General features: G+C 40.7%; 2 protein-coding genes across 2 annotated transcripts; both read left to right on the plus strand.

The window, feature by feature from the left end:
- The first annotated feature begins 1216 nt into the window (after positions 1–1216).
- On the plus strand, positions 1217–54880 carry LOC122210853. The gene is made up of 9 exons (XM_042923783.1): positions 1217–1918; positions 2023–2054; positions 2198–2327; positions 20480–20583; positions 22362–22538; positions 25345–25557; positions 36684–36861; positions 53088–53219; positions 53904–54880. Exons 3-9 carry the CDS (start codon positions 2222–2224, stop codon positions 53918–53920), a joined length of 927 nt encoding a protein of 308 aa, XP_042779717.1. The 5' UTR covers positions 1217–1918; positions 2023–2054; positions 2198–2221; the 3' UTR covers positions 53921–54880.
- Positions 54881–73702: 18822 nt separating this feature from the next.
- Positions 73703–197903, plus strand: LOC122210574 (lipoxygenase homology domain-containing protein 1-like). Its single transcript, XM_042923348.1, has 8 exons — positions 73703–73762; positions 90206–90293; positions 95362–95620; positions 107172–107230; positions 107915–107959; positions 120077–120240; positions 161748–161967; positions 197606–197903. The coding sequence occupies exons 1-8, from the start codon at positions 73703–73705 to the stop codon at positions 197827–197829; spliced, it is 1119 nt and encodes a 372-aa protein (XP_042779282.1). The 3' UTR covers positions 197830–197903.
- Positions 197904–288358: the final 90455 nt, after the last annotated feature.

Here is a 288358-nt window from a genome sequence, read left to right on the forward strand (position 1 = left end):
ATCCCACAACTCTGTGAGTTCGAGCCCCACATCAGGCTCTGTGCTGACAGCTCGGAGCCTGGAGCCTGCTTCGGATTCTGTGTCTCCCTCTCGCTCTGCCCCTCCCCTGCTCACACTCTGTCTCTGTCTCTGTCTCTATCTCAAAAATAAACACATTTAAAAAAAAGTTTCATCCTCTAGTTATTAGTTATTAACTCATAAACTCAAGGATATTTGATTAGAAGAGTATAGATTTTGAGCTGACTCTTTTGTATAGATGAAACTACTGTGACTGGTTAAAATATTCCATTTTATCTATAAGTAAAATTAAATTATATCTTAACTAACTCCAGTTTTCAAATTAATATAAAATCAAATATTTAACAGGAAATGACTGTCTTCATGTATACCGGCTCAGTCTGTGTGCTTCAACAGAGTATCTAAAAGTTCATTTTCTGGATTAGCAAAATATATACTTGATTCAGATTTGAACTTTAATTAACTTTATGTGTATGTTTTAGAAATACAAAGTATTGCTAGCTCATTAGGTATATATTTTTTGGAAGATCTTAGGTCCAGGGATATAAATAACAGTTTATGAAATCAAGAGAAATTGTTGAATTGGTCTGTTTTCAAACTTCTTGGAAAATAATATTGAGGTAGATATCATAAAACATGAAACCTTAAAACATGTTGTGCTTTTGTTACATATATAAGAAATATTTTTAAATGCTTCTTATAGCTTTTCTTATATTTTGCTTTATTTGAAGTATTAAAGCTTTACAGTACATAAAGCCTTCACATATATTTGGAAGCCAGGACATCTTTTCAAAATTTCAAGTAATACCTAGGCCATACATATTTACACTTTTCTTTCTTTTAATCTGTGTTTAGGAAATGGCTGGTTTCTTGATGATGTTGTAATCAAGGATCCCACAACAAACCGCGAATATGCCTTCTTCTGTCACAGGTGTGTAGGTTTGCTTTTACATTCATCAGATTCATTTCATATTAGTTCCAAGTTCATGTATTTTGGAGCAATGGATAGCTTATTCACTTATTCCTGGTCACTAATGCTTTGCTGGGTAACTTTTTTGAAGATTAATTTTAGGGGCATCTGCTTCTATTTAGAAAGATATACAATATGTTTATCATCATTCTTGATGTAAGTTTAAATTTTTCTCATTAAATTAAGGTAGATTTAAAAAATATGATTAAATCTTCCTTGGTTTACCTGGAAAGATTTAAAAAAATATGATTTCTCCTATGAGAATGAAAGTCCCTGGCAAGAAAACTGATCCCCTGTGGACTAGGTCACAAATTAAGCTCGGTTATAATAAATGTACAAAATAAATGTTGCATGTGGCTTTTTATACAATGATGGCTTTGCTGACTTACTGTCACTAGGCCTTGATTTTTGGGTTATTCTTCCAAAGTGGTGATAGATTTGCTCTTTCTTTCAGCACTCTCCTGCCTCTTTCCCTATGGAACCAATAATAGGCGTTTATGAAATAACTGACTGTAGTTTGAAATGTAGTTGATGGCTTAAAACCAGGAATTTAATAACTGGTGCAGGGGGTGTAAGATCTGTGACCTTGACCAGCTAACTGACCGACTGACCTGTGGGTTAGGGGAAGCAGATACCTCTCCCATAATCTGATGGCAGCTTCTCCTCCCTCCCTTGCACTTTCTTAGTCACTTCCTGCATTCCCTTTTCCATTTTCTGCTCTGCATGTGCCAACAAGATACCTATGACTTTTTGCAGTTCCTGTTACCCGTTATTTCTGACTTGATTCCATAATTGCCAGTGCTCAGTGTAAGTGTAAAGCCACAATATTCCTGATATATTTTTCTTTCCATAGATGGCTGGATCAAGGGGAAGATGATGGTAAAATTGCCAGAGAACTGTATGCCAGGGATAACAGTATCATTTTTGTGCGTGAGTGTCTTATATGCACATTGCTGGGAAGGTTCTCTTACGATGATTGAGGAAAGCATGACTCTGCTGAAATTAATGATTTTCTCTTTCCTTTATACCTTCAGGGCAGAAGCTAGAACTTAGTAGAAAAGAAACAGTAAGATTTTACTTTTGGCCTTAAATTATTTGGTATCAATAGTGTCCAAATTGCTATTTGATGTGTTAAAACAAAAACAGTATATAATGTTCTCTTTGTCTTCTCATGTTGGTGTTTTTGTTTTGTTTTGTTTTCATATTAAGTGGGCTGCAGAAAGATGGAAGTTTATGAAAGGAAATACTCTTCAGTTCTACAACAAGCTCACTGGAGGGTTTGTCCGTCTGCATCCAGATGGCACAGTTGATGCACTTGGAGAGAAGACAGACAAATGCGGTAAAGTCATTTGGCAAAGCAGCTGGTGCTGTGGCAGTTTTGGGAACTAGAGGAAGGCAGTTTAATTTATGGTTTTGCTTCTTTTCACATGGCTTTACACCAGTATTAGGCCATTGAAACAATTCACGACTTACACTAATACAAATAATCACTCGTGACACGCTTTAAATCCGGGCAGATGATGTCATTTTGCGGAACAGTACATCATGAAAAAACTTATATTTGCTATAAATTGAAGAATAAAATGTAGGCAATTAACATTAATTGTTCACAAAATTGAGCTCTTGAATGGTATGGCCATTAAGGAATTAGATTGGTTCTACTAAATATTGAGTGACTATTCTGTTCAAAACACTATGTTAAATAATTTGAGGGCCACAGAAATAACTAAGACAGTATTCTGAATTCCAGAGGGTCACAACCTAAAAACGAGGACAAACACATACGATTCTAATAATGATTTGGTTTTTCTTTTTTCTTGGTAGCTAGTGCCATCATAAAGATACAGAGGAAGAACTAGGCAAAGAAAGTCTAGATTTGACGTTTAGTGATGCCATGACCATAAGAACTAATGAAGAAGGGGCAAACTGATTATGTTAGATCTTTGACTATAAACCCAAACCTCTAACTCTTTTTGAAACAAATTTAGTATTTAAGCAAAATTTTCCAGCTGCGTCTGTGAATATGACTTTGCTGTACTTTGTTAGAAACCATGTTGTTTAATAGCCTCTAAGATATGCTGGAGATTTTTCCTCAAAATGTAACGTCCTCTACCTTATATTAGAGATCCCAAGGAATCATCCAGTTTTCTCCTCTATGAAAATACGTGGAAGGCTAAGAATACTTCCTAGTAGCTTCTCTTTCCAAAATTAATCTATCCCTTAGACATTTTCTTTACCTGTTGGTTCCCATTTGGAATGATTTACCTACTTAGATCATTCAAAGTGGCCCTTTATATCCAGGACCCTGGGGCTGGTGGTTTTTTCCTTATTGAATATAGTATATTGTATTTCCAAATGTGGTCGCAAAAGTATCTGCTATTGTTAAATCAGAAACTGTGAAGGATCTAAGTTTTGCCCTGTTTTCAGAAAACATGAGAGTACAGTCAAAGACCAAGACCATTCATTTCCCACAGCAAGTGCAGCAGCCAGAGCAACATCTTGCTTGGTTCCCCAAGTCTGAATCCCACAGCATTTGAGGTGAAGGCTTGATGGAACCTGCATATGTGGGTGGGTGCGTTAAAGGGGAGAAATCCCCCAAATCAGGAAACTCTGGTCTTATGTAGGGTTGCCCATCCTTCCTTTCAGAAAAAGAGCAAGAGAGACAGAGACAGAGAGAAAGGAGACAGACAACACCTTTTTTTATTCTGGAACATAAATCTTCTCCAGGGAAGGGAAGGAAAGGCCTTTACCTTTTTATTCTCCTGGGAGCGAGAGGAGAGAGAGAGAGAGAGAGAGAGAGAGAGAGAGAGAGAGAAAGAGAAGGAGAGAGAAGGAAAGGAAGAGAGGGAGGGAGAGAGATGAGAGAAGAGGAGAAGAGAGGTAAGGGAAAGGAAGTGGAGGGGGAGAGATCTCTAAGCTTTATTATGACGGATTGTTTCCTTATATAAACCTTTTGTAAGTGTCTTTATTCAGAGGGCCGGCCTCTGCAGGAGAATGACAGATGTAGGGAGGATTGTCTTCTAACACTCATCATACAACCTAATGTGTAAAGGGACCTTGCCACTTCCACATCAAGAAGTGGAATTCATTTCCTTACTTACCCTTTACTGGGTCAAGCCTTTCTACACAGCTTGACTGATACAGTGCAGATGGGACAACACTGTAACTTGCAAAATCCGTATCTTCTACCTTTGTCTCTTGGATTAATTCCTCTTGGAAGCCAGTCCTCCTGCTACAAGAAAGCCCAGACAGCCATCAGAAAGAATTGATGCTCCGACAGCTCCAACTGAGTTCTTGCCCTGTAGTCAAATATGTGAGTTCCTGTGTAGACCACACTAACTGGTACATATGGAAAAGAGAAACTTTTTACCCCGAAGCATTTCTAGCATCTTAATATGCTAGTCCTTTAATATATAAAGTAGAATGAGCAGTCCTCAACAAGGGAGGTACAGGATAGTATGAGTAATTTTCCTTGGCATAACTGACATCTTTGCAACAGGAGGTCTTTTATGTGTGATAATTACTTGCAGCATTATTTCCTGATGTTATGCTCAGTATCCCATAAATTCACAGTCGTGAATCGGTTTTCACATGCCTGGAAAGTGTTGGGATGAACAGTGCTGACCCATGGACATCTTTTCAGGAAAATATTTTAAGAACTTGTCTCTGAGATAAGTTTGCTTATACTTTTCACTCTACAAAACAATGTTGTTTTTATCACCATGAAACAATAACTTTTGTTTAGTCATCAAGCTGATTGTAAATTTAGCTATTTCCATACGCAGAGAGTTAGATGCTCATTTCTCTGAGAGCTGCTAAACCATTTATTGGCAATACTGGACCTAAAAGCATGACACAGCGTGGGAAGATCTTTGAAATAGGTATTAAAAACAATACTATGCCAACATTGAGAATGACAATCATAAACAAGTCTTCTTGTCTTTAGTGTGATATCTTAGAACCAAAAAGAAGGGCCAGACAACCAAAGCAATTCAGTTTTTCATTCCAAACCCTTGATAGTTACTTTATGTCAGGGCCAATTTCACAAACTTCCCCTACCCCCAAATTTCAAAAGATTTACTATAAAATACAGCTTTCTGTAGTTTTCTCACTTTATAGTTTTGAAGAAAAAAATTCATAATCTAAATTGAGATTTGACTTATAGTGTAAGAGGAGTAAGCATGAATTTTAAAAATGTAAAATATATCGTTCCATTGGAAGTTTCCAATTGTCATTTTTGTCTTCTGCATCGTCTCTAAGAATCTAGGTCAATAGTTGTTCAGTAGTCTCCCCTTATCCCTGGTTTCGCTTTTCACAGTTTCAGTTACTTGCAGTCAACTGTGATGTGGAAGCAGATGATCCTTCTTCTGACATGTCGTCAGAAGGTCAGTAGTAGCATGACACTATGTCACAATGCCTACGTCATTTACCACACTTCATTTCATCATGTAGGCATTTTATCATCTCACATCATCACCTGAAGAAAGGCGAGTACAATACAATAAGATATTTTGAGAGAGAGAGACCACATTCACATAACTTTTATTATAGTATATTATTATAATTGTCCTACCTTATTATTAGCTATTGTTAATCTCTTTCTGTTCCTAATTCATAAATTAAACTTTATTATAGGCGTTTATGCAAAGGAAAAAACATGGAATATATAGGGTTTGGTACCATCTGCAGGCTTAGGCATCCACTGGAGGTTTTGCAGTGTATCCTCTATGGATAAGGAGGAACTACTGTACCAGGTTTTGATGATGGATTTTTGATTTTTGTTTTTGGAGTGGTTCTTTGGTTCCGTGTTAGACTAGCGCATATGGAAGAGGTGATGACGTTCTTCAGTGTAGGAGTTTTAAAAATCTGTCCACAAATTACTTGACATGGACTTCTTCAAGATGTGGGCCCACTCTTCTCCCCTTGAATATGGGATGGACTAAGGGACTTTCTTCTAACAAATAGAATATGGCCTGGGCGGCTCAGTCAGTAGAGTGTCCAACTTTTGATTTCAGCTCAAGTCATGATCTCATGGTTCATAGGATCGAGCCCTATGTTGGGCTCTGTGCTGACAGCACTGAGCCTGCTTGGGATTCTCTTTCTCCCTCTCTCTTTGCCTCTACCATGCTTTCTCTTTCAAAATAAATAAACCAAAAAAAAAAATGTTAGAAGTGATTGTGTGTGACTTTTGAAGCAAGGTCATAAAAGGCATTATAGATTTTTCCTGGTGTTCTTTTTGGATCACTCACTCTGGAGGAAGCCAACTGCCATGTCTTTAGGACATCCAAGCAACCCTATGGAGAGGGTTTCCAACTTGGAAAGGAACAGAAGCTTCTTACCAACAGCCATGTTGAGTGATCCATCTCATGAGAGTATCCTCCAGCCCCAGTCAAGCCTTCAAATGACGACAGCCCCAACCAACAACTTGAGTGTAATCTCATGAGAGACCCTGCCCCAGAGTTACCCACCTGTAAGAAAGATGTGTCAGTATATTCTCACCCTGGACACTATGATGGATTCCGCCTTCCCCTCACACTAAGTTATGGCAGCATCTCTCCTCTCTCTAATCTGGATTCTCATCATCTTTCTTGCATTGCTGATTCATTTCTACATTTTTTACTGGTGGATTAGGAAGTCCTGTATGTTCAGTTTTTTTTCTATACTGAAAACTATAAAACATTTTTGAAAGAAATTAAGGAAGACCTAAATAAGTAAAACAATATCCTATGTTCATGGATTGGAAGACTTAATATTGTGAAGATGACCGTACTTCCCCAAATTATCTACAGATTCAATTCAATCCCTGTCAAAATGCCTTTTCTACAGAAAAACTAATCCAAAATTTATATGGAATTCAAGGAACCCTGAATAGCCAAAACAGTACTGAAAAAGAACAAAATTGGAAGACTCACATTTCCTGATTGGGCAAATTACTATAAAGCTACAATAATCAAAATGGTATGGTACTGGCATAAATATTGACATATAGAACAATGGAATGGTGTTTTGTATATTTTATGGGATGATCAGTCAGGTGCAAAAGACACAGGAGAGGCTCAGAAAAACAAGTTTCATTATACTCACAGATCCTAAAGACAGGAGGCATAATATATCATGCAGGACCACAGAAAAACACCAGGGAATTCAGAATACAGAAGATAGGAGAGAGGGAGCACTTAGGCCATGACCTTTATTCGGATTTCCACGGGAAAGGCAAGGAAGGGCAGGGTAAATAGTTTAGGATTGGCTAATTTGAATAGTTTCACTGAGTTTTGGACTATAGAGGTGGTCTCTAGTTGCCTGGTACTTGGTTCTGGGATGATTAAGACAGAGGAATGTTGCCTCCTGGGGTACGTGGGCCAGAAAGAGGAAGTATGACTCTGGATTGGTTAGTTTGAATATTACAGGTCTGCTGTAGTCTGGATCTTTTACTATCTCTAAGAATTTAGCCCAGACTGACGCAGTCTCTCCCAGCCAGAAAAAAATTTTAAGATGTCAAACTGTCATAATATACAGAAAACTTAATTATACACAATGCAAGTAGAATTGGGAGCCTAGAAATAAACCTGTACATGTATGGTCATTGATTTTTGACAAGGGTGCCAAGACCTTCAATTGGGGAAATAATAGTCTGTTCAACAAATAGTGCTGGGACAACTGGATATCCAAATACAAAAGAATGGAATCGCTTCTCGGCCTTTTGGCTAAGATCAAGTGCAAATACAAAAGAATGGAGTTGGACCTTTACCTCACACCATATACAAAATTTAGGTCAAATGGACCAAAGACATAAGATCTAAGACTATAAAACTCTTTGAAGGAAATATATGTGTATGTCTGCATATCGTTGGAATAGTCAGTGGTTTCTTGGATATGACATCAGAAGCACAAGCAACAAAGAAAAAATAGGTAAGTTGGACATCATCAAATTAAAAACTCTTATGCATCACAGGATACTATTAAGAGATGGAAAGGTGACCCCCAAAATGGGGAAGATATTTGCAAATCATATATCTGATCATGCTCTAGTACCCAGAATATATAAAAAGTTCTTAAAACTCAACAACATGATAAAAAAAAAACTAAAAATGAGCATAGAAACTGAATAGACATTTAATCAAAGAAGATCTACAAATGGCCAAAAAATGCATAAAAAGATGTCCACTGTCATTAGTATTAGAAAAGTGCAAATCAAAACTACAGTGAGATAGTACTTCATACCCACTAGGATGGCTATAATAAAAATAACAGAAAAGAAAGACCTAAATATGAGACTTGAAACCACAAAATTGCTAGAAGAAAATATAGGCAGTAATTTCTTTGACATCAGCCATAGAAACATTTTTCTAGTTATGTCTCCTTTGGCAAGGGAAACAAAAGCAAAATTAAACTACTGGGACTACACCAAAATAAAAAGCTTTTGCACAGAAAAAAACCATCAACAAAACAAAAAGGCAGCCTACTAATGGGAAAAGATACTTGCAAATGATATATCTGATAAGGGATTAATATCCAAAATATATAAAGAACTTACACAACTTCAAAACCAAAACCTCAAATAATTTGATTAAAAATGGGCAAAGGACCTGAATAGATATTTTGCCACAGAAGATATACAGATGGCTATGAAAGATATACAGATGGCTTTTCATATGCATATGAAAAGATGCTCAACATCACTAATCACCAGGGAAATGCAAATTAAAACCACAGTAAGGTGTCACTTTACCTGTCAGAACAGCAAAAACAAAAAACACGAGAAATAACAACTGTTGGTGAGTATGTGGAGAAAAAGGAACCCTTGTGCACTGTTGGTGGGAATGCAAATTGTGACAGCCACTGTGGAAAACAGTATAAAGATTTCTTAAAAAAATTAAAAATAGAATTCCCATATAATCAAGTAATTTTACTACTGGGTGTTTACTCAGAGAAAATGAAAACACTAATTTGAAAAGGTATATTCACCCCTATATTTATTGCAGCATTATTTATGATGAATGCATAAAGAAGTAATACACACACACACACACACACACACACACACACACACACAAAATCTTAGATATAGAGAACAAATTGGTGATTGCCAGAGGGGAGGTGGATGGGGGATGGTGTGATAGATAAAGGGGATCAAGAGTACACTTACCTTGAACACTGAGAAATGTATAGGATTGTTGAATAGTATACACCTGAAACTAATATAACACTGTATATTAATTATACTTGAATAAAAAATGAAAAACTGTAATTGTTATTATAAAATTCTCATCTGGAAATTCCAAACAAACAACAGGACATAAGTGCTTGTGAGGATATGGAGAAATCAGAACCTTCATACGTTGCAGAATGATTCAACTGCTTTGGAAAATGATTTGGCAATTAGTAAGTTAAACATAGAATTACCGTGTGACCTAGCGTTTCCACTCTAAGAGAACTGAAAATAAAAATGTGTACACGAATGTTTACAGCACTATTCGCAATATCCAAAAGACGGAAGCAACCCAAATATCCATCACCTGATGAGTAAACAAATGTGATATCCATACAATGGAACATTATTCAGCTGTACAAGGAATGAAGTACTGATTTATGCTACAACGTGAATGGACTGTGAAAACATGCTAAGTGAAAAGCCAGACATAAAAGATCAAATATTGAATGATTTCATTTATATGAAATATCAGAATAGGCAAATTTATAGAGACAAAAAGTGGATCGAAGGCTGCTGGAAGTGAGGGGAAGAGAGATTGACAGCTTAATGGCTACAGGTTTCTTTTGGGGTGATTATTTGCACAACACTGTGAATGTACCACTGAATTGTACACTTCAAAATGGTTAAAATGGTGCATTTTATGTTATTTTACTGTGGTTGACTAACATCATGAGCCCCTGTGCACTGCACGAGAGCAGAGGTAAAATTTACATTTGTAGTTGTTACGGATTTGTACATTTGTTAACAATTTCTAACAAAAAAGGCAGTAATGTGTATTGGTAAAAGGACAACTCTTTCCAGTTCTCACAAAGGCATTATTTCACTTGCCAGTCTGGTTGATGGGAGCGCATTACAAACAAACAGGTGTAACAGGAAGAAGCAGAGTGGCAAACTGAGCCAGGAATGCACACTTCATATCACGACTTGAACTGGCTTTCTGTAAAGGGCCTCAGGACTGCAGTAGGTTGGAGGGAGTGGCTCTAGCACCTTCTCCTAGCACCTCGTCTTTTCGCTGTTCCCTACTGGAGTGGAAGATCCAGCGTTCTCCGGGAAGTTTTGGAGGTGTGTACATGAAGACAACGTGTTGTCAGGGGACTGTTTCTCCCTGTGTCTCTCACATTTCTGTATGATCTGGGTCTCCTGCGCAAAGCTATCCGTGGCCACTTTAAGAATATCTGTATAAAGAGATACTGCAAGGCAAAGAACATCTCCTTTCCTGAAGACCTTCAGGGATAGTAAGGTCTTCTGGCTTTCCTCAGAGAACATTTGTTTTCTAGTTAAGATAATCTCTCTCTGTGGTCAAAGATTGGGCGGGTTTGCAAGCAGTTCGTAATAAGCGTGGGGCTTTGCCCAGCTCGAAGTTCCTCGGGTGTGATCCCGCGTCACAGTGTGCAGTGGCAGTTACCTCGCCCTAGTCTGCATTGCCCTGATGGGGTTCGGGGGTCAGGGGAATCGGTATGGACCTGCACTTTGTGCTGCCTGCTGTGCCGGGTCCAATAAACTACTTAAATTCAGCGAGGCTTGCTGTGTCCTCATGGCTGAATTCATGGAAGTGTGGCTGGCTGAGTAACAGCTGCCTGCTGCGTAGGGACTACTTGTCTATGTGATACACAGGTGTCTTCCTTCAGGCTGTCTGTCTGTCTGATAGCGAGAGAGTGGACTAGAAGTACTAGATCATAGGGAAGGACCATAGGAAGGTCAGAGGCTGACTTCAGCCCCTAATCTCTCTTGAATCTGAGGAATGGATTCCTGGGGTTCCAGGGATTTTAGACGAGGCACAGATAGACACGTAAACAGGTGCCATCTAGCTGCCCCGGATGGCTGCCCAGTGCAAAAAGGCCTCGCCTTGATAGGATTCTTCAATATCAGGAAGCTGTTGATGGTAGTACGAGAATGCTAATCTAGTGTGGCAGACACTAGAGTGGGCCTGTCAACAAGCTGGGCCTGCAATTCTGCATCCACAGTAATTCATATGAGCGATAAATCACATACTAACTTCACCTGGTGAGTGAAGGTGATGAGGGAAACCGGGAGAAACCAGGTAATGCTCCTTTCCCTTCTGAGTAGCTTCTAAGCAACTGCACCTGAGCTGAAAGCGAGAGGTACTTTGAAATTTCAAAGACTTGAGTTTCCTTCCTTCCTTCCTTCCTTCCTTCCTTCCTTCCTTCCTTCCTTCCTTCCTTCCTTCCTTCCTTCCTTCCTTCCTTCCTTCCTTCCTTCCTTCCTTCCTTCCTCTCTCTTTCTCTCTCCCTCTCCCTCCCCCTACCCCTCCCTCCCTTTCTAATGTTTATTTTTGACAGACACAAAGCATGAGCGGAGGGAGGGGCAGAGAGAGACACACACACACACACACAGAATTCAAAGCAGGCTCCAGGCTCTGAGCTATCAGGAGGGAGTCCCATGTGGGCTCGAACCCACAAATTGTGAGATCATGACATGAGCCTAAGTCGGATGCTTAACCAACTGAGCCACCCAGATGCTCTATGACTTGAGATTTTAATACTCAAACTACTGGGGTAGGTTGTGATCTCAGGGTTCCTGAGTTTGAGCCCTGTATGGGGCTCTCTGCTGTTACCGTGCAGCCTGCGTTGGAACCTCTCTGCCCCTCCCTGATTTGCACGTGCTCTTAAAAAATACTCAAACTACAGCATAAAACATTTATCAGAGTTGATCTGTATGGTTTTTCTTTCAAATTAACAATTTTTTTCATCATTCTAAAATAAATCCTGAAGGAAAATTTGTTAAAATTACATTAAATCTATATATTAACTTGGAAGAAATTCATGTCTTCAGTGTTCAGACTTTTCCTTTAGGAATTTGTCCTACACTTAGTTTTTCAGAACTTCATATATATTTTTAAACTATTTTCTCTCTTCACGTAGTTACTGCATTGCCTTGTTAGTGTTATGATGAAGGTTTTGGTTTCTATTATAAATAACCCCCTTTCTATTATAAATAACATATACATAAAAATAAAGAAATCTACAGCTTTTATGTTTTATTCAGTATTTAACAGGTGCCTATTTGTCAGGTATTTCTTTTGAATTTTACTACTTTAAAGAGTTTTTTCAGGTATTACAAATATAATAAACTTATCTACTTCCCAATAGTTAGATCTGTTTTGATTTCAAGCACTTTTCAGCTGGCAAGAACATCCTTAAGAAGGCAAAATAATGTTGGTAATACTGACGTTCTCATTTTGTAACTAATATTAATGGAATGTCTTTATTGTTTATTAAGAATTGGGTATTTGAGGAGGAGTTGATAAATAATACCACCTTCTTCCCTTCCTGTGTACAGAATCAATTACAGAATAAGATACAGAACGCAGACACATGGAAATTGAGATCTCCGCATTACTGCTGATGGGGTCAAATAAGGATATTCACTCTTACAAGTGACAAAGAGCTGCCCCTTACAAGTGACAAAGAGCACAGCAGAAAGGACCTTCCCTGAGGGTGGCTCCTTTGGGAACAGAAAGGGCCTAGACTGCAATACTAGCTTCTTTCAAAGCACCAAAGGTGCTCTGTTCCATGGTATGGAGTGTAGGGGAGTGTGAGAGTTAGCATGGGGAAAGTAGATTCCCCCTTATATATAATGTGGTTATTGATTTTTAAATACTAGTCCTTTAGAGTGATAGAAAAAGTCACATATTTCTAATTTTACTAAGAACCCTATTAAAAATGATTTAAAAATTAAATATTACTACATTTCTCTGGCGTCTTCTGGATTCATGATACAGTTTTTCATATTAGATTTAGAGTTAATAAAGTTTACTTGAATAAATATATTTTCTTAAAACTAAGTATTTCTATTCTTATATTAAACTTTGCTTACTCATGGCAGATAACTGACTGTAATTTAAGTGAGATTTCTAGTTTTTTTTTTCTTTTTTAGAAATTATAAATTCTGTTCACAGGAGAGACTTATTAAATGTAAACACATACATACATACATACACACACACTTAAGTACTGGTCTGGATGTTGGAAACATTACAGGAATCAAACAAACAAAACCTGTGCCTGCTTAGAGTTTACATTCCAATGAGATTGGTGTATCTACTTTGGGAGGAGTGAGGAGTCTTTTCAACTTTTGATTTTACTAATTCTTTTTACTCTTCAGAGTTATTGAGACATAATTTATGTAAAACAATGTGTAAGTTTAGATACACAACATGATGATTTTATAAATGTATATATTGCAAAATGATTACCACAGTAGGGTTAGTTTACACATTTGTGTTAATGGCCTACAATTACAGTTGTTTTTGTTGTTGTGAGAACAGTCAAGATCCAATCTCTGAGCAGCTTTCAGGTATCTGATATAGTATTGTTGGTAATAGTCACTATGCTGTATATTACACCCTCAGAACTCATTCATCTTATAACTGGAAATTTGTACACTGGCCAGCATCTCATTTCCCCCACCTCTCGGCCTAGCAACCTCCAGTCTGCTCTCCCTTTCTCTCAGTTCAGCTTTTTTTTTTTTTTTTTTTTTTTTTTTTTTTTGTAGTTTCAAGTCTTTATCTAAATTCCAGTTAACATACAGTGTAATATTAGCTTCAGGTGTACAATTTAGGGATTCGTCACTTTCATACAATACCCAGTGCTCATCACAAATGCCTTCCTTCATACCCATCACCCATTTAATCCATGCCCCAACCACCTCCCCTCCAGCAACCCTCAGTTTGTTCTCCACAGTTCAGTGTCAGATTTAAAAAAAAAAAAAAATTTGGTTCTCAATATAAGTGAAACCATATGGTATCTGATTTTCTCTGTATGACTTCCTTTATTTAGCATAATACCCTCAAGGTCCATCCATGTTGTTACAAATGTCAGGATTTCATTCTTTTTTGTGGCTGAAAAATACTCATCTACATCTATATGTATTTTCTTATCCATTCATCTGTTGAATGACACTTAGATTTTTTTCCATTTCCTGGCTACTGTGAATGAACATAGGAGTACAGATACCTCTTTAAGATAATGATTTCATATTCTTTGCATATATACGCAAAAGTATATTGCTGGAAAATGAACTGTTGGGACATCATCAAGATAAAAAGCTTCTGCACAGCAAAGGAAACAATCAACAAAAGTAAAAGGCAACTGACAGAATGGGAGAAGATATTTGCAAATGACATATCAGATAATGGGTTAGTATCCAAAATCTATAAAGAACTTAACCAAACTCAACAACCGAAAAACAAATAATGTAGTGAAGAAATTGGCAGAAGACATGAATAGACACTTTTCCAAAGAAGATCTCCAGATGGCCAACAGACACACAAAAAGATGCTCAACATCGCTCATCATCAGGGAAATACACATCAAAACCACAATGACATACCTCACATCTGTCAGAATGGCTAAAATTAACAATTCAGGAAACAACAGATGTTGACAAGGATGTGGAGAAAGGGGAACCCTCTTGCACTGTTGGTGGGAATGCAAACTGGTGCATCCTCTCTGGAAAACAGTGTGGAGGTTCCTCAAAAAGTTAAAAATAGAATTACCCTATGACCCAGCAATAGCACTACTAGGAGTTTATCCAAAGGATACAGGAGTGCTGATTTGTAGGCGCACGTATATGCCAATCTTTATAGCTGTTCTATCAACAATAGCTAAATTATGGAAAGAGCCCAAATCTCCATCAACTGATGAATGAATAAAGATGTGGTATGTATATACAATGTAATACTATTTGGCAATGAGGAAGAATGAAATGTTGCCATTTGCAACAATGTGAATGGAACTGGAGGGTATTGTGCTAAGTGAAATAAGTCAGAGAAAGACAGATATGTTTTCACGCATATGTGGAATTTGAGAAACATAAGACCACAGGGGAAGGGAAGGAAAAACAAGTTATAAACAGAGAGGGAGGCAAACCGTAAGAGACTCTTAAATACAGAGAACAAACTGAGGGTTGATGGGAGTGGGGGTTTGAGGGGGTGGGAAAAATGGGTGATGGGCATTGAGGAGGGCACTTGTTGAGATGAGCACTGGGTGCTCATGTAAGTGATGAGTCATGGGAATCTACTCCTGAAGCCAAGACTACACTGTATGTTAGCTAACTTGACAATAAATCATTAAAAAAAAAAATGTCCACAGGCAGGAGCTGTCCTGTAGGAGTTGCGAGTTTTCAGCCTCTGCCCCAACAAAATACTTATTTATTGTAAAAAAGTATATTGCTGGATCATGTAGTAATTCTATTTTTAATATCCTGAGGAAACTCCATAGTGTTTGCCACAGTAGCTGCACCAATTCACCTTCCCACCAACAGTACATCAGCGCTACCTTTCCTCCAGGTCCTTGCAGGCATTTGTTATCTCTTGTCCTTCTGATAATAGCCATCCTAATTTGATGTAAAGTGGTATCTCATTGTGGTTCTGATTTACATTTCCGAGATGGTTGGTGTTGAGTACCTTTTCTTGTACTTTCGGCCATTTGTATGTCTTCTTTGGAAAAATATCTGTTCCAATGTTCTATCCATTTTTTAAATTTTTTTTAACGTTTATTTATTTTTGAGACAGAGAGAGACAGAGCATGAATAGGGGAGGGGCAGAGAGAGAGGGAGACACAGAATCTGAAACAGGCTCCAGGCTCTGAGCTGTCAGCACAGAGCCCGACGCGGGGCTTGAACTCATGGACTGTGAGATCATGACCTGAGCCGAAGTCGGACGCTTAACCGACTGAGCCACCCAGGCGCCCCTATCCATTTTTAAATGGAAGTGTTTTTTGTTGTTAATCGTGTGTGTGTGTGTGTGTGTGTGTGTGTGTGTGTGTGTTGTTTTATTTGTTTTTTGGGTTTTTTTTTTGCCATTGCGTTGAGTTCCTTATATATTTTGGAAATAAATCCCTCATCAGAGATACGGTTTGCAAATATTTTCTCCCGTTCTGTAGGTTGCCTTTTTATTTTGTTGATTGTTTCCTTTGCTGTGTGGAAGTCTTTTAGTTTGATGTAGTACCACTTGTTGCTTTTTATTTTGTGGCTTGTACTTTTGATGCCATATCCAAAAAATCATTGCCAAGACCAACATTAAGGAGCTATTTATACTGTTCTTCAACAGTATGTGGACATCCAGTTTTCCAGAACCACTTATTGAAGAGACTATCCTTTCTGCATTGAGTTTCCTTGACTCTCTTGTCAAGTATTAGTTGACGGTGTATGTGTGGGCTTATTTCTTGGTTCTCTATTCTGTTCCATTGGTTTAGGTGTCTGTTTTAATGCCAGTACAAAACTGCTTTGATTACTGTAGCCCTAATGTAGTTTAATATTAGGATGTATGATTTTTTTTCTCAAGATTACTTTGTTCTTTCTCAAGATTATTTTGGCTATTTACAGTCTTTGTAGTTCCTTATAAATTTTAAGATTATTTTTTCTATTTCTATGAAAATGCCATTGGAATTTTAATAGGGATTGTGTTGAAACAATAAATGGCTTCAGGTAGTATAGACATTTTAACAGTTTATGATTCATGAATATGGGATATATTTATATTCATGTCTTTTTAATTTTTTTAATCACTGTCTTACCGTTTTGGTGTATAAATCTTTCACTTTCTAGGTTAAATTTATTCCTAAGAATTTTCTTGTTTTTGATGCTATTTTAAATGTTTTCTTCATTTCTTTTTCAGACAGTTTGCTGTGAGTGTATAGAAACTCAGCTGATTTTTGTGCATTGATTTTGTATCCTGCAACTTTACTGAATTTGTTTTATTCTAACAATTTTTGGTGGAGACTGTCATATCACCTGCAAGTAGAAACAATTTTACTTCTTCCTTCTGAATTTGGATTCTTTTTATTTCTTTTTGTTGCCTGTTTGCTCAGGCTAGGCTTCCAGTACTCTGCTGATATGTACTGGTGACAGTGGGCACCCTTGCCTTCTTCCTGATCTTAGACTTGTTTTAGTTTTTCACCACTGACTATGATGTTAGCTGGGGGCTTGTCATACATGGTCTTTATTATGTAGAGGTAAGGTTCTCCCATCCCCACTTTTTGAGAGATTTTTTTCATGAAATGATACTGAATTTTCTCAAATGTTTTTTCTGCATCTATAGATGATTGTATGATTTTTGTCTTTCATTCAATTAATGTAGTGTGTCACTCTCTTGATTTGAGTATTTTGAAACAGTTTGCATCCCAGGGATAAATCCCACTTGATCATGGTGTATAATGTTCTTAATGTGACTTCAGATTGAGTTTCCTACTCTTTTGTTGAGAATTTTTGCATTTGTATTTATCTATAATATTGGCCTGTAGTTTTCTTTTATGTTGTTGTTGTGGTTGTTGTTGTTGTTGTTGTTGTGTCCTTATCTGGCCTTGGTAACAGGGTAATGCTGGCCTAGTAAAATGAGTTTGGGAGTGTTCCCTCCTCTTCAATTTTTTTTTTTTTTTTGGAAATGTTTGAGAAATATTGGTGTTAATTGTTCTTTAAATATTTGGCAATTTTACCTGTGAAACCATTAGATCCTGGGCATTTCTTTGTTGGGAGATTCTTGATTACTGACTGCTGGTCATCAAAAGGTGTCTACTGCAATGTGTAAGTCAAACCATCCCCTTCCATGACTAGTCTGTGGCCCCTATACAAATACCTGAGAGAGAAGGGCCAGTGTATGTCTGAAGGCAACTTCTTTTATTCCCTCCTATGGGTGGGACATAGCTGTTAATGGATTTGAAGTAGAATAGAAATACTTTGATAGCTAAGTGGAGGTGAGATTTCAGGATGTGCAGGGAGATTAGAGAAGGAGTGACCAGTTAGAAGCCTCTTGTAACATGTCAAGCAGAAGATGATGAGGACCAAAAATACTTCAGTGGGAATGTTGGTAGAGTAGAGGGGATGCTTTGAGGAATTTCTAGGAGATAAGATTGGCAGGCTTTCATCATTTATTGGTAAAGGAGTATTAAGGGCAAAGGTTACTCTCAGGTTTCTGAGTTGGGTGATTAAATTGTTGATGGGATCGCCAACTAAAGCGTAGATACAGAAGATTTAGGAGGAGTACATTTGGAAGCTAGGAGTGTAGGGGAAATTGTGAGCTCTCGTTTGTATATATGGAGTTTGAAGTGTCTGTGAGATACCCAGTTGTTTATGTTTAACAGGAAGTGATATATATGAGCTGATGTTGAGGGGGTGGTTTAGATTTTACTTGGCATTTATCACTTTATGGATTATCAAAAGAAACTTCCCAGGGAGCCAGTGAAAAGTGAGAAGGTTAATCAGCTGAGGACAGAACCCTGTGCATGAAAAGGGCAATTGAGAAGGAAGTTAGTGAGGAGGGCGATTGTGAAGTTTCAAAAGGTGCCTGCAGGTTCAGATGGAGTAGAGAGGCAAAGCCAAATAAGGACTGAAATGCTTCTGTTGGATTTTGGCAATTAGACTTCGTTTTGGTGACATTAGTGTGACTAGATCCAGTGGATGTTAGAATTAGCCAGGAACTTAAGATTATATAGACTTACCTCTTGTTTTTATTTTTTTAAAGTTTATTTACTTGAGGGAGAGCAAGTGCAAGTCGGGGAAGGGCAGGGGGAGAGGGAGAGAGAGAATCAGAAACAAGCTCTGTGCACTGTCAGTGTGGAGCCCCCTATGGGGCTCAATCTCATGAAGTGGAGATCATGACCTGGGCTGAAATCAAAAGTTCTCTCCTTAACTGACTGAGCCACTCAGGAGCCCCACCTCTTGTTTGTAAAGATAAGAATGTTGGACAGATAAGAACATTGAGAATCTTTATCTAGGTTACAACTTAAAATATTTCATGCAGGTAGTAAGTGGTCAGTAAATAGTGGCTGAATGAATTATTGAACTCTTTATTGCCAGAACCAGAACTAGAGTCTTACATCTAGATTCTAACATGAAGTTAGATTGTTGGAGATATTTCTTATTTTTTGATTTAGGCCTGCACTGCTATGATCTTCCCTGTTTTTTTAAAAAAAATTATTTAAATTCCAGTTAGTTAGCATACAGTGTATGAGATCATGAGATCATGAGAACCATGAGATCATGAATGACCTGAGCTGAAATCAAGAGTTAGTCGCTTAACTGACTGAGCCACCCAGGTGACCCACATGTTCTTTAATCATCACATTTTTGTGGATTTCTGTTTTCTTCTTGTACTTGGTTTCTTAGTTTTATATCATTGTAGTCAGAGAAGATTCTTGATATGATTTTGATATTCTTGAATTTACTGAGACTTGTTTTTGGCCTAACATATGATCTGCCCTAGAGGATGTTTCATGTACACTTGAGAAGAATATGTATTCTGCTGATCTTGAATAGAATGTTCTGTGTATGTCTTTTAAGTCCATCTAGTTTAACATATTGTTTAAAGTCAATGTTTCCTTATTGATTTCTTTGTTTAGATATATTCATTGTTATAAGTCAGGTGTTAAATTTCCTTACATTATTGTAGTCTGTCAGTTTCTCTCTGGATCTGTTAATATATACTATACACACACACACACACACACACACACACATATACATATATATGCATATGTGTGTGTGTATATATATATGATTTAATTGACTAAAGAATATTTCTTGAGAAATTACTATGTTCTACACACTGTTCTAAGTGCAGTTATATGGATGTATACAGAGTAGACAAAAATTCATGCCTTGAAGAAGCATACATTTTAAGATAAAAAGGTATATAAAAGTATACTGAGAACCTGGGGTGCCTGGGTGGCTCAGTCAGTTGAGCATCTGACTCTTGATCTCAGCTCAGGTCTTGATCTTGGGGTCATGAGTTCAAGCCTCACATTGGGCTCTGTACTGGGTGTGAAGCCTACTTAAAAAAACAGTATATTGAAAACTGAAAACAATCAGATATGTGATGACATTATCTTAATCATCGTAATCCTACAAAGCAGTCACTAATGTTCAAGTCATATGTATTTGTAATGCATTATTATATTATAATGTGTTATTTTATTTTACCTCAAGTCCCTGAGATTTATGGAATGGAATTTTGTTTTTTGCACCAGGATAATTTATTTTCCTGGAATCAGTTCTGTCAGGTATTATTCTTTGGGGTTGTATCAGGGCTTACCGATTAGCATGGAAAGGCATTAGGGATTTTCCATGGAAATTCCACCAAATTGCCAAGCAACTCGTAGACAATCAAACGTTAGTGGCATTCTGTCTTTTGACTAATTAAAAATATTTAACTGAGAGGTGTCATAAAATGTCTTATCAGGAGGTTTCAGTGTATAATTGAATAAGAAAAAATACTTTAAAAGCATGAATTACTACTTGCTAATACCTAAAATGTTTTCCAGGTCTCTTTGATGTTATTTTCAACAAAGGAGATACGTGCATTTTCCAGAGTCATGTAATCAGGCATCTTTCTCTTGCTGTTGACAACAGCACTGTCACTGGAATGGTGTGTAGTGATTTTGTTTATTTGCTGTTTATCAATAGTGTTGTATCCATATATAATTTATTTTTATAAGATTATCAAATTGTATTTCCTTTGGCTTTCCCTTTCACCCTTTTCATTATTCTGTTTTGTCTAACTAACTTTTGATATTCTGTTGCATAAATGGTCCTAATTTCAGCAATTAAAATTTAGACAAGAAAACTAGACCACTTTTCTGATAACATTCAAAGTATTAATAAGCCTCCAAAAGGGGACGATCTGATTTCTCAAAGGTCCCTTCAAGGAGCATATTATTGGGGAAGAAATACTAATAACGTCACCTAAGGATGCTTTGTATTGCTTAGTTTAGGTTTGAAAAGTAGCTTTTAATATATAAAGCTGTTTTAAAAAATATATGCATGTTATTTATTTTGAAAAATGAGACCGCATAGGATAGCTGTCACGCACTGTTGTAAAATGTTTAATATGTGTTATAACGCTTAATCTTTATATCTGCCCTGTGAGAGAATCCGTTATTATCCGTGTTTAACAGAAGAGGAACCTGATGTGTAGGAGGATGAAGTGAGTGGCTCAAGGTCACATAGGCAGTAAATGTGGAAGCAGGAATTGAACACTGGCATTCTGATTCTAGCACTCATGCTACAGCTTTTCATGTAATGCTATATAATATTACATGATTTTTGACTCGTAGCGTGTTATTTAACTTAAGGGAAAATAATAATTATTGAAAAAAACGTATATAATTTGTAGGCTTGAAATTCAGGCTAAATGATAATCCGTCAAATTTTCTTTACAAAGTCTTTTCTCCTCTGCTCTGGACTTAGCACGTCATCCTGTGCTGTACTTTGTAGCACGTTCTGCTCAGCACAGATCCTGGTCATAGTAAGTGCTTATAAATAAGAATGTAGTAAGTATGAAATCTACTTAATTAGATCAAGAGTTTGAGAAATTTATTTTTCTAAACTCAAATTAAATTTACTTCCAAGCCCCTAACCCATTAGGTTGGCGAGAGTTTCCATCTTAGTTACGACGAGACTCATCTTGTTACACACAAGACTTTTCCTGGTATGGGGGTCTGGGAATATCCAGTAACAGCCCTTTTGGCTTCAGTCCACACCAGTAACTGCTGATGTACTCATCAAACATCAGATGGCTTCTTGGAGATGAATAGCCCTGTTGCTTACCTACCATATTTACACAAGAGCACTTTGCTGAGTTTGGTAGCTTTAGTGAGTGCCATGGGCCAAGCCTTTCAAGGACACCCATGTGTCCTTCCTTTTCAGGCCCAGTGCCTCCCCAAGGCACTGAGGGGAAATGGGGTAAAATCTCAACTAGTACTTTGAGCCAGGAATGTTTCCCTGTAGCATAACCTCCTCGATTTGCTTAATTTTTTTGTAAACAAAACCTAATAATGCGTGCCTGTTAATTTCAGCTTTTGGTCCAAAGGAGTCTTGAGTTAGGAGAACACAAATGAAGAAATGAAAAATAAGCAACAGAATACAGTAACTCATTAAATTCTCCTGCTGCTGAAGTTTTTTTGTTGTTACCTGGTACTCTTCCATGAGTTCTGAGAAATCAACAGAAAGTTCCTGGAATAAGACCCTGGAAATCAGGCTGGAAAATCAAAACAATTAAATGACAAAAGCATGTGATAGATGATATGAGGAGTCTATAGAGGGAAATAGACCTGTACATACATAGAATGTGCCAACATTTCAAATTTAATTATTTTCTATTGCTAATTCAGAGTTTGCTTGCTTGTTTGTTTCCTTTTCTTTTAGGCTAGTGGTGGAGCCTGCACTGAGCTGCGAGTGCTTTATCAGCCCAACCGCTGTGCACTTCTTGAGTCAGCATTGGTTCCCGGTCATACGGTTATTTTTGATCGTCGTGGCAAAAGAGCTGCTGAATCATCAGCAGGCTACGCAGACCTTTCAAAAGAATTTGTGGTTTTTGTCAAGGTAAAATGGTGGAAAGTCATTGAAGTTTATATTGCTAAATACCTACTTTATTTCGCTCTATTGAGGAAAGCTCTGGAGTCAGAATGGAGTAATCAGATCTCTTTCCCACTAGGTGGCATTGATGCCTGTTGCCATTCTGTTTACCCAGACTGTGGAAGGCAATAGGGATCATAGCTTTAGCAGCACTGGAACTGATAGGAGTGACATCCTTTATTCAATTGAATTTGTAGGTGAAAACCATAAATGTGGGAATTCTTAGTACAAATTTAGAGACTCTTACATTTGGGAATCAAACGTATATATTTAACTTGTCTAACAATTAGAATATTTACACTCTTTGGGTGTTGTATATGTGTGATCATTTTATGCTTCTTTCTTTATAGCATGTGCTTCTGAGTTTATCTTAAAAATATTATTGTTATCATAATAAAACAATACCTACCATTTTGCCTATTTTGTGCCAAGCACTTTACTGAGAGCTTTACCACATACCAAATTGTATTTAATCATCCTAAAAATAGTGACAGATACTATTATTTGTATTTTAAATAGAAGAAAAGATTTTCCGAGAAGTTAAAATCTGGCTAGTGTAGCCTAACTAGTGGATAAGTGGTGGATCGTGATTGAAATCAAAGTCAATTTGTCTTCAAAACATTTTGTGCTTACTATATAATAAACACTTCATGGTAATATTATTTTTCTCAAAACAGCATGATTTTTATACCCAAACATAAGGTGTATGTATATGTTTGTTTGTTTATGTATCAATCTCTCTCTCTCTCTGTCTCTCTGTCTCTCATTGGATTTTTAATTTTTTTAAGTTCACTTATTTTTGAGAGAGAGAGAGAGAGAGAGAGAACAGGAAAAGGGCAGAGAGACAGAGAATTGCCTGCAGCTCCCACTCTCAGTGCAGAGTTTGATGTGGGGCTCAAACCCTTGAATCAGATCATGACCTGACCGAAACCAAGAGTTGGGCGCTCAACTGTCGGAGCCATCCACATGCCCCTGGGTGTTGAATCCTAACCTCTTCATTTTACCACCTCTGCGTATGTTACCGCAAAATATACTTTGACATACTTTGACATATTTGGTGATTTGCTCAGCTTAAATGATTTGAAATTGAATTTAAGGGTCACAATATGAAGCCTTTAAGACTATGGGAACATACTGCCAACTTTCTTTCCAGAAATGTACTACTTTTAAATCCTGTGAACATTAAACCAACTGTGAAGTTAAAAGGGGACAGCTCATATGACTACCCTCACATCTGACACACACTTCAGAGTTCCAGAGTCCTTGAGACCACTATCAAGTTTTGATAAGTTAGTAAAATAGCTCACAACTCACTGGAAGTTGTCATACTCATGGTTATGGTTTATTACAGAAAAAGGATACAGGTTAAAATCATCTAAGGGAAGAGACACGTAGAAAGTACCAAATGGTGCAACTTCTAGTTGTCCTCTCCCTATAGAGTGAGGACAGCATTTGTTTCTCAGCATCGATATGTGACAATATGCGTGGAGTATTGCCATTCAGAAAGCTCCCATGAGCCTTGGTGTGCAGTCTTTATTGGGGTTCAGTCATACAAAGAGTCCATGTTGCTGATCTCAGTCTCCAGCCTCAGAGGAGGTCAGCTGACATCTTGTGACCCAAAACTGCCACCCTAATTCAGATTTTTACTATGTGACTGGTTCAAGACCATCAGGCAAACAAAAAACTCCTATCAAGCATAACAATCCAAAGGTTTAGAAATTACCTTTCAGAATCCAAAGGCAAAGGCCAGACCTGTGTGAGCAAAGTTAATTTCTTTCTCTTTTTTAATTGAAATATAATTAACATACAGTGTTACATGAGTTTCAGGTGTGCAATATGATGATTCAACAATTCTATACATTTCTCAGTGCTCATCAGAGAAAGTGTGCTCTTAATTCCCTTTATCTATTTCACCCATTCTCCCATCCCCCACTCCTCTGGCAACCACTGGTTTGTTCTCTGTATTTAAGAGTCTGTTTTTGTCTGTTTCTTTTTTTCCTTAATTGCTTTACTACCCAATTCCTTTCGCAGTGTAGGAGAGGATCCATCTTGTTGAACTTGGTGTTGAGTATGGTCTTTAAAAAAAACTTTTGACAATTTTTAGAGTAATAAGGTAGGGTGAACTGCCTTTTTTTTTTTTTTTAATGTGTATTTGCCATTTGTATTTTGTCCTCAGTGACCTGTGTGTTTATGTATTTTATCTATTTCTGCACAGTATTAGTGTATTCTAATAAACTTTCAAGATTTTTTTTACATCTTCTTAAGTTATTGGTTGCCTAGGATTTACTTAAAAATACTTTAGTTGTATTTGATATCTCTTTTTATTCATTCATTCCTACATATGTACATTGACCTGATATGCACCTAATAAGGTGCATCCTATAATTCAGGTACACTTGTAGTACACTGTTTTTATTCTGCTTTGTATTAATATTATAATTATTTGTTTATATTGATTATAAATTTCTTAATAGAAGTATTTGTGGTTTTTTATCTTTTTTAAATCTCTGTAGCATTAAATACTGATCCTTTATTCTCAATGAATAATAATTGTTGTATATTATAATGAGCCAGTCAGAGAACCTCCCTTAATTTTGTATAGTTTTGCACAGTAGTTAAATTATTCCTTATTTTGCTCATTTTTAGCCAACAAGTTTCTGGTAAGATTCTGATCACTATAACTTCTGTAAAAGAATGGGCTCTCTTGCCATCTTCTTTTAGCAAAACATGAGCTTGTTATTTACTGCCTTCTGTTCTGTATGTCATCCTGAAGGGCGTGTTCCTCAACAGTGCTGTGGTTCTACTTGCCACGAGTCTGTGCCAAGCCCTGTGTCTCCAGCCTGATGGGAGCTGCACTGGAGTGGGAAGCCAGTCTGAGAAATCCTACTGGAAAGTGCATAAAATCAGCTCTGGTATTTGCATGTTTGAAAGTGTGAAAAATGCAGGGATGTATCTGAGGATTAAGGATGGCCAGTGTGATGGAACAGTAAGCATATGCTTGTATTTTTCTCAGCCAATGTTTAATACGTTTGCCAATGATAGATATGAGAATGGCTCTTTCTGAGTATTCTGTTTTTTTAGCTTTAACCCATAAACGTTTTAGAAATTGGATGTTATATATGGTGGTCCTCTTGACTTAATTGAAAAGTTGGGAGGGCAGCCGCATGCTTTATATGATTAGAGAGGGATTCTGTCCGACCCTTTAGACATTGCTTCTGAAATGTAATGTGCACACAAATCACCTGGGAATTGTATCGTAAAGCACATTCTAATTCAGATGAACTGTGGTGGGACCTGTGTGTCTGTGTTTCTAATAAGCTCTCAGCTGTTGTTGATGATGTTGGTCTATAAACCATACATTGAGAACCAAGGCTCCAGAAAGTCCCAGCTCAACAATATTTCCCTACTGCTTCTTTTGGTGCCTGAATTTCCACCAATGGAAACCCTGCACTTTGAGTAAGGAAGTAATTTTAAAGTCTAAATATTAGGGGATCTTCTTTAACATCCTGACTTAGGAGGGGACATAGAAGGCAACTCACATAACACCTTTCATATATCATAATTCTTCTATGGGTTGAGGGTCATGTAAGATTACACATTTAACTTGACTGCTAATGCTGTGTTCCTCTGTTCTTTTTTGAAACAATTTAGTTTAAATTGTATCTTTAAGATAGACCCAGGGGTGCTTCCTCTCCCTTTTCTCCTTACCAGTATGGCATCAATTATATGGTAGTGTTTGCATGAGCTTCTGGGGGTGAGAAGGAGGAAGGCTTAGACTACTCATCATTGTGTGGGCCCCTGTCTCTGCTGCAGACTGGCAAGTCTGTGTCTGGTGAGCTGCACTGGTGTTCAGAGTGCAAAGAGAAAAGCACATGCATGCACATATTTAATTAGTATCCTTGATTGACTCACAAGAACACTGTGAAATTTCACAGAAGAATCCATGGTGCCATGCTATGGCAAACTGGTATGTGAACCAATTAAGATTAAAAACAGGTGACGTTACTTTTGGGGCACCTGGGTGGCTCATTTGGTTGAGTGTCTGACTCTTGATTTAGACTCAGGTCATGACCTCATGGTTCGTGGGTTTGAGCCGTACGTTGGGCTCTGTATTGACAATGCAGAGCCTTCTTGGGATTCTCTCTCTCCTTTTCTCTGTGCCCCTCCTCCACTTGTGCATGTGCGCTCTCTCTCTGTTTGTCTTTCAAAATAAATAAATAAACTTAAAAAAAAAAAAAGAAACCGAAACAGGTAACGTTACTACTATGGCCAGACTGAGAGTATGGTTTCATCTAATGCTCAGTCATCCTACTGGAGGAACATCAGGAGGTAGCTTTCCTTTCGTATCACCAGCGTCCACAAAGTATACGAGTCTTTGCTTTGGGGGCTCACGGGAGTGTTCAGAACCACGAGACAGATCTGTATCACTGCATGACACATGTTTTGGAATATGTGTGTTTTTAAATTTCTGGGGAGAGTTTGTGGTGGCAAAGATAAATGTCACTTTAAAGTAGATGAACCAACATTGGAAATTTGTGTCTTGTCTAGATATCAACCGAGGGGATAGCTCATCTGTCAGTCACCTTCCATTTAGCTGTTGTGTCATACTCAGTTGGATGGTGGTTTTCATGGTTCTCCCATTCCTCCCTCTCCAGTCTGTGTGAGCCCTGTCTCTTCCCCCTCTTTCCCAGTATGCTGCTTCTCTTGTCCCTGCACGTGAGCACATTTCCTCTGCAAGAGTGTAGCAGAATCTTGAATTTTTCTGCCCTACACTAAGTACTTACTGTTGTTTTCTTCGTGTTCTTCTTGTTTGTGCTGAGTGACTCATCTCTATGTGATGAGGCTGAGGGAACTGGAAGAAGTCCTGGGTATTCAGTTGAAAGAATTTGGTGAGCACAGGCAGACGGGCAGAAACTTACAGATTAGTATGTAGAAGTATTCTGTCACAGGGAAACTGTTGGCATGCTCGTTCTTCCGATGAAGAAGCTGAATGTGAGCCTGGCTACACAACTTTCCCAGAGCCCAGCAGCTGGTGTCAGAGCCAAGAATCAGTCTAGGTCAGGTTACCTTCTAAGCCCCGCCTTTTTTGGGAGGATTCATGATACCAAGATGGGAGAGCTGGAATGACTCCCATGAGGAGAACAGGGTCCATATACATAGAGGGGAGGTGATTCCCAACGCAAAAATAAAGTTTCCTTCTTTAGCAATTTTCCTAGAACCCATCTTGTTGACAGCTTAGGTGAGTGAGTGAATCTAAAATTGTGTCCTTTCAGCCTGTGCTTTCTTTTCCCTTCCTGATAGACTTCTCAGGATGAAAAGCTAAGTTCAGAATTTCCTCTGTACTTTAGAACTGAGGCAGGCAATCATGTGTTCGGGTTTCAAATCCAAGTATCCCTTCTTCTTAAAGATCTTTCCTAACTTGAAAAAAACAGAGGCATTTGTTCTGTTTGGCTTGGACAGAGCCAAAGTGGAGAACCCAGTGAGATATATTGACAAAGGTGAAGGAACATAATTGGTTTGATTACATGGAATTTGATATTTAGAACATTAAAAGAAGAAATTCGGGCCATAATAGAGCATAACACAGAGATTCTCTAGGCGTTTTGGGAATGATACCTTGATTGCATGTCATTTGACTGGAGGTTTAAGGACCTTCCTCTTAGGTCATGGTCCTGTGAGACCACACATGCCTGTGAAGCAGGAGGTAGATGGAAAAGAAACTAGTAAGGGGGAGGGGGTCTGGAAGGAAGAGCAGGGAGCAAAGGAGCCTTGGGGGTCCACGATGGGGGTGAGGCACTGCTGGCCGTGTTATCAGGGTGCCGTCCCTTCTGCTAGGATCTAGTCTCTGCTCAGGGTGCCATCTGTTTTGCTAGGATCTAGTCCCTGCTCAGGGTGCCATCTCTTCTGCTAGGCTCTAGTCCCTGCCCCCTGCCCCCAATCCCAGCAGTGGGCCAGGACCTCCAGAGGCTGTCTCCTGCTGGAACAGCCAGCGCACCAGGAGGAACTAGGGGCTCAGACCACAGCTAGTTACCATCTCAAATGGAAGTATTTCAATGTTTAAAAAACGAGCATGGCTCTCCCAGTGTGTACCAGCTCAATCTCAAACACTGCTCCCCAACCACTACTAGCACACAAAGGGTGAGGTGTGTGTAACCCTTGAAGGCTGCAGAGGAAATCTTGTTACTATTTTCTTTTTTTAAAACATTGGTAAAAATCTCCAGTTAAGGTAAGATTTTGGAGTCTTCCTAACCTATGACAAACTTATAGGTCTGTTACTTTTGTTCACTTGCCTCCTAAAATCAAAGCTCAAACATATGGTAGAGGTCTTTACCTTCCTGGTGTTCCTGTTAGAAATTTCAAGCTTATTCTTGGAAAAATTATTGCATTGGAAAGTTATTGTTAAAAGATTTGAAATTAAAAAGAAAATTTTTTTTAATGTTTTATTTATTTTTGAGAGCAAGAGAGACAGAGCATGAGCGAGGGAGGGGCAGAGAGAGAGGGAGACACAGAATTAGAAGCAGGTTCCAAGCTCCGAGCTGTCAGCACAGAGCCTGATGCGGGGCTTGAACTCACAGACCGCAAGATCATGACCTGAGCCGAAGTTGGATGCTTAACCGACTGAGCCACCCAAGTGCCCCAAAAGATTTGAAATTTTAAAGAGACTTTCCATGAAGCCACAGGCTCCTGAATGCTATGTAAATTCTAGAAAAATGTGCCACTATTCTTGCCAAAGGTGAACTTCCTGATAATTGTAACAGGATCAGCAAAGAAAGCAGAGAGGAGAAAGACTAATATTTTTGAGTGTCGCTTGCGTAGCAGAGGCTGGACTAACTGTCTTATATTTGTAATGACATCCTTTTACCCCTAAACTCATATAGCAAGACAGATAATAAGATAAGAAAACAACAATAGCAGGTCTTACCCCAAAGTGATCTATGTAAATGAATGAGTCACTCCCTTTAGGTAGTTACTAAAAGATTGGCCAGGATTGAAGAGTTTCTATTCTAAATTTAAGTCTTTTATCCATCAGGCACAGTCTAGATCAATCCTATTCTAGCTTTTCATTGGGATTGGCCCCTTGGCTATGGTCTCCCCCCACCAACACTGTCAGGGGACATCAAGGTTAGTGAGGGCTCCTCCTGTGGATCCCACGTGTCTATTTGTTTTGTGTATACCAGCCTCATGTAAACAACTGAAGGTTGGAGAACTCAGGTTACTATGTGATGGTGTTTACCATTTATTTTTTATTTTTTTAAAAATTAATTTATTTTTCTTAACATTTCTTTATTTTTGAGACAGAGAGAGACAGAGCATGAACGGGGGAGGGTCAGAGAGAGAGGGAGACACAGACTCTGAAACAGGCTCCAGGCTCTGAGCTGTCAGCACAGAGCCAGACATGGGGCTCGAACTCACATACCGCGAGATCGTAACCTGAACCGAAGTTGGACGTCCAACCGACTGAACCACCCAGGCGCCCCTGTGTGTTTACCATTTAAACAACATTGATGTTTAAACTTTACTTTGGAACTTTTGTGGAGAAGAGCTTCCCCAGAACTTTCAGCATTTGTATTTTACTTTCTGCCGTTCCCATCATAGTGTTCTCTTTATAACTTATTTAGTGAGTCATTGATGTGGTTGTCTGAGTAAAATTCTTCATCTAAAATTTTGGTAAGTAGATCTTTTTAGTCAAAATGGATAGCTTTTTTGCTCATAAGGTACTGTATTAATGCATAAGAATCAGGCATATTATTTTTCACTTTTACTGTATCTGACCAGAAATCATTAGGCTGCAATGACATTACTCTTGAAAACAGAATGGTAATAATCATCTTAACGATTCTCCTTTGCATGTATTTAGAGGCTGTTGTAAGGCATGCTCACAGCCTCCAAAGGGGCTTAAAATGAACTCAAAGGTAAATGGTAACGCATACTCATATTATACCTTAAAAACCTAATAGTGCCTCGGTCCTAGTAGCTAGTCAACAAATGTTCATTGTATGAATGGAATTGAATAAGAGCATTAATGTTTCCAATGTATCTGCCATTGTATATTTGAGAACATTTCTTTTTTTTCTTTTATTTTAGAGAGAGAGAGGTGGGGGGCCATAGAGGGTCAGAGAGAATCTTAAGCAGGCTGCATGTTCAGTGCAGAGCCTAACACAAGGGTGGATCCCACGATCCTGGGATCAGGACCTGAGCCAAAATCCAGAGCTGGAAGCTCAGCCAACTGAGCCACCCAGGCACCCCTGAAAACATTTCTCATAGGCAGGCATACTTATCATCAAGTATGATGCTGATTCTATAATAAATGTTTCTGTTACTATGAAATTTTTATGGTGTAGGAATAAATCACCTGATGTGGTGAAGATTCAAGTTAGCAACAAACATGCATTTCACTAGGGACATTTGTAATGCTATTAATTTAAAGAAGAAAACAAGCCTCAGGGGCGCCTGGCTGGCTCAGTCGGTTAAGCATCCTATCTCGGCTTAGGTCAGGATCTCATGGTTTGTGAGTTCGAGCCCCGCATCGGGCTCTGTGCTGACAGCCCGGAGCCTGGAGCCTGGAGCCTGCTTCCGATTTTGTGTCTCCCTGTCTCTCTGGCCCTCGCCCCCTCACGCTCTGTCTCTCTCTCTCTCTTAAAAGTAAATATTAAAAAAAATAAAGACACAGAGAAGAAAACAAGCCTTGAAACATGGGTGGAATTCATCACCTAGAATCAGTGTAAAGGAAAAAGAGATGTTAAGAGTTGGAGGAAAAATAAACTAAACAGGATACAAACAAAAGACACGTACACACATAGATAGATACACCCACACTAGGAGGATCCTTGTTCATGGGCAAGAATTTCGTTTGCAGAAACTGGGACAGATTCTCTCATGGCAAATTTATTTAATTTTGCCTCTTTCCTTTAGATGTACATAACTACAAAGTTAAAGATAATTCATATTTTTAAGAAGTGGTATAGATGTACAAATGGGCTGGGCTGGGTATATAATGCTAGAGCAGTGGATTGAAAAGTATAAAATTCAGTAAAAGACTTAGTTTTATGTAGATGATAATAGATCATATGATTTTAGTGAGCCTACGCCCCTAGAATATGAACTTAACAAGTGCTTCTCAGTTCTGGGATAGCTAGAGTGGGCGGAAGTTGGATATTTCCCTTTCCCCAGGTCATTAAGGGTCTGATAACACCCCGAAAGTTGAGGCTGTCATTAAGTGGTTTTTTCCTGTGGGCAGTTCTTGTTAAGAAGAACAAAGTGGTATGTGTATTTAAAAATGGTTCGTTTTTCCCTCCCCCTGCCAGAAGCACAAGGGAATTCTTTGATATTCACTGTAGGGCCCTGGTTGAGATCTTGGAGATAAAGGCACAAAGTACAGGGTCCTGTTTCTGACTGGAATTCCTTGGAGTTTTAACTCTGAGACTTGTCCTCACTGAGGCTCAGTTGAGCAATTCGTCAATAATAGTTCAAGTTTTCCTACCCAGGCATGGTTTCCTCATTAGTTCCTGCTTTTGAGTCTTTGCTCTGGTAAGCTGTGACTCCCTGTATTTGCCTGTCTGTCTCTCTACTCTTGGGGGCAGCAATTACCTGTATCCTCACTCCTCTGACGGTTCTAAAAGGAGTTGGTGATTTTTCAATCTGTTTAGCTTTTTATTTGTTAAGACAGAGTAGTAACTTCTAAGTTTCTTACATGCAGAACTGGAAACTGGGAATTGAAATTATGTTTTTACTTAATCAAAAAATTTTGAAGAATTTTATTACAATTGTAAGATTAGCTATTTTGTTTGAATTTTCCAGAAAACGATCTTACATTTTGCTGTTTATTATAGACCATAGTCTATGCATTAGTTTTAATGTTTATAGCATGAAAGAGATTTCAAGAATACACAGAGGGGCTTGAGGACAGCAACAAAGATTTTCTTCCCCTCACAAGCAACAGACTTTAAGACAAGAATAAATTGTTGAGTGAGTCATCCTGGAAAAGAGAAAGCTGATGAGAACCATTAATAATAGTACAATGTATAGAATGTATATTAATTTGTAGAATGTGGGCATCATAAGGAAGAGGTTCTTATTTGCTTCATTTATTAAAATACCCCAAACTCTTCAACAAGGTTTGACATTTGGTAGGTGCTCAGTAATGAATAAGAAGTTAAAATATCACTTGGGGGTGATGAGTAGGAAGTGTCCTTCTAGAAAGAAACCATATAGAGGCAAAGGCACATCACATGCTGTTGCAGCGGCGGTCAGAGCATCAACACTCTAACAAGACTTTGTCCCATTGGTATATGTTGTGGATATGTAGGAAGACACACAAAATACAACAGGACCCTTTTACATCCAGAACCTACGTAGTTTCTTTTATTTCCTATCTGCATTCCATTAATCCGTTTGTATTTGGGTTAGGGATAAAACAGAGATTTTTTTTTTTTTCCTGCTCTAATGAGATTATTTATTTATTTATTTTTAAAATTTAAATCCAAGTTAGTTAACAGATAGTGTAGTAATGGTTTCAGGAATAGAATTTAGTGATTCATCACTTACATTTAACACCCCCTGCTCATCCCAACAAGTGTCCTCCTTAATGCCCGTCACCCATTTAGCCCACCCCTGCACCCACTTCCCCTCCAGCAACCCTCAGTTTGTTCTCTGTATTTAGGAGTCTCTTACGGTTTGCCTCCCCATCTGTTTTTATCTTATTTTTCCTTCCCTTCTCGTATGGTCATCTGTTTTGTTTCTTAAATTCCACATATGAGTGCAATTATATGATATCTGTTTTTCTCTGACTTATTTCGCTTAGCATAACACACTCTAGTTCCATACATGGTTGCAAATGGCAAGGTTTCATTCTTTTTGATTTCCAAGTAATACTCCATCTACTACATCTTCTTGATTTGTTCGTCAGTTGATGGGCATTTGGGCTTTTTCCATAATTTGGCTATTGTCGCTAGTGCTGCTATAAACATTGGGACCCGTGTGCCCCTGTGAATTAGCATTTTTGTGTCTTCCGAATATATACCTAGTAGTGCACTTGCTGGGTCGTAGGGTAGTTCTATTTTTAGTTTTTTGAGGAACCTCCATACTGTTTTCCAGAGTGGCTGCACCAGTTTGCATTCCAACCAACTGTGAAAAAGTGTTTGCCCTTTTTCCACATCCTCATCAATGTATTTTGTTTCCTGAGTTGTTAATTTTAGCCATTCTGATAGGTGTGAGGTGGTATCTCAATGTGGTTTTGATTTGTATTTCCCTGATGATGGGTGATGTTGAACATCTTTTCATGTGTCTAAACAGAAATATTTATTTATTTATTTATTTATTTATTTATTCATTTATTGTGTGTGAGAGAGAGAGGGAGAGAGAATGAAAGTGAGCAAGGGGCAGGGAGAAAGAGAATCAGGGCTCACCTGAAGCGGGGCTCATGTTTTTACTGGAATTGGGGCTCGAACTCATGAACCCTGAGATCTGCCAACACACATACACACGAGCACACACGCACATACACACACACACACTTTCAGAGACACTTTAAGAGACACTTCACTTATGAAGAACTGAAAGATCTCAATGGCCAAAGCTGGAACAGTTTGAGAAACAAAGTAGTGTGGGATTATATCCTAGAGTATAAAATAAATATTATGAGCCCATAGTAATATACATAAATGATTTAATAAATAAATAAATGAGGGAAAGAGACAAATCTCTTATGTAGAATTCCAGATAAGTTACATAAAATACTCTGCCTGCAAGGAGGTGAAGCACAATTCCTTACCTTAAGTATGGACTGCACACAGTGACTTCCTCCCAAAGAATAGAGTATGGGAAGGGCGGTGGGGGGGGGGGGGTGGGGTGGGGAGTGGGTGTAAAAACAGTGACTTTGCAGTAGAAAACCTGACCAACACCTAGCTATGTGATCAAGGTCACCTCAACAGAGATAACTCACGTTGAAAATTTGTACCCTTGATTTGATGTGATGAAAATGGCACCTTTTCCTGTGGTCTTCTTCCCAGTATCTCAAAACTCTAGTCTAAACATGAGGAAGACATCAGACGTATTCCAATAGTGAGGCATCCTACAAAATACCTGAACAGTATTCCTCAAAGCTGTCAAAGTCATCAAAAACAAGGAAAATATAAGAAACTCCCACAGCAAAAAGGAGTCTAGAGACATGGTGACCAAATATAAATGTATCCTGGGTGGGATTCTGGACAGAAAAAAGGATATTAGTTAAAAATTAAGGAAATATCAGTGAAGTGTTACTTAATAATGTATCAGCATTGGTTCATTAATTATAAGAAATGTGTCCTAGTAATGCAATATGTTAATAGGAAAAAGTAGATTTAGATATATGGAGAGCTCTGTACTGTCTCTCAATTTTTTCTGTAAATCTAAAACTGTTTTAAAATATAAAGTCTATTCTAAAGGGGAGCCTGGGTGGCTTAGTCAGTTAAACATCAGGCCTTGGCTCAGGTCATGATCCCGTGGTTCATGAGTTCAAGTCCTGCTTTGGGCTTGCTGCTTTCAGCGTGGAGCCACTTCAGATCTTCTGTCCCCTTCTCTCTCTCTGCCCCTACCCCACTCACTCTCTCCCCAAAATAGATAAACGTTTTTTAAAAAGTCTATTCTAAAAGATAATAAAAGGGACCTCCAGGGGTGTGTACTTGAAGAGGAGGAGAGAATTGAGATTCTGTTTATCATTGCTAGAAAACTGCAGAGCGTGATGTAACTTATTGGGTAGATAATGAGTATTAGAGAGTCATTAAAGGGGCATTAAAGAAATTTCCTGAAGATAATTTGAGATGTGCCCATATCACTCCTCAGTGGCTGCCACAGTCTGAGATCAGGCTCGACTTCCTATGTTGCATACAAACTGATACGACCTTTCTGAATTCACCTTCCTCTCTCTTGCTCGAGAACATCAACAAGTTGTTCATCTACACACCAAATTGCTTTTGGCCTCTTAGTTTTGTTCATGTTGCCCTGCGCCTGAAATCCACTACCTACCACCCCTCATTTTCCTCCACTTAGCTTAGTTCTCATTTGACACTTAACTCGGCTTCACCTTTTCTAGGAATCCCTTCCTGATTTTCCTCAGTTTAGTTCCTTTTCTTCTCCCTACACCCAAGGAGTCCATCTCTATCCTGTTGGCCCTTACACTTTATTATTATTATTATTATTATTATTATTATTATTATTATTATTATTTGTATGTGTGGTCATGTGCTCTACTTGGCTATGAACAAATCAAAGCCAGAATTTTATTGTACCCATAACAAGAACAGAAGACAGAAGTTGCTTAAGCCATATTTATATTGTGAGAGAGAAATAGACCACAGGCACATTGTTTCTCATCTAAAAGAAGTTCACATTTGAAGGTAGAGATCAGAATACAGTCATCTTTTACAAATAAAATAGTTGCATTACAAGTTTTGATTCATTTTCACAAAACTTATTTTCTAGAACTCCTAAATCTTATAAGAAAACTTTTTAAAGCAGTAAATGGTGAAAAAGGTGAAATATTTTCTAATAGGACATGATACATACCTTTAAAAAGGTGAGAGATGATTTTGATGATCTGAAGGGTATGTAGATTATGCCTAAGCACCTAATTCTTGAATGTTTTGCTATGCAGTCTTTGAGTAATTTATGTGAACTCTGTTTACTGGTAAAAACTCAATTCAGAAAATGTGGAATAGCACAGAAAATTGGTTTATGTTTAGGTGTAAATGGACTTACGGTGAGAATAGCCCTTTTTTTCATTATCTTAGAGTATTTTTCAGAAGGAAAGTTTCACATCTTAGTATTCTCTGTTTACCAATAGTTTAATAACTCTGAAATGAAACACAGCATACAGTACACTCTCCTTCATTGAAGCTCCTTGGTTACTCGGAGCCTTTTGTCTAGGGCATACGCCCTTGCCTCAGCCAAACACACGGTCTCATTTCTGGATCTATGGAACAAGGTGAAGTGCGTAGCGCAGGATATGCGAAAGGTTCTGTATTCATCCCGAGGTTGGAAAATGAAGCAAAATTATATTCTTGTCAAATGACTGGTTTTAAATTCTGCCCTTTGGTATTTGCTTACATTCATGAAATCATGTTATATTGATCACAGGGTACAGGAGATACTGACTGTCATTTTAAAATTAAGAAGAACTTGGAAAATGCATCTGTAAGCCTGGAATCTACGAAAAGCCCGGGGTTATTTGTTGGACTTGAGTCAGATGGACAGGCAAAACCAGTTATTTATACCAAGAATGGGAATGTTTTCTTCTATCCACAAGTCGTCAAATGTACGTTTACTTTGAAATGTTTCCATTTTGGTTTGCTTTGTGATAGTTTCGTGTCTGATAATTTCATCACATTTTTACTAAGCAGATCTCTGCTAATTAGCCTTTTTGTAAGTTGCTGTTATTCTAGAAGCAGTGAAAAAAATTATGAAGATCACTTAACCCAAATTTTCAGGTAGTTAATGTTAGATACAGAGTTTTTGCTGTATTAAGCTCCTTTGTAGTTTTAAAATTTGTTTGTACATTTGCACGTGTGTGTGTTTGTGTGTGTGTGTGTATGTGTATTTTGTTATTTAACGGTATCTCCATATGCGCTGTGAGGAAATGGATCTGTTAGAAATATTCTCAGTTTCATTGCTATTAATTTTTAATGCTCACTGTATAAAATGAGATAGAAAAAAGATCATTACAAATGGGATTTGAATTAAAAATAGGATTTGGGGGAAAAAGTACAAGGATAGGACAGAAATGTGAATGTTTTGAAACTGGTTTCTCTCCTATCTAAGTTCAGATTCCCTAGCTAATTGAAGTGGGGATCTGAGGACTTTATTTAAACAGTTTAAGCTTAGAATGTATTTGCTGGAACACAAAGGCCAGTGAGGTAACTCCATTGTGTTCTTAAATTATCTGCAAATTTAGTTTGCTGTCTAATTTTTGCCTGATGTAGTCCCATGGACGTTGGCTTAATCTAGATGATTTTCTTAGTCAGTCTGACTCTTATTTAACTTCTCTTTGCTTCTCAAAGTCTACATGTGTATCTCCCTATAAGATACATTACCATATATGTGTCGTATATGTGTTATGATTATATATATATAATCTTCTTTATATATATCTTCTTTATATATATAAATATATATATTTCACATATATATGTGAAATATGTATATATTATATATATTTCACATATATATGTGAAATATGTATATATTATATATATATGTATAAAATATCCTGTTGAAGATAGTTTAAATAAGAGCTTGACTTAACATGATGATATATCTGGCCCTGTTCTTTGTGCTGTCTGCCTCAATTCCTTCTCAGCCTTTAGTTGCCATATTTCAAGTTTTGCAAATTGTTGGACTAGTACACCTTAACTTACTGTCATCCTCATCGCCACTCCCTCCACCCTCTGTTTTTCCACAGACTGGCACAGAGTGGCACTCCTACTCAACAAAATGGGTTTGCCATCTGTCTCTGGCCCTCTGCAGGGAAACAGATGACTTGAGGGAAAGCAGGAACGTACAGGGTGGAGTGGAAGAAAAAGTAGTGTGAAACAGCTAGTAGGGGACACCGACCATGCCGGAAGAGCACAGGAAGAAAGGGGGGAACAGTGAGGAAGAGATGAGAGGGCAGAGGTAGCAATAATTGGAAAAAAGATGAGAACGAGCACAAATAATTTGTGGCAACACATGAGAGAGAGAATTAAAGGCCGTGTCTCTCAACCTAAGATATTGGTACCGGTAGAAAAGAAGTCGTTCTTTTTTGCAGGCATTACAATGTAGTTCTCTTACTAGAGCACGGATGATTTCTTCTCTCTGTTTACCAGCTGTATGCTCTTAGGTAAGTCGACTAACTTTAGGCAGCTGTGTCTGTGTAACTGGGACAACAGTAATACCTTCCCTGTCTCCCCAGTGAAGCTGGTGGGGTCAAGCAAGTAAATGCACATGAAAGTCCTTGTTTCAGTAATAGTACCTAACATTTGTAGTCGGTTATTTTATGCCACACACTGAGAAACATGGGTTATATAGTTTAGTCTCACTTTGGAAAATAGATATATTATTTCTTGTGGTCTTTTGAAACTTCACTTTTATATGTGATAATGTGTTTGAAAACGCATTGATTGTAAATGAACTTTAAGAGCTTATAGCCAGTAGGGCTGACACTGATTCTTCTGATGCTACACTGATTAACCTGGTTGATAGACGTCGGTAATCTGTTTATATAATTTCTTTTTCCCCTTTATTATTTTTATTATATGGATAATGCATGTAATTGTGGAAAATTTTGAAAATATACTCATGTAGAAATCTATCTGAGATAAAAACTATTTACATTTTTATGTATATTTTTTCATGATTTTTTTCTGTGAAAGTGTGTGTTGGATATATTTACTTTCTCTAAATATACTGAAAGTATATTTTTAGCAAGATATAGGGCTTCTGTCTATATATATATATTTTATATATATATATATATATATAGACTTCTGTATATATATAACAATTTTTTCTGCTTTTTTACTTAAAGATATCGTTTTCATCAATACTCAGATTTATACCATATTTTCAAGTGATTTTTATTAATGCCTTTACTACAAATTATTTAACCAGTCCTTTAATGTTGGATATTTTGTGGTTTAATTTTTTGTTCTTATAAACAATGTTGGGATGATCATTCATGTACATACCTATTTTTGCACTGATCTGAAATTTTTTCTTAGCATAAATTACCAGAAGTGGAATTGTGCATTCAATTTCAGTGATGATAGACTTCTTTTAAATCTGAATGCCCCATGGTGACTCTAGCAGTCTCAGAAGCCTGTTTGGCTCTCCTTAACCCTGTGGGGTATTGCCTACGGGCTCCTGTCTATCCTGGATATACCGAAGGGTTCCTCTTGCCCTACTTTGGGCTGTCACTTACCAGCCTGAGATCTTACAAGTCATTCTTACTAGATGCAAATTCCTGTGATCAACAAGCTGTTCCTATCTGGATTAACCTGTGGGGAAAATCATGGAATTTTGTCCATTGACTAGATTACGGAAGTTCTAAGTGAATGCTAGACTTTTATTGCAAGTACCTCTTCCACTTAAAAACAATGAATGGAGGATTTTCAAACATAGTGTAAAGTTATCGACTTCAGCTCTATCAAGATTGCTACCCCTGAAGGGCTTATTCCAAAGGATTCTGGATTTTCAAATTAAAAGGAAACTTAAAATTCTTTTTTTTTTCTAAATTTTTTTTAATGTTTATTTATTTCTGACAGAGAGAGGGAGACAGAATGTGAGCAGGGGAGGGGCAGATTGAGAGAGAGGGAGACACAGAATGGAAGCAGGCTTCAGGCTCTGAGCTGTCAGCGCAGAGCCTGACGCGAGGCTCGAACCCACGAACTGTGAGATCATGACCTGAGCTGAAGTCGGACCTTAACTGACTGAGCCACCCAGGAGCCCCGGAAACTTAAAATTCTTAGCCTCATACCTTCCCACTGATTATTTTCAACCTGTAAAAGTGACTGTAATACCACTTTGCATTGATGTGATGTTATAGCCCAGTACATTATGTATCGCTCATTATGTATCTTGTCATTGTATGAGAATTCAAGAGCCAGGATAGAGACATGGACAAGTGAGGGGTAAGATTCTCTCTCTCAGAGATTCAGTAGGAAGAAGCAATTAATAGAATTAAAGGCAGAGAACCCATTTTGTCGGAAGTGGCATTAATATGTATGAAGACGCGTGTTGATATGGCCTTCAAGCAGGAATCCTTAGAACATTACTACAAGTTAGCTGACCCTTTGTGGCCTTGGCTAAAATCTTCAGGGTTCACGTTATCCTGAGGTAGTGTGTTCTATATTCTGTGTGTTACCTGTTAGTATTCACAGAATCTGGGAAAAAGTTGATACTGAAAGTTTGCCTAAGTAGTTCTCTCTCCCCACTGTTGTAGATGCCCAGATTGACCAAGAAATTCTCATTGATCCAGGGAATCTCATCACCAGTATCATAAATTGTCAACATTTGTATAGAAGTAGACTATTCCCAGAAATGCTAACCCTAATGATATTATTTCTGTGAATGGGATTAGTTTCTTTATTAGTCTTTCTGTTGCTTCATTATTAGTGTATAAGAATGCAACTGATTTCTGTACATTGATTTTGTATCCTGCAACTTTGCTGAATTCATGTATCAGTTCTAGCAGACTTTTGGTGGAGTCTGTCGGCTTTTCCATGTATAATATCATGTCATCTGCAAAAAGTGGAAGCTTGACTTCATCTTTGCCAATTTTGATGCCTTTGATTTCCTTTTGTTGTCTGATTGCTGATGCTGGCACTTCCAACACTATGTTAAACAACAGCGGCGAGAGTGGACATCCCTGTCGTGTTCCTGATATCAGGGGGAAAGCTCTCAGTTTTTCCCCATTGAGGATGATATTAGCTGTAGGCTTTTCATAAATGGCTTTTATGATGTTTAAGTATGTTCCTTCTATTCCGACTTTCTCGAGGGTTTTTATTAAGAAAGGATGCTGAATTTTGTCAAATGCTTTTTCTGCATCGATTGACAGGATCGTATGGTTCTTATCTTTTCTTTTATTAATGTGATGTATCATGTTGATTGATTTGCAAATGTTGAACCAGCCCTGCATCCCAGGAATGAATCCCACTTGATCATGGTGAATAGTTTTTTTTATAAGCTGTTGAATTCAATTTGCTAGTATCTTATTGAGAATTTTGGCATCCATATTCATCAGGGATATTGGCCTGTAGTTCTCTTTTTTTAATGGGTCTCTGTCTGGTTTAGGAATCAAAGTAATACTGGCTTCATAGAATGAGTCTGGAAGTTTTCCTTCCCATTCTATTTTTTGGAATAGCTTGAGAAGGATAGGTATTATCTCTGCTTTAAATGTCTGGTAGAATTCCCCAGGGAAGACATCTGGTCCTGGACTCTTATTTGTTGGGAGATTGTTGATAACTGATTCCATTTCTTCGCTGGTTATGGGTCTGTTCAAGCTTTCTATTTCCTCCAGTTTGAGTTTTGGAAGTGTGTGGGTGTTTAGGAATTTGTCCATTTCTTCCAGGTTGTCCAATTTGTTGGCATATAATTTTTCATAGTATTCCTTGATAATTGTTTGTATCTCTGAGGGATTGGTTGTAATAATCCCATTTTCATTCATGATTTTATCTATTTGGGTCATCTCCCTTTTCTTTTTGAGAAGCCTGGCTAGAGGTTTATCAATTTTGTTTGTTTTTTCAAAAGACCGACTCTTGGTTTCATTGATCTACTCTACAGTTTTTTTAGATTCTATATTGTTTATTTCTGCTCTGATCTTTATTATTTCTCCTCTTCTGCTGGGTTTGGGGTGTCTTTTCTGCTCTGCTTCTATTTCCTTTAGGTGTGCTGTTAGATTTTGTATTTGGGATTTTTCTTGTTTCTTGAGATAGGCCTGGATTGCAATGTATTTTCCTCTCAGGACTGCCTTCACTGCATCCCAAAGCTTTTGGATTGTTGTATTTTCATTTTTGTTTGTTTCTATATATTTTTTAATTTCTTCTCTAATTGCCTGGTTGACCCATTCATTCTTTAGTAGGGTGTTCTTCTTTTTTTTTTTTTTCAACTTTTTTTTTTTAATTTATTTTTGGGACAGAGAGAGAGACAGAGCATGAACGGGGGAGGGGCAGAGAGAGAGGGAGACACAGAATCGGAAACAGGCTCCAGGCTCCGAGCCATCAGCCCAGAGCCTGACGCGGGGCTCGAACTCACGGACCGCGAGATCGTGACTTGGCTGAAGTCGGACGCTTAACCGACTGCGCCACCCAGGCGCCCCTAGTAGGGTGTTCTTTAACCTCCATGCTTTTGGAGTTTTTCCAGACTTTTTCCTGTGGTTGATTTCAAGCTTCATAGCATTGTGGTCTGAAAGTATGCATGGTATGATCTCAATTCTTGTATACTTATGAAGGGCTGTTTTGTGACCCAGTATGTGATCTATCTTGGAGAATGTTCCATGTGCACTCGAGAAGAAAGTATATTCTGTTGCTTTGGGATGCAGAGTTCTAAATATATCTGTCAAGTCCATCTGATCCAATGTATCATTCAGGGCCCTTGTTTCTTTATTGACCATGTGTCTAGATGATCTATCCATTGTTGTAAGTGGGGTATTAAAGTCACCTGCAATTACCACATTCTTGTCAATAAGGTTGCTTATGTTTGTGAGTAATTGTTTTATATTTTGGGGGGCTCCCGTATTCGGCGCATAGACATTTATAATTGTTAGTTCTTCTTGATGGATAGACCCTGTAATTATTATATAATGCCCTTCTTTATCTCTTGTTACAGCCTTTAATTTAAAGTCTAGTTTGTCTGATATAAGTATGGCTACTCCAGCTTTCTTTTGACTTCCAGTGGCATGATAAATAGTTCTCTATCCCCTCACTTTCAATCTGAAAGTGTCTTCAGGTCTCAAATGAGTCTCTTGTAGACAGCAAATAGATGGGTCTTGTTTTTTTATCCATTCTGATACCCTATGTCTTTTAGTTGGCGCATTTAATCCATTTACATTCAGTGTTATTATAGAAAGATATGGGTTTAGAGTCATTGTGATGTCTGTATGTTTTATGCTTGTAGTGATGTCTCTGGTACTTTGTCTCACAGGATCCCCCTTAGGATCTCTTGTAGGGCTGGTTTCGTGGTGACAAATTCCTTCAGTTTTTGTTTGTTTGGGAAGACCTTTATCTCTCCTTCTATTCTAAATGACAGATTTGCTGGATAGAGGATTCTCAGCTGCGTATTTTTTCTATTCATCACATTGAAGATTTCCTGCCATTCCTTTCTGGCCTGCCAAGTTTCAGTAGAGAGATCCGTCACTAGTCTTATTGGTCTCCCTTTATGTGTTAGAGCACGTTTATCCCTCGCTGCTTTCAGAATTTTCTCTTTATCCTTGTATTTTGCCAGTTTCACTATGATATGTCGTGCAGAAGATCAATTCAAGTTATGTCTGAAGGGAGTTCTCTGTGCCTCTTGGATTTCGATGCCTTTTTCCTTCCCCAGATCAGGGAAGTTCTCAGCTATAATTTCTTCAAGTACACCTGCAGCACCTTTCCCTCTCTCTTCCTCGTCTGGAATACCAATTATGTGTAGGTTATTTCTCTTTAGTGCATCACTTAGTTCTCTAATTTTCTCCTCATACTCCTGGATTTTTTTATCTCTCTTATTCTCAGCTTCTTCTTTTTCCATAATTTTATCTTCTAGTTCACCTATTCTCTCCTCTGCCCCTTCAATCCGAGCCATGGTCATCTCCATTTTATTTTGCAGCTCATTAATAGCCTTTTTTAGCTCCTCCTGGCTGTTCCTTAGTCTCTTGATCTCTGTAACAATAGGTTCTCTGCTGTCCTTTATACTGTTTTCAAGCCCAGAGATTAATTTTATGACTATTATTCTAAATTCACTTTCTGTTATATTGTTTAAATCCTTTTTGATCAGTTCATTAGCTGTCATTATTTCCTGGAGATTCTTTTGAGGGGAATTCTTCCTTTGGTCATTTTGGATAGTCCCTGGAGTGGTGCAGGACTGCGGGGCACTTCCCCTGTGCTGTCTTGAATAACTCGCATTGGTGGGCGGGGCCGCAGTCAGACCTGATGTCTGTCCCAGGCCCACCGCTGGGGCCACAGTCAGACTGGTGTGTACCTTCTCTTCCCCTCTCCTAGGGGCGGGATTCACTGTGGGGTGGTGTGGCCCGTCTGGGCTACTTGCACACTGCCAGGCTTGTGGTGCTGGGGATCTGGCGTATTAGCTGGGGTGGATCGGCAGGGTGCACAGGGGTGGGAGGGGCAGGCTCAGCTCGCTTTTCCTTCAGAGATCCGCTTCAGGAGGGGCCCCTCTTCTGTGGGCCTTTTGTCTACGCTTGGCTCCTGAGAATCCATTCTGCTAGTCTCCTGGCGATTTTCTGGGTTATTTAGGCAGGTGTGGGTGGAATCTAAGTGATCCGCAGGACACGGTGAGCCCAGAGTCTTCCTATGCCGCCATCTTCCCAGAAGCCGACCATGATATTATTTCTGAATATACTGAGGCAACTTCCTGTGTTAATGCTGGTTATATTGCTTTGGAAATTTTATTGAAGCATTATGAATCCTAGGAATTCTGAGGAAAGGTATGGAAGCACTAACATTTATTCAAAATGCCTTTCTAGTAATACTTACTCGTTTTCATAAGACAAGAACCACAGTGTTGAAGAAATCCATGTGTGTACCATTTGCCTTTTGGCTTCCACGTCAAGTTTGTATTTTCCCCACCCAGGACTATAATGAAAAATGTAGCTGCAGAATTCATTGCAACAGTTCCTTTGCAGGATTTGTTTGGACTCTAATTAATCATTAGACTATGCACATTTTAACAAAAGAAAGCACAAAGAATGGCTGCTGTACAAAGGCTCATGTTTGCTATACTCGTATGTACCATTGAAAAATCTGTTTTGTGGGCTATTTGTCTTTACTTTTACCCACATTTTCCCTTACTTTTCTGGGTGGTACTGAATTTGCTGCCATATCAGATGAACAAAGGTATAACAAAAAATTTAGAGAACAGTGTGAGATAATAGAAAATATATTGGTCTCTGCCATTCCCCGCCCCCCCCCCCCCACTCTGGTTCCTGCACAGAACTCCTAGAACCCTTGTAAATTCTGAAGTCCTGAGAGCACTAAGAGTGTCTTTTGTTCTAATGAGGCAACTCTGGGTGGGTCCCTGGATGGCTCCTGGGTGGGAGCTGGCCACCAGAAAGAGCCTGTCAGGATTAGAATCTTTGGTGTTTTTAACTTCATTTCCCCATTCTTCAGAGACAGGAGAGGAGCTAGAAATGGAGTTAATAATTGATCATGCCTATATGAGAAAGCCTCCTTAAAATCCCAATAGTATGGGGTTTGGGGAGCTTTACAGGTTAATGAACACATATATGTACTGGGAGGTTGAGGCACCCCACTCAGTGGGGACAGAAGCTCCTGCACTCTGGGCCCTCCCAGACATTGCCCTATATATCTTTTCATCTGGCTTAACCTCTGTTTTGTCATATGTAAATAAGAATAAAAACATTGAGTTACAGTAAGAACTTTTAGTGTGAGTCTGTGAACCTTTTGAAATTGAGTAAACATATTTTGAGTAAATAATTTGTAGACAAATACACATAAGTGTGCATTTAAGGTGGGAACAAGCTCATTCATGACCTTTAGGTTTTCAGAGGGAACCATGACTCAAAAAGTGTTAAGCAACTCTCTTAGAGAGTTTTTAAAAATTTTTAAATATTTATTTTTGAGAGAGAAAACAAGCAAGGGTGGGGAGGGGGCAGAGAGAGAGAGAGAGAGACAGATGGACACATAATCTGAAGCAGGCTTCAGGATCCGATAGCTATCCAAGGTATTAGCACAGAGCCCAAGGCCAGGCTCAAACTCACAAACCACGAGGTGATGACCTGAGCTAAAGTCTGGACGCTTTACCGACTGAGACACCCAGGTGCTCCTTAGAGTTTTGTGGTGAGCAGCAGAATGTTTACTTAAAAGTAATATATTCTAACTAGAATATATATATTTCATAGAATCTGGGATTCATATATCCCATATATGATAGATTGAGCCTGCTGTATACCAAGCATAACAACAAATACCCCCTTAAAACTGTTGAGTCTTGTTTGTATTTCAGTACAGATATAGAGAAGCCCAGCTCCATGCCTTTTTTTTTTTTTAAACATTAACGTTTCTTCATAGAAGGTAGAGTTGAAATTTTCTGGTACTCCTAGCAATCAGGGACTTGTACGGGGGAAGAGATCATTTTAGGAAGATCATAGTAAGGTTACATTTCAGGAGACTTATGTGAAGACCTTCCTGTGGGGAAGGTACCTGTTGTCCCCAGGCATGTACCCCTGAATGCCGGGCCCTGGCCTCCTTAGAAGCCCGTGTGCTTGAAGGACGTATATTTATATACTGGTTGGTCTGGCAGGGCTCACAATCATATGGAGGTCATTGCTCTGCCCTACGATGACACTCTTGTTGACTGGGTTCACCTACCAAACGGCTAGAGGTTTGAAAGTAAAGCAGGGTAGGGAGGCTCACAGGCTCTGAGATGCACTACCAGTTGTTCACATCCCGGTTCGGCCTCTTGCTAGCTGTGTGCTCTCATAGCACTTGTACCGAACGTCCATTCTCTGTAAAATAAGGATGAGGAGTGCCTCACAGTGTTGGTGTGTGGATTACATGAGTTAACGTCTGTAGGATGCTTATCATCGTGCCTGGTACTCAGTAAGCACTAAACAAGTGTTTGTGGTTATGATGATGATTATTTTTTTTAATGTTTATTTTATTTTTGAAGGAGAGAGAGAGAGAGATAGAGCACAAGCAGGGGAGGGACAGAGAAGAGGGAGACACAGGATCCGAAGCAGGCTCTAGGCTCTGAGCTGTCAGCACAGAGCCCAACGTGGGGCTCGAACCCATGAACCGTGAGATGATGGTCTGAGCTGAAGTTGGCACTTAACTGGCTGAGCCACCGAGGCGCCCCTGTGGTTATGATTATAAAGAAAGGAAGAGCTTCTCATGGTGAATTGTTTTCAGCCATATTTTCTTAACAGTTTTTCTTTAAGAACGGTTTAAGGTTTACAGAAAAATTGTGGGTAAAGTATAGAGATTTTCCATATACTTCCTGCCTACCACATGCATAGCCTCCCCCATCAACATTCTCCACCAGATGGTATGTTTATTACAATTGATGAACCTACATTAACACATCATAATTACTTAGAGTTCATAGTTAACATTTTGGTTCCCTCTTGGTATTGTACATTCTCTGGGTTTGGACAAATGTATAATGACATATATCCATCAATATAATATCTAAAGAATATTTTCAATGACCTACAAATCCTTACATTAGTTGATTTTTGTTTCTTTTTTTTAAGGTTTCCACAATTATTCATATAGTTCCATAAAATGTAGTTGCAGCTTTTATAGGTATTAATGGAGCTTTTTTTTAATATGAAATTTATTGTCAAATTGGTTTCCATACAACACCCAGTGCTCATCCCAAAAGGTGCCCTCCTTAATACCCATCATCCACCCTCACCTCCCTCCCACCCCCCATCAACCCTCAGTTTGTTCTCAGTTTTTAAGAGTCTCTTATGCTTTAGCTCTCTGCCTCTCTAACTTCTTGTTTTTCCCTTCCCCTCCCCCATGGTCTTCTGTTAAGTTTCTCAGGATCCACATAAGAGTGAAAACATGGTATCTGTCTTTCACATTAGTTGATTTTTGAATGTTGAACCAGTCTTGCATACCTGGGATAGATCCCACTTGGACTTGTTCTATTAATCTTTTTTTATAAATTGTTGGATTCAATTTGCTAATATTTTGTTGAGGATTTTTGCATCTACGTTCATCAGAAGTATTGGTCTGTAGTTTTGTCTTGTGATATCTTTGTCTGGTTTTTGGTATTAGGGCAATCCTGACCTCATAGAATGAGTTAGGAAATATTTCCTTTTTTTTCTATCCACCGTAAGAGATTGTAGAGAATTGGTGTAATTTCTCCTTTAAATTTTTTGGTGTAAAATTCACCAGCGAATTTGTTTGAGCCAGGTGTTTTCTATTTTAGAAGACTATTAAATATTGATTTAGTCTCTTTAATAGATTTAAGACCATCCATTTTTTCTATTTCTTCTTGTGTGAGTTTTGGCAAATTGTCAGATTTCCAGGAATTAGTCCATTTCATCTAGGTTATCAAACTTGAGATCATAGAATTGCTGATAGTATTCCTTTATAACCTTTTAATGTCCATAGGATCTGTAGTGATGTCATCTGTTTCATTTCTAATGTTATAATTTGTGTTCTTTCATCTTTTTTTTTTCTTAGTCTGACAAGAGACTTACTAATTTTATTGATCATTTCAAAGAATCAGAGTTTGGTACATTGATTTTCTCTATTGATGTCCTGTTTTCAGTTTCATTAGTTTCTGATCTGATTCATCATGGTGTATTTTTTATAACTTAGAGTTGATGGATTCTTGGGGAGTTATCTTCTCATTCCCTCGTGTAATCACTTAGGACAAATCATATAACTTCTCTGTAACTTGGTTTCTTTGTCTACAATTTGGTTAGAATTTGGTTTAATTAATGGTGTCTTGAGGATTTATAATAAAAAGTCATTGTTTCTACTGCCATTTAGTTGAAATAGTTGGCTTGTGCAGCAAAACATATTTATTCTCTTGATCATGAATTTACATTCACAGTTACTATGAACTCTATACATAGGAGAAAGTGTGAAGAGATTTGATTTCATATGCTTACATAGTCAGTTATTACACTGAGCCCGTGGAGAAGGTTCTCAATGGATTATTTGGAAGTGTTTTCAATCCCATTGTTCCAGACAATAAACCCCACGCTTATAATTCCATATAATAACAACACAGTGTTCTTGGAGTTTCTTAGGGAATGTTGGATCAGTATAACTTGTGACTTTCTATTAGCTAACTTTTCTTTTCTTTTCTTTTCTTTTCTTTTCTTTTCTTTTCTTTTCTTTTCTCTTTTCTTTTTTCTTTTCTTTTCTTTTCTTTTTCTTTTCTTTTCTTTTTCTTTCTCTCTTTCTTTCTCTCCTTCCTTCCTTCCTTCCTTCCTTCTTTCTTCCTTCCTTCCTTCCTTCCTTTCTTTCTTTCTTTCTTTCCTTCCTTCCTTCCTTCCTTCTTTCCTTCTTTCTTTCTTTCTTTCTTTCTTCCTTTCTTTCTTCCTTTCTTTCTTCCTTTCTTTCTTCCTTCCTTTCTTCCTTTCTTTCTTCCTTTCTTTCTTCCTTCCTTTCTTCCTTTCTTTCTTTCTTTCTTTCTTTCTTTCTTTCTTCCTTCCTTTCTTCCTTCCTTCCTTCCTTTCTTTTCTTTCTTTCTTTCTTTCTTTCTTTCTTTCTTTCTTTCTTTCTTTCTTTTCTTTCTTTCTTTCTTTCTTTCTTGAGCATGCCAGTGGGGGACAGGGGCAGAGGGAGAAAGAGAGAGAATCTTAAGCAGGCTCCATGCTCAGCGTGGGATCAGCTTGATCCAACAACACAGGGGTCATGACCTGTTAAGGCCGGCGCGACAAACACCGAGGTCAGGGTCCTGAGGGTAGGGGAATGCAAGAAAAGAGAAGAGAAGAGAAAGTTTGGGAACAGGAGGGTCCCCTGGGCTGATGGCCCAAGTGACGGCTTTATTGTTGCTGTACACAATCTTTTATAACCAGACTCTTATGGGTTAGGTCATTCTAAGAATAAACAGGTTTCACATAATCACTGCCCACCAAAACATTTAGTTCTGTGTTTCTTGCATTTTCTAGACGGGTCACAAGACCTTGTTGATAAGATTGCTAGCAAAACACAATTCCCATGTTTGTTTCTATCTGACTCGGGGTAGAAAAAGGGAGGTAACATTACTGCCAACACCTGCAGACCACAGGCTTCAGGAATTAACTTTCTCAGCCTTGACAAGGCTTTCGTATGCCCTCGAGAGTGGGGGAATGGGAGGGGGAACCACCGGGTTGGCTTGAGTCAACGGGGAACATTGCTCAACCCGGTCTCAGCCTGGCACCGGGGCCCGGCCCCCCACATGACCTGTGCTGAAATCAAGACTCAGATACTCAGCCGACTGAGCCACCCAGGCACCCCTCCATTAACCTTAGTACACTGTTTCTTTTTTAGAACACTTAAGTAACAGTGAACTGGGTATATTCCAGTTTTATAAGTATCATAACTGAGACTTAAATTATGCCTAAAGTTTGCCACTTCTTACTCAAATTCCAGTCTGGTTTAATGGTATTAGCCACCTTCTGTATTCAAACCATGAGGCTTGGGTATCAGTAACTTGAAAAAAAAATTCAGGACTGAAGATATGGTTCAGATGTTAATTTTTTATTATAACATGAGGAATCTCCTTCAGGTTCAAGTCTTATGGAAGTTTTTATTAGAGTATGTTTGGAAAATTCATTTTCACTTCATACTAATTTTCTAAGATCATCCAAGTTTCAGAATACAAGTGAATACTGTCATATACCTGATCATCAGATTCTGAATGTGTACATTATGATCTTATGTAGAAGAATATGGCAAAAACATATTTCATATAATAAAATATATTTTATAGATTTAAATATATATGCCATAACAGCATGACACATTGCTATTGTGTTTTAGCGTATTTTGCCTTTTTTGTTTTATTTATTTTTTTAAACAAATTTTAAGGTTTATTTATTTTTGAGAGAGAGAAAGAGAGAGACAGACCGTGAGCTGGGGAAAGGCGGAGAGAGAGAGGGAGAGGGAGACACGGAATCCAAACAGGCTCTGGACTCTGAGCTGTCAGCACAGAGGCCGATGCGGGGCTGGAACTCATGAACCGCGAGGTTGTGACCTGAGCTGAAGTAGGACACTTAACCGGCTGAGCCACCCAGGTACCCCTATTTTGCCTTTTTTAAATAGCTGGTATTCAGTGAACCAAAATATTTTTACTAGTTCACTTTTTGTAGTTAGAGCCTTTCTGTCTGGTTGATCTTGATGCTACCGAACTGTTGGGTATACTGAGATGCTATCTGAAGTAAGCAAATTAATCAGTCAATCCCAGCTATCAATAATACATACCTTCTGGTACGATTTCCAGCTAGACAGTCCTGTTTCTTTCACCTTTATCACAGGTTTGATTTTATGTTTGATAAATTTCCACACTCCTGTTTAAATTGTGAACGTGAGACAGAGAGAGCACACCGGTAAGAGTTACCGCAATTCAGAGTAGGCTGTGAATCCACTGGATGGCTGTTTGGTACCTGGGTTTTGGACCTCCAGCTGTGACCCACGTGGCTCCAAGGCAAGATGGGCAGTGTTCTGTACAGAAGGACAGGACCATCCTAGATGACCTATCCGGAAAATGTCGTCTAGATCCTGGGTTTCCTACTATTAAGACAACTGTTGTGTTTATAAAAATTTGACATTCGTTTTGAGGATGAGGTAGAATCTTGAAAAGCCAGTGTGGGAGAATAGAGGCAAGAAATGCTTATTCCTGTTTCAGAGTCTGCTTAGGCTCACTGTTGTACAGCCCTTTCTGTGCGAGGCACCTGTGCATGCGTTGTACATTACAGCACTCAGCAATATGTAGCAGAGGTCATTGTTCATGTGTTCTCCTCCTGGGCTGTGACCTCATCCATGTCAAAACCGCGTGTTATGCATGGATTTATTCTTATGCTTATGGCAGTGACTGGGAGAGAGTTTATTTTCTCTTTGTAAATCTTGGATTTCTACATTATTTGTAAATAATGTAGTCCCTTAATTATGGGTCCCTTAATGGACCATAAGAAAATGGATGCCATGTATATTATATTTAGGAATCTTTTTTATTTCTTTTCTGTAAGTGTACATTTACTCTCAGTGGACATATTTCTAGTTATTTCTGATCTTCTTTTTAATATTTTAAAGTTCCTTTATTAGCATCAATCTCCAGTGTCTAAGCATTGCATTGTAAATAAACCATATGGAAAACCTTATGTTTTACAGAGTTTGGTGTTTAAAAGATGATTATTGCCTGAAATTACATCATATGATATCAAATAATTATAAGGTTATTTATGACAATATAATCATGGGCAGTTCTTCAGATACCAGTGTTGTGTAGTCAGTGCCATGACTCCATGTGTTTTAGTGTTGCTGATTTCTGTTAACCATACTTATGAGAGCATTACGCCTTCTCATGCTAACATATGTTTTACGGGTCATCTTAAATTGTTGGCTGTAATTGTGGTATTAAGAAGTAGCTGCTATTATTTATTAATGTGTAGAATCAGACATCTGTATAATTTTTTGTTGCTGATGAGGTCTCATCTATGGCTGATGCCTAAAAATGAAACACAAACAACTCAAACTTTGAAATCCTAAACACAAATAGCACTTAGGAACATATGCTATAAAATTGGAGTTATTATTCAGGTAGACTAGAGATACCTATTCCTGAACAAAATACCAGAACACTTGCTTCTAAATAAAAGGCAGAAAAATAGCTAATGTTTTCTTCATTTATATGTGTGTGTGCATATATTTATATATATGTGTGTACATATAAACATTTATATTTATTTGATATATTTCTATGATTTTCATATTTTAGTAAGGTAACATGAAGTATTATTTGAATCATGTTTTAGTCAGTTTCCCCTTCTGAGGAAGGCAAAGTACCAAATTGTCAAAGGAGTTTCTGTTTAGAATCCATAAGAAAAACATCTTGAATAAGTTATTTGATTCATACTGTGGTGTTAAATTATTGCTTGGATTTACAAATCAGTGAATAAATTTTATACGAATACCATTCATGCACAGCCTGCTGCTAAGAATAAAAAGTCATTTTCTGGTAAGTATGTAATGCAGAGTGAAAAGATTTGACTAGGCATTGAAATGGAGACAATAGCAAAACTTAAACTTGCATAGCTGAACATATGGTGAGTTTTCTGAGAAAAAACAAGTGATTTTGAGAGGATGGCATCTTTTAAAATCTTAATTTCAGTTGGCAGAGAAAACCCAATGGGTATGTCAGCAACACCCAGCCAAGAGGAGGAAAAGATCCATGAGACAAAAAATCAGCAAGAAACACCAGCAGCATTTGAGGCCAAGCGTTCCTTACTTTCTTCAACTGCAAGTAAGCAACAGCTTTTTTCCCCCTTCTTTTGGGTTGTTTGTCTGCACTGCTTCTTTGTGGCCGCCTCAGGAAGAGCATCATATTATTTTTAAAATATAGGTTACATTATTGCACATGAACTTGCTTTTAAGCTGTTATCTTGCTTTTTTTATGTTTTGGTTTTATATTGCAAAGAATACATGTATGTGAAAATGTGTTCATTTCTTTATCTTGAATTTAATATTCATCCATAACAATGACTTGGTAAGAAGAAATTATTAAATTATGACATTGTACTGGGCTATCACATACCAAATATTTTATGCATATATTTTATGAATAACAGCAAATGCTCACCAAAGTCTAAGTAACAATAAAAATAATCTCTTCTGTTTCACTGATAAAGAAACTGAGGCATGAATAAAGTACTGTAGGCCTCAGAGTTTTGAATTTTTAGTTTCTTTCTTGCCCTTAAATGTATTACTTTCTCTCTGATTGCGAAGTATAATGAATGATATCTGACAAATTCTGTGCATCAGAAGCTAGTAATCTTTGGGTGAAATGAAATACTGGACTGATGTCTCTGGCCGTTTTTTTTTTTTTTTTTTTTTTAATCCCATCTTGAGAGTCAGATAAATTGCAGTGTTACCTTTTAAAAAGCGCTTTTTGAAAATTAGTAATTGGGTGTGCTCTCTTTTCTTTCAGAGAGTAACAGAAAATAGATGTCTCTTGCTGACAACCTTATGATGCTATCACATCAAGCAGAGGGAAGAGAAATTAGCCTTTCGATTCTTGCTGTTGGAACAGGCCCAGTTTTATATTTCCGTGTCGTATCATGAATCCTTGGAACAGTGTGACAAATCTCACACTGCATGAGAAACATGTGCTTAGTTAAAATTTTTCACAGAAGGAAAACTCAATCTTGTGTCAGGAAGTAATGGCACCTAAATCTGGGATGGCCACCTCAAGTAAAATTTGACTTGGTTGAAAATAACATACTAGCTGAAATCCCTAGAAATAGATACTTTTTTTAAGAGTAACAAAATGCTGAAGAGGAAAACTTCTATATATCTTATGAATATTTGTCTCTTCTGGCGAAAACATCTTTGAAATGTTACCGTTGTTAAACGTTTTTAAATTTAAGGTGTACCGTATGTTGATTTAATATTTTTATATATCGCACTATGCAATAGATATATAATACATGCAATATGCAACAGTGCACCTCCATCACGTTGTGTAATTATATATTTCTTTTTTGTAATGAGAATAATTGAGATCTAGTGTATTCATAATTTTAGTGTCTATAATACAATATTGTCACCTATAGTCACTATACCTTACATCTTTATGTCTTATTTACATACTAGTTGCAAATTTGTATCCTTAAACATCTCTTCTGTTCCTACCCCTGAACTCCAAGCCCTTGGTAACTACCATTTTACTTTCTGTTTTTATAACTTTAGCTTTTTTTTAGTTTCCACATATACAGGATCTCAGAAAGTATTTATCTTTGTCTGACTTATGTCACTTGGCATAATTTTCTCAAGGTCTATCCATGTTGTTCCAAACGGAAGGATTTCCTTCTTACGGCTTTCACAGCTTCCTTACCCGTTGAAATGCTGCTGGGCACTTAGATTGTTTCCATATCTTGGCTACTATGAATAATGCTGCAATAAACATGGAAGTGCATATATCTCTTCAGTATCCTGTTTTCATTTCCTTTGGATACATACTCAGAAGTGGAGTTGCTGGATCATACGGTAGTTCTATTTTTAATTTTTTGAGGAATCTCCATGCCGTTTGCCGTTGTGGTGCTACCAGCTTAAACACCAGTGGTGCACAAGGGCTCCCTTTTCTCCATATGCTCATCAACACTTAATCTCTTGTTTTCTTGATGATAGCCATTCTTACTCGTATGAGGTGATATCTCATTGGTCTTGATTTGAATTTTCCTGATGATTAGTGATATTGACCATCTTTTCATATACATGTTAGCCATTTGAATATTTTTTGGAAAAATGTCTATTCTTCTGTCCATTTTGTAATCAAATTGTTTTTCTGTTTTTGAGTTGTATCAGTTCTTTGTATATTTTGGATATCAACCCCTTATTTGATACCATTGTTAAATTTTTAAGGATTGGAAGGTATACATTTTAGAATAAAGCTAGAAAGATTGAGTAATTTTCAAAAATGATGAAATTAGACCTCATGATAAATATAAACTTTTTCAAGTCATTCTTTCATGTAATGAATTATCAAATAGGAATTTTGTGCTTACCAAATGTCAGATGTAAGGAAATACAGTGATAGACAAAACAGACTCAGTCTCTGACTTCTTGGAGTTTACACTCCATCGAGCCAGATAAATATTAAACAATCACCTAAAAATATAAAGTTAAAAACTGATACATGAGATGTGGGAAACATTCAGGGCATGCTAGACACAAAACAAAATTTCAGTTATTAATTCATTTATAAAAAGACTTGCAAGTCCTTTTTTTGTTTGTTTGAAGTTTTTATTTAAATTCCAGTTAGTTAACATACAGTACGATATTAGTTTCAGGTGTACAGTATATTGATTCAACATGTCCATGCCCCACCTGGTACTCATCACAACAAGTACACTCCTCTGATAAAGGGTTAGTATCCAAAATATATAAAGAATTTATAGAACTCAACACTCCAAACATGAACTATACAATGAAAAAGTGGGCAGAATACATGAACGTTTTTCCAAAGAAGACATACAGATGGCCAACACACACACGAAAATATGCTCAACATAACTCATCATCAGGGAAATACAAATCAAAACTACAATGAGGTATCATCTTACACCTGTCAGGATGGCTAAAATCAACAACACAAGAAGCAGGTATTGGCAAGGAGAGAGGGGAACCCTCTTGCACTATTGGTGGGAATGCAAACTGGTGTGACCACTCTGGAAAAGCGTATGGAGGTTCCTCAAAAACTTAAAAGTAGAACTACCCTGTGATACAGCAATTGCACTATGAGGTATTTATCCAAAGACTACAAAAATACTAATTCAAAGGGATACATGCACCCCAATGTTTATAGCAGCGTTATCTACAATAACCAAATTATAGGAACAGCCCTATTGTCCATCAACTGATGAGTGCATAAAGAAGGATAAAGAGCATATGTGTATCCACACATACACACAATGGAATATTACAGTACTACTCAGCCATCAAAAAGAATGAAATCTTGCCATTTGCAGCAACCTGGATGGAGCTAGAGACTATTATGCTAAGAAAAATAAGACAGAGAAAGACAAATACCATATGACTTCACTCATGTGTGGAATTTTAGAAACAAAACAAATGAGTAAAGGGGAAAAAAGGAGAGAGAGGCAAAACAAGAAAAGGACTCTTAACTGTAGAGAATAAGCTGATGGTTACCAGAATGGAGGTGGGGGGAATGGGTTAGGTAGGTGTAAGTCCTTTGTTGTGGTTAATGGTGATATAGGAGAAATGGAGAGTGGGCCAAAAACTGAGAAAAGGGAGATTGAACTTCATTTGTTAATGCGCTATTTAAGTCATTGACATGGCACAGACACTGGACATGAAATCCTGGAAATTCAGATGGTAAAGCTCTCCTAATGCAAATGCCGTTTGCAAAATCCCCGTGATTTGTGTGCTGCCTTCGCGGATTGTAGTAGAAATGGCTTTTATACGTCGATGACTTTAATAGGAAAAAATATCTTCACGTATGACTATTACCTAGAAGGTTCCCATTCATTACTGAGTAATGAAATCACAACTGTCTTCTTTCTACCTCTCAAACATCCGTAGTACTTAAAAGGTGTTTCTTGCCAGAAATACCTTCCTTTTGGTTTTGCAATTTAGCTGTCATGCTAGATGGATTTGGGTTACATTAGCCATTCATATTAAAATATATGTTAGTTGAAAAATAATTCAGCAAAGTTATTTCATGTTTTAAAAGTATCAAAAGCAACTATCCGCTCCTGAAGAATGAGATTATGGTTGTCAGTCTACTCCAGGATAGGGCAAGTTTTAAAGAGTTTGAGGATTAGGTATTATAGATAAAATAAACCTGTCCTCTGTATTCAAGACGCTTGCTTATTAAAAAGAAAATGGATGTTTTTCTCATCTACATCAGAGAGAGACAGAGATTTAGAACTTCTAAAACTACATATTCAATAGATAGTACTTTTTTTGTAGTAAATAGAGGTGTAAGGCCATTAAATTTGCAAGATTTTCCTTTAGGGCTAAGTTGAATTTTAATATTAGTTTTGTTAGGGAAGGGGGACGTTTTGAGGAAGGAATTTTACTTTTTTTAAAAAGAAATTTAAAAGTTATGGTAACTTTCAAATATACACAAAAATAGAATGGAATAATGACTTCCCACGTACCCACTGCCCAGATTCAACAATTACCACCATATGACCAAGTCTTGTTTTAGTTATGATCCTTCACATTGTGTCCCACGTTGCCCCCCTTGGATTATAGCAAATCTAAGGCACCATATCATTTCTTCCATAAGCACTTTGGAAATTTGTATTTTAGTAGTTATTAAAATATTTGGGAATATAAATTGCTTCCACATAAGTTTGGAAACATTGCATCTAAAAACATTTGAACCAAAAAGAGAAGCTTTACAATTGGATGTTCTGAACTGAAATTGTCCTTAGAAATCTTCAATGTGACTTATTTTTATGAATGAGAAAACTGAGGCTCAGGAAGATAAATGTGGTTGAAGTCTTCCCTCCAAATTGAGGGCAACCCACCCATTCTGTCCAGGAGAATTTGAGCATTGCAGTATGTGCAGCCACAGCAGTCCTTAGTCAGCCGCTGGCGTCTCACTGCTGTTACTGAGCAAGGCCTAATCTGTGCCAAAGTCTCAGCCATAGCATATACTTTCTTGTTTTAAAATTAAAAAAAATTAATATTTATTTATTTTTGAGAGAGCCTGAATGGGGGAGGGGCAGAAAGAGAGGGAGACACAGAATCTGAAGCAGGCTCCAGGCTCTGAGCTGTCGGCACAGCCCGATGCAGGGCTCAGACTCACAAGCAGAGAGATCATGACCTGAGCCAAAGTCAGAAGCTTAACCAACTGAGCCACTCAGGCGCCCTGCATATACTTTCTTTAAACCTCTTTAGATGCCAACACTTTAAAAAACAAACAAGTAATATTTGGGCAAAGAAGATGTGAAATCTGTTACCAAGTTTAAGTCTTCCTTAAAAGCAATCACAGTAAACTAAGTTTATTCTGAAAAAAAATGTAGAACACATAAGGCATAAAGGAAAAAGTTAAAATTATATCATCTTATTACCGTCCTAAATGCATACACACATATATAGGTTATGTTGAGTACACAGTTTTGTAATCTGCTTCTCAGCTAATAGAATATAGTAAGCATTATGAGTATTTTTATAACATTAAATAATTTTATAAAATAATAGCTGCAAATAATCCATTGTATAGATATTCCATACCATATTTACCTACTCCCTTACTATTGGGTATTGTTTTTCAATTTTTTTCAAGTATAGCTGGCAACGGATGCTCCTCTGTATTTTGTGTTATTTTTTTAGAATAATTCTTATAAATAGACAAGGTAATAGCTTATATTAACTGTTCTTCCTGTTGTGATCTTAGAGGGTTTTTTTTAATGTTAAAAAAATAGCAACATCCAGACTGAAGTATAAGTTTATTCTTTTGTGCTCATGCTATTGTAGTAAGTTACAGTGTAGAGGTAGTGTAAGTTTTCATTTATCACAGAATGAAGATATGAAAGGGGAACCTGGGTGGCTCAGTTGGTTAAGTGTCCAACTTCGGCTCAGGTCATGATCTCACAGTTTGTGAATTCAAGCACATCGGGCTCTGTGCTGACAGCTCAGAGCCTGGGGCCTGCTTCTCTGTCTCTCTGTCTCAAAAATAAAGATTAAAAAAAAAAAAAGAATGAGGATTTGAAGGGACTTTTCACCTGGCAAAAATAACATAAAAGTTCACATGAATGCAGAAATAAGGCACACAGTTTTAAGCAATCCTAATCAGTTGAAAGTACCTCTCTATGTTGAACAGAAAACCTACTGCTTATAAATTCTTTTGGCATATAAAAAGTCAACATCCTGTCCTATAAAACAAACCTTGATGTTTTTACTTAGTATATTCTCATTTCTTCTTAGTATATCCTTCATACACACACACACACACACACACACACACACTAAAAAGTGGATTTTTAGTTTCTTTTTAGTATATTCTCTTCTATTTGAAATATATATTTTTAATAGTTCCTCCTAATATATGTTTTCTAATTATTTACCGTTATGGATATTTCTTTTAAAGGTATTGAGGAGGGCACCTTTTGGGATGAGCACTGGGTGTTGTATGGAAACCAATTTGACAATAAATTTTATATATTAAAAAAAAAAAATAAAGTGTTTTTCTCCATGTAGGAGCCTGTCTTTTCATATAATCTGAATGGTTAGAATAATGGCGTTCCTTTAATGTGGACCTCATATGTCTGTTAGTATGGTCTTGGCTTGGAATACATGTTGTAGGGCATTGCTATTGGACTTTTGGTATTCATTAAGATCATTTAGGATATTGTATTCAGATCCTTTCACTGAAAAATATATAACTGATGTTTTGAACCAAAATGTGGACCTTTACCTTGATACCAGTTTTTATTTTTTTGATATCAGTCCAACATTCTAACATGCTGAGATAGTTTTGATTATTTGATGTTAGCTCTCCCTACCAGCTTTATGCTTTCTGTGCTTTATATAAATGCCTTAAGTCAAGAAACTGATAAATTTGTGAATAAAATAATACGGTTCATGTTAAGTTTGTAGAAATAGATATTTTTATATGGTAAGATACCTATGGAGAGACGGCTTTGGCTTTACCTTATTTTTTTTCCAGATGATTTTGCAGTTAAATAGCCATTTTTCTGATACTGTGTATCAGATATTAATGGGCATTAGTGGGCTTTACATTTTAGTATATAAATAGTTATTTTTTCCAATGTTTATGTACTTATTTTGAGAGAGAAAGGGAGGGAGTGTGTGTGCACATGTGAGGGAGGGGCAGAGAGAGAGAGACAAAGAATCCCAAGCAGGCTCTGTGCTGTCAGCATAGAGCTCAAGGTGGGGCTTGATCCCATGAACTCTGAGATCATGACCTGAGCCAAAATCAAGAATTGGACAATTAAAGGACTCAGCCATCCAGACACCCCTACATTTTAGTATAAATCAACTTTTTTCAAACACTGTCTTGAAAAAGTACACAAAAATTTACGCAATTTGTTTTTTAATGCCCACACTCTAATGGTGATTCATGCTTTTAGTGAAACTTAACTTTAAACGAAATTTTTTTAAATGTTTATTTTATTTTTTTGAGAGACAGAGCATGATTGCAGGAGGGGCAGAGAGAAATGGAGACACAGAATCGAAAGCAGGCACCAGGCTCTGAGCTGTCATCACAGAATCTGATGCAGGGCTCAAACCCACGAACTGTGAGATCATGACCTGAGCTGAAGTCGGATGCTCAACCGACCGAGCCACCCAGGTGCTCCAAGTGGACCTTAACTTTGTTCAATCCATGAACTATTAGAATCAGCTAATTTGTTATTTTATTTCTGTATTTTTTTTCTTTTCTCTAGAGCTTTAAGAGACCAGCAGTGGTAGCTTAGGGTTTGCTTGTTTTTCCTTTGGGCCGAGTCAGCCTGAGTGGTGCTTAATTAAAGTGTTCTGTCACCCCTATGAAGTACATTTTTAGTCATTTGGGTACATTTTTGGCACTGTAGATTTTATTCAGGGAGACCCTGAAAGAGTCTGTCAGTTAATTCAGAGTCACCATCAAATATTCTCCCAGCTTAGAATATTTTAAACCTCTAGTCAACAATAGCAAATGCTTTTATGGTTCTCAAATGGATACGTTTATGGTCTGAGACTAATGGACTTTGGTTTATTTCCAGAAGATCAGGGCATTAGATGGAATTCATATTTAATTGATAGCACAACTTTGATACATTATTCTATATGCTAGATTCTACCATATTAAGTCATCGGCTTTTATGACATAAGTGCATGCCAATGATATGCATGTTCGTGCAAATGTGTTATGTTTGTGAAAACGTTAGAGAATGAAGAAGAGGTTTTAGAGAACATTAATTTTTTTCAGATGGAAGCAGACAAACTACAAGGATGCACACATGTGCATGAATGTGTATGTACTTGCATATGAATACCCCAAAAAACTAAAACCAAGTAAAGGTGGTCTATTGGCCCTGTTCCAGGCTCTGTTTACACACTATTCATTGTTCATTGTTTGTTCACTGGCCTCCCTGCGTTTCACGCTAATCTTTCTTTTATTTTTAGAGAGAAATTGAGAGATGGGGGGGGGGGCAGAGAAAGAGTGAGACAGAGAATCCCAAGCAGGCTCCACACCCTCAGCCCAGAGCCCAATGTGGGGCTCGATCTCATGAACCATGAGATCATGACCTGAGGCAGAATCAAGGGTCAGTCGCTTAACCAACTGAGTCACCTAGGCGCCCCCACATTGATCTTTCTAACACTCAGATCGCATCACCACCACACTTTAGAATCTTGACCGGTTCCCTGTTGCCTGCACAAAGGTGTGCCAGCTCCCTTCCAAGTTGCCCAATGCCTTTCATGATCTCACTGTTTCTCCTTTTCTCCCGTAATGTCTCATGGGATGTCATGTTTAACCACTTATCACCGTGTGCAGCTCTTCCTTATGCCTGCTGTTTCAAGCCTTTGTACATATTGGGCATGTACATATTGGGGAAGTCCTTCCCTTCCTCTTTCTACAAAATTGTGCTTCACCTCGTATCTTTCTCCATGAGGCTTTTACTGCCCACCTCTCCACAGTTAACCACTCCTCATTCTGCTGTATCTAAACTTCGTAGTACTTTTGTTGTCTGAGAATGCGTCTACATGTTTGAAATCCAAATACTTATATGTTTGTCTTCCCTACCAGGTAGTGTGTATCTTTGAGGTGAGACTCTCATTTATTTCATTTATCTTTCAAACACTTCATCTGTGCGATTAATTTTTAGAGAGCAGTGAATCTAACACAGTGCCCAGCAAATAATAGGAACTAAATAAAATTTTCTGGAATTGAGTAAAAATGATCTTTTTAGATGACTCAGACATTCATGAAATACTGAGTAAAGGATTAGCATCCTAAATAGTTTATCCTCCTAACCTAGATCACTGATTATTCTCTGGCACTCATAGATGTGCTGTGGAGTTTTCATCAGTAGAGATCTGATTGCCCCCTCTTCTAGCGTCTGAGAAAATTCCAGTGTGTGTGTGAGGTTCCTGATCATGGTTGACCAGAAGCAGCAGGCAAGGCAGTTAGGTGTTCACATACAGTATTTACATTTTGAAAATTAGATTGCGTCATAAAATTTTGTTGGACCAAGTTTTGTGCTCATTTCCGGGTCAGTTACCTTTGACATTGCATCCAGCCTGGCATGGGATTTAAACCTAGTTTGCCAGTTCTGTTTTGCTACTGCCTGTATCAATCTGGGCCAAATAACCTCTGAGTCCCAGTTTGTCCACTTGTTTAATAGGGGACAGGACCTCATAGAACTAGTGTGAGGTTTGAGTAAGGTTGACATAGTAATAAACGTTAAGTTTTTAGGACCGTCCTTAGCACAGAATAAAATGTGTCTTGGTGAAATGTGTTTAGATACACCCATCCAGCTTGGAGTACAGAGGCTTTGGAGGTAGACATTCCATCCTTTACTTATTGTATGATTAGGGCATATAAGCCTCTGCCTCTTTTCCCCATCTTAAAATGAGTGACATAATTTGACTTGCCTCATGGAGTGAGAAATGAATATGAAGCATCCAACACAGAGCCTAGCTTATTGTAGGAGCTTAATAGATGCTAATTATTATTACGATTGAAGGAGAAATGCCTGCCGTTACAATGACGGAAATTACCCAGGAGAGTAAAGAGGCGGCAACTTTAGAAAATGAAGGCCAGTTCTTTCTTAGCATGTACAATTTTTGGGGTGTAGTTTTTATTTTAAAATTTGTTTGTTACAGAAGGAAATAATTACCATAGCCCCTCCTCATCTGCAGGGGATATGTTCCAGGACCCCCGGCAATGCCTGAAACCTGGGGTAGTACTCAACCCTATACATGTGATTTTTTTTTTTATCCACAATACCTATGATGCTGAAGTTTAATTTAGAAACGAGGTACGGTAAGGTATTAACAATAATTATAAAACAGAATAATTATGAAAATTTAGTATAATGAATAAAGTTGTGCGAATGTCGTCTCTCTCAAGATACCTTCTTGTACCGTACTCGCCCTTCTTGTGATGAGGTGAGGTGCGCGACACAGACACTGACCTAGCTTTAGGCTACTGTTGACCACATGACCAGACATCTGCTTCCTGACCTTAACTGACCGCAGGTAACTGACACCCGGGGAGGACAGAACTACAGATAATGGGGGACTACTGGCGTTATTTGCCGGGCTTGGTCATCACTGTTGATGCTGTGTTGATGAGATCCGAGGTGCTGCTGAGGGTTGCCTGTAGCTCAAACCACAGGATTAGAGGGAGGAAGAGTCAGGGAAGTGACGGCTTCAAGGAACTTTTAACCGCTCGTCGTGAGAAAGTTGATCCCCTTACCTAAGTCTGGGATGTTTCTACACGGACGTGTCAGTCAAGAATTCGTGTGCTGCTGGGGGCAGTCCAGCCACCAGGACAGAGTGGCCGGGGAGATGCCGTCAGCTCTGCGTGCCCCGGCATCTCTTTGGATGAGGCAACAGGCAGAAGAGACGGTGGCTTCGGCTGGGGACTCCATTCCTAAGCGTCTCTTACCAACACGGAGCAGCCGTCTGGGAAGTGCTGGCTGACGGGGGCTGCCGAGTCCCTGTCCCCACAGACTAACCTGCACTGAGCATGTGTGCAAATTCCACCTTTAGCTTTAAATCCTTTCATTGCTTTCTCTAGTGGGACATTTTTTTTTTCCCCTAGAAATATTTCGGAAGAATTTCCTCTCCCCTCCATTTGCCATTTTTACACCTGACTTGAAAACGGGTGTTAATTCCACTTTTTTTTTGTTTTTTTTTTGGTTTCTTTACATTGTAGTAGTTCTGTCTGAAAGTCCATAAGCCAGGCGGGCAGCTTTATGACAAATCTGTGGAGACAGAACTGCAAATTCTGGCACACGCCCGGGTTGTAGCGTTGAGGACAGATGAAAAATGGCCGGGTGTGTCAGATGTTTATTGTTCTAATTCAATCTACTTCAGTAGTTCAGTCGCAGTTGACCAGAACCTTGCTGTGAGCAGACCAGCACAAATCAACTCCCTGGAGGTGTGGCAGTTCAGTGCCTCCCCGCCCTGCCCTCCCCTGCGCTGGTTTTGATGTCCTTGGGCTTCAGGTGACAAAGGATTCTGTCAGCCTGATGTTGCATCTGATCTGCCGCTAATGCCTTTTCTTCCCCCCATAGAAGAAATCAGACCTTCCCAAAGCAGTAAGTCTCTTCTCTCAGAAGATGAATGGGAGGTGTTAGTGCTGACGGGAAATAGAGGGACTCAAGCCAATGTCACACTCTGGGTGTATGGAGATGAAGGAGTCACTGGACCAATAAGTCTTCGCAAGGACAGCCCAGAGGAGCTTTTCCTTCCAAGACGGGAGGGTGAGTTTCAGGTAAACAAGATTGGCCGTAATATTGCCTTTTCAACATCCTAAATTTATTTCTGTAATACAGAAGGGTGTGACTGCGTGTGGAGGGGGGAGTGGCTATGGGGGTGTCCTGTATAAAATCTCTGGTCTGTGAAAATCCCCACAAGTTACCCTAAAGCCTATTGGAATCATCGGAGGAAACATTTTTTTCCTGACATATGTTATATAAGCAAAGAAAGTTGTAGAAGAAAATTGGTTCCTTTTCTTTCTTTCTTTCTTTCTTTCTTTCTTTCTTTCTTTCTTTCTTTCTCTTTCTTTCTTTCTTTCTTTCTTTCTTTCTTTCTTTCTTTCTTTCTTTCTTCTTTTGAAAATTGGTTTCTTTAAAGCAGTTAGTTTTAGGCCATTGCCTTGAAACTGGCCCCATAAACCATCAGCCTCAACTCAAATTATAACCAGGTTATAAGCCATTTAGAAATTCTTCTGGTAATGAAAACCCGTTTTTTGTAACTTGCATATACTTTGAGATGTCACTCAGCTGAACAGTATGGATGTGAGATCCTTTTCTTGGCATCTTCAGAGGCCATATTTTGAAGCTCTGCCCATGCCCATCGGAGTATCTCTCTTGGCATCAGAGAACAAGGGGCTGTTCTTTTGTTCAAGGGGCTGTTCAATGGGCTGTTGTTTTGAGTGTCACTGGTTGCCTCTCCTAGTTCCTCAGGGCTTTGGACAAACTTCAGTTGGGACGATTACATTCCACTTCACTAATTCGCCCCCACCCCCACAGAGTGCACTGTTAAACAGCAGTTGTTCTCCTGGAGAATATTCCTTTTGTATCCTAAGGCTGGGTAGAGCATACAGAATGATCGAGGCCAACTCAAGTCACCAGGAAGCCAAGACTGCTTGAGGCCACAGGACCTAGAACTTATGCAGTCATGAAAGAGCACATGGGCTCAATGCACAGGCAGTCGTACCTTATACAACATACGCATTTCAAAAGATTATTTGAGGATGATCGTTTAGAACTCAGAAGGCTTGTGTGGTTAGATCCCTAGGCTACCCCACACAAGCCTATCATTACTCATAATGTACCTGTGACATACGAACTTATGTGGTGGTAAATCTGTGATTGGTTTTTCTGGAAAAATGTTCCCAGATTCCAATTTTAGAATGGATGGTATAGATTCTCAGTCTTGATGGCACTTTGGAATCACCTGGGAGCTTTAAAAACCACTGATGCCCGGCTCCACCTCCAGAGATTCTGGTTTGTTTTGTTTAGGGAGCGGCCTGAGCACTGAAGCTTTCAGAAGCTCCCCAAGTGATTCTCAAGTGAAACCAAGGCTGAGTAGCCCAGTTATAGCACTAGACTGCAAATCTGGTGAGCGGGATTAGAGTCCTAGCTTACCGTATATTCACAGTGTGACCTTGACCATGTCATAATTATTTTTCTCCAGACCAGCATTATTTTTACATACAGAATGGAGGCAATGATATCTGGCTTTCCCCCCAAATTTCACAGTGGTTTGAAATTTATAAGAGAAAGAGAAAATACATATACATTTAAAAAATTCCATTGACCCCTAAGGAATGTAGTAAATTGATTAAGAATAGAGGCGTTGGAGTCATGGAAGCCAGGTTCAGAGCCATATTGACCACTCGTTAGTTCTGTGACCTGGAACAGATCGCTTCACCTCATCAATCTTCAATTTCCTTCTTCGTAAAGGGTGGGAGCGAGGTAATACTACTAACTTTAAAGAAATGTTTGGGAATGTGCGTCTCGGGCTCTGCCCCTGGTAGATAGGAAGTGCTCTTAGTAACTACAGGTATTGCAGCATCAGCATGTTTTCTCCTAGCTTCTATTTACTGTGAAGTGCGAGCAGGGACTTACCCAGCTCCAAGCTCCTGCCTCAGGGGCAGAGACTCAGGGATGGATACGAAAGCTCCCTAGGAGTCTAAGGCCTTGTGGACCCGGACCAGCAGCATGGGCTTCACCCGGAAGCTCGTTAGACATGCAGAATCTCAGGCCCCACACCACATCCACTGAATCGGAATCTGTATTTTAACAAGATCCCCAGGTAATCTGTGTATACACTAATGTTTGAGATGCACTGGTCTAGGGTTTAAGGAGTGATGGAGACTCTTGGTAGTCTGAGAACCTCAAGTTAGGACGAGCCAGCTCATTCCTCTTCATTCTCACTTTTGTGGGCATTGACTCCCTTGTTCTTTTTCACTGGCGTCATCTGCAGCCTCTGAATTGGTCTTTTATTCTCTTTTCCTTCCTTCCAATTCCAAAGTGAACACATGGCTTTTTTTTTTTTTTTTTTTTGTGAGAACAGTGTGACATTTCTGATCAGACAGGCTTGGGACTGAGTTTTACTTTTGGACCCGTGTATCCAGCTGTACGTCTTTAGATACATCACTTCACCTCTTGGTGTCCTTAAAGAGCCTTACTCTTCACAGAGCTATGTACCGATTGGAAGAGACCATACATACCTAGCACTTGCCCCCTGGCTGGCGCGTAGCCGAGGTCATTGCGTGGCAGTTACATTCTCCAGAAGTAACAGGAAGGCAGTCATGAAGTCGTATAGTCCTTTATGTTTTCACTTAGAATTTATGGAAAGAGAAGGTTTACACTTATGTGCTAGTAGATTCTTGCGGCAGTGAAAGTTTACTTAATGGCCAGCTTAACTTTCAGAGAGAAAGTAGGCCGACAGTTTGGGATAGCTTCTTACTTCCTCTGGTGGGAAGAGCTAGCTTCTGCGTTTGCCACTGAGACCAGCTCTGGGAATGAGAAAGTGGGGGATTAACAGCCTCTTTTCCTCCCTCCCAGTCAGTGCCCAGTCAGCGCAACTGCCTCAGGGCCGGTCTAGCTGCTGCAGTTTATGGGGGAAAGTGGTGGTGGTGGACCCTTAAAAGAGAGAATTTCTGAGTGTGGGAAATGGGCACGGAAGAGGAATGCTGATGGCTTCTGGGTCACTTGACTGTCCCAGCTCTTTTGGGGTCTAGTTCATAGATGGGCAATGATAGAAGTCAAGTATAATATGCAAGTGCCTACTTATATTCACATCTCTAGTCTGTGGAGGTAGATGAGCACCTGTAGTAGAAATAATGGTAGTGGCTATTATTTAAGCTATTAACCAGCAAGGTGGTATGTTGCCTTTTCTAATCCTCACAGTTAAGTGTCCTGGACATATGTTGTTATGCTGAAAATGTCTGCTTACAAATCTGTCTCTCTTACTAGACTGTAAATTCCTCAAAGTTCGGGACTGTGCCATCATTTTAATCTTTGGATACCTGTAGACTTGCACAATGCTTACGTTACACATTTATTTAGTTAACTTGAAAATTGCATGCAGGAGACATTATGTCTGTCCAAAAAGTAAAGAAATTGAGATCCAGAGATATACGATACCATATTTTATTCAGGTTACAATAGCCGGGATACCAGTTGAACTCAAAATGATCCGAAAGCTGATTCTCTACAATGCTACCTGGATTAACAAATACTCTTGGGCCATGTCAGAAACTAACCAAGTATACATACACTGTGGGTAGCTTTGTTTCTTATCCTTGAACTTTGAACATCTGTGTCTTAGCTTGCAAGTCAAACAAGAGAGGATTTTCAGAGTAAAAGCAAGTTCTGGACTCACTGGTACTTTTCCTTGAGTGTGTAGAAATAGCTATATTTAGCTTTGATGAAAGTTGCTTTTTTTCTTTTTTTCTTTTTAAAATAAGAGCCCATCTTTGGGCTCAGCTCAGAAGATGTTGGCTTCCGATGAGAAGTGTGTGGTAATCAGAGAGCTGAGCATATGTATGTTCTTTATCTTATTCTTTCATCTGACTCCTTCTGCGTATTTTTAGTCAAGTCTTGTGATGTTTCTGCTTCATATTCTGTCTGTGGAGTCCACCAGTGGCTTCTTGAGAAGACTTCATCGCTAGACTCTGAGGGGGTCCCTGGGAGCCTTCCAGTTATTAGGAAGAAAAGATGCATTTAGTAAGAAGAAGAAAACAAAATTTTTAATATGCTTAATTTGAACATTCTGCTAATTGTTTCTTCTTTGCATTTCATTCAGGTTGAAATAAGAAGCGTTGGAAAGATCTATAAGATCAGGCTAGGACATGATGGGACTAGCGAGCAGCCCGAGTGGAGCTTACAGAGGGTAATGGTTTTTATTTTGTGCTTAATCTTTACTCGATTATGAAAAGAAGGAAGCAGACTTTTTAAAACAATGAGAAAGATAGCATATTTTCCAATTGTTGTAAATAATGTGAACAAATTTTTTGCTTATAACATTCTAAACAAATATGGCTCATCTTTGTGAGGTTTTTAAAAATAGTATTTTTATAATTATATTTACAAAGGCAATCTGTGTTCATGGAAGATCTGAAGAATACAGTAGTATATAAGAAAAAAATGATTTGTTACTCATTGATCATTAGATGACCACTGGGGTTGTTCATTTTCTTCCAGTCTTTTTTCTATGAATCCCTCTCTTGAACTCACTTTCTCTCCACATACACATACTCATGTGATTATATATAAATGTATATATTACATACTTGAACATATGAATGTACGAATATTATACATACACACACGCACACATACTCACACATTTATATATATTTTGTTCCTTTAATGAAATTGAATCATGCTATGTATTACTTTGGGATTCTGTCTTTTCTTTTTTCTTTTTTCTTTTTTAGTTAATCATGGCAATAATGACAGCAGTGATAATGTGTATGCTAAGTTCTTACCATATGCTAACTGCTTTACAGATACAACCATATTTTTGTTGCCTAAGCAACTCTTTGATTTAGGTACCATTAATGTCCTTTTTTTATAGAAGAGAAAACTGAGGCTCCATAAAGTGAAATAATTTGGCTGAGATGACTTAGGAAAGGTATTATTGTATGTTACACTACAAGGATGGAGATATTTTTTAAATTAAAAAAAATTCTATTTGAGTATAGTTGATACATAATATTACCGAGATCTTAAGCAATATCATTGGGCCTTAAGTTTGTTTTCAAAAATAGATGGCAATTAAATTTTTAGAAGCCATAAGGTTTCTGTATGGAAGCATAATTATTGTGGAGATGCCGTGGTTCGATTTCTATAATATCTCTGCTTTCTAGCTTTAAATACTATGTCTGTCACTGATTCATTTATAGTACATGATATATTATTTTAACATGTTTGAGGTTTAAAATTTTTAATAAGTTTGTTAGAATCTAGCAAGTCTAACATTTTTCCATTTAAAATGTTTCTTGGGGTGCCTGGGTGGCTCAATCAGTTAGCATCGGATTCTTGATTTTGGCCCAGGTCTCCCGGTTTGTGAGATTGAGTCCTGTGTAAGGTTCCTTGCTGACAGCAGGGAGCCTGCTTGAGATTCTCTCTCTCTCCCTCTCTTGTGCCCCTCCCCTGCCCACCCACCCACCCACACACACACACTCTCTCTCTCTGTTTCAAAATAAATAAAGTTAAAATAAAACGTTTTCTTAATCTTATCTGTGATTTTTGTTATGTATCCTTGATTGTATTTTGAAAGTAAATGAGAAAATGTCAAATCTGCCGAAATGTTCATTGTTGCATTTCTTAACACATAACTAATATGATGAAAACTAGTATTCTTATAGTACAGGAACAGGTAAGTATGTTCCAGTCAGTTGGACAAGACGTATTTTCTGAGTACCTAGTATATGCCCTCCATTGTGCTAAATGCTGTAGAGAATGGGAAGAGGCTGTATGTTGGCTATGAAGTTTCTCTGTTCAGCAGCGTTCAGTGGCTTCAGGACACACAGAAAGGAACCCTTTAAGAGGATGCAAACCTCCACGGAACCTGCACAGTCTCGCACAATTATGAAATCTGTCCTTGTGAATTACTGGGAAAGAGGAGTCAGACGTTTTAGGAAGGAGCTCCCGTGAGCTAAGCTGGCCTGTCGTCGCTGGCGGAGCTTTGCTGTCTCTGGGCCTCGAAGTGAGAAGGCTGTTCAGAGGTGCAGCAGTAGTGATCCTCCAGCTGGGGGGAGGCAGCCCCAGGAAGGGCGCTCGGAGGAGGGTGTGCTCGGTCCTTGGAACCAAAGGAGGCACCGCCCACCCTTGGGTTGGTGGCACAGGTCTCTGTGAAGAGCGAGTCCGTCAAATCAGCACACGAATTGAGCGACTAGACCTGATTGAATCACCACAGTGATGTGGAATGAGGGAACTCGTCCTGTGACTTAATTTAAACATGTTTTCCACTTCAAATTAACTTCCGATGTATGAAAATATTACAAGAATGGAATAAAAACTGACTTTACTCAGAGCCCCGTTAACATTACACCCCATTTGCTTTATCACTCTCTGTTGAAATATCTGTGTGTGTGTCTGTGTGTAGTTTTTAGTCATTTGAGAGATGGTTACAGACATGCTGCCCAGCGCCCCTTAAGTTTTCAAGGTTTGTTTCCCCCAAACAGGAATTCAGTCCAGGATAGTGAGTTGTGTTTAGTTGTCCTGATTCCCTAATCTCCTTCAGCGTGGAAGGATTCTTCTGTCTGTCCTTGTCTGTCATAACCTTGATATATTTGAAGAGTAGAAGCCTATTACTTTGCAAAACGCCTTTCAATTTGTGTTTGTCATGATTAGATTCAAGTTTCTCATTCGGGGCAGAAGTTCCACAGAAGGGATGGTGTGTTCTATTCAGTGCCTCACATCTACAGGAACACAGTACCATTTCTTCCCGTTCCTGGGGATGCTCACTTGGACCAGTTGGTCAGATTGGTGTCTATCACAGTTCTTCAATGTAAAATTCTGTGTATTTTGTACTTATTAATTAATGATTAATTAATAGTATTCTGTGGGGAGACACTTTGTTCTCATAAATTTTTCACCCACTAATTTAACATCTATGGGAGATTCTTGCCAGAATCAATTATTGCTATAATGCTTGCCAGATGGGGATTTTTCTGATTCTGTCATTTATTATGTGGCATTCTACTACAAGGTACAACTTTCCTTTCTCCCCCATTTAAAAATTTTATTTAATTTGTACCAGCATGAGTTTAATGGATTCTTATTTTGTTTGGTGGGTTTAAACTGTTTCTTATCATCCTTTATTTTGATGTTAAAATCATTCTCCATTCATCCAGTGGGAGACCCTTCAAGCTCCTATCTCCTATTTCCTTGCCTGTCACCATCCATACTCTGAGTACTTCTTTGCTTTCTGGCACAGAAAGATATTTCAGGCTCACCTAATGCTTTCTTCTCTCCAGCCCTGGTTTCTTTTAGTGGGCAACGACATTTAGTATCTGTGCGGGACACCCAGAGAAGGTATTTGCCCCTCTCAAGCCTACGTACGTCAGCCCAGGGCCGACTTCTGGGGTGAGAGCCTGGCCCTGCCTCTGCTTTCACAAGATGCCCCCGGTAAGTAGTTCTGTGGTGAAATGAGTTTGTGAAACACTGAGTTTCTCATTCCTCTCTTGGAGATTTGCAGTGCATGTAAATACAGTGAAGGCTCGGAGATGCCCTCTGGTAAAGAAAACTGTTTAACAGCCTTTCCAAGCTAAATTCACCATGGGACCATATTTTTCAGGTAAAATCTATTAACATTCCTTGAAATGAATATTGTGCATTGCTGTAGAGACTTGAGGCATTTGGGGGACAATTGAGGAGAAAGACATGACCAGGAGGCAGCAGAAGTGGGACACACTCATTTTATTGTGGGAGGCCTTGACGAGTTTGCATCTGGGGAGAGTCCCTCGTGGCAGGAGTCTGTGCAGACAGGCGCTAAGGTGTGGGTTGCTACTCAGAAGGGAAGGCGGGGTGGTAAAGGGACCCCCAGGGGAGAGCAAGATCTGAGGAGAGGAGGTTTACATGCCTCGGTTTCCCAGCATAGTGGAGAGTCTCTGCCACAAAGCTCCAAAGGACAGCAGCAGCAGCTTGGGGCCTCGTAACCACGAGGCCCTATATTATCAATAGGGAACAGCCGTTGGGTGAGGTTTTTGGGGGGTGTGTAAATCAGGCCGGGTCTAAATGGCTAAAGACTTGTTTGTTTGGGCTATCTTTGTGTGTGTGTGGGGGGGGGGTGGGTAAAAAATCGTTTGGGCTTTTAAAAAAAATTTTAATGCTTATTTATTTTTGAGAGGGGGGCAGAGCATGAGCAGGGGAGGGGCAGAGAGAGAGGGAGACCCAGACTCTGCAGCAGGCTCCAGGCTTTGAGCTGTCAGCACAGAGCCCTAGCGGGGTATGAACCCACAAACTGCAAGAGTCAGACGCTTAACTGACTGAGCCATCCAAGTGCCCCTGGGCTATTTTTAAACTTATGAAATTTGAGTTTGCCACCAGCAGCTTTTGAGCTAATGAGCCTCAGCCTGCAAGTAAAGAAATAAACAATCTAGGAATCAATATCCAGAGGCCATCTTTGACTCAGTGATGTAACAGTTACACACTGAGATGTCTGGCTTATATTTGTATGAGTCTAGTCATAGTTAACAATACATAGGGATCTATAATTTATATAATTTAGAAAATGACTAGCTAATGTGCTAGTGTACTCTTTGGAAATCTCCAACCCACAGAGAATTCTGGGAGAGGTGATCAAAGTGAGACCCCAAGGAACTGCTTTTAACCTAGAAGCAGCTAGGTGAATTATGGGATTCTGAAGGCATATCTAAGGGAAAATGATGAACTCACCAATAGGCCTGGTGCTAGTCATTGCAATGTTACAAAACTAGAATAAACCATAGGTTCTGCTTTCAACCTGGGTGGAGAAACAAAATCACGTAACATCCATATAGTGATTAGAGGGTCGTATAAAGACCCGAACAGCCATAGATTTCAAATAAGAAAGATACAGATGTGTCCCTTGAGTAACCAGGAAGGCTTTGTGAACAGGAAGCCCTTGGAGAGTGGAGAGGTATGAGTAAGGGCAGAGCAGGGGGAGATGGTGAGCGGAGAGTTATCTGGAGATTGCCTATTTCAGGTATCTGCGCTGCATGTGGAGTCTCATGAAAAATAGCTACATAGATATGTAAAATGGCTTTTCCCCAATGAGAGGGAAAGTGTCTATTTGCAAAGCTGAAGTAGTTTGTATTTCAAGGGTCTTTGGATAGCCTCGATTTTGTCAGACACAAGTTGGCTGGCATAATTTAGGTGGAGTCAGTTGATAAATACACATCTTTCAGCATCATGTCTTGCCTTCCTACTCATGCATGTACAAAGAATTCTGTGTGCATGACAACCATCTTCTGTCTGATAATTAAACTCTCGCTATTACCTGTTTTCTATTTCACGATCGCACTGGAAGTTTATCCCTATGCAACCCACAGTTTTATTCATCTGCATGCATGGCCCAGTGGAACAGTTTAGTAATCTTTGTATCATCTATATATTCCTCTTAATCAGTATTTCCCTTTTCTTAAAGGGCTTTTCCCTTTTCCTTGTCAGGACTAGTATAGTCCTAGTCAACTTAACTCTATACTTTTGGACAGATCAGGACCACGGTAATTTTTCTTTTGTATTTCAGTGTGTCCGAGTGGAAGGAAGAGAGCGACGGGTCTCTCTTTGGGACTTTGGCGTTAAAACAGATAATCACAGAGATGCATAAAGGCACACACAATTGTACTCATATTCAAAGTCCTTCATCAAGTACTCTTAGAGCACCCACTATGTGCAAGGGACTGTGCGAGGAGTGTGAGCATGCCAGTGTGACAAAGATGTCGTAGCGGGCCTTTAAAAGGTTTGTTGCACGATTAACCCAGCAATAAACCAGACTGTGGTTTGGTTCTTCTTAGAGTTTTCATTTTAATTGTTATATCTCAGTGAAAATGCTTCGCTCCCTGCGTTTGTCTTCCAAAAGATTTATTGAAGGAGCTAAATTGATTTCTCCCCCGTCTCAGGTTCTGAGCAGAAAGGTTGGGTAACCTGACTGAGGTGTTCTAACCTCAGTGTGGAATTCTGATGTGTTAACTAAGACATTGTAAATACCGCCGTGTGTCTGTTCCAGTCAGCTATTTTTAGGGCACATATTTAACTACTTAGTTGAAATTTCTTAAAGGAATCCAGGAATTTTAGGTTTCTAAGAAACCAAAAGTGAATTTTTATGTTAGTGTTTTCTTGTGAAACAACTAATATCTGCGACTGTAAGTCAGCAGGGAGAGCTCAGCAAATGAACTTTAGTTTCTGTTGAGGCCATTCCTAAAATTGTTTCTGTTCATTTATGAAATTAAGACAAATGCTGAAGATTTTACATGATAAAGATACCGTCATGCCTTAAGCACTTGGTTAATTTATTTGTTTTAAATGGAAATGAGTGTATGTTCCCATGAAAAAAATATTTTGGGGAACTCACCCTTTTTCTTTTCCCACATTTATCCCAACATAAGGTTTGGTTTTGAAGCTTAATATAAGTGCATTTTTTTCTCTGCTATACTGATTTTTTTTTTTATAGTACTCACATTTGGCAACTCTGTATCAGAGCAAAAGCAAAAGTCGGGGCTTTGGATCTTTTTAGTAGAGACAGAAGTATAGTAGATGATGCCCCAGTCTGAAAGTCAAAAGGAAATACTGTTTTCAACAAGAAAATAGTTGGTTCTGTCATGATCGAAGGCTGTCTTTTGTGGACTGAGAAATCTGAAAGTCTGCCTTTATTAGGGTGTATGCCATGAGGGTTTTCCCCCGTCCATAAAGATGAACTGTTTATAGCCAGTAGTTTCTGGTGATGAACCATGAGAGCACTTAAGGGATGCTATTGTTTAAGGGAAGCCAGTGCTTCCGGCAAGCGTTTGTTGAAATTATTCCTGGTGTCCAAGTTAAAATGGGTGAAAACATGCTTTTTCACCTAACATGTAGATTTTTAGAGGGATTGGCTCTCCCATTCCATGATGCTCTAGCAGTTTGGGGCTGTTAGTTTGGTGGTGGATTTTTGTATCAGAGTATGAGCGTATTCTTTTTCCTTGATCATACTTTGGTCACCTTTCTGGAGGGAGGTCTGGCTTGCTGTATCAGCCATGTTAATACACTTTAACCAGTTGTGCCAGTCAGCTTCCAAAATGCTGATGTAAAATATTAATCCAGGTCACTGAATTGATTCCAGGTAACAGATAGCTCAGCCCTAAAACAGGATGGCTATAACTGAAGATAATCACATAGTAAGTAATTTTGAATGTGGAAAAAAAGATAAGAATTTATTTTAGGAAATACTATTGTGTAAAACTAATAATTATTTTTTGAATCTTGGGGTTTCTGTATTTTCTTCCCTGGAATTGGCTTTGACTATTTAAAATTGATGTAAGAAATCTTAGATGTAGAGTCCAAAGGCCTGATAGATGTTTAATTTATAAAAAGTCTTTTGTTCGTCTTTCCTCTAAGTTTTCCCTGTTGTAAAACAGGGCTCAGAAATAGTTACCCTCCCTCACAAGCTGTGAATATCAAGTGAAAAAATGAGACAGGACCATCAGAACCTTTCATTCCCCACCCAGCTTTTGCTTCTTCCTCAACTTACTTGTGTGAGTAGATGATGTCAGCGTCTACCTAGTTATCCAAACCAGAAATCTGTATGTTTTCCTAGATTGTTTTATTTCTTTAGCTTTCAGAATCCAGTGTCTGAAAAAATCCCCTCTTGCTCTGTCGCTAAAACATATCTTGAATTTGTCTCTTTTTCTGCATCTTACTATCATCCCTTTAGTCCATTGGTGCCATATTTTCTTTCCTCTTCACTGCAGAAATCTCCTAAAGTAGCCTTCCAGCTTCTTCCCCTTTTCCCCTGATACCCAGTTTCCCAAGAGCAGCCAGAGTGCTTTTAGAAACATCAGTCAGGTCCTGTGTTCCCCATTTAATCTGACTGTTGCCTCCCTCTTTGGCCACCTTTCCCACCACCCTACCCTTGCTCATTACATTATGTTTAAGCCACACGGCTCTTCTGCCTCAGAGTGGCCTTTTGGCACAGTCCAAGGTAAGCCCCCAGTTTCCCTCAATCCTATGAGCCTGGTTCATTTTCTGTATAACACATTACTTAATCTTATTTTTAAAATTTATTTGTTTACTCTCCGTTCACCAGAAACTGAGCAAAACATGAGAACAGGAACTTAGTGTTATTCAATGTTATAACCCCAACTACTTGAATGGTACCTACATTCTAGTAGATGTGGGATAAATATTTGTGGAATGAATGAATGAATGACTAAAACTCACTCTGGGTTTATGTAACAGATATTTATAATATACATGAAACCCTTTGTAGATTGTAAGTGTGAATTGAAGCGAAATCGTACAAGCTTGCTTGGTGTTTAAGGAGTGGGAGGTAATCTTATACGGCTGAGCCTTTTTTTTTTTTATTTTTTTTTTTATTTATTTATTTTTTTTATTTTTATTTATTTATTTTTTTTTTTTATTTTTTAATATATGAAATTTACTGTCAAATTGGTTTCCATACAACACCCAGTGCTCATCCCAAAAGGTGCCCTCCTCAATACCCATCACCCACCCTGCCCTCCCTCCCACCCCCCATCAACCCTCAGTTTGTTCTCAGTTTTTAACAGTCTCTTATGCTTTGGCTCTCTCCCACTCTAACCTCTTTTTTTTTTTTTTTTTTTTTTTTTCCTTCCCCTCCCCCATGGGTTTCTGTTATGTTTCTCAGGATCCACATAAGAGTGAAACCATATGGTATCTGTCTTTCTCTGTATGGCTTATTTCACTTAGCATCACACTCTCCAGTTCCATCCATGTTGCTACAAAAGGCCATATTTCATTTTTTCTCATTGCCACGTAGTATTCCATTGTGTATATAAACCACAATTTCTTTATCCATTCATCAGTTGATGGACATTTAGGCTCTTTCCATAATTTGGCTATTGTTGAGAGTGCCGCTATAAACATTGGGGTACAGGTGCCCCTATGCATCAGTACTCCTGTATCCCTTGGATAAATTCCTAGCAGTGCTATTGCTGGGTCATAGGGTAGGTCTATTTTTAATTTTCTGAGGAACCTCCACACTGCTTTCCAGAGCGGCTGCACCAATTTGCATTCCCACCAACAGTGCAAGAGGGTTCCTGTTTCTCCACATCCTCTCCAGCATCTATAGTCTCCTGATTTCTTCATTTTGGCCACTCTGACTGGCGTGAGGTGGTATCTGAGTGTGGTTTTGATTTGTATTTCCCTGATAAGGAGCGACGTTGAACATCTTTTCATGTGCCTGTTGGCCATCCGGATGTCTTCTTTAGAGAAGTGTCTATTCATGTTTTCTGCCCATTTCTTCACTGGGTTATTTGTTTTTCGGGTGTGGAGTTTGATGAGCTCTTTATAGATTTTGGATACTAGCCCTTTGTCCGATGTGTCATTTGCAAGTATCTTTTCCCATTCCGTTGGTTGCCTTTTAGTTTTGTTGGTTGTTTCCTTTGCTGTGCAGAAGCTTTTTATCTTCATAAGGTCCCAGTAATTCACTTTTGCTTTTAATTCCCTTGCCTTTGGGGATGTGCCGAGTAAGAGATTGCTACGGCTGAGGTCAGAGAGGTCTTTTCCTGCTTTCTCCTCTAAGGTTTTGATGGTTTCCTGTCTCACATTCAGGTCCTTTATCCATTTTGAGTTTATTTTTGTGAATGGTGTGAGAAAGTGGTCTAGTTTCCACCTTCTGCATGTTGCTGTCCAGTTCTCCCAGCACCATTTGTTAAAGAGACTGTCTTTTTTCCATTGGATGTTCTTTCCTGCTTTGTCAAAGATGAGTTGGCCATACGTTTGTGGGTCTAGTTCTGGGGTTTCTATTCTATTCCATTGGTCTATGTGTCTGTTTTTATGCCAATACCATGCTGTCTTGATGATGACAGCTTTGTAGTAGAGGCTAAAGTCTGGGATTGTGATGCCTCCTGCTTTGGTCTTCTTCTTCAAAATTACTTTGGCTATTCGGGGCCTTTTGTGGTTCCATATGAATTTTAGGATTGCTTGTTCTAGTTTCGAGAAGAATGCTGGTGCAATTTTGATTGGGATTGCATTGAATGTGTAGATAGCTTTGGGTAGTATTGACATTTTGACAATATTTATTCTTCCAATCCATGAGCAGGGAATGTCTTTCCATTTCTTTATATCTTCTTCAATTACCTGCATAAGCTTTCTATAGTTTTCAGCATACAGATCTTTTACATCTTTGGTTAGATTTATTCCTAGGTATTTTATGCTTCTTGGTGCAATTGTGAATGGGATCAGTTTCTTCATTTGTCTTTCTGTTGCTTCATTGTTAGTGTATAAGAATGCAACTGATTTCTGCACATTGATTTTGTATCCTGCAACTTTGCTGAATTCATGTATCAGTTCTAGCAGACTTTTGGTGGAGTCTATCGGATTTTCCATGTATAATATCATGTCATCTGCAAAAAGCGAAAGCTTGACTTCATCTTTGCCAATTTTGATGCCTTTGATTTCCTTTTGTTGTCTGATTGCTGATGCTAGAACTTCCAGCACTATATTAAATAGCAGCGGTGACAGTGGGCATCCCTGTCGTGTTCCTGATCTCAGGGAAAAAGCTCTCAGTTTTTCCCCGTTGAGGATGATGTTAGCTGTGGGCTTTTCATAAATGGCCTTTATGATCTTTAAGTATGTTCCTTCTATCCCGACTTTCTCAAGGGTTTTTATTAAGAAAGGGTGCTGGATTTTGTCAAAGGCCTTTTCTGCATCGATTGACAGGATCATATGGTTCTTCTCTTTTTTTTTGTTAATGTGATGTATCACGTTGATCGATTTGCGAATGTTGAACCAGCCCTGCATCCCAGGAATGAATCCCACTTGATCATGGTGAATAATTCTTTTTATATGCTGTTGAATTCGATTTGCTAGTATCTTATTAAGAATTTTTGCATCCATATTCATCAGGGATATTGGCCTGTAGTTCTCTTTTTTTACTGGGTCTCTGTCTGGTTTAGGAATCAAAGTAATACTGGCTTCATAGAATGAGTCTGGAAGTTTTCCTTCCCTTTCTATTTCTTGGAATAGCTTGAGAAGTATAGGTATTATCTCTGCTTTAAATGTCTGGTAGAACTCCCCTGGGAAGCCATCTGGTCCTGGACTCTTATTTGTTGGGAGATTTTTGATAACCGATTCAATTTCTTCGCTGGTTATGGGTCTGTTCAAGCTTTCTATTTCCTCCTGATTGAGTTTTGGAAGAGTGTGGGTGTTTAGAAATTTGTCCATTTCTTCCAGGTTGTCCAATTTGCTGGCATATAATTTTTCATAGTATTCCCTGATAATTGTTTGTATCTCTGAGGGATTGGTTGTAATCATTCCATTTTCATTCATGATTTTATCTATTTGGGTCATCTCCCTTTTCTTTTTGAGAAGCCTGGCTAGAGGTTTGTCAATTTTGTTTATTTTTTCAAAAAACCAACTCTTGGTTTCGTTGATCTGCTCTACAGTTTTTTTAGATTCTATATTGTTTATTTCTGCCCTGATCTTTATGATTTCTCTTCTTCTGCTGGGTTTAGGCTGCCTTTGCTGTTCTGCTTCTATTTCCTTTAGGTGTGCTGTTAGATTTTGTATTTGGGATTTTTCTTGTTTCTTGAGATAGGCCTGGATTGCAATGTATTTTCCTCTCAGGACTGCCTTCGCTGCATCCCAAAGCGTTTGGATTGTTGTATTTTCATTTTCGTTTGTTTCCATATATGTTTTAATTTCTTCTCTAATTGCCTGGTTGACCCACTCATTCGTTAGTAGGGTGTTCTTTAACCTCCATGCTTTTGGAGGTTTTCCAGACTTTTTCCTGTGGTTGATTTCAAGCTTCATAGCATTGTGGTCTGAAAGTATGCATGGTATAATTTCAATTCTTGTAAACTTATGAAGGGCTGTTTTGTGACCCAGTATATGATCTATCTTGGAGAATGTTCCATGTGCACTCGAGAAGAAAGTATATTCTGTTGCTTTGGGATGCAGAGTTCTAAATATATCTGTCAAGTCCATCTGATCCAATGTATCATTCAGGGCCCTTGTTTCTTTATTGACTGTGTGTCTAGATGATCTATCCATTTCTGTAAGTGGGGTGTTAAAGTCCCCTGCAATGACCACATTCTTATCAATAAGGTTGCTTATGTTTATGAGTAATTGTTTTATATATCTGGGGGCTCGGGTATTTGGCGCATAGACATTTATAATAGTTAGCTCTTCCTGGTGGATAGACCCTGTGATTATTATATAATGCCCTTCTTCATCTCTTGTTACAGCCTTTAATTTAAAGTCTAGTTTGTCTGATATAAGTATGGCTACTCCAGCTTTCTTTTGGCTTCCAGGAGCATGATAAATAGTTCTCCATCCCCTCACTCTCAATCTAAAGGTGTCCTCAGATCTAAAATGAGTCTCTTGTAGACAGCAAATAGATGGGTCTTGTTTTTTTATCCATTCTGATACCCTATGTCTTTTAGTTGGCGCATTTAATCCATTTACATTCAGTGTTATTATAGAAAGATACGGGTTTAGAGTCATTGTGATGTCTGTATGTTTTATGCTTGTAGTGATGTCTCTGGTACTTTGTCTCACAGGATCCCCCTTAGGATCTCTTGTAGGGCTGGTTTCGTGGTGACAAATTCCTTCAGTTTTTGTTTGTTTGGGAAGACCTTTATCTCTCCTTCTATTCTAAATGACAGACTTGCTGGATAAAGGATTCTCGGCTGCATATTTTTCCTGTTTAGCACACTGTAGATATCGTGCCAAGCCTTTCTGGCCTGCCAAGTTTCAAAGGAGAGATCAGTCACGAGTCTTATAGGTCTCCCTTTATATGTGAGGGCACGTTTATCCCTTGCTGCTTTCAGAATTTTCTCTTTATCCTTGTATTTTGCCAGTTTCACTATGATATGTCGTGCAGAAGATCGATTCAAGTTACGTCTGAAGGGAGTTCTCTGTGCCTCTTGGATTTCAATGCCTTTTTCCTTCCCCAGTTCAGGGAAGTTCTCAGCTATAATTTGTTCAAGTACCCCTTCAGCACCCTTCCCTCTCTCTTCCTCCTCTGGGATACCAATTATGCGTATATTATTTTTTTTTAGTGTATCACTTAGTTCTCTAATTTTCCCCTCATACTCCTGGATTTTTTTATCTCTCTTTCTTTCAGCTTCCTCTTTCTCCATAACTTTATCTTCTAGTTCACCTATTCTCTCCTCTGCCTCTTCAAGCCGAGCCATCGTGGATTCCATTTTGTTTTGCAATTCGTTTAAAGCGTTTTTCAACTCCTCGTGACTGTTCCTTAGTCCCTCGATCTTTGTGGCAAGAGATTCTCTGCTGTCCTGTATACTGTTTTCAAGTCCAGCGATTAATTTTATGACTATTATTCTAAATTCACTTTCTGTTATATTATTTAAATCCTTTTTGATCAGTTCATTAGCTGTTGTTATTTCCTGGAGATTCTTCTGAGGGGAATTCTTCCGTTTGGTCATTTTGGAGAGTCCCTGGCGTGGTGAGGACCTGCAGTGCACTTCCCCTGTGCTGTGGTGTATAACTGGAGTTAGTGGGCGGGGCCGCAGTCCGACCCGATGTCTGCCCCCAGCCCACTGCTGGGGCCACAGTCAGACTGGTGTGTGCCTTCTCTTCCCCTCTCCTAGGGGCGGGATTCACTGTGGGGTGGCGTGTCCCGTCTGGGCTACTCGCACACTGCCAGGCTTGTGTTGCTGGGGATCTGGCGTATTAGCTGGGGTGGGTAGGCAAGGTGCACGGGGGCTGGAGGGGCAGGCTTAGCTCGCTTCTCCTTAGGTGATCCACTTCAGGAGGAGCCCTGTGGCAGCGGGAGGGAGTCAGATCCGCTGCCGGAGGTTTGGCTCCGCAGAAGCACAGAGTTGGGTGTTTGCTCCGAGCGAGCAAGTTCCCTGGCAGGAACTGGTTCCCTTTGGGATTTTGGCTGGGGGATGGGCGGGGGAGATGGCGCTGGCGCCTTTGTTCCCCGCCAAGCTGAGCTCTGCCGTCCGGGGGCTCAGCAGCTCTCCCTCCCTTTGTCCTCCAGCCTTCCCGCTTTCCGAGCAGAGCTGTTAACTTCTGACCTCCCAGACGCTAAGTCGCGCTTGCTGTCGGAACACAGTCCGTCCGGCCCCTCCGCTTTTGCCAGCCAGACTCGGGGGCTCTGCTTGGCCGGCGAGCCGCCCCTCCGCCCCGGCTCCCTCCCGCCAGTCCGTGGAGCGCGCACCGCCTCGCCGCCCTTCCTACCCTCTTCCGTGGGCCTCTGGTCTGCGCTTGACTCCGGAGACTCCCTTCTGCTAATCCTCTGGCGGTTTTCTGTGTTCTTTAGGCAGGTGTAGGTGGAATCTAAGTGATCGGCAGGACGCGCTGTGAGCCCCGCGTCCTCCTACGCCGCCATCTTCCGGAACCTCTCTACGGCTGAGCCTTGACGGATGTAAGGGGCAGATGAGGAAACAAAGCCTGGACGGTTTCGGAGGCTTGGCCAGCTCTCATAGAGTTAATCGCCCAGTCAAGGCCAGAGGCCCTCCTCCTGCCTCTTGGCCCACTGCCCTCTCTTCACATGTCTGGGCTACTTCTGCAGCATGTGCTATATATGTGCCTTGGATAAATTGGCTCAAATAGAATAGTAACTCTCTGGATACTTCTTGATTCTTCTGCGCCTTTGAATTGAAGTGGGTCATAGGTTTTGGTGCATTTGTTGTTATTTTTATACTACTACTCCTTGATATGATACGATAACCTACTTGATAACAAGCTCCAGGCAGTTTTGAGATTAGCTAAACCAGGTAAGAAATTGCTTTCTTGCTTTATTTTCTTAAAGTTGAAATCATCCTATAAATATTTCCAGTTCTTTGTCATTTTTAGTTAGTTCTTCACTTCAGGGTTCTAGAAAAGAGCCACAGAAGAGAAAGAGCAAGTTCTAAAATGCAGTAAGAGAAATGGTTGTTTTTGAGGATTTTCTAGTTCAGTGAACAGCAGGAAGCTGTTCTCACAAAATCTCCAGTCAAATGTTTAATCTCAAAAGGCTCCAGCAGTTTATAGAAACATCCTAAAAGTTGTGCCAGCTTATTTGAACCAAAGATAATTCATGTATTTGATAGTCCCCCAGTCAGTTGTAAATACCATAGTCCATCCTCCTGGGACAGTCCGTGTAACAAATAGGGTGTTATCACAAGGAACAATACCAGAAATAAGGAGGCTCAGAGTCAGGCTTAAGTTGGAGGCTGGTTGGCGAGAACGCTTAAGAGTTCTTCTCTGACAACAACACATTTAGACCTTATTATGTTTTCATGTTTCCAACTCCAAAAAGGAAATACTAATGACTGACAGTACATGCTGCCCTGTCCCCAGGGCCAGATCTGGTATAATACTATGAACACTTTAAGTGCCCCCAAAGTATATCGGTGACTATTTGCTTTTATTATTTTTTCAAGAAGCATGGTCTACATTGGATACATAATAAGAGTAGAGGTATTACACATTTTTGTGTTTTGTTTTATAGAACAAAGGTTTATGACACTTCAGAGTAGGATTTCTGAAAGCATTTTTCGCAACTTCTCTCATCCTGATACATCCTTATTTTATATCCAGGGTCCAGCAGACAACTGGAGTGGAGTTCTCAGAAAGGGTTGACATTGGTTGTATGTCATTTCTCCTCCAAGAAAAGATAAGATTAAATTTGGGGTTACATAACATATGTGAAGAGTATTTCATAAAACAAAGTGAAATATATGGGGCGCCTGGGTGGCTCAGTCGGTTGAGCATCTGACTTTAGCTCAGGTCATGATCTCGTGGTTTGTGAGTTTGAGCCCCACGTCGGGCTCTGTGCTGACAGCTTAGAGCCTGGAGCCTGCTTCTGATTCTGTGTCTCCCTCTCTCTCTGCCCCTCCCCTGCTCATGCTCTGTCTGTCTCTGTCTCAAAAATAAATAAAACATTTAAAAAAATTAAAAAAAAAAGGGAAATATAAATATAGATGGTGGTAATTTTTGTTGGTTATGAATGGCATTTAATTTCAATCCTGACAGGCAAGAAAGAATGATGTAGAGCTTGGGGGGGTGGGGGGGGTGGCTTCTGCCCCTGCCCTTGTCATCCAGTGTGACCCAGTCACAGTGGTGGCCCTACCTCCGCCCCACCTGGATCCGACTCCTACTCTACTGGGTGTCCTGGTTGGCATTAAAGATAGGCATGAAGGCCAGATGGGGAAAAGGCTACTGGGCCATCTCTGAAGGGCTAAATAGGTGTGACATTAGTGGAAGAGGTAAACCCGTGGAGAGGAAGGAGGGCATTTGCCTGGTGTTACAGAGGATCTGAATGGAACCACCTCGGAGAAAACATGCGGGGATTATCCAGATAGGAATCCAGGAGACTAGAGGTACTAGAGAGCTTTCCTGGAGGGGTAGGATGGAGGGGTGGGGCGGTGAGAGGAGAGCTTCAGAATTTTCACTCTTGAAGTTAGGGATTTTGCCTTTTGTTTAGACCTCTTGACCGATGGGCTAGAGAATTCAAGGTAGGGCCCTGAAGAGAGGAAGCAGAAGCTACCTTAGATTGGCTTAGGGGAAGAGGAGTTAAGGAGGCCTCTGTCTGTTTTCCCAGATAATCTAGTCAGCTCTGCCAAGTACAGCAGGAGCCAAGGATTTAGAATAGAAATCTCTTTTGCGGGGGCCTGCGTGGCTCAATTGGTCAAATGCGACTTCAGCTCACGACACGATCTCCCGGTTTCTGAGTTCAAGGCCCGCGTCAGGCTCTGTGCTGACAGCTCTGAGCCTCGAGCCTGCTTCGGATTCTGTGTCTCCCTCTCTCTCTGCCCCTCTTCTGTTCGCCTTCTGTCTCTCTCTGTCTCTTAAAAATAAATAAATGTTAACATTAAAAAAAAAAAAAGAAATCTCTTTTTGATAATAAAGAACTGAGCTGAAGTTTTCCTTGTGCAATCTCTAGGAGGACGTTAGAGAGGAGGAACCACAAATCACCCCAAATAAAGGTTAAGAATTCTGAAATCTAGTATCTGTGATTAATCGTAATAATCCTTGTCCTCTTCCTCCTAGTGCCACGACCACCTCCAAGCATTTATTGAGCACTAAGAGTATCAATCATCACTTTTAGACTTTTAGTGATTATACCGTAACAGTGTAGATAATATTATTATCTCAATGGAGGATATTGAGGTTTTTGAATCTACAACAAACCATTCCCAATATCACATAGCTAAGCACATGGATCTGAAAAGAAGTGGTCTGACGCTTACCGCCACCTGGGCAAGTCAGATGTTCAGGATGAGTGTGTGTTTCAGTATTCCTGGATATAGTAACCCACACTTGCGAAAACTCTGCTGTGGGAAATAACTTTCTATTTCTCTTTTCTACAAGGTAATTTTATCTCACTTTATTACATAAAGCACTCTGGCTCTAAAACACTCACTCTCCAACCCGGCAAGATAGAAGTACTCCAGTTTTGCAAATGAGGAAGACCACAGGTCGTGTAGGGCTTCTACCCGGGGCTGTGTAGCCACCTAGTAAGTAGCAGGGCCGGGACATAAATGGAGGTCCTGTGATCCAAGCTTGGGTTTGTCCCACTTGGCATATGTCCTTCATGTGTCCTGCCATCAGCTGCGATGTGACTGAATTCATGCCTTGTGATCTTCCAAGAATTTTGACCTTTATACTTTAATAATTGGCATTTGTTACTCACTTCAATACTTCAATAATTTAAAAAATATTGTACTACTTTATTATTTTAATCATCAAAAACAATTGTGACAAAAACAGACGTGAACACAATAAGATCCATAGATGTATGTGTCTCTCTTTCTTTACCTATATCATTCTGTTCAATTATTGAATTATCTATTATCAACTAGGTGTCTTTCTATCTCAGGATTTTTGACCTTAGCACTTTGACATTTAGAGCTGGATGATTTGTTGCGGGGTCCGTCCTGCGCATTGTAGAATGTTCAACAGCTGTTACCCACTAGGTAGCAGTTGCATCCTCTCAATTGTGACAACCAAAAATGTCTCCACATGCTGCCACATGTCCCCCGGGAGGACAAAATCTCACCTGGTTGAGAACCACTGCCGTATCTCCGTGTTGTATAAAAAACAAAACAAAACAGGAGCACCCGGGCGGCTCAGTCGGTTCACCATCGGACTTTGGCTCAGGTCATGATCTTATGGTTCATGGGTTCAAGCCCTGCGTGGAGCTCTGGGCTGACAGCTCAGAGCCTAGAGCCTACTTGAATCTCTGTCTCCCCTCCCCATGCATATTCTCTTTCTCTCTCTCTCTTTCAAAAAAATAAACATTTAAAAAAACCCAACAAAACAAAACAAATTAACTTAGATTTGTTGTTTGTTATTTTTGTGGCATCGCTACCCTGGAGGTAAACGAAACTCATTCAGAACCCTCACCCAGAGGCTTTTCAGTGGAGTTAGTGCGATTGCACTCAATTAAGTAAAAATGATTAAGACTCTCTCAACAGTCAGTATACTTCTAAGGATGAGGGACGGTACCGGAGCCTCAGAAACCAGAGGCTTCTTGCCGGTTCCACAGAGAGTTTAGTGTAGAGGAAAAGCCTGTTGTAGTTTGAGGTAGAATGATCTGGTAAAAACCTTTTGCTTCGTGGGGAAGGCTTCAAATGCAGAATCCAGAAGACTCCCTTTTGCCTGTGTATGACCCTCATTTATCTGAAGCATCCACTAGGTTCCATCTGAAATTATTCTCGTTCTAATCTTCACATTAGCCTGCATCCCCATAGAACTTAATTTCTTTTAATGAGTGTTTATTGAAAGAAAAGTGTTTATTGATATGATGCTTTCATGTAGTCTGGTGTTATTTAAATATTTTGGTCTATACTTCACAGATAGTCTACATACTCTCCTTGATCGTAGAGGCGTTTTTGTTGTTGTTGTTAAACTCCCAGTCATGGCCAGTGCAGTGCTGTGAGCATCGCTCTAAGAAATGTCACTGCGAGGAGGCCAAGGGTCTGTGTGCCACTTCTTGAGGTTGTCTGCATGCAAGCATATCTATCTAGTCCGGAAACTCCCTTGTGCCCCTTGGTCAGCTCTTTTTTTGTTTAGGAATTGTGTTTGCTTGCTCTTTTGAGGAGTATTTTCCTCTATGTAGTTTAGGAAGTAACATCTCTTTTTGCCCTCAGTAAAGAAAAAATATGATAAGGGGATCAAGGAAGGGAAATAAAAAGATTAAACATCATTTCTCATTTGCTAGGACTTTAGCAACAAGATGGCTTATCATATGGAGCCTCAGCTGTGGGATGTGGGTTTCTCTTCTTTTATTCATCTACCACTCCTGTCTGTCTAATTGCCAAGTCAGCAACCCAGCCTCTGAGTTTCAGGACCACTGGGGCAACTGAACTTTAAGAACTTCAGACATGGGGCACCTGGGTAGCTCAGTTGATTAGGCGACCGACTTCGGCTCAGGTCACGATCTCACAGTTTGTAAGTTCAAGCCCCGTGTCGGGCTCTGTGCTGACAGCTCAGAGCCTGGAGCCTACTTCAGATTCTGTGTTTCCCCCTCTCTCTACCTCTCCCCTGGTCATGCTCTGTGTCTCTCTGACTCTCAGTAGTAGTAAATAAGCGTTAAAAAAATTAAAAAAAATAAAAATGAAAACTTCAGACAGTTGGCAAAAATAATTTTATTTGAGTATTGTATCTGATTTGGGTTAAAAAGCAAGTGACTCTTTATGACTGGTCTTTATCTCTTAGTATTCCTGAATTTTCCATCTAATTGCTAGAAAAGTAAAGCATGAGATAGTTCAGAGAGAGGGACATTTCCAAATTTAGTGGAATATGTTATAGTAATTGCCTTTATATTTATTGGTGTCTTCATATATAAATTTGGCTAATGTAAATAAGAGTTTTTTGTGCAGTTTATAAAAAGTTTTGCACATTTTTCACATATAATCTCATCTAATCTTCACAACAACCATGTAAACTATTTCATGGATGAAAAAACTGATACTCAAAGTGGTTATGTGAATTGCTCACGATCAAACAGTTATAAAATGGTAGATCTAGACTTTGGTCCCAGTTTTTCTTTCTCCAAATCCAGTGTTCTTTTAATGGCCTCTTGTCTGGAGCAGTAAAGACACAATCAGGCATTAAATAAAACTGATTTAGTTTTAATTACTTTTGTTGACAAATACCTATTTTCGCTTCGTTATTTAATCATTCATTGAAAAAACACCTTAAGGACTGCCTTGTGAGAGCTTGTGGAAGAACCAAGATGAGTAGGACATTGTCCCTTCCATCAAGTCAGTCAAATATTAGGTGTTAAATCATAGTTATGAATGGGTAGGTTGCCATGCATCACAGTAGGGTCGCTTAACCCAGGCCAGGGGCTCACAGAAGGCTTCTTAGAAGATGTTATGTCTGAGCCATGTAAAGAAGGATGGGCAGATTCAGCAGGTGAATTCAGCAGGTGATTCAGCCAGATGAAAGCTGTTCTATGTAGAGATACAAGTGTGTGTGGAAACTCTGGGGTGAGAAGGAATGGGGCCAGTTGTGGAACCATAACCTATTAGTATGACTGGATTTTGTATGTGAGGGAGAAGTCTCTATCAAGGTCAGCAAGGCCTGATTATGAACTGCTCATGATGCTGAGGATTTTGGATTTTATGCTACAGGCAGGATGATTGAAAAAGTTGGGAGCAGTATACACAGTGATCAGATTTCTGTTTTAGACTGCTTTCTCTCGAAACAGCTGAAAAACAGGTTTTGAGGGGAGCCAAAATGGCAGCCAGTGGGTTATGGCAGTGAGCTCGGAGGGGGGCAGTTCATCCATGTGACCGGAGGAAAGGCAGGCGATTGTGACATTCCTTCTGGAAGTCAGTCCTTGGCTGAGATGTGAAGGGTAAAACAAAGGGAAGGGAGCCGTCTTGTGAAATGGCCACAAAAGAATCGAGAGCCAGTGAGGAGCCTGCCGAGGGTACGTTGGGCCAGGAGGCAGAGACGACTCCCTGCACTCGGGGAAGTGAGACACTTTGGCTGCAGCAGCTGAGGGCTATTTGTAACCTACACCTATTGAAATACGTTTAAGAGACATTAGAAATTTTCAAAATTCTGCTGTGTGCCTGCTTCGGTGACTAAAATGAGCACCAAATCTCTTTGGGAGTTTCCCTCCTCTGGATTGCTTCTTTAGCAACTGCTATAGTGAAATTGAGAGCTTTGAATCAGACGGCCCATTTCAAATCTCCGAGCCTCCATTTTCTTACCTATAAAATTATAAGTATTTCTCCAATCTAGTTGGTGATGGTTAAAAGAGATGAGTAAAATGAACCACTTCGCATAGTCACTGGAAAATCATAAGCAACAGCCACTGCCACCGGCAACAAACATGAGACTGCGAAGTACGTTTTAGCAATCCCGGGGGTGCACTTTGAAGTTCTATGAGAAATTGGAAGTCACACAATTTGGTCGTTGTTTCTTCTAAATCTAGGTGACCATGCAACACGTGAAGAGCAAGGAGACTCTCGATTTTGCAGCAAACGCGTGGTTGTCTCGAATGCAAGCCGATGGGATTGTCTGTGAGCTTCCTGTAGTGAGAGAAGGACAAGCTATTGTTCCATGTACATTACTGATTCTCAGTGGCATATATTGCATGCACAAGTTGTTTTATAGTTGCTTGAGTTTCTCTCTGAACTATTTAGTTACAGAATATTGTTTCTAGTTCTAACAGAGCGTTGTTTTACCCATTGAGAAGTGAGTTTTTCTGTATCATAGCATGGGTCACTGGTGGATCTGGGATGAAATGTAATCTCAAAGAGGTTCTTATGGTCCAACTATAGTCACAGGGGCTGAAGCTCTAAGAAAGATATAATGTCAGGTCTGGGCCTCCTCTGGGGCCATCATGTCATTTTTGATATATTTCCTCATTTAAACTTTTATCATTTTAAACTTCAAGCATCATGTACAATAACATTATCACCCTTGCCACTAAAATACTAAGTCCTCCTATGTCATATGTATAAGTCCTCCTGAAATGTCCTCCTATGTCATATGTAGAACAGTCTTTTAAAAAAAATTTTTTTTTAAATGTTTATTTATTTTTTGAGACAGAGAGAGACAGAGCATGAACGGGGGAGGGTCAGAGAGAGAGAGAGGGAGACACAGAATCTGAAACAGGCTCCAGGCTCTGAGCTGTCAGCACAGAGCCCGACGCGGGGCTCGAACTCACAGACCGTGAGATCGTGACCTGAGCCGAAGTTGGACGCTTAACCGACTGAGCCACCCAGGCGCCCCAGAACAGTCTTTAAAAAAATCTTTTATTTCTCTCTTTCTCTCTTCTGGGCATTTGTTCATGGTATAAAAATGCCCATTCATAATTTAAGTTAGTAATTGAAAAAAGCTTTTAAATCTCTCAACAGATGCAGAAAATCCAGATTAGAATTCTCGTATACTGTTTTTTACTGTGGTCTGACCCATGGATCTGGGTTCTGTTTGTATGAGTTTGCACGTAATGGATTGCTTTCTGTTTCTCTTCCCTTTGCTTTGCCAGTAGTGAGATACCATGTTGATGTCCATACTGGGCAATTGAAGCAAGCAGAAACAGAGTCTGAAGTTTTCCTGTGTCTATGAGGAGAGGGCTTAGACTCTCTGGGCTTAGACTTCTGGACAAATCTAACATGCTAGTAAAATTTCAAAGAGAACAGGTGAGTCCACACAAGTAACTTTCCCATGATTTTAGCAACCTCCCTGAAGGTGGACATTTATAATTGAAAATTGAAAGGTGCTTCACACCCTTCAAGTTTTCATTGTAGGACATCGTTGACATAAGATTTCCTGACCATCTTCCCATTGTGCTTTGTTTTAGAAGATCTTGAAAGAAAAACGGGACACACTCTACTAGCCATGAATAACAGAACAAAGAAAATGACATTAAAAATTAGTAATAGTTTGGGCACCTGGGTGCCTCGGTCAGTTGAGTGTCTGATTATTGATTTTGGCTCAGGTCATGACCCCAAGGTCATGAGATTGAATCCTGTGTTGGGCTCCACGCTGAGTGTGGAGCCTGCTTGAGATTCTCTCCCTCTCCCTTTACTCCTCCCCCACTCGTGTGTGTGTGTGTGTGTGTGCGCGCGTGCACGTACTCTTTCTCAAAAAAAAAAATTAGTGATAGCATAAGGGAAAAAAAAATGAGACAATACCAGGGAAAAATATATATGAACATGCCCTGTTGGGACCGAAAGTACAAAGCCTTAATCTAAAAGATCGGGTCATAGAAGGGGCATTATAGTACATTTCACATAATAACACAATAGCCTTTCTTCACAACATCTTGAATGGAACCAAGTGTATTATTTTCACACTTTAAGCCCTTCACTATTTCCTTTTGCCCTATATATATATATAAGCATGAGTCTTTTTGTATATTAGATGTTTGAGGAGGGGGCAATAAGATATGTAATCAACCCAGTTAATTTTTAATGTTATTTTGTTGTATATAGAAAGAAAGTACTACTTGGGGTCTGAAACTAAAAATAGGGAATATGTCACCCTAGGATGTATTTAAAAAAAAAAAAAGACTCCCAGACCAGTTTGAGAGTGCTATTTCTCACACTTTTTTGTAGTTGAAGTTCATGAATTATTTCGAAACATCAGAGATCTTAAAGATCACCTAAGCCTTCTGTTGTCACTGCAGATTACGGAGACACTTTCGTCCGGATGCAGACGAAGGCTGGATCTGCTTTGGATAAGGGAATGAACAAAATTGTGCCTGATTTTTGCCATCACAAGTGAATTAATTTTGAGGAGAAAAGCAGAAACAAAGTTTTAGATATCATGAGGTTATCGTTACACCGAGTGATCAGTGAAGTTACCCCCTACAGCATCCTCCTAGCTTCCCATCAGTCCCAGACTGTTCCACCCTCCCCTTTTGTGATCAATATCACTTGGTGATGGTGAAGCCCATCTCTCCTGGGTGCCGGCTAGTTGGTCTCTCTGTGCGCTGCGTCACGTCTGGCTGCGTGCGCTGATTTCACAAGCCGTCTTCACGATGGATCTTCAGTCCATCACTGTATGTAGCATTTATGAGAGAATGGGAAGGGCGCATTATGGATGAGATTAAAATCAGACAGGAGGTACAATTGCCATCAGCGTGTACTTCAGGGGAAAAATGTGGGTTTAGTGGTATGTTTTGAAGTTCGGTATCAGAGATACGAAAGTATTTTTCTTCCCTGGCTCATTTTAGATTTCATATTTTTCTGTTGTTTTCCTCAATGAATGGAATGGAATGGGAATGCCAAATGATGTCAAGAGTTTTGCAGTTCAGAAGCTGTGACAACAGTCTTCTGGTGTATTACCAGAGTGGTTTTACATGAGCCACAGCTCACATCTTCAGCCACTGATGGTGCTGGTATTGCCATCTACTCTGCAGAGGGTCCAGTGGATAACCAAGAGACAGCAACATATGTAACAGACCTGATTTAATTCTACCTTCAGAACCAAAGTTAGTTTAAGAGACAAGAAGTAACCAGAAAGCCGAGTCAGGCAATCTTTCTGGACCTTGATCTATTATAGTTTGGATTTGCTCCAAAGCAGACCATAACACAAAGACTGGGGTACAGGGGATTTATTTGGGGGACAGTCGCAGTGAGTACCTTTGGAATGAAGGAGTAGACAAAATGAGGCTGGAAAGAGAGAAAAGTCAAGATGGGGACATTAATGACCTAGAATTCCTTCTTGCTAGGGACCTTGAGAAACTCTGCAGGACACCCCTCAAGCCTGTCCCACAAGGGGGAAGCCCTCAGGCAAAGAGGCAGTGAGACAGGGGGTTGAGGAAGAAAGCCGTCAGCATGCCTGACTTATCGACCAAACTAGCAGGGGACCAGAAAGGGACCTAGAAGACAGTGGGTGGGGCTTCAAGCACATCTCCTGCAACCGGTGATGTGTATTGTGAAATGTCTCTCGTAAAGGCTCACTGGGGATTGAGGCACAAGAAGGCTGTCCAGGCGCACCTGAGAACACGCACAATCGTAGTGTGGTTTATAGAAACATCCCTGGACTAGTAATGTTGTGAGTTTGGCCTAAAGATTTCCATTAATAACAAATACGGCATCAAGAGTTAACAGCCAGGCAGTAGGTCTTCAAATATAACATTGAAATTCAAACTGGTAACAGTGTGGCAGCTGGTAAGACACGTAACCCCTATAGAAAATACAAAGCAGTACTGCATTTGTATTTTTACCACAAAGTAGGGTAACAGTGGCTAATAGTCAGCTGTCATTTCTGGGATCATTGCAGACTTGATTAAATTCATGACCCTTTCCTCAGGTAATTTTAGGTGGTTTTTCTCAAAAAGAATCTATGAAGAAATAATGTGTGAAGGAGTTCTTTTGATTCCAACCAGAATAGCACGTCCTTTAGGTCCTACCGCTCTCTAGAAACGTCAGTGAGTGTTTGACACGACAAAGTGACTCTGTTTAGGAATAAAGATTCCAGGATGCCCTTCCACAACAAGCCCAAGAATATGCTCTATATATTATTTACAGAGGAAAGTACAGGAGAGGAGGTGTTGAAGCATGGAAAAAAGGAAGGAGGGAAGGAAGGAAGGAGGGAAGGAAGGAAGGAAGAGAGAGAGGAAGGGAGGAAGGAAGGAGGGAAGGAAGAAAAAGAGGAAGGGAGGAAGGAAGGAGGGAAGGAAGGAAGAGAGAGAGGAAGGGAGGAAGGAAGGGAAGGAAGGAATGAAAGGATGGAGGGAGGGATAAAGGAAGGAAGGAGAGAAGGAAGGGAGGGATGGAGGAAGGAAGGAAGAGAGAGGGAGGGAGGGAGGAAGGAAGGAGGGAAGGAAAAGAGAGAGGGAGGGAGAAAGGAAGGAAGGAAGAGGGAGGGAGGAAGAAAGAGGAGGGGAGGAAGGAAGGAGGGAAGGAAGGAAGGAAGGAAAGGAGGGAGGGAGGGAGAAAGGAAGGAAGGAGGGAAGGAAGGAAGGAATGAAGGAAGGGAGGGGGGAGGGAGGAAGGAGGAAGGAAGGAAGAGAAAGAGGAAGGAAGGAAGGAAGGAAGGAAGGAAGAGAGGAAGGGAGAAAGGAAGGAGGGAAGGAAAAGAGGGAGGGAGAAAGGAAAGAAGGAAGAGAGAGGAAGGGAGGAAGGAAGGAAGAGAGAGGAAGGGAGGAAGGAAGGACGGGAGGGAGGAAGGAAGGGAGAGAGAGGAAAGGAGGAAGGAAGAAAGAGAGGAAGGGAGGAAGGAAGGAAGAGAGAGGAAAGGAAGAAGGAAGGAGGGAAGGAAGGAAGGAAGGAAGGAAGGAAGGAAGGAAGGAAGGAAGGAAAGGGAAAATTTGTTTCTACATGTCTCCAAAGATATCAACATTCATGGAAACAAAACTGGTTTTGCATATTAGGGCTCATGGTTTTCAATCTGACCACCTACTAAACTGTGTCACAGGAGCAGGAATCTGAGTAAGAGAAAAGCCACAAACCAGAAGCCTTTGTAGAAGGGTTTATTTCTTACATTAAAAACTACCACAAATGGGTAAAATAAAACTGCAGAAGAGAAAAAAAACCACAGAATTTTATTTTGATAGATAAAAGTAACTTGCTTATTCTCTTTTCCTTCTTTCCCCTTTTGATGCTAACTGTGGTAACATTATCTCTTCTAAAGTACCGGGCTGCTGCTGGCTGTCCTCGACCTCTTACTACTGCCCGCGTTTGCTGTGTGCGGACTCATGTTATTTCCGTGGGGCTTTTCTCTGCCTCCTGCACCAGATCGATACGTGTCAAGTGGAAGCAGTGTCACTCGGCAAACTTCAGAAGGTGCCGCTGCGCTGTGAGGCCAGTGACAAATCCCAGTACTGGTGTTGTGACAGGGTCGTGGCCAGAGAGCCTGTTGCTGCACCCGAGCCCGTCTTCACCTGTGAAAGGTAGTGCTGGTCCCTCTGGTACCTCAAAGAGTGTGCTGCGATGTGGGTAATGCTGTGTGTGCGTGAGCCAGTGTGTGTTCCAGGCATGGGGGTTTGTGTCGCTTTCCCAGTATTCCACATCATCTTTACTCGTTGATTGTTTGAATAACCTATCGCTAAGCATTGCAAAGAAATCTTCTCGTCGTTTCTTACTATTTCGGTGTGCTCTATATATCACACGAGGATCAAAAGTTTAATACTGGAAATTTTTACCTCCATCATGGGAATGTTTGTTTAAATGTTGGCTTTACTTTACTTCCATTACTTAAAATTGTAGTGTTATACCAATTTCATAAGGGAACTTAGCAAGAATTGTGGCAAGAACTCTCGGAATTGAACCTGTGAAAGACAAAGGTTAAAATCTAGATAACTTAGGCTTTCCCTTGAGCCCCATGACATATAACATTGTGTAAATTTAAGGTATACAAATTTAAGGTATCAAAATGTGATATTTTGATACTTTTGTATATTGTACTATGATTGCCTTTGGAACAATGTTTATTACGTTACACCATTACCGTACAATATTGTCTGTATTCATCACACTGTGCATTAGGTCTCTGTGGTTTGCTTACTGCTCACTGCAAGTTTGTATCCTTAAGTACCATCGGTCTCATCCCCGCCCACTCCCCGTCCTTTGATAGCCATTTCTGACCCAGTCCTACTGCCTCCAGGTTCAAGCCTTGCTCTCTAGACCCTTGAGTCCTCTCTCTCCAGAAGCTCCCAGCTGGGTATTGATGCTTGGTTCTCACCACAGGGAAGAGGGTGGGCCCCAGACCCAGGAACGGGATTGAATTACGATAGCGTTCTACACAAAACTCCAATCTATTGTGGACATGGAGGAAGAAACCTGGGGTTCTGTTTTGCAATTTTGAATCCTCAATGTTGGGGCCCTATGGCCTTCTTTCAACAGATCATAGATAATCAACAGGAAACGAGGCAAAAAAAAAATATAGACAAAGAATGGCTTTCAGGTTCAGGCATCAGATTCGGAGACGTCAGAACAACTGCAACTTGAATTGCGAAGCCAAAAACAGAGCGGAAGACAGTGAGTCAATTCAACCAAAAAATCTTAAATGAGTGCCACTAAAAACCGCAAGCCAGAGGTGACTGGGGGCGACTAACTGAGCAGGAGCAGTGGGAACCACAGCGGGCTGTCCCTCTCTTGGGCCTTTGTAGTCGTTGAATTCAGTCAGTTCCTTTTCACAGGGCCTGTTTAACACACCCCTCCTTTTCTGTTATCGCTTCCTTTATTCCGGTTGTGCCCTTGACTAGACTGTCGCGGTAGGTTCTGGACTGTCTTGATTCCTTCTCTTCTGGTCCTCCCTGCTGGCCACTCTCTTAGGACTCTGACTCTGCTGAGGCACTTTCTAGCTAATCCGGCTCTGACACAAGCATCATTCTGACTTTAGCTTATCCTTTCTTCTTTCATTTTTCTCCTGCTCTGTTTTAGAATTTTCTTAAGTACTTCTTGCAACAGTTTTGTCCTGAAAGTTTTCAAGAAACAGAAAAAATGCAAGGATGATGTTGTTCCTAAGACAGTGTTTCAATGACGTCATTCCCCTGTTCAAAAATCGTCAGTAATCTCTATTACCTACCAACAAACAAACCAAAACAGCCTCATGACCTTTCCATTGAAGGCTTTGACTCCATTCCCACCCTCCCCCATTTGTTTTCATAACTGTCCTCTTGCCAGATCTCGGTGATATTAGACCATCTCTTGTTGCTGGGACAAGTTCTGTTCCATTTTGCTTCTGTCCCTTGGAGTTTGCTGGCTTTCACTCAGGAAGACCCATTCTTCCTTTAAGTTCCTATTCAAATTCTCCTGCCAGCATGACCTAACTGGCCCCAGCAGCAACACTTCTTCTCCCAGTGCTTTTTCAGAACGTAGCATATACACAGAACCGCCATTCGCTGAGTGACAAATATGCTGGAAGGGACTGAGTGTCACCTCCCAACCTTTCCCACCTGCAGCATACAGGCATCACAGGGGCAGAAGGGAAGCTGTATTTTATTCCTTGCATCACAAAAGCTAGGGAGTGATTCATCTACGATATTCTTCTTGGGTTCTGGTATACTTTGGCACATTAATACAGTTGATTTATTTTTATTTTTATTGAAAATTCTTAAATATTTATTTTTTGGAGGGAGACAGAGAGAGAGACAGAGAGGCAAACAGAGAGGGAGACACAGAATCCGAACGGGCTCCAGGCTCCGAGCTGTCCGCACAGAGCCCGACGCGGGGCTCAAACCCGCAGACGTGAGATCGTGACCTGAGCCACAGCTGGACACCTAACCGACGGAGCCACCTGGGCGCCCCTGATTCTTTTTTAAATGTGAACTCTTCTCTTATTTAGGTGTGTTCATCACACCATTCAGGCCTGCATGTACGTACCCTGTCATCAGTGTTGCCAGCCCCTGGCCACCGTCACCCCCGCTGCCTCCACCATCACTCCCTGCACCACCTTAGGTCATGTCTGCACTAAGCTAATACATCCTTGTCTGGAACGAAGAAACGCAAGTGATGGCTAAATGCAGTTTCACCGGATTGAGGCTGAAGAGAGTTTAATTACAAAATACGCGAACTGACCAAAAGTGACACAACAGATACGCACTGTTCCGACACAACCGACTGATGATACTTGGTGTCCTGCTCACAGTAATAGGTCCTGAGAAAATGGTAGCCGATGCCCATTCACACAACACCCTGATGAGGAAAGTGAGTTGCAAAAATCATTCCCTCCTGTCTGTCGGTGTGAAAAGATGAGGCAGACCCTGTTTTCTTAATTCTCAAAGAATCAGAACAGTAGCGGCACCAAGAATAGAACCCAGGCCCAGCAGGCTCCTTTCTACAACAGAAGAGGACCTCGCGGCAGCTGTGGTCCTCTTCTGTGCTTCTGTGCTTCTGTGCTTCTGTGCCTTCAGAGCCTCTCTCTGCATGTGAAAGGTCAAGGACAGCTTATTGTCAGCAAGGCAGGTGTGAGTCTGGAAGGCCGCTCTAATAGGACGGGAGACCCACGCTGCACGCAGGAGCTGGACGGACCTCTTCTCTTTCGGGACTGCCCGGCCTCCTCTCAGGCCTGATGGGGAGCCGGCCACCGTGGGGTGCCGGGTGCATTCACGACGGCTAATGAGTTCTGGGGTGCAGGCAGCAGAGACGCTCAAGTGTATACATCACAGGGGAAACGGAAAGAAAATCTCGGTACGCTTCTGATGCTCCCCTCACAGGACCAGAATGTGCAGCACAGCTGAATTAGGGCCGAGAGAAAGACCACCGAGCGTTCGTTCCTTTTATAAGTTGAGCGGGAAAACGTGAACTAGAAAGCACAGCTACAGGAAGAGGACGCTTTTGTGCATCACAGACGCTTCCTGCGAGCATTTGCGTTCCCTTTTCTTTTTTCTTTTCTCCTCTTCAACTTGACACCCACATCCTTATGGTTTTGTTTTATTTCTATACCTGAGGATTTTATTTTTCTGCTTTTTGTACATTTCGCATAGATAGGAGTACACACCGCTGAATTTCTACCCTTTCCGCACAAGGGTTGGCAGTTGGAGTTTGGAGCAAGCAAAATTTGTGTCTAAATCATCTGACCATGAACTGAAGTAAATACTCTAATTTACTGTTTGTATTAGTTTCCTATGACCGCCGCAATAAATCCCCACAAGCTTGGTGGCTTAAAACAAGAGAAATTTGTTCTCTCCTCGTTCTGGACGCCAGAAGTCTGAAGTTCAGGTATCAGCGGGGTCGTGCTCCCCCTGCGGTCTCTGGGGAACGAACTTTCCATGTCTCTTGTAGCTCCCGGTGACCGGTTGGTAGCCTTGGTGGAGAGCTGCGTCCCTCTAATCTCTGCCTCTGCGGTCACGTGGCCGTTCGTTTTCTTTATGTATGTGTCTCTGTGTCACTTCTCTTCCTATGGGGACTTAGCCATTCGACGAGGGCTCACCCTGCTCCAGTATGACCTCGCCTTAATTTATTGCATCTGCAAAGAGCCTATCCTCACATAAGGTCCGTTCTGAGCTTCTGTGTGGACATGAGTATTTGGGGGCCCTGTTGAATCAAGTACACTATTTGAGTGGCTCTCACGATGTACTATCCACCACAAGATTTATTAGCATTAAATTAGAGGTTTCCAGATTTTTCTGTATGTTACCAGACTTATACATGTGTGTGCATGCCTGTGTATAGACTTTTAATATTGACATCACCGAAAAGAAGTTAGTATCTACCTTTTAATAGAAACAATGTTATTTACCAATATATTGGACAACCCACTTGACCTAGGTGGGTCTAGATTCACAAATGGTTAATGGCAAAGTTCTTCAGCCTGAGGACAGTGAGGGCCAAGAACCTCTCGGTGTTGCCTTCATTACTCCTCACTGGCTTCGGAAATGAAATTGGCATTAGCTTGTGGGAGCAGGTTAGGTGAAATAAAGACCCACCTAAGGGCCGTTCTAAATAGAAGGTGATTTATGGAGGAAAAATTGAAATGTTAAATACAAATAAATGATATTTTGAAAAACTCTCTAACTTGACTTGCCAAGGCAGAACAGCGTGACCTGCTTTGTCCTCTCAGAAGCAAATTGTGGTCAGATAGGTGGAGTGACCCTGAGGCGTATTATCCTAAGGAATAAGGACAGGATGCTGCACAGTGTTCCTCAGAGTTGGTATTGCAGCTAACACTTTTAAAGTGTTCCAGCCTCATTTCCAGTCAGGTTTTTTTTCTTTTTTCTTTCTTTCTTTTTTTTTTTTTTTTTTAGGAAGGTTGAGATCATTTCCTTTATGTAAAAGTGGAAGAAAAGAAGACTGCAAAAGCTCTCCTCTCTGGGTAGACTAGACTATCAGCAAATCCTGGGTACTTTCTGTAAATGGAATGCTGCCTCCACTCAAGGCCCACACCCACCATTTCGGAATCCTGAACATCGTCTGATTGTCGAAAACAGGGTCTGTTGCTCCATTAAAATAATCGTGAGCCCTGCAGGCATGCGAGGCAGGCATTTGAGCCAAGTGGGTAAGGAGGCCTTTGTCACACCCTCGAGACAGCACCCTTTGCAGCTCGCGCCAGCCTCGCGCACCCTGGGGGAGACTCCGTGCTTCTCCGCTCCTGGCCGGCCCTGGGTGTTCCTCTCAGCTGGTGCTGTGCCACCTGAGTTCGCCCAACTTCTGGTGCTCTCCTGGTGCCTGGAGTCTTGTGGGCTCTCACTCTGTTTACTGGTGAATCAACAAGAGGTTGTGTCCCCTGTACCAGGGGGTCTCTCCTAAAGCTTCAGGTTGGGCCAACTGTCCCTTCCTTCCCTATTTTTACCAAAGTACATAATGTTAACTCAGCACTCACTTTCTGTAGTTGTATTTCTGTATTTATGTCTATGTGACTTCTAGCTCTCACAAGACTTTCTTCAGGTCAGACTTACGTCTTATGTTTCTATTCAATCCCTACCGTATATCCTGAAATACAATAGCTTAAAGTTACATACCTACTGAACTGAACTGAAGGGCATGCATCAATGAAGACACTATAAGCCCTAAGGCAAATCACCTTAAATGAAGAATTGGGCATTAGAACATGGAATCTAAAAGGTCTAAATATGTATAAGACATGTATAAACAAAATTATCACTTAATACATATTTTGAAGTATTAATACAATACCTAAGAGTGATTCTTTTTTTTTTTTTTAACATCTATTTATTTTTGAGACAGAGACAGAGCGTGAACGGGGGAGGGTCAGAGAGAGAGGGAGACACAGAATCTGAAGCAGGCTCCAGGCTCTGAGCCGTAAGCACAGAGCCTGACGCGGGGCTCGAACTCACGGACCGCGAGATCATGACCTGAGCCGAAGTCGGACGCTTAACCGACTGAGCCACCCAGGCGCCCCTAAAATTTTTTTTTCATGTTTATTTTTGAGAGAAAGAGAGAGAGAGAGCGCATGAGCAGGGGAGGGGCAGAGAGAGGGAGACACAGAATCTGAAGCAGGCTGCAGGCTCTGAGCTGTCAGCACAGAACCCGACGCGGGGCTCGAATCCATGGGCCACAAGATTGTGACCTGAGCCGAAGTCGGACGCTTCACCGACTGAGCCACCCAGGCGCCCCAAGAGTGATTCTTAAAGTGAGCCCAGAAGTCTAATATTCCACTGGTATAGATATTTGTGTCAATAAACGGTTTATTTGTCTCAGGATATCTCGGTCTTGAAAAACTCTCACGTTACTGGTTGATTAACCACAACTGGGACTTTTGTGTCTTCACCGTCTGGCAGAGAGGGGCGCAGTCTCTGTGGTTTCATCTCTGTGGCTCAGGCATTGGCAGGGCTGCATTAGATGCAAGAGGCTCTTAAACGGAAGCAAGGTTGATGATCCCCTGTCTACCATTCTGTCATGATCATTCACAAAGCATCTTCTGTGCTTAGCTGCCTGTGCCAGTTCTGGTGTTTATTTTCTGGCGTGTCTTCCGAGGAAATCACACATGAAGGTCCATGCCCTTAGAAGGGGGTCATCAACACCTTCAGTGTCCATAGGACAGACTTATCCCAGAATGTTGTAGGTGCTCAGGAAGTGTGTGCTAAATTTGAAGAATTTGTGAATGAATCATAAACTAAGTTATAGACACAGCAGGATTGAGTTTGTGGAGAGGGTCAGGAAGGGAGTCAGGGCAGCCCAGTTTAAAGGGCACGCTTTTTCACATCACCATAGTGGACAAGGGAAGTGTTACACCCAGGCCAGCTATGTGTTAAGGTGTTAGTTTGTAGTGCCACGTGTAAAATGAGTTGACCCCTCCTGTCTCCCCAACAACCTTTCTAGTCTTCTCTCCTAATTCTCCCTAATAAAGTGCATTTTGCTCTCTTCCCTAGACATTCTCCAGGGACATTAATACTCTCTTACCGCACATGTCTTAGCTCATTTTATTCTTTCCTCTGCTTGGTGAAATCCTTATCCTTCAAGGCTCAGTATCCAATGCTGTCCATGCCACGAAACATTCTCTGCTTGCCCAACCAGAAGTGTTTCTCTTTACAGTTCTTTAGAGCTTTACTTAGACCTCTGTGCAATACTTACCACACAGCGTCATCTACTGTCATTGTTTACAAACGTGTTTGTCTCAGGTACTTGATGATAAGCTTCTTAAGCTTCTCATACATTTGTTTTTATTGTCCAACATGGTTTCTTGCACCAAGCACAGACTTGGCCAATACTGGAAGGAAGGAAGGAAGGAAGGAAGGAAGGAAGGAAGGAAGGAAGGAACTGAGAGAAGAGAGAAGGAGGGAGGGAAAAAGGAGTGGCAAGAAGGGAGGGAGGACTAATAAAAAGCAGTGGAAGAAACTTTAGAGGTCTCCTCCTCTTTACATCAGTTTCCTCCGTAACATCCTCAGGTGTTTCAGTAAAAATTGTTTATGTATTTGTTTTGAAAAGAATTCAGCTTATGTACTAAGAGTTTTATTTTCCCTTTCTGGGAAATAGGGGAAATGATCGATAAGAAAGGACACTGAAATTTTGACAAACTACAGAAATGTAAAATACTATTTTTATAGGGAGACAATAATAAAAATTATCACGAGACAGTGAGCAATCATTTAACTTTACTGATTTTTTTTCCCCTGAAAGAGGCCACTATTAATCATTTCTTGCTATTCTGAGCATGTATTTGTGCTGCTGCAGATTTCCGGGCTCTTTTTGTCAGTTCGAGCCATTCTTCAGTATGGAAGTGACAAGTGGTGATGGTGGGAAACTGACAGAATGAGGCGCAGGGATGAGTCTTGCTCATTTTTCGGGATGGGGGTGGAGACGTAGAACCTTCTTACAAGCATTTAGTATTTCTTCTGCCGTTTTCGATGTGAGTGAATGGTGGCCATATCTAAAATATATCTCAGACAAAATCTCCTCTATGTCACCTTTTTATGCCCCTTCCCCCCAAAAACAGCCCACATATTTAAGGGCGACATCACTCATACATATTCCATGGTTGTCCACTTTAACCTTAAAAGGCTAGAGAAATTTCTTTTGTTTCTGTGTTTGTATTTTCTAGCTAGCCAGCGAAAGGGAAGCCCCTGGTGGTCTGGGGGTATTTAAGCATGCTTCTGCTGGTGGCTGCAAAACGTGTGTGGTGTTTGTTCTTGGGCAAGCAGGCTCCTCCTGCTTACCTTTTGTTCCATTCCTTTAATATCATCATGCTCCTCAAGCCATACTGCTCCAATATTTTCCTCTGTTCACTGGATTGGGGGGAATTTTCACATCCTAATGCAAAAACATGGTTCACAGTCCTCAACAACTAGTCTTGGTTAATCCTCTCAGTTTCTTTTGTGGCCCATTCTGGGATAGAAATTAAGGGACGGGTGTGGACACAGACCTAGGCAGCTATGTAGAGCCATTTTTCAGAAGAAAATATGCCTGTGCTGCAAATAAGCATCATCCACAGCAACCAAGATTTATCTTGTTCTGTTAATTAGACAGAGTTCATGAGTCAGTATCTAATGACGCTATAGAACCGTTAGCATCATAGAAATTATGGTGACTGATGGGAATTAAGAGTTCATAGTCTTGGTGATTTCAAGTTAAGAAATCCATACCTGGAACAAACCAGAGGGAATTAGCATATACACAGATTAGTAGATTTCCAGTACTCAAAAGTCTCAGTAGCTTTCAGGGCCACAACCTTGCTTTAGCCGCGTATCTTCTAAAAAAAAAGAGAAGCCATACTAGGGGCCTTCCATGCACGGACGAAACAAAAGACAAGATGAGAGTATGACTTTGAAAATTTCAGGGGCGCCTGGGTGGCGCAGTCGGTTAAGCATCCGACTTCAGCCAGGTCACGATCTCGCGGTCCGTGAGTTCGAGCCCCGCATCAGGCTCTGGGCTGATGGCTCGGAGCCTGGAGCCTGTTTCAGATTCTGTGTCTCCCTCTCTCTCTGCCCCTCCCCCGTTCATGCTCTGTCTCTCTCTGTCCCAAAAATAAATAAAAAACGTTGAAAAAAAAAAAAAAAAAAAAAAAAAAAAAAGAAAATTTCAGTTGGTCAGTCGATAAAGCCTGGTTTTGCTGCAAGGATGAGGAGTTCACTGAAGTTAATTTTAGAAAGGGCAACTTGGAAGGTGAGTCTCGTGGAAGCCATCAATAAAGAAGTAAAGCTAGACATTGTAAATTAGAAAGTCATCAGAGAGCCAGTCCCTCTGTTTGCATTTCCACAGCGTCTCTTCACTGAACATCTTTGTTCTGCCTCTCTACACCAGCTTCTTCTCTCTGTGCGCAGGCTTTTCTCTGCCGTATCTTTGGCTTGGGCTCCAAAATACCACCTGGCCTTAACATACAGATGCTGTGAAGCCTCCATCGTCAGTGCCTTCTGATGACAGTTTCTGTGTCTCTTGTGTGAAAATATGAAGACCGATTGAGTAAGCATGGATCAGGTGTCCCTATCTGCCCCAGTCAGCTACGATGAGAGGCAGGACTTCTGGTGTAAAGGTTAGTGTTCACGGTCTACTTCTTTATGACATATTTGCAAAGCAGGGGCATGGCAGTCACCCCAAATGGAACCGTAACCCCAACTAAGTACAAAGTGCTGGGCTTGGCAGTGAGAAGATACAGTAGTGACAGATATTTGGTGGCCATTTGTCACACATCAGATACCGTGATAAATTTATGTATCTAATCTTGTATCCCTATTGTGTAGGCACCATTATTATCTACAGTTTACAAATGAGGAAATCGAGGCTCACAGAGACGAAGATTGCTAATCAGTGGCTAAGCAGTGTGGAGCCAGGCAGTCTGACCGTGTGTGAAATCCAAAGACTATGTTCTTCAACATAAAGTTGACCTCCTTTGTTCTGGCTTATCAGGGAAACTGTGGAGACGACCATCTTGCTGCAAAGACAGGATACATAAACCAAAAGAAAGCAAAATTGCATAATCAGGGGCTAAATAAACGCATAAAGTAAGTTATACGTGTTATTAGATTTCAGAAAAGGGAAAGAAAGAACACTGTGAGTGAAAGTGGTCAGAAGGAAATAGGAGCTCTCAAAGCTTTGGAAAAACAGAGAGATGAGCTGTCCTGAGAGCTGAGGAGAACACGGTCCACCTTTTTACCCCGCCCGTTAGCATCATCTGGTGATTTCAAGACCAGAGAGGTGGAGTGAGTCCCGCAGCCCCACCTCTGCATCACTCGACACTCGCAGCTCCAGTGACCTCCCCTTCAGTGACCCTCACATGGGGTCCACTCCCCTTTGCCCCCGTGTCCTTCCCAGCAGCCTCCTGTGCTTCAGCCATGTGGAACCTTGTCTGTGTACCTTTGCCGATGCTGTTTTCTCTCCCGGTGATGCCCTTCCCAATCTCTGGTTTGCCTGTCAGACCTCTCCTTACCCCCCACCCCCGCCCTTCGGATCAAGTATCACCTCTTTGTTGACATTTGTTTGTTCTTCATTCCTTTGTACTTCCCCGTTCTTGCCATTCAGGCTTGGTCAGCCTCCTTTTCTCTTCCTACAATATCTGCAAGTATTTCTATACATCCACCTACAGCTCTTTGTACATCGATACCTTTACGTGTCTGTTTCCACATTTCACACTGAGACTCCTTCAGCTCAGGCTCCCTGTCTCTATTGTTCTTCCCGTGTCCCCAGCACTTAGCAAAGGACCTGGTGCACAGAAGGCACTTTCTAAACACTTACTGAATAGACGGATGGAAGAAATGGAAGTATGTTTGAATGTGAGATAACAATAACTGTGCTGATTATGATATAATAGTAACATTTATGTACCACTTAATAGTGCATAAAGTATGTTTACGTGACTGTTCACTTCAGCTTCACAGCAGCTCTGTGAGACAGATAATTTAGTCAAGGAAATGAAGCTTTAAGAGGGTAATGTCACAAAGCCAGAAAATGATAACGTTGGTTTTCTGAGTTTAGCCTTGGCTTTTTCGACGACATGGAGCTTCTAACACAGAAGTTTGGCTGATTTAGAGGGAAGTTGTCAGGATGAGCTATTATTTAGCATAAGCACATTTTCCAAAGTGGTAATATTTTCATCAAGTTTTAAGGTAATACCGTTATTCTTTAAGACACTGAGGAAAAGATATTAGAGGAAGTCATGTGAAAGCAAGATAGAGACCTCCATAGAAGATGTATGAAAATGAGGGAACTTCTTTTTCTGGGCCAATGGGTGGGCCACACTTTCTAGCCTAGCCCAGGTATCAGGTTCAGTCTGAGACTAGCCCTTGCCTTCATTACAGCTTGGTGGGGCAGTTCTCTGCTGGAGCCCCAGGTGCGTTTACGAGTGTTGTGACTGAGCACTGATAAACCCGGAGAGGTAGGTGGTTAGCAGGTTTAGCAATTTACGTGTTCTATTCTTCAAGCCACGGTTATGATATCGTTCTTACCACAATCAGCAGTACACGGTAGATTGGATTGTTTGACTTGATAAAAAGCTGGTTTTTTTAATAGTTACCTTTTCATGTTCAAAATTAGTATAGAATTGAGCTTATTGGAAAAATTGAGAAAAAAATTAATTTTCTTTCTTGTTTTCTTCTTTCTTTTCCTTAGATGGCTTCCCTTTATGTCTCAGGGCGTAATTCATTCAGAAATTGAACTCTGTCTTCAAGGTGAGGATTAATGAAATCTTCAGGAGAAGAAAATACAAGATGATTATTTGAAAAGTTTTTATTTAAATTCCAGTCAGTTAATATACAGTGTAATATTGGTTTCAGGAGTAGAATTCAGTGATTCATCACTTACATACACAACACTCAATGCTCATCCCATGTACCCTCCTTAATCGCCATCACCCATTTAACTCATTCCCTCCCCACCACCCCTTTGGCAAGCATCACTTTGTTCTCTCTAGTTAAGAGTCTGTTTCTTGGTTTGCCTCTCTCTGTCTTTATGAAAATAGCCCAAGCGGCCATCAGCTGATGAATGGATAAAGAAGATGTGATATATATGTATATATACACATACACACATATACATATATATACATACATACATACAATGGAATATTACAAGATGATCTTGATACAACTGGATATCATGGAACATTCCTCAGTTGTCCCCAGAATGTCCCTTTTGATAGTTTACCTTTGTATCAGATGTATAGTTATTTCTCACAGTGAAAATAAAAGCACATGTAAAGATGTGTCTTGGCAACATTATATGCCCTATGTAAGTTACAAATCAACCTAAGGATTTGGCTACCATTAAAGAGTTAACTCACCCTTCATTTTCTCCCACTTTTAATATCATCGGACAAATCTATTATTAACTGTACTTCACTTTTGTTTTTGCAGAAATGCAAATAAATCATCAACCTAAAATACAAGAGGAAGCAAATGGTAAATGTTGTTGCCACTTTTCATCTTCTAATCATCTGAAATGATCTATTTCTGTTTCAAGATTACCTGCCTTGTACGATTTTTAGTATGTTCTTACTGAGTTTAAACTATTGATCCAAAAATATTTAAAATGAATATAGGAACAGGCATTATATTATGGTTTGCTTTATAAAGAAACTAAGATAAGCAACTTTAGCCCCAAATGCTTTTTCCCTTCAAAAGTTTAAATATATGGATGAAATAATCATTTTCCAAATGATTAATTTCTATTAATTGTCCTTTTTTTAAACTAATTTTGCATATTGGTTCTCAGTTTTCTTTTTAAGTCTTCTGAGATTAGCTTTTTCTATTAGATCTTCTTCAAATCAACCTGCAGTTGTGTTATTAATATATTGACATTTTAAAGCTGATCTGAATGATATGGATAAATACAAATTACTAATATGCATACTCCGTGAACAAACCTTCATGTTTCCAAAACTGTTTGTTCTGTGTGGCAATTTGAAATGAGGCAAGGGGTAATGCTAACATTATTATAGTCGTAAAGTCTTGTAGGATGGCCACTAAGATGCAAACACTATGTCCATAAATGGCGTTTGCATTCATTGTATTAGGAATTGTATTTTGGTTAATATTTTACTTTTTGTTTTCTAATTATGTAGAGAGGGTAAGCTGTGTAGGTGTCAGACTGTTAATATGGGTGTAATTTTACTACTGTTCTAGAATCTGTTAGTAACTTTAAGGGACCTCAGAAGTTCTGTGTTTTATGGTAAGTCTGGAAGTGATAAAACTTGAAATCGCAGTCTCAGTAGAAAAATTATCCATTAATCTCAGGACTTGGTGGTGACTTCCTTATATATGAATAACATAGGCTAATAGTTTTGAACTGAAGGTTTTAAATAAGGTTGAAAATGTTGAAAGTCCTTTGTTAATAATAGTATCCATGTAATCAACATCAGTGATACCAAATAGAATGAGGTTGCTTAAGTAGCAGACATGTTTACCAAGGAGGTTGGTAGATACACTTTTAAAACTTTGCTAAAAATTAATTTTGATTAAATAAACTATACAAAATGTTTTCTTTATTTCTGTGGTTTTAGCTTATTTTTGTGGTCGAATTAAAATGTATTTTTTATAGTACAAATGCAGATTAATCACAGACCTTAGTTCTTGGGACACTGTCATCATTTGTCTGTGAATGGTCTTTTATTTTCTTTCATTTTTGAATTCTGAAGAATGCGATCTTTAATATTTCTTGGGATATGATTCTAGAAATACATCAGTAGTTTTATGGTTGTATGAATCAGCTGGTTTATGGTGTGGAAAGAACCTTGGGAAGTTACGTCGTCTAATCTGATGAGGCAGCATTACATTGTGGTGAAGAGCAAACATGAGGCTTAGGCTTGGAAAGTCCATGAAGCGTGTTTGTGTAATTCATGCCCTTCCATGTAGCTGCAGTGGGAAAAAAATAGCCCAAGATCCTAGTTCGGTTTAGTGGTAGAAAGGACAAGAAGGAATCAACTGAGTTAATTTCATTTCACTTCAAGGTGGTTCACAGTAAATACAATTATGTACCATCATTAACTCCAGGCCATATTTAATAAATTCCCACAATTATCTAAGACATGTTTCCCAAACGTGATGCCTTAAAACATAAATATTTATAATTCATATAGGTAAAATAATTTATCACAGTAAAGCTGCATTTCTGAGTTAGACTGAACTTGCTCATGAATAATATGTTTTGTACATTGCAGGATTGAATTTTTCATCTGTTATCAATGCCTCTTATATAATGCTTATAGTTAGCCATTATGGTAAGCCCTCTTAGTAATTCTAATAAATGTATATTAATTTATAATATAATAAATAATTTGATAATATATACATATATTCATAAATAATAAATATATTAATCATAACTCGAATAAATTTTCACACACTTTTTGAATGATCTGTGAAGGCAGCCACATTATATGTGAATGACGATACCTTTTCTTGTCCTAAGATGCTATCTACGTCTGTACTACAATGTGGAATAGAAGCAGATGGCAACATTAATAGTGAACTTATATAGGTTTTTACTATGTCGGGTCTCTGTGTTTTAGATCTATTTATTTAATCCTCACAATAACCCAGGAGGTAGACAGTATCATTGTTCCATTTACAGATGATGAAAGTAAAGGATACACAAGTTTTTGGGTTTTTTTTTTTTTTTAACTCACATAAGGTGACACAGGTGGCAAATCGCAAATTTAGAGCTTGAATCCAAATAGTTTGATTCCAGAGTCCGTACTGTTCTTTGTAAAGGAACTTCTAATTGTCCCTAGTCATTCAGAATGTGTGTGTTTACGTATGCGTAGATATCATCTGTGTCTTTGGATTTATTTTGTTGTGTTGTGTTTCTAGTTGATTAGGCTATATTTTTAGACCTTTAGCTTTTAACCTTATTCCAGACACACGTGAAAGGATGTTTTCAATTCTTGGGGGTGTTATTGTTATTATTGTTTTATCTTTATTAATCTTTCTTCACCTAGAACCTTTGTAGAGACAGATCAGGCTTCTGCTGGGCTTCCTTTGCTTGTGATTACTTGGAGCCCAACCTTTCACTAAGGGCGTAGACTCTATTGGCTTGCCTCAGAAGGCTCAGGTCCAGCTCCCAGCCTTGTGTAGCTCCAGCCCCCCGCCCCAGGCCTGGGGTGTTGACATTTACCCTAAGCGCAACTCCAGACCTAGCAGTTGCTGGTGACTTGCCACTAAATTTCTGCTGATGGCCTCTTTACTACTACTATTCTTCTTCTTCTTCTTCTTCTTCTTCTTCTTCTTCTTCTTCTTCTTCTTATTTTATTTGACAGTGGGGAATTTTTCTTACTTTCTTGGGAATGAAGTCGTGTACTAAAAAGTTTTTTTTTTTTTTCAATTTATCCAGAATTTAGTGGTATTACAGTGACAGAGCTTTACAAATACCGTCCCAAGACACTGGCTCAGAAGTATCAGAAGCTTGTCTTAAGTCAAACAGTAAATGAAAAGAACTGGTATTGGCATTCAGCTCTTAAGCATTATACACACGAAACTGCTTCACTTTAAATGGCTGAGCTACCTACAAGCTCTCAAGGGTTTCTGACTTGAGGGAGTATAAGACTCTGGGAGCACTCATTTATTTACAGGCAGTGCCAACTTTTTGCAGCATGAGTATTAACAGCTTGACAGATTATCTGGGGTAAAGATTATTCCAATATGTTCTCTCTCCTCTCAATTCTATTTTCTATACATGCTTTCATGTCTCTCTACCCAAAGAGTGTCTGCTCTAGGAAAGAAACTGAAATTTAATTATTGGATTCACCTAACCATAATTAAGAATATAAACTATTTTATGACATCATCACACATTCCAAGTCAAGTGTAGATGGCTTTGAATTGCTCCCTGCTCTGATCACTTATGGCACAGTTTTTGGTAGTTGTGTGGATAAAGAAGTAACCACCTGAGCTCCTCTGTCAGAACCTTCTACCTGTTTGGTCAGTCTCATTTTCTGGATAGAAAGATACGCTGTGGGCACCTGAGAACCTGGGTGGGCCTGAGGGGTCAGTGTTTCAGATAAGTGCCCATGATGTTTGCAGCTGAGATGCCAGGGAAACCATTTCTGGGATTGCCTCATCAGTCCCAATATAAGTAGCCTGAAACCTGGTTAACAAATTCCAGCAGGGCTAAATGGGAAAAGAGAAGTCAATGTGGGGACAAGTTTGGAACCAAAAGGAAGAAGGTGAAGTCGCAGGAATTCTCAGCCGAGGCTAGATGTTTGCTGTGACTTACTGTTTGGTGCCCAGAACCTTCGACGTGGGTCTGCCAGGAAGAGTTAAGTGAGCAATGAAGGAAACGATGCAGTGTTTCCCATGCCCCCTGCTTGGCTTTGGCCTCGTTTTGTCCTGACAGGAAATGGCCAGTGTTTGAATAGTCATTCATGCCGCATTGATTCTAGAAGGTAGGTTCGTATCTTTTCCTGACTGAGACAAAATACCCATAAATCAACATAGTAATTGTATATAATGGATTTGACACTAAAACAATAATATGATCTCAGCCTCTTCAGAATATCCAACAGTTATGCAGAAACATTACCACAGAGAGCCTACTCTCAACCAATTTATAGTTGGAGATCATTCACAAAAAGCATAGTGCAGTTTGGGGTAAAATAGGAATAATCAAATTGCTCTTAATCTGAGGCAAGGTTTTTAAACCTTGTAACTATTGACATTTTGGGCTGGATAATTCTTCATTGTGGGGAAACTGTCAAGGATGTTTAGCAGCATCCCTGAACCTCTGCCCACTGGATGCTAATAACCTTCAGCCCCCTGTTGTGACCATGAAAAATGTCTCCAGGCTTCAGCAAATATTTCCTGGGGGGAGAAATTACCCCCAGTTGAGAACACTGACCTAGAGAATAGTGGTTTTGTTGGAAAAGGGGGCTGAGGAGCGTTGGGATGGGCAAGTCTGAGAGGTAGATGTGAAAGACTCTATTTGCTAAAATGCTGTAGCTACATTTCTTGCCCCGTGGACTCTCCCAGAACCTTGCCGATTCCCCACAAAAAGGTGCAGTCAACCCAGTTAGACCTTTGAGACTGCCTCAACTAATAGCATGGAATGAAAGTTATGCTATGTGACATTTGTGACATTTCTGTTTTTTACTAGTAAGTAGGTCAAAAGATGTGTTAGTGCTTCTGCCCGGCTCTCTCTTGGGGGGTGTTTGTTCTTGTAGCCCAGCCATCATGCTGTAAGGAAGCCCAGAACACATGGACACGTCTACATGGAGAGACACAAAGGCTGTTACCCTGAGCCCTGCCTGGCTGAGCTCCCGGCCAGCACCAACTTGCCAGTCATGTGAAAGAGCAATCTTGAACACAGATCCTTCTGTCTGCTGTTGAGCCACCCCTGTCAATGCCATGTGGAGCACAGATGAACTTACCCTGCCAAGTCTGGCCCACGTTGCAGATTCATTGGCCAAAGAAATAATTGTTGTTTCAAGCCATTCAGTTTTCGATGGTTTGTTCCACAGCAGTAGATAACTACAGCTGTAGAACTGATGGAGGGTGGCTCACGTAGAGTGCAGATGTGAGTCAAGACATGCGTTCTGCCACTGAGGACCGTGAGTCGCGATCCTAATGACGCCAGTGATGTGGTTCTGAAGGTAGGTTTAGACCTAATAGGTTGCTTGGAAGCCAGAGCATGAAGTAGTTGAGCGCTGTTAGCAGATGTCCAAAGAGGGGCAAGCTAAGGTGTCTAGCCGGGGTAAGGTGGATGGTCAGTGGGGGAATTTGAAGGGAATTGGGGATAAGGACAAGGCAGAAATACCCACTGAGGAGAATCTGGAATCCAGGTTGAGGGTGGCCACAGGGACCCTGAGGCACCCTGGAGGAGCCTGACACTTAGCCATTATGCTATTCCGCCCGTCAAGAATCAAGAGTTGATGTGGAATTGGACATACCAGACAGAGAGAGGCAGAGGATTCACAGCACGCTGCAGTGAACAGCGGTCATCCTAACTTAACGGTGATACGTGACAAGTTCCAACCTGCAGGGAGGCTACGGAGCACCGTGGTTACAGGTGTAGGTTCTGAATTTTGACCGCACTGCTTACTCACTGCCTGGCTTGAGGAGATCCCTGGATTTCTCTGTGCCTCAGTTGTTTCTTATAAAATAGAGGCCATAACAGAAACCATTAGGGTTGCTGTAAGGATTAGATAAAATAATATCTATAAAACATGTAACCAGAGCCTGTATCCCTCACAACCCTAGTACGTGGTAGTGTTTAACCTGCATTTTCCCTTGTGGTAAGAGAGATCAAAGGTCGTGAGCATCCAGTGGCAGTCCGACTCCGGAGCATTTGGGCTGGAGCATCCAGTATCCCCCACGGCCACCAACTGTCTCTAATCACCGAGTCTTCTGTATTCAGCCCTGTAAATTGGGGTGTCCTTTACCCCATCACGCAGCAATAAATAACGAACAAATGACAAACCATGTACCCTACACCAATATCAATGTGGAATATATCACAGATTCATTTCTGATAGTGTTTTATGCTTTTTTCCCAGACTTAAAGTGAAGAAAATGGAGTATTGTTTGAAATCATTTTATTCTAGGAAGCATAACTGTTTCTAATTCTGTATCGAATTTATCCTAATTCCTGTGCTAGTGAGCACATAATTTCTCTATTGCTTTGTATGTATAATAGGATTAATGATATTTGTCTCTTGGAAGAATAAAAATATTTGTCAAGTACTAAAAAAATTCAAAAAAAATCTCATGATCCTCTTATGAGGTTGTATTTTGAAGGATTTGTGAGTTTATAGACATAGAATTGTTTGGAGATAAAATTATCGAAAATTAGGATAAAGTAATAATTTGTCTTATTTATAATATCCTTGCCAAATCTCATTGAAATATATTTACATGCCCTTCAAAATTTGGGTGATATAAGGTCAATATTGTTTCTATTATCTTTGTGCTAATAACAAGACCAATTATGAGGCAAATAGCAATGTCCTTGTCCTTTGTACAAAAAAAATACCCTAATGACAGAAGTCCTAATCAGAAGAACTTATTCTTTGTTGAGAAATAGTTATATATTGTGCTAAAGCATTCTTAATACCTTGCATATCCTTTCTCACACATGCAGTCTTTGCCTTTCAAACTATTTCTTAACGGATCCCCAAATATTTTCTGAATTGTTCGCTCTTTCGTTTTGTTTGAGAGCCTGCTCTGGGCCAAGGGTTGTACTAGGCGCTGGGTTTACAGAGACATGTAAGACCCAAACTTGTCCTTCGAGGGGCTTACAGTCTGGGTGGGTGCATAGGTGTAGGAGGGCCAGAGAGATGGCGCTTACTTATAGATCTCAGAGTTGAAGTTTGCATAGGGTCTGATAGAGATACGGAGAGAAGGGTTCGTTCTAGTGACTGGGAGGGGTGTTTGGGAATGCTTCTTGCAGGAAGTGACTTTCAGGTGAAGGCCTGGAGGTAAGACAAAGCCCTTCGAGATAGCTGAGGGATGGTGTAAGGGAAAGTGGCTGTGGGAGAGAGATTTCAGAGAGGCCAGAGGCTGCGGTGGGCAGGGGGTAGCAACAGTATGAACAGAGTAGAATTAAGCATTTGACAAGCATGCCAGTCCATAAGCAATGTTAAAATGCTGCCATGGATGTAAGGATGGAGAAAGTTTCGTTTGCCGTGACCTCTCTCGAGGAGAAAAGGGACTGCGAGTAGAGTAGAATTCTTAGATTCGTCACCTAGAGTCTGGGAGAGCCTCGCGGGGCTGTGTGAGAGGGGGGATCTGGTTCCCTTTAGGGCTTTTGTTCCCGAGTCCTCTGCAGTTCTCCTCCCTCCTTCCTTGCCACAGGCTCAGCCTCTCCACCAAGCGCGAGCCGAGCACATGCTTCTTGATGCATCGTGCTATTGTTCTTCCTAGGCTGTCTCAGTCTACCTGTGATTGTAATCAGAGCAGTGGGAGGCTGCGATCTGCAGAGGGGAATAAGGCTCTGTCACGCTCACTGCATCTTTTTGTGTCCTGCTCTCTCAAGGCAAACGTCACAGGAATATGCTTGCTGTCCGGTGCTTCATCAGACAAAGCATGCCTGGCCCGTGGTTTTTACTGTGCATTAGGATGACTTAGGTTGGCAGCTAAGAGGAGTTTTTTCCTCAATATGCCGAGCTAACAATTGCATGGTCAGAGCTTAATTCACATGCAGTCTCCTTACATTTCTTTGAGTATTCGGTAGGGTAGTTGCCAAGTAACTGAAATGTGTCTAGACACAGATGTTTCTATATTCAACAACAGGGTCAATTTTCCGAGCTACAAAGGCAAACGCGTGTAACCTCTGTAACAGAATACACAGAATAAGGTAAATATAAATTGTTAAGATCTCAAGAAGGGCTATTGCACTTCACTAGCTGCAGGGATTTTGCTCCCCAAAATAACTCGCTCGTGCCTGAAAATAAACCTCCAATTAATGAGAAAGCTTTGGAAAGGGAACAGTTAACAGTAGACTTGCAATCTATTTTTTTCCCCTTTTCCTAGGAAATGAAGGAGGTGCCTCAGTCAGACCCCCCTGCATACATGCTAAGAATAAGACCTCCTGGTAGAAACACTAATGGCATTTATAAGAGAAAAGATAACAGAGAGCTCTTAACTGGGAAACGCTTTCAGCCGCTCTTCCAATTTTCCACTGTTTCATACGAAACCACCCTGAAGCTTAGTGGCTCAAAACAGTAATTGATTACCGTCTTTTACCTTTCAGTGGGTCGATGTGGCTCAGCCAGGTGATTTTAGCTCAGAAACTTTGGTGACTTTCGTCCAATAGTACTTCATTTGCACAGACATCTGAAGCTATGGCTAGCCAGACTTCCAAGATGGGTCACCCGTTCCACCGTCGATGACACTGGGAGCTCAGCCGGAGTTACCTTCCTCCATAAGGCACCTTCCCAGGTGCCTTAGGTTTTCACAACACAACTCCTGGGATGTAGGAGGGACTGTCCTAAGAGAGTGTCCTAACAGACCCAGATCAGTCTAGACTCAGAAGGCCCAGAATGTCACTTTGCCGAATTATAATGGTCAAGGGCAGCCCGAACTCAAGCAGGGAAAATGGACTCCACCTCTTAGTAGAGAGGTAAAATGGGCATTTTGCAAAACAGCAAGTGGGTTGGGCGATATCGGTAAGGCTTTAAATAATGCAGTGAGATCAGGCATATTCTGTGTAGATTGCCTATTGTAAATAAACCTGGTATTTATGGAGTGGTGGAGGCATGACTGGAGCCTGGGATGTAAACTGGGAAATCGATGGAGTTTGATAGCTGTGCTTGCATTGTTTAAATTTCGCATGTTTAGTCTGAACCAGCACATGTCCTAACGCAGGCTGGAGAGGACATTTTTGAGTTATATCGATCGTGCAGGGCAGGAGTCGGCAAACTTTTATGATAAGGGGCCAGATAATAGGCATCTTAGGCTTTGCAGACCATGTGGTCTCTGTTGCAGCTACCCAGCTCTGCTGTTATAGCACCAGAGCACCCATGGAAAATACATAAACAAATGGGCATGGCTGTGTTCCAGTGAAACTAATTACAAAAACAGGTTGTGGGCTGATTTGGCCAGTGGGCAATAATTTGCCAACCCCTGGTCTGGGATCTCTTCAAAGGAAGAATGCTTAGCCTATGGCTTGCCAATGAATAATCACTAAATTTGGTATTAGTTAACATCTACCAACTGTCAAGTCTGGTTTAGTACTTTGACTCACATGACCCTTAGAGAGCCTTTTGAATATCTGTCACAATGCTTGAACATAATATGGACACTTCATACTTGTAAGTCAGCTGGTCAACTAGTGAATTCCAGTTGTTGGCATACCATCAGATCCTGAAGTTCAGGATTTTCTGGTTCAGTTTTATCTATACCGATTGCATTTAACTATGTAAGAATAGCAAATGACAGAACATATGCTTTTCATTGTTAATATGGAAGCTCCTGTTTACACTTACTTTATTATTGACAAAAAATTTAAATTCATTGTTGGGTTATTTAGAGATCATAGAGTATATCTAGACTGCTTTTAAACATTTCTAACACAAGAGAAAAATAATTCTCCTAGGATGCAGTGTCCAAGAAAAATTTTCTTTTTTTCTGTAGTAGGATGTCTTCAAGTGGAGGTGACTATTATAGTATCTTTTCCAAATTTAAGCGTTGAGAGCCACTGAAAAGAGAGTAAAATGGGGCAGCCTGAGACAGATGCTCAGCGATGGCTTAGTGCACAGTCAACAATCTTTTTAAAACCTTTCAAAACATTGGTAGATACAAGATAAATATTTAGATTTCAGTTACGTGGAATTTTCTTGCTTCCTTTGGGAGCTTTGGGTTAATAGAAGTGATTTTCTGAAGGGGTTATCAGATTACAATATTTTGGGGTATGACTCCTTGGGGTTGGACACACAGCGGCTCTAAGGAGAGAAATAAAAGAGACACTTAGAATATCTGAACTCATGTTCTTTTGATTTTTTGGTAAAAAGAGTTTCACAATAGAAAATTAGAGAACAAAAACCTTGTAATTGTGACGCGTGATAAGAGATAAAAACTATAAACATATTTTTAGCTCTGACAGAAATAAACTTTCACAGGACAGTGGAGTTTTTAGTTTAAATATAGACTCAGATTGTTTCTCTCTGTGATTTTCTACAAATGTTTCTAACTATTTTGTATTTTAGTAGTGAGCCATTCTTAGAGAAATTAAATGATCAGATTTTTAAAAAGTATACTCTAGAAAATACTGGAAAGTAGTTAAAATTTTTTCCAGTGGTGGTAAAGAAAATCCTGCCCAGAATAATGACAGTTTAAAAATATCACCGCAGAAGACGTTTCATTGCTTACTCCACTTTTAAAGCTCATGTCGTGGTGACCTGGTAATTTCAAAAGGGAAGAATACAGGAGTATTATATAAATCAATGGCTCATTGTTATTTGTCTCTGTTTTAGTAAACAAGATATCCAAGCCGACACGCAAACTCCTCTGTGTCCCTCTCCCCATGATAGCATGATACAAAAAGCCCAGGGCGGGCCCAGATGGCAGGGGAAGGAGATAAGGATAAGATAGGAAAGAAGATCTAAAAACAGGAAAAGAGATACTTTAACTTCTTGAATTATGCATCAAAGCACAGGTGGAAAGCCTTCTATAAGAATTAATATCGTGATGAGATTCTCAATGAGATCATAGTTTGAAATGTTCGTGTTTTCTATTTTCCCACTGAAAATGAACTGAAATTCCTCAAAGCAAACTTGCCACAGGGTGGAAGTCGCAGGGTGCACCTGGGACTTGTGCCTCTCCCTTGGCATTTTGGTAATGAGGACTAATTAAATTCCATCCTTATTAACAAATGCAACATTATGCAAAATCTACCTGATGCAAGTTTTGTCAAACTGACTAGAGACGTTCCAGTGATCTTTGTGGATGGATTAGTGGCCGGGGAGAGTGGCGTTATGTATTAAAAGGGAAGATAACCTCTGAGTGGAGGACTTCCTGAGAACTCAGATATTCAGAATGGTGGTGGGTCTTCACCATCTTTTGTAAATGTAATAAATACTCACAAGGCGGGATGTACTTATGGAGGCTTTGAAAGTAACAATAAAGACACCTTTAAATTGGCCTTACAATCCAGGATCGGTTGTGATGAGTCGGGATGCGTGCCCTACGTAGAGTTCTAGGGGACAGGAGGACTCTGTCCTCTGTTTCGCTTGACTACGTGGTATTGAGCTCGCATGGGAGGGTTTCAGTGCTTTGGGGTTGATGATGTCGTTTTCTAAAGCGCACCGGATGATGAAATAAATACTATCTCGATTTGTTTTCCCAACTAAATCTATCTAGAACAATTGGTAGACCTTTTAAAAAGATATTTTCTGTCGTGCTCTGCTTGTCTCAGCCTTCCTGTGCTTCCGCATTGCCCTGGCAGAAAGCTCAATGACCCGTTCAGCTTACACGACTCATGGTGTTCCTCTGCTTCAAATTTGTCTTTTCTTCAACTTCCCCCTCCCAATTCTGCTAGGCCCTACGTACAATATTTTACTCCTTCCTTGTTGGTTCCTTCCCACCCTTAGGGGTTGGAATTTTTCTTGAAAAAAAACTTTAGCTCCTTTTGCTTTATTTTTAGGTTTTCCGCCTCCTCACCACAATTCTGCTAGAATCGCCAAGCCCAGCTTGCCAAGGCTATTCCCTAGTACAGATACTGCCTTAATGCTGGGTTGTCAATATGTCTGTCATCAATTACCACCCAAAGGTTGGATGGTGATAAACTCCTGAATCTTCCAGCCAAGCACCTGGTACTAAATGTTTCCAGTTTAACGTTTTCCCCTAAAATGTCTGCTGTCCTACAAAGCTCACTGCTTATTTGCTTTGCGATTAAAATGCTCTATTATTTCTAAGGCTTTTCCACATGCTAGTTTCCAAAAGGGAGTCCATGATTAGCAACTACTGTAATACTTCTTGATTTCACAAATTATTCATCTCATAACTAAGTAGATTAGGTAGAACTCCTCATTTCCTAATATTAATATGGTTTTCTTCCACAATTTTTCTCATTTCCTTTTTTCTTTGCAGAAGGAGATTGGAAGGTGACCGTTGTCACTGGGGATCTTGAAAATGCTGGTACCACAGCAACAGTATCCCTTCATGTCCATGGGGAGGCGACATGTTCAGGTCCTATTATTTTGGGATCTGGGGAATACCAGCTATTTAACTGTAACAGTGCAGATATATTCAAGGTAAAATTGATATGCTACAACTTGCCTGCTAAGATATATTATGATATACATTCTCTAAGGTGGAATAGACCGTTCTTGTTTTGATTCTGTATTTGCATTACATTTTCTTGGTAGACATGAAATCTTTTATCCCAAGAGGTAATAGGAGTAGAGGGATAAATGGGTGTAATAACAAGAATATAAGATTTTTTGTTTCTTCACCATTTTTTTTTTTACTATAAAGGTAACAAAGTACATGAACTTCAAAAAATTTTTAAAATTAGAGTGGAATACTTTATTCCTAATGCGATCATCAAGCAGTATTTCCATTGTTGAGTATCTTTTCTAGTCCTTATCCATATCCATGGAATATAATGCTATGATAAAAAGGAGGTGCGGCCTCATGGCTAAGACATGGTCTGAGGAGGCAAATGGCCAAGATTCAAATGTTGACTTTACCATTTACTGACACGGTGACCTTGACAACTACTGTGTGCCTCAATAACTCTTACCTCAAGGGGTTATCATGAGGCTTAAAATGAATTCATATATGTAACGTGTTTGGGGGCACCTGGGTGGCTCATTTGGTTAAGCGTCCGACTTCAGGTCAGGTCATGATCTCATGGTTCGTGTGTTTGAGCCCCACGTCAGGCACTGTGTTGACAGCTCGGAGCCTGCATCCTGCTTCTGATTCTGTGTCTCCCTCTCTCTCTTCCTGTCCCCGCTCGTGCTCTGTCTCTCTCTCTTTCTCAAAAATAAATAAACATTAAAAAAACTTTTTAAAAGTGTTTAGAGCAGTACCTAAAGGACTCAATAGATGTTTACTCTTAATATGGTAGCAAGTAATTCTGTAGCCCCTTATTTGTGCAAGGGACTACACAGTCTTCTGAAGTATAATCTTTATGAAATATTGACTATATGAAATTTGCCATATGCTATAGTTGTTGCTGTTGTTGGACATTTAAATGGCTTCAAGGTTTTTATTATTATAAATAATGTCATAATGAATATATTTTTTGCCTTAGTTTCTTTTTTTTTATCCAACCAAAGCTTTTTATTTCCTTATGACAAATTCTGAGACATGGGATTACTCTTTTTTTGTAAGATTATTTATTTATTTGAGAGAGAGAGAGAGAGAGAGAGAGCTTGTGCAGGGTAGGGGCAGAGAGAGAAAGAGAGAGAAGCAGGCTCTGCATTGTCAGTGCAAAACCCGACACGGGGCTTGAACTCACGAACTGTGAGATCATGACCTGAGCCGAGATCAAGAGTCAGATGCTTAACGGACTGAGCCGCCCAGTCCCCTCGAGATGGGATTACTCTTGACCCATTCTGACAAAGTGCTGACACTTTGTAAAAGTGTCTAATTTGTATAACACAGTGCCTGGCAAGACATAGTAAGCAATTGGTAAATTTTACTTGTTATTAAATAAGTACTACACACCCCAAATCATGGTATTTATTTCTGCCATACACAGTGCTTAATATCTTTTAGTTAAAAAATTTTAATACCTCTTTTCAAGTTGCAGTATGCGACTGTTGATCTGTGCAAGTTACCTTCATTTCCTACCTTTTTGTTAAAATACCCTTATTGAGATGTAATTGACATACCATAACATCCATCCATTTAATGTATACAACTCATGATTTTAGTATATTCATAGAGTTATGCAGCTATCATCACATTCTCATTTTAGAATATTTTCACCTCCCCCCAAAAGAAAGTCCAGACCCATTAACAGCAACTCTCTAGTCTCTAGCCTTAGGAATTGAGTGTCTACCCATTATTATCCAGTATTATATATATTATTCAGTATTATCCAGTATCTATGCAGTACTCTATTATATGAATATATAACATTTTGTTTTTTCACCCATTGACTAATAGACACTTGGATTGTTTCTACTTTTAGCTATTAATATGGATAATTATTATGAATAATCTTCTGTGAACATCCATGTATAAATTTTTATATGGATACATGCTGTACATTTGACTCTTGAACAACACTGGTTTCAACTGTGCAGATGCACTTATATGTAGATTTTTTACAGCACAATACTATAAATATACTTCCTTGTCTTTATGATTTTCTTAACATTTTCTTTTCGCTACTATGAGAATACAGTATATAATGTGTATGACATACAACTTATATATTAATCGACCATTTACGGTATGAGTTAAGGCTTCTGGTCAACAGCAGGCTATTAGCAGTTAAGCTTTTAAGAGAGTCAAAAGTTATATGCAGATTTTCCACGGTGTGGGAGGTTGGCACCCTCACCCCTCATTGTTCCAGGATCAACTGAAAATTTCTCTAGGGTAGGTACCTAGAGTAGAATTCCTAGGAGTACCTAGGAATAGAATATCATATGGAAACTCAGTGTTTAACATTTTAAGAAAGTGATAAGCTTTTCCAGAGTGGCTGAACCAATTTTACATTCTCACCAGCAATGTATGAGGGTTCCTATTTTTCCACCTTCCAACAGAAATTTGTTAATTGTCTGTCTTTTGATTCTAGCTATCCTAGTGGATGTGAAGTGGTATCTCGTTGTGGTTTTGATATATATCTCCCTAATGACTAATTATGTTGAGTATCTTTTCATGTGCTTGTTAGGCATTTCTATATCTCCATTGGAGAAATGTCCTTTCAAATACTTAGCTCATTTTAATTGGATTATTTGTCTTCTTACTAATGAGTTTAAGAGTTCTTTATATAGTCTGGATATGAAGCTCTTACCACATATATGACATAAATACTTTCTTCCATTTTGTGGGCTTTTATTAACTTTTTTGATGGTATGGATTTGAATTACTTATGGTGTCCTTTCAATTCAGCCTGACACATTCCTTTTAGTATTTCTTGTAGGATAGTTCTGCTAATGATGCCTTCTCTCAGTTTTTCTTTACCTGGGAATGTCTTAATTTGCATCTAGAATTCCTTGTCGACAGTTGTTGTTGTTGTTGTTGTTGTTTCTCTCAGCTCTTTGAGTATGTCATCTTACTGCTTTCTGGCCATCATGATTTCTGAGAAGTCAGCTAGTAATTTGATAGAGGATTCCTTGTGCATGATGAGTTGTTTTCTTTTGTGGTTTTCAAGATTCTCTCTTTGTTTTGGCTTTCAGTAGTTTGACTGTGTTGTAGCAGGATGTAGACTGCCTTCGTGTTGTTTTTCACAGCTACCATGGTTGCAAGTTTGCTGGGTTTTAAGGATATTGTAGAGCGGGAGAGAGAAAAATGGAAGTAGATCAAGTTACAATACATAAACCCCTCTGTTCTTAACAAGGTCCACAGTTTTTACTGAACAAATGCTTTTCAGATTGTTGAAAGTCTTTGATTAATTTCCAGAGTTTTTGAAAATTTGATTTCAATAATTTTTGCCATTGCTTTTGCGGAGGGCCTCAATACACCATTCCAGAAGTCCTGCACTGTCCCTTTAAAAAAAATCTTTATCATATTTTGTTCTACTTCATTGAAATTTCTATTCCTCTATGAAATAATCTATTTGTGGCTGTGATTTTTATTACCTGCTAAAGATAAGTAGGATCTGTCCCAATATAAACGTGACTTTGAGCCTGTAATGTCATGTGACTAAATCCATGCAACTTAAGAGCCACCAGCCAAGCGGTGTTAAGACATTGACCATCTCATTTTTTTAAGTTTATGTATTTATTTTTAGAGGGAGGGGGAGAGAGAGAGAGCGAGAGAGCGAGAGAGAGAGAATCCCAAGGACCTTTTACACTTTCAGCACGGAGCCTAAAGTGGGGCTTAAACTCATGAACTGTGAGATCATGACCTGAGCCGAAATCAAGAGCTGGATGCTCAACCAACTGAGCCACCAGGCACCCCTTGACCATCTCATTATTGTCAGAACAGTGAAAATCTTTTTGTTGTATAACTGGTTCATGTTGTGTTTGGCAACATGGGGCAGCTATAATGTTTCCTTGACCCAATCATAGGTGTTGAAGGAGAATTTAATGGTAGGCGCTACATAGAGTAGAGGATTCGAGCATCAAAGAAGGGCTTGCAAAGTGATGTCAAGCTTTGTAGTAATTTTCGTAGCTACCTTCCATAGACTATGGAGTCAGCCCTGTAGGAGCACCTGTAATGTCACAGAGAACCAGCCTGAAGGAAATGAGCCATCCTCAAAAAATGACCAAAAACAAAAATCAGAGCACAGTCTGTTATAGCAGGAAGTTTGAAGACAGAGGAATTTCTAGACCACAGGGACTGGACCTCATTTAGTTGCTAATTCTTGAATCTTACCTGTTGACTGACATAGACTAGATACTTGTGGATGTCTTCTGACAGCATGAAAATTTAATAAAAATAACTTTGCTGAAATTTGTTTAATATTTGCTGCTTTCTCTTGAGGCACTCGTTGATTTTCCCTTGTGATCATTTGCACCTTAGAGGCATCATAAAGGCGTCCCATGTATCTTATATGTTTATTATTTACTTATAAACCTGCCTAGAGATTTAACTGAGCTTCTTATTGCATTTTTGCAAGTTGAAACACTAATAGTATTCTGTGTTGCTTGGGTAAGGTTGGTAGCTGAGCCCTTTGCTCCTAGAAAGTGGTTTCCTGCTTCTAGTTTACTGTTGGATGAAGTCAATTAATTTTGTAGATGAATAGAATTAATGTTTATTATGAGCTCATAGGGCACTTACACAATTATTTGAATATCCCTTATGTTCCTCGAATAGAATGCATCATGCATTTTTGCCTTTTGAGAACAATTTATATCAGCAGGAATTAGAAGACTTATATTTGAGCTCCAACTCTGACCTTTACTGTCTAAGGAAATATGGATACACCACTCATCATTTCTAAGCTTTAATTTCCTCCTTTGTAAAATGGGTACAATAATACCTCAGAATGTTATTGTGCATATTTAAAGAGTTAAAAATTAAAATGATTTATAGAAACACTTGACTTTATACTCCTAAGGCAGACTCTATGTTCCTGCCTATAAATTGAGGTTGTTTTCCTGATGGGGTGAGATTTAAGAAAAATTTTCAGATGAATGAGGGCAGGAAGGCAGCTCGGCAGATGGTTGGTAGGTGGCTATTGCCGGCATGGGAGGGTCTGCGTAGAAACGTGTCTGGAGGCTGGAGTAGGAGGAAGAAGGAGAGGGAGCCAAGACTAGGTTGGCTCGGCTAGAGTAAGGCAGTGACTATGTAAGGAATAGGAGGGATGTTTATCTTGGGCCTTTTCAGTGTTGAAAGGTTAGATATTCATGTGGAGCTACAAATTATTAGGCATTAGCTAAATGGATGCTAGCATGTCATTTTGATTTTGGCACAACTGGGTATGACTTACTTCTTTGTAATTTTCTATTCTTTTCTCTCCTCCTCTTGTCCATTCATCCTCCCTCCCTGTCTACCTTCTTCCTTCCTTCCTTCCTTCCTTCCTTCCTTCCTTCCTTTTTTAATTTTTTTTCTCTTTCTTTTTCTTTTATTTTTTATTTTTTATTTTTTATTTTTAATATGAAATGTATTGTCAAATTAGTTTCCATACAACACCCAGGGCTCATCCCAACAGGTGCCCTCCTCAATGCCCATCACCCACCCACCCTGCCCTCCCACCCCCCCATCAGCCCTCAGTTTATTTTCAGTTTTTAAGAGTCTCTTATGGTTTGGTTCCGTCCCTCTCTTTTTTTTTTTCTTCCCCTCCCCCATGGTCTTCTGTTAAGTTTCTCAGGATCCACATAAGAGTGAAAACATATGGTATCCGTCTTTCTCTGTATGATACTGAGATACCACCTCACGCCAGTCAGAGTGACTAAAATGAACAAATCAGGAGACCATAGGTGCTGGTGAGGAGGTGGAGACACGGGAACCCTCTTGCACTGTTGGTGGGAATGCAAATTGGTGCAGCCGCTCTGGAAAACAGTGTGGAGGTTCCTCAAAAAATTAAAAATAGATCTACCCTATGACCCAGCAATAGCACTGCTAGGAATTTACCCAAGGGATCCAGGAGTGCTGATGCTTAGGGACACTTGTACCCCAATGTTTGTAGCCAAACATGCCAAATCATGGAAAGAGCCTTTCTTCCTTCCTTCCTACCTTCCTTCCTTCCTTCCTTCCTTTCTTCCTTCCTTCCTTCCTTTCTGCCTTCCTGCCTTCTTGCCTTCCTCCCTCCCTCTTTCTTTCTTTCTTTCTTTCTTTCTTTCTTTCTTTCTACTTAAAATCTGGAGTTTGGTGCTGACATAATTGGCTTTCCTGTAGACGACAGGTCCTAAAGACAATTTAACTTGATCTTTTTCCTCTGTCAAATAGTTGAAAGTATTTTCTAATGATGTCTACGTTTGGAGCACCAAGTTTTCACATACGAATTCTTATCATTCTTATCCAAAAAGGCCAGTGGAGTTGCTTTGCTTAAATAAAGTACAGAAACCAAAACCCCAATACAGAATAATCTACAGAAAGCAGATAACCACTTTTCAGAAGGACCAGATTTTCTCAGAAAAGGCTAAATGTTAAAACAAAAAGACTATTGACCTCAGATAGTAAACATTACATAGTAATTGGAGGATTACCAAAAGAATATGGTGTGGCCTATTCCTTAGAAGCCAAAAACCTTTGTGGATGAAAACTAAAAGGGCGTTAGCTAATGTCTACTCCGAGCTAGATGTCAGCTATTTAGTAAACCTGGACACATGAAAGAAAATCCCTTTCTCTGATGCCTCTCTCTTGACCTGGTGAAATTCTCTTCTTCGCAAAGACCAACACATCTGTGGTCTTGATCACAGCCTCTTCCATTTTTCGTGATTGTATTCCATCAGCCATCCTTATTCTTCCTTGCATCTTCAGAATGACTCTACTTAATCTTTGCCTTCAATCTATCAATGTGCTTACATCTTCCCTATTATAAAAATAACCTTTAATCTGCTCTTAAATTACTGACGTTTCTCCTCTTCTTTGCACACCTTATAAAATACTGATTTATCCTTGTAGCTTCACCTCTTTCTCTCCCCATTCTCTCCTGTGGTTTGGGATTTTCACCCATCACTCTATTTAAGACATGTTTTCTAGGATCGTCAATGAAGTCCTAATTATCCCTCTCCCCTACTTGTTATCCCGGGTTGCTGGTTAAGGAATTATTGGGCAGGTGGCTGGGTAGTGTCATGATAGGGGTTGGTGCTAGGATCAGATCTCCTAGATTCAAATTCTAGCTTATTGACCACCTTATCTGTAGGAAGTCATTTAAAATTTTATGGTCTATAAAATGAGCAAAAATAATCGCACCTGTCTAAGAGACTTGTGAGGATTATATGAGGTACATAAAATTGGTATAAGATGTTCAGCACAAAGGAGGGCACATAGAAAACACTCAGAAATTTTGAAATATTTTTATTGTATTTGGAAAGAAATGGACAAAAGGGTTTCAGGAAAGAATAGGTGACTGTTACGAGCGTCTCCCCCCATCCCCTGCCCCGCCAAAGATATTGAAATCCTAAGACTTGGTACCCGTGAATGTAACCTTATTTGGAAATAGGGTCTTTGCAGATATAACTAAGATATAAATTATCAAGAGGTGAAGGGCTCACCTTTGATGCAATACGACTGGTGTCTTAAAAAGAGAGGAACAGAGAGACACAGGGAGAACACCCTGTGATGACAGAAGCAAAGAGTGGAATGGTACAGCTCTAAGTCATAGGATGCCAAGGGCCAATGGCCACTACCAGAATATAGAGAGGCAAGGAAATACTCTGTTTAGAGTCTCAGAGAGAGCATGACCTTGTCAAAGCCTTGATTTCAGACCCTAGCCTCCATAAGGTGCACTAAGACATTTCTGGTGTTTTAAGCCACTCAGTTTGTGGTACTTTGCTGCGGCAGCCCTAGAAAACTAAAACAGTGATCAACAGATGTTTCCGAGGAAGGGAGAGTGAAAACGGAAAGAAGATGATGAATTTGCGAACAAGGAGGAGTGTTTTGGAGGAGAGCTGTTTTACTGATGGTACTGAGAAAGATTACAGGGAGTGAAAAGAGTCTCTCATGGTGTGAAGAGAAATGGTGGCTCTAGATAAAGAGCCACTTTCCTTTTGAGTCTCTTAGATGAAGAACAATGGGTGGTTTGATAGAAGTCACAACAGGATAGAGAATGGGACTCTTAAAAAGCAGAATTGTCCAGTTTTGAACTGGAAGAAGATGACAAGAGAGAGGCATCTTTGCATATAAGATTGCAGAGGAACAATGGCGTGTGAGAGTCAGAGCTCTTAAAAGACGAAGGGATCTATCTATCTGTTAGCAAGGATACAGTTGGAGGCATTGGTTGTGTTAAGGAGGACACTACATTATGGTCTTTGATACTAGAAACGAGGATTAGAAATGCATATAGTAACATGGGCACCTGGGTGGCTCAGTGGGTTGAACATCTGACTTCTGCTCAGGTCACGGTCTCGCTGTTCGTGGGTTTGAGCCCCGCGTCAGGCTCTGTGCTGACAGCTCGGAGCCTGGAGCCTGCTTCAGATTCTGTCGCCCTCTCTCTCTGCCACTCCCCTGCTCACACTCTGTCTGTCTCTCTCTCAAAAATAAATAAACATTAAAAAAAATTAAATAAATAAATAAATAAGAAATAAAATAACAAATACTAAGATAGAAATAAAGTAGGGGCACCTGGGTGGCTCAGTCGGTTAACCATTCAACTTGGGCCCAGGTCATGATCTCACGGTTCATGAATTCAAGCCCCACAGCAGGCTCCGCACTGATGGCATAGAGCCTGCTTGGGATTCTCTCTCCCTCTGTCCCTCTCTCCCTCCCTCTCTGCCTCTCTCCCACTTGCACATGCTCTCTCTCTCTCAAGATATATAAATAAACTTTAAAAAAAGATAGAAATGAAGTAGAAGCAGTTTAGTTCTAACACTTGTTTTGAAAACGTGAAGTTGTGCCAACATGATTGATATATTAAGGAAAAATTTGATTCTAATTGGAATTTCACCTTTGGTTATTATGCACATTTCATCCACAAGAAACACTAGGTGCATGCGGTAAATTCTACCCAGCCGAACCAGGCCACAAAAGGACTATGAAAACTGCACATATACACTTTAAACATCTACCAGCTTTCTCACCTCACTGTGTGTGGTGTAAGTCACATCTCTCCACATCTGGTGTTAAAAATTGTCTTCCAATTTCTGATAATCCTACTATGTTACTTGACAAAAACTCCCAAGCTGCAGTTCTTTCTACCGTCTCCTCCGCAAGTAAGCCTGATGTTTGGTGCTACATATATTGCAATATTTATGAATTTCTTAACCATCAGCATTTGTAAAACTTCCTACCATTTTCGTGAGGTGTCTATCCTTTTTTTTATGTCACTGACAAAGTTTTTGGTTGTTGGTTCCCAACTTCTTTTCTCCCCATAAATCTTGTGGTTTTTATTATACGATTCTGTGTTATGGTGATTTTTTTTTTTAACGTTTATTTATTTTTGAGACAGAGAGACAGAGCATGAACGGGGGAGGGGCAGAGAGAGAGGGAGACACAGAACCGGAAGCAGGCTCCAGGCTCCGAGCCATCAGCCCAGAGCCCCACGCGGGGCTCGAACTCACAGACTCACGTGAGATCGTGACCTGAGCCGAAGTCGGACGCTTAACCGACTGAGCCACCCAGGCGCCCCGATTTTTTTTTTTTTTTAAAGGAAACTGAAGTCATTGCATTTCTTTAATACTGTTGGCTCTGTTACCCGTTTGTTCCCTGGAATTTTGAAAAAAAAAATTATTTCTTTTTTAAAACTGCAGTTACGGGGGTGCCTGGTGGCTCAGTCAGTTGAGTGTCCGGCTCTTGATTTTGGCTCAGGTCATGATCTTGTGGTCGTGGGTTTGAGCCCCATGTCCAGCTCCGTGCTGAGTGTGGAGCCTGGTTAAGATGCTCTCCCTCCCTCTCCCTCTGCCCCTCCCCCACTCGTGTTCATGCAATCTTTCTCAAAAAAATGCAAGTATAATTAATATACAGTGTTATATTACTTTTAGGTATACAGTATGATTCAACAGTTCTATACATTACTCAGTGCTCGTCATGGTAAGTGTACTCTTAATTTCCTTCACCCATTTCAGCCATCCCCCAGCCAACATTTCCTCTGGTAACCACCAGATTATCCTCTGTATTTCAGGGTCTGGTTTTTTGTCTTTTTTTCCTTGGTTCATATTTTTTTGTTGTTGTTTCTTAAGTTTCACATATGAATGAAATCATATAGTATTTGTATTTCTCTGACTAATTTATTTCACTTAACATTATGCCTTCTAGATCCATCCATGTTGTTGCAAATGGCAAGTTGTAATTCATTTTATGGCTGAGTAATATTCCGTTGTTTTGTTCCCTGAAATTTTATTATTGAAACAGTCACAAATTGTATCATGCAGATTAGGCCAATTAGTAAATTGAGTTTATAGCTCAAGTGATTTTCAGGCATAAGACAACAGAGGAAAAAGATCATCATGCTGACATGATTTATTTTGGGGGTATTAAAATTCTTACTGTATGTTGAGTTGCATGAATATGAAGTGATTTGTTTCTTGAATATTTTAATTACCAACATATATACAGGAAACATTCTTCATCTTTTTGGTTGTCATTTAAGGGAGTAAAAGTAAGTTATAAGGTTGTTCTTCTCCTGGCTTCACAATATCACATATACTTAGATATCTATATAGTAGTTTCTATTTTTATCCCCATGGTCTTTTAACATACACAATCTTAGCTTTACAATATTTTGTATATCTCTTTTTTTTAAAGACCTATGGTAGCAAAAATGATTAATATTTTCCATACAGTTATTTTATTCAGTATTTTTTGGGCTTGATTCTCCCTACATTAGCAAAATCTATAATAATAAGTTTATTAAAATAAATGCCTTTGCACATTTTGAGATTATGCTAGTTGATTAGAAAAGTTTTTTTTTATGATGGAATTCAGCAAGACCTTGGTGATATTATTTGCTACTGTTATATAAAAATAAAATGATAGGAAGCTATGAAGTGATTAATTTTAATGCTATGTAAATTTGATAACTTTTAATTTTAATTAAAAAAGAAATAAATCTGGGCTTCTGGGTGGCTCAGTCGGTTAAGCGTCCAACTTTGGCTCAGGTCATGATCTCACGGTTCATGAGTTTGAGCCCTGCATCGGGCTCTGTGCTGACAGCTCAGAGCCTGGAGCCTGCTTCGGATTCTGTGCCTCCCTCTCTCTCTGACCTTCCCCTGTTCATGCTCTGTCTGTCTCTGTCTCAAAAATAAATAAACATTAAAAAAAATAAATCTCTCACTATCTGAAACAAATTCATTCAAAAACATTAATGGAGACATTCGTTCCCAAATACCATGCCAAAAATGTTTAGTTTCTCTTTAAAATTTACAGATATTTGTAATATATCTACATATTTATAATTAAAGTGGGTTTTGGGGCACCTGGGTGGCTCAGCTGGTTAAGCGTCTGATTCTTAATGTTGGCTCAGATCATGATCTTGTGTTAGTAAGATCGAGCCCCACATTGGGCTGTGTGCTGAGTCTGGAGCCTGCTTGGGGTTCTCTCTCTCCCTCTTTCTTTCTGCCCCTCCCCTACTTGTGCACACGTTCTCTCTCTCTCTCTCTCAATATAAATAAACTTTAAAAAATAAAGTGGGTTTCTTATAAACAGTATATAGTCAAGTCTTGCTTTTTTACTCTCTCTGATAATCTCTGTCATTTAGCTATGTTTAGACCATTTATATTTAAAGGATAATTTCTGTAATTGGAATAAAATATGCCATTTTGCCAATTGTCTTCTATTTCTTACACTCCCTTCCTTCCTTCCTTCCTTCCTTCCTTCCTTCCTTCCTTCCTTCCTTCCTTCTTTCCTTCTTCTGCCTTCTCTGGATTTAATTGAACTTTGAAAGTAAATCAGTTTTAACTCCTCTATTGATATTATTTATACTTCTTTTTTTTAATCTAAGTTAACATAGTGTAGCAGATATTATTTATACTTCCATTTTTTATTTTTCTGTCTTTCTTTTATCAACTTAGCAGTTGTCCCATGGTTTACAAATATCCATTTTAAAATAACCTGAGTCTCCCTTCAAATAATATACCACTTCACGTAGAAAGTAAGGATCTTATAACAGAATTGTCCTAATTTCTACCTCCTGTTTCTTGTACCATTACTATCATAGATTTTACTTTTACATACGTATAAATATACAACATATAATTACTGATTTCGCTTTAAACATAAATAGTTACTTTTTAGAGAATGAAAATGAGAAAAAAGAACTTTTTATTTTACCTTCATTCTTTTCTGACATTATTTCTCTGTGTAGATCAAAGCTTCTGGCTTTTCATAATCTGAAGAATTCCCTTCAACACTGCCTGCTATGTAGGCTTATTAAACAAAGAATTCCCTCAGTTTTTGTTCCTCTGAAAAAGTCTTTGTTTCTCCTTCATTTTAAAATGATGTTTTCACTGGGTATAAAATTCTTCATTACCAGGGTTTTTTCTTTAAGTACTTTTAGTACCTCTTTAGTACTCCATTGCTTATTTGCTTGTGTATATTATGACAAGAAGTCTGCTGTAATTCTTATCCTTTCTGCTGTTCAAGTGTCTTTTTTTTCTCTGACTGCCTTCAAGATTTTGTCTGTTTTGGTTTACATCACTTTGAATATAATGTGCCTGCTGCTGGTGGTGGTGGTGGTGGTGGTGGTGTGTGTGTGTGTGTGTGTGTGTGTGTGTGTGTGTTAGTATTTATCCTCCCTGGTGAGCTTTTTGGATCTATGGTTTGGTTTCTATATCTAGTTTTGAAAAGTTTTGACTATTACCTATTTCAAATATTTCTCAGGCCCTGTTCTGCTTCTTCTCCTTCTGGGATTCCAATTGTTAAACTGTAAGACTGTTAGTTTGATATTGTCCTACAGCTGTTGGGTTCTCTGTCCTATTTTTTTCCCATTTTTTTCTTTGTGTTTATATCACCTTATCTAAAAATTCATTGATTCTTTCCTATGCCATGTTGAATCTACTGATGAAACTGTCAAAAAACTTTGTTTTCATGTCTATAACTATGTTTTTGATTTCTAGAATTTGCTTTAGCTCTTTCTTATAGTTTCTAATTGTTCTATCTAATCTTGTATATTGTCTGCATCTTCTATTAGAGACTTAATATATTTATCATAATTACATTAAATTATTTGTCTGATAGTTTCAATGTCTGTGTCATATCTGGGTCTGGTTTTGATTATTGCTTAGTCTTTTCGGATTGTGGTTTTCCTGTCATTTTACATGCCTTGTAATTTTTTTGTTGGAAGCTACATATGTTGTATAGAATAGAAGATGCTGGGGCCAGTATTGTTCATGCTTAGAGATAAGCATACCTTCCTACATTCAGCATTTAGTGTAAGAGTATGTGCTAATGTAATCAATAGTTGGGCTGAGATTAAAGACTTTTGTTGCTACGGTTATACTTAGTGTATTATAGTCTTCATATTCCTTTAATAACACCTGTGTTTAGGATGTACCCTAATTTGTCAGAGAGTTTTTCTCAATGTTTCTTTCCCAAATGTTACATTTGTTAATGTGGTGATGAGAGGGTGGGAGAGAGGTATGTATGTTCTCTGATATTCTGATTAAGCCTCAGTCTTGGCTGGGCATTATGAACATGGGTCTGGGGTTATGACCTTCACAAGTGTTCCCACTCTTCTCCAGATGTAGTGCGTCTATTGCATATTCCTCCTCCTCCCCCAGGGCCAGAGGTTTGTTTACTTCATGTTTCTTGGCCCAAGCTGCAGTGGGTTTCCACCCGTGTCCTCAGGTGACTGTTTTTGTTCCTTTTCCTTCTGCAGATTATATTTTCTGTTCCAAAGGAGAGATAGGAAAAATAGGTCTGGGCAGAGTTTCAGCAGTGACTGCTGTTTCCCCTTCTAGCCATACCAGGAGGGATTCTTTCTTAAAATTCTACCTAATCTTTCCTGTAAATGCCTGGTGGGGTTGCTAGAGGAATAGTCTGTAAGTAGGTTCAAACTTTTGTGATAGTTCACACCTAGCCCTTGGCAATTTGTTGAAAATTTCTAGGTGAATTATTGTATTGACTTATATGAGATTTGTTGGCATCTGCCCCAGATAAGCAAATATTTGGGTCCTGTGTCTCCCTGCAATCCCCCCACCTCTCTCTCTAATTTTAGGTTAGTTTTCTACCCTGGAACCTAGTTCTCTGAAAAGGTCAATAATTTACAGCTTACCCAGTTTTTTTTTCTGTTGTAAAGGTGAGAATGACCCCATTCCTTCCAATTCTCTACATCTCTAAGCTCAAACTATGTGTGTTTATGTGTGTGTATATGTACACACATATTTGTACACATATATACATCTATCTGTCTATCTAGATCTATAGATTTATTTATTTCCTATTTATAAGATTGGTTTTTGGATAGTCATCAATGAAGAGCTAAAAATTCTGTATAAAAATTTAAAATGTATAAAGGCTCAATAACCAGCTGGGCAAAAAGATATTACTCAGAAACATGAAGTCTATATACTCCATCTTCTATGAGAAGAGAATAAATATCCTAGACTGTAATAAAAGAAATTAAAGTAATATTTAAGAAAGAACTTCTAAATAATAAAGGTAGAATAGCCTTGGAATAATGTTTATTATGTTTTCTTCTCTGACAGTATTAAACAACAGCTGGGACTTTTTTAGTATGTCCTAATTTAGATGAAACCAACCTATCATCAGTAAGGGAATCTAATTTTTGAATTTCAAATAGACTGCTTAATCATGATATTCAATAGAAAGTATTAGACATTAAGAATATAGGCATTTTACATTTGCAGCAACATGGATGGAACTGGAAGGTATTAATGCTGAGTGAAGAAAGTCAGTCAGAGAAGGACAGATATCATATGTTTTCATGCCTCTGTGGATCTTGAGAAACTTAAAAGAAGGCCTTAGGGGAAGGGAAGGGGAAAAAATGGTTACAAACAGACAGGGAGGGAGGCAAACCACAAGAGACTTTTAAACACAGAGAACAAACTGAGGGTGGAAGGGGGGTGGGGGAGAGGGGAAAATGGGTGATGGGCATTGAGGAGGGCACTTGATGGGATGAGCACTGGGTGTTGTATGTAAGCCAATTTGACAATAAATTATATTGAAAGATTGTAAATCAATAAAAAAAGAATATAGGCATTTTAATGAGAAAAAATGAGAAATACCTTCAAATATACATTTGGAGTCAGGAGACTAGTAAGTTCTTAGGAAGGAGAAGGTAAAATCTAAGAAAAATGTTTCATCCAGCTTTTCAAAAAGCATTTTAGAAAGACCGAATTGTTTCTTCCTTAGAAGATAGGGTCTTCAAAGGATATTATTCATTTCAGTGTAGTTCAGCAAGTGTTTATAGAGCTCACACAATGTTTTCAACACTGTGCTTAGACCTCTGATAGGTATAGAACTATAAAATAAGGAACAATCACATTGAAGAGAGGGGACATGTGCACATGAAACAGGGAAGATGCCAGAAATTTTATGACTTAGTGCCCCATTAAGCAGTATAGATAAAAAATGTTTTAGGCGCTCAGGGAAAGGATCTACAGTTCTCTCTTGGGACTTGCTAAAGCAAAATCTTTTATAGCTGTTGACTAGTGGACCTTTCAACTGGGATCAGGGTGTGCTGGAAATGTTGTTCTATAAAAACAAGGTAGCTTACTAAGCTTAAGGGAGACAAGAAATTTGCCTCTCTTTGAATTCATGGTTCATTCTTTTTCTCTGTCCTTCTTCGTGCCTCTCAAATAGAGTATGAGCAACCCCAAACTCCGCAGCAATTATCCTTTTGCTGAATATTCCCTACATTTTCTTAAACTTACCAGGCAACCCAAACTGCAACGCTTTATTTTCAAAAATCTCACCAAAAACTTTGGCTTGTTTTTTAGTCTAATCATAATTCAGTTTTCAAATTAGTTTTCATAGCTACTTTGAGAATCGATGTGATATATGCACTGGGAGTCTATATAAATATGTTCCTTATTATCTCATGGAGAAGATTAGAGAGAAACACATGAGCAGATTTTTGGACTATTGATAAGACAGTTAGATATCATAGGTAAAAATAGAAGATTGAGATGATGAATTCTGCCCTGTGACACTGATGGTTATGAGAGGCCTCCTAAGGACCATGAAATTTACCCTGACCCTTTAAGAGTTAATGGATTTGATGTAACTATAATGACTCACTTAAGAAAACTAAAGATCCAGAAAAATATGTAACAAATAATGGAATTACACAGTATCATCCCCCAAATGCTATTCAGAAAAGGATGTCATTGAATAATTTTCCTAAAATAATTGCTTCTATCTAAAGGAATGAGGTTTATTTCCATATACTATTGTGAAATGATTTCCAGAATATGTTATATAGTGGGAAAAAAAGTGGAGAAAAACATGTATGCTACCATTTATTTAAGAAAAGGGGGGGGCGCCTGGGTGGCTCAGTCGGTTAAGCGGCCGACTTCAGCTCAGGTCACGATCTCGCGGTCCGTGAGTTCGAGCCCCGCGTCAGGCTCTGGGCTGATGGCTCAGAGCCTGGAGCCTGCTTCCGATTCTGTGTCTCCCTCTCTCTCTGCCCCTCCCCCGTTCATGCTCTGTCTCTCTCTGTCTCAAAAATAAATAAACGTTAAAAAAAAATTAAAAAAAAAAAAAGAAAAGGGATGTTATATGAATATATGGTGTCTTCAACTTTTCCAGTAGAGGTACAAAAATAAAATAAAACCAATGATGGATGAAGATGAAGTGGACCAATTCCGTGGAAGATACAGTTTACCAAAACTATGCAAAAAGAAATAGACAATCTGAATAGATGGTGTCTATTAAAGAAATTTAATCAATTAATAACCTTCCAAAAACAGAAAGCATCATGTCCAGATGGGTTCACTGGTGAGTTCTACCTAACATTTAAAGAAGAAATGATACAAATTCTCTACAATTTCTTTCAGAAAACAGAAGCAGAGGGAATACTCTCATACATTGCTGGTGGGAATGCAAAATAGTAAGCCACTTCAGAAGACAGTTTAGCAGTTTCTTACAAAACTAAACATACTCGTACCATATACTCCAGCATTTGCAATTTTCAGTACTTACCCAAAGGAGTTAAAAACTTAAGTATACACAAAAACCTGCACGTAGATGTTTATAGTAACTTTATTCATAATTGCCAAAACTTAGAAGCAACCTAGATGCCCTTCAGTAGGTGAATGGATAAACAACAGGTGGTGCATTCAGACAATGGAATATTATTCAGCACTAAAAGGAAATGAGCTATCAAGCCATGAAAAGATATGGAGGAAGCTTAAATGCATCTTACTAAGTGGAAGAAGCCAATCTGAGAAGGCTGCATACTGTAGAATTCCAACGATATGACACCTTGGAAAAGGCAAAACTATGGAAACAGTAAGATCGGTGGTTGCCAGGGTTTGGGTGAAGAGAAGGAAGGAATGAGCACAGAGGATTTTAAGGCAGTGAAAATACTCTGTATGATGTCGTGTGATGGGTACATGCCGTTATACATTTCTCCAAACCCATAGCATACACAACACCAAGAGTGGCCTGTAATGTAAACTATGGATTTGGGGTGAGTGTGACAAGTCAACGGGGGGTCACTGGTTGTAATAAATGGACCATTCTGATGGGGGGTATTGAGAATGGGGGAGGCTCCGCATGTGTTGGGGCAAAGGGTACCAGGGAAATCTCTGTACCTTCCTCCTCAATTTTGTTGTGAGCCTGAAAAAAGTCTTAATGAAAACAACAACAACAACAACAACAAGACATAAAACATGGAACTTTTACACTTATGACTTGAATCCTCTTATGCCGCATAGCTTTACCTGTTTTCTGTGACACCCCATGAAACTGTGCCAGATTAATTGAACTTTTTTCAAAAAAGTGACTGAGTTTATACAACTGGAAAATACAGGCAACCTGGTTGGACCCTTGGCGTTTTGTCCATACATTAGTTACGACGTCCCCGGCAATGACACCAGCTGCATGTTCATGTAGTGGAAATGTTTTTCATCTCCCTCGATTTTTTTCATGTCTGCAGGTGCCACAGAAGGCAGATGAATGTTGTCAATGATTTCCAGGCTGCTAGAGAATCCAGCCGTTACATAAGGCATCTGAAACTTTGTGAATGATGGGTCCTTATGAGTACCTCATCAAGGGTTGTGTGCCAGCAGCTTCCAGGATGTGTGTTAGGTGCTAAAAGACAAACACTGATTCTTCTGAGTGGAGACTATTCTGCTCTTGTGCAGAGTGTCTGTGTCTAGTACAAAAATAGAAGAAGATAATGAATGCACTGTCTTTGTTTGTTTTTCCTTAACATAGCGTCAACTGGAAAGCTTCAAGATGGACATCCTTTCAATGTATAATCATCGACATTTATCTTAGGTTCGGCTGGTTAAAAACTACAAAAAGCCATCTCTCATTACAGGGTTTCCCTGGCTACATCTTAGCAGAGACTTAAAACTGTTTTTTTTGGCAAGCAGTAGCGCTGGTTTAAAATTTCAAATAGATTTCTCATTTTTTTCACTCCCACGTTTGTTTCGTGAACACAATTCCTAAAGTTCTACACCTTGCTATACGTGAACTTATGTGCCTTAAGAACTCATAACTTGTATATAACCAAGCTTACAATTATTTGGTGATATTTTTAAAGACAGAGTATTGGCCAGCATCGAAATTCCAAGAATGGCTCGTATATTCCTGTACATTTCCCTCCCTGTATTTTCTCTAAAAATATTCTTTGTTTTAAAATGTTTTGCCGGTGATGGGTGAGGAAGAACGTTTAGTATCTCCAGAGGAGCTGGATGGTCTCATCACCCTGCGAAAATACTGTTGTTAAGGTCACTGAATGCTGGGTGTGCTGGAAATAAGCTGGAGTGCATCAATTTAAGTTACCTTTGTCTTTAAGGTCAGATTTGCCACAGAATTAGGTTTCTGAGAGAAAAATGAACAGTCCCTTGCTGGCAGAGAGGTCGCATTCTTATTTGCATGATATGGTGTCAGAATTGGTATTTATTGGCCACCTGCAAGGAGCCAAGCTTGTTTGGGGTATTCTGTGTACGTCGTTTAATTAAAATTTCTCCATCTGTCATAATGTAGGCTGCAAATGAACGGGTACTTGAAAGAGCAGTGGACATACAACCTTGTGTCAGACTTTGCCAGGTCTTTATTCTGCTGTGCTTTGCCCACTGGGTTAGAGACTGAGCTACTTTGTTTTTTTGTTTTTTTAAGTTTATTTAGTGTGTGTGTGTGTGTGTGTGTGTGTGAGAGAGAGAGAGAGAGAGAGAGAGAGAGGGAGAGAGAATGAGAATGAGTGGAGTAGGAGCAGAGAGAGAGGGGAGAGAGTGAATCTCAAGCAGCCTCTGCACACTGTCCTCACAGAGCCCAAGGCGGGGTTCAAACTCAGGAGCCTGACCTGATCCGAAACCAAGAGTTGGATGCTTAACTGACTGAGCCACCCAGGTGCCCCAAGACTGAGATACTTTAACAGATCTCAAAGAACATGGTAGAAAATTGTCACTTGTCCTTCAAAGAGAAAAATCTAATGAACTGAATCTTTTACTAATGTTAGGGGAGGAGATTTTCCTCTTTTTAGTCAGAAGTAATCATGGTAGTTACGTGGCTAGAGAATTACATTGCTAAAATGTGCCTCGGCCATCTCATTAAATCCATTCATTCTTTTGACTGCCTGAGTATAACTATATGATGTATGGATGTGTGTTTCTGATACTGGTCTTTTCGTTTGTTTGGAGTTGAGCTTATCCCTTAACTTAGAGAGGTACCTGGATATAGTGCACTTGTATTAGGGTTCTCCAGAGAAACTGAACCAACATGATGTGTATTCATGAGGAAGGGAGGGAGAGGGAGTGGGAGAGAGAGAGAGAGAGTTTTAAGGAATTGGCTCATGGGGATGGATGTCTGACATCTGCAGGGTGAGCCAGCAAGCTGGAGACCCAGAAAAGAGCCAGTGTTGCTGTCCAGGCGCAAAGGCAGTCTGCTGACAGAATTCTTTCTTGCTTTGAGGAGATAATATTTTGCTCTGTCCGGGCCTTCAGCTGACTAGACAAGGCCCACCCATATTCTGGAGGACAGAGGACAGTTTGCTTTACTCCAAGTCCATTCTTTACATTTTAATCTCATCCAAAACACCTCCACAGACACATCCAGAATAATATTTGACCAGGTATCTGGGTATCATGGCTTGCCAAAGTGCCATATCAACCGTCATCACCCCTAAAAACGCCTTCTTCAACAACCACATAAAAAGGAACTTCCAGGATATGGAGTTCATTTAGGTACAATAAAGTTCTCTGTCTCTCAGATTCAGGAGTAGCAAAATGTTGGCCACTTAGCAATCCTTCAGAAGGCCCTTGCCTTCAGTAAACTGGACTCTACTGCTTTCCACTAACTAGACTGACTTGCCCATGGGTCTCTGCAAGTTCTTTGGGGATTCCTAGAGTGAACGGAAGAAGATGTCATTGCTTTATCCAGCATCCTGTAGCTGCCGAGAGTGTGAAGGTGGGCATGTCTGCATCCATCACATCGTCTACAGATTTGTAATCAGCCTGTTTTGAATGGTTTTGATTTCATACTGAGGTTCATAACTTATAGGAGGGTCATAATCCTGATCTGAGAATGCTTCATTCTATCATGGATTAAGACACCTAGTTGGTCATTACCAATCATTGTTTTCATCAGTAAGATTCTTCATAAATCCGGAAGATGTGAGCAAGGCTCTCCTTCATTTTGATTCATTCTTTTACCATTTCTTTCTTAAAAATCTTACTCCTCCATGGGCACCAACCTCCAGAGCTTGGGAGGATCTGATGCAGAAACACTGCTTATCTATTTCTCCTTCTTTGCTACCTGAAAGCTCTGTCTGTTGTGTTATCAGAATAGTCCTTCATGGCCACACCCCACTCAACCTAGATCAACTTCGCAGAGTCCACTAAAGTTTGTAAGTTTTGTCTATCAGCCAATATTATCTGTCCTATGCATAAAAACTAATGACTATCATTTTATAATGCTAATGAGGAAGAGAAGCCATCTTTGGGGCTAAATGCTCTAGTTCTAGGAAATATTTGAATAGTTTGTTTATTTATTTATTTATTTATTTATTTATTTATTTATTTATTTCAGTTTATTCATTTTTGAAAGAGAGAGACAGAGCACAAGCAGGGGTGGGTGGAGAGAAAGGGGGACACAGAATCTGAAACAGGCTCCAGGCTCTGAGCTGTCAGCACAGAGCCCGACGCGGGGCTCGAACTCACGAATCGTGAGATCGTGACCTGAGCCAAAGTCGGATGCTCAATCGACGGAGCCACCCAGGCACCCCAATATTTGAATAGTTTTCAATTTATACAAATGATTTGACTTAGCATTCTAACCTTCATTTCTTAAGAGTTTACCTACATCTTTCTGTCTTTATTTTTAAACTCTGGGCAATCACGTTTACGTCTTTTTTGCCCTTACCTAAAAAGAACGTGGATCTAACAAGATCAAACTTGCTTTTCGTAACTTGGAGATCTTTCTGAAGTTTAGAAGTACTCACAGCTTGTTAACACGCATGCTGTCGTAAATAAACAACTCCCATTCTTCCTCATCCTTTCTCTTTCTTCATTCTGCACTGCAAAACTTGGATCAGGATCAGTGTACGTTATGAATGTGCTCCGTAAGGAGGCCACATTTTCACAGGACATCAAAACAGTCTGGTAAGATAGTATCAGCCATAGGGGTTCAGTGGAAGATACTGTGTCTACTGGTGGCATTTGAATTATGTACAAGACCGATTCATGCAGGATGTAAGTCGTAGGGGACCGTGTTGTTCGTAAAAGCCTTAAATTCAAGCATATTCTCTGTATTTATTTCAACCTTATGCCAGAAAGGCATGCTATACATAAAGATGACTGTTCCTTTCACAGCCATTGTACTGTAAAAGAAAGGAAAGTCTATTTTGTTTGGTGGCCTTGCTGGGGAAAAATAGCCCTCTCTCCTAGAGCAAACTATGCCGCATACCTTGTTGCGGAGAACTGCGCGCAGGTCATTTGCAGTGGCTTAGGTCAATGCTGAAAATTAAGTAGCAACTTCAGCTTCTATTACTTAAGGTGGGAAAGAGAAAGTCATTTGTGATGCAGTGTGGCAGCGGGAGCATTTTCTTCCGAATTGCCGTGCGAAAGAGAAAGCTGGAAAACGTTTGACAGTATTCCAGTTGGCAAACGGTAGCATTTTAATAAGTCAATACTGCTGAGGGTGCGGTGCAAAAGCTCATCTGAAAGTGAAATAAACTGACGAAAGCTGAGACCAGTGAGCACTATCACCATTCTAAACAGAACGTACATATGTGTTTGAGCACATATGTGAGTAACCTTTCAAAATAATGCACACATCTGACCATATGCTCCATTGAATGCCGTTAAGATCCCTGCCACAGTTTTCAGAGAGAAATAAACAAAATTTACATTTGGCATCAGCGTGAACTTATAATTATCTTGGGATAAGAAAGATACTAAGCAATGTTTTAACATGACTTTTATGCTGGAATGCCCTGCTTGTAAGGCAATCACTGAGGTGATTGTTTGGATGTCAACATAAGGGTTTCCAGAAAGGATGCTTTGTGAGTATTTGTAATACTTAATCCTATACTTTGCACAATTATTTCCTTACAGATAGTAGCTGATCACTTTCTAAATAGATTTTTTTTAAAGTCTCATTATTCTGTCTTTTGCCTTTTGCCATTGGTATAACTATTGCTACAATTATTACTATCGAATGATTGCAGTGTTCCCAGGAACGTTCGAATCCTTTTCACAGGCATGAAGCCTCTTAAAACTCACCATAGACTAATTTATTTTTTTCCCTTCTATTGGAAACCAGTTGGAAGTAAATCGACTGTTAACTATTGTTCCCAAGTACATCCCACCAATCCATGTGTTCCTTTTTTAGAAAAAAATAAATTTCGTACTATTGCAACAGAGGAAACATGTAATGCTTGCGCCGTTCCTGTGGAAAATCCCTGTTCAAACACTTTGCTGCTTAGGGTTTAATGTTGCTGCTAGAGAAAAGAGAGGGATCTGTCCGCCATGGCAGAGAAAATTCACAACTTCTGTCTGCCAGTCGTAGAAGGGGGTGTGAAAGGTGACACCGTACCATCCCTCTGGCTTTGAAGCAGAGCCCTCTTTGCTTCTTACCCCACCGGTCAAGAGGTTCAAATCTGTACCTGCGTGAACAAAAGGCTGAAATAGACATGTAGACGATGAAGCCCAGGGTGTTTGTCTTAATCCATTTGGGCTGCTATGCGGTGGCTTATACATAACAGAAATTTACTTCTAGTTCTGGAGGCCTGAGGTCTGGCGCCAGTATGGTTGGGCTTGGGTGAGGGACCTATTCCAGGTTTCCAGGTTGCTGACTTGCAACTTCTCGTTGTGTCCTCACGTGGGAGAAGAAGGATGAGAAAGCTCTGGGGTTGCTTTCTTAAGTCACTAACCCCACTCGTGCGGGTTCCACCTTCCTGACTGTATGCCACCTCAGAGGCCCCCCTCCTAGTGCCATCACACTGGAGGGTTTGCATTTCAACATAAGAATCCGGGGGACATAATAGTGGGAAGCTTTGAATGTCGTGAAATGTGGTTTTGTGTAGAGAGCGAAGGGAGAGAGTAAATCTTCGTCCCATTGTCTTTAGGTCTCTCGCTACCCTGAAATGCCCCTTTCCCTGTTTGTTTTAAAAGAACCAAAATGAGGCCGAGCTTAGAGAAGGGAGAACTCCCCTGATTTTGACAAGCAAATAATATACAAGGTTTTGTCCCTTTGGCTCTGCTGTGATGTGCAGAAGTACGGTTTTCTGTGCAATCGTTACTCCTTCCAACCAAAGCCTGACCTTGCCTTTGCACGCCTACACTTCACCAGCGTCCTCAGTGCAGGGCCCTCCTGCCTGCCTTTTGCCTGTACTTGATGGTCCCCAGACCCACTTCAGCAGATTATCATCAACGCTCCTTACAGTTTTAACAAAACACACCATTCCTTGACACCTGGGCTAGTTTAAGTCAACATTTGCTGTATCTCCACAGCTCTCTTGCCGTTCCCCCCACGTCTGACACTAACATTGTAGAGACCTGAATCCGTGTGTGACAGGTAGTGTGTGTGCTGTTTGCTTGCTGACAGAAGGGGTTATATGGGTCTCATACGTTGCTCCTTCCTCAGCACTGGGCACCAGCCAGACTCAGACCCTCCGATATCTGTGAAGTGGGTCAACTTGAGAGTGATGGTGGGTTCTAAACACACACTCCAAACCTCAGATATCTCCAGCCATTGCTTAAAAAAATCGGTAGAATCCGGGAATTCAAAAAGTTAGGGGTGGGGAACACTAAAGTTTCCAGGTTTCAACTGATCCAGGTTTATAATTTGATCTTGACGTTTTTCATTGAACTCAGGATGGCATATAGCCAACCCAAATGGAAAGCTCACTTGCAACATATTTGCTCTGTTCACAGAATCCAACAAGACTTAGCTTCTGATCCTTCCTCACCAGAGATCCGAATTGCAGTCTTGGAGAGGGAGCTCAGTTATAATTGCATAAAAACATTTTGTAAAACACCAAGATTTGTGGAGTCAGTTTCAAGAACAGTTTGTATCCTCGTGTCTGAAACTCGTCTGTAAATTACAGAGTGGGCACAATTGAGTTATAGCAAGACTAAGAGAAAAACTTACAAATGTCATCAATAGCATGGGACATGTGTACATTCACCAGGTTTTTATTTCCTTATAAAACGCACATATTTTCTGCCAGATATATCGGCTCCAACAACATAATAACACAGACTCATGCTCACATGTCTCATCCTCATGCGTGGCTGCTCAGTAATCCACCTTAGAAACATCCATAAAGCTATTTAAGTCTTTACTTCCATTGGTTTTCCTTTGTCTCTTAAGTATATGTTAATTTTACATCTCAAGCAGAAGAGTAGATTCTCATTTACATGATTCTAGGTACTTCACTTCCTCCTTCCTCCTTCACTTCTTCTTTTACATTTATTTACCTATATCTGTCTGTCTGTCTATCTATCTATTTATCTATCATCTATCATCTATCATCTATTATCTATCTCCTATCTGTTACCTATCTACCATTTGTCTGTTGAATTAGAGAGTAAAGGACATAGAAATGATATTTTCGATAATTCTCCAAAGACTCAAGCTATAGTTAGTTCACTTTCTTAAATGCCTGTGGGAAGTCATTCTTACTGATCCATCTGGCCAACAGATTTTATTGGTATCAACACTTCTGTGCCACAAGTCAAAATTTAGGGTTTTTTTCTTGTTTTCTCTGAGAGTCTTATTGTGGTGATGGTGAGAAGCTATGAAGGGGAAATCTAGTCCCAACTCCTCTAGCTTGAAGGCCAGGAAAGTAAGTCAGTGTTTGAGCACGAAGGTGAAGACTTATGCGTTGAACTCTAATTACAGTGTCCCCACCCCCCTTATCCACGGTTCTGCTTTCTGCGGCCTCAGTTACCCATGGCCGACCGTGGTCAGAAAGCAGATGGTCCTCCTGACTTGTCATCAGGTCAGTAGAAGTCAGTGCTGCGTCACAGTGCCTACGTCAGTCACCTCACTACATCTCGTCATGTAGGCATTTTATCATCTCACATTATCACAAGAAGAATTGAGTACAGTGCAATAAGTTATTTAGAGAGAGAGAGAGACCATATTCACATAACTTTTGTGACAGTGTGTTGTTACAATTGTTCTATTTTATTACGAGTTATTGTTGTTACTCTCTTACGGTCTCTAATTTATAAATTAAATGATCATAGGTGTGTATGTATAGGAAAAAACATAATATGTATCGGGTTCAGCATTACCTGCGGTTTCAGGCATCCACTGAAATCTAGGAGTCTTGGAATGGATCCGTATGGATCATGGGGTGATTGTGTACCTAAATTGTTTCCAGCAGTTTCCTAAGTCTACTCATGGTGGGCAATCAAATCAGTATCTACCTTGTTCCTGTGGAGTATATTTCACTCTTCTTTACCTGGACTCGGGGACGGAGCTAATTGGCTGCATCTTAGAATGCTGAGAAAAGAGCTCCAGGCCTTAGGTTTGTCACCTGATTTGGGGGGACTGAGTTTCATGAACAGCCTTCCTGTACACGTTAGGGATGTGCTGGCTCAGTGTCTGCATGCACCCTGAAGACTTCTCTGTCTTTTCTCCTCAACAAGCTCAGTCTCTTCTGGCCCAAGTCAGAGTGACTTCTCCTGTACTCATTCAGTCTATTTTTTCGTGTTACCGTGTCTGTGCTGTACTGTTTAACTGTACCAAAGTGTAGTGTCAGCATTTACAGAAATGGTTAACCTTTGCTCCAGATGCAAATGGAAATACGGTGCCATGGCAAAACCAGGCCACTGCCTGGAGAGCACAGGGGTATTGGAATGGATGCTGTCCACTCTCTTACACTTGGAGCAAAGTGACAAAAACATTCCATTTCAGCAGATGTGAAGGACGTTTTAATTTAATCATCAGTTGTTTAATCATCTGTAACATTGTTTAATTGTTTGCTCTCACGCATGTGTTTGCTCTTACACATGATTAATATTACTTAGTCCCCTGGAAAATACTGTAGAACATTTGAGAGCTGGTCCTCAGAGGTACGGTCACACACACGTGCTCATACATATGACATCCGCACACATTTACTCGATAAAGCGCAGACTATACCCACACAGGGGGTGATAATACAGGAAGTGAAGGGGGAAGGAAGAAAGGAGGAGAGATTGATCTACTCCTATGTTTCACCAGGTATACTGTTTCTGCTTTGTTTTGTTTTGTCTTGTGTTCCTATGTGGATCAGGTTCACCTCTTGAGATAGGATTGTCCAGCTGTTTTGGGGTGCTATGCGGTGGGAAGTATACGTACTATAAAATCCAAGCATCTTGAGTTAAAATTCCTGCTTGAAATTTAAGGGCCACGGAGCTTCGGGCAAAAGACGTCACCTCTCTGAAGCTCAGTTTCCTCTTTTTAAAATGGAGACAATTATGTGTATCTCCTAGGGTTGCTGTAAGGATTTAAGATAACATATGTGAAGTGTTTGGCAGACAATCTCCTTTTCTCAACATGTTCTCATCACTGGTTTATTAGACCAGATAAACATCTTGAATCCTGACTTCGATTTTGATTATAAGACTGGATTCATTTTAAATGAAAACCACCAAATTCTTATTATTGTAATTCTGAAAAATGGAGTATGAAATTCTCCAAGAAGTTCATGGAATACGAAGAAGGAAGAAAGCTTTTAAGTGACACCAACCTAGAATGAGTGGGCGCTCAAAATAAACCAAAAGCAAACAAAACAAAACAAAAGCAACAATGCAAACAAATCAACCCCTGAATAACTCAGAGTAACGGCACTCAGAGTGTTGTCTTTGGTGCCCATATAGCACGTAGTAGATGGTGGTTTCTCTATGGAGAACAGGGTGTGTGATGGATGATCATTAGCACATAAAACCTGGTGTGTTTGCTCAGAACTCACCATGTAAGTTCTGTGGCCAATAGGCCCCGTAATGGGACTCTGTCTGTTGGTGGGAGTCATGAATGTGGAATTTAGTTTCCCAGTTTGCCCCATGAGGTAAGAGCCCTGGTTCTTGTGTTTTCAAAGCTCTCTCTCTCAGGTGTGCTGGTTACTTAACCCTCTTTCATTTGGTAGAATTTTTACTTTGTTAAGCGGACGTTGGAGAGGTTTACCATGATCACAAAATGGTGATGCCCATGGGCCCATTAAAAACAGTGGGAATAATGCCTAAAAAACTCCACATACAGGCCAGCCTTTCTTTTGTAATGTAGGTAATTTGATAAACATACACACCCCTCTCTCCCCTAACCCACAACCACAGAATTCTCTCCTTTATGGCCAAATTATTCTTTTACAAGTCTGTTGGTTTATGGGAGAACTATTTTCAAAATATTCTGGGACATATTTGTTGAATGTCTCAAAGTTTTAGAAAAGCTTGTTGTCTAGTTCTCAAGTTAAAATCAAGCCTTAAAACTCTCTTCTTCAAAGGGGATTTTGGAGGTGATGGACGTGTTTATCACTTTGATTTTAGTGATGGTTTCATGGGTATATGCCTATGTCCAAACCCATCAAATTATGTACATTAAATATGTACAGTTTTTGTACATCAACTATAAATAAAGCTGTTAAATACTAATTAGAAACTCTCTTTTACTTTTATTAAATTAAATAAAAAATAATCTATTGACCATTATTTAATTTGCACACCAACTCAATAAAAGTTCACTCTTGATATTCTAGACTATGAATATGTCCAGTATTGATTTGCTATAGTCCAGACAATGTAGTTTGATAACAATATTTCTAACGTAAGATGTGAATATTGAAGTAGATTTCCAAGGAAGTCTGGAATTTTCTTCATGGACTGGGATGGTCCATTTGTAGACCTCTTATTCTCAAGATGAATAGACTAGATAACATTGCAAACTGCTCCCCAGCCCTTTAATTCTTGTAGTATTTTCACAGTAATATAAATAAATTATAAATATATAAATAATATAAATGTGTGTGGGGAGGGATGGGTGACAGTGAGTGAGAGAGAGAGAGGGAGAGGGAGAATGAAGATTACTAGTTCTGATACTGTAAATTTAAAAAACAGATGCCTGCTTTGAAGTTCTATTTGCTAATGTTAATGTTTTCCAGAACAATAGTTCATATTTGGCTCAGTGGTAGGTAATTATTATAATGGGGATTAACTTATGTCTGGACATGAACAGTTTGCCGTAGCTGCTAATGGGATTATTACTTCTGAAATTTTGATACAACATGGCTATGAACCTGTAGCATACTGATATATCTTAATTTGACCATAACCTCGTCTGCGTGTTACAGATTTCTTGTCTACTAGCTTTGAAATGGCTGCTGAGTCTTAACTCTGTCTTTCACAGGTATAAATGTGAAACCTTGGGGGATTTCACTTACAAAGAAAGATAGACTCTTAAAAATAAAACCCTTACTCTCCAATTACAAGCAATACCAAAGAGAGAAAGACGTATTTAATAAAGTCACTGTAACTACATAGAGATTTAGCTGATGAACTAATTTTGAAAGCTATTCTAAAATGCATAGAACACATAGAAACAAATAGGAGCCTTCCTTTTTCTTTCTTCTCTTTCCTTCCCCCCCCCCCCCCCCCCACACACACACAAAGGAGTTTATTCGAGAATAGCAGAGAATTGCAATTCGGGACATGTAGGAGCTTTCAAAATATGTCTTCATAAAGCTGAGGCCTTGCACAACTAGAGACACGTGGAAAATGCTAAGGGCCATTAAAAGCCAGGAAGAAGACAGGAATGAAGGGATAGACTCCCTGCTTGTGTCAGATGGATAATGTGAACACAAACCAGGAGAGACGTGCAGGTACCAAACTGTGATGGGATTTCAGTGAGAATACTGTCTCACCTGGAAATATAAAGGTAGACTTTCAGCCCAAGAAACTAAGGATGTGGCCCGATAAAATATGGGGAAGAGAATGCACCTCCAGATATGTTCACCATCCCTTTTCATTTCCATTTCCTACACCCTAGTCGAGGTCCCCATGTTCTGTCACTCAGATGAAGCATTGGTCTCTTACACGGTCCCTTTGCTTCTTCTTTCACTCCCGTGCAGTCTTTCCTTTGCAGAGCAGTCAGTGAAATTTTTTTAAACCGCAAATCAGATCAGGCAATGTCCTGCTTACAGTCCCACCCCTGACAAATGGTACCTATCTGCCTCTTTGTCCTTCACCCGTTCTGTGCTTCTCCTGGTTGCAAAAGCCCATTTAACTCCTTTCTGCTCAAAGCTTGAACAATCCCAACTCGTTCCCACTTTAGGACTTTTAATAGATCACGGTAGCTGTTCCTTCCACATGCGATGCTTTCTCTCCTGATGTCCACCAACCAATATCTTTACATCATCCGCACCTCTGCCTGAACATCACTTTCTCAGAGAGGCCTTCCCTGGACGTCCTATGTACAATGGCCACCCATTCATCTGTGTAGGGGACTAAGCACCTCATTGATTTTTTCTCATTTGTGTCTGTTGTCTCTCTCACCCCATTAGGTCTACAAGGGTTGGTACCCTATTTTATTCATTACTGTCTCTCCCGAGTACCTAGGACAGTGCCTCTCAACAACACATTTGCATGACTGACTGACTGAATGAATGAATGTATGAATGATTAAGAGCTGGGAGAAATCAGAAACAAAGGAGCTTGATACCAATTAGAGTTGGAATGCTTTTGGAAAAGGTGGGGTCAGGTTGGAATTTTGCCCAGGGCTTGGAAAGGTGGAAGAGAGAACTGGGCACATACGCCGGGCTAGGGGATTGGTAGAAGGGCAAGACCTCTGGCCTTTGGAAGCTGGTGAGGAAAGAGTCAGCCTAGAAAGGAACTTATGTGGCGGGAAGTGGTAGGGAATGAGACTACATGGAGTAGTGTCCTATTAATGGCAGAAGGATTTGAAAACTACCCAAAAGATCAGTGATTCTGACAAATAGAGTATATTCTGTGTATGTGTGTGTGTTGTGTGCAAAATAAAACTGTGTTTACTACAGAGAAAGTGTAGTAAGTCACAACCAATTTTCTAAATGATTTCCTCACTTATATAGGAAAACATTTTGGTGGTTGTTGTTAAATGACTCTAGAAACCCTTATTATTACATCTGTTAATTCTACAGATGTTCATACAGACATAAAGTAAAAGATTTTTCTCTAAAACCAATATACACTCTTCATTTTAATATATTAGACTTGGGTTGTAGTATTATAGAATTCTACTTGCGGAAAAGGTCATAATTACTATGTGGCCTATTTTATTTTATTTTCACAAAAGAACCATGAAACCCTTTTCGTGATTGGGAAACGTGACAGTTCCTTATAGAGCTTGTATTTCCTGTCATAAAGCTTGACCAACCCAAATGCTTACAACCTGGGTTTCTCTATAAAATAAGAAAAAAAAAAACACATAGAAATAAAAACTCAACCATTTTGAACATTGCAAAGATGCAATGTGTTAACAATTGCTGAGATCACTTTCTCATACCAAGGTCATTTTAAGCTGCCTTGGTCAGGATTGAACTTGACTGACAGTTTTGAACCAAATGTGTGCTGGAGGCCTGCATTCTTAATTTGCATGCTTCCTGTGCAACCTCGGACTAGCTACTTTAGCTCAATTTCCTCAACTGTGAAATGGATTCAATAAACAGCGTCTTTGCAAAAATGCAAACTGTAGCTGAAATAAGCTGTACGTTAATGATGGCCTGTTCTGACAGGAGATTTCCTGTCCTCTCACTTCTATCAACACTAAGACATGCTATTTTATAAAAATCCCTCAGATTTATTTAGGTTGAGACTTTCTGTTCAGAATGGCATCTATCTCCCCACAAATGCATGAAGATTCAGTAGCCCTGAGACATTTCAGCACCAAAAACTAAGGATAGCAATAGACCTCTTGATGCAGAAGGGCATCTACGTGGAGCTGAGTCAGAATGCCAGGCTCAGCTTTGCTTCAGGAGAGCAGCTGCCCGGGGAAAGCTCATGAGGCCTGGGGTAGTTAACCCTGCAGAGTCTTAGGGTGAACGCCCACTGGACAAGCCAGCTACTGGTTTTCCCCCCTGGGGAACTCCTTTGAGAGGCAAATTACTATTTGTTCTGCTTTGTCTTGAAGCCATAGGATGTTTTCTGCCAGGATCTCAGAACGAGGTAGATACTGCAAATCCCAGGAGACTGGAGCAAAAAAAAAAAAAATGTAGGAGGAAATTGGCAGTGATGGACTGCATTCTGTGAGGTGGAGTCTTTAGGAGCAGAGCCCTGGAGATGGGGCTGGGAGCCTGCAGGGAGCAGTCTGTGCTCAGGGGCTTGGAGGTTAGAAGGAGGGCTGGGGTGCGGTGGGATCAGGACAGTGCAGTGCCCTACTGCAGGGCCCAGAACACGTTTGGGAGATTGGTGTCCTCACAAGAGGAAGAGAAGCCATGGTCTCCAGGAATCCACAAGAGGAAACAGCAGGATGAGACGTAGAGCCGGCAATGTCTTCAAGACAAACAATGCAACAGTAGAGTGACAGTTCACATGTAAACCGGAGGAGTGCGAGATAGCACCCCCCACGATTGAATCAGTGGTGTGGGGCATGCCAGCAGCGATCCCCTAGAATGAAACGAGAGAAAATGGAGAAAAGAAGGCAGGGGGAGAGGATCACGGACAGAAAGTAAACCAAGGTGTTTTGGAAAAAGAAACGAGAATAGGTAATAATGGCCATAAAAAATGATGGAACAAACTTTGTAGAGCTATGGAAAGATTATCCTATGTAAATGAAAGAGCTCTTCAGATTATACACAAAACCAGTAGAAAGGGACCCCCATCAGACCCACCTTAGCAGCTTTTTGGAATGCTAAGATAACCCTGTAGATGTCTGTCCAAAAAAATAGATGCTGCCAAACCATACAAAAAAAATTTACATAAACATATGGACACCAATTTCAGTAGACTTCTACGTCTCAAAGAAATTATATTATTGGGGCACCTGGATGGCTCAGTCGGTTCAGCACCCGACCTCGGCTCAGGTCATGATCTCACGGTTCACGGATTCGAGCCTCGCGTCGGGCTCCGTGCTGACAGCTCAGAGCCTGGAGTCTGTTTCAGATTCTGTCTGTCTGTCTGTCTGTCTTCCACTCCCCCGCGGTCTCTCTCTCTTTCTGCCTCAAAAATAAGCATTAAAAAAATTTTAAAGAAATTCTATTATTTATGGATTTGATTCCATATTCTGCTTTACTGTGTAACAGAGGCCAATTTAATACTTTCCCAAACTCCGCCTTCTGATTTGTAGAAAGGGGGTACAGATATTAACTTCCTATGTTGGTTGTGGGGATGAAAGTATCAGCAGAGGCAGCCTCGGTGGTGGTGGATGAAATTTCAGACCCTAGGAAAGGTAGGGAGCATAACTTAATGTATTCACTTGGAAATGTTAGTACGAACTCATGACCTTAAAAAGATGCGTATTTTCTGGTCTGTCTCCACTAATTGTCCCTACAGCAGCCACATTTCCACCACCTGAAGCTCTCAGATGTCCCACATCTGTGTTTTGTCTCTGTGTTTTGTCTCTAATGTGTTTTGTCTCTAAACACACGCTACTAAAAAGAACCAGAATACCTGCGTACGAAATTGATTCCATGTCTTTGAGCCAAAACAAAAACAAAAACACCCCAGAATTGGCCTGGAGTATCCTTTTGTTGTCTGGAATCCCAATGATAACTTCAAAAATGTCAAGGGCAGTGCCGAAGGACAAATTTAAAAGGGGCCTGCACTAGCTAAGCTGCAAGTACCATCTTCATAATAGTGATAATAATCATAATAGTTAATTGAAAAAAGTGGAGACTGTGAACAGCTATGAATTAGTAATTATATTCAAAAGAGAAAAGTGGGTATAAAATGCACAAAATGTAGTTATAATACAAAGAAGGGTGTATATAATAGTGTATGTTTAATTATTTACCAATTTTAATAAATAAAGGAGTGTTAATAAATGGGATTCCTGTAAAGCCCTGTGCCGTGTGAAATTTTAATAAATTCACTTCAATAAAAGATGTAAACAATCTGCAAAATGCAACAGAAAAAAATTACCCAGAGAGTAGCATATTTGGTTGCAGGAATCATTTTTCAAAATATCCACTGTGATTTTGGATAATGTTGATGTCATTCATAGCATTGTTTCTATTACCTGGAATATAAAAGCAAGAAATTGGAAAAAAAATGAATCATTAACAATTTAATTTAAATTATGAGTAAACTCAAATTCTCTTACATTTTGCAAATTGTTTCTATCTTATATAGATGCAAATGTACTAAAATTAAAACTGCACATTTAATATCTCTTATGGATATATTGAATATATGAGTATTTTGTTACTTATTTTAATTATGTATCTATTTATAAGTACAAAAATGTGTGTATTTCTGTCTGTGTGGGAAGGGAGGAAACAATAGAATTGTAATTCAAATAATCCAGGAAAAAGTAGATATTACGCTGAGCTGAAGAAGGTCTGCCTTCACCTGCTGACATCAGAATTAAAGCAGTAGGTCACTGTGTGCTCCAAAAATGGCAAATTAGCCAAATGCCTAGAGGAGAAATAAATGTGGACAAATTCTCTTATCTCCTAAGAGACGAGGCCTCTAGATGGTCTTGCTAATCGTAACAAAATGCTAGTAAGTACGTATTTGTTGACCTTTTTATCATTATATAATTATAGAGTCACAGGAAGTTGCAAAGAAAGTTCACAGAGACCCCATGCACCCCCTTTCCTTCCCGTGGATTCACCTTACACAGTTACAGTTCAATACCAAACCAAGATTTCAGCATTTGTACAATCCGTGTGTATAGTTACGTGTCGTTTTATCAGGCGTGTAGTTCACGTAACCACCACCACAGTCATGACACGGAATCATTTCATCCCCCCCAAAGGTCTCTCTTGTGCCGTTTCTTTACACTCCCAGACCCCACTGCCGCTCATGCACCATTCCCAACAAACACTGTTCTGTTTTCAATCTCTATTACCTTGTCATCTGGAGGACGTTATATAATTGGAATCATACAGCTACATTAGGCTTTTGTTTTTCATTTAGCACTGTGCCCCTTGAGATCCACCCAAGTTGTGGCCTGTTTTGGTAGTTTTGTTTCCTTTTTGTGGCTGAGTAGTAGTCAATGTCAGCTACTCTGGCACTGGTGAAGGTGGAACCGGAATACAGAACTGACCACAATCTGTTTACATTTGTCCAAGATGTATCAAAAGTTATGAAAAAAATCCAGAAAAAAAAAATCTCTGGTGTGTTGGAATAAGTCAAAGATCCATGGTATGGGACAATGGTTTTAGCCTTAATCACACAACCCTTTTTGTAAAGATGACAGCATTTGTTTCCCAACAGAATTCATTCACTCTCAAAAATACAGATGGTATAATAAGGTAAAAGCCATTTGTTTCCCATTCATTTGGGCAGCACTAATTGGATTGCATATCATTACTAAATTTTTAAAAAAACAACAATGGGGGCGGGGGGCGCCTGGGTGGTTCAGTCGGTTAAGTGTCCGACTTCGGCTCAGGTCATGATCTTGCACTTTGTGAGTTCAAGCCCCCCGCCCCTCCACCGTCGGGCTCTGTGCTGACAGTTCAGAGCCTGGAGCCTGCTTAGGATTGTGTGTCTCCTTCTCTCTCTGTCCCTCCCCTGCTCATGCTCTGTTTCTGTCTGTCTCTTAAAAATAAATAAACATTAAAACAAATTAAAAACGTAAATAAAAAGCAACAACTGGGAGGTACGATTAAGAACTTTTTTCTAGTTCCTGGGGCTTGGCTATTTACTAGGAGTATGTCATAGCAAATTATCATAGTTTTGCAAATTAACATCAATTTTTTTCATCCAGCAGAATTTTAATAGCAAAAAGAATGAAAGAAACATATGAAAATTTAAAAATATCGGGGGCGCCTGGGTGGCGCAGTCGGTTAAGCGTCCGACTTCAGCCAGGTCACGATCTCGCGGTCCGTGCGTTCGAGCCCCGCGTCAGGCTCTGGGCTGATGGCTCGGAGCCTGGAGCCTGTTTCCGATTCTGTGTCTCCCTCTCTCTCTGCCCCTCCCCCGTTCATGCTCTGTCTCTCTCTGTCCCAAAAATAAATTAAAAAAAATAAAAAAAAAAATTAAAAAAAAAAAGAAAATTTAAAAATATCAAAAATTAAATTATTTATTCAACAAATGTTATATTCATTTTTATATGCCAAATGCTTATACATACTAAGGATACAGAAAGGAAAAGAGAGCTTAGGTCCTCACAAAGTTGAGTCCAGTGAAGAAGATAAAGTCAACAACCAAAAAATACCAAATACTGAAGTTTTCTCAAGAGATTAAGACTAGAGTGCGTAATGTACCCACAATTAGCTTAGAGCTAGTAGCTTCCAAATCTTTAGAGACTCTGGGTAGCCAGTTGTATGAGAAGCTGTTTACCCTGAAAGATGAGGTCAGTGTCAGGGACTGGGTACTGGGAAAACCTGGTCACATCTGAGATAATGAGGTGCTTTAAATCTTTTAAGACTGGTGAGACCAGGGCTTTTGAACTTGACTTGTGACTGGCACCAACAATAAAAAAATAAGGCATTCTTCAATTCAGGCACTCTTGTCTGGTTTCAGAAGGAAGCCTAAACATTTTAGGACACAGGGTTCCCCCCTTTAAAAAAAATCTATTATTTACTCATTGAGTCAGGAAACGTTTCTTTTGCAGCTCTTTCAAGGGGAATGACATTGGCATACAGAAAACGCCAGAGGGCAGCGCTTCTGGAAAAGTACTCGCCAATGATAGCCAATGAATAATTACGGGCCTATCAGGACTTCCTATCTCTTTGGGGGGCGCCCTGGGACTGATTAACATCCGGAATGTTTGCCTAAAACTGGTGGAGGAGAAAAGCATCTTAGTTTTTATTTTCCTGTTGTATAATGTAACAAGTTGTTTATGCTTTTGGTTTTTGTATGTTTATTTTTAGCGGCGTGACTTACTTTCTCTTAAAAATTTACCCTGATAATGTTCAGTGTTTCTAACATACTAGAGCCCAGGTTTCCAGTCTACACTTCCACATTCCTGTCTGGAGCTTTTAAGCCATAATGTTCTTTTTGAAAGACAATAAATACGTAACATGAGATATCTGTATAAATTGAGACATGGGGGGGGGGGGGAATGCCCCCAGATGGGATTTCAGTGATCACACAGCTAATTTGTGTTCCAGTATGCTTTTTCCAAACTATGGAAGTGTTCTTAAACAGAGAATACAGACTTTGCAGGCCATGGAATTGTGTTCCAGAATAGCATTTTTGTAAAAATAATTCCTTTGCCATTTATTGAAAAAAATACTGACGTTTGCATGAAGAGATTTAGCATCTCCAAGTTAGAAAAATCCAACTGGTCAGTAATTCCATATGCAAAAATGTCTGGATTAAGATCTACGTCTAAAAGTAGATACCTGATGGTAGCTATATTTGTGGTGAGCACAGCATAACATATAGAGGAGTTGAATCACTGTGTTGTACACCTGAAACGAATGTAACATTGTGTGTCAATTCTACTCAAAGGAAAAAATTTTTTTTTAATTTGCTACCATTTTTTTCTGCAAACAAACAAACAAAAAAAACCCCAACACTAGATATCTGAAGAGGGAATATGTTTTTTCCATAAACTTTTTGTACGACTATTTCACAGATCCCCCAGTCATGTTGTTTTTCTAGAAAATACAGGTTAGTCCTTCAAAGTTCTGTATCTGAACATTCTCTAATAGGCTATACAACTTTTAGCGTACAAAAGCCTTCGTCTTTGGAAAGGGGGGATATGCATTGTATTGTGCAATTTGCAAAAGGAATGTATTTTATTCAAGTTCATTTCTTGGCTTTGAGAATCTTTTCTGCTATTTTTTGCATGACTATTTCCATTTTCATTGACAAATGAAAATGGCCTTTTTTTTTGTGATAATCCTCAAATTCTTTCTTGAGTACCCCTCAAATTACTACCTCATTTTCCCAACTATTTCAATCATGGGAGCTCCAAGAAAAGGGGTGGTCTGAACACAAGGTACAGTGCCAGTCCTGGTTATTCTTTAGAGACCTCTCCACACCTCTCAATTCTCTTCTCTGTCCTGAGACCTGCGTGGGCTGGCGGTCTATGAATTACAATGTGTTTTCACAAGATTATCTAATTTGGTCCTTACAAAAGCCCTCTTTTTACAAAGAGAAACTTGAGACTCGGGGATATGAAATGACTGACATGAGAGCCCTCAGCCTCGGGCCTGGTTTTCCGATGACAGGCTCTGTGCTTTTCCTCTCATGCTCTGCTTCTGAGAACTAGCCCCCTGATCTATTAGGCCTACCCCGTGGTCAGGGATCCCATGCCAGCCAGCCCTGGGGATTCCGCTGGCTGCTGAGGACCTGATGGGGGGAGAGGACTGACCTTACTCCGTTTATCTCCTTCTCCCATCTGCGCGGCTCAGTGCTGGAAGGTCAAAGGCACGGAAAAAGAATGCCTGCAGGATTGAAGCATATGGACTTTAGTGGCCTTCTCCCTGCTGTATTTTTCACCTACTTCCTTCCATCGCCCTTTAGTTAAGAATAATAATAATTACTAAGATCACCACTCTTTGTTAAGGACCTAGTGTGTGTTTATTTGACAAGTTTTCGCTAATTAATTATCTTCGCAGTCTCTCACTAAAGTGATTCTTAATTACTCCATTTTGTAAATGAGGGAACTGAAGTTGAGAGAGAAGATGGAACTTCCTCAAGATCCCAGTGCCAGGAGGTCTCGGTACTTGGGTTTGCGTGGCGTCCCTTTGTGTGCTTAGGTGTGGTGCTCTGTCCTCCAGCCCAAGTAGCTGCTCCTGGGCCGTTTCCTGGCAATGGCATCTGCATTTGCCAAGTACCTATGCATACCCGGAAGGGTACTAGACTCTGTTCAAAGGGAGGGAATAAAACCTAGAGTTGTAAAATTTCAGGAACGATAATCTCAGATTCAAGCAGTACGTTCACTCTCCTTGGTTTTGCTCATACCGTTTTCTGTCTTCTCTCCTTCATAGACACGCTGCTTATTCCTCAAGGTCCAGATTCCTTGCTACCTGCCCCACCTGTACTAAAGCATCTCATACTTTTCTTGCTTTATTTCTCACTTTGAACGTATTGGATTAGTGGTTCACAGGAATGCGAGAGCTGTTTTTTTCCCTGTTTATATGCTTGCTTAGAGCAGTGTGTGTTTGTAATACAAATTTGTTAAATGTTTAAAATGGTTTAACTTACTTAGTCTAGTTTAAAATATTCTTGGGAGTAGTATGTATGATAAACAGAATAATTTTTTTAAAATGTGGGTATACAAAGTGCTTTATTTTCTTACTTAAACTCAATATAGACTTAATCCATTTTCAAGTACCCAAATCAGACATTTTCAGATAACATTTTTTTAGATCTTCATGTTCTGGTTATGTTGTCGTTTATTGATATCCTTATGATTTTCAATATGTGACATTACAGCGATGGGAATGGGCTATATTTCTTCTGCCTTTCTCTTTCTGACCCTGTATCTAGCAATCCATATGCCTTTTTTGGTCCTCAGGTTGAAAAAATTTTTATTTTAATCTGTGACCACATACGACTTTAAGCATAATTCCCTTTCTGGAGAATAACTGAGCCATGATGGGGTCCATCTGTATGATGGAAAGCCATCCTACATTATAGAATAACTTTGTGTGTGTTTTCAAGTGTGGAAGTTAAATGGAGAAAACTAAAAACAGTTACGTGCAAGAATAATTTCTTGGCATATTGCATCTGAACTTTACTAAAGTTGAGGTGACCCAGGTTGACTACGTTAAGCCAGAACAAAGAGTTCCAAATCCGTTTGGCTAACATGTTAGAAGTAATTTGGGTACAATCTATAGTACTAGCCAGACTGTGGTACAGTCATTCGGTTCTGATTGTATTGGCTAACCCATGCACACATCGTGTGTGAATGATGATTTAGTTTCTAGATGCCACCATTTGGTTTTTGTTTACAATGACCTATTTTTACCGTCAGGGAAAGACATAGGCTTTATTCATTTCAATTTTATATGTGATGCCCAAATACTAATTTTAATTTCCTACTGTGAATGCTGGACCCTGTCTTTAGATTAATCTTGTCTTTACATTAGGTAAATTTAGGAATTTTCTAATTAGCACACAACTCTGATTGATAAAACAATGGCTGCTGATACTTACTGAGTGCTAGTGTAGACTTTATAAGGTTTGTACTATTATAGTGTTCAGATGGGGACGCGGAAGCTTAGAAAAGTGGACATACTTGCTGCCATTTACACAACCAGCAAGGGCAGGGGAACTTTCAACTCCAGATTTCACTTCAAAAACCAGGGTTTTAGCCACCACACAATTTTGCCTTTGAGCAGATTTTGAGATGTGCCCTCTATTTTCTCTCCTTCTTTCCACCATCTGCAACTGTAACTCTGTAGGAGGCTAGTTATCTATACTGAGCACCAATATTAGGATTTTCTACATGAGAGTATTTTTACAACCACTTTGTTCCAGAAATAATAGGAGGTGCCCAATTATTTAGCTCAACTCTGTTGAACTCTTGTGCATCCTGACCAAAAGGAATTTTGGCTGCAGGACAGAATTTATTCACAACAATTATCACCCATACAGCAACCCGAAGTTATATTACCAGTAAAAAATATTTTAGTAGAAAAAAAATGTGGTAGGTCTGCATAAACTCTGGAGGAGTAACTTCCTATGGCCATGTGAATGTTTCTGGTAATACTAATACCAAAGGGGAGAAAAGAAGTTAGGTGGAGGGAGACAGAATACCAGAAGCAAATGAAATTGTTTCTAATTACAGTGTTTCATGGTATGTAACTTAAGTACCTTAAAATAGGGAGATGAGCCTGATGAATCTCGGTGGGCCTAATCTAAATCGCATGAGCCCCTAAAAGCAAATATCTTTCTCCTGCTGGTAGTGGACGGAAAGCCAGGGATGCCAAGCATGACGAGGGGTCAGAGTGTCCTTTGTTGGCTTGGAGATGAAGGGTTACGTGTCAAGGAAGAGGAACCTCGGTTCTAAATCCACAGGGAACTGGATTCTGCCACCAACCTGGATGAGCTTAGAAGCAGAATCCTCCTCTGAGTCTCCAGAGAAGAGCCTAGTTCAGCCCATACCTTGGGTTCATCTCGTGAGGCCCTGAGCAGAGAACACAGTTGAGCCACACGGTGCCTGGGTTTCTGACCCGTAGGAGTGAGAGGCAATGAAGGTCATTGTTTGCAATAGAAAACTGATGTGGTAGAATCATCGATCGATTTTTTTTTCATATGAAAGAAAAATATTGTTCCTTCTGAACTGTGAATGATACTTGATGATAGTTACCATGTCGGGTAATTAGTTGTTTGGTGAGGTGCAGAGGAATATAAGGCGGAATTACTTGTTAATCATGTTACCTACACTGTTGGCTACGTTGTCATCTCTCCAGTACCACTGTTTCAGGGCTACGTGGTGAGCCCTGGTGTAAATCCAGAAGCATATATATATGGTTTCTTTTCCTCAGGATCCCTCCCTAATGGGAATATCCAGTCTCTTATAGACACCAGAGAAATAGATTCTCTTCTTCAGGCCCAACTACCGAGTGAGTCGTGTATATCAGTGATCACAAGAAAACATTTATTTTGCAAGGTAATAACAATGAGTTGTGAAAAGAAAAAAAAGATGTCGTGAAGGCTAACTGGATTTAATCTGTTGGTTTCTCCATGGTCAATGGGCTCACGCTTTGCCATACGTAACAGCATTTCACAGTGTTACAAGTAAATCTAAGGAAAATGAGTAAGGAGTATGTGTGGGGAAAATAGTGAGTTCAAAACTGAATATGGATTTTTGATTTGAAAAATCGAATCAGAAATGTGGGGACTTTCATTTCCCCTTTTTTTCCTTTGTGTGGCAGATTGATCTTAAAGATATTGGTGAAATCTATAAAATACGCATTGGACATGACAACAGTGGACAGGATCCCGGGTGGTGTCTAGAAGAAATTAGCCTTGAAAACATAGACACGTGTGAGGTGTTTTGTCTCACTGTTGACTCCTGGATTGCCGAGAATGAAAATAATGGAAGTACGTGGAAAGAGATACTCACTGTAAGAACCAATAAGGCACCTTTGCCAGGTATATAATTTCCTTTCCTTCGCGATACGTATTAAAAATTAAAACTGTTGAGATGATTTAGAACAGAGATGGGCAACCTTTATCTGGAAAGGGCCAGGCACTAAATATATTATGCTGCCTGGGCCATAAAGTCTCTCCAAACTGCCCAGCCTTGCCAGGGTTGTGAGGCAGCTGCTGTAGATAATATGTAAACTAATGGTGTGGCTGCATGCCAAGAGAACTTTATTTGTGGACACTGAAATTGGAATTTCATGTAAGTTTCATTTGTCAAGAAATACTATTCTGCTTTCAATTTTTTTTAACCATTAAGAAAAGTAAAAAAAGCATTCTCAGCTCCTGTATAAAAACAGGTGCTGGCAGATTTGGCCCGTAGGCCATAGTTTGCCTACTCGTGATTTAGAATATTAGGCTTTAAGATTAACGCTTGTGTGGCCATTCAGAGGTGAAAATGTATATGCAAGGATGTATGTGTGTCATCAATTCATCCTTCTGTAAACTGTTTTGCTAGCCACCTTAGTGTGGCTTTCTTCTTGGCTATACTATGTGAACAAACATAAGCAGTCATGGATTTAGGAGCACCCGAGTTCCCTTACTCAGTTTTGTTTTGTTTTGCCTAAAAGTGAACTGACACATTGCTTTAATTGTCTTTCCATCCATTCCCTGCATCTCTCTGGCAGCCATCTTATTTTTTGCCTCCACTGCTGTAGTGAAAATGTTCTCTCTCAATGGATACTGATGGCCATTGTGTTCCAAGTTCAGTGACTCGTGTGTGTGTGTGTGTGTGTGTGTGTGTGTTCTTGGTGTCCTAGATCTCTCCACTGTATTTGACACTGTTGATTTCATATTTAAAGAGGCGGAGATTTCTAGAGGCTCTGGAACCAGGCACACTTGAGTTAGTCTTGGTTTGGTGATGTGTTTAGCTGTGTCACCCTGGGCAATATACTTAACTTCCCTTAGCCGGAACGACTTCATCTATGAAAGGAGATAAAAATAGTACCTATGTCATGGGATTATTTTGGGTACATGAGATAATGCACTTAGTTTTCAGGGTAATGTGCTTATAGCGCTTTGTTCCTGGCACATAGTAATCATTCAATAACCACTAGCTTTTACCATCATTGTTCTTAAACACCTCTCCAACCCTGACCTCTGTCACATGAAGCCAACCTAGGGCTTCACTGTTTTCTCTATTTTTTTTTTCTGTTACTATCACTGGTTCCATTTGGTCCTTTTTCCTTGAACATATGGATTTAAATGCTTGATTCCTCCCTGCCCTTTTGAGGCTCTCTCTAACTTTTGTTGTTAACTCTACAGAGAGGTGTAATTCTTCTTCATCTTCAGCCCCGTCCTCTCCCTTGCCTTGAGCCCCAGTGTTCCAGTAAATGATTCGCCACCTCATCATCTCTAATACCCATCCGTGGTCTGTTTAGCCATTCCACACAAGTAAAGGTAAACAGATGTATGCAAACAGGTAGAAAGTGCCAAACGTGTGCCACGAGTACCGAGATCCGGAGGATATAAACATGATCCAGGAAGGGCTCCCATTCCCCAGAAGTTGCTCAGTTTTGTGGTTTCAGTTCTTATTTTAGCTCTGATGACTCCCCTCTATCTGCCTTCTCATCAGTTTCTTCTCTTCAACTCCCCTCAGGAGTCCTCACTCCGTAGCTCACTGATGCTTTGAACCCACCACACCCCCTAAGAGAAGTCACCATCCCTGCCCCTCCACTTTAGCCTGCAAGGAGAGTCTGCTCTTTCTATACCAAGTTCATATTGATTAGCCTTATCTCCCAGCAGGGGCTCCATTTTATATTCTCGATCCCTGTTAGGTTGATGTTTGGCACAGGACACAGAAGCTGTATGCCACAGAAATACTTGTAGATTAATTCAGATATAGCAAAATAAAAGACTTAGGATAATGCCAGCTTAATGAAAGAAGTATTTAATATTAATCCTTGATGTTTGTATATAGTTTGACTGTTTGCAAAGGCATTTGCTCATAGAAGATCTCATTTAATACATGAATCTCCAGATCCTGACAGTTTTAGTTGCCCTACAGTCATGTGGGGTGGCACTAGAGTCCGGGGTGTCTAAAAGACTGAAATGGAAAAGATAAAAGGGTCTTAAGAAATTACAGGTCAATACCCCTGATGAACATAGATGCAGAAACGCTTAACAATGTATTAGCAAACTGAATTCAGTAACACATTAGAAGGATCATACACCATGATCAAGTGGTGTTTATTTCATGGGTGCAAGGATGGCTCAACATCCGCAAATCGGTTAATATGATATACCACATTACCAAAATGAAAGATAAAAATCATACAATCATCTCAATAGATGCAGGGAAAATATTTGACAAAATTCAACACCCATTTATGGTAAAAATTCTCAAAAAAGGGGGTTTAGAGGGAAGGTGCTTCAACATAATAAAGGCCATCTGAGACAAGCTCACGGCTAACATCATGCTCAGTGGTGAAAAGCTGGAAGATCAGGAACAAGACAAGGGTGTCCACGATCACCATTTTTATTTAACGTAGTACTGGAAGTCCTAGCCAGAGCAGTTAGGCAAGAAAAAGAAATAAAAGGCATCCAAATTGGAAAGGAAGAAGTAAAACTGTCATTGTTTGCAGCTGACATATATCTAGAAAGCCCTAAAGATTCTATCAAAAGACTGTCAGAACTAATAAATGAATTAGGTAAAGTTGCAGGATACAAAGTCAATACACAAAACTCTGCTGCATTTTTTGATACTAACCACAAACTATCAGGAAGAGAAATTAGGAAAGCGATCCCACTTACAATTGCATCAAAAAGAACAAAATACATAGGAATAAATTTAACCAAGGAGGTGAAAGACCTATATTTTGAAAACTACAACACATCAATGAAATAAATTGAAGAAGACACAAATAAATCGAAAGATATTCCAGTGCCAAAGCAATCTTGAGAAAGAAGAACAATCTGGAGGTGTTACGCTCCCTGATTTCAAACTACATCATAAAGCAATCAAATGAGTATGGCATTGGCATAAAAACCGACCCATCTATCAATGAAACGGAATAGAGAGCCCAGAAATAAACCCACATATATATGGTCAATTAATTTATGACAAAGGAGCCAAGAATATACAGTAGGGAAAGGACAATCTCTTTAATAAATATGTTGGGAAGACTGGACAGTCACATTCGGAAGAATGAAACTGGACCACTATCTAACATTGTACATGAATTTTAACTCAAAACAGATTAAAGGCTTGAACATAGAACTTAAAACCATAAAACTCCTAGAAGAAAATGTAGGAAGTAAGCTCCTTAGCATAGGTCTTCATGATTTTTTTTTTAATCTGACACTGAAAGCAAAAACTAACAAAAACCAGCGTAAATCAGTGGAACTACATCAAACTAAAAAGCTTCTGCACGGCAAAGGAAACCAGCAACAAACGAAAAAGCAACGTCCTGAATGGGAGAAAGTATTTGGAAGTAATGGAAGAACCATATATTTGTTGAAGGGCTAACAATCTAAAATAGATAAAGAACTCATATAATTTAATAAGAAAAAACCCAAATAGTCCAATTAAAAAATGGGCAAACCTAAGTACGTACTTCTCCAGAGAAGTGATGTACTGGACAGGGAGTAGCTACACTTGTGACCACAACGTAATGTACAAACTTGTCAAATCACTGTGTACTGTGCACCTGAGGCTAAGGTAACGTTTTGTGTCAACTATACTCAAAAAAAAAAAAAAAAAAAAGGAACATTCAGATAACCAACAAATACCTGAAAAGATTTCAAGTCACAATCATCAGGGAAATGCAAACAAAACCCAATGAGATATCACCTCACGTCTGTTGAGTGGCTATTATCAAAAAGACAAGAAATAACAAGTCCTGGTGAGGATGTGGAGAAAAGGGAGCCCTTGTGCACCATTGGTGGTGGTGTAGATTGGCGTAGCCACTGTGGAAAATAGTACGGAGTTTCCTCAAAAGATTAAAAATAGAACCATCGTCTGATCCGGCTATTTCACTTCTGGGGATTTATCCAAAGCAAATGAAAATGCTAATTTGAAAAAAAAAAACATAAGGACCTCAAAGTTTATTGCAGCATTATTTACAATAGCCAAAATATGGAAAGAACCTAAGTAACCATCGATGGATGAATGGATAAAGTATATACTGTATGTCTGTACTGATATCATACCAAATAATTTTTATATTATAATTATGAAAATATAATTATGTATCCAAACATTGTATACTATTTGTATATTAGAGTAATAGTATAGTAATGGTATAGTAATTTGTACAGTACTGTATAGTGTTAGTAATTGTATACAATTTGTATATTATATGTTATATAATATATTAGTAATTGTCTAATTTGTCATTGTATATAGTAGTATAGTATACTAATTACACTATATATATGGTATATAATTATATGAACCATGTATCATACCAGGGTATAATATATATAATTTTGGTATATATAACATAATTACACTTATATAATGATATAACTATTTGGTATAACATATATGATTTTGGTTTTATGTATTTAATATGCATATTTATATATATAATGAAACATGATTCAACCATTAAAAAAGTAAAATCTTGATTTGTGACATGGATGAACCTCGAGGGCATTTTGGCAAGTGAAGTAAGTCAGACAGAGAAAGGCAAATACTCTATGATCTGTTTTATATGTGAAATCTAAAAACAAAAAACAAACAAAAAAACCCCCAAGCTCATAGATGGAGAACATATTGGTGGTTGCAAGGGGTGGGGATAGGGGAGGGAGAAATGGGGAACTCTTTTTGTTAGTTTAAATAAATTGAATAAGAAATATGAAAAAAAAAGACTCATCATGTTCTGTCACATGAATCATTTCTAACTGATATAGGAATGTTAGAAATACAAAGTATCTATGAGGAAAAATTAGAGCTGATGTCTTGCAGTTGGGGAACAAAAAATTTAGAATCCTACAGCCCCCCTGTACTCTTCACCCTGTTGCTAACAGCTATCAAGAACCCATTCTGATGGGCACCCAGGGGACGCCTGGGTGGCTCAGTCGGTTAAGCGTCTGACTTCGGCTGAGGTCATGAACTCACGGTCTGTGAGTTCGAGCCCCGCGTCAGGCTCTGTGCTGACAGCTCAGAGCCTGGAACCTGCTTCAGATTCTGTGTCTCCCTCTCTCTCTGACCCTCCCCCATTCATGCTCTGTCTCTCTCTGCCTCAAAAATAAATAAACATTAAAAAAAAAAAAGAACCCATTCTGCTTTTTGAAAATGATGTATAGAAGGACTTTGAAATCCATGGTCACAATAAGAAACACAAGAAATCTATTGGCCTACTATATTAGCTATTTCTCAATTTATGGTGTTTTAAAGAGCTGCATTAAAAAATGAACTTTATTTAAACTCTATTAGACACCTATTTTGTATTTCTTCCAATCGCTTCCTATGTGACAAATGCACAGTTTGTTACTTGTAAAAAAATAAAAAAATAGAAAGCAGTTGTATGGGTTTTGAAAAAACCCAAGATACAAAAGAAACTCCATTGTGCTTTAAATGAACTATTGATTTTGGGTTCATTTAACTTTAGCAGCAGTAAAGACTCAGCATGTCTCCCAGCATCATTCTGTTCATCCCTTTCCCAAACTGTCTAATGAAACTTTATCCATTAGCATTTCCCGTTTAAGGGGGTAATTTCTTAGCTGAAGCACACCAACCACCTCTACAGCATTTTCTCCGACAAAATAATATAACGTAATACATAATACCTAGAGCTGATCCAATCCAGTCCTTTTTCTCCAGTTCTGACAAACCCATCCGGCTGCCCCTTTCCCAGATTGATTATTTGCTCATTTAGGGGAAAATCATTCAAATAAGAAAGTGAAAAAACAGTGACACCTTAATGTTCAGGTTTAACTAGAGATCAAAACCTACTGGTGAGCAAGCCGCAGTCCAGGCATGCTGAGTATTGCTTTTGGAAAGTCATTCTTGGTGCCAAGAGGTTCATTTACTATTCTTGTGACATCAAGGAAAGCCACAGCAGAATCAAACCACTGAATTGATGCTTCTCTGGTTTGGGTTTGAAAGGAGGACTATGGAGGGGTTGACCTTCAATATTTTGGGATTGTCTGTTCATCTGTCAGAATATTCCGAAGCTGGCCCAGGGAAGAGCACAAAGAATGATCGCAGAGGAACTTCTTTTTAAAATGAAGCTATTAATACTTAGGTTTGCCAGGCTGGATAGAGTCCTAGGGACACTTGAGGGTTATATATTTTTTTAATTTAGTAGCACAAGAAGAGTGCTTTTCCGTGCAGTTGGCACTTACACTCTGAGCCAATTAATTTTGTGACTTTGCCTCTTCTTTTCAAAAGATTACTGGAATGTTTTCAAAAGAAAAGGGTTTTTTTTTTTTGTTTTTGGTTTTTTTTTGAGACTATTAGTCTATAAATCACTATTCTTTGGGGGCTGAGCTGGATTGCTGCTGGGATCAGAGCAGTCTCCTCCTGGAGACCAGCACTGCCAAGCAGAGCCTGTTCATACGCATGACTTCCACACCTTCCTCCCATTTGCTCACCATCTGCCATGTTTGTGGGGAAAGGGACCAAGGGCTGCTCATCGCCATTGCTTGGTTGTTCTTAACCATCTTTATAAATGGCCTGGTCGGCATGCCCCGGGCTGAAAAGAATGCTGACTCGGCTCACAGCCTGTTCACAGGATCTGGCTCCAGGTTTTCTTCAGGAAAGACCCATGATAATAGGAGGAGAGATTTGGGGCCACCACTGTGGCTGAAGAAATATGTGACGCTAGGTTTTGGTAAGCCAGCAGGAGGTGTGTTTAGTGGTTTACTTCCAATCAAGAAATAATTATCTGAGAATGTATGAAAGTACCATCATAATAGAAATGTGTTTCCTTTAAAATATCTGTATTTACCAGACTTTCAGTAGTGAGAAAGTAAGTGTCTTTCTGAACACGTACAACCTACAGCAAGTTTGGGATGCTAACAGCTGAGCTAAGTTTGGAAAAACAAGCAAGCTTTCTTTTATGCTTTAGCGTTTTCCACCAGACCCGTGCTCGAGGGGAAAACGTGGCCTTTCACTGATGAGACATCTGACGTGCAGAGATGCAAAGTCTGGCTTCCAAACCTTGGCCTCAATCACAGGCTTGGTGAACTGGGGCAAGTTACACAAGTTTTCTCAGCCTCAGTTCGTCTGTCTGTGAAATGGAACGAATATCATTAGCGTAATCGCCATATATTCCCCATCCAAGGCTCTATTCGTGCATGAGAACAATCAGTATCAATTGGGACCATTCCAGCCAAAGGAGTCATGTGATCACCCATGGGGTTTCCATTAGGAGGGTATGAATCTGGTATTTGTGACATCGAAGGCACTCAGCACGCTCTAAATTAATCTCTTTGTTCTCTCCCCTCAACTTGTCTTTCCCTCTGCTTCCTTCATACCATTCAGCTGGCATCATGATGACGGGAGGTCAAACACAAAGAACAGTTTGGGGTTAGGACGGGCTATTATTCTCAACCCCGCAGCCAGAGTGGCCTTCTTAAAATATCAATCGGATTAGGTCACTCTTTTGCCTACGACACTCCACGGTTTGCCTACTTGCTAAGAGTAAAGCCAGAGTTGCCACGATGCCTACAAAGCCTGCTTACCCTCCCCCCAACTCCGGCATCAGCGTTCCTTGATGGGGCCAGGCAAGCCGTCTCCTGAGTCCTTAGGACTCTGCCGTTCTGTCCTGTCTGCCGGCCTGTGCCTTCCCCAGGCCTCTACGTGGCCAGCTCCTACACCTCTGGTCAGGTTTCCGGTCCAAGGAACCTTCTCAGTGAGGCCTTCCTGGAAACCTTCTATAAAATATGAAGGAATCCCACTTCTTTCCCACCTGGGCACTTCTCTCTACAGCTCAAAGGTATTTCTTTTTCAGCAATAAGATAAATATTTTCGATCAAGAGGCACATGAGGATTCAGTGCTGAACCGCCGACGTGCGTGGTCAGTGCAGACTGACGTGTCTGCACATGTTTAACACTGAATCTCATTTACCATCTGTTTCTGAGATCGGATTTCTTTGGGCAGTTTGTATCAACATGATCACACCATGATGAGTGCTGAGAAAGCTTAATTCTGGGTGGCCTGAGAGAAAGCACTAAAACAGTCCATTAATTAAATCAAATTAAAGCTTCAGCCGGGGGGCAGGGGGGGGGTATCTTGGGGAGGGTCAGCTGTGCTGCCTGGAGATCTCTGCAGGTACCAGAGCCAGTGCTCATAGCCCTGAGGTGGTACAGGCAGCCTTCAGTGCTCATCAACACTGCAGGTGCCTCGTGCAGAGAGGAGCTGCCTCCCACGGGGCAGACTGCAGAAGGCCTTGGAAGGGCAAAGCCATGCAGTATTACCTGGGAACATTTGAGCATAATGACTAACAACATGGCACCAGGAAGTCCCCCCAAGCATAGATAATTACGCTTCATTTTTTCTGATTGGAAAGTCTTCAGGGGGAAAAAAAAAAACCAACTTACATTCACTAAAAATATTGCACTTTGACAGGGATGGGGTTACAAATGCAGAGTTCATGGCCTTCCAAGCATTTTCCTTAGACTCTGTGATTATTTGTTTATGACACCCAAGATTGGTGGACCCGAGATGTTTTGAGAGTTTGTCTCCCAGAATGGAGAAAAGGGCACTGAGAGGTCATGGCCCCAGGGTCATTTGTTAGCTGGGGAGAGTCGGGACACCAGTTGGTCCAGAGACCATTTGGCACAACTATCTCTAGATTGGAGAGCTAAATATTTGGAAAGGCCTGGGTATACCATCTTCCAGCTAGGAACCTACTTAAGACTTAAGGTCCCATGCATTTCACTGAAATATTCATGTGTTTATTCCCACCCCAAGGCATGGAATCTCTGTGTGTGTGTGTATGTATGTGTGTGTGCGTGTCCATCTACCACATTTCTACAGAGACATGTCTCTCTAGGATAGGTCCCCAAAGCCACCACCCAATGAAAATTTAAGAAAGTACCCTGGGAGGAGAATGGAAGTCTGGAACATTAGGGATACAGCTGGAAGAATGATATTTTTATGTACCTCTCTTGTTTGGTAAATGGGGAATTTGGGGGCCTCATATTGAGCCCTCTAGGATGGTTTGCATCGAAAGAGAATAACACCGCTGGGCCATACTGCACAAGGAAGATGAGGCGGCATTTCAAATAAGCTCAACTAGGAGATGTTTTTAGCACAAGTCCGGCAGGGAGGGCTTGACCATGCCAATTCCCTGACCCCCTTCCCTTCTCTAGTCACTTCCTGGGACTGCTGGAGCTCCCTGGACATTCTAGGATCAGAGTCTAGAAGGCCAAATTCTCTCATCCACTCCTACACATACAGATCTAGGAGAAAAAGCCAAATGGCCAGAAATGGGTGGACCCTGAAATAAACTGGGGATTGAAAGTAAAGTTGCGAGCAAACAGAGCCTGGGAAGGTAGCCTGGGTTTAAGGCACAGTTCTGGGTGTGGAGCAGCCACAGCCCATTCTAGATGGCTCAGACTTGAGCAGTTCTTTGGCCAAGCAGGGGAGATCAGTACACGGCACTTTTTGATGGATGGATGGATGAACAGGCATTCCTTTATGCAGTACTGTTCAGTGAATATTCACATGTACTAGGAGCTAGGGGTTCAGAACAGAAAAACACGTGAGCCCTGCGCTCACAACATGTGAGATTGAGGAGAGGAGACCGAGATGCCCAGTATACAGGTAAGTGCATTCCTGGGGACGGGGGTATATGTTCAGTGCAAGGGCAGACCATGGCTCGGACTACAGATTGTGGGATAAGGCAGCAGCCTGTTTCTTTCCATATTTACTTCTGGGGCTGACTTTATTTGGTCAGTGTTACTTCTTTGGTTCAATCTTGACATCCTAGGCTGGGTTAGTGGTGGTCCTTTCTTCCTGAACCATGCACTGGGCCTCCATGACCCTATGAATGTATAGACACAATGTAAGTCTGATGGTGAAGGACCATCAATTCTGCAAATCAACTTCTGCTGCCTAAATATTTAAAACACTCCATTCCAGTAGCTGTGTGAAAAGGCTGCCTCATCACCACATACCTGATACCTTGGGTAATCAAGAAATGGGCCACTGAGGGAATGAAAAACTTCTTGGTATGATAAAATATTAAGAGGCAATCCTTCAAATGGAATCAAGATGCAAATTACAGAACTGTGCTAAATATATTTTACAAACAGTTAATTGGCTCCAATTCCTTCACACGTTCATTCAAAATTCAGGCAGGTGTGTGTATGAGACGATCTTTCTAGAGAGCCTCTAGGTTATTCCCCGTGCATTGTTTTTATCATCATGTCATGGATTTGAATCTTCACAATCAAAACTCTGAGGGTTGCAAAAATACAACTTTTTTCATGCTCCATAGCTTATTAAAATCAGACCTTTCCTTTTGGAGTGATAAAAATATTCTCTATCTTGATGGTGGTGGTAGTTATAGGACTTACAAATATTTCTCAACACTCATCAAACTATATAGCTTAAAAGAGTGAATTTTGCTACATGTAAATCATATCTCCACAAACCTGACTTCAAGATAATCCAAGCCCCTATTTCCACGGATGATCGAAATCTTAATCGTTTTAACTCAAAAGAAGCTCGGTCACTTCCAATATAAAGCTTGGTTTATTTTGGTCAGAAATTGGTCCGTTCAGAATTCTCATTCTGCTCCCATCCCTACTTCATGTGGATACCTTAGTTCCTGGATGTCACGCTCAGATGTGAAGAGGGCCCTCAGGGTGGCCACACCTGAGGCATCTCATTTTACTTGGTCCTTAGGTATCACTTCCTCCCTCTTAACTTCTGCTGAAGGAACACATGTCCTACCATGCCTTCGCTTTCCTTCTCCTAAACTTCCTGTGAAAAATCACATCGGAGGGATGTTTTTTAGCCCCCTCTCCAGTCATGTGACATTTTTAATATACCTTTGTGGCTGAGGAATAGGGTGCCTGGATGGCTTAGTCGGTTAAGCGTCTGATTCTTGATTTTGGCTCAGGTCACGCTCTCATGGTACATGTGATGGAGCCCCGCATTGGGCATTGCATGGGCAGTGTGGAGCCTGCTTGGGATTCTCTCTCTCTCCCTCGCTCTCTGCCCACCCCCTCCTTCAGCTCGTGCTCACTCTCAAAAATCAATAAATACTCATTGTTAAAAAAGGAAATTATATATATCCCATGCAGAACAATTATATATATCCCATGAAGAATATATATATATATATTCTTCTATTATATATACATTATATATATATATATATATATATATATATATATATATACACACATATATATATACTTCATGGGATATATAGAAACATATAGATAGATAGATAGAGGTTTAACTCTATGCTGACTGAAGGGAGTAGAGGCTAAAGAATCCACGATTTCTTTCTTTCTTTTAATGTATTATTTATTTCTTTATTATTAATTAATTATTTATTTTCGAGAGAGAGAGCAAGCATGAGGGGGGAAGAAGCAGACAGAGAGGCTGAGAGAGAGAATCCCAAGCAGGCTCCCTGCTGTCACTGAGGAGCCCAATGTGGGGTTCAATGCCATGAACCATGAGATCATGACTGGAGCTGAAACCAAGAATTGGATGCTCAACTGACTGAGCCACCCAGGCGTGCCAAGATTTCTTGAAAGAGAATCTTAAGGTTACTGTTGGCGGAGATGTTCATGCTTGGGGTTGGGGCTGATACATCATCGTTGACAAATGTCTGGCACAGACTCTGGCCTAAAATGATGTTTGGGGGGGGGGGGGAAGCCCTCAACCTACAGGTGAAAATTTGAGGGGTTTTTGTGTCACTGTTGAGATGATGTGAAGTCTTACGACGTGGGCCACAAGTTTATAAGCCCAGAGTGTGCTGAGGTGTGACAGAGATGTGTGTCCCATGCATTCCTTGAAAGATGGGGGAGTGTTCGAAATGACAATAAGCATAGGTAAATATAAGGAGGAGAGGGATGAAAGTGATGACAGTGACAACACAAATGAAACAAAGCCCCCCTCCCCTCAAAACGGTGGAAGGGTGTAGTGTAGCTATGAAATGACCCAGATGACAGCTGTGCCAGACAGACCAGCAAGCTCTTCGGTGCTCACGGCAGACTTTTGTCAGAGTGCGTAAGGCTCCCAAGCAGCTGAAGCTCCTAATTGTCAGAAAGAAACATTGAGCGTCAACTATAGTAAAAAGAACATTAAGAAAATTGGGGCAGAAATGCCCAGTATTTATGGATGACCTAAACCAACAAGTTAACTCTTCTGGTGCGTTCAGCTAAATCATGGTGATAGGTATACTAATAATTACTTAAAACCTGGTGCTTTAAGAATGGTTACTTGCAGCCAGAATGATTGATTAGTCATACTTGGCCTTGAACATGTTCAAGTAAAATGATCTCTTCCATTCCGTGTACTCTCCGTAGCTAGAAACCCAGCCTTGTGTTTTTCAAGTATTTGAGGTAATTATAAAGTTTCTTCTAACTCACATTTTTCAGCGTACTGTTTCACTCCCTCAGGATTTCACCTCCCTGTGTGGGGTGTCCCTCTCTTAGAACAGAGATAATTTGTTAGCCTTCTACATTTTTACAACAATGCATGCCTTTTAGCTAGAACATATGGCCCTGCCTTTAAATCAACACCACTGAGACTGGACTTTCATGCCCAAGGATAGAGACCGAACAAAGGATTCTCTGAGAGCTTCACTTGCTAAGAATTGTTTAAGACACACGATAGTTTAACGTGTGTCTGCGCAACATGTTTACTAAGCATTCCTTAAATTCTCCCTTTGCATTAAGTTAGTGGAAGAATTTCGTACTGTCTTAGGATCATGAAAAAGTTTGGAGTTAGAATCTATTGTGATAAATTTAGTATTTAAAATATCTACATGCCTTTGCTGCAGAACTACAGCAATGGCTTAGTGAATTATGTAATACTGTACAATTAAAGTAGAGTCAATAGTAAAGATTTCAGCAAAATGTCTGTCTTTCTGGGTAGGATTATATGTTTCAATTTCTTTAAAAAATTTTTTTTAATGTTTATTTTTGAGAGTAAGAGAGAGAGACAGAGCGTGAGTGAGGGAGGGGCAGAGAAAGACACACACACACACACACACACACAGGATCCAAAGCAGGCTCCAGGCTCCGAGCTGTCAGCACAGAGCCCAGTGTGGGGCTCGAACCCACAAACCGTGAGATCGTGACCTGAGCTGAAGTCTGACACTTAACTGACTGAGCCGCCTAGGCCCCTCTTTTTTCTTTCAATTTCTAATTCAAGCTACATAACTCTTTTTGATGTAGGTTGAGAATAAAACTTGGTGCTCGACTAGGACATCCATTTTGTTCTAAACACGTGGTATATTTAACTTCGAATTTTAGATGGCCAGTGATTTGTGGGGGTGCCTATGTTTTCCACTTAATCAATTTATAGCAGTTCCTGGGAACACAGTGTGAAATATTTGAGGTGTGTGCAGGGAGCAGTCCAGATATGTGATTTTGTCATGGGGCAATGGGTACATTGGTGGTAAAATACGCACACTGCACAATGGTTGAGGGAGGGCTGAGTGTTGATCTTCGTGCTCCATGGATATGATCTCTGTCCTAAATAATTTTTGATATGTCCTTTTTTAGATCTTTAACGATTAATTTTTTTTTTTTTTTACTTTAGATGTGTTTTAATATTTTAAACGTCATTTTTTTTAAGTTGTAAACAAGTTCACTCTTCGTCTGAAATACTGGAAAAATTCTCAGGAAACAGAAGCATGGCTTCCTTCTAAAGACTTCTGATGCTGCTTGCCCACGTAGGTTTTCGTGACGAATTCTATCATTAGGTTGGCTTAATTCAGTTCAGGCGGTTATCCAGGTTGTAACAAGACCAGATCTTCTTTGTAGGGTGTTTTAAAAGATTTCTTTGGTTGTCCTAAATTCATGAGAAGTGTTCTAATTTTCTGCTTAAGCTCAGCTGGGTTTCACTCTGGGGTATTTTGGAATATGTAAGACTCCACAAAGAAACTGATTTATCTTTTCTGCTTACACCATTTCCCAATATACCACATTTGTCTTTTTAAAGGTCAGGCACGATGGAAACAGGCAATGTTTCTCACTTACCTTGTTTTCTTACTTGTTGGATTTTCATGTCTGAGTTCTTTGGAAAATGTTAATGTGAATTTCTATAAATGCAACTGTTCAATTGCACCGAGTACCAGTTATAAAGCGTTCTAGGACTTGGAATAAAAAGTATCCGTTGTGTCCAAGGTATTATTCACAGCAGTCACATCAGCAAGAGCAGTCTCTTTTCTAATTAGTGACTTCTGCCGGGGTCTCAGAAATGGCCTTAATTCTAAGGTCAAGTTTAGTGGATTACAATTTGTTGGTTACCTCACTGGCCCCTTTTGAAAAAAATTATATTTAAATTTGTATCTCTCTAAGATCTGTGTATTTTTCTCTCTCTCAAGAGTGCTAGAAAAGTCTCCATTATGCCAGTAGTGATCTCCATGCAGTATGAGTGGCCAGCCGTGATTAGAACAGCCAGACTTCAGGGGGGAAAGTTGCTGCTTTCATCTAATTAAGAGAGAGGATTTTTTTTTTTTTTTTACACAACTTTTCCTAATATCTGTGAGATTATAGTGGTTAATGAAAGTGCGTAATTGCTAACAATAATTATTTCACAACAGTAGTTCTGGGAATAGCTGAGAGTGTGTTTGAACAGGGGTCCGCATAAGAAAGAGAACTGTGTCCAAAACACCACAGAGAAACGCACGTCAACTAGATGAGACGACATTCTGATTGTTTTTCTGGGTGTCTCCTACATTCAAAGAGAAAATAGAAACGAGAGAGAGAATAGCAGATTTCTGACATTTCAGTGGTGGTTTACGAGATCTACAGGTACACAGGCAGGAAGCCTGGTGCGGAGACAGAGTCTAACGTACTTATCAACCTCCTTGGCACCAGGGGAGATTCAGGGAGTCGGTGGCTTCCTCGATGCAAAAATAACAAAGTCAAGTTTCGACGTGGGCAGGTAATAGAAAGATCCTTATCGATTCTTACCTATCATCCCTCCTCTAATTTTTTTTTTTTAACTAAAAAGACACACAGAAAATTCCAGAGGGGCTCATTTGATTACCAGTTAGGAAGTAGAGGGAGGTACAGTCTCTTCCCAGTGTGGGTCGTACCGCCTGGAGCTGAGTGGAGGTGGGCTTAACCGGGAACAGGGCAACCGTAAGTAACTCCTAGTATTTTCTATTAGAAACAAACACAAGCCAAAAACAAAACAACCAAGATTCTGCAGCCAGCTGGGATGGTCAGCTTTGTAACAAAGTAACTATCCTGCTGACAGCTAGAAACATTTGATAAATACCTTATAACACTGGTTTTAAAAGCACTGGGCAGCGGTGAAGGCAGGTAGGACGTGAAGGTCCAAGATCCTGGAGAGAAAGAAGGGGCAGGGGGAGGCTTGATATTCAGTACAGTTTTCTAAGCTTAGAAACAAGAAACCAACCAGAAAGGGGCCTTGGAGAGCCCTAGATGCTATGTGGGATTTAGAAGGTCTCAGAGGGTTGGGATTCTGTCTGGACCTAGCCTTAAGATAGGCCTTCACAAACTTCCACTTGAAAAGTGGGACCTTCATGTGAGTTTTCCCAAAGCAGCGCCTGGGACAGGTCCTGTGGAAGGTTAATGGGGGAGGTGATCCCAGGAAACACAGTGAAGGAATGAATGGAGAGAAGGAGAGAAGGAGAGAGGAGGAGCCAATTTAAGTATACATTCTAGAGGTCCCCTCTGTTGGCAGTAGGGACTAGAACCTTGAGACACCGCCCCCCCCCCCCCCCCCACCCCTGACAGACGGCTCCAATGGCAGTGGTGGTTAAAGCAGGCTAGCAGGATGGGGCACAGTCCTGGGGCCATGCAGAGCCCTGCTCTCATGAGTATTCCATCAACAGCAGGCACCCAGGTGGCTAAGGCAAGACCTCCCCTGAGAAAATGACAAAATAATATTGGGAAGTTTTAAAAAGTCATACATTAATAGAGCTATACTGTGTTCCTGGATTGGAAGTTTCAATTTTAGAATTATAAACCAACCAAAAGCCCATAGCTTTTTTTTATGGAACTTAGCAATCTGATTGTAAAATTTATGTAGAAGTGTAAAGAGTCAGATACACCCAAAATAATCCTGAAGATTACTAATCTTGCGAAAAACAAAGCTGGAGGGCTCACACTACCAGATATTGAGATTTATTGTAAAGTTAAAGTAATCAAGACAGCATTGATTGGTACAAGCAAGACAAATAGAACGAAGAAACAGAAGAGAGCCAGAAGATTCACATGTCTTGATGGGCAGCATCAGGGAAAGGCAATAACTTGGATATCCTCATAGACAAAAAGAAATTCTGAGCCCTCTTTTCCATTGAACCCCAAAGTCAATTTCGTGCAAATGTAGGTCTAAATAAGAAAGGCAAAACAATCAAGTATCTAGAAGATAATATGAGAGAAAAATTCTCTGTGATCTTGGGGGGGGGGTAGGCTAAGATTTTTAAAAATGTTTTTAACGGTGGTAAAATAGACATAACATGAAATTTACCACTTTAACAATTTGGGGGGAGGGAGGAGACAGGGGGAGTGTGTGCAAACGAGTTGGGGAGGGGCCGAGGAAGAGCAAGAGAATCTTAAGCAGGTTCCAGATAGGCCTTGATCTCACATCCCTGAGATGTATGACCTGAGCAGAAATCAAGAGTTGGTCGCTTACCTGACTGAGCCATCCAGGTGCCCGACCACAGTGTAAACAATTTTAAAATGGCATTGAGTGCATTTGTTTACACTGTTGTGCCACCATCACGACCATCCTGCTCCAGAGCTCCTTTCCTCTTGCAGGACCCAAACTAGACCCCTGAAGCGATAAATCCCATTCTCCTCTCTTTTCCCCTACCCGGCCCCCCGCAACCACCGTGCTACTTTCTGTCTGTGTGAATTTGATTCTTTTATGTATCTCATCAAAGTGGAATCACAAAGTATTTTTTTGTGACTGGCTTATGTTACTTAGCACACTGTCTTCAAGGTTTATCTGTGTTGTAGCAGGTGTCAGAATTTCCTTTTTTTTTTTAAAGGCGGAATAATGTTCCATTGTGTGTATATACAACATTCATGAGTTTATCCATTCATTAGTATGAGTTGTATTGCTTCCGTCTTTTGGCTACGGAGGCATCGTGTGCTAGGTACGTGAGTGTATGCATATAGACTAAGATTTTAAAGACAAAACAGAGAGCACTAAGCGTAAAGGAAAAAAGATAAATTCACACCATTTTAATAAAGACTTCTTTTTCTTAAGGCACAATAGAGTAAAAAGGCCGTTCAGCAAGTGGGAGGAGATAATTGTAACACGTATCCTAGCAAAGGACTTTGTTTCCAAACTTTATACAGAACACCAGCAGATCAACAAGAAAACAGCCCACTTTAAAACATAAGCATGACACATGAATATGTCCTTTCTAAAAAGAGGATATCCAAATAGTCAATAAAATGAAAAATGTCCCCAACGTTGTTAGTAATCAGGAAAATACAATGAAAACCATAATGAAGTGTCACCGTGCACAGTCAGATGGCTCGAACGTAACAAGAATGATGATACCAAGTAGGAGTAGGCTGTACGGCACCTTGACCTCCCACTCACGGAGCATGCCCAATGTGCAGTGTTATGAGCGTTTTGGAAAAGTAGACTGTCTACAAATGCTCTATAACCCAGCAGTTCCCCACCAGACAGGTACACGTCCATACACAAAAAGGCACACACAAGAATGTTCTGAGAAGCGTCATTTTTAATACCTCAAACCCAGAAACAACCATTATCCATAAGTAGTAGAATGCGTGAATAATATGGAATGACGTTCGGTAATGAAAAGGAACACAGTGCTGTTCAACGAAGCAATATGGATGTGTTCCTCAAAGGTTGAGTGGGACAAGCCAGGCAGAAAGAGAACATACCAGATGATTCTGTTTGTGGTCCGAGACCTGGCAAAACTCGTTAAAAGCCGGGATAGTGGTTTTCACTGGGGGAAGATTATGACGGTGGTGGGGTGTCTTGGGGTGCTGTTAGTGTTTAATTTTTTGCGTGGATGTGTGCATTGAGTGTTGTGGCTTTTAATTCGTATACTTTATAACTAGTTAATAGTTGATTTTAAAACTTCATTTGTATGTGTATGCACATGTAGATATTGCGATACATAGTTTATTTAGATACTATAGCTACTGAGAGGTGTATCCCGACGGTGGAGAGCACACATTCTGGAGGCAGACTGCCTGGGGCTGAGTCCGGGCTTCGTCCCTCACTAGACGCTGACCTTGGGCAAGTAGTTGAACTCTGTGTGTCTCTGTCTCTTGAACTGTGAAATAAGACAATGAGTAGTACTTACTTCTTGGGTTATTCTGAGGATTAAATGTATGAACAACAGAAGGCTTTGTGTATAGTGAAGACTATATGAACTTTTATTATTGCTACTAATGATAGACTGAAATGTTATGGTACATTTAAGAAGTCTTCTTCAGATTTATGTCAACTGTCTCATTGAGGAGGGCAAAAATTATATCACCCGCTTGTGTATGTCTCACAAGGTATAGGGTAGGACTTTGCATATAAAAAAGTAGGTGGTAATTTTTTGAAGTAGTAATAGTAATAAAAGAAAGTTCTGATTAGTCACGATGGGACAGGTCCAGGTAAGATTCGTTGTCTTGGTAAGAAGTTTGTTTTCAAAATGCATTAAAAGTAGCATCAAAGGGAGCTAAAAGAAAAAGGTACGTGTACAGATCACGTCAAATTGAGATGAGAAAATAATTTGCTTTTAAGAAATCACGGTGAAGTGAAGTTTTGTCAGGTTAGGCTTATTCTAGGACCTAAAAAGCTCGCTGCCGTGTTACTATGAAGGAAAGACAAAAGCTCTGTTGAGTGTCTGTGCCTGCACAGAAAATTGGCAAACCTGCTAGGCACCGTTCAGAACTGCATCTGCCACGTTTCCTGCGGAAGTGTTTCCCCCGGGTTCCCCACCGCACCCTCTTCGGCAAACCGGGAACCCGAGAATCATTTTTGATTCCTCCTTTTTCTCCCTGCCTTCTGCCCCCTCCACATCTTTTAACTAAGCTCCGCCAATTCTACTTCATTAACGCCACTAACTCTGGAAGGGCCATTCAATTCAAATTTTCGTGGTTGTCTCTAGAACCTACTGCTAGAATATGACCACACGTCTTAACTTATAGTGCCTAAACCGTTGATTACATTTATTTCTATACTACTTTTTTTGCCTTCTGCTTGATTTTGAGTTTTTTGAAGCCTGGTGTTATGTTTTATTCGTCTTTCCCCTCTTTACTGGTACAGTGCTTCATAGTATGGAAGTTTAATTGATGACCATTGATTGAATGGAAGAATCAAAATCAGTGAAACGATTTTGAGCAAAACCCTTGAAAAGGAATGAGGAGAGCTTAAAAAGGACTTTGCAAGAAAGAAGCATGTTTATTCTGAATGCAAACCAAAGAGAAAGGAAGAAGAAAAGAGAAGGTAGCTGTGTATAGGAAGAAAATGGACACGTGGTAAAATGAGTTGGGGATCACATGGGGGAAATTATTAGAAAGAGGCAGAAATAAGAAATTGAATAGGGAGACACAGTATGCTGCCTTCTCTACACAGTGTCGCGGCAGAGGGGTATGACTTTTGCATTATTTTCGCGGCGGATGGAAACTGGCACTGTCTTGCCTTCACGCCAAGGCTCCACTGCGCACAGATCGGGGATTCGCAGGACAGCTACCGAGAGGTGAGACTGGAGGCTGGGGTGTGGACCAAACAGAGCAGTTGGCAGAAATCCCTACCTGCTCTAGCCTCTCGTTTCCGAACATTATTCTGAGGCTGCCCTTGGAGAGGAGGGAAGGAAGCCCCGAATACTGAAAGGGCCAATGTTGAGGGACTGTGGCAGGTGTTGAAGGTTGGGTGCTGTGGAAGGTCCCAGTACGGCAGTCACAGGGGGCTGTCGCGGGTGAAAGGAAGCAGTCAGGGGCTTATCTAAAGGGGCAAGCCGGCCACATGAAGGCGGCCAGGTCATTACCGATGCTAGTTGACATGGTCTACAAATAGAAGTGACAGAAGGAAACACGGAAGAAACATTGTGATTTTGAACATGTTGAAGGAGCTAAATTACTGACGCGGAAAATGCTTTGGACAGAGGACGCAACAGATTTCCAAAATCAACTTTTTTTTTTTTCCCCAGTGAAACATTAATCAACAAAACCTGTGCAGGTTTGGGACCGACTTCGGCTACATCCTCGAGGCTTTTTTTTTCTTCCCCCTGCCCGTTTTTAAAAAGAGAAGCTACTTACCACATTATTCTTTCAACCTGAACACAGTTATATCTGTAGATACCTAATGTCAAATAGAATAATGCAAAGCTTCGGGAAAGCCCTACCTTTTCAGCCAACTTTATAAAACTCCAGAATATTTAGGAGTTATTGGAGTATCTTATAACAAAGAAAATAGACTCCTGGGCTCACCCCAGAGATTCTCATCCAGTAGGTATTGAGTTATCAGAAATATGCTTTTAAAAAATATATATATATTTTATATATAAATATAATATAAATATATAACATATACAATATATATTATATATAAATATAAATATATAACATGTATTAAATAAATCTAAATATATAACATATATAAATATATAACATATATTAAATAACTATATATAATTTATTATATATAAATATTTTTATTTATATAAGTAGTTTAGGAGATTCTGATTCATGTGGTGCTCAAAGCAATCACTAACAAGCACTTTAAAAATTTTTTTAATGTTTATTTTTGAGAGAAAGAGAGAGAGACAGAGCCCAAGTGGGGGGAGGGGCAGAGAGAGAGGGAGACACAGAATCGGAAGCAGGCTCCAGGCTCTGAGCTGTCAGCACAGAGCCCGACGTGAGGCTCGAGCTCACGAACCTGAGATCATGACCTGAGCCGAAGTTGGACGCTGAACAGACTGAGCCACCCAGGTGCCCCTACAAGCACTCCTTTCTATGTAAGGGTTCTTTGCTGAGGGGCTGCTATGTGCCAGGCACCTTGCCAGAGGCTGGGTGTGCAAACGGGAAGAAGATGCAGGGGGTCTCTGCCCCCCCCAGACAGGGCCTAGTAGGGGCAGGCACATATGAAATAAACAAGTGTAATAAAATATGAAGCAGAGTCCAGAAGTGACCCTCGGAGTGCTGTTGAACATATGGCAGGAGTACTTAGCATAGTTCAGAAGAACGTGGAGTTGTCCCAAGAAAAGATGAAAATGGGGTAGGCTAGGGGTGAGAGCTATGTTTTGGTGGTATTTGGAAATCTTGACGGTTTGCTCTGACCGATGGGATTAGACTGCTTGAAACTGCATTTGGGGAGGTCGAAGGGGCAGGCATACCTCCAAGATCTCGCAGGTTCTCTTCCAGAAGACTGCAATAAAGCAAATACTGCAAGACAGTGAGTCAAATGCATTTTTGGGCTTACCAATGCAGAGAAAAGTTCTTGTCTACACTACACTGTAGTTTATCAAGTCTGCTATAATATAGCATTATGTCTAAGAAAACAATGTATGTACCTTAACTAAAAAATAGTGCTAAAAAGTGCTAACCATCATTTGAAGTTTCACTGAGTAGTAGCTGCTGATCACAGATCACCATGATGCGTATAATAATAATGAAAAAATTTGAACTATTGTGAGCATTACCAAAACGCGACACAGAGACGAGAAGGGAGCGAATGCTGTTGGGGAAATGGCGCAGAGAGATGTGCTCCGTGCAGGGTTGCTAGAAACCTTCCGTTTGTAAAAACCGTGGTGTCTGCAAAGTGCAGAAGGCAAAGCACAATAAAATGAGGTTTGCCTGTAATTACTTTAACATTCTTTTTAAATTATTTAAACTATCCTTCCTGTGTTCTGCACACTCTTTTCATTAAAAGAAGAAACATGCCATGATGGGGTACTTAGGCTATGTTTTCCTTTCTTCTCTTGCAAAATTCGTGTCTTATAAAGCCACGCAAAGTGAATCATAGAGCGTTCCCGATACCGTTGTTCTGTTTGTATCTCAGCACCCCTCCTCATCCCCCAAAGTAGACATCCTGAGTTTTTTTGTTTATCATTTCTCGGTTTGTTCATCTTTGCTTTTACTCCATTAATTGCGTAGCCATCCTTGAAAATACTTTGGATGGTTTTTGCGCTTTGTATAAATTGTGTTGTGCCGTATGAGGTCTTACGTGGTTTGATTTTTTTTTTTTTTTCATTCAAGATCGTGTTTCTAAGATTCATTCACTTTCTTGTGTGGTGCTGTAGATAATTTTTTCGTGACTGTAATATCCTATTGCCTGATGACACATAATGAATTCGCTCATCTCCTGTTAATGGCTGCGTTGTTTCCAGTCTGGCTGTCGCAGACTGACGCGAGCGCTCTTGTGCACGGAAGCAAGAGGTCCTCCAGGGTGGTGATTCCCCCGTGGGGTTGATTGTGCCTCCCTAGGGGCATGTGGCAATTTCAGGAGAGTGGTTTTGGTTGTCACGCTGGGAAGGAGGGGCTACCAGTACCTGCTAAGTGGAGGCCTGGGATGCTGCTAACCGTCCTACCATGCACAGGACAACCCTACAGCAAAGAATTGTCAGGTCCGACGTCTCAGTATTGCTGAGGCTGAGAAATCCTGCTCCAGAGCAAAGTTAACTGCTGGGTCAAAAACTATGATTATAGTCAGGTTTTAAAATAGGCCAGTTTTTCAAAAAGTGATTTTATTAAGCTTTCCCGACAGTATAAAGAATTTCTTTTGTGTCATAGTCTCACAAACACCTGGTACACTGAATTTGTACAGTAATAAGGTACAATGTGTAAGTTATCTCACTGTGGTCTTAATTCGCATTTCCCTGATTCTTACAAAGTGTGAGTTAGCTTGCTTCCTTCTTTCCTGCCTCCCTTCCTCCCTCTCAGTCTCTCTCTTTCACCCTCCCTCCCTTCTTTCCTTCCTTCCTCCCTCCCTTCCCCCCCCCAATTTCTCTCCCTTCCTTCCTTCCTTCTTTCCTTCCTTCCTTCCTTCCTTTCTTCCTTCTTCCCTCCTTCCCTCCCTCCCTTCCTCCCCCCCTCATTGTGTCTCACCCCCTTTCTTCTTTCCTTCCTCCCTCCCTCTTTCTTCCCTTCCCTTCCCTTCCCTTCCCTTCCCTTCCCTTCCCTTCCCTTCCCTTCCCCTCCCCTCCCCTCCCTTCCCTCCTCTTGAATTTCCTCTTCTGTAGAAATGCATGTTCTTATCCATAATATTTATGGTAAAGGCAAAGGAGGTCTTGTTTAAAAAATGCTCAGGGCACCTGGGTGGCTTGGTTGGTTAAGTGTCCAACTTTGGCTCAGGTCACGATCTTATGGCTCATGGATTGGAGCCATAAGCTAACAGCACATAAGCTGTCTGTGCTGGCAGCTCAGAGCCTGGAGCCTGCTTCGGATTCTTTGTCTCCCTCTCTCTCTCTCTGCCCCGCCCCACGCATGCTCTGTCTCTCTGTCTCTCTGTCTCAAAAATAAAAACATTAAAAACATTTTTTTTTAACTGCTCAAAAAGGGTTTTAAAAAGATAGAAGCTTTTTGCACCCTAAGGCAGCAGGTGCCAAAGTGAACAGTTAGGATGGATCTTCTGTAGCCAGTCACTGGGGACCCAGGGTCCTTGCATTTTGTCATTACGCCACAACCTTGATCTCTTCCTCTTCCGAGTGGTCAGAGCTGGTCCCGGCACAGAGAAGAGAGAAAATCCCTGACAACAGTGTCCTTGAAGCAAGTGAGGAGAAACTGCCCCCACTACTTCTGGTCACATGAGATATTAGTTACACGGTTAGCTCTGGCTGCAAAGCCATCTGAGAAATGTGGCTCCAGCTTGCGGTGCTTGACGAAGGGGACAGCAACGAGCAGTTACTACCACAGTATCTTGTTCAGGGTGTGGTATATTTTGATGAACTGAAATTCCTAATTTTAATGTCTTTCCACTTAGCAATAGGGTATTTTTTTCTAGTGATCAGATTTTATACCTTAAGAAAGACTGGGGCGCCTGGGTGGCTCAGTCGGTTAAGCGTCCGACTTCAGCTCAGGTCACGATCTCGCGGTCCGCGAGTTCGAGCCCCGCGTCAGGCTCTGGGCTGACGGCTCAGAGCCTGGAGCCTGCTTCCGATTCTGTGTCTCCCTCTGTCTCTGCCCCTCCTCCGTTCATGCTCTGTCTCTCTCTGTCTCAAAAATAAATAAACGTTAAAAAAAAATTAATAAAAAAAAAAGAAAGACTTCACTACTCATGGGGTATTCTATAGATAGATAGATAGATAATTGATAAATAGATGTTCATATATATATGTATCTATATATTTATATATAGATACACATATATAAAGTCTTGTCTTTAAGATTTAGATATTTAATCCAGGGGCGCCTGGGTGGCTCAGTCGGTTAAGCGTCCGACTTCAGCTCAAGTCACGATCTTGCGGTCCATGAGTTCGAGCCCCGCGTCGGGCTCTGGGCTGATGGCTCAGAGCCTGGAGCCTGCTTCCGATTCTGTGTCTCCCTCTGTCTCTGCCCCTCCCCCATTCATGCTCTCTCTCTCTCTGTCTCAAAAATAAATAAAACGTTAAAAAAAAAATAGATATTTAATCCACCTGTAGTTGATTTCTGTGTGTGACATAAAGATATAATTCACTTTGCTTTTTCCCACGTGGATAAGCAGTTGTACCATAATGATTTATCACCTGTTCTACCTTTTCCTGTGTGTTCTACAAAGCCACCTTTCGGATATAGGCAGTTTTTGCTTTGCATGGTTTCTGTATGCACAATTATCAGTGAAAGTGATTGACTGATTGATTGATTGATTGATTTTTAATGTTTATTTACTCTTGAGAGAGGGGTGGGGGGGGGCGCAGAGAGAGAAGGACGCACAGAACCTGTCAGCACAGAGCCCAGCGCGGGGCCCGAACTCACAGACCGCGAGATCATGACCTGAGCCAAGGTTGGACCCTTAACCGACTGAGGCACCCAGGCGCCCCTCAGAGACAATGACTTCAACAACACAAGTCCCTGAGCAACATAGTTGAAATTTCAGTTACCATGGTAATCTAAGTGCAATTACATCAACTACACCCTTCACTGCCAGCTCTTCAGTCCACAAATCACTGTGTACGTAACCGATGTGGGTCCTGATCCAACACCAGTCACTTCCTGTCTTTCACAGTCTGTTACACCATTCGGGCACAGACAGCAGAGGCTGTAGTTGTACTGACTCCTCATCTCCCAGTGACATGCGCATCTGACATTTCCTAAAAATGTACAGTTCCCAGATACAAGCACATCAAAGCAATACCAGTGGTAATGCTGGGATGGGCGTTCAAAACAAACATACATGGAGTTAAAGAAGAACTATCTGCCTGCGGGAATGTTGGCCCTGTCACCATCGGAGACTTTAGATGAGCAGCTGAAGGGACTTGGGACCATAAATCAGGGTGACAGAAAGGTTGAACATGTCCCTGAGGAGGTGATGTTGGTAAAAACTTACCACGAGAGGAGCTCTCGGATATTTTATGACTTTGGAAGCACAGAGGGTAGAACATGGGAAGCCAATGGAAACTTAGATAGGAGTTAGGCAGTTTGCCAGGGTGTAGAAAAGACACGCGCTGTTTATTGTCAGTTATATGACGAGAGAAAGAAGGCAAGCACCATGCAGAGCACTCTCGATAAGGTGTTTTTTTGTTTTTGTTTTATAACAAAGAAATACACCTTGTAATTCTCTGTTTCTAATGTTTTCATACAGTGTACTAAATATTAGTCTTGATTTTTTTTTTCCATTTTCCTACTCGTTTCTAACCAACAGTAAGGGAGTTTTCGATGTTTTGGCAAAAATGTTTAGCAAGTGAACAGTCATCATTTTACTGATGACGATGGTGTTCCCAGCGAGCCGTCCTTCATAGCACGTCTGCACCAGAAGTAAAGCACAGACTTCCTGCAATGAGTTTGTGTAGATGTGTAGGTCAAGCCCAAGGCCTTTCTCCCATTCCATCAGTCAATTTGTCTATGCCAGCACCAATTCTGTATTGTCTTAATTAGTATAGATTTATAATAAATGTTGGTAATTGGAAGGATGAATCACTTACCTTACTCTGATTCAGGAGCGTCAGGATATTCTTGGGCCTCACACATCCGTACACATTTTATCATTCGCTTGTCAATTTTCTTGTAAAACTCTGTGGTGGGTTTGATTTAATTATATTCAGATTTTAGATTAGCTTGAGAGAAACTGACATCTCTATAATTTCTGCACTCTCGCGAGTATAGAATAGCTCTTTATTTATGTCTTCTTGGCTGTTATTCTTGAAATTCGGATAATATTTCTATAAATTACACTACAGCTGTTTTTAGATTTATCCCTACGTTCTTAAATTTTTATAGCAATGCAACATGGTAGCTTTTGTTGAATTATGCTTCTCAGCTCTTCCTTTCTGGTCAATAGAAATGTAATGGACTTTTACATATTTATTTTGTAACTTTTTTTTTTTTCATCTCTCACTATATTCTGTAACTTCTTGGGGTTCTTAATTCAGAAAGTCACCTTATACATAATGACAGTTCTGTTTCTTCCTTTCCAACACTTACTACTTTTCATTCCCCCTTCTTCCTTACTTCTTTTTTCTTTATTTAATTGCATTGACAAATGCAGTCGTCCTTGATAATTTCTAGATTTTCACCACCAAGAGCGATGATTATTGTGCCTTTACATCATGATTTAAATATATCAATCTTCTCTAAATGATGCAGTGAAATACATTTAAGTGAATTTATTTAGTTTTGCTCTTGGCCTTGAAATACTTTTAAAGAATTTAGAGAGTTTGTGTCCCTGATAGGGAATCTTCTCTTTTCCTCTGCTTCTACTGCTCTGAATACTCTGAATACTCACGCTTTCATTTCTCTTCTGGTATAATTTGGTGCATAGTTTTGTACCCAACTTTTGAACGTTTGGAAAGTCTATGAATAAAATCACCACGTAGTACATTGTACGCTAAAGGATCAAAGTGATCTCCTTTGTCAATTTAAACAGGTAATGGACGGTTCCTTGAGAGTGTTGCTGTTAAGTCTGAAGAGGAAGATGGCAATCAGGACGTGCCGTTTCTTAATTCCTCATTATGCAAAATATTGTTCCCCTCTGTCCAATTCATTTCAGCCGGGTCATCAGCAAGCTCCGCCCCTGGCCCTGCCCATCCGCCTGGTCTCATCAGTCCCTCCTTTAATACAGAGCTGAAGGCCTTCCCTCCTCAGCACGCTGTTCCTTATCAGCACTAGAAATTCTCTCTTTATTTGTTCTATTTAATATTTTTCTCTTCTGGAATATGCAACGGAAAGAAAAACTGGATTAGGATTTAGAAAAGAGGTTCTTGATTTGTTTCTCAAATGCTTGCTCTGTTGCCGCTGGTTCTGCAAACCTGGGTGCTACTCTCAACTTTCCCTGAGGTTCAATTCCTTCATCTGTAAAACAGGAATGATACCTGGTCCTCTGAGCTCATCGGAACCATTTAAGCTCAAATGAAGTTTGGTATATGAGCAGTGAACTCTAAAGAATTATTCTGATGTGGTGTAGGGATAGTATAAATTAGGGGAATCAAGTTGCAAGGGCGGGTCTGTAACTCACAGGCCATGTATAGGTGTATCACTTCCACTCTCTGATCCTCGGTTTTCAAATTTTTATTTATTTACTTTAATTAAATTTTAGTTAGTTAATATACAGTGCAATATTGGTTTCAGGAGTAGCTTTCAGTGATTCATCACTTACATGCAACGCCCAGTGCTCATCTCAACAAGTGCTCTCCTAAATAATACCCATCACCCATCAAGCCCATCTCCCACCCACCTCCCTCCTTCAACCCAGTTTGTTCTGTATCATTAAGTCTCTTGTGCTTTGTTTCCCTCCCTTCTCTTCCCCACCTTCCCATATGGTCATCTGTTTTGTTTCTTAAATTCCACAGATAAGTGAAATCCTATGGTGTTTGTCTTTCTCTGACTTATTTCACTTAGCATGATACACTCTAGCTCCATCCATGTCATTGCAAATGGCAAGATTTCATTCATTTTGATGGCCAAGTAATATTCCATTGTGTATATATACCACATCTTCTTTGTCCATTTATAAGTCAGTGGCCATCTGGGCTCTCTCCATAGTTTGGCTATTGTTGATAATGCTGCTATAAACATTGAGGTGTATGTGCCCTTTTGAATCTGAATTTTTTTTATCCCTTGGGCAAACATCTAATAATGCTAGTTGTAGGGTAGTTCTAGTTTAGTCTCTTGAGAAACCTCCATAGTGTTTTCCAGTGGCTGCACCAGTTTTCATTCCCACCAACAGTGCATGAAGGTTCCCCTTTCTCCGCGTCCTCACCAAAACCTGTTGTTTCTTGTGTTGTTAGTTTTAGCCATTCTGACAGCTGTGAGGTGGTATCTCATCAGGGTTTTGATTTGTATTTCCCTCTTGATGAGTGATGTTGAGCATCTTTTCATTTGTCTGTTAGCCATCTGAATGTCTTATTTGGAAAATTTCCTATTCATGTCTTCTGCCCGTTTCTTAACCAGATTATTTGTTTTTTGGGGTGTTGAGTTTGCTCAATTCTTTGTAGATTTTGGATACTAACCCTTTAACGGATACGCAGTTTGCAAATATCTTCTCCCATTCTGTAGGCTGCCTTTTAGTTTTGTTGATTGTTTCCTTCATTGTTCAGAAGATTTTTATTTTGATGTAGTCCCAATAGTTCATGTTTATTCTTGTTGCCCTTGGCCTTCAGCAACGTGTCCAGTAAGAAGTTGCTCCTGCCGACGTCAAAGATGTTCCTGCTTGTGTTCTTCTCTAGGATATTGATGGTTTCCTGTCTCACATTTAGGTCTTTCATCCATTCTGAATTTATTTTTCTGTATGGGATTAGCAAATGGTCCAGGTTCATTCTTGTCCATGATGCTGTCCAGTTTTCCCAACACCATTTGTTGAAGAGACCATCTTTTTTTCCTACTGGATATTCTTTGCTGCTTTGTCGAAGGTTAGTTGACCATATAGTTGTGCTTATTTCTGGGTTTTCTATTCTGTTCCATGATACTGTTTTTGTGCCAGTATCATAGCTTGAAATCTGGAATCTCGATCCCTTCATTTTTGTTTTCTCTTTTTAAGGGTTGCTTTGGCTATTCAGGGTCTCTTGTGGTTCCACACAAATTTTAGGATTATTTGTTCTAGCTCTGTGAAAAATGCTGGTGGTATTTTGATAAGGAATGCATTAAATATGTAGATTGCTTTGGGTAGTATAGACATTTTAACAATGTTTGTTTTTCCAATCCATCAGCATGGGATGCTTTTCCATTTCTTTGTGTCCTCCTCAATTTCTTTCACAAGTGTTTTACAGCTTTGAGAGTATATTATTTTACCTATTTGGTCAGGTTTATTTCTAGGTATCTAATTTTTTCGGTGCAGTTGCAAATGGGATCAATTCCTTGATTTCTTTTTCCGCTGATTTATTATTGGTACATAGAAATGGAACAGGTTGGGGCACCTGGGTGGCTCAGTCGGTTAAGCATCTGCCTTCAGCTCAGGTCATGATTTTGTAGTCTGTGAGTTTGAGCCCTGTGAGTTCTGTGCTGACAACTCAGAGCCTGGAGCCTGCTTCAGATTCTGTGTCTCCCTCCCTCTCTCTCTGCCCCTCCCCTGCTTGTGCTCTGTCTCTCTCAAAACTAAATAAGCATTAAAAAAAATAAATGAAACAGATTTCTGCAGGTTGATTTTATATCCTGAAACTGCTGAATTCATGTAGTAGTTCTAGCAGGTTTTTTGGGGTGAGTATTTCGGGTTTTCTACATAAAGTATCATGGCATCTGCCAATAGTGAAAGTTTGACTTCTTGTCAATTTGGATGCTTCTTTGTTGTTGTTGTTGTTGTTGTTGTTGTTGTTGTTGTCTGATTGGTGAGGCTAAGACTTCTAGTACTATGTTAAATATTAATCGTAAGTGGACATCCCTGTCTTGTTCTTGACCATAGGGGAAGGGCTCTCAGTTTTTCCCCACTGAGGATGATATTAGCCGTGGGTCTCTTGTGTATGGCCTTTATAACACTGAGGCATGTTCCCTCTGTCACTACTTTGTTGCGGGTTTTTATCAAGAATGGATGCATTTTCTGCATCTATTAACAGGATCATACGGCCCTCATCCTTTCTTTTACTAAAGTGGTGTATCACATTGATTGATTTGTGAATGTTCAACTAGTTCTTTAGCCCAGAAATAAATCCTACTTGATCCTGGTGAATAATTATTTTAATGTATAGTTGAATTCAATTTGCTAGTATCTTGTTGATAATTTTTGCATCCATGTTCATTGGAAATAGTGACCTGTGCTTCTCCTTTTTAGCGGGGTCTTTGGTTTTGGAATCAAGTTAATACCTGGCTTCATAGCATGAGTTTGGAAGTTTTCCTTCCGTTTCTATTTTTTGGAACACCTTCAAGAGAATAGGTGTGAACTCTTCCTTAACTGTTTGGTAGAATTCCCCTGGAAAGCCATCTGACCCTGGACTCTTGTTTGTTGAGAGATGTTTTGATGACTGATTCAGTTTCATTGCTAGTTATGGGTCTGTTCAAATTTTCTATTTCTTCCTAGATCACTTTTGGATTTTGGTAGTTTATGGGTTTCTAGAAACGTGTCTATTTCTTCCAGATTGCCTAGATTTTTTGGCATATAATTGTCCATAGTATTTTCTTATAATTATTTGTATTTCTGTGTTGTTGGTTATGATCTCTCCTCTTTCATTTGTGATTTTATCTCTTTGGGTCCTTTCTCTTTTCTTTTTGATAAGTCTGGCTAGGGGTTTGTCAATTTTGTTAATTCTCTCAAAGAACCAGCTGTGAGTTTCATTGATCTGTTCTATTGGGTTTTTTTGGTTCCATATCATTTATTTATGCTCTAATCCTTATTATTTCCCTTCTTCTGCTGGCTTTAGGCCTTATTTTATTTGCTGTTCCTTTTCTAGGTCCATTAGGTGTAAGGTTAGGTTGTGCATTTGGGACCTTTCTTGCTCTTGAGATAGGCCTGAATTGCAATATATTTTCCTCTTAGGACTGCCTTTGCTGCATTCTGAAGGATTTGGACTAACATTTTTTCATTCTCCTTGTCTTCCATATGTTTTTTTTTTATTTCTTTTTTAATTTCCTGGTTAACCCATTCAGTATTTAGTAGTATGTTCTGTAATCCCCAAGTATTTGAGGGCTTTCCAAATTTTTCTCTTACGGTTGACTTCAAGTTTCATAGCGTTGTGGTCTGAAAGTATACATGGTATGATCTCAGTCTTTTTGTACTTGTTGAGGGCTGATTTGTGACCCAGTTTGTGGCCTGTTCTGGAGAATGTTCCATGTGCTCTCGAAAAGGATAGGATGAAATGTTTTAAATACAACTGTTAAGTCCATCCAGTCCAGTGTGTCATTCAAAGCCATTGTTTCCCTGTTGATTTTCTGCTTAGATGATGTGTCCATTGTTGTAAGTGAGCTGTTCAAGTCCCCTACTATTATTGCATTATTATAAATGAGTTTCTTTATGTTTGTTATTAATTGATTTATATGTTTGGGTGTTTCAAGTTGGGGGCATAAATATTTACAATTGTTAGATCTTCTTGATGGATAGACCCCTTAATTATGACATAATGCCCTTCTTCATCTCTTGTTACTGTCTTTGGTCTAAAATATAGTTTTTTGGATATAAATATGGCCACTCCAGCTTTCTTTTGACGTCCATTAGCACGATAGATGGCGGGTGCCATCAAATTGGCATGTTCACCCGTATAGGAACAGTAACAGTGGCTGAGGGTAGCACGATAGATGGTTCTGCATCCCCTGACCTTCCATCTGAGGTTTCTTTAGGTCTGAAATGAATCTATTATAGGTAGCATATCGATGGATTATTTTTTATACATTCTGGTAACTTGGGTCTTTTAATTGGAGCATTTAGTCCATTTATATTTAGAGTGATTATTGAAAGGTTTGTCTTATTGCCATTGTGTTACCTATAGAGGTGGTATTTCTGGTGATGTTCTCTGGTCCTTTCTATTCTTTGTTGATTTTGTTTCTGTTTTTGTTTTTTATGTCCTAAGGGCCATGGTAGAGACCTATATGAGAGCTCAGGTGAAAGTAGATGTCATTGTGATTGCAGGTTCCTTGAATCTGAAGAACTCATGCATTGTGTTTGTCCATCTGTTCACCCATTTATGCATGCAGAAACATTGCCTGCCTTCCGGGTGTCGGACCCCGTGCCAAGTCCTGGATATGTAGAGATAAAAAATGAAGCATCCTTGTTTGAACGAGCTCCCGCGTAATGCTAGGCTAAGGCAGGAGGGATGCGGTACTAAGTGAAGCCAGAGAGCTGGGTGTGCTCTGAGCTTACCAGGTGTTTTGGCGTCACCGTCTCCTAAAGTGTTGGACACGCTTTCAGAAACAGAGAAACATGTCGGTTGACTGAGTGGACTTTACCTTACGATAGTCAGAATCCGGGAAATATCGATTCTTTTGAAACTTAATCAGGAGTTGCATTCTGTATGAACAAAATGTGGAACACTCCTGTGATCTGCTATTGGTTTGTTTTCTTAATACACATCCATTTAAAATGCATGCGCATCACAGTAGTCATCGCCATTGTATAACATTCAAGCTCCGGAGAGAGACCCTATATTTTTACTTTTTGCAAGATTTTTTTTTATTATTAATGGGGAATGAAAAGAGCAATGATTGAAGTTTTTCAGAACTGGCTTTGAATTATAACTCCTTCCCTGACTAGCTCTGGAAGCTTCAGTTTATTCTTACGTAAACGAGCGATAATAACACCTATTTTGCAGGGTTGTTTGAAGGCTTCACACAGTGTACATAAAGTAACTGCAAAAGTGTCTCGCGGTTATTAGAAGCTCCATGATGATAAATGTTATGGTGATAGAAGCAGTTTTGAATTAAAGAAATCTTTAGATACAGAGCCACACATGCAAATGAAGTAGAAAAGCTCACTTTTATTTCTAGATCATATGGCAAGTATTTAGAAGTCTCCAAATAATCTACTAACTTTTATCTTTAAAAATCTAGAGGGGTGCCTGGGTGGCTCAGTCGGTTAAGCGTCCGACTTCAGCTCAGGTCATGATCTCGCGGTCCGTGAGTTCGAGCCCCGCGTCGGGCTCTGTGCTGATGGCTCAGAGCCTGGAGCCTGCTTCCGATTCTGTGCCTCCCTCTCTCTCTGCCCCTCCCCCTTTCATGCTCTGTCTCTCTCTGTCTCAAAAATAAATAAACATTAAAAAAAAATCTAGAAACGCATTGTCCAATATGGTCGCCACTAGCTACATACATCTAATACATATAAATTGATTAAAATCAAATAAGACTAAAAATTCAGCTCCTGGGTTATACTAGCTACATTTCAAGTGCTCAGTAGTCACAGCTGGTTAGTGGCTACTCTATTGGCCATGCAACATTTGGTTCTCTATCACATCTAGGTATTTGGTATCATATGAAGATACATTTAATATTATATAACATGTTTTTATTGCTCTATATGCTATGGTAACTACGGAAGAACACGAGGAGCAAATAAAAGATTTTTATTTTCACAAATGTGTCACATTTGAAAAATAAAGAATCATCCAGAACAGATGATCATAGTCCTATACTCCTCAGAGCTGAAATTATTTTTACCGGCAATACAAAGAAGTAAAAGTCAAGGTGGAAGTGACTTGTTTCTTTAGGGCCTGCCAGCATTTTAGAATAATTACAAGCCTTGGAAATTGGATTTGTAAGGAACAAAATAATACAAATGAAGGCACTAAAATGTTTTACTGCATTAAACCACATCATATTAAATACTGCACGCAGATACACCATTGCCCTCTGATCAACTGAACTGTAAGAGTGTTAACAGTTTCCCTGTTCATTCATACTGAGGGCTCTCAGTTCCATAAATGAGAAAAGAGGGACATTTTCTTGCTGTTATTCCTTTATAGGTGAAGAAACCATAATAACATCGTAGTCCTGTAGCTCATCGACAGATGAGAAAAATGTCACCCGCGGAGATTAAGTGATGTGCGCAAGGCATAGACGAGTCAACGAGTGGGGTCACAGTCAGAGAGTGGGGTCTCTTGGTCCCTTGGACACTTTGGGGAATTTTAATTTAGTGTCTCTCAATCTCCTGTTCTCATTTTGTCAGCGAGATTTTATGCGTTACCCTCCAAGGAAGAGGTCCCTGTGCAAATTACTCAGTTCATTACAAAACTGATTTGTCAGAAATTCTACTGAGATTTGGAGTGTTTAGAAAACCCAGGTTTTGCTACTTTTGCCAGCATAGCTTTGCCCTTTAAACTCAAGTCTCCTTCTACTTTGAAGAAGAGAAAGTCCTCTGGAGAGGAAATTATTTAGGGCTTTATCGGGGAATAGAAACAAGCAAACATAGAGGGTGTTTATTCTGCTGTGGGCCCGCTAAGGTTTACACACCTGTCTTCACTTGGGAGACAATCAGGGAGTGCCCAACCCCAGCATGTAGCTCACTTCTACCAAGGAATGGGTTCCACTGGGTGGTCAGAGCTTCTGATCTCACAGCTGAAGGTGGAAGCTGGAAGCCCGTGATCAGGACGCCCACAGGGTGGGGTTCTGACAACGGCCCTCCCCAAGTTGCACATTGCCTACTTGCTATGTTCTTGCAGGGTGGAAGGAGCAAGGGATCTCTCTAGGGCCTCGTTTCTAACAGCATTAATCCCATCTGGGATGGACCTCGTGAATTGAAGCACCTCCCAGAAAAATTCATCAGATGAGTTGGGGTGCGAAGGGGAACAAGCAGTCACGTCTTTCATATTTCTTAAAATGATAAATATTAGGGGCGCCCGAGTGGCTGAGTCGGTTGAGCGTCCGACTTCGGCTCAGGTCATGATCTCACGGTTCGTGGCTTCGAGCCCCGCCTCAGGCTCTGAGCAGACAGCTGACAGCTCAGAGCCCGGAACCTGTTTCGGATTCTGTGTCTCCCTCTCTCTCTGGCCCTCCCCCCACTCATGCTCTATCTCACTCTCAAAAATAAATAAACATTTAGAAAAGTGATAAATATGAATTTCACCTTTTTTATTTTTACTGTTTTTACATGCACGGCTTGTGTTAGGTTTCTCTTAAAGAGTGCTCTTCTCGAGTCTGAGGTATACCTACCAGTCACATGAAAGGAGAGAAATAAAGGCTTCCACTAAGGGGATCTCAAAGGAGAAATTTTACAGATTTTATGATATATTAGAATACATGTAAAGTTACCATAGGACCTTCCTAAAATCTCACATTTTAGGATGAATCAACGTAACCTTGCAACTAGAGCGTAGGACAAAGGTTTGCTGAAGTCACGCTCCTAAAGATCATTCGGTGCGGCTTGGAATCTTCAATGCTTTTTAAAATGTCTGCGCTTCTCCCGGAAGGCCTCTTTAAATCCTTTCCGTATTTTATTTTCAGCACTAAGTAACGTGCCTTCTTTAAATTCTCTCCTATGAATTATCTTCTCTCTTCCCACGGCAGATGGTTTGATGAGCACCAAGATGATGGCAGGACCGCACGAGAGTTGTTCGCACAAAGTGGCTACAGTGCAGGAGAGACGGAGCCTGTGGCCTCCCGGGGCCAGCGTTCCACCATGCCTCCAAAAGGCTTTTGATCTGGGGGTGATCGTGTGTTTGCCCCTTCCTTCTACTGGAGCAAACACCTGGGGAGGGTCGACTTGTACCGGACACGTCCTTCGCTTTTGAGAACTTCAACGGTTGGGAGAAGAATCAGCCGACAGCCAACCAAGATCAGCCTATGGCAGCCGGGGTAGGTACGCACGTTGTTTCTTCTTATGGGCGACACGGGTGAGGGAGATAAGAATACACTTAGTATGATGAGCACTGGAGAATGTATGGAATTGTTGAATCACTATATTGTGTATCTGAAACTAGTATAATACTGTGTGTATAGTGGGATTAAAAGTTTAAAAAATATTGTTTCTTCTTCTCATTCTTTTTTCAGAAAGTCTGACACCTGCTGTTTACTGAACTGTTTAGGTGGCCTTGGTAGGAGGTACCTGAAGAGGTACATAAGATTTAAATACTGTAAAACACTTTATACAACGTACATTCGTTTTAAAGTGGAAGTCCTATTCTTAGATAATGGTATGTCTCTCTCGGTATTGGTGGTAATATAAAGAAGAAAATGGGCAATGAAAACAACTGATTGGGTTAAATCACATTGTCACTGCACATCACGCTGATTCTCATCGACTTGGTCTTTTGAGAGCTGGTCACTGGGGCCGTGGTGGACAGTCGGCGAGTGCCACGCAGGGGACACATATGAAGGTGGACGTCTTCTACCCATGTGTCGCTTTCCTCAGTTAGCCTCAAATACTTGTGAACTCGGTGGCACAGGCAGCTTCTTTTAACCCTTCCGATTGTCACAGGAGATAAAACCCATCTGCCAGTGTAGGAGAGGCTATGGCCTGGCGTCGATATCAAAGGGACCTGTGTTGGAATCTAGATTCTGCCAGGGTGAAGTGGATAGTATTAATCGCATTTTGCAGACGAGGGAGCTGAGACTTAGAGAGGTTTGCCTGAGCTCAGAGAATGCAATAAATAGGACGGCAGAATTTGAACCCAGCGGTCCTTACTCCACAGCCCCCCCCCCCCCCATACACATGGCAGCCCTGTTCCAACTGGCCTTCCTTCACACGTGTTTAGGTATCTGTGAGATCACACAGATGCTCCCAAACAGATCTCGCATCGCCTTCGTGTTCTTGTCATCTGCAGGTGCCACCTGTACCATTACACATGTCACTTTGTTCTCCTTTAACCTCTTTTTAAATCAGGTTGCTTGGCGTTGGGGAGAACTTAGCCCCGGTCTAAACTATGTTCATAATGGCCATGAAATCATTGACGTTGTCACGCTTTTTCTAAAACACGTTAGGGGCGCCTGGGTGGCTCAGTCGGTAAAGCGTCCGACTTCAGCTCAGGTCACGATCTTGCGGTCCATGAGTTTCAGCCCCTCGTCGGGCTCTGGGCTGACGGCTCAGAGCCTGGAGCCTGCTTCCGATTCTGTGTCTCCCTCTCTCTCTCTGGCCCTCCCCCGTTCATGCTCTGTCTCTCTCTGTCTCAAAAATAAATAAACATTAAAAAAAATTTAAAAAAACACATTAAAATGAATTTATATCTAACAGAAATTTTAGGTTAGTCTATATGCTACCTAAAATCATCTTATAAACCCACAGTGGTCCTGGTATATACTGATCAGTAAATACTGTTTCAGTAAATAGAAGCCGTTTTTGTCGTCGTTTACTTTTTACCAACCTGTGACTAAGGACTAATCTAGTCCTTAGAAATGGTACGTTTTACATCAAAGTTTGAAAATACATCAAGAATAGAGCTTTGGTGATTTGAAGTTACAAGCAGGGTTTTTTTTTTTGCCCCCCTAAGGTGGTCGACAGGCCATCTTAGGGGTAAGAATAGTTGATAGGTTCCGCAGGCTGACGGGAAAGTGTGATGGACCACCTGTAGTCCCTTCCTAACACTATTGCCCTTGTGCGCAGCACCAGGCAGATGGTGAATAAACACACTCATTGATTAAGCAGAGTCGTTAAGCGCTCGTTTGTGCCAGACACAGTCAGGCACTGGGGATAAACGGGCAAACAGCTCAGTCATTTTCCCTGCCCTCAGAGGGGCTTCTGTCATAGTGGGGAACTGAGGGAATAATGCATAATTAAACGTAGATCAGTACCGCTCGTTGCTAAATTGCAAGCTCACTGGAGGTAGAGATCATTCTGTGCTCCTCTGTATATTTAGTTCTTGGCACGCTGCCTGACTCATAGTAAGTGCTCCGTGTCGATTAAATGCATGAATCATCCCTGCCTGAAATTCCAATACACCTTTTAAGTGATCAGAATGTTACACGATACCTGATCCAGCTCATATTTGCACAGAGTACGTACTTACAAATAATCACACCCGACTCCTCTCTTTTTACAAACTTTCCTATGACAATATATTGTAATACTGAACGTGATCCTGCCTCTTTGCCCCCACCACGCAGATGGGAGCTGGGATGTGTCCCAATTCTATCCAGCTGCCTATTTACAACCTTCTCCAGAGAGCGGAGGTGGTGTGAATACTGATTTGATCCATTTTGTGTCGACTCTTGTTTACCTCTCATAGGTGTCCATTCTCCCGGACATGGTCCAGATGCCCGGCTCCCTCGGTCTGATCCCTTTACCTAATGGGTACATCCTGAAAACTGGGAAAAGGGGAGAGAAACCATATTTATTTCTGAGTTTGCTGAAAAGGCAAAAAATTACCAGAGTACCTAGCACAAAGAAGGCAAATAGATTCTTAAAGGTTTTGTGGAAAGAAGTGTGTGTTGCCTGTGGCGAGAATGATGTAAGCCCCTAATCCAGAAGCCTGCCATGTGTATTTCTTGGAAAGGTTGGAGAACGGAAAACAAGTACAAAAACAGAGGCCAAAACCAGAGTGTGGCTCATTTCATGGGGCACCACAATTGTCTAGCACGATCCTGGCATTTTCTCACGTTTTCCTGTTTCTTGGATAAAGTCAGGAGGGAGTGAAGAACACTTCTATCTGATGGGATAAATCTTATATTTTAAGCAGCAAACTATAATAATGGCTCCATGATGATGTGGGTGGCCTTCGGGGTCTAATGTGTTTTCTTTTTTTTTTTAATTTTTTTTTTTAACGTTTTATTTATTTTTGAGACAGAGAGAGAACATGAACGGGGGAGGGGCAGAGAGAGAGGGAGACACAGAATCGGAAGCAGGCTCCAGGCTCTGAGCCATCAGCCCAGAGCCCGACGCGGGGCTCGAACTCACGGACCGCGAGATCGTGACCTGAGCTGAAGTCGGACGTTTAACCGACTGAGCCACCCAGGCGCCCCTAATGTGTTTTCATATAAGCTCGTCGAGCTGACTCGGGTGAATATTTAAGTGATGCGTTTGTTATATCAAAGGAGAATGCAACTTCTTTGTGACTCTAGGTAATACGGTATCTTGGAGAGCTAAGTTAATTGTTCTTTAATAGGGAGAGAGGCTTTCCAGAAGGCCCGCCAGGGTTAGATTTATTTCACAGTTATCAGCACTGAAAATACTTTTGAATTGTTGCATTTTAAACTACTAGAAACAGAGAAGCACAGCAAAGTAGGGCCCCCTTCGTGATGGTGTTTTTAAAAAGGAGGTTCATTGTAATTCCCTCAAGCAGTGGGAATAAAGTATAGTAAGCAAAGACTCTCAAGTTCAGAAATTAATCTTGACTCTCTACCACAAGGAGTCTGAAGTCCTAGGAGTGGAACGTCAGTTCCCTGGGCTTTCTCCCGGCCTCTGTGGCAGAGAGGGCTGAATACCAGTTAAACTGATGACCGAGTTTACAAATGTGTAAACAAATGAGTATAAAGTAAACATTAACATTTGCAAGCTCAGCCCTATCGACTGATTGAAACCTTGCAGATTCACCATTCTCTGGGCCTTTTACCTCTGTTGTTTGTTTGCTTGAAAGGTAACTTCCCTCCTTGCCTGCAAGACTCCTACTCATTTTCTCAGCCCAAGCTTGAAGTTCTCAGCATCAGTCAGCATTAAATCATCCCATCCTCTGTGCCCATATGACTTTGTCCTTCCTCTCTGATGGTAATTATTTTCATGGTGGGCATGTGTCCTAGTTTACAAGCGCAGAAGTGTGACAGACGGGACGCTTTTTATTTTCTCTACATCAGTGGAATGTCTGATTTCAAGTCTCTATTACACTGACTGGTAGAGAAATTCTTCTTAAGCATAATTGTGGCACGTTCTCCTACCCAAGGGGCAACAGAATCCTGCAAGCTAACGCTCTGTTTGGAAGAAAATACTTCTCCCTGTCTGCCATTGTCCCTGCTGAGGAACGTTCTCTCTCTGCTTCTGGGCCACTCACGAAGGGCTAGAATTTGGGGCAAGCCTGGAAACCTGAGTGTCCCAGGTCCCCCCCTTCCTAGGCTGCTGCGTGGCCCTCTCCTGGGGGGTCTCTCCTCACACATCTCCTTGCATCTCCTTGGGGGTCTCTCCTTACACAATGCTGACAAACCCCATAGGGATCCCGTGGCGTGGGGTCCACGGATCTTTCTTTCTGGTCGAGGAAAATCTCTCCTCCTTACCCTGTCACTTCTCCAAAACTCTTTCCCTTTCTCCTTTTGTAGCACAACCAGTGTAAGCTCACTTACACATTTTGGCTTTTATAGGAGACATATTGCTACCGATAACAACATGGTGATAGCAGAGAAAAGAATCTTTCCCCTCTGTTCTTACTCAAATTAACAAAGAGAAGGAAACATACAGTCTCCAATTCCAATAAAAGCATGATATAGTGAAAATCTGCCCAAAGCAGATAAAACAGGAACTTGAAGGGCCAAGCGGTGGCAAATTTTAGAAACTGCCAACCAAAAAAATCCACTTACAGAGGGTGCACACCCTCCTAGGAAGTAAAAAGCTATATTTTTAATTTATGACTGCTCAAGCAGGCACATACATGAAGTCTGGTGGCTTAAAGGGTGGTGGGGCTGAGGTCAAGCCGAAGCTGCATAGAGAATGTCACTTTCAGGAAGTGTCGAATCTCCACAAATAATTTGTCAAAGAAAATGGACGGTGCACAGTAAAACCAGAGATTTATATAAAAATAAAGAAACACTGAGGAGTCATAACTAATAACAGATGGCAGACCTAGAACTGCAAGGCCTTCAGATACTGCGATTGTTGATGCCGATTATAAAAACATCTAGAGTGCTATATTTAAAAATAAGCAACAGGTTTGAGAGTTTCTGCCTAAATGGAAAATATAAAATTAACCTAGCATATTGAAAAAAAAAATAAGACTTGTGGAATTTAAAAAATGCAATGCCTAAAATTTAAGTCTCAGTGTGTGGGTTTAACAGCAATGTGGGCTCAGGTGAAAAGAGAATTTGTTAACTGGAGTATATAGACCAGAAGGAATTTTCTGGAATGTAGCGGAGAAGAACGAAGGGATGATATGTATGAATGAGAGGTTAACAGACTTTCAGAATAAAATAAGCTCTAAGATGTCGACTCAGATTTCTAAAGAGAACACAAAGAATGTTATAGAGGCAATACTTGAAGCGATAATGGTCGAGAAGTTTCCAGAAAAGTTTAAAGATACCACTTCACAGATACTTCACTTTCCAGAAGATCAGTACATCTTAAACAGAATACATTAAAAGAAATCGACATCGAGGAAAAACAGTAAAAACTTCCTACTACGAAAAACATTCAGAACATTCAAAAAGGAGCCTGAGAGAAAAGTTTACCTTCAAGGAAACAGAAGGTGAACTCATGGATGATGTCTCAAGAATAACAAAGCAAATCAGAGAATGGAGGGATATCCTCAGAATTCTGCAAAATAATGGCAATCTAGACTTCTCGAACCAGGGGAAATATAGTTCTAGGATGAGGCCAAAATAAACATGTTTTCAAACACAACACACACTCATACACACACAAATTCTGAGAGTTGGCCCCTAGTCCTTCACCAACGGAACTTCTGAAGCGGGTACTTGAGGCAGAAGAAACATGACCCTATATAGCAGGACTGACACGCAAGGAGGAACGACAGTCACAGGAAGTGGCCGATAGGTCAGCAAATCTAAAATAACATTGATTACATGCATATAGTGATACTGAGTTAAAGATAAAATGAGATAGTGTTATGCCCAGAATTCGTGATCCCCAAAGACCACTAGGGAGCCGAGTCCGATGCAAAAGCAAAAGAACCTTTATTCGAGCTAGCTCGAGCTCAATCCCCTACCTGCACCGACGCAGCGGTGAGATACCAGGGAGAGAGCGAGTTTCAAAAGGACAAAGGTTTTATTGGGGCCCAGGGGCAGTTGGTGAGGTAACGGCTGTGGCCTCAGCCGATTGGCTGGGGAAGGGTCCGAGTCCTGTTAGACAGGTGAGGGGGGGGGTTACTCAAGGGGAGGAGGTGTGGTCAAGGTGAAGGACACAGAACAAGATGGAGTCGGCCGGCATAGGCCCGCCCTTTCATTCCCCCCTTGTCATGTAACTTACGGACCCAATCATGGGTCCGGCTGCATTTATGGTGACAAGGGGAACAGAGTTTAGAAGTTTACGCCAAGTTCTGGGAAGCATGTGTCCCTGGGGTGGCTCTGGGAGGTCTAATTAAGTATTGTCCCTGAGCTGGTATCTATGATCTGCCAGGTGATGTTTTGGGGGGTGTGGGGACTCCCGGTAGCATGAGCAATGACAAGCAGAGTTAACAGAGTTACCAATATTAGGTGGGTCGAATGTGCTGTAGCTTGAGCTTGAGCTTGAGCGGGTTGTGTTGGTCCCGACTGATGGCCCATCGCGTGACGAAGTCCTTCCGGATCGAGGAGGGGTCCGCTGGCCGAACGTGGGTGTGATGGACCCAGGTCGCGATGCCGTCTACTTTGAGAGCGGTGGGGGTTGTCAGCACTACAATGTAGGGTCCCTTCCAGCGCGGCTCGAGAGTCTCTCGGTGGTGCCTCTTGACATAGACCCAGTCTCCCGGCTTGTACTGATGAGGTGTCGGGGTCGGGCCAGCCTCGTAGATGGCGTGGAGGCGCGGCCAAATGTCCTCGTGCGCCCTCTGGAGCCCTCTCAAGGAAAGAAAAAGTTCTTGATCTTTAAACTCTGCAAGAAGTTCAGCTCGAAGGCTGGGAATAACAGGGGGTGGCCTGCCAAACATGATCTCGTAGGGAGTAAAACCCAGAGTGTAAGGAGTGTTTCTAACCCGGTAAAGGGCGTACGGTAGGAGAGTCACCCAGTCCCCGCCAGTCTCCATGGTTAATTTGGTAAGGGTCTCTTTTAGGGTTCTATTCATTCTTTCTACCTGTCCTGAGCTCTGGGGCCTATAAGCACAATGTAATTTCCAGTTTGCCCCCACCGCCTTGGCTACTGCCTGTGTTACCTGAGAGATAAAAGCTGGTCCATTGTCTGATCCTACCATGGCAGGAAAACCATACCTGGGTAAGATGTCTTCTAGTAGCTTCTTAGCCACCGTCTGAGCCGTTTCATGCTTGGTTGGGTATGCCTCCACCCAGCCAGAGAAGGTGTCTGTAAATACTAAAAGATATTTATAACCATACTTTCCTGGTTTGACTTCAGTGAAGTCGACTTCCCATTGGGCTCCCGGTCTGGTGCCTCTGAGCCTGGTTCCTTTTTTATTTGATGTGGCTTTCGCGTTGGTGAGTTGGCAGGTCTTGCAGGCAGATACAACTTGCTCTATTTTGGTGTCCTGTTGGTGAATCTTGATTCCGGCATGTCGGATTAAGTCTTTTAATTTTCGGGCCCCCATGTGAGTAGACCGATGCATGTGCTCTAATATTGAGACTCCGAGCCGGTCTGGCAGCACGAGCTCCTTGTTAGGTGTATACCACCATCCCTTTATCTCCTGGGCCATGGGGAGTTTCTTGATCCGCTGTAACTCCTCCTGGGAGTATTTGGGCTGGTCTGGTAAAACTGGGTCTCCCGGGTCTGGTAGTTGTATGGTCATGGTGGGGACTGGAGTAAGGGCTACTGCCTTGGCTGCCTGGTCAGCCTTTCGATTACCTCTAGCTACTGGGTTATCAGCTTTTTGGTGCCCTTGGCAGTGGATAATGGCTAGCTTGGCAGGAAGCCATAAGGCCGTAAGCAGGTTAAGTATCTCCTGCTTATTTTTTATAGTCCGTCCTTCTGCCGTCAGTAACCCCCTCTCCTGATAAATTGCCCCATGAATATGAGCTGTGGCAAATGCATAACGGCTGTCTGCGTAGATGTTAAGCCGTTTTCCAGCTCCCAGCATCAGCGCCTTGGTGAGGGCTATGAGCTCCGCTCGCTGGGCTGACGTTCCGGAGGGTAGAGCCTCCGCCCATACGGTGTCCGTTTCGGTGACCACCGCTGCACCCGCATACCTGTGTCCATCTCGCACAAAGCTGCTGCCATCAGTGAACCAAGTAGCCTCGGCATCGGGGAGGGGCTGGTCGGTCAGGTCCATCCGGAATCCATGTACTTGTTCCAGGATTCCCGCACAGTCATGTAGTGGAGCACCTAGGTCAGGGTCGGGCAGCAGGGTTGCAGGATTGAGGGCTGCACTGGGGTGGAACCGCACTCGTGGAGGGTTGAGTAGGAGGCTCTGGTAATGAGTCACACGTGTATTGCTCATCCATCTATCAGGAGGCTGTTTCAGGACCCCTTCAATGGCGTGTGGGGTTGTGATCCAGATCTCCTGTCCTAGGGTCAGTTTGTCTGCATCCTTGACTAGGAGTGCTGTCGCCGCAATAATTCTTAGGCATGGCGGCCAGCCGGCAGCCACTGGGTCTAGTTTCTTAGACAGGTAAGCCACTGGGCGGTTCCAGGGGCCTAAGGCTTGAGTTAGAACCCCTTTTGCTATTCCCTTATGTTCGTCTACAAAGAGGTGGAAGGGTTTCATAATGTCTGGTAGGCCCAGGGCTGGGGCACTTAGGAGGGCCTTTTTTAACTGATTAAAGGCAATTTCTTCTTTTTCAGTCCATTTAAATGTTTTCCCCTCTTTGGTAGCTTCATATAGGGGCCTGGCGATCTCAGCAAAACCTGGAACCCAGAGGCGGCAGTAGCCGGCTGATCCTAGGAATTCCCTCACTTCTCTTCGGGAGGTGGGAGTAGGGATCTTTAGGACAGTTTCTTTTCTGGCATCTGATAACCGCCGCTGTCCGCCCTCTAGGACATATCCCAGGTAACTTACCCTCTCCCTGCATATCTGAGCCTTCTTCGTGGATGCCTGGTACCCTAAGGCCCCCAGGGTAGCCAGCAGGTCCTGGGTCCCTCGCTCACAGTCTTTGGCCGTGTCGGCAGCAATCAGGATGTCATCTACGTACTGTAGGAGGGTGAGGCCAGGGTGCTCCCTTCTGTACTCACCCAGGTCCTCGTGTAGTGCCTCGTCGAAGATGGTGGGTGAATTTTTGAATCCCTGAGGTAGCCGTGTCCAGGTGAGTTGCCCACTGTAGCCCTCCTCCGGATCATGCCACTCGAAGGCGAACAGGGGTTGGCTCTGGGGTGCCAGCGGCAGACTGAAGAAGGCGTCCTTTAAATCTAGTACAGTATACCAGACCCTGGAGGGCGCCAAGGAGCTCAAGAGAGTATATGGGTTGGGAACAGTTGGGTGTATGTCCGCGACCCTCTTATTTACTTCCCGGAGGTCTTGTACCGGTCGGTAGTCATTTGTGTGAGGCTTTTTGACCGGCAGTAAGGGGGTGTTCCAGGCAGACTGGCAAGGAACTAGTACCCCTAGGCTTCGTAGTCTCCGGATGTGTGGCTGGATCCCCTTCCGGGCCTCCTGTGACATGGGGTATTGTTTGATCCTTACCGGACTCTCTCCTGGCTTGAGCTCTACCAGGACTGGGGTCCTATGAGCGGCTAGTCCCATCCCCCCCCCAGTCTCTGCCCAAACCGAGGGGAATTCTTGTAGCCATCTGTCTATATTATCCTCTCTCGGGAGCGCCTCCTGGTGGAGGAGGTATTCATCCTCCAGTTTCATGGTCAGGACCTGGATGGGGTGGCCCTTGCCATCGGTGACCTGAGGCCCCCCTTGTCTGAAAGTTATCTGAGCTCCAATCTTGGTCAGTAAGTCCCGTCCTAACAGCGGGTAGGGGCATTCTGGTATTACCATAAAGGAGTGGGATACCCGGCCCGTTCCCAAATCTACTGTTCTTCGGGTAGTCCATGAATACTGGCTCATACCAGTTGCCCCTTGTACCCAGGACTTCTTGCTGGCTAGTTTTCCTTGTGGGGTGCGGAGGACCGAATGTTGTGCTCCGGTGTCGACAAGGAAGTCAACAGGGGTCCCCTCCACTTTAAGAGTTACCCTGGGTTCGGGGAGAGGGTCCGAACCCCGACTCCCCTAATCACTTAGTTCATCTAGCTCTAGGACTTTTACTCGATCAGTCTTGCTTCCTTTCCCGCCGGCCCTTTTCAGACAATCTCGGGCCCAATGCCCTATCTCCTTGCAGTATGCGCACTGATCCTTCTGCAGCCTCTGCTTCCCCCCCTTGGTGGTTCTTTTACCTTTTCTTGTGTCGTCTGCCAGCTGCCGGAGATGGCGGTCTCGTTCCTCAGGGGAGTCAGCAGTGGTAGCTAGTAGTATTCTGGCCAGGTCTCGAGTCTGCTTACTGCTGGCAGTCGCCATGGCGCGGGCCTGCTTGTCCTCAGGAAGCTCCCGGTTATTATATACCTTTTCGGCTACCACCAGTAAGTCCTGCAGACTTTTTTCTCCTAGTCTATCTATTTTCTGTAATTTTCTCCTAATGTCTATGGCCGATTGGTTTACAAAGGCCATGATAACAGCTGCCTTGCTTTCCGGAGCCTCTGGATCCATGGGGGTATAGGTACGGAATGCCTCCATGATCCGTTCTAAAAAGGCAGCCGGAGATTCATCTTTTCCCTGTTGTACATTTCCTACCTTGGCCAAATTGGTTGGCTTTCTAGCAGCCATTCGGAGACCCCCCATTAGAGTCTGGCGGTAGACCCGGAGCCTCTCCTTACCTTCTGCCGTGTTGAAATCCCACTGGGGCCGAGTTAAGGGGAAGGAGGCATCTATCTGAGCCTGGTTGGTGGTGGGATTCCCGTCTGTGCCCGGAACTAGTTTTCGGGCCTCGTTGACGATTCTTTCTCTTTCTTCAGTCGTGAACAGGACCTGCAAAAGCTGCTGGCAATCGTCCCACGTGGGCTGATGGGTAAAAAGAACAGAGTCTAATAAATCAATAAGCCCTGCCGGTTTCTCGGAAAACTTAGGATTCTGAGCTTTCCAATTGTAGAGGTCACTAGTGGCGAAAGGCCAATAGTGATGGGGCTGGTTCCCCTCCGCGTCTGGGGGTCCGGTGGCTCGCAGGGGCAGAATAGTGGAGTCGGCGGTGGAGGCGGATTGCTCCCTCTGAGCCCTTTGTCTGGTGAAGGGCGGGCTTCCCACTGGAGCGTTTCCGCCTCCCGCTCTCGGAACAGCATCTGCCTCCCCCGGAGGGGGAGGATGGTGTTCTTCCAGCATCCTAGAGGGGTTATACGAGGGAGGAAAAATTAATTCTTCTTCAGTACCCCCCTGTAAGACAGGGTAGAGGGGTGCTGAAGGCTGGATAAGACTTTTCTTCTTCTTTGTCCCCTGCAAAGCAAGAATGGGTTTTGGCTCCGGAGGGAGCGGGGCTAGGAAGGGTTTAAGCCAAGAGGGTGGGTCTTCCACAAGGTCCTGCCAAGTGATAATGTAAGGGAGCTGATCAAGATGGCCCGTCTTAGGCTGAGAGATGATACTCCTGACTCGGTGGATGGTAGGGAGGTCGAAGGTCCCCTCTGGTGGCCATCCGACATTGAAAGTTGGCCACTCGCTAGAACAAAAAAACTGCCACCGACCCTTTCGGACTTCCACACTGAGGTTGTTAGCTCTTCCCCTCACATCCTTAAAGTGATCAATCATAATACTTAGAGGAGTAGTCTGAGTCTGTCCCATAACGTCCGTCCAGTAAGTCCACAGAACAAAACAGAGAAACACAAAAACAGACAAACAGAGGGCCCCTAGAAAATCTTCCAACTCCATGGAAGCAACACTGAAAGCTAGCTTAGACATTTGAGGGGATTCCACATCCCTCCAAAACCGATGAGGGGATTCCACGTCCCTCCAAAGACGACGGCCTCACGCCGACCAGCGGGAGCGACCCGCCTCGTCTCAGACCTTTGAGGGGATTCCACGTCCCTCCAGAAGGGAGAATCGGAACGTCTTCCGAAACTCCCGGCCCGTGGTCCTCCAGTGCGTCCACTTAGACCGCGTCGGGCACTACCAGAACTCCAGAAGTGAGCTCACACAGAAAAGACAGAACAAACAAACAGACACTAACCGTGGCCAGTCAGGCTCTCCGGGTCGGGGGTCCCTCAGGGGTCTTGGGGATCCCGGGCCGAGCCCCCAAATGTTATGCCCAGAATTCGTGATCCCCAAAGACCACTAGGGAGCCGAGTCCGATGCAAAAGCAAAAGAACCTTTATTTGAGCTAGCTCGAGCTCAATCCCCTACCTGCACCGACGCAGCGGTGAGATACCAGGGAGAGAGCGAGTTTCAAAAGGACAAAGGTTTTATTGGGGCCCAGGGGCAGTTGGTGAGGTAACGGCTGTGGCCTCAGCCGATTGGCTGGGGAAGGGTCCGAGTCCTGTTAGACAGGTGAGGGGGGGGGTTACTCAAGGGGAGGAGGTGTGGTCAAGGTGAAGGACACAGAACAAGATGGAGTCGGCCGGCATAGGCCCGCCCTTTCAATAGGATGTAAATTGGAAACAATACATAACATGTAAGTCTATATGTTGGGGAGGGGGTGAGTGAAGCACTGTATTCTTTTTTTTTTTTTAATTTTTTTTTTAACGTTTTATTTATTTTTGAGACAGAGATAGACAGAGCATGAATGGGGGAGGGGCAGAGAGAGAGGGAGACACAGAATCGGAAGCAGGCTCCAGGCTCTGAGCCATCAGCCCAGAGCCCGACACGGGGCTCGAACTCACGGTCCGCGAGATCGTGACCTGAGCCGAAGTCGGACGTTTAACCGACTGAGCCACCCAGGCGCCCCTGAAGCACTGTATTCTAAAGCCCTATGTTTTCTAGAAGGAGGATAGAGGTATTAGATTAAGTTTGTGTGTTTGAACTTCTAGTGTAACCACTGAGAGAGTGAAAAAAAAAAAACGATAAAACTTCCAAATAAGTATCTGTGAGATTAAAAACTTTAACACACCAGGAAGATATTATAAATTTTAATTAATATGTCCCAGGGCGCCTGGGTGGCTCAGTCAGTTAAGCATCCGACTTGGCTCAGGTCTTGATCTCACAGGTTCATGAGTTTGAGCCCCATTTCGTGCTCTCTGCTATCCTCACAGAGTCCATTTCAGATCCTCTGTCCCCATCTCTCACTCCCTCCCCTGCTCGTGCTCTCTCAAAAAATAAATAAACAGTAAAAAAATTAATTAATATGTCCCCAATAATATGGGCTCAAATTATATGAAACAAAACTAAACATAAGCACAAGTAAAAATAGACATATATATCGTAGCATTGGGAGACTTTAGCACCTAACTCTCTTGGTCATTGAAAAGATAAGGGTTTAAGGGACATGATTAACAAAAGACCTAAGAAACACAAAACACTGCATTCAACAAATGCCAAATACACGCTCGCTTCAGATATACACGGAACATCCTAAATGCTGAGCATGTGTTGGGCCATCAAACAGCAATAAAACTGAACGAACTACAGATACATCAATAACATGGGTGAATTTCGTAAACATAATGAGCAAAATCAACAAGAAGCACAAATATGTAAACGTAATTCCAATTGTATCAATTTTGAAAACCAGCAAACATTTCATATGTAATGCTTAATTCATTAATATATATAGTTGTGTTTATGAAAGTCTGAAAAGGATTACCAAAAAGTCAGGGAGACTAATCTCTGAGAGTGGGGGCTTGGTTGAGGAGGGACTTCCAGACCACTGGCAGTGGTCTTTTATGGGCCTTTTTATGATGGTCGCCTGAATGTTGATTTCATAGTCATTCTTTACGCTGTTCATATGTGTTTCTGTGGTAAAATATGCATAACATAAAATTTACCAAGTTAACCATTTCTAGATGTATAGTGCAATGGTATTCAGTACATTCACAGTGTTGTACGACCATCACCTTTACCCACTTCTAGAACTTTTTCATCACTGCAAATAAAATTCTGTACCCCCCTGTTGACCTTAAAAGGGAAACAGCCAGGGGCGCCTGGGTGGTTCAGTCCATTAAGTGTCTGACTTTTGCTCAGGTCGTGCTCTCACGGTTCACGAGTTCGAGCCCCACGTCGGGCTCTGTGCTGACAGCTTGGAGCCTGGAGCCTGCTTCGGATTCTGTGTCTCCCTCTCTCTCTGCCCCTCTCCTACTCGTACTCTGTCTCTCTCTCAAAAATAAATAAAACATTAAAAACTTTTTTCGAAAAAAAGTAAGAGCCAGTTATTTTACTGGCAAAATGGGTTTCTCTAGGAATAGCAGAGATTACAATTCAGGACACGTAAGCTATGGAAAACCATAAGAAAGTTGAGATATCAAAGGAAAGGAAGATTACTTTATAGAAAAGACAAGGAAGTTGGGAGGGGCTGCTCTTCCATTGCCATTTTCCATTGGAGGAAAATGAGAGTTCAGGGTAGTGATGGTTTCTCATTGGCTGAGTTGTGGTATTTTTTTATTGGCTCAGCTTGTTGCTAGGTCAGGAGAAATTCTCCTTTCCTCCTTCTGAGGTAGTAAAGTAGGCTTCTTCCTGCCGCAGTCTGGGAGGGACAAGCATATGAGAGCTCCCCCTTCTGGCCTCCTGACTCCATTTCAAAATTTTTTATTTTTATTTTTTATTTTTTTAACGACATTGATTATTTATTTATTTATTAGAGAGAGAGTGGGGGAGAGGGGCAAAGGGAGAGAGAATCTCAAGCAGGCTCCATGCTCTCAGCACAGAGCCCTACCCAGGACTTGATCCCATGACCCTGGGATCATGACCTGAGCCAAAATCCAGAGTTGGACACTGAACGGACTGAGGCCCCCAGCTGCCCCTCCCAACTCCATTTTATTTTATTGTTTTTTTTTTTTTTAAGTTTTTAATGTTTATTTATTTTTGAGAGAGAGAAAGAGACAAAGCGTGAGCAGGGGAGGGGCAGAGAGAGAGGGAGACACAGAATCCGAAGCAGGCTCTGAGCTGTCAGCACAGAGTCCTACTCAGGGCTCTAACTCACGAACCGTGAGATCATGACCTGAGCTGAAGTCAAAGGCTCAACCGACTGAGCCACCCAGGCGCCCCTCCCAACTCCATTTTAAATGAGATTTCCTTTATTTAATTTCACGCCATTAAACAATATCTCCCTTCCCCGCCCTTCCCCAGCTCCTAGTAACCTCTAATCTAACTCCTGTCTCTGTGAATTTGCCTATGTTGGATAGACAAGAGATTTATTAAAATGTTTTAAATGGTTGCCAGTGGTAGGACAGAGACAGGAATGCAGAGAATGGGAAATGAGGGTAGGAATGTCTGTTTGTGCCATTCGATTGTTTTGAATCACTGAATTTATATTCTTTTTTAAAAAATTAGTATGGATAAATAAATGAATAATTGAAAGTGAACGGGGAGTATCTTACCTACCAACATCCAAAAAGGATAGATTCTTGAGGAACTTCGATCTTCCTCCCCCCCAAAATTTAGGGGATAGAGATTCTGATCTGCTGCTTGAAAGGAGAGGCAGGAGAGAAAGCAAATGAAAGGAGATGTCAGGAACTAATAGCTCAAAAATGTTCTTGTGGTATTAGTCTATTTCTTGACACTTGACAATGAATTCCTTGAGAGCAGGACTTTTCATCTTCTTCACCTTAGTATCCTTGAGCACAATGACTGGCCAACCCAGGCACAATAAAATCATTGCCTCCTTATTCCAAACTATATGTATTTAGGAATAATGGAAATTAATAGGAAGGCTAAGAAACCTGAAATATTCTAGGAAATCCAACAGTTGTTGTGATTCTGTTTTCGCCCAGGAAGATTCTCAGGAAAGAGATTTGAGCAGTGTCTTGCTTAGCCAAGTGTCACAGTTAATGGAAAGGGACTGGTTCCTCAGAAAGCCTCAGGAGGCTGCAAACGTATGGTGAAGTGACAAGCCCAGAAGTCGTGGGTCAGAGCGCACTGAGAACATGCAAGGATTTCCTCAGAATATTCGGCAACTTTAAAATTGGTTGATGAAACTCCAGCGGTATCTTCCCCGAGGTATCTGGCTAACATGGAATCCGGGAACATGCCATCCAACGCCTTGAAATTATGCACATGTTACTGATGTTACACTGGATCCTCTATTGAGAAAAGAAGACTCAGGAGAAGCTCCTAAAGTGTCCTTTTTGGTAAACTGTTAACCTTAAAAGTAAAACTGGCAGTTATTTTACCAGCAAAAATGTGTTTGTTCGGAAATAGCAGAGAATTCCAATTCGGGACAAGCGAGTTATAGCAAAACCATTGGCAGGGGCCATCGGCAAGTCAGCAGAACAAAGGAGAATGTTCTTTTATAGAGGAAAGGGGTGGGGGGGGATGGTGAGGAAGGCTGTTATAAACAAAAAAGTCCATTGGAATAACCGGGGAGTTTGAAGGACAATGGTTTTTTGGTACTGAGTTGACAGTCTGTCACTGGCTGGGGGGAAAACTTTCTTCCTCCTGCCCCATAGTGTGGTCATGGGAGGTACATCTTCCTGTTGGGTCTGCAGTTGACCAAGAGTGGTAGGGTGTTAGAGCGCCCCCTGCCGGCCTCCCCACTGACTCTGAAATGAGGTTCCCTTTTATTAATTTCCGCAAAACTTTCTAAGTTATTTTACTACCCATCTCCCCATTGTCCTGATTTTTATGACTCGCTAATTTATTTTACTGCCAATCTCGCTGTCAGAATCGATGATGACTGGCGTCCTTAATTTTAGCAATGAAACTGGTGGTCGTGGGGAAGTCAGCTTTAAGCCTGACACAGCCATCTGAATGTTCCACAGACGTTTACAATTTCAGCAGATTGCCTAACTTAAAGATTTCTCACCACCGCCCCCACCCCCCGCCCCGCCCTCTGACTTGAGTTTTGTGGTACGAACAACAGCGGGAGTGGTTTGGGGCTTGTTATTTTATATTGCTTTGATGATGACGTGGGCATAGGCGAAGATCATCCAAAGGAGAAAAGCAGAGGCTGTTTATTCAGGGCCCGCTCTAGCGAGGGAGCCAGCCGGCCGCCTGGCTTCCCTTTAGCACCAGGCAGTGGAGTGGGGAAGCTTTACGGTGGAAAAAAAGAAGCTCTGGGTTTGCCCTGATTGGGGGCTTTTGACCTGGGGAGGCCGCAGGGGGCTGACTAGAAGCTGGCATGCTACGCGATTGGTTTGGGGTGCACACTGGGCTGTTTCTGGTTGATCCTGAGTTGCAAGAAGGAACAAAAATGAAGGAAGCTCGCGGTCATTGGGCAAGCCGTCATTGTGGTTGGCTACGGGCCGACAGCTGGGGGTCGTGAGCCACACTTCTCCTGACCTACGTACCCTGCCTGTTGTCTGTTTATCCAAACTCTCAGTTCGCGCTTGAGCTTGTGGTTTGGGCTTTTTGATACTTCAGGCGCTGTCCACTTGCTGTTAAGTTCCAAGCTGTCCTTTCCATTTCCAATGCAAAAAGGAAGGAAATGCTAAGAAGTCACGTTCTTTGCCCCAATTCATCTGGTTTCCGATCGCATGGCGTTTTCGGTTTTGTTTTAACACATGAAGAGGTTCTTTGGTTTCCCTCAGTGGTATCCACGGTCAGGTGGTCAGGGCCTGCACATAAAGAGAGTTTTAAATTCCTTTCGCATCACATCTCCTGCCTCTGAATACATTTTTTAAGAGAGTTTGCAAGACAGCTCAAGGAAGAGTTTTCTTTCCCGTGTGCTCGTGATCAAGATATTATTCCCAAACGTCATCCTACATCAGAATGAGCTGGGCCGGTTGTTTAAGATGCAGACCCCTGGGGCTCCCCGCGGACTCCATGCGCCAGACTGTCTGGAGGGGGAACCCACAGCTTTTTGGTTCCTTTGCTTGTTTGTATACAAGAAATGCCCGGAGTGATTCTTAATGTCGTCTGGCAGGTACTAGGCACTGGGCTGGCGTTTGGCAACCACTGAATTAGAAATTCCACTGCTACATGTTGATGAGACTAAGTCTGTCACAGCATTTACAGTTTTTTTTTTTTTTTTAAATGTTGCATTTGACAGCACGCGCGGATTTCCATTTGTGTTTTCTGATGTTTGGAGATTCTGCGGCCCAGGGGATTTTGCGATTGGCTGCTGTCATGTCTTTTTCACGACACGTGGAGGTGGGGACAGATTAAGGCAGGCCATATTGGTTACTTTGGGGCCTTGGACATTGTGCCGGATTTCCTGAACCCAGAAACAGAACAAGGCTTCCCCACGGTCCAGAGTTCAAGGGAGACCAGCGCTGCAGACCCCTGAGCACAAATCCGTGCAACCTGTCGCAGTTAATTTCACGAAAGGGGTGGCTCTATCAGTGTAATCACAGTGCCCAAAATAGCTCGCTCTAAATTCTCTCAAGCCTGGCAGTACAAAGAGACAGAAAAAGTTCCATACTGTGTCAGACAATAAGACCCCCGCTTCTTCCAGAGTTGTTCTTGCTGAACGTTGATTAAAATCCCCTTCCACATACTCCTGACAGGGCCTCACGCGTGCAGAGGAAAATGATCCCCAGCCGGGCCGGGGCTCTGTTGCCCTCTGAGGCTGGCCCCCCGTGCTAGGAGCGCCCGGGTCCTCCGGATCTTCCAACCCGAGGACTGCCATCGGTAAAGACACGCACTGCCTGTGGGTGTCAGGTCTTCAGCGGTCTCCCCGGCCCTCCCAGGCCGTGGGTTCTGGAAATGCCATGGATCTTGGCAGGCTACCCGTGGGGGCCTCACAGCTTCCTGAACCTCAGACACGAGGGTCCTAAGGACAGGTGTCAGCAAAGGTTGTTCCTCAGCCCGCCAGCGCACCCCCCACCCTCCCAAGCTCATGGGGTGTGGCTCCTTGCGTTCACGCAATGGTTCATTCGGGCAAAAAGCCTTGCAAAGTTTGCCCCGGGGGGTTGCTCCCGGGCTAGTTCTGGGAACCAGAGTGAGGGCTAGTCCTGCCCCAAGGGTCTCAGAACGTATTCAGGCATTGGTCACACACTCTGCTGCCAGGATGTACGGGCTCTGAGAGGAGGCGACATCACAGCCACATTGCAGAGGTTCTGACCCGGCGTCCGCCTGCCCCTGTGATCGCAAGGGGTGCTGGGCTGGGGCCCGTCTGGAAGAGTCGAGGGTTCTCGATCACAGCACAACACCTGCCCCATCAGCCTGGGCTCTGCCTTGCGTGTGCCGCAAGAGCTTTTTGTTAATCACAGACTCAAATAACAGGGTGGGGGCGCCTGGGTGGCTCAGTCGGTTGGGCGTCCGGCTTCGGCTCAGGTCACGATCTCACGGTTCGCGAGTTCAAGCCCTGCACTGGGCACTGTGCTGACAGCTCAGAGCCTGGAGCCTGCTCCGGATTCTGTCTCCCTTTCTCTCTCAAAAATAAATAAACATTAAAAAAAATAATAATAATAAAAAAGAAAATGGTTGCTTGTTCTTTACAAATTGGAGCCGACTCAGTCACTTACTGGCTGTTATCACACAACAGGTCTTGTTCTAGAAGATTTGCCTGAATTATCTTATTTAGTATATAATCGAAGAGACATACACTGATGCCTGTAGTAAATAAAAACGAGGACACTAGGCAGATTAAGGAACTTGTCCACTCGGTACTACATGGGCTGGCATAGACCTGAGATTCAAAGCCAGGCCATTTACGTCTGGTGCCTGAGCTCCTGAGGCCTCCACTCCCAGAGGTACGTGGTTCCCCATGGGATACAGACCCGATTGCTCACTCTTTTATGGAGGCAGCCTTGCCCCACCTTCCTCTTCCCTGATCTTGAACTAATTTTCTACAGTTTTATCCTGAGGCCAAAGCGAGCTCAGCCCTTCTTGAATGCGCGGTGTCTTTTCTTTCCCTTTTCCATCTTCCATCAAATCACCCGTCTTTCAAAATCTGACTTTCTGTCTTAATATCCCTGTACGTGAACCATCCAGTGTCCCTGGATAGGTCTTTAGCATTTGAAATACTGGCCTTGGGTTTTCCCTGTAAATCTTCTGATGACTCTTACTGTAGAAAGCAGGGTGATTGCAGAAATATAGACATTTTTCCTATAAAGCTGACACGGAGGACTGTCACGTAGGGTGAAGAAACTCAATCAAATGTTTAAGAAAAGTAAGCCATTTCGACGTGCATTCTACCGTGGTGTGATCTTTAGCATAAAGTGCTAAATGTCATCTTTTTAAGCCATAGTGATCTTTATCGCCAGTGCATGTCAGCATAGGTGGTAAAAAACATAACTGACATTTCTGAAAAACTGTATAAAAACACCTGAAGCTCTCAATGTAACTATATTAAATGTTGCCACAAGGAGAAAGAGTAAGTTTTCGGAAATCGTCTTTCAACCTGATCGCTAAACTCTTTGCACTGTGTAAGGTTGTGTTTCTCCTCTTAGGATTTTAAGTTTCCTCAATATTTTAGGCCGGTTTTTCAGTTGCAATCATTTCAGCGTTTTTAACATGCTGATGGGTTAAAGCAACTATACTCCTACTTCTGTTGCTTAAATTTTATTAATCTTAAGAAATCCGATTCATTTGGATGATTTCTCTTATTATTAAAAAAATCTTTTTAGTGCTTATTTTTTGAGACAGAGAGAATGCAAGCAGGGGAGGGGCAGAGAGAGAGGGAGACACAGAATCTGAAGCAGGCTCCAGGCTCTGAACCGTCAGAACAGAGCCCGACATGGGGCTTGATACCACAAACCGTGAGATCATGACCTGAGTTGAAGTTGGAGGCTTAACCACTGAGCCACCCGGGCGACCCTTGATGAATTCTCTTAAAAGCTACCCTTAGATAGCATTATGGGGGCACCCGGCTGGCTCAGTCGGTTCAGCGTCCAACTTCGACTTAGGTCATGATCTCACAGTTAGTTCATGAGTTTCAGCCCCACATCTGGTCCACGGGTGTCAGCGCAGAGCCTACTTCTGATCCTCTGCCCCCTTCTCTCTGCCCCTCCCCTGCTTGCGCTTTCTCAAAAATAAATAAACATTAAAAAAAAAGAGAGAGATAGCCTTGTGGAGTTACCATTAGATGACAAGGAAAGGTATTTTGAGATTCACAGGCCAAAAAAAAAAAAAAAAAAGAAAAAGTCTTTGTAATTAACAAGTATCTCTTTCCTCCTATAAATTATCCAAATGAATTCAATCATGGCCAAGCTACCAATCACATTGTTAACACTTTTGGATAAAAATATATGCCTCCAACTACTCAAAATCCTATCCAGCCATGCGGCTTTTGTGGGTAGTAAGAACAACGGTTAGGGCTCAAATAGCGTCTTGACCATTTTCCATTTGGGGGACAGAGGCTTAACAAGTTGTCTTTCCCCCTGTCTCCTCATCTGCAGAGTGGGGTTAAGAATCACACTGATTGTGTAGAACAGTGACTGCCTTATGGTGAGTACCCAATAAACAGTTACCATTACAACTCTATTTACATGTTATGCATGGAGTCTTCTGATAGGATATTTTTCTCTATTATAATGAGTCGGACACCTGTTGAGGTGAAATTACATGGATATATTCACTTTTCTGTAGTCTTCTTCACCATTTGCTGAGTTTCCTTCTTCCATAGGCTGGAATCGGTTCTTTGACTTAGGGAAGAACACAGTGAGCCTCGCATTGGCTGCTCTGTTCCTTCCAATGGCAACTGTTGTGTGAATTTGTTCGTTTCCCTTGTTTGGGGGGTTGGGAAGGCCGCGGGGAGTGTGCTAGTCTCCCCCTCTTGACCCCGGCTCTCCAGCATTGCAGATAGAAGCTTCCCGATGTACCAGCACATTCGCGTGTTTAGGGAGTCCTTGACAACCACCTGTGTGTTCATTCCTGGGAAAATACACTCCAAATGCTGTTCGTATATGAATCTAAACGCGCTTCAAAACAGCCATCCAGGCCTGTTCTATTTGGATCATGCTGCTTTTCCTCACTTCACTTTGTCCTTATCAGTTGTTTCAGAGCTTCTGAAAATGTGCTTCCCTTGTAGAGACAGGGAAGTCCCATGTCTGGATCGATCACATGGTCAAAGACCCACAACCTAAACCACTGGGGTTTCATTGACCCCCAAAAGTGTAATAATACCTCTGCAAATGCACTCAGTGAGATGCCCTAAGTTATATCTCCATTAAAATATAATGATTTTAAGCAGGGGTTGGCGTAGTTTCAACAGTGGCCTGCAACCTGTTTTGTGTAGCCTGAGGGCTAAGAATAGGTCGTAGAGTTTTATTTTATTTTATTTTTTTTTATAAAGTTTTTTTTTTTTTTAACGTTTATTTATTTTTGAGACAGAGAGAAATAGAGCATGAACGGGGGAGGGTCAGAGAGAGAGGGAGGCACAGAATCTGAAACAGGCTCCAGGCTCTGAGCAGTCAGCACAGAGCCCGACGCGGGGCTCGAACTCACATACCGCGAGATCGTGACCTGAGCCGAAGTCGGACGCTTAACCGACTGAGCCACCCAGGCGCCCCTAGGTCGTAGAGTTTTAAAAGGGCAGTTAAACAAACAAATAAATAAATTGAAAAAAAGGAGTATGTAACAGACACCATTAAAAAAAATTTTTTTAATGTTTATTCATTTTTTTGAGAGAGAGACACACACACAAAGCATAAGTGGGGGAGGGGCAGAGAGAGAGGGAGACACAGAATCCGAAGCAGGCTCCAGGCTCCGAGCTGTCAGCACAGAGCCAGACGCGGGGCTCGAACTCATGAACCGTGAAATCATGACATGAGCCGAAGCTGACGCTTAACCAACTGAGACACCCAGGCGCTCCTATAACAGAGACCATGTGTGACCCGTGAAGTTTAAAAAACTTGCTTTGAAGTCTCAAGAACAAGCACCGATCAGTCCATGATTTTAATTTAAAATAAGCTTAAGGAAAGTAACAAGGAGCCTGCAGCCGGTGCCAGCGCTGGGAGCCCTGGAGTGACCTCGCCCTGTGGTGAGCCCGCTCGGGATCCCAGACCCGGCATGCCACTTACCCAGACAGCACCTGAAACCTCTGGAAACAATCTAGTCTCAAATGTGAATACATTGTTTCTGATTCCTTTTTAATTCCCTGCGCTTCCTCTAACCTGCTTTGCCTGAGGTTTCTTGAAACGTGTAGCCATTCACCCTGCCCTATTCATCTGGAAATAACACAGTGAACATGATCCCTTAATGGCATCGATTCTGGCCCATCCGTGAACATTATTCCACTAGGGAGGAATCTCTGTGAATATTCCGACTTCTGAGAATAAACAACTGTTCTCTCTAAATCGCCCACAGGACAGACCACCAGCCAAATCGCATCTTTCTTTCGAAATTCCACAAAGTTTCCAAGTGTTTGTAAACAAAGTTAACTTCTTTACAGTGGCCAAATCTCTGCTCTGTTTACGTTTCCGGATTCATTTCTTTTCAAAGGCTGCCCTTTTACACAAAGCATGTGTCTACACTTCCCACTGCAAGTGGATTCTAATGACAAGGACCTGCATTCCGTGACAACCAACAGAGTCCTCAAAGCACATAGACTCAGACCGTATGGCTGCTTACGGAGACTGTTTGCAGAAGGACCAGGGAATTTTGAAAGGATATATACAAAAAGTCTGCGCAGAAAACGATAAATGAGGAATCGATCTATGATTTAGCGGACAAATTCCGGAGTGAGAATAGAACAGTTACAATTACAGAATATGTTGTTGCAAAGCCACCTCAAAATCCTCCAGGTCTATGTCATATGACTACTACTCCTAAAACACACATTCTTTTTCCCTGAATTCGTCGTCAGTCTCCTGATGATCAGTCTCCTTTATCTAACAATCGAGACACGGTTGGTGATGTTTGTTTCCTCGTTGCCTTTGTCAACTCACTTCCACCGTAAGCGAGAGACTCTGCTTGTCTCTGCTGGCCTCCTGACCGCCCCGTGTCTCAGCTGCTGAGGGGGACCTGTACTCTTCCTGCAACTCAGAAAATTCCCTTTCGTCTCAGAGATGATTTGGTTGGTGTGAACAATGTCGTCTCTGACACTCAAGACTTATTTTTTAGCATTTATTTACTTCTGAGAGAGAGAGTGCGAGCAGGGGAGGAGCAGAGGAAGAGGGAGACACAGAATCTGAAGCAGGTTCCAGGCTCTGAGCTGTCAGCACAGAGCCCAACATGGGGCTCGAACCCACGAACCGTAAGATCATGACATGAGCCGAAGTCGGAGGCTTAACCGACTGAGCCACCCAGGCGTCCCTGCCTTTTTTTTTTTTTTTTTTTTTTTTTTTTTGAGAGAGAGAGACAGAGTAAGAGTAAGGGAGGGGCAGAGAGAGAGGGAGACACAGAACTCGAGACAGGCTCCAGGCTCTGAGTTGTTAGCACAGAGCCCGACGCGGGGCTCGAACTCACAAACCCGTGAGATCATGATCTGAGCCGAAATCGGAGGCTTAACCAACTGAGCCACCCAGGTACCCCAAGACTTATTTTTTAAAGAGTGAGATTCATTCATTCATTCATTCACGAATTTAGTTTTTTACATTCTTCCACAGAACAGAAGCTTTTAATTTTAACAGACTCCAACTTATCAATTAATTCTTTCACGGATCGTGCCTTCAGTGTTGCACCTAAAACGACATGCTCAAACCCAAAAGCATCTATATTTTCTCCGTTTTTATCTTCTACAAATTTTATAGTCTTGCATTTTACATTTAGGTTCATGATCCATTTGAATTCATTTTTTGGGGGTAGGGTGTTGGGTCTGTATCCAGATTCATTTCTTTGTACCATTTGTTGAAAAGACTGTCCTTTCTAAATTTACTCTTTCGGGGTGAACACATTGATAAAATTTGACAAATGTATACAGTTGTGTCAACACCACCACAACTGAGAAGTAGAATATTTCTATCAGCCCGAAATGTTCCCTGTGTCCCATTAGACTCTGTCTTCTCCTGCTCCTTTCAAATCCTGACAATTACTGATTGGTGTCTGTGCCGATAGTCTCGCCTTTTAGTGAATGTCTTATAAATGGAATCATATAATTCGAAGCCTTTTGTGTCTGGGTTCTTTCACCTAGTGTGATGCTTTGGAGTGCCCTTCACAGGGTTGCATGTGCCATAGTTATTTCAGTTATTTGTTTTTACTGTTGAATCGTATTCCATTGTATAGATGTACCACGGTTTGTTTATCCATTTGTTGATGAACCATTCAGGCTGTTGAGCTTAAAATTAGAAATACTCTTTCCTCCCTCCACTCCCACCTTGTTTGAAATCCTGATTGAAATCCTGATTTAAACGTAGCTGGTACTATGAAGACCTGTATCCCTGGTCCCATCGTGTCCATGAGGCCACTTTTGCATTTTCTACTCTTTACAAAATCCTTCCCGCGTGAGTAAGGATTATTCCACCCAATTGATGGGTGATATATTGAGAGAATGACATTCTCTGCTTCCTGTTAGGAGGTCTGGCCTCCCAGTGGGCAGTCCTTCTTCCTTTCTGGCCCCTGCACGGGCTCAATTTTTTTGTGCTGCCTTCCCTGTAAGTTGGAAATTAGGGACCTGGCCTTGAGTGTGCTGTATAGAAACAGCTCTCGCCTTACCTCGGTCAGTCCTTGCTCTCTTGACTCAGTAAGGAGAGACAGACAGCAATCATCTTGGTGGCTGGCTCGGAAGGGTCTACACTGTGGAAGAGAGGTCCCACGGGGAGTCCCAGGTCCCTATCTCATTCTGGCACCATAGCTAAGGCATGTGTCTTCTCCATTTATTTGAGACCCACTGGGGTAAGAGGTGTTACTGGATCCCAATCATCTCTCTATACAATTTCAAACACAGGCACTGTTTATGGAGGGTCTTTCTTGCTTCCCCCTTCCACTGATTTTACAAATATTTACCAAGGACTTACGATGCTCCAGGGATTGAAGCATTGGAAGCTTTGGAAATTTATGTGCCTGATGCTGGAAGATGAAAATATACTCGTATGGGAAGAGGGAGGAAATAACTGTATCGCACAGTTTCCTCAGAGCTCCTTTCTTTATCTGTGTCACATCTATTTCCTTTACTCTGCCTTTGAGTAAAAATAGAAGTTTTTTTTTTTCCCCCAACCTTTCATCCTTTGATGCTTAGTCTATGCTACTTCTCAAAATGTATCCTTCACGAAAAGCAACCGAAAATATCGAGTGTAAGGATGATTTTATCCAGGACATTTTACTGTGATGTAGACTAACGTTTGCACATGTTAGCACCATGAGATTTTAAGGGCTTATCAGGGCCACCCTCTTCTGTTTAGTACACAGCGCTCAGTCAGCTCATTGGCACTGTAGTTACGCGTGCTTGCAAACAATGGAGTCTTGAATGATCTGCCACAATTAGAAATTTTAAAAGCTTCCAAATTAAATACTTTAAAAACTTAATGACATTTTTTCATTTGAAAAATTAACTCGGAGTCCATTTAGAGTGTTGGTGTGATCTTTTTCCCCTTCCAAATGTGTTCAACTTTGCAAGCCCCCCTAGATTAGAAGGGTAACGAATCGTTACGTCTGGACGCCCTCGATGTTGACAGACGTTCAACAACATTTATCCCGGCCAAGCAGAGGTGGATTTTAGGGGTGTAGGTCGGTTGGAGAGTGTGCAGAAGCTCGAGAATGTAAGAGAACCTGGGTGTCCGATGGCCCAAGAGGAAGAAACCATAGCCTTCCCCTTGTCCTCAGGCAGGCCAAGACAAGGCGTTCTTCCTGGAGCAGCCGATGGGTTCCTTGGAAGCCGCTAAGAGACAGTCTTTGTATATTGTGGAAATCCGACAGAAAGAAAGGGGCCATTTGGGAGAAGGTCTTGGTGTACCTGGGATTCAGGCGGTTTGTGTGTCTTCCGTGGATTTTAAAATTAAAACTTCCCAGGATGGTATATACGTGTATTTTAACTTGGTAGCATATCTGATGGGCTATCTCATGGAGCAGATGGTCACCACCATGGTGTTTACTGGGCCCGGTTTCGGGATCTTCGAGTCATCCACTTGGAACTTCACCTGGGGTCCTCCCGTGGCCTCAGTCTTCTTCCTCACCAGACGCTGGCCCTGGGTCGCCGGCACACAAGAGTCTTCCCTGGCCGCTTCCGGTGGCCCTTTCCTCTCATCCCCTACCACGGTCACTCCGTAAGCCCACTACCCTGCCCCGTATTCTTCGTAGAGAGTACGCTTTTACTGGTTCGTTCGCTTATTGGCCCTCTCTCCCACTATCACGTGGACTCCAGAAAAGCAGTGATTTGTGACCTGGGTAGCACAGAATCCTCGGGGCCTAGACTAGCGCCTGGTACATAGTAGGGCCCCATAAGTATGTGATGAAGGACTGAGTGCTAGGTGACCGGCAATTAAAGTTAATCAGACCATTCTCCAGCTGGGATTTCTTGGTCCTTAAGTTCTGGAGAGCTTTCAACTGAGCCTAATAATTTATTGAGAAAGAAGAACGGGGCTAAATATCCCCATGGCTAAAAGCCTACAGTCACAGACTTCGGCGGGGCCCTCGTCCTGAAATCTCCGTCAGTCTGTGTCTGCCCCTGACGCCCACCAGTCCCTGGTGAAACAGAAGATCAAGTCCATCTGGCAGAGCCTTCGCTACATATGGAAATTTGGTGGGTTCCTGTGTGGCCAGAAAAGGCTCTCCTCTTCTGAGGTGAGGGACACAGCTGACGGGGAAGAGCCCCTCCACGTAGGTGGCCTTAGCCCAGAGTGGTGTGTCGGACAGAAGCGTCTCTCGTTCTCCTGCGAAACACTTTCTCAGTGACGCCCCACTGCCATGCCCCCTCGGACACGAGAGAGGGATTGTGAGTGGGGCTGGGTCCCTCCCTCAGGGTGCAGAAACTCTCCCAAATGGCTGCAGGTTATTTCATGGTCTGTTGGTTGTGTGAAACGCAGGAAGCCTGAGAATTTCATGAAACAGAAGGGACAGGAGACACGATCAGATTTCACCAGCCTCATAGCTCTCTGGTCAGAAATGTCTACTTCAGTTCTCTCCACTGAAGCATCCTGCCGGGGAGACAGTTCGGCCAACTGCGATCATGTATTTCACTTTTGTCTTCCTGGCTCCGTATTTACTCCACATTTGTACCTGGAGAGGCACCTCACCGGCCACTGAGAAATAGAAGGCCGTACTTCTCCTGGTTCAAGATCTATGAGAAGAGAGATACCTTTCATCCGCGTTTATATGGGATCTTCCCAGAACATTAGTATTCTTGCAGCAATTTTTTCTTTTTTAATTTGAAGTTTCGCTTTCTGGATTGCAATGTTTTATCAGTTTTCAAATACTATACAAAACCAGAGCAACCAGCCTGCAACCTCATGAAGTCGATGTTTCGTGGAACACCTTCTAGGTAGAGAGAATTGACCACGGATGCTACACTGTCACTAGCCTTTCTGACGGTCCTTATCAACAAAGATTTTATGGGACCTAGAGCTTTCACTTCTGAAGAAGGCGGGGAGGACTCAGCGTATCCTGGTTTTTTACTGGGGGATAATAACAGTGTCGTGGTGAACAGAATAGACTTAATTCGGATGGGGAGCAAGTCACTACATGATAAAGTGGAAAACATCTGTAAGACAATAAAGATGAGAAGAAGGGGTAAACCGGATAAAATGTTTGCAGGCTCAATTAGAAAACAATTTTGATGTGTTCTGAGCGGTAAGGAGGAAATCTGTAGCAATGGAGTGAAACAATTAACAGCTAGCTGGAGGCCAAAACTCTGATGAATTTAACTAAAATAGTAAAGCATTAAAAATTCCGTTTATCTAAGAACATCTTAAAATTAGTGAGCAGGAGGGAAGTTTGGTTGGAAATGTATCTCTGTTGTGCATGTATGCAGTGAAAATTACTAAGTGAAAACCATGACTTTGGCAAGTCAAATTAAGGAAAAAAAAATAGTCACGGGGGCACCTGGGTGGCTCAGTAAGTTAAGCGTCCAACTCTTGATCTCCGCGCAGGTCGTGATCTCAGAGTCGTGAGTTCAAGGCCTGCACGGGGCTCTGCGTCGGGCTCCATGCTGGGTGTGAGGCCTACTTTAAAAAAAAATTAAAAAAAAGTTTTTTGATTTGCAAGATTAACTTTCTTCCTAAGCCAAGATATTTCACATATGCTTTTCCCCTGAAAAGTCCAGCATGATATTGAGAGCTGAGTCTAGCCCTGGGAGAAACAAGGCCTTTAATGGTTCCGCCGGAAGCATGGTAATGAAGTCACGCTTACCTTTAAATAAGAATTGCATTCATGGGAGAGAACGCAGAGCATCTACTCTGAAAATCTTTTCTGTCTACATTAGTCCATTTACACTCATGTATGGGTTGGCAAAGTTACTTTTGTATTAGCCATCTGTATTGTAAAAGCTACTTTTTATTTTTATAATCCTTCCTTAAGTTTCCAAAACACTTTCAAGGTTCTCGAGTGATGGAGTTCTGACTCACAGAGCATGAGATCGCCAATCAGCGAACAGTGGTCAGCTGTGTAGTCAGAATTTTTGCAACCAGAGAAGGTTGGCTAGGCAGATCGAAGCAATGAACAACACTTTTATTCTCGTAAGGGAGCTATCGTTCTTCCTAAAAGTCGTGGCGATGGTGGTAAGAATAAGCCACTCTCAGCTCTAGAACTTGTTGGCCAAGTGGCCTTGGGTAAATTATTACCTCTCTCCAAGACTGATGTTTCCTCTATAAAATGTGAATAATATTATCCATCTCTGAACTAATGGCAGAGATGAAAAGAGAAAATGTATGTAACATTGCTCTTAAATATGAAAATAATAATGATAATTACCACGATAGTAACCACACCCTAGTGCATTTTTAAATTCTTGACCTTGTCATGAGAGCAGGGACAGCTCTATGTCAATGCTAGTGACAGCAGTGGCCGACAGTCAGAGGCTTCAGTAACTGTTCCTTTCTGGAGTGCAAATGGTTAACAAGTGTTTTATTTTCAGCTCTACTCTTGATTGCAAACACTTTGGTGACATCAGAGAGTAGGGGAATACTGGGAAGCCTACATTCCACTGCTTTATAGGGGATGGAAATTCTGAGAACAAGTGTTCAAAACACTTGTGACCACTGTTATGTGACCACCACAGTGGGGTCACCATGAGTGAGATGACCAAACTTTTATCTTTTTACAAAATGGGCTAAAAACGAGATCCCCAACTGTATGTGATACATACAAGTGTTTAATTGATCATAATGGTATGATTAACAGTCTGCTAATTATTCACTGCATGGATTATTCCCAAATTATAAAAACAGACTTTAAAGTATCAGATAGCTTTTTGCACAAAAGCGAGCAGCACGACCTTAAAAGTAGTCATGGAGACTTCAATGACATTATTAGAATTTCCGGTCTTGAAATTTCAGGGATTAGGGAGGATGTTAGAATATATTCAGTATGTGGTTCCAAATCTTTGTCACCAAAGACTTAAAGAGGGAATGCCTTACTGGGGCTAACTGCCCCTAAACATTGTCCAGTCTTTGGCCACATTGCCAGATCTTTTAGGAGACGTCTGGAATTAATGGACTCATCGCTACTATCCCGGAGACCCTTTGTCTTCTTGGTGGACGTGATGACATTGAATCGGGGGGGGGGGGGGGGGTGAATAATGATAGTTCAGAAACATTTGGAGTCCCATGCTCCAGGGGCAGCAAAAGCAATTGAACCACTTACAAAAATCTGTGGATCTTCCTGGAAGTTATGATGTCATCTCTGCAATTTTTCAAACTCCACCACTGCATCAGAGCATTCCTGTAAAGGGGAGACGAGGGTGGCCTATGGGTGGCTTTCTGTTCGGTGCATATGTCCGGCTTATGTCTAAAGACCTGGACTCTCTTTAATGAGTCCTCAGCCGTGCCTTGGTTTCTTCCTGCGGTGCAAGATCCAAAGCATCCAGATGGCTGGTTGCATTGGGAAGAAACTTACATCTTGTGAACCACTTAATGTCTAACAAATTGGCTTTCCCAGAGCTTTTAATTAAAAAAAAAACAAAAAAAGGTCCTTAATTGGATAAAATCGTTAAATACATCTCTTCAACAAGTTCCTACGATCTGTCTATAAACAACAACAGCGTCAACAGCAACAACCACCACGGAGGGAAACCACCCTACTCTGCGCAACTTCCTTTCCATGTTGCATAAACCGACAGTGGTTAATGGTCCAAGAACAAAGCAAAGGGCGGGATGCCCGTATTTTCCATCGGCGTCCTGCAGAAAGGCAAAGGCCTCAGGCCGAAATCCTGGTGGCGGACTCCATGGAAACCAGGCACACAGTGTTCTCTTTGACGCGAATGATGGCACTCACTTCAACCCTTTTATTCTTTCACTGCTGGCATCCAGGACAGGTGGACATCTTTTGTGAGTCACCTTTTCTGAGGCCCCATTTTAAGAAACGAAATTTGGGGCGCCTGGGTGGCGCAGTCGGTTGAGCTGCCGACTTCGGCCAGGTCACGATCTCGCGGTCCGTGAGTTCGAGCCCCGCGTCGGGCGGGGCTCTGGGCTGATGGCTCAGAGCCTGGAGCCTGTTTCCGATTCTGTGTCTCCCTCTCTCTGCCCCTCCCCCGTTCATGCTCTGTCTGTCTCTCTCTGTCCCAAAAAAACGTTGAAAAAAAAAAAAATTAAAAAAAAAAAAAAGAAACGAAATTTAGTGGAATTTAATTGAAACAGCTCAAAATAATATTTAGTTCTGCTCATTTTACAAATATTAACCAACCTAAGTCCAGCAGCAGACAGATTTCTAACAGCCGTTAACGCTAGTGTGTTAGCTCATGGGTCTTCCCACCAATATTCCATAGCATACCAACCTGCAGGTGACACTCCTTGAGAGCATTCTGTTCCCCCAACTACAAAATATGCTACAGACCTTTGCTGTCTTGTCTCACTAGTCTCGCCCATGTTTTTAAAGCCTAGCCAGTCACAAAATCAATAAAGAACTCACGTTTGCTCAAATAATCCTACAGATACCGCCGACTACTGATATGAACAGTAACTTTACGAAGGTTGGCTGGCTGGCGAGCAAGGGGGGGGCATCACGTTGACTAGGGTGTAGATGTTAATGTCCTTGAACCTCAATTTCCTCACTTGGAAGATGGGCTTAACAGGACTTGGCTTGCAGGGCTATTGTGGGCAGGAAATACGTACTAGTTGTAACTAGTTAGCACAATATTTGTTATAGGGGATGCGTGGTATTCCACAACTTGAAACAGTTAATATACTTAAGTGGCTACAGCCCTGTTAATGGGTCCAGTCTCCTTCGTGATTTGGTGCAGGTTGCATCCTGCCTGGGGGAGACAGGAGCAAGGTTGCACTCACCAACCCTTGAAGTCTTTCGCAGAGAAGAGGAACCTACAAAACACAAGGTGAACTTCGACTGAGGCCGTGGGTTCTCTCCTAACAGAGAAACGGGGAACTGGGCAAAGGATACTCCACAGAGAGAAAGCACCGCAACATTTCACCAGGTAAAAATAAGGGTGAGGACAGACAGTGTCAACGAGGCTTTGAAAATAAGTCAACAGAGCTGTACATTTTATTTTTCCCTCCTTTCGATACCTGCTTATGTGACATTTTCATAACTACTCTGAAAATGGGGCAATTTCCAATGTTAACATTGGATCAAAGTTCAATTTTCATCTAATCCCAAGAGTGCAAAATTCCGTAGTAGTCTTACTAACTAGTAAGACACGGTATGTATTATTCAAACGTATAAACAGTTGTTAAAATTTTATATTTAATACCTTGTACCCTGCACAAGTGCTTGACTACTCTGTGCCTCAGTTTCCTTAGTTGGGATGATAATGATACTTATAAAGCTAGATTAAATGGTCTAAGTTTTAAAAAATACTTAAAAGAGCTCATTGTACAGTAGTAACCATTTTATATGCGTTACTAAATAAATGCAGTAACAGCACCTCCCATGTTCTATGAATCCCTCTAAAATAGATTTATTTCTACTCCCATCCTTCTACGTCACTGTTATTTTCAGGGTCATTAATGAACATCAGTTACCAAATCTGTTAGGACTTTTCTTTTTTTGTCTATTCCAATTCTATGATCTATTTTAAGAACCAGGTTGCCTTTTTATTATTAGTTGTAGGGGTTTTATTAAAAACTATATTTTGAATATATATGCTCCTTGAGGGATATTTTTCTCCCAAGTGGTGAGCTGTCTTCTCTCTTTCTTGATGGAGTGTCTTAAAGTGCAAAAAGCACTTCATCTCTTACTGATTTGAAAATTTTATTTGTTGATTTTCTTCTTATATCACTTGTACTTTTTGCGTCAAGCCTCAGAAATAATCGCTTGACCCAACATCATGAAGATTTATTCCTGTGTCTTAAGAGTTGTATACTTTTAGATCTCACATGTAGGCTTGGAATCCTTTTCGAGTTAATTTTTTTGTATAGTGTGAAGCAGTTGCCCCAGTACCATTTGTTGAAGAAACTGTTCCTCTCCCACTGAATTTTCTTGACACTTTGGTTAAAAATCTCTGACCATAAATGCTAGAGTTTATTCCTGGGATCTCAGTTTTCTTCCATATGTCCATCCTTATGCCAGGACCATGCTGCCATGATTACTTAGCTTTATAGCAAGTTTTGGAATCAGGATTTGAAATTCTCACTTTGTACTTCTTTTGAAAAATTTTCCCCATGTATCTGATTATCTTTTATTGAGATCCAATTGACCTACTATGTCAATTCAAAGTATTCGAGTGGTTTGACACTTGTATACATCGCAAAATGGACACCCAAGGAGTCCGGTCACCATCTGTCACCTTACGAAGTTCTTACAGTATTATTCACTATATTCCCTATGCTTCACATCACATCCCCGTGAATAATTTATTTTATAACTGAAAGTTTGTACTTCTCAATACCCTTCACCTGTTTTGCCACACCCAATCTTCCTCCCCTCTGGAAACCACCAATCTGTTCTCTGGGTTTTGTTTTGTTCGTTTGTTTTGTGGTTTGGGTCCCACATATAAGTGAGATCATCACAGTATTTGTCTTTCTTTGACTGACTCTGTTCACTTAGCATAATGCTCTCAAGGCCCATCCATGTCATTGCAAATGGCAAGATTTCATCCTTTTTGATGGCTGAGTAATACTCCATTATATATATAACACATCTTCTTTATCAATTCATCTATCGATGGACACTTAGGTTGTTTATCTTGGCTATGGTAAATATGCTGCAATGAACAGCACGTGTCTTTTTGAATTAGTGTTTTTGTTTTCCTTGAATAGATATCTAGTAGTGGAATTGCTACATCACCTGGTAGCCCTAGTTTTAATTTTTTGAGGAAACTCCATACTATCTTCCATAGTGACTGCCCCAATTTGCATTCCTACCAACAATGCACTGGGGCTCCCCTTTCTGTGCATCCTCATCAGCACTTACTTCTCTTTTTTCTACTAGCCATTTTGACAGGGGTGAGGTGATATCACATTCTGGCTTGATTTGCATTTCCTTGACAGTTAGTGATGTTGAGCATATTTTCCTGTGTTGTTGGCCATCTGTATGTCTTCTTCAGAAAAATGTCTGTTCAGATCCTTGCCTGTATTTTATCAGATTGTTTGCTTTTTTAAAAAATTTTGTTCTAGGACTTTTTTTTAATATTTTGGTTATTAGCCTCTTATTGGACATATGATTTACTCTTTCTTTCTTTCTTTCTTTCTTTCTTTCTCTTCTGTGCAGAAGATGAGATCTCCTTTGTTTATTTTGCATTTGTTTCCCTTGTGTTTGGACTCAGATCCAAAAAACACCATCGCTAAGACCAATGTCAAGAAGCTTCTTGCCTGTATTTTCTTCTAGAAATGTTGTGGGTTCAGGTCTTACAGTCAGGTATTTACTCCACTTTGAGTTAATTTTTGTATACAGTGTAAGATAGTTATACAGTTTTGGTTTTTGTGAGGGTAGCTGTTCAGTTTCTTCAACATCATTTGTTGAAGAGACTGGCCTTTCCCAGTGTATGTTTTTGCCTCCTTTGTCAGAAACTAATTGACCATATATGCATGAGTTTATATCTGAGGTCTCTATTCTGTCCTGTTCATCAGGGTGTCTGTATGGCAATACCATACTGTCTTGATTGCTAGAGCTTTGTACTGTAGTTTGAAATCAGGGAGCATGATACCTCCAGCTTTGTTTTTCTTTCTCAAGATTGTTTTGGCTATTTGGGGTCTTTTGTGGTTCCATATACATTTTAGAATTATATCTTCTTGTTCTGTGAAAAATGTCGTTAGAATTTTGATAAGGAATGCGTTGAATATATATATTTCCTTGAGGAGTGTGGACACCTTAACAACATTAATTTATTTAATCCATAATTATAGAATATCTTCCCATTTATCTGTTTCTACTTCAGATTCTTTCATCGATGTCTTATGGTTTTCAGTGTACAGGTCTCTCACTTCTTTGATTAAATTTCTTAGGTACTTTATTCTTTTTGGTGGATTGTAAATGAGACCGTTTTCTTGATTTCTCTTTCTTTTTTTGTGTTTCTTTTTTTTTTAAGAGAGAGACAGAGACAGAGACAGAGTGTAAGTGGGCGAGGAGCAGAGAGAGAGAGGGAGACACAGAATCCGAAGCAGGCTCCAGGCTCTGAGCTGTCAGCCCAGAGGCCGACACGGGGCTCGAACCCACGAACTGTGAGACCATGACCCGAGCCAAAGTCGGATGATTGACTGAGCCACCCAGGCACCCTGATTTTTCTTTCTTATAATTCATTATTAGCTTATAGAAACAGAACAATTTTTTGTCTATAAATATTGTATCCTGCAACTTTAGCGAATTTGTTTATTAGGTCTTACAGTTTTTTGGCAGAGTCTAGAGTTTTCTATATACACCGTCATATCATCTGCAAATAGTGGCAGTTTTCCTTCCTTCTTTCAAATTTGTATAATTTTATTTCTTTTTCTTGCCTAATTTCTGTAGCTAACACTTCCAGTACTGTGCTGAATAAAAGTAGGGACAGTGGCACACTTGTTTTGTTCCTAATCATTCCTTAGAGAAAAACAATTTCAACTCATCACTCTTGAGCATGATATTAGCTGTGGGTTTGTCATACATGGCCTTTATTATGTTGAGGTGCATTCCCTCTATACCCCTTTTACTGAGTTTCTATCATAAATGGATATTGAATTTTGTCAAATGCTTTTTCTACATCTATTGAGATGATCGCATGATTTTTGTCCTTCACCTTATTCAAGTCTATCCCACTGATTGTTTCGTGGCTATTGTATCCTCCTTACATCCCTGGAATAAATCCCACCTGCTCACGGTGTACGATCCTTTCAATGTCTCGTTGGATTCAGTTTGCTCATATTTTGCTGAGGTTTATCGTAGATATCGGCCTGTAATCTTTCTTCCCTTTCTTTCTTTTCTTTCTTCTCCAACTTTTGCCTCCCAGGTTGTACCTGGAAATGGTAACAGTTCAGGAGCCCGAAGACACTGCCGTTGAGTGGATATCCTCACTTTGAAACTGGCTGCACACTCACTTGGGAGCTTTTGAGCCAATTTCTGAACTGAAGGCTAGATGTTCGTTTTTATCCTGAAATTGGGAAGAACACGAGAAGGAGACCGTGTGGTACCAGGATTGGTTGTTTTTAAGTCTTTTTGTGGAGGCTCCTGTTCAAACCTGATCTTGCCTTTATATAAATTGCCCGATTGGAACCGAACAGGAGGAAGACCACGTTTTGTAAGTATAAGTAGGTAGTGTATCATTGCATACGTTTACTCCTCGCACTACACATGTGGTAATTACTCTTATCTACATTTTGCAAATAAGAACCTGGTGGCAGACTGATGGCAGGGCCTGGACCATTGCCACACTCACCGCCAGCTAACGAGGCACAGGGGACGCGGAGGTCCTGGTGCAGCCAGTGGCGGCTGGGAAGGTATGTACTCCAGGCTATAGGATTGCATGGTTTACTGGGTGACAAATGTCATAATGGAAGCTGAAGAACGTGGTCAATAAGTTCTCTCCTAGCTGATAGAAAGACATCTCCAAAAACCCGCTGTGATCATTAAAACCTCAGTAAGAATTAGTGATTAACATAATGAATAAATGAAACTAATTTCATGGTGAGACAGGCTGCCTGTTCCATAATCTAAAGTCTGCCTGTTATAAAGGACTTGTCCACAGGATGAGCCACCCGACATGTTGTGCCCCCTTGTGATTATTTATCATACACCTTTACAACAAACTGCCAAGGTCCTACGCCAAATACATGACCTCTTTAAAAATTTTTTAAAATATTTATTTATTTTTCGGAGAGAGAGAAACAAAGCACAAGCAGGGAAGAGGCAGAGAGAGAGAGAGGGAGACACAGAATCTGAAGCAAGCCCCAGGCTCTGAGCTGTCAGCACAGAGCCCGATGTGGGGCTCAAACTCAGGAACAGAGAGATCATGAGTTGAGTCGAAGTTGGACGCTCAACCGACTGAGCCATCCAGGCGCCTGGAATCTTAACCTCTTTTAAACCAAGATTTTATGAAGTTATTTGACTGGAGAACTTTCTTTAACCCTAGAATTCGTATTAGCTTCTCGAAGGATGAATTCAGGCATAATGGTGTAGGGAGAAGAGCATGGGCGTTAGCCCTCAGACTTTAAGCTCCTTCCTTCCTTCCCACCTTCCTTCCTTCCCCCCTTCCTTCCTTCCCCCCTTCCTTCCTTCCCCCCTTCCTTCCTTCCTTCCTTCCTTCCTTCCTTCCTTCCTTCCTTCTTTCCTTCCTTCCCACCTTTGTCTACAGTGGCTCAGGCATGGGGCTTTAGCCAGCATGAAGAATGATGATGGCACAGTCCTTGCCCTCAGGGGACTTACATTAAGTGGGCAGGATTGTGAAATGGATAGTATGTATCGAAATATATTTATGAAAGAACGTGCTAAATGAGCAGTCAATTCGTTTATTTTTTTCAACAAATTATTACCATATGCCTATTCTGTTTTAGTCTGTAGTCTAGCATATGGAAACACGTTGAATAAGAGAGGTATTTTTTCCTCAGAGAATTTACATTCTAGTAAAGATAGGAGACATAAATAATTAGCAAGTTAACAAATAAAATACTTTTTTGATAATATGTACTATGAAGAGGATTTAAACAAGGTGGTAGGATAAAGAATAAGCACAATCTATGACTACTTTAGATTGACTATCTGAGGCTTATCTTGAAACCAGGAGGGGACTTCTAATGTAACTTTTTTCACTGTGAAAATGATACATTGTCATTTAAGAAGGTCACAAAGTACAAAAAAAATGCTTTTTAAAATTTGCCGTCTAGGAGCGCCTGGGTGGCGCAGTCGGTTGAGCGTCCGACTTCAGCCAGGTCACGATCTCGCGGTCCGTGAGTTCGAGCCCCGCGTCAGGCTCTGGGCTGATGCCTCGGAGCCTGGGGCCTGTTTCCGATTCTGTGTCTCCCTCTCTCTCTGCCCCTCCCCCGTTCATGCTCTGTCTCTCTCTGTCCCAAAAATAAATAAAAAAAAAAAAACGTTGGAAAAAAAAAATTAAAAAAAAAAATTTGCCGTCTAAAACCATAAAAATCTTAGAAGAGACCACAGGCAGGGATGCCTCTAACATTGGCCATAGCAATGTTTTTCAAGATAAGTCTCCTGAAGTAAGGAAAATAAAAGCAAAAGTAAACTATTGGGACTATGTCAAAATAAAATGCTTCCGCAGAGTAAAGGAAACAATCAACAAAACTGAAAGACAGTCTGCTGAATGGGAGAAAATGACTTTCAAATGAAGGGTTAGTATCCAAAATATATAAAGAACTTATACAACTCAGTAACTAAAACCCAAATAATCCAATTAAAAATTGGCCAGAAGGGGCACCTGGGTGGCTCCATCAGTTAAGCATCTGACTCTTGGTTTCAGCTCAGGTCATGATCTCACGGTTTGTGAGACTGAGCCGTGAGATCGAGTCCCACGTCAGGCTCTGTGCTGACAGCATGGAGCCTGCTTGGAATACTATCTCTCTAGGCCTCACCCCTGATTCATGTGCGCTCTCTTTCTCTTTCTCTCAGAATAAATACATAAGCTTAAAAAAATAGCCAGAAGATGGGGCGCCTGGGTGGCTCAGTCGGTTAAGCGTCTGACTTCGGCTCGGGTCACAATCTCCTGGTTTGTGAGCTCCAGCCCCGCATCAGGCCCTGTGCTGACAGCCCAGAGCCTGGAGCCTGCTTTGCATTCTGTCTCCCTTTCTCTCTGCTCGTCCCCTGCTCATGCTCTGTCTCTGTTTCTGTCTCTCTCTCTCTCAAAAATAAATAAACATTCAATAAAATAAAATAGCTAGCAGATATAATCATTCATTTCTCCAAAGAAGATATTCACATGGCCAACAGGCACATGAAACGACGCTCACCACCCAACCACTCATCATCAGGGAAACGCAAATCAAAACTACAATGGGATCACTTCATATCTGTAAGAATGACTAAAATCAAAAATGCAAGAAACGAGTGTTGGTGAGGCTGTGGAGGAAAAGGAACCCTCGTGCACTGTTGGTGGGAATGCAAACTGGGGCGGCCACTGTGGAAAAGAGTATGGATGTGTCTCAAAAAGTTACAAATAGAACTACCCTGCAATCCAGTGATCGCTCTACTGGCCATTTACCCAAAGAGTACAAAAACACGAATTCCAAGGGATACACGCACCCCTGTGTTTAGAGCAGCGTTAATGTACAAGAGCCAAGTTACGGAAGCAGCCCAAGCGTCCGTAGATTGATGAGTGGATAAAAAGATGGGGTATGTGTATATACACAATGGAATATTATTCAGCCATAAAAGAATGAAATCTTGCCATTTGCAACAACATACATGTTATGTATGTTAACTATACTGCAATTAAAATAAAAAAAAAATTTTAATGTTTATTTAGTTTTGAGAGAGAGAGAGCCAGAGTGCAAGCAGGAGAGGATCAGGGAGAGAGGGAGACACAGAATCCGAAGCAGACTCCAGGCTGGGAGCTGTCAGCACGGCGCCGGACGCAGGGCTCAAACCCATGCACTGTGAGATCCGAAGTCGGACCCCCAACCAACTGAGCCACTCAGGTGCCCCTGCAATTGAAACTTAAAAAATTTTTTTTTCAACGTTTATTTATTTTTGAGACAGAGAGAGACAGAGCATGAACAGGGGAGGGGCAGAGACAGAGGGAGACACAGAATCTGAAACAGGCTGCAGACTCTGAGCGGTCAGCACAGAGCCCGACGCGGGGCTCGAACTCACGGGCCGTGAGATCATGACGTGAGCCGAAGTCGGATGCTTAACCGACGGAGCCACCCAGGCGCCCCTGAAATTTTTTAAAAAGGTAAAAAACAAAAACAAAAAACAAGCTTGCCTTCAATGGCTACGTAAGGTATTTACCTAATCCTTCTTTAATGGGTCCAAATAGGTTTAGGTTTATGAAAGGGTTCATTTTTCTTTTTTTTTACATTTATTAACTTTTTTTTTTAAAGCAGCTTTAGGTTCACAGCCAAACTAAGTGGAAAGTACAGAGAGTTCTCCTTACTCCCTCTTTCCTACGTGTGCAATATTCCCCAATGTGGACATCCCACCCCGCCGTAGTACATTCGCTACAATTAAGCAAATCTACAATGACGTCACAATGTCCAAAGTCGATAGTTTACATCAGGGGTCACTCTGGGGGTTGTACATTCTATAGGTTTGGACAAACGTGATGGCAGGCATCCACCATTGCAGTATCACGTAGAATAGTTTCACTGCCCTACAAATGCTCTGTGCCCTTCCTGTTCTCCCCCAACCACTCCTTGGCCCGGTTCCCGGCAGCGGGCGCTCTTTTAACCATCTCTGCAGATTTTCCTTTGCCAGAATGTTATATAATTGGAATCATATGGTATCTAGCTGTTGCAGATTGGCTTCTCACTTAGTCATACGCACTTGAGTTTCCTCGATGTCTTTTCATGGCTTGATAGCTCATTTCTCTTACGCACTGAATACTATTCCATCGTCTAGACGTACCACAGTGAGATATCCATTCACTTACTGGAGGACATCTCGGTGGCCGCCAGATTTTGGCAACTGCGCATAAAGCTGCTATAAACATCTCTGTGCAGGTTTTTGTGGAGACAGACGTTTTCAATTCCCTTGGGTAAAAACCACGAGCGCAAATGCGGGAACATATGGCAAGAGTAGGTTTAGTTTTGTAAGAAACTTCCACACTGTCTTCCAGAGTGACGGTACCATTTTGTACGCCCTCCAGCAATGAATGAGTGCTTCTGCGGCCCGACATCCTCACCAGCGTCCAGAGTTATCGGTGTTTGGGATTTTAGCCATTGCGATTGTTGTCTCAGTTTGCATTTCCCTGGTGACATAGGATGTGGAGCATATTTTCATATGCTTGTTTGCCATCTGTATGTATTATTTTGTGCCGTGTCTGTTAAAAGTCTTTGGCCCATTGTTAATCGAGTTGTTTCTTTTCTTATTGCTGAGTTTTAAGAGTTCTTTGTACATTTGGGTAACAGTCCTTTATTAGATATATTTTTTGGCAAACCTTTTCTCCCATTCTGTGGCTTTTCTTCTCATTCTCTTGACATTGTCTTGTATAGAGCAGTGATTTTTTTAAACTTTAATGAAGTCCAATTTATCAATGATTTCTTTCAGGGATATGACTGTTCTTATTGCGTCTAAAAAGTCATTGCCATCCCCAAGGTCATCTACATTTTCTTCCATGTTATCTTCTAGGAGTTTGATGGTTTTGCAATTTACATTTAGGTTTGTGGTTTAAGTTCATTTTTGTGAAGAGGGTAAGGTGTGGGTCTAGATTTTTTTTTTTTCTGCATGTGGATTCACTTGTTTCAGCATTATTGTTGAAGAGACTATCTGTGCTCCCTTTGTGGCCTTTGTTCCTTTGACCAAAATCAGTCGACTAGATATCAGTCTACTTCTGGGCTTTATATTCTGTTCCATCGATCTATTTCTCTCTTGTTTCACCAGTGCTACACTGTCTTGACTGTGGAGCTTTATAGTGAGTCTTCGAGTCTGGTAACATCAGTCCCATAACCCTGTCCCTCACCTTCAATATTTTGTTGGCTCCTCTGCGTTTTTTGCCTCTTCATATTAACTTTAGAAGCAGTTGGTTGATAACCACAAAATAACTTGTTGGGATTATGACTGGAATTGCATTGAATCTATCGATCAAGAGGGAGAGAACTAGCAACTTGAAAACATTGAGCTTTCTGTTTGTGAGCGGGGAATATCTCTCCACTGATTTAGATCTTCTTTGTAGTTTTCCTCATATAGATCTTATATGTATTTTGTTAGATTTGTACCTAAGTATTTCATTTGGGGGGTACTAGTATAAATGGGAAGATGTTTTTAATTTCAAATTCTACTTGTCTCTTGCTGGCGTATAGGAAAGTGATTGACTTTTGTATATTACCTTTGAATCCTACAGCCTTGTGACACCCACTCATTGGTTTCAGAGTTGTTTTGTTGATTCTTTTAGATTTGCTACATAGACAGTTATGTCATCTATGAACAAAGACAGTTTTGTTTCTCCTTTCCCAGTCTGTATGCCTTTTATTTCCTTTTCTTATCTACTTGCATTAGCTAGAACTTCTATATGATGTTGAAAAATAGTGGTGAGGGGTGAAATCTTTGCCTTGGACCTGTGGGAAAGCTTCGAGTTTCTCCTCATGTTGTATGATGCTAATCGTAGGTTTTTTGTTGCTATTCTTTATCAAGTTGAGAGCGTTCATTTCTACTGCTACTTGGCTGAAAATTTTTTATCATGAATGGGTGTGGGATTTGTTATATGCTTTTTTTCTCTTTTCGCGTCTGCCGTTATGATCGTGTAGTTTTTCTTTTTTAGCCTGTTGATGTGATGGATTAAATTAATTGATTTTCAGTTTATCCCAGCCTTGCATGCCTGAGATGAATCCCACTTGATCATTACATATAACCAAACATGTTGTTACTATTACCATTTTGAATCAAGTGTACTCTGTTAGATCAGTTATGAAAAAGAAAAATTAAAGCTTTTATTTACCTTTACTTTATTTACCTCTACTTACTCTCTTTGCAGGCTCCAGGCTCTGAGCTGTTAGCAGAGAGCTCGAGGCAAGGCTCAAACTCACGAACCATGAGATCATGACCCGAGTCAAAGCTGGATGTTTAAGTGACTGATCCCCTCAAATTGTTTCAATTTTTATTTTCTCAGAAAGTATTTCTCCCTCACTTTTGAAGGGTAATTTTTCCAGGTATAGAATTCTAGGTTGGTGGATGTTTTCTCTCAATACTTTAAATATTTTGTTCTACCCTTTTCTTGCTTGAATGGTTTCTGGGGAGACGTTAGAAGTAATCCTTTTGTTCTTTTGTAGGTAAGATGTGTTTTCCCACTGGTTTCTTTCAGGATTTTGTCTTTTTCTTTGATTTTCCGAGGTTTGAATATGGCATGCCTAGGTGCAGCTTGTTTGTTTGTTTGTTTGTTTGTTTGTTTGTTTTGATGTTTATCCTGCTGGGTGTTCTCTGAGCCTCCTGGGCCCATGGTTTGACACCATGGGTTTGGTGTCTAGCATTAATTTGGAAAAAAAAGTTCCGTCATTATTGCTCCAAATATTTATTCTTCTCTTTCCTCTCTTTCTTCTCCTTCTTGTATTTCCACTAGAGGTATATTGCCCTCTTTTTTGTTGTCTCATAGTTCTTGGATTTTCCGTTTTATGTTTGCTAGTCTCTTTTCTCTTTGCTTTTTGGTTTTGAAAGTTTCTGTTGATATATCTTTAAGCTCAGTGATTCCTTCCTTAGCTGAGTCTGGTCTGCTAATAAGACCATCAAAGCCATTCTTTGTTTTTGATAGTGTTTTTGATCTCTGCTATTTTTTTTCTAGTCTTTCACAGAATTTCCATTTCTGCTTATATGATGCATCTGTCCTTGTATGTTGTCTGCTCTCCTCCTAAAGCCCTTAGCATTGTAATCATTGGTTTAAAAAAGGTTTTCAGTCTGATAATTTCAACACTCCTGTCGTAACTGACTTTGATTCCGATGCTTTTGAATTTCCTCAAACTATTTTGTGCCTTTTCGTATGCTTTGAAAGTTTTTGTTGAAAGGTGCACATGAATTTACTGCTGTACATTTGCCGCCTTGTGTAATGTGGATGAGGATTTTTCTCAGATCTTCACTGTAAAAACTTGGCAGAGCTCTTGGAGGTAAAACTCACAAAAGCGTTGGCTTCCCTTTACCATGACTGGAACCCAGCACCTCCGGGTTTGTCCATACTGAGCCTCCAACAATTTACCCATGACAGTTGAGGCCCTGGCACGGTTCCCACAGAGCTTTCTCTTGGTGAGTTTCTGCTCTGATAAATTGGGACTCTCTGTAACTGCCTTTCTGTCTTTCCAATTTCTGGGGATGCGTCTAACAAGAGTTTATTTTTCAGTTCGTTTAGCCTTTGCTTATTGCTAAATGGATGAGACTTCTAAGCTCCTTATGTATTGGACCAGAAATCTGAAGCAATTTATGCTCTTTTGGAAGAGTCCTTTGTAACTAAACTTTCTCGGTGAATGATAAACGTTAGTGTCAACAGCCATAAGCCCAAAACCTATTACAGAATTCTTAATAATTTCGGATTAAATTAAAATTCATCAAAATCTTCATGTTCTAAAGATTTAATGGCAGATTATTCGTGGAAACATATTATATTCACAGTGAATTGGTTCTTTGAATGGAACTGTGAGAGCAGTCTTTAATAGGTCAGCTAGTAGTTAGTAATAGATAGCTAATTGGTTTGGGTATATTAATGAAGTTTATTTTCATTTATCCTTTGCTCACTGAATTGACCAATAAAGGAAAGGATGAGTCACTTGATGAGTCATCAAGTCTTTGACGGATGAGTCAACCGTCTTTAGGTTGGGAATTATAATCAGGAGAAGATAAAAGTCTTGGGTTGTGTTTTTGGTGGGGAGAGAAAGCCATGGGAAAGACTTGGCATTACTTGATATCTGCACAAGTATTTTCTAGGAGAGCGAGTTGATTGAGGGGCCAATGGTACCACATTTCCTTGGACGGTTTTAAAATACTAACTTCAGCAGAACTGTGCTTGGGTACCAAGGCAACAAGTTGCATAAAAATTAATACAATCAATAATAATGTTTCATAGGCACAAAGGGTTTCTAAGTGCAGTGGTGGGGTTTTTCCCCCTGTTTAACATTTATAGAAGTTGAGTTTAGGGATAATTCACGCCCTTCCACAAACAGTTCTTAAAGAAAAGAGTTAAAATAACTTGACAACAATATACAACTATCCAGAAAAGTTTAAATATCTAAGAATGCTCAAATTTCAAATCCTTTCAGCAAGAAAAGCAATACAAGTATGGCAGTGACCTGTAAACTGTTCCCATAGGTACGAATGGAACCTGCTAATACGACTTTTTCTAGACTTTCTAGTGTTCAGTCCTTGTATCAGAAGACTTGTTCTCATGCTTTCTCCTTTACGTTTTCTCTCATTTCTAGCACATTTTTAAGGAAAAGATCGTTTGGAGTCCACCTGAGCTTAAAAGCAAGGAACATTCCCCAGGCTTACGGACACACACATCCTGGATGTGGGTTGAACACAGAACAAACAGGGCATCATCCACTCGATCTGTTATTATGGGCACTTGAATCTCAAAGACACGGCCCCACAAATTTTAGGTAGTGGAGCCCAGACAAAGTGGTGAAGCTCTTGCTTATTAATTCAATATCATCTGTGAATATTTGAGAACACTCCTGATTCATGGAGAAATCATAATTAGTTTATAGATATTGTCAGTATATAGTTGACAGATATTTCGAGAAACAGTGTTGAGAAATAATAGTGTCTGTGAATACTTAACTGTCGCCTCTCGTTTCTTCTCCTTTCTCTACCAAGCATGTATTTTTCTTTACCAAGCATGTTTTGCCTTAAATTTCTCTTGCCCCACGGAGGCTGTCTTCATGACCCCAAATAATTGTTTTAAATTAAATTATATTTTAAATTCAGATGAGTCCTATCACACCCGGGAAAATCATCTGTAGAAGAACACTCCCCTGGTGGGCAGAGATCTGCGCCCCTGGACATCTTAGATTTTAATGATGAGATGTATTATTTTAGTTCGATTCACACATAGTTACTGGAGAGAGAGTGAGACACTTTTTAAGCTCGTTTCTTTAGCAGCAGAGTTCTTACCCATAGTGAGAAATAGAAGTGATGGAAAGAATGAGCTAATTACTGGATTTATAACTTTGTCCTATCCTTCTTGTATTGACCAGCAATTAGGGTTCTTCACAGATCATTGACTTTTTTTTTTCAAGTAAACAAATTCCTGCGAGTTCTGGACATTGAGGACCAAAATTTATTTTACATTACCAAGTAATAAGTGTACAGAATGATCTGCATTGTGGAGTCCATTAAATACTATTTATGGAGTGATGCTTGGGCTTAGAAGTTAAGCAATCGAATGTACAAATATACTCTCTGAGTAGACAGATAAAAAGCTATTGGTAATACGTAAGGTAGTTTACAAGTCTCAGATTTCAAAGGATTTTCAACAAGTAGACTAAGAATCATTTGAAGGTACTTGTTCAAATACAGGTTACTGGACCCTAAATCCTGGAATCTGCATTTCTTTAAACAAATGCAATTCTTTTTTTTTTTGTTTTTTACTTAAATTTTTTTAATGTTTATTTATTTTTGAGAAAGAGAGAGACAGAGCACAAGTGGGGGAGGGGCAGAGAGAAAGACACACGCACACAGAATCCGAAGCAGGCTCGAGGCTCCAAGCTGTCAGCACAGAGCCCGTTGGAGGGCTTGAACCCATGAACCGTGACATCATGACCTGAGCCAAAGTCAGACGCTTAACTGACTGAGCCACCCAGGCACCCCTAAACAAATGCAATTGTTATGTGCACTTACTTATTCTTGGAACTACTGGGCTTGCCTTTTGAGGTCAACTTTAAAGTAGTGTAGATTTAGCCTTGCCTTTCTACTCCTATAGTACCTGCAAGCTCTGAAGCAGAAATAAGCAGAATTCTCCAGTGTTTAAATCTGAGATTTGGGAAGGTTTTTGTGAGTAACCTTTTTCAGAATATAAGAAAAATTATGATATCACAACTGTTGTTAAAATCTTTAAGTATATGCATATTCGGTATTGTTAATTCAGTTCAAAGTCCTAGTGATCTACTAATATATTTTTTTGCCAATTGAGGATTAATGAAACCATTAAGAAATGATTATATAGTTTTTCATAGGATGACCTTAGAAAAGCTAATCAGTCATTGAGTATTTGGTTTTTTGAAGAGCAGTAAAATGAGCTTTAGGAACTAAAATTAATTTAGATAGCTATCTAAATTCAAGTTTCATTGATCAATAACTGTTTTATTTATTTATTTATTTATTTATTTATTTATTTATTTATATTTATTTATTTTTGAGAGAGAGACAGAGACAGAGTGTGAGTGGGGGAGGGGCAGAGAGAGAGGGAGACCCAGAATCCGAAGCAGGCTCCAGGCTCTGAGCTGTCAGCACAGAGCATGCAGTGGCTTGAACCCACGAACTGCAAGATCATGACCAGAGCTGAAGTCGGACACTCGGCCGACTGAGCCACCCAGGTGCCCCGATCAATAGCTTTTTAAAATTGATTTATTTAAAAAAATTTTTTTAAGTTTATTTATTTATTTTTATAGAGAAAGAGAGAGCGCAACAGAGAGAGAGAGAGAGAGAGAGAGAGCAGGGGAGGGGCAGAGAGAGAGAGAGAGAGAGAACCCCAAGCAGGCCCCACACCATCAGCATGGAGCCCAACATGGGGCTGGACACGGGGCTCAAACCCATGAACTGTGAGATCATGATCTGGGCTGAAACCAAGAGAAACCAAGAGTCAGACACTTAACAGCCTGAGCCCCCCAGGTGCCCTGAGGTTAATTTCGTTTTTAACTGCATAATAGTTGACACACAATGTTAAGTTACTTTCAGGCGTACAACATAGTGATTCGATAAGTTTATACACATTGCGCTGTGCTCAGTGCGGCCCCATCCGTCACCACACGCTATTACCGTACCGTTGATGGGTTCCCTGTGCTGTGCCTTTCACCCTCCTGACTTACTCGTTCTGTAACTGAAAGCCCGAACGTCCCCTCCCCTTCACCCATTCTGCCCGTCCCTGCACCCCTGATCCCTCCCGCCACCACGAGTTTTGTTCTCTATATTTATAAGCTCGATCCTGTTGTTTGCTTGATTGTTTGTTTGTTTGATCAATGACTTTCTGATTAATCAACAAGGTAGTGAGTTCATCTGGAATCCAGAACAATGGAAATGAAATTGACGAATCTTATGTGACAAAGACAAATATAATGCCTCTGGCGTTTGTCAGATGTTTCTTATGATAAGGCATGAGATTTTCTTTTTTGCTTCTGAACCTCATCACCTAGAGGGAAAGACATGGCTTGTCTGATGAAGGTTCTTAACCTGAATATAGAGCAGGAAATTCCACATGGTTCTCTTCATTGGGCCCAAACCAGTAGTCTAATGTTTTCTAAAGAACCAAAATGATGATTATGTAATAACGGAGTTCTCCCTTGGTGCTCAAAGAACTTCGTGAGCAACCACGGAATGCATTTATGTTCAGCAACCAAGATGGGGAAAGTCCTCCTTATGGAAATCTTAATAGTTCTTACTTAATAACCTTAAAACTGTGTGGTTTTTATAATATGAATGGTTGCAGGGATCACCTTCACAAATTGTATTAATTGAAATTGAGGGAGTATTCACCTCCAGTGAATTATGAACCAGTATTATGAACCAGTATTCACCTGGTTCATAAAACCAGAGTTTTATGAAAAAAATTACAGCGACAAAAAATATTGAGAGCAGTTTCTGTGCTCCTTTTCCCAGGAGGGAAAGATCAATGTGTTTTAGATACGAGCAAAGCTGTTCAATCCCGACCCCTTTTTCCCAGCCTTGTTTGCTCAAGTTAGAAACTAGGCTTGTGTAAGTTTCTTGTTCATTTTTCTCAAGTTTACTGAGGTATAATTGAAAAATAAAATCACATATATTCAAAGTTCATAGCATGGTTATTTGATATACATATACATTTTATGTTTGCGCACACACACACACACACACAATCAGAACTTTCCATCTGCCCTGTGCATCTCCAGACCTGGGCTATTTAATACAACAGCCACTAAGCCACATGTGGCTACTTACATTTAAATTAATTAAGGTTAAATTGAATTTAAATTAAAAATTCTGTTTTCCATTGTACTGGCCACAGGTCAAGGGCTCAGTAGCCCCCTAGTATGGATAAACATAAAGCATTTCTATCACTGCAGAAAGTTCTATCGGGTGGCACTGCTCTACAGTCACGGTTGATCCTTTGGCTCAACAAATGGCTTGTATTTGAAAGAACTTGAAGAGAAGAGCCTGTTCAAACTGTCTCACGAGATCCCATTGGCAAATATGCAGGAATTTTGCAAACAAGTTGATAAAATACGGGTGTCAGTAAGTTGGCTTTAAGGGAAGCATATATACCACGAAAAAAATTCTCAAATCAAGGAGTATTTCTCTGTGTGTTTGTTTTGTTTTCTTTCGTTTCTGAGAGGTAGTTTACCAGCAAGTTGTTGCCTGACCATGTTTGTGTCGAGCACTTACTAGGAAAAGAAGACTCAGTCAGTTGATACCCTTGGTAGGGAGCTGCTTGGGTGATGTCATTATCAAAGTCCACATACTTCATTCGGGTGGAATTTACATACCAGAGTAACATAGATCAATGGAAGGAGACGAGGAGTCACTGTGCTCAAAGAGATGTGGTTATAAATGTTCTAGTTTGTCAGCTGTCCCAATAGTTTATATCCCACTTTGATTTCATACCCACTATGTGAAAATGATGCTTTAGGAAGCATTATCCAACGTAAATGTAACACAAGCCGAGTTGGTGTTTTACAATTTTCTAGTTCTTAAGGTATATGGGTAAAATTAATTTAATAATATATTTTATTTAACTCAATACATCCAAATGGTCACTTCAACATACGGTCCTATTAAATGGTATGAGCTATTTAACACTCACTTGTATACAGAGTGCAAATTCTTGTATTTATGGTACATCTTAATTCAGACTAACCACATCTCAAATGCTCGTGAGCCACATATAACAATATTAGACAACATGGCTCTAAGGAAAAATGATACAACAGTTTCATAATTGACCAGGTAGGGCTGGTAGAACTCGGAGGGAGATCAGATGCCAGGGACTATCCATTTGGAATAGAAAGATGCCAAAGGGAGAGGTTTTTCAATAGCAGCTTCTTTGCTTCCCATGACTTAAGCTTGACCTTTGCACAGAGTTCTCCCATCTTCCAGTCTGACGACCCTTCTGCATTCCGTGCACTGTGGTTTATGTGTGTGACCAGAATCACAATGTTTTCCTGGGCATCTCCTCCTTACTACAGTCTTGCCAGACAGACAGGCTGGAAACCCCAGGCACCATGGGTTCTTCCCTCGCCCCCACATGCAGGAGCAGATCTCTTGAGTATCCCAGCCCTTGGCTGCCAGCCTGGAGTGGCCCGGCAGTACCCCTCACCCAAACTGTGCTAGTATCTTACCAGCTCCCGGCTAGCCAAGCTGTCTTCTGACCTGGTTCCTTTTCCTGCCATCCTTCATTCTGTGGCGAGATGCCACTCTCAATGGTACCACTGATCACGTGGCCACCCCGGAGATAGCAAGTAAGACCAGGCTTCTTCACGTGGCTTTCGAGGCTCTCACCTTCTTACCACCTCATCTCTAGGACACACCGCCCTGCTCACTCTTCTCCCCTGTGACACGCTTTCACCCTCTGCCCCGGCATGCACAGCTTCTCACTTGGCATCCTCCAACCGATTTACATTTTCTCAACTGTGTACCTTTCATCACCCAGTCACCCAAATCCCAACCTTCCCATCACTACTTCTCAACGTCTGTGTTACTTCCTTTGTGGCTCGGCTCGGAATAGGTGATGTGCATTGGCGTTTCTGTCTTCCCTCCCTCCCCCCCCCCCCCCCCCCCCCCCCCACGGCACACTTTTTGCACCCAGCTCTAGTATTCCTCTTTGGAAAGCCATTACTAGCTGCCCCACCACCTGGGGCTAGACAAGGCAAGACTCATGGAGCTTAAAGAATCTACCTGCCCATATCTGTGTCATTTCCCTTACCACATGGTACTGTTGCCGTTCTTACGTGTCTCTCTCCTTCACATCACTCCTGGCACCACACTCATTCCTGGCATGGTGTAGACAATCCATGCATATTTGGTGCATACCGCAGACAATCCATGCATATCGCATACATCAACGGGCAGAGTTCCGTTCCTTTGGAAAGCTTTGCCAGACTTTCCCAGGCAGATCCTGGCTCTCCTTTGATTTTCCTCTGGGGCTCTCCTTTGATTCTTGTCATCTGCGGTATGTTCCTCCACTTCTATTTTCACCTATCAAATTCTGCCCTGTCATATACATTCTCTTTATGCTCTGAGTTCTGCACCTTTGTGAGGACAGGGATCCCTCTTTTAATTGCAGTCTCAGCTTTGGCACGCAGAGTCGTTGGAAAGTTTCAATAAGAAACATGTTTGCGTCACTTTGGAGACGCATAGAACAGGATCCGTGAAAGGGAATGTTTCATAATCACCAAGATTATTCGTTTTTAGGTCTGCTCATAATGGCGCCATGCCTGGACACAGCAGGCCACCCCATTAGCTTTATCACCAATCTCAGCTCCCGCATCAGCGGGGACGTATTGGAAATAGACCATTTCTAATCTGCCAGTCATTTGTCTCCTTTCAACTCCAGACTACTCCTCCTCTATCCACTCCTAGCATTGTGTTTTGCCTTTGAGTTGTTCTGGAAAAAAAATTTTTTTCTCAGGCACATGTAAATATTGAGGTTATATTCTGCCCCTCCCCCCCCCACCAAAAGGAATCTCATATATTGGACAGGATCCGTCATAAGGAAACCAAGAATGGAGCCTCAAGGACTCCCCTTCTGGCACTCATGGGGGAGGGATTCTGGAGCTCAAAAATCCTTTCAGCATAGCCTACACCTCTGGAAATGGTATAAAAGGTGTCCTGAACCCAGCCTACCGAGACTGCCGTGCCGATCGCTATTTCCCTGTCTGCATGTCAGACCATAGTCACACAAGGTATTGAAACTAACAAATGACAGGGGAAACTAAATGACACTTAACTCCGTTCTAAAGCTATACATAAAATTAATCAGGAGTATAACTTTTGTTTACAAACCTTGAATTGTTGACCATAGCCCCCCAAATGTATGGGTTGGTAGTTTTTAATGCTAAGCGTTTTAACTAGCGGCATAAAGTTTGTACCTACTCTTGCACAAAACCGAGCAAGATGAAATTGGCTAGTTACACTGAAAATGTGTCCTACCTTTTATGGGTTTTATTCACTTTATAATTCATAGAAAATCAAGACATTACTTTTCTCCTCCAGATGTATACCCTTCCAGGTACTGTCCCTCTGCATTAGGCATATTAGTTCTGTGGGGCTGGAGATCTTTTTCATTCTAACTTTGTCAAGACTAGGCAAAATTGTCTTTTTCTCATTAGCATTATGCTCTTTTTGGCATTTTAGAAGTATTTTAAGTAATGACTGCACCAAGTGTCATAATATTTGGAATTGAGCCCTTTCGTTAGATCATTCAGTATGAAAAGCTTATGAAGAGAGCTGCAAGAGACTTTAAAAATAAATACCTGGGAGACATTTTTTCCCCGTCACCTGTGAACCACAGTAATTGCTGGCATTTGGGCTTGTCCTTATCTCGTCCCCCTCCAGCTCAGACCTCCTCCCCCAACCAGCCACCTCACGTCGTGCTCCTATCTGATTGAAAACTTGCTTTGTTTTAAACTCTTGTCTCATCTGGGTTGATCAAAAATCACTTTGTGATTCTTACCAATCTAAGATATCCTGAAAAGAGACAATGTAATGCCGGGAATTAGGTACATGGTCGCAGAATTCAAAGAGCTTTCTCTTAAGGTACCAGATTATGCGGGAGAAAGACAGCGAACCACACAATAGGCTTGCCACTGTTTTTCCCCCCTCAATTGTGAACTGCCACTGTTTTCTTTCTTCTTCTTCTTCTTCTTCTTTTTTTTTTTCAAAATTATACCCAGACAGGAAGATGACTGAATGTACTGTTCCAGAGCAATAGAATCACGTCAAGGCAGAGAATGTAACTGTTTTCTTCCCCACCGGCACCCCTCAATGTACCGAAGGCTGAGGCAACTTTGAAGAGAACAAATTATCATCAGTAGCATCCACAGCATTAGCTCGAAACCATTATCTTAGATATTGGTTAATCAGACATTTATCAAGATGCTGTTGCGGTAAAACACGGTCCTGTCTTCCATGGGCTCAATCTTTTTGGAAAGATAAGACATGGGCCCCTTTGCCAACACAATATTAAAACATAAAAACCAGAAGTTTTATGGTAAAAATATCTGCATGTAATTTTGATTTATATTTATTATAAGTGAGGCTGAGTATCTTGTCATAAGAAAAGATTTTCATATTTGCAACTGTACGATTACTTTTCAGCCCATTCACCTATAACACTGTTGACCTTTTCCCTTTATTTTTAGATAACTCTTTAATGTTTAAAATATCAATGTTATCAACATATCATATTTAAGATGTCACCATAGTTGTGAAATAAGTTATATTTTTCCTTGCTTCCATTTAAAATTCTGAAAATTATTTTTACAACAGTGTGATTACCTAAACTATACTTTATTGTTCATTAAATAGTATAAATTTGGTTATATATCCATGGGACAACATGGATGAACCTTGAGGGCATTAATGCTAAGCGAAACACTCGAATAGAGAAATGCTGTGTGATCTCATTTATATGCAAAATTTAAAAAAAAACTGGATTCATAGAAACAGAAAACAGATTGGCGGTTCTCTGGAGTGGAGGTGGAGGAAGTAGGGAATGAGTGAAAGGGGTCAAAAGGTTCAAACTGCCAGTTGTAAGATAAACAAGTCCTGGGGATACAATGTGCAACATGGTGACATAGTTACTAATATTACATTGTGCCAAAATTGCCAAAGAAGCATGGGCGCCTGGGTGGCTCAGTGGGTTGAGCCTCGGACTTTGGCTCAGGTCGCGATCTCACAGTTCGTGGGTTCGAGCCCCATGTCGGGCTCTGTGCCGACAGCCTGAAGGCTGCTTCAGATTCGGTGTCTCCCTCTCTTTCTGCCCCTCCCCTGCTCTCACTCTGTCTCCCAAAAATAAATAAACATTAAAAAATTTTTTAAAAAGAAAAAAAAAGTTGCTAAGAAGTAGATCTTAAAAGGTTTCACCACACGGGCACCTGGCTGGCTCAGTCAGTGAAGCGTGCAATTCTCAATCTCGGGGTCATGAGTTTGAGCCCCACCTTGAATGCAGAGATTGCTTAAATAAATAATAAGAATAAAATGCATTCAAAAAAATAGTTCTCATCAGATGAAAAAATTCAGTAACTATTTGAGGTGGTGGATATTAATTAAGCTTAAGGAATTAATCATGTTCATATATATATATATATATAGTTATATTGTTTACATTCAACTAATACAATATTATGTGTCAATTATAATGGAATACAACTGGAGGAAAAGAAATAAGTCCTGTCTGGGCTGTTGCTCTCTATATAGGGGTATAATTGTTCTTGATCTTAAACAAAATTTAGAGACTTACGCTTCTGAAAATATGAAGACTTGTTATTTCTCTTCTGTGCTAATGTTTCTTTTAAATTAAACTTCAAAAAAAAAAATAAATAATAAAGCTTGGCCTCAGCCAACAACATGAGGCAAGTTATTCTAAAAACTTAAAATTTGCTGTCAATACTAGAGAGCCCTTGAAGTCGTTGCCCAGGGAGGTGACCTGGGTAAGGCAGGGCTTTGGGGTGCAGGGCAGACTGAAGGGACACCGAATGGACAGGCTGCGTGGGAGCAAGTCCCGTCCCCTGAAGGCTGAGGAAGCTCTGCCCAGAGTGACTGTCCTATGGCTTGCCATTGGCTTCACCGCGGGCTCTCACCGAATTTGCAGAGAGCTCATTTTTCTATCGTCTGAGCAGCAATCATGTTGGATCATTGCTTCACCAGAAAAGAGGCAGCTTAGCAGGTACTCAGACAGGTTAGATCAGTATTTGCGAGACTGAAGCTCTCTGGCAAGTTGGGTTGTCTACATGGGGAATGGCGGCTGTTGACGGAGAACGCTTGGGAGCTGACACTGAAAAGTGACGTGCCATCAGGGGCTGGTTTAAAACACTCTGCCTGGGTACTGCTGAATAGCTGTGTTGCCTTGGGAAGTCACCTCACATCACTACATCTGATTTTCTTCATCTACAAAATGGGATCGTCTTTGCCATGTTGTTTGTCTGGACTTCTCCTAACAAGTAAGGTAATGAGTTGAAAATTCCATGTGCATTAAAAAGTGGTGTATAAGTAGGCACTGACTTTGTGGCATTAAGTGCAAGGGACCAGGTGCCTCATCCTCCAGGTAGAATCCACCCTGACCTCAGAGTTCTTTGCTACAGACCAGGAAAATTAGGGAGCAGTGCTTCCTGTGTCAAGGCCCAGCCCATGCTAGTGAGAGAGTGAGGTTGGTTAGGAAATTTCTCTCCTTCGTACTTGGCATCACTGTGCCTGGAGATCAACCATCACTAACAACCGTCACTGTGGTGGGATGGTGAGAGCAGAAGAGGCTACTGGCTTCGGTGGAGGGTGGCTGGGCCACGTGCTCCAATCCTGTCCCTGTCTCAGAGCCTGGCACAATCCTGTCCCTGTCTCAGAGCCTGGCATAATGTCCGTTTGCCTCTATCTTGCCCTTGAGCCCACGCTCTGCTGCCCTTTGAGGGTAGGGAAGCTAAGCCTGAAATTCAAAGTCAGCATGGGCAGAGGCTACAGTCTAGAACCTTGATTCATCTTCCTCTGCTTCCTTCCCTTCTCCCCACAATCCTCTAAGATCTGACACCTTTTCCCTTAGAACCTCAAGCTTTTTTAAAAAAAAAATTAATTAATTAGTTAATTAATTAATTTTAAATCCAAATTAGTTAACATATAGTGTAATAATTATTTCAGGAGTAGCATTTAGTGATTCATCACTTATGTATAACACCCAGTGCTCATCCTAGTAAGTGCCCTCCTTAATGCCCATCACCCATTGAGCCCATCCCCCCATCCATTTCCCCTCCAGCAACCTTGTTTGTTCTCTTTATTTAAGAGCCTCTTTTGGTTTGCCTCCTTCTCTCTTTTTATCTTATTTTCGCTTCCCTTCCCCTACGTTCATCTGTTTTGTTTCTTAAATTTCAAATATGAGTGAAATCATGTGATATTTATCTTTCTCTGATTCATTTTGCTTAGCATAACACACTCTAGGTCCATCCATGATGTAGCAAATGGCAAGATTGCATTCTTTTTGATCGAGTGATATTCCAGTGTGTGTGTGTGTGTGTGTGTGTGTGTGTGTGTGTGTGTATACACACCACATCTTCTTTGTCCATCTGTCAGTCGATGGGCATTTGGCCTCTTTCTATAATTTGGCTATTGTCAATAGTGCTGCTATAAACACTGGGGTGCATGTGTCCCTTTCAATCAACATTTTTGTATCCTTTGTATAAATACCTAGTAGTGCAATTGCTGGCTCATAGGGTAGTTCTATTTTTAATTTTGGGGGGAATCTCCGTACTGTTCTCCAGAGTGCCTGCACCAGTTTGCATTCCCACCAGCCATGCAAAAGGGCTTTCTCCACATCCTCGTCAACATCTGTTGTTTCCTGAGTTGTTCACTTTAACATTCTGACAAGTAGGAGGTGATATCTCATTGTGGTTTTGATTTGCATTTCCCCGATGATGAGAGATGTTGAGCATCTTCTCATATGTCTGTCGGCCATCTGGATGTCTTCTTTTGAAAAGTGTCTGTTCATATCTTTTGCCCATTTCTTCACAGGATTATTTGTTTTGGGGATGTTGAATTTAATAAGTTCTATATAAAATTTGGATACCAACCCTTTATCTGATATGTCATTCGCAAATATCTTCTCCCATTCTGTCAGTTGCCCTTGCTGATTGTTTCCTTCACTGTGTAGAAGCTTTTTATCTTGATGAGGTCCCAGTAGTTTATTTTTGCTTTTGTTTTCCTTCCCTCTGGAGACATGTTAAGTAAGAATTTGCTGCAGCCAAGTTTAAAAAGGTTGCTGACTGTTTTCTCCTCTAGGGTTATGATAGTTTCCTCTCTTACATTTACATCTTTCATCCATTTGGGTTTATGGGGTAAGAAAGTAATCCAGGCTTAGCCTTCTACTTACTGCTGTCCAGTTTTCCCAGCACTACTTGCTGAAGAGACTGTCTTTTTTTCTGTTGGATATTATTTCCTGTTTTGTCAAAGATTAGTTAGCCATACATTTGTGGGTCCATTTTTGGGTTCTCTATTCTGTTCCATTCATTTATGTGTCTGTTCTTGTGTCAGTACCATACTGTCTTGATGATTACAGCTTTGTAGTATAGCTTGAAGTCTGGGATTGTGATGCCTCCTGCTTTGGTTTTCTTTTTCAAGATCACTTTGGCTATTTGGGGTCTTTTCTTGTTCCATACAAATTTTAGGATTGTTTATTCTAGCTCCATGAAGAAGGCTGGTGTTATTTTGATAAGGATTGCATTGAATATGTAAATTGCTTTGGGTAGTATCGACATTTTAACAATATTTGTTCTTCTAACCCATGAGCATGGAGCGTTTTTTTCATTTCTTTGTGTCTTCTTCAATTTCTTTCATAAGATTTCTATAGTTTTCAGAAAATAGAACTTGTATCTCTTTGGTTAAGTTTATTCCTAGGTATTTTATGGTTGTTGGTGCAGTTGTAAATGGGATTGATTCCTTGATTTCTTTTTCTGCTGCTTCATTATTGGCGTATAGAAATACCCGATTTCTGTATGTTGATCTTATATCCTGCAACTTTGCTGAATTCATGTATCAGTACTCATAGTCTTTTTGAGGAGTCTTTTGTGTTTTCCATGTAGAGTCTGCAAAGAGTGAATGTTAGACTTCTTCCTTGCCAATTTGAATGTTTTTATTCTTTTTGTTGTCTGATTGCTGACGCCAGGACTTCCAACACTATGTTGAACAACAGTGGTGAGAGTGGACATCCCTGTTGTGTTCCTGACCTTAGGGTGAAAGCTCTCAGTTTTTCCCCATTGGATGATATTAGCTCTGGGTCTTTCATATATGGCCTTTATGATCTTGAGGTATGTTCCTTCTATCCCTACTTCCTTAAGGTAGAACGTCAGGCTTGAAAGGACAATGCCACCTTGTAAAGAATAGTCTGGCTGTTCTCCTAAAAGTGGATACCCTGAGGATCTTCAGAAGACCACCTGTCACTGGCAACTGGCACTGTTTTGCTCAAAATACGAAAGAGTTGATTGTTCTGCACTCTTCATATATTATACAATTATTCCTCCCTCGCCCTCTTAAAGAAATGTAACTGAGTATCTTCTGGGAAGGACTTACTCTCTTCCTTCCCTTGGCACCCTGGAGGCAGCATGTGGAAAACTGGAACACAGTACAGACAGTGGACTCGAGGTGAATTTCCTTTGGGACATATCAAGTTACCCTCTTAGTGGAATAGAGAGGAAACATACATTTAATATCTAAAATATACTCGTCGTCTGTTTCTCTATTTCTTTCCACATACACACATTGTATTCATGTGCATTCTTTTCCTTTTGTTTTCTTATGGGAATTTGAAGGTTTTGCCTTCTCCGAGAATAAGCCCTTTGTAAATTCTTTCTCTTTTATGTGGCTTCAGTTAACTTTGAATAACATACATTTCCTTGTCTCTCGTCAGCCGCTGTCAGTTGCTAGTTTAAATGCAGTATTTTAGTATCATTTATGAATACAGTTGTCCCTCAGAGCATGCAGGCATTGGTGTGCTAACCCCTACGCAACTGAAAATCTATGTATAATTTTGACTTCCCCATAACTTAACTACTAATAGCCTTCTATTGATGAGAAACCTTACCAATAACAAGAACAGTTGATTAACAAATATTTTGTATGTTATATGTCTTATAACCTGTATTCTTACAATAAAGTAAGTTAGAGAAAAGAAAATGTTATCAAGAAATCATAAGGAAGAGAAAATACATTTATAATACTGTACTATAAAAAAATCTGAGTATAAATGGACCCATGCAATTTCAAACTTGTTCAAGGAGCAACTGTGTTTTTCATTAAACTTCTAAGCTGTAGTTTTCATGTAGTTACTTTTATGTATGCAATGTCCCTGTGAAGAAGACCACCTGGCCTTTCATTTGGCTTAAAAATCGAAAAGACCCACCCTGAAAGGGAGCTCCTGAGCTCAAAGCTAGAATCCTGGGCTGTTTTGTGTTACTAAATGCAAATGCTTTACCTGTAAACTAAAGTTTCAGGAGGAAAATGATGAAATCCAGATATTTTCCTATTTTTGTTTAAATAATCCTTAGTTGGGGTGCCTGGGTTGCTCAGTCGATTAAGTATTTGAATCTTGATTTTGGCTGAGGTCATGATCCCAGGGTTGTGGGATCAGCCCCACGTCAGGCTCTGTGCTAATAACGTGGAAACTGCTTGGGATTCTCTCTCTCTCTCTCTCTCTCTCTCTCTCTCTCTCTGCCTTTACTCCCAACTTGCACGTGTTCTCTATCAAAAATAAATGAATAAACTTAAAAATATATATTAAATAAGCCTAGTTAAGGAGTCAGCTAAACATTTCGTGATGGTGAGGTCCTGGGATTCTGTAGTCATCCTTGGAAATAGGCATGGAATCAGAGCCCAAATATTTTCTTCAGTTTTCTTGAGGTATAGTTGACATACATCACTGTATAAGTTTAAGGTGTGCAGCATGAGGGCTTGATTTAGACATAGTGTGAAATGAAGAGCACCATAGGTTCAGCGAACACCCACCATCTCATATAGGTACAATAGAAACAAAAGAAAGAAGAAAACAAATTCTCCTTGCATTGAGAACTTTTAGGATCTGCTTTCTTGATGACCTTCCCGTATATCCTATGGCAGTGTTAGCTGAAGTCCTCATGCCTTGGTACTTGTTTTTCTTCTTACTGGAAGTTTGCACCTTTTGACTACCTTCCTACAATTCCCCCTCCCATAGTCCTTTACCTTTGGTGACCACAAATCTGATCTCTTTTGCTATGATTCTGGTTTTGGTTTTGTTTTTTTAAAGACTTCATGGGTAAGTGAAATCATTCCATATTTGTCTTTCTCTGCCTGACTTATTTTCCTTACCACATCTTCAGTGTCCATCCATGGTGTCCCAAAGGGTAGGACTTCCTCATTTCTAAAAATATTACTGAATAATATTCCATTAGATAGATATAGATGATAGATAGATAGATAGATAGATAGATATAACAACTTCTCTATCTATTCATCCATTGATGGATATTTGTTTCCATATCTAGGCTATTATAAATAATAAACATGAGGGTGCAGATATCTTTTCAAATTAGTGTTTGCATTTTCTTGGATATAGTCCCAGAAGAAGAACTGCTGGGTTTATTTTTATTGTTTTATTGTAAGTTTATTTTTAATGGTTTAAGGATCCATTTTTTCCATAGGGGTGGTACCAATTTATAATCCCTCCAATAGTACACAAGGGCTTCATTTTTCTCCACATCCTCACCAACATTTTATATCTTTTATTTTTTTTGGTGATGGCCATTCTATCAAGCATGAGGTGATATCTCATTGTGGTTTTAATTTGCATCTCCCTAACGACTTGTGATGTTGAGCATCTTTTCACGTACTCATTTGTTTTTCACATCTCTTCTTTGGACAAATATCTACTCAGGGCCTTTGCCCATTTTTGTAACTGGCTTATTCGACCTTTTGCTATTGAACTGTATGCGTTCTTTATATATTTTACATGTTAACCACAGATATGGTTTGCAAATATTTTTTTCCCTTTCCATAAGTTGTCTTTTCACTTTGTTGATCATTTCTTTTGCTGTGCAGAAGCTTTTTAGTTTGATGTAGTCCCACTTGTTTATTTTTTATTTGGTTGTTTGTGTTTTCAGATATCAGATCCAAAAAACCGTTATTAAGACCAATGTCAAGTGGCTTTATTCCTGTTCTCTTTTCACAGTTTTCTGATCTCAGGTCTTACATTTAAGTGTGTAATACTCTTCAAGTCAATCTTTGTGAGTGGTATATAATATGTTCAGTTTCATATTTTTACACATGAATATCCAATTATTCCAGCACCCTCTATTGAAAAGACTGTCTTTTTCCCATTGAGTATTCTTGGTTTCCTTGTTAAATATTAGTTGACTATGTAAATGAGCCACAGAGTTCATCTGAAAACAGATTCCCATCAGGTTTCAGGAGAAATGCAGTGCTAAGCAGTTCAATAGGAAGGTGTTCACACCCCCAGATATGCAGGATTTCCCAGAATCCAGCACGTCAGATTTCCATAGGGGAACATAGCCCAGGTGAAGTCGAGAGCCCATAAAATCCCTTACACACCACATAAAGAAAGTGGGTCATGATAGGAGAAAGTAGATATAATACACACCAAAATTAACCCTCCTGAAAATGAACACTCTGATGTTATAAAGTAATTACCCTTGAAGTGATTATAAGATAAAAGAAAGAATGAATGCCTCAGTGAATAAATTGAGCAGTATTTTAGAAATAGGTAGGTTTAAACCTAGACCGAACAGAATTATAACAAATAAAATTGTACTCACTGAAATTTAGACAACGTGTCTGGAAGATAGAGCAGAGGAAATCACAATGCTGAACACATTCTTACCAAAATCCAATGAAATTTGCAATGAAAAGCAAGACAAAAACAAAAATGAAAAGAGAATACAGTAAAGCTTTGGTTTGCGAGCATAATTCGTTCTACAGACGAATTATGCTTGTGATCCAAAGCACTTGTATATCAAAGCAAATTTCCCCATAAGAAATAATGGAAGCTCAGATGATTTGTTCCACAACCCAAAAATATTTGTATAAAAATGACTACAAAATTTTAATATAATACAAAATAACAAAATACAAACTACAAAGAAAAATAAACAAATTAACCAGCACTTACCTTTGAAAACCTTCGTAGCTGGTGTGAGAGAGACAAGAGAGAAAAGTGTTATTGTGTAGGACAACTTTCACTATCACTTAAAGGAATCACTGCTATCTATTGGCTCAATGGAATCTTTTTCTTTTCATGCAGTTTTAACAAGGAACCTATCCAATGACACTTGCTTTTGCCTCCTTTTGAGGATTTCGTGGAAATGTGACATTGCCCTGTCCATAAACAGACTCTTTGCTTGCATTGCTGCAGGCTTGTTCGGGTGATGCTTTTCTACAAAATTTTGCATTGTTTTCCACATTTTCCACATCTCCCTAATCTCATTTGAAGTGAGGGATTCCTCTGCCTTTTTTCTCCTCCTCCTCTGCAGACGTAGACTTCTTTTAAAAGCTTGCAATTTCGGCCACTCACATTCCTCATTCATACTTCTCGATGATTTCCTTCTTAATTTCCATTGTAATCATCTCCTTCTTACCACCTTTCTTTTCAACCTTTTTCTGCATGGGGGCCATTGTATACACTCACATGGATGGTGACTGTACAGTCTTAATAAACTCTTGTCATATGCTGTACTTAATGTAAGTGGCAATAAGGCAGCAGAAGAAAGGGTCTATATCTGTAGGCAGCCTGACCTAGAATGATGCAAAGCATTCCTAAGCTTGCTCTTGTGTGGAAAAGCAAAGGACTGTCCATAGGTGCTTTCAAGTGACAAAAAATACCCTAGTGTCAGTTGTGGGCACCTTCCAACATACTGAAAACTCACTGATTTCTGCCAAACACCACAACCTGAGACCGAGCATCCGAGCATGGGAGGCCATCACCCACAATTCTGCAGCGAGAGAGAGAACTATTTGCCCAGTGGTGATCATGTGACATCCATCATCATGTACTACTTGTATTGCAAGACACCTCTTGTTTATCAAGTTCAAATTTATTAGAAATGTTTGCTCATCTTTTGGAACACTCGCAGAACAAGTTACTCACAATCCAAGGTTTTATTGTACTTCTAAAACTCATGTATGGATATTTAAAAGCATGCATAAATAATTTATGAATCCACAGCACAAATGACATTATAAAGTCTTAAGAACTAAACAACAACAAAAAACACACTACATATAATCTTTTTAGATGCAGCAAGATTTCCTTTGAAGGAAATAGGTGTATATATTCAAAGGGAGAAATATTAAAAATGAATGACCTCACCATACAATTCAAGAAGATAGGGAAAAAAAAACCCATAAACTTTAAGAAAGGTAGAGGAAGGAGATAATAAAGAAAAGAGCAGAAAATAATTTTTAAAATCTCAGAAATGATAAATAGCATCAATAAAATCAAAAGCTAGGTCTGTGAAGGAATTAATAAAATAGACATGCTTCTGGGAAGAAAATAAATGGGAGAAACTATATTAATTTACATAAAATATATGTGTGTATTAAAGTTTTATATAACGTGTATACAACATATGTATTTATATCTCTTATTTTTTCTTTTTAAAAAATTTTTTTTCTTAATGTTTTTATTTATTTTTGAGACAGAGAGAGACAGCATGAGCAGGGAAGGGGCAGAGAGAGAGGGAGACACAGAATCAGAAGCAGGCTCCAGGCTTTGAGCCATCAGCACAGAGCCCGATGCGGGGCTCGAACTCACAGACTGTGAGATCATGACCTGAGCCGAAGTCAGACGCTCAACCAACTGAGCCACCCAGGCGCCCATATATCTCTTTCTAAGTATGTATGAAACATATATAAATTTATATAAACCTGAGTGTAAAATCCTAAATGAAATATTTACCAACTGACTTTAGGAATGGTGCCAATGTGTTACAAACAAGTTGGCTCTATTCCAGGAAACCAGCATGGTTTAACATTAGAAAAACCTGTTGAAGATATTGCATGACCAGATGAAAAGCCATCCCCACATATTTGTAGGACAAGAATGTGCTGATGGGGCACCCATCACTTTTGTCATACCCCAGCTGATAACTCACCTCTGTCCCACTCATTGCTAAATTTCTCTTTTGAGAAGATGTAGGAAAAAGGAATGGATTTCACGATATCCTTTGGAGATTAAATGACAAAGGGAGAATCTGTATGTAAGACAATCTGTCGGAGGCTCCTTACTCCTGACAGATTGTTCTGTAGGTAGAGAGAGAAAGCTGAGAAGCTCTGGGTTCAAGGAGAATATTTGTTGTAGCTTCCCGTATTGAGTTTTTGGAGATCTAAAGAATTCTATCTCCCAGGATGAGTAGGCCATTGTGCTATAGGAGTAAAAGGCAGCATTGAGAGAATTTAGCATTCTGTCTGTAGCATTTAGAACAATCCTGTGTCTCATTTGGTTGACAGTGAGGGCAACTGAGGTTCTTGAGTTACTAGAACATCAGTGTCAAACAGAGCCTTCTCTTATCTTTGCATAACTGTCTCAAAGGTGCCGCAGCCATCTGGTTAAATTAACCACTCACTAGTGCTAAAGAAAAAAATCTTAGAAAACTAAGAATACAGGGAAGAACTTTCTCAATTTGATAAGGGTATCTACCAAAAAATTTATAGTATACAATAATAAAAGAAAAAATTAAAAGAATATTCATCTGAATAGAATTGTCTTTATTTATAGACATAGAATCTACATAGAAAATCCAAAAGAATTACATATGAACAAGTAAGATTTAGAAATTGTGTTGGGTTTGGGGCGCCTGGGTGGCTCAGCCAACTAAGCATCTGACTCTTGATTTTGGCTTAGGTCATGATCTTACAATCGTGAGACTGAGCCCTGCATTGGGCTCTGCACTAGCAGGGTGGAGCCTGCTTGAGATTCTCTCTCTCCCTCTCTCTGCCCCTCCCCCACTCACACCCTTTCTCTCTCTCTCTCTCTTTAAAGAAAAAAGAAGGAAAGAAAAGGTTTTAGAAATCATGTTGGGTTTAAGATTGGTATATAAAGATGAACTGTATTCCCATATGCCAGCAACCAGTAATTAGAAAATATAATAAATCAAGAGAAAACATCATCAAGCTATGAGGATAAATCCAACAAAATGTGGAGAAGAAAAGAAAGCCATTGAGAAATAGAAAATTGTGCTTAAATATATGGAGAGCAATACCATACTCATAGATTAGATAACAGTCATGTTAATCTAAATAACTTGTTTTCATTTTAGTAAAATACCACCAAATCTATGCACGTATCTATCTCTATTTTCCTCTTTCCCTCCCTTTCTCCCTCTCTCCTTCTCTTCTTCCTTCCCCTTTACCTTTTCTGTTTTCAGAGAATTTGGCCAATTCATGAATTCATGTGAAATGACAGAAGACCAAGAAAAGCCAAGATAATATCAGATACCAATGTGCATTATAAAGCTTAGTGATTAAGATCTTGTAGTATAGACACAGGTGAAATCATATGGAACAAAGCAAAATAAAGGTCCCAGAAATATATACAGGAATATAACAGAGTGGCATCACATATTAGTGATTGTGGACGAAATTTTAATGAGTGGGATAACTAACTGGCAATACTGAAGAAGATAAAATCTGATTCCTTCCTAACAAAAATAAACTCCGGTTCTGTGAAACATCAAAATGTGAAAAATAAAACTTCAGAAGCATCAGAATAAAATATAAGTGAATGCTTTTATTTCACAGGAAAGAAAGATATCTTAACCGAGATGCAGAGATTTAAAAATTTAACCATATTAATATTTAAAATTCTGTAAAATAATTTAATATTCTGTGAAATAAAACACACTATATTTGAATGAAAATATAGGCCTTGGGAGAGAATGCTTGCAATTCATGCAAATAAAATATTAATATAAAGATTAAACGAATGCAATTCATATAGCAGATGAGATATTAACCAGATAAGAAAGACAGAAACCCCCATAGACAAATGGCTAATCGGCATGAACAGGTAATTCACAAAAAAGGAAAGCCAAATGTAGGCACCAAAAAGTTATGCTTCAGTTTTGATAATAATTGATGAAAAAGGCGGAGCAGAGGGAAAAATGAGAAAGGGAAATGAGGGTGACGGGAATATTGCAGTAACTGCCATTATGAACTAGGTGGCTAACTGAAAAGAAAAAATAAAGCTTAAGGAGGTTACTGGTGTGAATGAGCCGAAGTCCTGGGAAGACTGTGTTTGACCTGGAGAGAGAGACTCAAATCTTATGGTTGACGAATGTCAGAGATTTGAGGACTCAGATGATAACAAAGCTCAGAGTTTGTCCATCAAGATGGTAAGCGGAGGTGAGTGAAGACCGTTGGACAGAAACACCCACCACGAGGCTGCTGGAATGACAGGCAGGTCAGGCATCAAGAAAGTAGTGCTTCAGAATTTACCATCTTATGGAATCTAAAACAGTTCTGTTAGACTGATAGATTAAAAAGCAAAAATACAGGGGCACCTGGGTGGCCCAGTCGGTTAAGCATTTGACTCTTGATTTTGGCTCAGGTCATGATTTCATGGTTTATGGGTTGGAGCCTCGAGCAGAGCTCTGCGCTGACAGCACAGAGACGCTTGGGATTCTGTCTCCCTGCTCACCTGCCTGTGCTGTCCCCTCTTTCAAAATAAATAAATAAACATAAAAAAAAAAATAGAAAACATCAAAACAAAAAAAAATAACATGAATTCATAAGGGAAACACATGGTGTAAAATCTTTGCAGATTTAACTTAACAAGTCCTTTTTCTCTCATGTATTGACCTCCAAATTAATATAACTAAGAAATGTAATTGGTGCAAATAATTATTCTATTTGCCTCAGGAATAATAAAAAAAGGAAAAATATCATCCTCTTTATTGGAATGTGATAGAATATTGGTAGCAGTTCCACAGCACTGACCCTAAGATGAGTGGGTCTCCCCATATTTTCTTTTCGTCCTTTACAAGTTGCTTGATTACTAAGTGACCTCGCGCTGTTTTCCGGTTCTGTTGCTGCTGAAGAAAAACACGTCCAGGAAAAACATGGCTTTTCGTCTCCTCTCATATACCCTTGCTGGTGATAAGATAAAGTTGCTACCCGAGTTTGGGTTTCCTTCCGTACACTTTTGCGTGCTTGTTCTCAGCTACTGAGACCTAAAATCAACCCCAAATCATTCTCCGTGGCCCTATGAGCTCATGCAACCCGAATGCTGAGTATTTAGAGTAACTGATGGGGCTTCTGGTTCTCCTTGAAGATGCACAGCCTGTCTTCCTCCACAAGCGATGATATGTCACCTTACTTAGTTATGAGCGTCCTGACAACCGACAAGCAATGATGTGCTTAGTGGTACTTTCAACAGAGCATGGAAGCTTCTGAAAACACAGTTCATCACTGACAGTGGCAGTGTTTAAAAGGCCTAAGTACCTCTCCTAGCAGTGGAGGTGACAGCCCTTGACCGGAACTCAGGGCCCCTGAGTTCTCATCCTTGCTCACCTCCAATGGGCGCTGTGCCCACGGGCAGCTCCCTTAGAGTCCCCATGCTGGAGTTTCTTCATCTATAAAAGATTCTTTTTATTGTCATCTATAAAAGATTCTTAAAGGCCTCAAACATGATAGGATGATTTGAACTGTATCCATGTATGTTCAAGAAATGAAGGGAATCGATACGAATTAAATGCACACAAAAATATTCACAAGCTGCGAAAAACCCATTCGTTTTAAATCTATTGGTGTGTTACAGTGTTTTGTCTTTTCTTTACCATTTTCAATTTGTTCGTGCTTTAATTATAGGCTGGTGTGTTCAGAGTTGGACCAGTGGAGCCCGGGCGGGCTGCGGCAGAGTTTCAAAAAAGGTACAGTGTTTTGAAATGTAACATAATTACCTGTAGGCTGACCGCATCCCTGTGTGGTATGTTAAATACATTAGGGACATTTAATGAGGAGGTACTATTTTAACTTGCCTCATTACTTTAGATTAATTCCATATTATTCTGCAGAAGTAACACATGTGATCATTTTCAAAGCAGAATTTAATTTCTATAATAATGAAACAAAACCAACATCTTAAAATAGAACTGTATTCAATGCTATAGTTTAATCCGTATGTGTCTAATCTTTAGTATTATGATTTTTTTAAAAGTTTATTTATTTTGAGAGAGAGAGAGAGAGAGGTAAGGGTAGAGAATGAAGGAGAGAGAGAATCCCAAGCAGGCTCCACACTGTCAGTGCCGATCCTGATGGGGGGCTTCAACTCACAAACCGTGAGCTCATGACCTGAGCTGACACCGAGAGTCAGACACTTAACCGACTGAGACACCCAGGCACCTCCGTTATTATGATTTTTAAACGAAATCTCAGCTCTCTCTTTGAGAAAACCAAAAACACTAGGTTCACTAGTAGTTTTATGTAGTATTATTTAAGCTTATTCAAATAAACCCCTTTTTCTCAAAGCGCGCGCGCGCGCGCGCGTGTGTGTGTGTGTGTGTGTGTGTGTGTGTGTTTAGTCCCAAAGAGCTATAGACATTTCGGGAATCATATAAACTAGGAGATTTGGGTTATATCCTTGGTTGGCTGATGACAGATTTCCAAACATGGGAAATCTCAATGGCCTTCCTTACACGGGTGCACTTTTGAATAACAAATCAGGCAGGGAGAAGAAGCATGGAGAAAACGGTTGCAATTTTCAAACTGCTCGTTTTACTTTCCCGAACTTGACACTTGATAACAGCCTGCACTTTAAATTTTTCGATATGAAAGAATGAATTCTTCCTTCCCCTCAAAAATATTATTTCCATGTATTTGGGTTTCTTTTTTCAATTTATAAGTGATTGCTGAGAGTGGAGTCCAAATGCAGACTGGTTTATGACCTCAACATATGCCACTGCTTGAAGGCATCCATCTTCTACAACTTCAGCATTCACACCTCGTCTCCTCCTTCCTGAATATTATAAAAAATAAATCAAAATACTTGTTGAACCTCCTTAGTATTTAGAAAAACAGTCCAGTGTATCTATAATCATAATCCAACACTGAATTAAATAGCGAATGTTGAAAACAGTAGAAGAGACTAAGAAATCAGGTTGGTTTTCCAAGTTATTTTTTTGGTGAAATGTGACATTCTGAAACGAAATATTGTTTGAGTTATCTAGTTAGACCGCTAAGGTCAAAATATAATAAAAATATTTAAGAATAACAAGGAAAAGAAAAACTCCGACGGCGATCGGAATACACCATGAGCAAGGACATATACTTTGAATCTCCCATACTGTCTTGATTCTTCTCAGCCCCGAGGAAATTTGCTGTATGAATGAGTCCTCACCAACTATTTCATTATGCATGTTAATGTGCTTCCAAAGGTGAGGAATAAAGGGGGGAATACAATCCCATTTTCCAGGAGGATTATCTTGCAATCACTTCACATACAAAAGACAAAACGCTAGCTGCAAGTTTTTGCAGATGTGACATGGGAAGTTCTTTTTTCCTCTTCGAGAACTCTATTTCAGTTCGGAGCTCCTCTGCTTTAATTCAGGCTTGCATATCGAATACCGGTGTAAGAAGGCGATTAGACAAAGGATTGATTCAATAGCTAAAAGACCTTTGAGACAGTATCACATTATTGCAAAGGTCCAGGAACATGGAAGCGGAAAGGGATATGTGGATAGATGTTAGCAAAAGGCGCTTCCGTTGTAATCTAAGCATACCTTTTATTTTTTTTATTTTTTTTATTTTTTTCAACGTTTATTTTATTCTTGGGACAGAGAGAGACAGAGCATGAACGGGGGAGGGACAGAGAGAGAGGGAGACACAGAATCGGAAACAGGCTCCAGGCTCTGAGCCATCAGCCCAGAGCCTGACGCGGGGCTCGAACTCACGGACCGTGAGATCGTGACCTGGCCGAAGTCGGACGCTTAACCGACTGCGCCACCCAGGCGCCCCTAAGCATACCTTTTAAACTGTTCATTCACATCAGAGAATTTTGGTCAGTTTCTGTCTCCTGAGATTGTGATTTCGTTCCGGTGGAACACACACTAAGCCCGCTTGTATACATTGGTTACCCTGGGGAGGTGCTCTCCCATGTGAGCAAACTATATCGCAGTGAATCCAGGGTGAAATACCGAGGTGATCATGCCCCTCTGACTTTAGAATCTAACTTTCTATGTTCAAGTGCTCTCTGCGAGTCTAGGCTTCAGTGGTATAGCCACTATAGCTTCTAGGGACCGCAAACAGTAAGTGTGTATCACAAGCATGTTTCAAAAATGTGATTAATTTTGAAACTCCTACATTTATTTTTGCCAGCAAATTTTGACTCATCTAGTTCTTGGCATTCACCTCCAGGATTTTGGCAGATAATGCTATTTTCTATCCAAAGAAGAGATATTTCCTTTTTGTGGCCAAGCATATTTTGAAAATCGGAGACCTAATTGTTTACCATCTAACGTAAAGACTCACTTTCCCTATTAGGATTTCCATCAAATCGGGTCAGTGATGGACGCTGGCTGCCATTTGACTCTATGGTAGCCCCATAGAATTCTTAGTGAGACTACCTAAAATCTGGCTTCTTACATGTTTTCATTTTTAGAAGTTGTTGCTTTTGTCTGGCTTCTTTCAGATTCGTCATGATGCATCTGTTTGTGCTATCATACCACCATATATTAAAAAAATGCGAAGGCTGTAAGTCATGCTTTTAATGGATAACTGTCCCAATTGTCCTAAATGTAGACAGTGTCCTAAATGTGTCCAGCGATGCTGCGCAGAATGGATTTTGACTTCGCCCAAAGAGGAGGTTATTTTTTGCTCACAAAGTGTAAGTCCCCAGTTTGGTGGCTTGAGTATTGTGTGGTAGCTCCCTGGGGTCATTGGATACTCAACCCCTTTCTAGATCTTGGCTTTACAACCTGTAGAGTGAGAACCATAGTCTCGTGTCTGAAGAATGATACTGATGCCAGGTTTCTCTTGCTTCAATCAAGAGGAAGGGAATAGGAAAAAGGAAAGAGGTGGTTTATGCCCACGAATCTGCTCACCCAGTAGCAACACCTTCTCTCCCCTAGTGGCTTGCAATTATATCTCTTTAGCCAGGACTGTGTCCTTTTGCCAGCCCCCAACTTACAGAGGAGGCCAGGAAATGTAAACATTTAGTTGGGCGTATTCTGCCACAAGCAAAATCAAGGAATGTAAGGAGAATTATATCGGGCAACTAGCCGTCTTTGACACATCCAGGAACACTGAATTAATTTCGAATTACCAATCAATAGAGTGGATGCCTCTTCATACACCTTTTTTTTTTTTTTTTTTTTTTTTTTTTTTTTTAATTTTTTTTTTCAACGTTTTTTATTTATTTTTGGGACAGAGAGAGACAGAGCATGAATGGGGGAGGGGCAGAGAGAGAGGGAGACACAGAATCGGAAACAGGCTCCAGGCTCCGAGCCATCAGCCCAGAGCCTGACGCGGGGCTCGAACTCACGGACCGCGAGATCGTGACCTGGCTGAAGTCGGACGCTTAACCGACTGCGCCACCCAGGCGCCCCTCTTCATACACCTTTTATCTTCTGGAATAAAGATCTAAGTCAATAGACCATGATGACAACTATATTGCTGCCATAGGCTACCCCTCTTACTGACTAATAAATTAAGTGTCAAATGGGAAAGTTAGCCAATAACCCATCTAGCCACATATGCTCGTCTGGACTGTTGGTGCCCTCCAATTAGCCATACTGCCCTGCAGCCCATATGTGTGCGAGATGTCAAGGCAGACGACTCTAATGTGATTGACCACTGCAGGTTACGTAGACCAAAATTTCTGATAGTTTCACCAAATTCAACTGCCTGAGTCGGTGGCAGGGTTGGGTTTTCATTTGTTTTGATTTTGGGGGGTAGCTTCCTTGAATTATTATTTCCATTAGAATGTTAGAGGTGTATTTTCTGAGGAAGCATCATAATGTTTCCAGGAAGTCAACATACCTTCTTTCTTGTGTTCCCACTGGATAATTGGTTCCTGGTGACATTGGCATGAAGGAGGGACAAATCTCTACCTTGTCTCACGTATTTACCTATAACTAGATCAGCAAGCGCTCAAAGAAAGGTTTCCCTGAAGTTATAATTCCACTGAAAGTCCCATCACTCTTGTTAATTAGATCCCACTATTTCTTTGATTTGGCTAGAAAAAAAATATAGTTTCCATTAGAAGAGCAAATCTCCAATTGCAGCCTAAATTTACCTAATTGTCCAGGACTACCACCAAGAGCTTTCGAGACACATTATATCAAGGACCTAAATAAAATTTTTTACGTGATTTTTTTCAAATTAGTGAGTTCACTATTCACACAAGTTAGTTTGGACCTACTTAATCAAATCATCTTATAAAATATTAACTTTACTGTATACATCATAAAATGTTCAGTATTTTCTATGTCCTAATGAACATAAGCTTATGTATACTCAAAATGAAAAACAAATTTCCATGTGTGAGATCACAACTGAGCTGGAGGGCGTCAGGCAAGCGGTTTCCTCATCCAACCCACCTCCCTCACAGGGTGGGGTGAGACAGAACTGAGTTGTGGCACCCTCAGCAGAAGGACCGGTCCCCAGAAAAGTACCTGATGGCTGTTAACTCCCTTACTCATCCTGCCTAGACCTCCATAATTCGTCCCATACTTCTGACATCACCTATATTTTCTTCCCCACTCAACTCTTCCCTTTAATCCAAGCAGCTTCCCAGAGCCTCGCTGGCGTGCGATGCTCGTTGTCAATGCTACTCCCTGAGTCTTTAATGCCTGTTGTCCTCTCTCCGTATGTAGAATGCATTTGTCTCTCAGGGCCCTTGCAAGCCCTGCTTCTTCCAAAGCCCCTCTCTGTGCTGCACATGCCCTTTTTACCTTTCTCTGAACGCTGCTAATATAAATGTCTTTACCACTCGTTTTGACACTTAAATATGATCGTGGGATACACAGTGCTTTGAGCCCAGCGAATGTTATCTGATGTGATCTAGAGGGGGAAAACCTTTGCACAACACAATTCCTTCTGCATTGCCTGCTATAGACACGTGAATAATGGTTTTTTTCAAATAATGATTGACACCCGCGAATAATGATTTCTTTAAAGCTTAGACATACATAGTCACCCCGTGATAAAAAGAAGAGGAAACTATTAGGGCCAATTCTGGCATAGAGGGAGGGTTCCGCCCCCCACACAACACCAAGCAATTCTTGGGCACCTGCAAGTGTCTGAGAATTCAGCTAAGCTCTGACACTATCCATTCAGAGAGAGCATCTGATTCCACACGTTGAGGGTTCAGTAGCCTAAGGCTGTCCCCAAGCCCCCCCACCCGACTTTGGATGCCAGTCTCAAGCCCCAGAACCTGTGCTTCTGACCCTACCAACTACAGATTGCAGGTTCCAATGACCTCCTCCTTAGGTACTTTTAATGTGCTAGCGTGGCCCACAGAACTCAGGGAACTGCTTAAGTTCACCCGTCTATTAAAAGATATGACAAAGGATACAAATCAATGGCCAGAGGAGGGGATACATAGGGTGAGGTTTGGGAAAAAGCCACTAAGCTTCCATGCTGTCTCCAGGAAGGCCATCCTTCTTGCATTACCATTGAGTTCACCAGCTCTGAAGCTCTGGGAGCCCGGTCCTTCTAGATTTTTATGGAGGCTTCCTTACATAGTCATGATTGACTAAGTGGCCATTGGCTGATTCAACCTCCAGCCCCTCTCCCCTCCCTGGAGGTCCGGGGATTTGTAATCACACTGTTGGATGATCCTCCTGGAAACAAGCCTCAGCCCTTGGGAGAAGTCCAGAAGTCACCTCCATCAGCATGATAAAAGACATCTCTATTGCCTTCCTCACAGGCAAGTCCAAGGGTTTGGGGAGTTCTGAGGAACTGATAAAGATCAAATACATATAAAAAATATATTTTGGGGGCGCCTAGGTGGCTCAGTCGGTTGAGCGACCGACTTCGGCTCAGGTCATGATCTCGTGGTTTGTGAGTTCGAGCCCCGCGTCGGGCTCTGTGCTGATGGCTCAGAGCCTGGAGACTGCTTCAGATTCTGTGTCTCCCTCTCTCTCTGCCCCTACCCCGCTCACGCTCTGTCTCTCTCTGTCTCAGAAATAAATACACATTAAAAAAATTAAAAAAAATATATATATATTTTTTGGTCACCTGAATAACCCAATATATGTTTTTTATAAGTCACAATGTCACGGGTCACATCCTCCAGTTGTTGTGACTGTGTCGGAATGAGGGAGAATGTGCTGCGTAGAAAATTAATGGTTTGATAAACCACCCAGGGAATTCCAACTTCTGGTTCCACATGTAGGGAGTTTGGGAGCCACCACTCTGTCCCAGTAAAAAGTCGAACAAACTGAAAAATAAATAATATTTCTTAGACCTCTGAAAGAAGTGATGAGGTCACAGGCAACAAGACTGCCCCCCTCCCCAATCTTAGAGACCAATAGGCAAAAACAGAGATTTGCAACTTTTCAGAGCAGAAACTCAGGGGCAGAAATCTCCACCGGCAATGGAGCAGAGTAGGAAAAGCTAAATGTACTTGAGGACTTACTGAGGGCTCAGACTGGACGAGTCTCAGAGCTAAAAACTCCAAGGGGAGTTTAGTCACAGGGGTGGGAGGGGTGGGAAGGGAGGGAGAAATTTCACGAGTTTTGCCTCCAGGAGCTTGACCAGGTTCTCACAGTAGGTATGAAAAAGAAAACCAAATCTCATGCTTCTGGCAGGGAGAAGGGAAGAGGAGAACCATTTTTGAAACACAGCAGAGCATTCTGTTGTCCCTAACAAGATCAACCCTTAGGAGAAACTACTTATCCAAGGCCTGCATGTTGGTGTTTCGCCAGAGCCTAACTGACGTGGCAGAAAGGAAATGATGGGTTCCAGTCAGCTCCAGCCATCTTTCCCACCCAAGAGGAGTAGGGGGTAACTGAGAAATACCCGTGACACGTACCCAATTAAAAAATGTGCCAAAGACCTTAACAGACACCTCAAGAAAGAAGATATACAGATGGCCAATAAGCATATGAAAATCTGCTCCACATCATATGTCATCAGAGAAATGCAAACTAAAATAACTACAAGATACCATTATACACCTGTTAGAATGGCCCAAATCCAAAACCACAAATGCTGGTGCGGACGTAGGGAGGTACAGGAACTCCCATTCGTTGCTGGTGGGAATGCAAAATGGTACAGCCACCTTGGAAGACAGGGTGGTGGTTTCCTACAAAACTGAACACTTTTATTTTATTTTATTATTTTATTTTAGAGAGAGAGCACAAGTTGGGGAGAGGGGGAGGGAGAGAGAGAGAGAAAATCTTAAGCAGACTTCACGTTCAGTGTGGAGCCCAACACAGGCCTTGATCCCGCGATCCTAGGACCATGAACTGAGCCAAAATCAAGAGTCGGATGCTCAACAGACTGAGCCACCCGGGGCACCCCAAGACTGAACACGTTCTTACGTATCATAGCATCCAGCAGTTGTGCTGCCTGATATCCAAGCAAAGGAGTTCAAACTTACGTACACGTCAAACCCTGCACAGAGGTGTTTATCACAGCTTTATTTGTAATTCCAAAAACATGGGAGAAGCTAAGGTTTCCTTCAGCGGGGGGATTGATAAATGAACTGCGGCACACCCAGGTGATGGAATTGTTATTCCACACTGAAAAGAAATGACCTATCGAACCATGGAAAGACACTGAGGAAACTTACATGTGTGTTAGTAAATGAAAGCCTTGTTAATCTGAAAGGCTACGTCCTGTATGATTCCAACCATTTGACATTCTGGAAAAATCAAAAGGATAGAGGCAGTGAAATGTGGTTGCCAGGCACTAGAGGGGAGAAAGGGATGAATAGGTGTAGCACAGAGGAGGTTTAAGGCCGTGAAACTACCCCGCAGGAGACTATGATGTTGGACACATGGCATTATACATTTGTCCGAACTCGTAGAATAAACAACACCAAGACCCTAACGTAACCGGTGAGAGTTGGGTGATGAATATGTGTCGATGAAGGTTTGTCAATTGTAAAATATACCATCTGGTGGGGGATGTTGATAGTGGGGGAGGCAAGGGATGTTTGGGGAGCAAGGGGCATATGGGGAATCTCCGTACTTTGTCTCAAGATTTCTGGGAACGCGTAACTACTCCAAAATAAATAAATAAATAAATAAATAAATAAATAAATAAAGTCTTTAAAAAATGACCCATGTTTGGCAGGTTTCCTTTTAGAAGCATGCACTTAAACGTATGTTAGCTTTCTCAAGAGAATTTGAAAAGTTTGGCTGAAACAACATAAGGAGGCACGGCATTCGATCTCTCCCCAAGTTTGTGTGATGTGCTGTTTTAACTCGGGCAGATGAAAAGGCGTAATCAAGAGATGTGGAGGGGCGCCTGGACGGCTCTGTCAGGTAAGCATCCAACTCTGGATCTCAGTTTAGGTTTTGATCTCCAGGTCAGGAGTCCGGGCCCCTCGTTGGGCTCTGTGCTGGCTGTGGAGTCTACTTTAAAAAGAAAAAGAAAAAGAAAGAAAGAAAGAAAGAAAGAAAGAAAGAAAGAAAGAAAGAAAAAGAGACGTGGAGGAAAACCTGTGGTCAGAGGAACATTTGGAACTACTTCTCAGACATTTGGGTATGTAGCGAAAACCAGAATTGTCTAAGAAAATTTATTTTCCAACACTCTGCCAAGTCCCAAATGCCAGCGAATCTTGGCAGACTCCTTGGTAATTCCGTGTATCTGCTCTGAATCATTTTCCAGAGACTGGGCTTTGTGATGTTACACGTAACAGTGTTGAAAGGAAGCAAAACTGCTCAGATATCATCCTATTTTAGAAACAATGCCAACAACCAAATATGCTTTGAGTTCTAGTATGGAAAGATTCTTAATACTGCCTTTCTATTCTGTTTGGGTTTTTTGTCATTTTACAGTTGCATATTGAGAGCAGAGTGCTATAGGTGAAGTTTCTTTTCTATCACATGGCTTATATTTGGAGAGAGGAATTAAAGCTACATAAGATACTTTCAACATTGCATATCAAATTGTTACATTTAAATAGATATAGGTAACATATCACTGACAGGTCAACGCTTTTGGGTAATACTGTGCATTTCACTCGTCGATGATATATATCTTTAACTTTATTTATTTATTTAGAGAGAGAGAGAGAGAGAGAGGGAGGGAGCGGCACAGAGAGGGAGAGAGAGAATCCCAAGCAGGCTCCGCGCTGTGAGAGCGGAGCCCGACAAGGGGCTGCATCCCATGAGCCGTGACATCGTGACCTGAGCTGAGATCAAGAGTCGGACACTTACCGCAATGAGCCACCCAGGTGCCCCTATTATACTTTTTATCGACAATGAAAGGGAGGTAATTTCTCTAGTCAACGTAGTAGATCTTCATGCAGATGAAGCTCATGATTTCATAGGTAGGGGGTTAAAAATCTAAACGATGTAGTAAGCTGCAATTTTTGTCTTGAAACCAAATCTTTGAAAATATAACTTTGTAACTTTAATTTGGAAATTAAAGCCACAGTCCTACGAACTTGGATCCTAATATACATATTTCTTTCTGAAAAAGATGTTACGGCCTTCTCAGTAAAGTGGCCTAATCCCCTGACCAACAGCAATACTCAGGTGAAACCACGAATATACACTTTTCTCCAGGACTATTTTTCAGATAAAGGAAGCTGGTCTCTCTGAGAGTAACTGATTCCCTGTTGAGCATTTTGAGAAAGAATCCAGAGGTAGCAGGAATTATCTTATTATTGTTAACAAGCAAAGATACTTTAACAAAATGTCTCGGGTAATGTTTAAAGGACAAAACGCCATCTGAAACCTGCCGTTCGTAGTCAAGATGTAAATATTTGAGTTACGTCAAGTCACTGTCATTAATTATAACAAGTTGCATCTTTGTCTATGAGACGCCATAGATTCATAATGATATTCAAAGAGAGAAAAGTGAAAACTGAAGTATATAAGAGCTACTTTTAATGCAATCGAAGGAAATATCATAGGACATTTATTCTAATAAGGCTTAATTGGATATTGATGCATGTAGGGATTTAATTTTTTATCAAATAGATATCTGTTTATAAAGCATTGATATGTATTTGTCTTTGAAGAGATGGCAAGACATCGGAAATTTACAGGGGGCTGAATAGTTCTAGAAAAAGATGGGGTTTTCCTAAGAATAAAAAGAACAAATGGCCACCTGTGTCACACTGTAACAGGGTAGAAGAGGTCCCACTGTGAGTGGTGAACTGATAGATTAGCCACTTGTCCAAATAAGAGAACTGTACAAATAAATCACTGTAAAGATGCTCTCTCCCTCTCTCTTATCTCCTGGGAGATAAGATCTCAGAATAACTTGACGAATTATAACAAAACACCAATTAGCCACGCTTAGATTTGCAGAATTGTTAACAGATCAGGTCAATATAAGATATTGGTGTGGCAAAGGATTGCAACATCTGAAAGCACATCATTTTGGATAAAGGTTGCATTTAACAGAAACGCAAACCTGTGGGAAAGCTTCAAAAGTTCCGTGGATGTAACAACTTGTCCATGCAACGGGGCTCCAGCTTGAAGACCGGAAACAAGGCAGAGAACTTGCGAATGCAATTTGGCAAGACTGCTGAAAGCCGAAGAAGGCACAGAAACAGGAGAGGCCTGAGCTGGCACGGAAATAAATACCAAGGGGCAGGACATTGTAGCGGATCCCTGGGAGGCCATGCAACATGGCAGCTCCAGCCTGAGTTTGTGCCCCCCCCCCCCCCCCCGGGAGTCCCCAGGTCTCCTGTCTTGTCTTCTTTGATCAGAAGCCTTTCTGAATTCTTCAGGAGACAGATTTTCCAGCTGCTGCGCCCCAGCTAGGCTTCTTGTAGGATAACTATCTTCGACTACTTTGGAATTTGGGAAAACGGACACACAGGACCCCTTGTGTCCGGAGGCATTACGACTGGAATGGAATAGTTGACCACCGTCTAGGCTGGCTGCCTCATGCCAGGTCCAGAAAGAAAAAGGCGAAAGGGCAAAGGATTTTACAATTCCTGAGGACCTGAGGGCGTGCGCCACCTTCCACTTTTGTAGGGAGCAACCTAACGTCTTGGAGACTTGTGAAATGGGGCTGCTTATACATTTTACAGGGTTATCGTCAGATGAAGGGGAGAACGCACGTGTAGCTGCCTGGCATTCCAGAAGTGGTGGCAGAATCCAGAATGTCACCGCCCTGCAATGGACAGTCCTGTGAAGGCACGGTTTAAGAGATTAGAATCAGCGTCCACACTGACATTTGTGTCTTCTGTCTTTCCACTAGGCCTGCATCCTTTGTACGGTTCTCTCTGCTCCCCTCCCCTCCCCCCGGATAGTACCAATTTTGGCTTCTCTTTACCCACCCATCTTTTTTTTTTTTTTTTTTTTTTTTTTTTAACTAGAAAGCCAGGAATATTGCAACGATAACACTACCACTAACAATGATAACCTATGTTTACGGAGTGCCCATCCTGGGCCAGGAATGGAGCTACAGGCCTTACGTACATTATTTCCTTTCATTGTCCTAACCCTCATAAGGTAACTGTAATCATCCCCGTTTTACACATGAAACAAGCCGGAAGAGGAAGCTTCACACAAGCTCCAGAGGGTCGCGAGGCTACAGAATGACCGAGCTGGGGTTTCCAAGTGCCAGTCTGACTCCAAAACACTTGTGTTTGGCTGCTACATGCCTCGCGACCATGGTGTGCCGAACATGGTAACGTGGTCTTTTTCGAACTTGAGATCAAAGCCACTGTAATGGAATGAAATAACACGGTAGAGCACATCATATACAGTCCTATTCTACGAAAACATTCGTTTATGGGTGTGGGTGTGGGTGTGGGTGTGGGTGTAAATCCAATTGAAAATGGATTCTCACTGTTGCCGTAGGAAACGTTTAGAAGTCTCTGCTTTTATATTTGCCAGTAATATGGCTCCATCCCCCAGGAGGCGTTCATACAACCAAAGGAGTGTAACATGATCCAATGTGTTATGGGAAGCAAATATTAGAATCTTGATTTTTTTTCTCTTTGTTTTTAGTGTAAACAAGAAATGTTTGGTGTTTGGGTTTCATAAGATATTCGAGGTCACAAGAAATTAGACATTTGATTGTGTACTTTCAATAAATGAACTTTCACAAAATGGACAGGTACCTAGAAGAGAATCCTGCAAAGAGACCATGGGCCAAAGATAAATAGTGCCGGGCACAATGAGAAATTCTTCTCTACCTGGTGCTTTGTGGCCATGCTATAGGGAAGGACAAATGGAAATCTGACAGGAATCCATGCCAAACAAACAAAAAACCAGAAAGACAAAAAACAAAAAAACAAAAAAACAAAAAAACAAAACCCACAACCGAAAAAAAGACCCCTAAAAACCCCCAAAACAAAAAACAGACTACATTACCAAAAAGACTGTTCAGAATATGGGTTTGCACTCACTATCCATAATGATAAGAAATTTCTTAAAGCACGTGTGGTGTCTTCAGATTCCAGCAAAAAGTAGTATGCCATAAAAATGGGCAAAACATTCAAAAACTGAACAGATAGGTCATGAAAAACAAATACCTACATATTTTGACCAGTTCAAATTATTTCATACACAATCCGTATTGTATAAAACTTAGCCCAACTTTATGCTAAAGCTTTAAAGGGTTGAGATATTACTAATTGAAAACGAACAGCCACATGCTTATTGGAGAAACATTCACCCTTCCTATCACAGCAATAAAAGCGGCTGGGTCACAAATGGATAACAATATGAAGGCAAAGGCAAGTGTATTCCTTCGTGAGTAAATAGATACTCTTATTGGTGCGGTAGGCAAAGAAAATATTCCTTAAAATGGAAAAAGCACGTATTAGAATGAGTTACGCAGGTTTGGACAAATGCTAACTATAGTTAGTTGGAATTATACAAAGGTTTCTAACATGTTATAGCTGTGTTATTTAATAACCTTTGAGTCAAGTATAAAATGCAAGAAAAACCACTTTTTGTGGAGCTCACTAAAGGAAAGAGGTACCCAAGAAGATATAAGAACAGAATGATCCTTTTAATAGAAAATTATATGTTATGGAAAAGATGTAGAAGTGTAATCACTAATGAAGCAGTGGCTTTGGCCGGAATAAAAAAGGATAGCAGGGTAAGGTTACAGAGCTAAAACCTCTCATAATATTTATTCACTGAATTATTCATAGGCAAGTTATTGTAGCAAAGAAATTGTAACCAGGAATGCATAAAGTTCCACAGGCCAACGTCTATATCTATAGAGTCAAATTTTCAAATAAGACCTTAATACATGATAGAATGTTGGCAATATTCTGTAACAAAACAGGGAGTGATCATTAAGTGTTTTAAATGCGTGATTTCTTATTATTTCATGGCAAAGTAGTTATAAAGAGTTGCTGAACTTAAACATGTTACTTTTTTCTAACATAAAAAAATGGCATTCCAAATTTGCAGACATTTTCTATAATTTGCCGATTAGTATTGTTACTAAGCACCAATTTTTAAAAATATTAAATGCATTCAATCACTGTCTAATGATTAAAGTGATTTTTTAAAAATGCATATTTTACTATTTTTCAAAAGAAACCCATACCATAGAAAGAAAAATTTTAAATTGGCTCTCTGGAAATATTTTCTGCATTATCATATTAGTTGCTAAAAACAATGTTCGTACTACTCATAAAAATATTTGTGAATATAGACTTAAAAACTTGGGAACAGTTTTCTAACCTCTATAAAAACTTCAAACAAAAAATTGCAGTGGGTATTCATTCTATTTGCTAAGACGTAAATTGAACGCCTCTGTTAGTTTTCAAGAACAACCGATTTGACATAATTACCAGCTGAATTTCAACAAAAAACCTTTGCTGTGGGTGAATAGCGTTGAAAAATCAGTATCAAAATCCAGTTAGTACAAACAAGGATGCACTTCCTCCCTTGGGATTTGCATATAATTTTGTGAAGTATCTTTCCCGGCTATGATGGCCATCAAACCCAAGTATGACATCCAAATGAAAACCAGCACTTTGAAATGAGGCAAAAATAAATAATGACAGTGTTGAACTACGTGTATGGTTTATAAGTAACTCTAGCTACAGTTTCAAATAGACCAAAAATGTTAGTTTTCACAAGGTAGAGCCTTATTTCTCCTGCACTGTCCCAGGAGGGGAGTCCCGGTCAGTAGGTGCCTTTCCTCAACGGGTGATTTAAGGAGCCCAGGGTTCGTCCACTGCTTAGCCCCACCCTCCCCATGGCTTTGCATCTATGTATCCAGTTAGTGGAACCAAAATAGGAAAGCCTTGTTTCTTACAAGCTTTACCCTGGACGTGACACACCCATGGAATGAAAAGCTGTTGTAGAACAGGATGCTCATGCGTGTTCAAAGCGTCCTACCACAATTTATTCATTAATTGCAGTGCTTTACGATGGACTGGTCTGATAAGACTCTTAATCAAGTGATCAAACTTGATGTTACCAATCACAGGACAAATGAGTAGTGCCTCCTTGGCAAAAATGGTAACCTGAATCGAATCATGGGGGGTGGGGCAGGGAGAGGCTGGGGCAGGGGGAGGAATCAGATAAATCCAGATTGTGGGACAGGCTATAAAACTGGACTCCAAAAATCACCAAAGACACAAAATGGTGGAAAGGACCATTTTAGATTAAACAAAACAAAAGCAACCAAATGGTCTCTGACTGGATACCGGATTTTAAGTTTTCTTTCTTTTTTTTTTTTTTTAAGTTTATTTATCTGAGAGAGAGAGAGAGAGAGAGAGAGCAAGGGAGGGGCAGAGAGAGAGGGAGAGAGAGAATCCCAAGCAAGCTCCTCATTATCAGCACGGAGCCTGATGCTGGGCTCGAACTCACAAAACATGAGATCATGACCTGAGCCAAAATCAGGAGTCAGATGCTTAACTGACTGAGCCTCCAAGGCGCCCCCGCCCCCATTTAAGAAAAACTTTTTTTGATACTGGATTTTTACAAAACAAAGACTTATAAAGGCTATTTGGGGATCATTGCAAAATTTTATGTATGCACTGTGTATTAGGTAGTATTGTACCAACGCCAAATATCTTGAGTATGAAAATGATACTGTGTTTATGCTGGAAAATGTCAGGAGATATCTAAAAACTTAGATATTTAGAGGTAAAGTGTTATGATGTTTACCATTTATATTTAAACTGTCAGCAAAAACGTCTGTATGTATGTTTGTATGGATGTATGTAGGTATATACGTGTGTGTGTGTGTGTGTGTGTACCTGTGTACTTATCCATCTGGAAAAAAAGCACATGTTATAAAATGTTACAATTAGTAAATCTTCGTAAAAATACACAGGTATTTACTGTAGTATACTACTACTGTATGTCTTTCCATTTTCTATAGATCTGAAAATTTCCAAAGTAAAATGTGAGAGAAAAAGTATATGTCACTTGCCCGACACATTTACATAATGCTTAATTTCATTATTGCCGTTGGCCTTTATAAAATGCAAAATCATACTTGCATTTACATCTAAACCTTCTGTTTACAAATATAAATGAACTTAAAAGACCTTAGGCAAGGAAGCTGTTAGGTTTGAGGGAGAGAGGAAGAAAAAGAAAGAGATAAATTTTAGTTAAACCAGGATCCTCCAAATAGATATTAAAATAGAGGAAAGTGAACAAAATGCGACGCATATAAAATAACGTTTCTGTGCGGTTTCTAATCTGACAGTCAGCAGATTAACTGTGATTTAAAAATGACTTTGCATTTTTTGACTGATACTTAAAAGAAGTCGCCCCAAATAAGCAGTGTATGCCACATGAAGCCAGACTCCCTAAGAAAACTAGGCACACATAATCTAGTGTTTATTTTTCTTAAAAAAATTTTTTTTAATGTTTATTTATTTCTGAAGAAGAGAGAGAGACAGAGCATGAGCAGGGTAGGGACAGAGAGAGACAGCGACACAGAATCAGAAGCAGGCTGCAGGTTCTGAGCCCAGAGCACAGAGCTCTCAGCACAGAGCCCGACTCGGGGCTCGAACTCAGGAACCGCGAGATCATGACCTGAGCTGAAGCCAGACGCTCAACCGACTGAGCCACCCAGGCACCCGTCTAGCGTTTATTTTTTAAAAAGGTATTTGTAATCACTAAAAGTAATGGTAAACAAGTCACTTTGTATTTCATTTCATTTTATTTTTGTTACATTAAAAATGAGTTTGCACATAGGCCTTCTTTTTCTCGTGGCTTTGGCTTAAAGTCAAGGACATGAGGTAAGGGCTCCGTTTCTAGATACCGTGTGCCTGGGTGGGAAAATGTGGCAGGGCGCCTGCCCATCCAAGGGTCTCCCCCAGTTCTTTCTCATGTCGGGGACCTCATTGGCTAAGCAGGCCAACCTTGCAGAAGGTTCTCTAACACACTTGATTTCAAGCATTCATGGTCACATCTCTAGTCTGGAGGTTAGGGATTTCAATATCATTTCTGTTTACTATTTTAGACCAATAGCATTTCTTGCTAAACACACTTTGTACATCTGTAAGTTCTTTTCACCGCAAATGGCTGTTATTTACTGACCATTTTTAAAATGCAATGCCAAAAAGCAGATAAAAAAGAAAAAGAAGTGTTTAGAACAACCTGAGGTAATTTTGACCAAATAAGGTGCAGCACTGCAGATGAGGCCATCCGTGTCCACACTGGTGTATACACTGTGGCCCATGGAGACCGGTTTTGTATGTCCATTTGGGAGAAGATCAACAATACTACTCAGAGCTGGCTGGCCAGCCTGCGTCACAGCCAGGACATCGGTGAAATTGCATAGGGAGGGGCTTCGTGGCATTCAGTTCTGCAATGAGTCTCCGTGAGCCTCGTGAAAATATTTCTGACACTCTGCCTAAGGATCGTGTGTTATCTAACCATACTTATCACCTAGAAAACACGCTACATGCTAATTATAATTACTCTCCTGCATGAAAAGTGTTAATGCTTCGTGATCGGAAAGGTGGAGCCCTTTCCCAGGCCACATTAATGGGAGGTGACAGTGATTACCTCTCTCACCGGCCATACTGCCTACTTCTCATTTGGAAGAAAGTAGAAATTCTTCACGGTGAATTTTCTTCTTTATACTCCTAAAGTTCTACAGCAGGCAAGTAACCTACAACTCACCAAACTGAAGGGGCGTGTTATGTTTTAAACATAAACCTGAACTAGAATATTAATATTCCATGTTGGGTCTTTGAAAAATTGAAAAATGACATAACATAAAGTCAGAAAAGGACACTCGATGGGGCGACTCAGCCCCTACATCCTCACAGTAAAGATGTCTGTGTGGGGGTTGGGGGCCAGAAAACATGATGGGCTCGTTATTATATCTCAAGAAAAATAATTTCCCAATATTAATTCTGGATGCAGGAAGTAATATGTAGCTATTATTAAGGCTTCTTTCTCAGTGTTTGCATTAATAATAGCATTAAAGTTGTTTCCCACTTAATTTTTTCCCACTAAGTTCTTTTTTGAAAACCGTGCTTTACTTGGCCAGAGTCCATACAGAGGTATAATCCGCATCTGGAACAGATCAAGACATCTTTCCTTTGAGGCACAGGATCATTCTTCCTCATTCTTATAAAATAAAACTGCAGTATTTCAGCATCAGCATAAGGGCATATTTAGGAAAGGAGAGTAGTAGAAACTCCAGAAGACAATATTATGAATGCACATTCATATGTCCTAGCCCACTTAGCATGCAATTTCTTTAACAAAAACAATTAAAAATAAACCACTTGAAACAATAGTTTAATAAGTGAAGAATGGTGATTTAAAAAAAAAAAAGTCTTCAAAATATCTTGTTAGTAATATTTAAGTGAAGATTTTATTTTATTTTTTTATTTTTTTATTTATATATATATATTTTTTAACGTTTATTTATTTTTGAGACAGAGAGAGACAGAGCATGAACAGGGGAGGGGCAGAGAGAGAGGGAGACACAGAATCGGAAGCAGGCTCCAGGCTCCGAGCCATCAGCCCAGAGCCCGACTAGGGGCTAGAACTCACGGACCTCGAGATCGTGACCTGAGTCAAGGTTGGACGTCTAACCGACTGAGCCACCCAGGCGCCCCTTAAGTGATGATTTTAAAAAATTGGTGGGCTTTGCCTTTTTTCATTTCTTTGTTGATGGTTCCTGGATATTGATGTTTGGACTGACACTGCAGTAAAGTGTATGCTGCTTTATTGAAAGCTCAGATCTGAAAAAAATCACAAAATGGATAAAGTACTTACGAAGGCACAGCAATTTCTCTTTTAACAATTAAGTCAACAGCTTAAAATAGCATAAACACTGTATTCACAAGGCCATAAACAATTCACAAAACAAATAGGTTTGCTGATATAAAGGCCAGAAATCCTTCAAAAAGCATATATAATAAAAACGAAAGTTAAATAAAATGATATGAAGATCACTGGTAATATTGGGAAGAAACCCTAAGAAAAAACTTTGCAGCTAACACTAAAGTAATATTATAAAATGTTTATCTTCCCAATTTATTGGATCAATCTGCTCCTGGTCTAATAGAATGGCTCTCAACTGTTTCTTGTTTTTGTTTTAGCTTTCTTTTTTTTTTTCAACTATGGACTATTTATGTGGGAACACCTATATCATAGTTCCCACCTTTTGAGGGAAAAGGAGTTAGAGATAATAATAAATAAAATAATTAAAATAAATTATTATTTTATAATAATTTAATAATTATAATTAAATTAAAATAATTTAATAATTAAATAAATTTAATTACATTTATTAATTTATTAAATTAAGTACATTAAATTAAATTTAATAATTAAAATAAATAAAATAATAAAAGAATTTTTTCAGGAATTACTTATGTATATGCTTTGGCAGTCGGGAGAAGTCACTTGAGCTACAGATTCTATGTATTTAAGGATAATTATTGGAAGCAACGTTGACTTCCATCACAATGTTTTATTGGTGATTTTTAAAAGAACAGTCATCCAGATTGATCAAATTAAAATGACTGAATATACCCTTAAAAAATAAAACCCTGACCAACACGAGACAATTTTGACAATCCCTTGGGTATCCTTTACAAATCTGCTGGGAAGCTACTCTCTTTATATGCTCTGACAAACCAAATGATCATCTACAGTTTGCTAAATATCTTTATACGTTTCCACCCAAACTAGTACTTTGATTTATAAATAATTACATTTAAGATGTACCTGAGATACAGTCAACGAGTTTGTACAGAAGGAGAAAAAAGGGCAGATAACATTTTGATTCTGTTGCTTTAGTTTGGGTCCTCTAAGAAGCAGACCCCAAATGGCATCAGCGGTGCAAGAGAGTTTCTTTTTTTAATATTTATGTATTTTTGAGAGAAAGAGAGTGAGTGGGAAGAAGGGCAGAGAGAGAGGGAGATAGAGAATCCCAAGCAGGCTCCATACTGTCAGCACAGAGCCCTTCACAGGGCCCAAACTCATGAACCCTGAGATCACGACCTGAACCAAAATCAAGAGTCAGATGCTTAACCAACTGAGCCACCCAGGTTCCCCATTACGAGAGAATTTTTTTCCAACGTTTTTTTTTTTTTTTTTAATTTATTTTTGGGACAGAGAGAGACAGAGCATGAACGGGGGAGGGGCAGAGAGAGAGGGAGACACAGAATCGGAAACAGGCTCCAGGCTCCGAGCCATCAGCCCAGAGCCTGACTCGGGGCTCGAACTCACAGACCGCGAGATCGTGACCTGGCTGAAGTCGGACGCTTAACCGACTGCGCCACCCAGGCGCCCCCGAGAGAATTTTTAAGGGAGGAGCAGGGGAAAGTGACGACAGCCTTCAGACCACATTGCAGGGAGGAGGTAGGGAGGAAAGCACTGGGCCCAGAGAGACTTGAACTACAGCAGAGTTCTGAGAAAGATTGGGCCATGTCAATATGAATCCTCAAGCTGGTTGCCGCTGGACATCTTCCCACACCTCAGCATAGTGGGACGGCCTTGCTCCTGCACCACACCCAGTCACAGCTAGAGCGTCTAGCAGAAGCGTGGCTTCAGAGCTCACTGGTGAATCCAGCAGCTGGGGCCATCAGGCAACTGTGTCCCCTGTAGCAGGAGTCCTGAGTGTTGCATTTTCGTGCCCGTCCAAGTTTAAACTTTGCCCCCCACAGATTGACTTCTCCGTGTAAGTTTGGAACTAACTTCTCCATGGTGCTACGGGCCTCTTTTCTTAAAGGGAAATGTAGAGGCCAGAGCGAAGTAGGAGGAACTACACCCCCCATGGCTACCATTGGTCTGGGAGCTACAACTGGTTCTCTTCCTTACCATCCTGCAGGAACCATCCTGAGTTTTTCTCACCCGCCACCATCACCTGGACAGGTCCTGGTGGCTTCCCTGGTGATGTCGCCAAGACCTTCCTTCTCCAAGGTTCTGAGCCCTTGGCATCATCCCCCTTTCAGCCAAAGTTGTTGTCTGGGCCCGTTCATAGTTACCACGGAGAAATCCAGTGGCATGCAAGTTCATGGCCCTCCTCCCATGTGGAAAAGCAGCCTTCCTCCTCCTGCAGATCAGGGTTGGTAACTCCTGCCACAATGATGACTCCTTTTTTTTTTTTTTTTTTTTTTTTTTTTTTTTGCCTACTGGACCCTGAGCACCAGGAGTCCAAAGCTCCTTGGCATCGGTCATCCTTGCAGTTCAATAGAGCCGGGTTGTGCCCCGTTGTAAGAATATGAGCCTCTGGGGACTAGAACCTCCAGCACGGTTATTGAAATGGGAAGCACGGCAACCCCCAGTGGGTCGTGGGGAGAGATGGTGAGTACACCTACGTATTCTTCCTATTGGGAAACAAATATATAGAAGCTTCTGATTTAATGCGTGTATCACGCCGTGAGGAATGTCGCCTCATCCTTTCAAAGTGTTGCCTTGGAGCTGGCATTTAGCTGACTTTTAGAAGATTGTTCCAGTACTCTGTGAAGCTCGCTGCTTCCGAGCAGTGCAGTATATGATATGACTAGTGGTCCTATGACCACAGGCGCCCTCAGTGAAGGCTGTGTCGTGTGGGCTTCTGTGCCTGTGAATCAGGACTCACGTCAGCAGCACCAGACAGGGGTGTTGACTGAAGATTAGCACCAGGAACCCAAACCCATACCCGAAATAGGTCTCTGTTTGAGGATAAATTCCTGCCCTTCCAAAGTAGGATAGATGGTTTGTTCAGGTGGCCATGATTTCACATTTATTTAACTATTTCATATCAGGGACTTAGCTTTGGTCTCTGTTGCTCACAAGTGGACATTGAGAGGTGGCAGTAGCTAGCTCAGCGTTGGTGAGTGGGAGCCCATGCCTTTGGGTCCATAACCAGCCTCCATCTTTACCCACACGTAAGCCACCCTGTTTATGTGTTCATGGTGCTACTTATGCCGATTCCAAGGTACCCATGACAAAGTCTGGCTGCAGCCAAGTAACTGTGTCATTTTGTTTACTTGGTTGTTCGGTGACTCTTCTCTGGTGGCTGTTTTCTGCAGGGCGTTAAGTTAAAATCTTTACTCTTTGTGCTCCCTCTTGTATGTCTGTCTGTGTGTCTCTATCCTCAGACCTGCCATTCCCTTTCCTTTCCCTTACAGGCCAGGCCACTGGCCACCTCCTAGTTGCCTGGATACGATTTTACCTTGGACTCCTTCTCCTTCCACTCAAGGTGAATGACGAAGAGCACTCCTTGCCGGTTCCTATTTTTTCCCTCTGCGCTCTCTTTAGAGGCTCCTGTCTGTGGTAGTGGTGAAGTCTCCATCAGTTCAAGCTCGTCCCCACATGCATAAGGGGCCTGTCCAGAAGCCAAGCTTGGCCATTTCTTCTTCTGCATTAGTCATGGGGGAACCTGCACTCGTCTATGGCCAACGGTGTGAGCTGGGGGGAGGGCACTCATAAATCCATGGTGGGTATCCATGGGTTACCTGCCGAACAAGCCTCCTCATGTTCTCTTATTCTGCTCAAGCTCAATCCCAGATGTACCTCTCTGGGCCTTTTATTTCTTCTTCCATCTGACAGGGCATCGAAGGTGTCCTCCCTTTGCTTGACATTGGACATCACCTTTACCAGGCTTCCAAAGGCCATTCCAATGGTGATTTTGTCCATTCCCTTGGTCCTTGCCAGGGTATTAACCCTCGTGTCCCAAGAAAGTGTCTCCGTATTAATAAATTCTTGCGTATCTAGTTCCAGCTTCCTTTATCAAAATTCTCAAAAATTCAATCCTAGATGTATCCCCTGGCTCCTGCTGTTTCGTTGTTTTTTTTCCCCAACTGGTCTCAACCTGTATAGAGATCGAGGTGAATGTTTTTCAAGGGCCACTTAAGGAAAAATTTCCTCAATTTACAATCTGATCAATTTTAGGTATAAAAGAAAGATTCCTATCTCCAAAGGATCCCTTAGGATCCCTTCTCCCACAGAGAAATAAATTATATACATATATTTGTATTAGGCTCCCTAAGTGAGTAAAACCTGTTGCCTTTGGGCAGGACTCATCACTAATCCATTGTTCTATTTTGCATATATCTATGATCAAGGAAATCTACTCACTTGAGATCATTAGCATTATGGTCTGTGTAACCTTGGGTAGAACG

The sequence above is a fragment of the Panthera leo genome, chromosome F2 (assembly GCF_018350215.1).
Source record: "Panthera leo isolate Ple1 chromosome F2, P.leo_Ple1_pat1.1, whole genome shotgun sequence".
Classification (NCBI taxonomy): domain Eukaryota; kingdom Metazoa; phylum Chordata; class Mammalia; order Carnivora; family Felidae; genus Panthera; species Panthera leo.

What these genes read in the sequence shown, in the direction of transcription:
- LOC122210853 (XM_042923783.1), top strand. Translation starts at nt 2,222, where the DNA reads ATGAAAGGAAATACTCTTCAGTTCTACAACAAGCTCACTGGAGGGTTT. An exon ending in ACAGCACTGTCACTGGAATG is followed by an intron (nt 20,584 to 22,361) that starts GTGTGTAGTGAT and finishes CTTTTCTTTTAG; the next exon opens with GCTAGTGGTGGAGCCTGCAC. An exon ending in ATGGCCAGTGTGATGGAACA is followed by an intron (nt 25,558 to 36,683) that starts GTAAGCATATGC and finishes TATTGATCACAG; the next exon opens with GGTACAGGAGATACTGACTG.
- LOC122210574 (XM_042923348.1), top strand. Translation starts at nt 73,703, where the DNA reads ATGTGTCCCTTGAGTAACCAGGAAGGCTTTGTGAACAGGAAGCCCTTG. An exon ending in GCAAGCCGATGGGATTGTCT is followed by an intron (nt 90,294 to 95,361) that starts GTGAGCTTCCTG and finishes TCTCTTCTAAAG; the next exon opens with TACCGGGCTGCTGCTGGCTG. An exon ending in AATTGAACTCTGTCTTCAAG is followed by an intron (nt 107,231 to 107,914) that starts GTGAGGATTAAT and finishes TTGTTTTTGCAG; the next exon opens with AAATGCAAATAAATCATCAA.